The sequence below is a fragment of the Calonectris borealis genome, chromosome W, assembly GCF_964195595.1.
Source record: "Calonectris borealis chromosome W, bCalBor7.hap1.2, whole genome shotgun sequence".
NCBI classification, from domain to species: domain Eukaryota; kingdom Metazoa; phylum Chordata; class Aves; order Procellariiformes; family Procellariidae; genus Calonectris; species Calonectris borealis.
Genome location: NC_134351.1, coordinates 52037071 through 52279495, shown reverse-complemented (window position 1 = coordinate 52279495; position 242425 = coordinate 52037071). Strand labels below are relative to the sequence as shown.

Here is a 242425-nt window from a genome sequence, read left to right as displayed (position 1 = left end):
CTTCCCCGTGATGCGGCCACTGCCCTTGCTGATTCCTCACCCCACGGAAGCCTCATTCAATCGTCCACTTCGAAACGGGCATCTCCTGAGAAAAGGAAGGTGAGTCAGGCTGCAGGGCCTGAGTGCACGACAGCAACAACAGAAACGACAGCAAGTACCGCCTTCTCGCTCACAGCCCCCAGCTGGCCTCTATCTACATTCCAGACAGTTCCCCTCCTCACATCACATCACAACACAACACAACACAATGGAGCCAGGCTTTCTGCTGTGGGACATAGCTGTTACCGAAACTAGAAATGCTGTCAGTTAACAGCACAGCAAGGACAGGTTAATAGAAGAGAGCAGGGACTTGGTCCTCTGTGAGGCCTAGAAAAGGAGCGAGAGAAAGAAACAAGTTTCCTCACCTAGTACGCATGCACCCAAGTACAGACTATAGCCAGTAAGGCAGCACGCCGGTTATCTTGGACACCAGCTGAGTTAGCATCATCAGAAAGCGACTCGCTTAGAAAAGGTATGTGAGATTTAGGGCACTTGCACCTCCTCCTGGTATGCGTTTGGTATGCCCGTTGAGGAGAATTTGAGGAGGGGTGGGGGGATTAAGTGTGTGGAACCTTGGCACCAGGGACCTGATAGTAGACCTGCTTGCAGGTGTGCGGTTTTCAACTGTCTTAATCCTCATGTATATACTAGCACGAAGATCGTGTTACAAGCCCAGTGAAGCCATACAACCATAAGTATGAATGAACGTACCTTTATCCTTCAAACGTTTTTAACTGCAGTGTGTACTAGTTTGTACTGAAACTAAATCCATGCTAGACACAATTATCAATGTGTCATCTGCAAATGTACATCAGACTTACAAAAAAGCCTTTGCTCTTGCATTACGGATAGAGATTTCCTCTAAAGACATATATTTTTACCAAATATTAAAGGTTTTTGTCCAACTGGTTCTGTAGTTACAGTGAATGAGTTTGTAAAAATTGCTCATAAGTATTAAAGTATTTCTCTTTGAATTGTTACTATTATTTGTATGGGTCAGCTGAGAATTAGTTACAGCCAGAGGGGCTGTAAAATGTTCAGTAGAAGTATTCAGTCTCTGTAAAATCAGGGCACTTACTGAAACTTGGTTTGGGGATATTTATAACATTTCTATAGTTTGCCTTAACTTGACATAGTGTACCCTTCACTTTAACTCTCAAACAGGAATCAATATTATTAAACCATGAATGAACATCTAATGACTACAAATTGTTTTGCACCAGGTGGTGCTGGTCTATTATGATCCCAGTAAGAAAGGCACTCAGACTCTGTAAGGTATTGTTTAAAATGCTATTTATAAGAGCTAGCACTATAAGGAGAGAATAGTATAGATAATCTTACATCCCTTTGGATGCTGGGAACTGTTATGAAAATTCCCTTCCCTATTATATCAATCAGTCTTTATAGTATGAAAGTGTATTAACATTGTTAATATATATTAGTTCACATTATACGCTGTAATGTAATGAGGTAGTGGAATTTTACTGGAGACTCTGTATTGTTCATGCTTAAGTAAAACAGACTAAAGGACAGCCCGGCCCTGGAAATCAGGACTTTGCTTCTTGGAAGCTTAGAGCTGTCCAAGAAGGATAAAGGATACCTCTGGACAACCAAGGTAATGCCAGCATCCCAGCCCCTCTAACATGTCTCTGAAACCCTCCCAGCATCGTCTGGTGTCATAGATAAGTAACTCTAGCAAGACTGACTCCAGGGACATCTGGATCAACAGACAAGCAGCAAGAATGCTGCAGAAATATAGGTGCTTTGCAAAGTTTTACTATGATTAGTAGTCGGTACTGTGGGTGTTAGTGATTAGTCAAATCGTGTTGTACCTGAACGTTTGAAGGGTATAAGAACCCTGTGTAAAACCACATTCATGGTGCCCCAATTTGGCTAGGACACCTCATGTGCATGAATAAATATTTACCCTTGTAATTCTATACTTTGCATCCTAGCCTCTCTCCTCGGTTGGCACAGGCCAGTTGCGAATTTTTGTAACAGTTTGGTGACCCAGATAGGACATACCCAACTTGCCTGATCCAACGTCTCACTACCACCCAGATCCCAACAATCTGCACTGCCAGCTTGTGGGTGTGTTCACCTCAAGATACTCATGCACAGGGATAGCGAAATGTGGATCTTGTTTGATGGTAAGGAGGTGATTTTTTTTGTAATAATGGGAGGCTGACAAAGTATAGTTAGGAGGTCATCGGTAGATGAATTGTTGCAAAAATTTATTGATGGGATGGCCGGGTCATCAAAAGCCCGAGCCCTGTGTCAGGAAATTTGGCCAGAAGTTACTGCCTTTGGTGACGCGTACCAAATGCAGCCACACACTGTTTCTTTTGATGATATTAAGCTGAGCTATTTATGCCAGCAATTGGAGGATTGGTTCCCATCACAAAAGGACTATTGGTATATCTGGGATAATTACTGGACTATTGGTATATCAGGTATCAAAAAAAAAAAAATTTCCCCTCCGGAGCGGAGAATAAGTAAAGATCTTTGAACAAATGGGAAAAATAAGAACTCTTTACATTCCAGAATTTATAGATATCAGAGAGAAGTTTCCCCTTCGGGTCAGAAACTGAGTAAAATCTCTGTCTGAATGGGAAAATCAGGGACGTTCCACATTCAGCTCCATCTGCCTATCCTACTGCTCTTTTTTTTTTTTCTGCTTTTACTCTGGTTTCTGCTCCAGCTATTGCTACTGCTTCTGGTTTGCAAGCACCTCTCCAACAAAAATTATAGGGCCGGGACTGGAACCTGGTCAGCTTTCTGTGTGCCATTTTCCACGTGCCATTTGCACCCGCTGATTTGGTTTTGGGGCAATAACAAATTCCTAGACTGCGGGATGATACGGAGAAAGTGATGCAAACTGTATGCAGCATCTTCCGCATTTATAACCCTACATGCGCTGACATGCAGCAAGTATTTGAGACTCTTTACTCCTGATGAAAGAATTAAAATCTGGGAAACAAATCACAGATCGGCCAGGAAAGCGTAGAGCAGAACCCCATGGCCAGCCAATGACCCAGGTCAGTCCCCCAATTTACCAGCCAACAGAGATACGCTGCAAAGAGCGAGAGGGGGATTGTTAGAATCCTTAGAACTGGCAGGAAGGAAGACTGTAAATTGGGCTAAGGTCTGAGAATGCCAGCAAGGAAATGCTGAACATCCTTCTGAATATTACACCCGATTGGTTAAACAAGTAAGAATGTTTGGAGGGGTCAACCCTGAAAATGAGGAAAATTGGACTCTAATGGTATCTTTCTTTGTAGATCAGTCAGCCCCAGATATTAAAAAATATTTTTCTAATCATATGCCTGGATGGCAGGGCAAAGGATTGGATGAAATAGTCAGCATTGCTGTGTTTGTGTTTAATGGAAGAGATGAAAGACAGCTGAAACAAAAAAAAAAAAAAAGGAAAGAACAGGAACAGAAAGCTAGTCTACTGGCAGCGGCATTGAATAATAATCCTAGATTAAGGGGACAAGGACATAGAGATTTCCTAGGTAGGGGCAGAGGAGAAAATTTTAGAAGCAATGGAACAGGAGACTGTTGTAATTATTGTGGACAACAAGGCCATTGGAAACAGGAGTGCCCGGTATGACGAAAAAAAAAAACCAGCCTCCCAAAAGGACCTCTCAATCCTATGGTGCAATCTTTCCCTGCTCTATGCAACAGGGGCAGCTAGATTTCACACAGGATTGACAGCTAGCAGGGACCTATTGTGCAGTCACTACAGGAGCCTCTGAATATGAAATATTTTCCCACGTAGCTGAGCCAATCAGCGACAGTGGTAGCGCCTCTGTGATAACATATTTAAGAAGGGGGGAAAAAAAAAAACCTGCAGCGGAACAACAGCAGTGGAGAGAGGAGTGAGAATATGTGAGAGAAGCAACTATGCAGACACCAAGGTCAGTGAAGAAGGAGGGGGAGGAGGTGCTCCAGGCACCGGAGCAGAGATTCCTCTGAAGCCCATGGTAAAGACCATGGTGAAGCAGGTTGTCCTTCTGCAGCCCATGGAGGACCACGGTGGAGCAGATATCTACCCTATAGCTCGTGGAGGACCCCACACTGGAGCAGGTGGATATGCCCTGAAGGAAGCTGCAGCCTGTGGAGAGGAGCCCACGCAGGAGCAGGTTTTCTGGCAGGACCTGTGACCCCATGGGGGACCCACACTGGAGCAGTCTGTTCCTGATGGACTGCACCCTGTGGAAAAGGACCCAGGCTGGAGTAGTTCTTGAAGAACTGCAGCCCATGGAAAGGACCCATGTCGGAGAAGTTTGTGAAGGACTGTCTCCTGTGGGAGGGACCCCGCACTGGAGCAGGGGAAGAGCATGAGGAGGAAGGAGCGGCAGAGACAAAGCATTATGAACTGACTGCAACCCCTGTTCCCCAACCCCCCTGTGCCGCTTGTAGGGAGGAGGTGCAAGATTTAGGAGTGAAGTTGAGCCCAGGAAGAAGGGAGGGGTGGGGGGAAGGTGTTTTTAGTTTTGTTCTTATTTCTCACTATCCTGCTCTGTTACAATTAATTGGCAATAAATTAATTTTCCCAAGTCGAGTCTGTTTTGCCCATGACAGTAATTGGTGAGTGATCTCTCCCTGTCCTTATCTTGACCCACAAGCTCTTCATGGTATTTTCTCCCCCTGTCCTGTTGATGGAGGGGGAGTGATATAGCAGCTTGGTAGACACCTGGCAGCCAGTCAAGGTCAACCCAACACACCATTTCTACATTGTATAACTCCATTGCCTAATGACGGCTACTTGCAGTCTCCCATAGTGCCATGCTGAAGTTAGCTTTTTGTCATCTAAATGTGACAGGCAGAACAGTGACATTGCTATAACATTGTCACTAGTAGTTTACCCCAGGGGTCAATAATGGGTCCAATACTGTTTAACATCTTCATTAATGATCTGGATGAGGGGACTGAGTGCACCCTCAGCAAATTTGCAGATGATAAAAACCTGGCAGGAGTGGTTGATAGACCAGATGGTTGCACTGGTATTCAGAAGGACCTCAACAGGCTGGAGAAATGGACAGACAGGAACCTCATGAAGTCTAACAAAGGGAAATTACAAGTCCTGCACCTGGGGAGGAATAATCCCATGGATCAGTACAGGCTGGGACCTAAACAGAAAGCAGCTTTGCTGAGAATGACCTGGGGGTCCTGGTGGACAAATTGAACATGAGCCAGCATTGTGCCCTTGTATCAAAAAAGGCGAACAGTATCCTGGGCTGCATGAGGAAGAGTGTTGCCAGCAGGTCAAGGGAGGTGATCCTTCCCCTCTACTCAGCACTGATGAGGCCACACCTGGAGTCCTGTGTCCAGTTCTGGGCTCCCCAGTACAAGAGAAATATGGACTTAATGGAGCAAGTCCAGCAAAGGGCCGCTAAGATGATTAAAGGAATAGAGCATCTGACATAGAAGAGGCTGAGAGAGCTGGGACTCTTCAGCCTGGAGAAGAGAAGGCTCAGGGAGGTTCTTATCAATGTGTAAATATCTGATGGGGACAGTAAAGAATACAGAGCCAGGCTCATTTCAGTGGTGCCCAGTGACAGGACAAGAGGCAATGGGCACAACTGAAACACATGAAATTCCCTCTGAACATAAGGGAACACTTTTTACTGTGAGGGTGGTTGAAAACTGGAACAGGCTGCCCAGAGAGGCTGTGGAGTCTCTATCCATAGAGATATTCAGAAGCCAACTGGACAGAGTCCCGGGCAACCTGCTCTAGCTGACCCTGCTTGAACAGGGGACATGAACTAGATGACCTCCAGAGGTCCCTTCCAACCTCAACCATTCTGTGATTGTCTTTTTAGCAGCACAACTAATACCATCTGGTTTCCTATGAATTGGTGGTCTGTACTGATATGTAATACCATACTATATGGCTACAGTATCTTCAGTTTGCTCCCACATCCTTAAAATCTTTCCTCCCATATTCTCCACTACCAACTAGACAGGAGGCAAGTTCTGTGCTGTGGCTGGTTCAGTTACATATGTCCTGGCTGGCCAACCAGTACATGCAGGTTGGATGACCACCTCCTTGGCCAAAGAGGAAGAATAAATCATAGAATCACAGAATCATTTAGGTTGAAAAAGACCTTTAAGATCAAGTCCAACCGTTAACCTAACTCTACCAAGTCCACCACTAAACCATGTCCCTAAGCGCCTCATCTACACGTCTTTTAAATACTTCCAGGGATGGTGACTCAACCACTTGCCTGGGCAGCCTGTTCCAAGGCTTGACCACTCTTTCAGTAAAGAAATTTTTCCTAATATCCAATCTAAACCTCCCTTGGCGCAACTTGAGGCCATTTCCTCTCGTCCTATCACTTGTTACTTGGGAGAAGAGACCGACACCCACCTTGCTACAACCTCCCTTCAGGTAGTTGTAGAGCGCGATGAGGTCTCCCCTCAGCCTCCTCTTCTCCAGACTAAACAACCCCAGTTCCCTCAGCCGCTCCTCATAAGGCTTGTGCTCCAGGCCCTTCACCAGCTTCGTTGCTCTTCTTTGGACGTGCTCCAGCACCTTAATGTCTTTCTTGTAGTGAGGGGCCCAAAACCGAACACAGTATTTGAGGTGCGGCCTCGCCAGTACCGAGTACAGGGGCACGATCACTTCCCTAGTCCTGCTGGCCACGCTATTTCTGATACGAGCCAGGATGCTGTTGGCCTTCTTGGCCACCTGGGCACACTGCCGGCTCATGTTCAGCCGGCTGTCGACCAACACCCCCAGGTCCTTTTCTGCTAGGCAGCTTTTCAGCCACTCTTCCCCAAGCCTGTAGCGTTGCCTGGGGTTGTTGTGGCCGAAGTGCAGGACCCGGCACTTGGCCTTGTTGAACCTCATACAGTTGGCCTCGGCCCATCGATCCAGCCTGTCCAGGTCCCTCTGCAGAGCCTTCCTACCCTCCAGCAGATCAACACTCCCGCCCAACTTGGTGTCGTCTGCAAACTTACTGAGGGAGCACTCCATCCCCTCATCCAGATCATTGATTACATTATTTAAAAAAAAAAAATAGAAGGGAATTAATTTATTTGGAGATCTACATCACACAGGCCCGCTGCTGGAGATCCAAGCAATGCCTGACCTCGATATCATTAAATCATGCTCCGGGGAGCTCTCTTCGATTTTAAATACTTATTTTAAGAACAAACTTCCTTCTTCTGAAATAAAGCCATGCTTAAACATCGGCGATGCCCCAAAAGCCACCTGCACCAGTTTTTCTAGTTGTTTTCTTGGAAAACAAACAGGCAATGTTGAGATCAAGCTGCAGCATTTGCTTCAGTAAGGCATTTCTGTCTCACTCCTCTATCCAAGTGCCGATTGCCACAAAATTTGTGAGAACATACTTTTTTTTTTTAGATGTTTTAACCTTTTTCCTCTCTCCCTGCCAGTTTTGGTCAAAATTGTTCAACAGGTTGAAAAGTTACTGGAGGGGAAGACAGGCATTCAGATAGCACAACTGCATATGCCTCATTTCCTTAGAAAACCAGGTCAAAAAGGACTTGTTAACACTCATCCCTAATATTTTAAGTCTTAAATCTTTCCTCTATAACTGAAAAACACAAGCATGGCAGCCACGGAATTGCTCAATACATAATAACAATTTTTAATTGAATTTTTGTAATCATACATTCCAGCATCTAATTGCTCAGCTGAAACTGTTGTTTTTCATTATTCTGATATTACAGGAATTGTAATTATTACCCTTTTTTCATTACAGTAGCGGTGGAAGATAAATAAAAGGACGGAACTGTAATAGCAAAGAGTTTTTGTGAGAGGCTAAGTGTGAACATTGTAAGTACACATACAGGTTGTTAGGGCTGCAGGCAAATGACTAGGCTGCTGCCTAGGCTCTGGCCCAAGATTCAGCTAACTGAATAGGACATGGAAAACTACTGGATGTGACATAAGCAACTGCTGAACATGACAGATAACAGAGGGAGAAGTTGACAAAAGTTATAGGCAGCGCCACGGGGGATGGCTGGATTGCATGGGTAGTTAAAGGGAGAATGATGTGAGAGATGGACTTCACGGACACCTGATGTACCAGTAATAGCATATAAGGCCAAGAGTGCCTAGAGACCAGTATCAGAAATAACAAATTTGGGTATGACCATAGCAAAACTGGGATCAACAGGAAAAAAGTAATTAGGTGGGTTATTTGGAAGGGGACTGATGTGGAGAAAGGGAGGGACAAAGGTAGCAAAAAGGAGGGTCAAAAAGCAGGAAAAGGGATAATAAGGTATGCAAATCATGTGACCTGGGGCTTGTCGTGGTTTAACCCCAGCCAGCAAAAATAAACGCCACGCAGCTGCTCGATCACCCCCCCCCCGGTGGGATGGGGCAGAGAATCGGGAGGGCACAAGTAGGAAAGCTCCCGGGTTGAGATAAAAACAGTTTAATAATTGAAATAAAACTAAGTAGAACAGTAAGAATAACAATGAGAACAACAACAATAACAGAATACACAAAGCAGGCGATGCACAACACAACCGCTCACCGACCACCGACCGCGTGTCACGAACGGGGGGCGAGCCCCCCACACACCTGGTTTTTATACTGAGCATGATGTCACATGGTATAGAATACCCCATTGGCCAGCTGGGTCCACCACCCCGGCTGTGCTCTCCCCTCCCGGTGCAAGCATCACCCAGCAACAGCCAAAGCATCAATGGGCCATCAACGCTCCTTTCACACCGAACCCAAAACACAGCACACCCCCCAAGCTACTGGGAAGAAAGTTAACCCTGTCCCAGACGGAACCAGGACAGGGCTATCTTTGATTACCTGGGGGCAGCCCTGCACTCAGTCACCACAGCCTACATGAAGACAATAAACCAAGCCTATTGTTCTGACCATACCACGTGTGTTGAACCTGCTTCTGCAGTCAGGAAGACTGGGGGGGGGGGCCGTGCACGTGCTTTCCCCAGCTAACAGGGGAACACCCAGACAGATGGATCAAGCATCCTAGTATCACCATGTTGATGTAGTGGATACAGTTTTTTAAGATTTGTTGCTTAAAAGTTAGGTAACTAGCAGGTGTTGTGTCTGTAGGTATGCAGATAAATTGTGTATCTTGGAAGCATTGTTAAGAAAGGAACAGTGAAGAGACATGAGATTCTTTGGTTGAAATGATGTTCATGGGTTAGGAATGCTTTATGAATAGATAGGCCGCTCATTCAGTAAATAAAAGAACCTTGAAACTTGGTACTCTATGTAAATTAGATGGAGAAGCTAACCTTGTAGGGTTGATAGGGAAGGTATACTGGAATAAGCTAGCTTGTTACAAGTGAAAAACATGTAAACTAAGCCAAGGGATAGACGGAGCATGCGTAAAGACTGAGTTCAACCAGAGGGCACTGTGATGAAGACTATCGACGACCACCAGAGGACCCGAAAGACCACCGAAGAGCACAAGGGCGCATGCGTCAGAGACTTTTGCATATGTTAATGAATTCTGGGAAATGACATGAATATTTAGATTATTTCTCGGAAATGTAATGAATATGTATACTCTAATTGCATTTAACCCCTATGGTTACGTGATTTGGCACGCACACTAGGTGGAGCGATCCCCTGTGCGTCCAGCGCTGCAATAAAGAATACCTGCTTTCTAAAACTCCAAATTGAGTCTTAGAGAGTTTGTTAGGAACTTCTTCATTTCAATGTCAGTGTCCATTCTAGGCCTAATGGCATTGACATCATCCCATCACTTCCTAACAGAGGCAATGTTTCAAAGATAACAATTGACAGATGCAGAAATAAAGAAGATCCAGGTAAAGGACGTTCAAGTTCAAATGCATATCCAAAGAACTATTGTATAATATACGATATAGCACTCTTATTTCTTATACACTGACTTTTGACATGGTCTCACACCTGCTAAGACTGAATTGAAGTGAATTCTGAACTTACTGAAATGAGAAAGTCATGATGACTAAAACATTTGTTCAATTCACTGCCCATTCAATTCCTGTATAATCATATATCATAAAAGCCATATCCTACAACAATTTGAGAGGATGTCCCTTACAGGCCAGGACTAAAACTGCAGTCATGCCAGATATGAACATTTCTGGCTCAGAAGAGAACCCCTCCAAACAGATTCACAAAAAAACAGCACGTACATTTCCGATTGTGCCTATCTTAGGGCTGGTGACACATAGAAGAAGTCCTGACAGTGACCAGTGGGTACAAAATCTACACACTGAGCACATGCATAAGATGTTACAGTCTCTACTGTACTTTTTCATCAAAGAATAGTTTTAATGGTGTCCAAACTGGTCAATTATTGTAAAGTGTGAATTTAATGGATGATCCCCATTCCTGAATAACTTAAAATATTGTCACTTGTTCTGGAGTGTTTCCAAAGAAGTTAATCATAATCAACTATAATCTTCAAAGTGTTATTGTTCTGTGTATAGCCCTCACCCAGAACTGGGTTAAAAACTAGTTAATAAGAAATCAGAATGATGAAGTTAGTGAGTGGGTGTTTGATTGGAGGAGATCAAGATGTATATGTTTTAATTTAAGAACACTATGGTGATAGATAGTTTAGTTTGTTGTGGATTCTATATTGTTCACTTCTGTAATTTTAAACAATGAAGATTTGTTGCTTAGAAGTTAGGTAACTAACAGGTGTGTGTTTGTAATTGTGTGGAGTAGTAATTAATTATAAACTGTGTGTTTTAGAGGTATTGTTAGATGTAGTGATAATTAATTTTAGCTATGGAAACTATAAACAAACGTGGTCCAAGCATGGCTCAGGGACAAATTGCGACCCTATAAGGAAAGGATGAAATAAGTTCATGAAGAGTTCACTACCCTGCCAACCACCAGAGACCACCCGAGACCCTCAAGAAGACCCTAAAGGCTTTAGTGCGCATGTGTCTAGGATGATGTAATATTATAATTAGTTCTCGGAAATGTAATGAATATGTAAAAGAGAAATTTAAAATATGTATGAGAAGCATAGATATAAACAGAAAGGTGACTAGACCAGGTGTGCTTGATTTGTGGCAAGTCCACCAAGCACCCAGGCCTGAATAAAACACTATCTCTCCTGAGCGTGTGGAATTGGTTACTTGCACACCGGGCACGAATCCGCTTTTTGGACAACAAAATGAGTAAGAAATTGAAAGGCAAATTCAAATTGTAACTGCTCAGCAGTGGTAATTTGTGACCAAGGAATGATCTGGCATGGAGGGAAAGAAGGCCCAACTGCAGAAGGGGTTAAACTGGCTGGAAGCAGGAATGCCAGAGACAGAAGGACTCCCTGTAAGGGAGTGAAGTTTCCCTCGGTGATGAGATAAGAAATGCTGCAGTATAGTCTTGTAGCAATCCTGGACTGCGAGTGCTCAGGGGCCACCTTTGGGCAGCAGAGCTGGGCTGGGGGATGGACCCAAGGCTGGGTTAAGGCACCCCATGCTGATGCTCACAGGATTGGTGCTGGTGCAAGTGTATATAAGGAATCTTCTCATGATGCATCTTTGCAGACTCTGTAGAACCACTTATGGCGGTAGGACTCTGTCCAATGCATTGTTCATTAATTATTTTTTTTCTATTTAAGCACAAATGTGTGTTTAATTTGCCTCAAATAAAAATTCCCAAACAAAACAATTGTAAAATTCAATATAGCAACCTTAGATTGAGAAATGTTTTTTAAAAAAAAATCAAAATAGATAGCATTGGAGGCATATTGACTTTTTTTTTCTACAGGACTGTTTCTCACTTTTTGCTGTGTGTTGGATGTTTCTTAAAAACTTGTAAACAGATTTCAGAGCAGTTGTCAGCATAGGCATTACTATATTATAAAAGTCATTAGTTTTCAGCTGTATACAGAAATACTCTAAAATGTTAAGGGAGTGCAGTTGTGAGTAGTATGAAATTTTTATGCTCAGAATATTGTTTACGGACAAGGGAAGCCCACCATATATATGTAAAGCCAAGAATTTATTGTTAATATAATAGAAATCTTAACAGTCTAATTGAAGGATCATCATTAGTCTAGATCTAATTATTACAGAAAACCGAATAATAATAATGCAGGTATAGTACTTATATATAGAAAAAGTTGCAATAATAGCAATGATACAATTAAAATTGTCACACACACACACACTTCTTACTTTCTACCCCTTTTCCTGGTTTTATACTCACCCTTCCACTGCTCTGAGTCCTAAAGTTTCACGCTGATGCTGGCCACAGGCCACAATATGGAGCTAATTATACACCACTCACTTTTAAAAATCATAACCATTGATATTTACCCACAAAATCTGAGCTGTCTTTTTAGTTGCTTCTAAGTTGTTGATTTTAATTGTAAAGTTCAGGAAACTGTTCTGGTTTCATATACTTTTTTGAGAAGGGGGATACTTTGGATGCACTACTATCTTTCTTATAACAGACCCCATGGGTAAAATGTGAGCCCACACAGAAAACAATCATTGTCACAACTTGTTACAGTGAGTCAAGGAAATCAAAGCTTACAAGAAACTTGCTCTTCCTACTCCTCCAAAATGCCAGTAATTCTGGTGCTCTGCTTATATTTTCTGTTTTCTAATCTTCCACTCTTTGCTCTGAACTTATTACTTTCTTTTCCAATTCATTTACTTAGTATGCATACCTTGATCAACACTGTCAAGGAATTAAATGTGTTAGATATTCATCTGTCATTAAAATAAGAACTCAATTTATTGTTGCAGACATCTACTGATTTGAATTTAGAAATACTCTTTAGTTCCAAGACTGCTAACTGATATTGAAACAAAAATTTCTGAAATAAAACTCTCTAAGACTCGATTTGGAGTTTTAGAAAGCAGGCATTCTTTATTGTGATGTTGGGCAGCACTGGGGATGGCTCCGCCACAAGTGCTCCAACGGGTTAGCAGAATACTTTCATTTATATACAGAAAGATTATACATATTCATTAGATTTCTTGGAAAAGGCAGTCTTACAGTAATGAGTTCCCGGAATTCATTTACATAGTCCAAGCATGCGTAGTAAAATTAGGGTTAGGGTCTTTTCACCCTCCGGTGGTTGTCCATAGTCTTCCTCACGCTGTCCACTAGTTGAACTTTGGGCTTCCTTTGTCCATATATAGTCATTGAATTAGCTTATCAGTCCTTCGACTCTGGCATGTTACAAGGGGCAGATTAAAACTAGTTCTATGACACTTATCTCGACACAGTCGTCCTGAGGTCCTATTATCAGTGATTTACACAGGAAGCCTAACGAGCTAGCTCAAGGCCTGTTTAATATTGTCAGGCAAGAAATTATATGTTTAGAAATATCCTATTATCAACTCTACTGGGCAAATAACTAAAACTATACAAGTGAAGTAAAAAAAAATGCAAGTAAAGCTTTTGTGTATCACAGTAAGGTCTTAGTCAGGGATTGTCAGGGTTTTAACCCTTTCAATATAGGCAATTACAGGCTAAACAAAAACACTTTGCAACCTGGATCCATATCATTTTTTTCAAGAGCTCCTCTACTGCAGCTTCATCAGATTTGGCCCTACTACAGCCCTTGAACAACTGCATTTTAAATCAAATACTTTTGCTGTGGCATTGTCCTGGTTTTGGCTTGAAGGGTTGAGATAACGTGGGGCTTGAAGGGTTGAGATAACGATAGATCTGACCAAAGTGTGTTAAGGCAAAATTGTTTTCAGCATCCATTATATTGATTGGTCACAATGTTGATGTATTGGCTGTCAAAGTTGTGGGGTTGGCTCTCAATGTTGGGTCATGTAATACCTTGCTTGCAGTATATGTTCCCTTTTGTGCTGTTTATCATTAGTCGGAACTGGGCCAAGATTATCATTTTGCTGCTGTTTTATGAGGTGATAAAATCATTGGTCGTAAGTCTAATCTGGTATCTGTACTCAGCACTGCCGTCATTTCTGTACCTCGGGAACCACCTCTTAGAAACTATTAGTAATTGCACTTTTTTCTCCTCGGAGAATGAATTTAACGGGGAGACAGGATGGGACACTTTCTCCCACTTGTTCATCTTCCCTTCCATATCGTCAGAAACTCCTTTTTCTTCTATCCTCTTCACGAAGATGTCCACAATATTCCCTGAGAATTTTGAATATCCTTGGGATGTTCAAACAAGCATGTTCCTATTGCTACTATGTCTCCTGAATGTGGTTCAGGCCTTGTTTAGGGTTAAACACCTATTCAGGAATACTGTCCAGAGATCAACCCTCAGGAACAAGAAAAGAGGGAGGGCAAGCGGCGGTGCCTCATCGGGGCGGGTGGAGCGGCAGGTCCCGGGGGCGGTGGGCAGCGGGAGATCAACCCCAACAACAGACACGGTGGCTACTCAAAAACCCAAGACAGTCACTGCAGCTACTTCAACCCCCATGACAACCCCTGTGGCTACTCAAACCCCGGCAACAGTCACCGTAGCTTCTCCAACCCCTGCGACAGGCACTGCAGCCACTCAAACTCCGGCAACAGGTACTACAGCTGAACCAGAGGACCAACCCTTGCTGGTATCTGTCGCACCTGGACAGAAGAGGGAATCATGGAAGTGGAGGTCAGGTCGTTTAGAAAGGGATGATGAAAGAGCAGGGCCATCACGAGGAGGGGAGGAGGAAGAGGAAGAACTCATAAACGAGAAAGAAACCACCCGATCCCTATCCCTGAGTGAGCTGCGAGATATGCGGAAAGATTTCAGCCGTAGTCCAGGCGAGCACATTGTTACCTGGCTGCTCCGATGCTGGGATAATGGGGCCAGTAGCCTGGAATTAGAGGGTAGGGAAGCCAAACAGCTGGGATCCCTTGCTAGGGAAGGGGACATTGACAAAGCGATTGGAAAAGGGACACAGGTCCTCAGCCTCTGGAGGCGACTGCTGTCAGGCGTGAAGGAAAGGTATCCCTTCAAGGAAGATGTTATATATCGCCCAGGCAAATGGACCACTATGGAGAAAGGTATCCAGTACCTGAGAGAATTAGGCGTGCTGGAGATAGTTTATAGTGACCTGGACAATGACCAAATGGCCAAAGATCCAGATGAAGTCCAGTGCACGTGACCCATGTTGATGTAGTAGGTACAGTATCTACTATTTCATACTGCTTGCTTCTGTAATTCTACTGTACGCTTCTGTAATTCTAAACAATGAAGACTTGTTGCTTAGAAGTCAGGTAACTAGCAGGTGTTGTGTTTGCAGGTGTGTAGAATTGTAACTAGTCTAAATTGTGTATCCTGGAAGCATCGTTAGGCTCTAGTGAAGAATAACCGTGGAAACTATAAACAAACGTGGTCCAAGCATGGCTCAGGGACAAACTGCGACCCTATAAGGTAAAGAGGAAATAAGTTCACAAAGAGTTCACTACCCTGACGACCACCAGAGACCACCCGAGACCCTCAAGGAGACCCTAAAGGCTTTAGTGCGCATGTGTTTAAGATGATGTAATATTATAATTAGTTCTTGGAAATGTAATGAATATGTAAAAGAGAAATTTAAAATATGTATGAGAAGCATGGATATAAACAGAAAGGTGACTAGACCAGGTGTGCTTGATTTGTGGCAAGTCCACCGAGCACCCAGGCCTGAATAAAACAATATCTCTCCTGAGCGTGTGGAATTGGTTACTTGCACGCCGGGCACGAATCCGCTTTTCGGACAACATCCCTACGGGCCTATCTCTCTGCTGTGGAGAAACTGTCTCAGGAGGTCCAGCAACTCAAAGAGGATATGTCCTGCTCCCCACCTGCACGGGCCAGTGTCTCATCCATTAGGAGCAAGCGTCCCTCTGCTCAAGAGAGGAGACATCGTGGGTACACAACCCGGGGCACCCTGTGGTTTTACCTGCGTGACCACGGAGAGGACATGAGGAAGTGGGATGGAAAACCTACATCAGTCCTACAGGCACGGGTACATGAGTTGCAAGGAAAAACAACCACAAAAGGGGGTTATTCCAGGAAAAACTGCTGCTCCAGTCTCCAGTGAGCAGTTCCCCAGACAGGGTAGAAGGGCTGATTCCACTTCCGACCTTAACAAAGGGACTTCTGATTCATACTTACAAGAAGTGGATAGCAAATATGATGACCAGGACTAGAGGGGCCCTGCCTCCGGCCAGGTGGAGGAAAGGGACAACTGGGTTTACTGGACTGTGTGGATTCGATGGCCTGGCACATCAGACCCACAGGAGTATAAGGCTCTTGTAGACACCGGTGCACAGTGTACCCTGATGCCATCAAGCTATGAAGGGGCAGAACCCATTTGTATTTCTGGAGTGACAGGGGGATCCCAAGAGTTAACTGTATTGGAGGCCAAAGTGAGCCTAACTGGGAATGAGTGGCAGAAGCACCCCATTGTGACTGGCCCAGAGGCTCCGTGCATCCTTGGCATAGACTACCTCAGGAGAGGGTATTTCAAGGACCCAAAAGGGTACCGGTGGGCTTTTGGTATAGCTGCCCTGGAGACGGAGGAAATTAAACAGCTGTCCACCTTGCCCGGTCTCTCGGAGGATCCTTCTGTTGTGGGGTTGTTGAAGGTCCAAGAACAACAGGTACCAATCGCTACCACAACAGTGCACCGGCGGCAATACCGCACCAACCAAGATTCCCTGATCCCCATCCATGAGCTGATTTGTCGACTGGAGAGCCAAGGAGTGATCAGCAAGACTCGCTCACCCTTTAACAGTCCCATATGGCCAGTGCGAAAGTCCAATGGAGAGTGGAGACTAACAGTAGACTACCGTGGCCTGAACGAAGTCACGCCGCCACTGAGTGCTGCCGTGCTGGATATGCTGGAACTTCAATACGAACTGGGGTCGAAGGCAGCCAAGTGGTACGCCACCATTGATATCGCTAATGCCGCCTTCTCCATCCCTTTGGCAGCAGAGTGCAGGCCACAGTTTGCTTTCACTTGGAGGGGCGTCCAGTACACCTGGAACCGACTGCCCCAGGGGTGGAAACACAGCCCTACCATTTGCCATGGACTGATCCACACCGCACTGGAACAGGGTGAGGCTCCAGAACACCTGCAATACATTGATGACATCATCGTGTGGGGCAACACAGCAGAGGAAGTTTTTGAGAAAGGGGAGAGAATAGTCCAAATCCTTCTGAAGGCCGGCTTTGCAATAAAACGAAGTAAGGTCAAGGGATCTGCACAGGAGATCCAGTTTGTAGGAATAAAATGGCAAGATGGACGTCGTCAGATCCCAATGGATGTGATCAACAAAATAACAGCCATGTCCCCACCAACTAGCAAAAAGGAAACACAAGCTTTCTTAGGCGTTGTGGGTTTTTGGAGAATGCATATTCCAAATTACAGTCAGATCGTAAGCCTGCTCTATCAAGTGACCCGGAAGAAGAACGACTTCAAATGGGGCCCTGAGCAATGACAAGCCTTTGAACAAATTCAACAGGAGATAGTTCAGGCAGTAGCCCTTGGGCCAGTCCGGGCAGGACAAGCTGTGAAGAATGTGCTCTACACTGCAGCCGGGGAGAATGGCCCTACCTGGAGCCTCTGGCAGAAAGCACCAGGGGAGACTCGAGGTCGACCCTTAGGGTTCTGGAGTCAGGGATACAGAGGATCCGAGGCCCGCTACACTCCAACTGAGAAGGAGATATTGGCAGCATATGAAGGGGTTCGAGCTGCTTCGGAAGTGGTTGGTACTGAAGCACAGCTCCTCCTGGCACCCCGACTGCCGGTGCTGGGCTGGATGTTTAAAGGGAAGGTCCCCTCTACACATCATGCAAACGATGCTACGTGGAGTAAGTGGGTCGCACTGATCACACAACGGGCCCGAATAGGAAACCCCAGTCGCCCAGGAATCTTGGAGGTGATCACGAACTGGCCAGAAGGCAAAGATTTTGGAATATCCCCAGAGGAGGAGGTGACACGTGCTGAAGAGGCCCCACTGTATAACAAACTACCAGAAAATGAGAAGAAATATGCCCTGTTCACTGATGGGTCCCGTTGCCTTGTGGGAAAGCACAAGGTGGAAAGCTGCTGTATGGAGTCCTATACGCCAAGTTGCAGAAACTGCTGAAGGAGAAGGTGAATCGAGCCAGTTTGCAGAGGTGAAAGCCATCCAGCTGGCCTTGGACATTGCTGAACGAGAAAAATGGCCAGTCCTTTATCTCTATACTGACTCATGGATGGTGGCAAATGCCCTGTGGGGGTGGCTGCAGCAGTGGAAGCAGAACAACTGGCAGCGCAGAGGCAAACCCATCTGGGCTGCCGCATTGTGGCAAGATATTGCTGCCCGGGTAGAGAACCTGACTGTAAAAGTACGTCACGTAGATGCTCACGTACCCAAGAGTCGGGCCACTGAAGAACATCAAAACAACCAGCAGGTGGACCAGGCTGCTAAGATTGAAGTGGCTCAGGTGGATCTGGACTGGCAACATAAGGGTGAATTATTTATAGCTCGGTGGGCCCATGACGCCTCGGGCCATCAAGGAAGAGATGGAACATATAGATGGGCTCGTGATCGAGGGGTGGACTTAACCATGGACACTATTGCACAGGTTATCCATGAATGTGAAAGATGCGCTGCGATAAAGCAAGCCAAGCGAGTAAAGCCTCTCTGGTATGGAGGACGATGGTTGAAATATAAATATGGGGAGGCCTGGCAGATTGATTATATCACACTCCCACAAACCCGCCAAGGCAAGTGCTATGTGCTCACCATGGTGGAAGCAACCACTGGATGGCTGGAAACATACCCTGTGCCCCATGCCACTGCCCGGAACACCATCCTGGGCCTTGAAAAGCAAGTCTTATGGTGACATGGCACCCCAGAAAGAAGTGAGTCAGACAACGGGACTCCTTTCCAAAACACCCTCATAGACACCTGGGCCAAGGAGCATGGCATTGAGTGGGTCTATCACATCCCCTACCATGCACCAGCCTCTGGGAAAATCGAACGATACAACGGGCTGCTAAAGACTACACTGAGGGCAATGGGTGGTGGGACATTCAAGCATTGGGACACACATTTAGCAAAGGCCACCTGGTTAGTCAACACTAGGGGATCTTTCAATCGAGCTGGCCCTGCCCAATCAAAACTCTTACGTACTGTAGAGGTGGATGAAGTCCCTGTCGTGCACATAAGAAATATGCTGGGGAAGACAGTCTGGGTTACTCCTGCCTCGGGCAAGGGAAAACCCATCCGTGGGATTGCTTTTGCTCAAGGACCTGGGTGCACTTGGTGGGTAATGCGAAAAGATGGGGAAGTCCCATGTGTACCTCAAGGGGATTTGATTTTGGGTGAAAATAGCCAATGAACTGAATTTTATGATGTCAATTGTTATATGATATTGTATATCATTATTTCTATGGTTGCTATCAATGGTATAGCAGTGAAAATCACCCAGATTAACGAAGAATGAACTAACTCCGATGAAACCGAGCAAAGTGCAACGATGATAGAACCGGACGAGCGCAGCAGTACCGAAATGAGAACTGGCTTCAGGATGCAACAGCCCAACACCACACACCATCTCTCCGGCCCTGAAAGACTGTTATGACAGATGGAGCCCAAAGTCATGGACTAAATGAACTCAATGGACATTTTAAAGGGATAGTCCATAGACCAAGGGAATGTTATCTGTGTGTGCATATATATATATGTATGTATAAAAAGAAAGATAGTGGTGATTAATTGAAATGTATCGAAAAATGTGAGACCTAAGCATGACATAAATGGTATGGAATAAGGGGTGGATACTGTCCTGGTTTTGGCTGGGATAGGGTTAAATTTCTTCCTAGTGCTGTGTTTTGGATTTAGTACGAGGAGAATGTTGATAACACACTGATGTTTTCAGTTGTTGCTAAGTGCCCTCCTAGTCCAAGGACAGCTCCCGTGCCTACTGACTGAGCTAGGTACACGAGATGGGAGGGAACATAATCAGGACAGCCAGCCCAGCTGGCTAATGGGGTATTCCATACCATGTGACGTCATGCTCAGTATATGAATGGTAGGCGTGATCCAGGAAGTAGCGATCGCTACTTGGTTATCGGTCAGCGCGGGTGGTGAGCAATTGCATTGTGCATCACTCATTTTGTATATTTTATCATTATCATTATTATTTTCCCTTTTTTTCTGTTCTATTAAACTGTCTTTATCTCAACCCACGAGTTTTTCTCACTCTTACCCTTCCGATTCTCTCCCCGTCCCACTGGGGGCGGGGGGAGTGAGTGAGCGTCTGCGTGGTATTTGGCTGCCTGCCAGGTTAAACCACGACACTCGTCTTCACTTAAAGTCACAGTGTCCTTTCTTTTTACTGCGCATATTCAGTGGGGAAAGGGCTTTGTTGGGTAGGGGGCCTTCCTGCCTGTGGGTGGTGTTTTTACTATGCTAATTAGAATAGGTCAGAGTGGGTCAGACTACTCTAGAGGAATTTGCTGGGCTTTTCTAAACAATGGGGTTAATTGGTAGCTCTTATCTATTTTCAAGGATGTACCTCCTCACTTATCTCACCAGAGCCCCCTCCGGGACACCTCCCCGCCCCGGCGCCTCCAATCCCCAAGACAAACAATGCCAATGCAACCCAAAAGCCAACCCAAACATATGGATCTGATTAGACTACAACACTATAAGGAGAGAACAGTATAGATAATCTTTAGATGCTAGGAACCCAGTGTGTTACAGCATCAAATGGGCCACCAGTCCACACACACCATGCCATGCAAACCCCATCCGCAGAAGAGGTTCTTCCGTTTTGTTTCTACTAAAGCCCAATATGCAGCCAGAAGTTGTTTTTCAAAAGGTATGTAGTCATGTGGTGGGAGGGAGCCGACATGTCCAGAAACCAAGTGGGATTCGCCCCCCACTTCACCATTTTGCCACAAGCTCCAATATGCTATATCACCTGAAACTAGGACTTTCACTTCAAAAGTTTTGTGAGGTTGCTTAGGACCCAGAGCAACAGCACGGGAGACAGCTTTTTTCATCTTCCCCCCCATACAAACTGGTCCCTCTTTCTTGCTACATTATACAAGGGTCTTAAAAATCAGTGCTAAGTGTGGGATAAACTGGTGCCAGTACCCCAGAAATCTTACAGAGCGCTGCACATCAACCTTTTTTCAGGGCTCAGCTATATGAAGTACTGTTTGTTTCACAGCTTCAGGCATAATTTGGCAGGGTCCTTGCCAGACGACGCCTAAACATTTTACCTCAGTTTCCAGCCCTTGTACTTTTTGTGGATTAATTTCCCAACCATGCTCTCTCGTGGTGTCCACGACCCTGCTCAGTGCCTCCCCGACATCCTGCTCGGTAGGTGCGGTCAGCAGGATGTCATCAATGTGATGGAACAGTTTACACTTTGGGGACAGGCTGCACTCCCCCAAGTGCTGAGCTACAATCCCATGACAAATCGTGGGGCTGTGCAGGTATCCCTGAGGCAGCACCGTAAATGTGTACTGCTGGCCTTCCCAGGAAAAGGCAAACTGTTCCTGCAACTCTTCAGCAATAGGAATACTGAAGGCAGCATTCACCAAGTTGGTAACAGTGTGCCAGGCGCTTGCCCCAGCTTCCAGCCTCTCTAACAGAGTGACAATGTCCAGTAGGACCGCAGCCATGGGAGCGGCGGCTTTGTTCAAAAGCCGGTAATCCACAGTCATACACCAGGAGCCATCCGGCTTCTTTACAGGCCAAATAGCGTTATTAAAAGGTGAATGTGTCCGTCAGATAACCCCTGCTTCTAACAACTGTTTAATAGTTTGAGAGATCTCAGTATGCTCCCCAGGCAGTCGGTATTGTTTTAAGGCTACAGGCTCGAAGGGAGGGGGGGAGGGGTGTCCGGTCAGCACAGCAGAGGGGCGGGGAGGCACAGTCCTCCCTACCATAAGCGCCCGGATCCGAGGTGATCGGGTACCAAAAGAATATTTTCCCCCAGTGGTATAAAAAGTGTTGCCTGCTAACAGATTATATATTCAGGCACTCTCATGGTCCATACTTCAGCCAAAAACAGTGGGTATCCTTCTAGTTGCAAGATTAGAGAAACTTCTCAAGATGGCTCTTTCCTTCCCTTGAATACAGTTTATTCTTGGGGTTGAAACAAAGAAGTTCCTGACAAACTCTCTAAGACTCAATTTGGAGTTTTAGAAAGCAGGTATTCTTTATTGCGACGTCGGACGCACAGGGGATCGCTCCACCTAGTGTGCGTGCCAAATCACTTAACCATAGGAGTTATATACAGTTAGAGTATACATATTCATTACATTTCCGAGAAATAATCTAAATATTCATCTATTTCCCGGAATTCATTAACATATGCAAAAGTCTTTGACGCATGCGCCCTTGTGTTCATTGGTGGTCTTTCAGGGTCTCCTGGTGGTCTTTTAGGGTCCTCTGGTGGTCATCGATAGTCTTCTTTGCAGTGTCCTTTAGTTGAACTGTCTTTACGCATGCTCAGTTTTAACTCTTGGCTTAATTAGTACAATTCTCATTATCACAAACTAGCACTACCCCCTTATCTATTCTACTCAAGATACAAGGTTAGCCTCTTTATCTATTTTACGCAGAATACTAAGTTTCAAGGCCTTTTTATCTACTGGATGTCCGGCCTGTCTATTCACGAAGCATTACTAACCATCTGCATCATTTCAACCAAAGAACCATATGTCTCTTCACTGTTCCTTTGTATTTGGTATCAATCCCTATCAATCCCTCCTTTTCTTTTGAGGGTATATAGTTAAAGCTATATCCCTCAATAAATCAAACTCCTTTGAGACTATAGAAGGAGAACTTCACTGTAGTTCTTCTTATATTAGTCTCACCCTCTCACAACTTTGGTTTCCAATTGTAGAACAACATTTCCAAAAACACTGTATTATTACATATATACAAACAAAACCCAATATAGCAGTTGTAAGAATACCTAATAACTGTCTCATCCATTGACTAAGGTCAGGAATCCAGGAGATTAACTATTTGAATGTTTCCTCAAATCTATATGAAGTGTCATCTTTCTGTATTTCATGGAGCAATTTTGTCTGTTTCCAAATTTCTTCTATATTAGTAGAAATTTTATCACTTTGATCTACGTATACGCAACAGCTTGTGTTTAACACTGTGCATACTCCTCCTTGAGATATTAACATCATGTCCAAAGTCATTCTATCCTGAAGGGTTATTCCTGCCAATTCAGACACTTCTTCCTGCAAGGCTTTTATAGCGTCATAGGTTTAGTTCCTGATTTTCTCAATTATAGCAGATATGTTTACTAGTTGGTATAGGGATCCCAGTTAAGGGAACTCTCTTCTTTGAATGCTCTGGAAAATGAGTGCAGGCCTAACAATCCGATTTATTAGCAATTTAGACTGTTCTTTGTAACAAGTCTATATGTAAGTTTCTTTCCCATGGATTCCCTGATCTCTCATGGAATAGTTCTATCCGAAAACAACAAAGGAATATCACCCCCTTTAGTTCCTTCATTCCTTATTCTAAAAGATTAGTATATTTACACAAATATATATCAATAAAGGATAAAAGCAGTAGTTGAAACACAATACAAAAATACTAAGCCTTGTATACAGTCTAATTCAACGTCAAAGTTCCAAGTGCAATTCATTAGATTCGAGAGAGCTTCAGCCTCAGTGGTCCTGTTTCTTCAGAAATTAATTTTCCTTGCGGAGCTTTCTTCACACAAGTATAATGTACCCAAGAGTTTTTACCCTTCACCTTTACAGCAGTGTAAGTGGTAACACCAAATAGGGTTCTTTCTACTTCTCCTTTTAGATGCATTTGCTCTCCTTTTCCTACAACTGAAGTAGTAGGGTATGGTTTCTCATATAATATTTCAAAAGGGTTTACCCCTTCCCTGACTCTAGGAATAATTTGAATTCTCATTAATGCTATAGGCAGCACATTTACCCACCTCATCTGCGTTTCTTGACACAGCTTTGAAATCTGTCTCTTTAGAGTCCGATTCATCCTTTCTACTTTTTCACTTGACTGGGGTCTCCAAGGTGTATGTAAATCCCATTGTATTTGTAAAAATTTAGTTACTCCTTGGACTATTTCTGCTATAAAATGAAGCCCATTATCTGAGGATATCCCTTCCAGCATACCAAACCTTGGAATCACTTCTTTGAGTAAAACTCTTAACTACTTCTCTAGCCTTGTTGGTACGACACGGGAAAGCTTCAGGCCACCCAGAGAAAGTATCTACCAAAACTAAAAAATACTTAAACTGGTTATATTTTGGCAACTCAGAAAAATCTATTTGCCAGTATTCCCTGGGGGAATAACCTTCTTTCACTTTTCCGACTGGAGGTTTCTTTTGAAATTTTGGATTGTTCGCACAACACCATTGACATTGTAGCGAGTTTATCTTCCTCCTCTGAATATTTCGGGGGTTCTCCTGTCATTGCAATCTTTTTAGCTGTTTCATCTGCTTTCCGATTTCTTTTAACTACTTCTGTTTGTCCTTTCTGGTGGGCTTTGCAATGTATAATTGCAAATTCTTTTGGCTTTTGGACAGCTTGTAACAATTTCAAAATTTCTGATCCATAGGATCCATAGGAGTCCCTTGTGAAGACAATAGTCCATGTTCTTTCCAAATGGCTTCATGCACATGGACTACTCCAAATGCATATTTAGAATCTGTATATATATTTACTTTCTTGTCTTTAGATAGCTCTAATGCTCGGGTTAGAGCAATGATTTCTGCTTTCTGGGCAGAAGTATTTGGAGGTAATATTCAGGCTTCAATTTCATCCCGCAGGGTTACCACAACATACCCAGCTTTTCACTCTCCGTTAACCATAAAGCTACTCCCATCTGTAAAGAGTTCAATTTCTGGATCCGTTAGTGGCACATCCTTTAAATTGGGTCGGCTAGAGTATACTTGTTCCATCACATGCAAACAATCATGTTCCAGTTCTCCTCCTTCATCTATCGGTATTCAAGTACGTTCAGTCCTTGCTCTGAGCAAGATGTCATCCACATATTGCAACAAAGTGATGGAAGGATTCTTACCTTACCCATCTTCCAGTTCTTTAGCAAGTACATTACCAAACAGTGTCGGGCTATTCTTGAATCCTTGTGGTAACACAGTCCAGCAAAGCTGTATTTTCCTCCTGGTGGTAGGGCTCTCCCATTCAAAGGCAAATATTTTCTGACTTTCTTCTTCTAAGGGAATGCAAAAGAATGCATCTTTTAAATCCAATACAGTAAAATATACCTTATTCTCAGGAATAGCAGAGAGTGAGGTATATGGATTAGGTACCACAGGATGCATGTCAACAGTAATCTTATTAATTTCTCTCAAATCTTGTACCAGTCGATATTCTTGGGTTCGGGGCTTCTTAACCGGTAAGATGGGAGTATTATCGTAGCATATTGTCTTTTCCTTACTGGCTGAGCTCCCAGTTTCAACTCTATTTTTACCGGAATGGCGTTCTTGGCTCGTCCTGGTTTCTTAGAAGCCCATACTAGGGGTATCACAGGATTTCTTCTGGGATCCTGGTCTTTTTCTTTCCTTAATCAGCAGACACAACTGGGCCTTCCATGCAGTCTCCTCAGGCACATGTAGCTGAATAGACTTATCAGAGAACGTTAGTTGAGCCTTTAATTTACACAATAAGTTGCATCCCAATAATGGTAGAGGGCATTCTGGCATATATAGAAATTCATGAGTCAATGTAGTTTTTCCAATTATACATTCCATAGGTTTTAAAAATGGCCTAAGGGCTCATTTTCCCGTGACGCCAACAATTGGCATGTAAGTTTTACTTCAGGGGTCCTTTTACAACTAGTTACTACAGAGTGTGTTGCTCCACTATCTACTAAGAAATCTATAACTTCATTTCCCAGCTTTACTGGAACCGGGGATCAGCTGGGGAGATCTTAATACTTTCCCCCAGTCCTCTTCATTCAGAGTCAGAGGTTCCCAACATAATCAGGTTAGCAACTGTCTCTTGCCCCCCTTTCTCCATAGATTCCACAAACAGTTTTTCCCTCCAGGACATTCATTTTTCCATTGTCCCTCCTTTTTACAAAAAGCACACTGGTTAGGGCTCAAAGGGGCACGGTTCGAGGGATTCTGTCCTCGCCCTACCCTGTTCCATCCGCTCGCTGCAGTTTCTTTCTAATATCAGAGGCCGATTATCCCATACATCTATTAGCCTCACCCTCCAGATCTAAATCCATCCATCTATAAGCAGTTTCACAAAATCTTTCATAAAAGGCCGAGGGATTCTCCTCTGACCCCTGCCTTATTTCATGTTTACACATCTTCAGCCTCCCCACAGTCCTTAACACATTCCTTTCTTTTTCACATCTCTCACAACAATTCTTTTTTTTTCCTTTCCCATTAGCACTTCTTGCTAACATACACATTCCATTTGCATCATTCATCATCAGTTTACATTTCTTTTCTAAATCCTCCTCCTGCTCATTCTGAGTCAGTTTCAAACATCTCTGTCCAATGCTACATGCTGAACAACACCTTCGTAACACTTTCCCTTTTTCCTTCTCTCACTTATCTTTTTCTAATGCCAGCACCAGAGGATCAGTCGGGGCTAAATTGATTCCACATTTCTTTGGCCACTCAGGATGCCGCCTCAGAGTAAAGAACATATCAGCATACAATACCTCATCTCATTTTCCTTCCCTCCTTAGAAACAGCATTAATTGCAACAAAAAGTATTATAGTTCAAAGTTCCATTCATTGGCCGCTTTTCTCTGTCTTCTAGTTTATATAATGGCCACCATTGATTACAATATTTAATCAAATCATCTCTTTTTGTGGTCCCTCCAGGGGATCCTGCAATTTGTTTCCAATGTGTTAAAATGCAAGCCAAAGGTGATTTTCTTAAAATTCCCCCACCCGTAGACAATCCGCTACCCATTTTACACACGGGAAATCACACAAACAAACAAACTTTTTGCATAACAACACCACAAATATTCAATCACTATGACAATAGACAATACCTTTACACAAAACAATCGAAAGGGACTCGAACCCCTGTGTCACTCCCAGCAAACAGACAAATATTTACAATAGTTACCGCGGGCTTATTCAGATTTTACCTTAAATGGGGACTCTAACCCTGGACCAAACGGGGACTCTTCTTCAAGATACCTCCACTCTGCTTACCGCCCATTACGATATACACAAAATTCTTACACAAAGAATAACAAAATTCTCTTATCACAATAACAACAACAACAAATCATTATGAACAATGGTATACTGCAGTATACCCCAAAACTCATTTAGAGTACCAAAATCATAACGAGCAACAGTATACAGATGATTCCATATACTTCCAAACTTATTCAAAATCAAAACCAAAACCAAAATCAGAACCAAAACCAATGTATACCACTAAGGTGCTAGCGCCTCGGTATACGCCGTCCTGCGTAGGACCCTCTGCCTACATCTTATGGAGAGCCCAAATTGGCCAATCCCAAAAGTTAAGGAGTTAAAGAATACCTTTATCCAATAGATAGTCCTTTGTCTGCTCCTGCGGTGATCCGGATGAGGCGACGAGTCCCTCCAGAGAAGTCTCCGGGGGTACCCAAGGGAGTCCTTTTTCTCAGTGGGTCCCGCAGGCAAGCAGAGGAAGTCCCATCTGGGGTGCCAATCTGAAACAAAGAAGTTCCTGACAAACCCTCTAAGACTCAATTTGGAGTTTTAGAAAGCAGGTATTCTTTATTGCAACGTCGGACACACACAAGGTGGAGCGATCCCCTGTGCGTCCGACGTTGCAATAAAGAATACCTGCTTTCTAAAACTCCAAATTGAGTCTTAAAGAGTTTGTCAGGAACTTCTTTGTTTCAGGGTAATGGGACAGATTTCCATCAATTAGGGTTACTTCTGCCCTGGTGTCTAGCAGGACCATAGCCTGTTGCTTATGATGTCAGCTACAGTGTATTACAAACGGAACGCATGGACGGCAGTCCCCCTTGTCAGCTCCCTTTATCAGCCGTACTGGAGGGGGACCACACGTTCCCTGTTCTTGTTTCCGGGGAGAAAGGTCGGGGTATTTAGGGGCAGTTGAAGATGATGGCATCTTCACTGCTGACACAGGGTGACGCGGATGAGACCGATGCCCTGGTGCTTCACAATTCCCTTCACTCCTCCTTTGCTTTTGCTTTCTTATACAAACTCCACAAATAGGGAGTTGGTTTGCCATCTATCTGCTCCCTAGGCACTCCCTATGTTGTCCGAAAAGCGGATTCGTGCCCGGCGTGTAAGTAACCAATTCCACACGCTCAGGAGAGATATTGTTTTATTCAGGCCTGGGTGCTCGGTGGACTTGCCACAAATCAAGCACACCTGGTCTAATCACCTTTCTGCTTATATCCATGCTTCTCGTGCATATTTTAAGATTCTCTTTTACATGTTCATTACATTTCCAAGAACTAATTATAATATTACATCATCCTAGACACATGCACACTAAAGTCTTTAGGGTCTCCTTGAGGGTCTCGAGTGGTCTCTGGTGGTCGGTAGGGTAGTGAACTCTTCATGAACCCGTTCCTTTCTTTCCTTCTAAGGTCGAGGTTTGTCTCCGAGCCATGTCTGGACCACGTTCATTTATGGTTCTTAATTTCAAGGTTAATCATTACTAGGGTCTAACAATGCTACACACCTGCAAACACAATACCTGCTAGTTACCTAACTCCTAAGCAACAAGTCTTCATTGTTTAGAATTAAAGAAGCGAGCAGTACGGAATAAGAGGTACTGTAACAGACTGTACCTACTGCATCACCTAGGCAAGAAACATCTCTTTCTGAGTAACCTTTCCCTTGAGCTGTTGCAATCAGGCTCCATCTCCTCTTTTTCAGTCTGATAATCACCAAGCTGTCCTAGTGATAGAGTTTGTCCCATGACAGCCCCTAGCAAGGAAATTATCAGCCCTTTCAAGGCAAATTGGCCACCCTCTAATATGCAGGTTTTCATGTGGGGTGTAAAAGGTTCCATATCAGGACCTAAAAAGTTACGTGAATACATTCCTTGCCGTGTAGGCAGCTCCTGTAAATACTGACCAGCCTCAGCTATACTTTTCCAGGATGCTGCTTTATCATCCCAATCGGTAGGTAAGGGATACTCTACTTGTAAAGCTTCCCAGAGCCATACCCACAGGGAGTGGGATACATTATCCTGCACTCATCTCAGCTGCTGGGTAATCATAGAGTTTTGCAAGATGACATCCAAACACTTGAATTCTTTAGGATTTAAATGTACACTATCTCCTCCAAAGCCCCATACTCGCAACAGCCAGTGTGCCAGCGTGCCAGCCTTTCTCCCAGCATGCCTTTGCTGAATCTTGCAACTCAGGCTATGTAAAATTGCACACTGAGTGTGCTGAGGTACACCCGGGGGCCCCTTTTCTTTGTGAATCACTAACGGCAGGATGGAAATGCTGTTACCATGCTCATCCTCCAACCCCTCTGTCCACTTGTCCACACCAGTGGTCCTCAATCCCACCATTCATCCTTCTGGCAAATAGCTCATACCTCAGTGATGCCCTTCCCAGGCTACTCCATGCACCTCCCCTGCGCCGCAGCCACCTGCACCACCATTCGCTGCCTGGGGGCTACTGTGTGGAGCTGCACCTGCAGCTTACGCAGGTCTTTTTGTGTCAGCTCTAAATGCCCCCATGTCCATTTCAAGCATGGTAGCGCAAATTTTCCTTGAGTTTTCCTTTCCCTAGCCCGTTTAAGACAACATAATAATTCAGATGGGTTGGGGCATTCAGACAATTGCTCCTCACTTTCCCAATCAACTGGGGAAACTGCCTGGGCGAAATGCATTGCAACTACCTGCTATGGCTGCATGTGGAGACAGCCAGGCACCCAATTTCTCTCTTCTTCACTGTTCTTTTTCCAGAAAGGCATTTCTCACTGGGACCTGCTGACTATGCCAAATGTTTTGCACCAGGAGGTGCTGGTCCGTTATGATCCCAGTAAGAAAGGCACTCAGACTCTGTAAGGTATCGTTTTAGAATGCGATTTATTAGAGCTAACACTATAAATAAAGAGACAATAGTATAGATAATCTTACATCCCTTTAGATGCTGGGAACCCCTGAGCGGTGTAGCATTGAACAGACCTCCACGTGCAGAACACCATGCAGACCCCTTCGGTTATTCAAGCTATTATAGGATTTTCTTGCAAGAAAACAACTCTATTCATCATTTCTACTGTCAAAACAGAAACTATGTTCGCATGAGAACTTCTTGCTGCACTGTTAGATAAAGGCAAGGCCACACAGGTGGCGTCACCAGTACCAAGTGGGAGCTGCCTGCAGGCTCCTCTGTTGCAATGAGCTGGCTGAGTTTATTCTGCGGCCAAGGGATTTGTGCAGCACAGCACAGGCCTGGGCCTACTCAGGTTAACTGTTATGTGTACCACTAACTCCTCGACATACATTTGTCTTCTGGTCAGGATCACTACAACATGCCCACATTTTTCTATCTGCTTGAGTAAATTGCTTTTTCCTATCAGCTGTAGAACTGTTCCACAGACACAAACTTAAAAAAAGTAAAATAATAATACTTTATTATTTGGAACAGGAGGAGTGTAGCCAGCAGGTTGAGGGAGGTGATGCTTCCCCTCTATTCAGCACTTGTGAGACCACATTCGGAATACTGTGTCCAGTTTTGGGCTCTCCAGTACTAGACAGACATTGACATACTGGAGCAAGTCTAGCAGAATGCCTAGCCGGTCAAGGGGTTGGAACAAATGATATAGAATCATAGAATCATTAAGGTTGGAAAAGACCTCTAAGATCATCGAGTCCAACCGTCAACCCAACACCACCATGCCCACTACACCATGTCCCTAAGCGCCTCATCTACACGTCTTTTAAATACCTCCAGGGATGGTGACTCCACCACTTCCCTGGGCAGCCTGTTCCAAGGCCTGACCACTCTTTCAGTAAAGAAATTTCTCCTAATGTCCAGTCTAAACCTCCCTTGGCACAACTTGAGGCCATTTCCTCTCATCCTATCGCTAGTTACCTGGGAGAAGAGACCAACACCCACCTCGCTACAACCTCCTTTCAGGGAGTTGTAGAGAGCAATAAGGTCTCCCCTCAGCCTCCTCTTCTCCAGACTAAACAGTCCCAGTTCCCTCAGCCGCTCCCCATCAGACTTGTGCTCCAGACCCTTCACCAGCTTCGTTGCTCTTCTCTGGACACGCTCCAGCACCTCCATGTCCTTCTTGAAGTGAGGGGCCCAAAACTGAACACAGGATTCGAGGTGCGGCCTCACCAGTGCCGAGTACAGGGGCACGATCACCTCCCTACTCCTGCTGGCCACACTATTTCTGACACAGGCCAGGATGCCGTTGGCCTTCTCGGCCACCTGGGCACACTGCCGGCTCATGTTCAGCCGGCTGTCAACCAGCACCCCCAGGTCCTTTTCCTCTGGGCAGCTTTCCAGCCACTCTTCCCCAAGCCTGTAGCGTTGCATGGGGTTGTTGTGACCCAAGTGCAGGACCCGGCACTCGGCCTTGTTGAATCCCATACAGTTGGCCTCAGCCCATCGATCCAGCCTGTCCAGGTCCCTCTGCAGAGCCTTCTTACCCTCCAGCAGATCAACACTCCCGCCCAGCTTGGTGTCGTCTGCAAACTTACTGAGGGAGCACTAGATCCCCTCATCCAGATCATTGATAAAGACATTGAACAGGACCGGCCCCAGTACTGAGCCCTGGGGAACACCGCTCGTGACCGGCCGCCAACTGGATTTAACTCCGTTGACCACAACTCTCTGGGCTCGGCCGTCCAGCCAGTTTTTTACCCAGCGAAGAGTGTACCTGTCTAGGCCGTGAGCCGCCAGCTTCTCTAGGAGAATGCTGTGGGAGACAGTGTCAAAGGCTTTACTGAAGTCCAGGTAGACCACATCCACTGCCTTTCCCTCATCCACTAAGCGGGTCACCTGGTCATAGAAGGAGATCAGGTTGGTCAAGCAGGACCTGCCTTCCATGAACCCGTGCTGGCTGGGCCTGATCCCCTGGTTGTCCCGGACATGGCTCGTGAGCGCCCTCAAAATGAACCGCTCCATGATCTTCCCCGGCACCGAGGTCAGGCTGACCGGCCTGTAGTTCCCCGGATCCTCCTTCCGGCCCTTCTTGTAGATGGGCGTCACATTGGCAAGCCTCCAGTCGTCTGGGACCTCCCCTGTTAACCAGGACTGCTGGTAAATGATGGAGAGCGGCTCGGCAAGCTCCTCCACCAGCTCCCTCAGTACCCTCGGGTGGATCCCATCCGGCCCCATAGACTTGTGAACGTCCAGGTGGCGTAGCAGGTCATTAACTTCTTCCTCTTGGATTACGGGGGGTTTATCCTGCTCACCGTCCCTGTCTTCCAGCTCAGGGGGCTGAGTACCCTGAGGATAACTGCTCTGACTATTAAAGACTGAGGCAAAGAAGGCGTTGAGTACCTCAGCCTTATCCTCGTCCTTGGTGGCAACGTTCCCCCCCGCATCCAATAGAGGATGGAGATTCTCCTTGGCTCTCCTTTTGTCATTAATATACTTGTCATTAATATACTTTTGTCATTAATATACTTGTAAAAGCATTTTTTGTTGTCTCTCACGACAGTGGCCAGGTTGAGTTCTAGCTGGGCTTTTGCCTTTCTAATTTCCTCTCTGCACGACCTAACGAGATCCCTGTACTCTTCTTGAGTTGCCTGCCCCTTCTTCCAAAGGTGATAAACTCTCTTTTTTTTCCTGAGTCCCAGCCAGAGCTCCCCGTTCAGCCAGGCCGGTCGTCTTCCCCGCCTGTTCTTCTTGCGGCACATGGGGACAGCCCTCTCCTGCGCCTTTAAGACTTCCTTCTTGAAGAATGTCCAGTCTTCCTGGACCCCTTTGCCCTTCAGGACTGTCTCCCAATATGGACGGCGAGGCTGAGAAACTGGGTTTTTTTCCAGCCTGGAGAAGAGAAGGCCCAGGGAAGACCTTATTGTTGTCTGCAACTACTGTGACCATAGGATAGAGAGAAGATAGAGCCTGACTCTTCTCAGAGGTACAAAACAACAGAACAAGAGGCAGCAGACACAAGTTGGAACATGGGAAGCTCCAATTACATATAAGGGAAAGGTTTTTTTTCTTTCTTTTTCTCTTTTTAAACACCGTGAGGGTGGTGCAAATACCAACAGGGTCCTGGAGAGATTGTGGAAACGCCATCCTTGGAGGTGTTCAAGACTCAGCTAGACAAGGCCCTGAGCAACCTGACTAATTAGACCTGCTATGAGCAGGGGGGTGGACTAGAAACCTCCAGAGGTCCCTTTTAACTCAACTGTTCTATGATTATAAATCTCTCAAAGAGAACCATTAGTCACTGTTCAGATGGCAACAGGAGCCTCCATTGCAAGAGTCCTTGCAATGGCATCTTCAGTTGGATAGGTTGAGACTCAAACCATTTTTCTGCTTAGTTCTTAGGACCCACAGGCCAGATAGATTATATGCAGCTACTCCAGTACATGCATTATCCATCACTATAGATTATCTTAAATTACATACAAAACATCTATCTTAAGTATGTACAAAAGACTGTCTCATGTGACCATTTCTGTATCTGCAGGAACAGTTTCTTTTGACTATTTACAAGCAGGAACTACCTAGGGGAGTCCAGAAGGAAGGGACAGATTCTCCACCCAGGATGTTATTGAACACATTTAAGCATAGAAATTGGCCTGTACACAGCAGGCACTGCCAGGGGTCATCTTCAGGACAGTCTGAAATTTTCACTTGAAGAGCTCCTGCACCAACTAGTCAAAAATACTTAATTGTGAAAATTAATGACTAAGCACACTGAGTGTGCACACAGGCACAGCCCTGATACCCACCTATACCACAATTATAAGTATGAAACTCAAGTGTGTCTTTTAGTTATTTATAAATGAGGTCTAAGTTCCATAGCTCTTGCCACAAAGTGCATGTCCTAACTGTTTATTTGGCTCACATACTTCCGTAGAGCCAAGCAAAGGCTTAATGAACCAAATCAGACATTTCCTAAACAAAATATAAGTAATACATAAAGGTTTATTGACAGACTAAGTAGAAGCAGTAGCTCCATTCCTTCATTTTTCCTGCAATTCCTTTATTTTTCCTGTTTCAGAATAAAAGCCACTGATGCTTATATTTATTTCATATTTGCCAAACTTTGGGGTTTTTTTTTAAAAGGAAAATTCAGACAAACAGAAAGTGTTATTGTTTTTTAGATGGATTTTGTTACACATTTTAATGGAACATTTTAAAGTTTGTTTCACTCCTTTAAAAGTAATATTGAAGGCTCACTTACTTATTAAAATAACTTTAATATGTATGAATGGACTAATGGGCAAGCAAAGAGATAGAAATGGATGTAGGTAGATAAATCCAATTGAACATGACAAATGCAATAATAAGTTTGCCCATGCAGCCCAGATTTTTTTATATGAGGGCCAAGAGATAGGGCACATCTGCTTTAAATTAGCTCACATATCAGGAGCAGTTCAGGTATTGCAGTGCAGAGCCCAGAATAGGCTGCAAAACACTTTCAAATAGCTGGGTAAACATTTAAACAGTTACACTGTGCTGAGCTTCACGCAACCAAAACTACGATCCTAGTCTATATGACCACAGCATAGGTCATTAAGTCATCTTGGGGAAAAATATAATAAAAATAATATGTTTTAGTGTGTTATGTATTTAGGACTAACTTCAACATGAATTGACTTAACATACTGGAGTTAGTCAGAGCCAGTAGAGGGCTCTTGCCTGACTGCTTTACTAGGTGCCCATATTCAAAGAGGAGATCCTCAAAACCAACGTGCAGGTGCTGTCAAACTAGAAATGTACTTGTTCTGTAGTGGTTTAAACATCTGTTTCTGGGCATCTCTAGATCTAACTTAGGCTAAGTGCTTCATTAGTGCTGAGCAGCTAGGCACAAAACTCTACCAAGACCCACAGACTAGTATTACCTACCTACCTACATTCCCTACAGAGCCTGGTCCAGTAGATGTTTTCAGAGATCACCTCCCAGATTAGACTTGATGGAGAGCTGAGCCACAAAAGACCACAAAATGATACTCCCTGTTAGAATCACAAAAATTCAGTTCGGAGAGGACCTCAGGATGTCTCTACTCCAACCACCTGCTCAGCACAGGGTCAATACTGAATTCAGACCAGGTTGCCTAATACAAGACAACAGTATGCTCCTTCACCTACCAGATCATTAATAACGATGTTTAACAGGAAAGGTTCCAGGAGAGACCCCTGCGGTACTCCACTTGTGTGGTGGCTTAACGTTGGCCAGCTGCCAGACACCCTCCCAGCTACTCACTCACTCCCCCTCAACAGGACAGGGGGAGAAAATAAGACAAAAAATCTTGTGGGTCAAGATAAAGACAGGGAGATTGCTTACCAGTTACTGTCATGGGCAAAACAGACTCAACTTGGGGAAAATAATTTAATATATTGCCAATTAAAATGGATTCGGGTAGTGAGAAACAAAGACAAAATTAAAACAACACCTTTCCTCTACCTCCACCCCTTTTTCCCAGGCTCAACTTCACTCCCGACTCTTCCACCCATCGCCCCCCCCAGCAGCACAGAGGGGATGCGGGATTACTGTCAGTACATAATAGCTCCTCTCCGCCACTCATTCCTCCTCACGCTTCTCCCCTGCTCCAGCATGGGTCATCTCCATGGGCTGCAGTTCCTGTCAGGAAAGCCTGCTCCAGTGTGGGCTCTTCCACAGGCTGCAGTCCTATCAGGAAAATTCTGCCCCAGAGCAAGTTCTCCACGGGCCGCAATTCCTTTGGGAAATATGCAACTGCTCTAGCACAGGCTGCAATGGAATATCTGCTCCAGCGTGGTCTCTTCCACGGGCTGCAGGGGAATATCTGCTCTGGTGCCATGGAGCACCTCCTCCCTCTCCTTCTTCTCTGACCTTGGTGTTCGTACTGCTGTTTCTCTCTTTTTTTCCCCCTCACTCCTCTGCCTGTCTGGCCTTTTTGCCCTTTGTTAAATATGTTTTCACAGAGGCGCCACCAACTTCGCCAATTGGTTCAGCTTTGGCCTGCGGTGGATCCATTGCCAAGCTGACTGGAACTGTCTGTCTCCAGCACGGGGAAGCCCCTGTGCTCTTCTCACAAGAGGCCCCCCCCGCTACCAAAACCTTACCACGTACACCCAACACAACTTGTCACGGGTTTCCAGGTAGAATATGCTCTATTAACCACTGTCTTCTGAGCCCAATCAGCCAACCATTATTTTTTTACCCATCTAGTTATCCACTCATCCAGATTGTATCATAACTTGGATACAATTTTGCGGGATACAGTGTCAAAAGCCTTGCTAAAGTCAAGGTAAGTGACATCATCATTCTCCCCTCATCCACAAATCCAGTCATTATCACAGAAGGCATGATTTACCCATGGTAAATCCACATTGACTGTTCTTCATATGCCCAGACACATGTTCCAAGAGAACATGCCATCAGGGAGAAGCAAAAGTCGGGCTGCTCCATGATGAAGGACAAGCCAGAAGCCAAGCCCCCCCCCCCCCAACCAGCGTACAGTCCCACAGGACCTGAACAGGGTGGGTAGACCAGGACTGCTGAGAACAGGTCCCAAACAGGCCAAGGTAACCAATCTGGTCCAGGGTCCATCCAGGGAATCCAGTCAGGAGCAACAGTAGATGGGGCCACAGACAAGCTACCTACAACATAGGTCCAAGGTCTAGCCAAGATCAGAACCAGAGACAGGTATATCTATGCGGTAGATTGACCCCAGCCAGCAGCTGAGCACCCACACAGCTGCTCACTCACTTCCCCCCCCCGCCCAGCACAGAGGAAAGAATAGGAAGAGCAAAAGTGAGAAAACTCATGGGTCAAGATAAAGACAGCTTAGTAAGTGAAGGAAAGAGGGGGGGGGGGAAACCCAAACAACCAAGTGATGCAAAGGCAGTTACTCACCACCTCCCACAAGCAGACCGATGCCCAGCCAGTCTCTGAGCAATGGCCACCTTAGAAGACACCCCTCCCCTTCTTCCTCTACCCCCAGTTTTATTGCCAATCATTACATTATATAGTACAGAATATCCCTTTGGTCTATTCATGTCAGTTGTCCCAGCTGCATCCCCTCCCCAATTCTTGCCTGCTCCCAGACTACTCGCTTGGATAGGGAACCAGGGGAACAAAGGGGGGGGAAATAAAGCTTTGACACTGTGCAAGCACTGCTCAGCAATATCCAAAACACTGGTGTGTTATCAGCGCTGCTTTAGCCACAAATACAAAGCACAGCACCATATGGACTACTACAAAGAAAAGCTACTCTATCTCAACCAGACAAAATACAACCTACCACATAGTCTGAACCAGGCCTAAAGTTTAAATGGAGCACCTTGACCAATGGGCAGAGGTAAGTGGAGGTCCCAGGTGAGGCTAGTCAGGGCAATTAAAATCTGTTGGTGCACTCAGAGCCCTGACACATGCTCCCTGTTTGTCCCAGGAACCAAAATGAGGCTGACCAGTCTGTAGCTCCCCAGGTTGACCTTTTCTAAAGATGAGTGCTGCATTTATCTTGTCTCCAGTTGTTGGGGACCTCCCCCATATCCACAACCTTTCAAAGATAATAGGGAGTGGCCTTGCCAGGAAATCAGACAGTTCTCTCAACCCCCTTGGATGCAGCCTGTCAACTCCCATGGACTTGTAAGGGTCAGGTTCTCTTAAGTAATCCCTGACTTGATCCTCATCCACTGCTAGTAGTTCTCTTTGTTAACCCTTGTGACTGCTCCAGGACCTTTCACACTGAGCACTCACAAAGGAGGGAGTTGCGCTGTTCTCCTGAAAAATCAGTATGTGCAAGGCCACAAAACTAGCTTATTCCTGTAACACCAGAGAGTTGGAAGCCCCTACCTCCCACTCCACCACATAAGATAATTATGTGTGGATGTTGGCATCCTTCAAACTGCTTTATCATAACAAGTTATTTTTGCGAGTGGAAAAGTACTAGATCTGTGACCCCTAGCTAATTAACAGGCCAACCAGGAGGTGTACACATGGCTCAGCCCAGCATTTGGATATTTAAAGATCAAAAGTTGCCCTAGAGAGGTATGATGGATCTGAGCTAGCCTTAATCCACATATTCCTTCCCAGCATCGTGACTGTAAGAGATCAGTAACATACCAAAGGTTATTAACTGGCACCTTAAATTAGTATACTAGTATAATTGATCATACTTGTGGTGGGTCAACCTTGGTTGGCTGCCAGACACTCATCCAGCAGCGCCACAGAGGTGCCACCAGCTTCACTGACTAGCTCAGCTTTGGCCAGCAGTGGGTCTGTTAAAGAGTCGGCTGGAACTGGCTCTGTCCAGCACAGGGGCAGCCCCTGGTCTCTTCCTACAGAGGCCACCCCTGTAGCCCCCCTGCTACCAAAACCTTCCCATGTAAACCCAATACATTCCATCCCTCGTCTCTGTGAAACACATATTTAAGAACTATCATTAAAATATACATTCATCACAAGCTTCACTTACACACAGAAAAAATTCCCCACACCAAAATCAAAGTAATGTCATCACAACACCGACAAAGGTGGACAATTCACTCACACAATAAAACTTCACCCCTTGTCCCTTCCCTACATTACAACAACAAAAGTTTCCCCACAATTATTCCACTCTCTGGCAATGTACATTCTGAGTTTTGCCCATTACCTCTCCCAATTACTGTCTTTATCTTGACTCCTGAACTTTTCAATCTTAGTTTCTCACCTGTCCTGTTGAGTAGGGGGAGTGAGAGAGTTGCTGGGTGGACACCTGGCAGCCAGCCAAAGTCAACCTGCCACAATACTACAGCTTTATTTAAATAAAGATTTTACCATTTTCTGTATACTGCGTTGTAAGAGTATTCCTGGTAAAGAATCTGGTTAGCTCAGCAGGAGCTGACAACGCTATATAATCTTGTAACTATAGAGTTACTATTGAGAGGTGTTGTTCCTGTCATTTTAGATAAATGCTTAATGGGAAAGCCTGCAAAGACTGGAAAACACAACTTCCCTCTCACGCATAATTTCACAAATCATTACACTAGTGTCAGGGTCATGAGCTCTCTGGCCTAATTGATATTTAATTATTCCGTGCAAAGTAGGAAGATTAAATCACACACAACCCATGATATCCTACCCTCTTCAGCCTAACACACTCACCAGGGAACTGCAGAAAACCAAAGCTACATGTTCTTCAGTCTGTATTTTGTCATTATTACCTTTTATCTGAGTGCTAGGGAACAGTGAAAACTGAGCTAGAGTCCAGAAGTCCTGCTAGAGTTATGGTATGAAAGTAAACGCCCGGGCCAGGGCTTAAGTGGGGCCCCTGGGAAGAGGGTGTGGGTGGAGGCTCCAAGTGAGAATGGTCAGGGCAATTAACACCTATCAGTGTGTCGTGGTTTAACCTGGCAGGCAGCCAAAATACCACGCAGCCGCTCGCTCACTCCCCCCGCCCCCCCAGCGGGACGGGGAGAGAATCGGAAGGGTAAGAGTGAGAAAAACTCGTGGGTTGAGATAAAGACAGTTTAATAGAACAGAAAAGGGAAAATAATGATAATAAATAATGATAGAATATACAAAATGAGTGATGCACAATGCAATTGCTCACCACCCGCGCTGACCGATAACCAAGTAGCGATCGGTACTTCCTGGATCACGCCTACCATTTATATACTGAGCATGACGTCACATGGTATGGAATACCCCATTGGCCAGCTGGGCTGGCTGTCCTGATTATGTTCCCTCCCATCTTGTGTACCTAGCTCAGTCAGTAGGCACGGGAGCTGTCCTTGGACTAGGAGGGCACTTAGCAACAACTGAAAACATCACTGTGTTATCAACATTCTTCTCATACTAAATCCAAAACACAGCACTAGGAAGAAATTTAACCCTATCCCAGCTGAAACCAGGACACAGTGCACTTAGGACCCTGACACAGTTCATTTCAGGAGAGTGTTTAGTGTTCTTGCAATCCAAAGTAAAGGGCTCTTGCTTCTGAAAAAGGGAATATTCTAAGCTATATTCTCTGGTTCCTCGATGAGTGTAGCTTCCATTCTTAGATACCAACCTCTCCCTAGATAATTTGTTCTAGGTAATACTTAAATCACTCTGTAGCTCTAGCTTTCAAATTCAAGAGCATTCTTTTTGTAATTATTTTCTCCAAATAGTATTCTAACTATACAGTACATGTTTAATTCAAATGATTAAAATTATAGAGAAGACATTAATCATTTGAAAATATAAATGAGTTAATGGTAGGAGGCTGATTTTTGTTTTGCTCACCTATGGTATTTATGAACAAATCTAATATATTCCTTGGATTTGGAAACTCCAGTCTTCATTCATCAGTAAAGTTTTTTGAAACTCAGTTTAAGAATACAGCATGGTAAATTTAAAATGCACTTCTTTAATAAAAGTCAGTATGATGCTGTTGGCATCATTGCATGCTACTCTATTGCTAGTGATTAATTTCTTATGACTGCTTTAGAAGTTATCTTAGAGTCTATCTTGAAAGACAAAAGGGTGTAGTTTTTTCAATCCAGCTAGCACAATCTACCTACTTTATATGAGTGAGAAACAAGACAAGTGATTGAAACTGGTTATATTTTATCCAAGGGAAAATCTTTTTTAAAAATTGATCCAGTTAACACAGCTTAAACATGTAATCCTACATCTTAGTGGAAATCAAGAAATTAATTGATTTACCATCATTCAAGAAACATTTTTTCCTTTCAGGACAAAGGCTTACGACATACAAGCAATGAACAAATCCTGCTGTCCTTGAGCTTCATAAATCAAAGGTATACATATAATAAACTTGGTTCTAATCTGAAATATGAATTATCATGACAAATTTATCATAATTTGGATTACAAAAGAGTGGCAATTTGGGTTACCAGGATTTCTCAAGCACTTGGATAATGCTGCTGCACTCGGGATACTAAAAGCCCTATGAAGCACCTACCAGCAAAAGGCAACCTAATAAAAGTTAATCTCATATGAGGAATAAGGGAGTGCTCTTGAAGAGAAAAAAGAAAGTAAGCTTTTCTTTCCTACAACTGAAACATATTTAATCTGGGAAAGGTGATGTCCTGGTTTCGGCTGGGATAGGGTTAAATTTCTTCCTAGTGCTGTGTTTTGGATTTAGTACGAGGAGAATGTTGATAACACACTGATGTTTTCAGTTGTTGCTAAGTGCCCTCCTAGTCCAAGGACAGCTCCCGTGCCTACTGACTGAGCTAGGTACACAAGATGGGAGGGAACATAATCAGGACAGCCAGCCCAGCTGGCTAATGGGGTATTCCATACCATGTGATGTCATGCTCAGTATATGAAGGGTAGGCGTGATCCAGGAAGTACCGATCGCTACTTGGTTATCGGTCAGCGCGGGTGGTGAGCAATTGCATTGTGCATCACTAATTTTGTATATTTTATCATTATCATTATTATTTTCCTTTTTCTTCCCTGTTCTATTAAACTGTCTTTATCTCAACCCACGAGTTTTTTCTCACTCTTACCCTTCCGATTCTCTCCCCGTCCCGCTGGGGGTGGGGGGAGTGAGTGAGCGGCTGCGTGGTATTTGGCTGCCTGCCAGGTTAAACCACGACAGTCCTTTTTTGGCGCCCAACGTGGGGCTCGAAGGGTTGAGATAACGACACATCTGACCCGAACGGGTTAAAACAAATTTGTTGTAAGCATTCATTATATCAATTTAGTACTCGATGTTCACAATGTTGATTTATTTGCTCTCAGAGTTTTTGGATCTGTTCTTGCAGTTGTGGTATATAGCACCTTACTGGCTGTCTATACTGCTGATTATCAGTTTTTATGTGGGGTTGGTCATCTCTGGGAAATGGATTAAGGTCATTGCTTTGCTATACTGTGTGACCTGGCTTTATGTTATGATAAAATTATTGGTCACGAGCCTGTACTCAGCACTGCCATCATTCCTGTTCTTCAGGAGCTATCTTTTGGAAACTATTAATAATTACACTTTTTACGTCTTCACCTCAGAGGATGAATTTAGGGGGGAGACAGGATGGGACACTTTCTCCCACTTGTTCACCTTCCCCTCCATATCTTCAGAAACTCCTTTTTCTTCTGTCCTCTTCATGAAGACGTCTACAATATTCCCTGAGAATTTTGAATATCCTTGGGATGTTCAAACGAGCATGTTCATATTGCTATGTCTTCTGAATGTGGTTCAGGCCTTGTTTAGAGTTAAACAACTATTCAGGAATACTGTCCAGAGATCAACCCCAGCAACAGATACAGTGACTACTCAAACCCCCACGACAGGCACTGTAGCTCCTTCAACCCGCACGGCAACCACTGTGGCTACTCAAACCCCTGCGACAGGCACCGTGGCTACTTCAACCCCCACAACAACCACTATGGCTACTCAGACCCCGGCAACAGTCACTACAGTTACCCCAACCCCCGCAACAGGCACTGCAGCTACCCAAACCCTCACGACGGGTACTACAGCTGAACCAGAGGACCAACCGTCGCTGGTATCCGTCGCCCCTGTACAGAAGAAGAAATCTTTGAAGCGGAAGTCAGGTCGTGTAGAAAAGGATGATGGAAAACCAGGGCCATCACGAGGAGGGGAGGAGGAAGAGGAAGAACTCATAAACGAGACGGAAACCACCCGATCCTTATCCCTGAATGAGTTGCGAGATATGCGGAAAGATTTCGGCCGTCGTCCAGGCGAGCACATTGTTACCTGGCTGCTCCGATGCTGGGATAATGGGGCCAGTAGCCTGGAATTAGAGGGGAAGGAGGCCAAACAGCTGGGATCCCTTGCTAGGGAAGCAGGTATTGACAAAGCAATTGGAAAAGGGACACAGGTCCTCAGCCTCTGGAGGCGACTGCTGTCAGGTGTAAAGGAAAGGTATCCCTTCAAGGAAGATGTTATATATCGCCTAGGCAAATGGACCACTATGGAGAGAGGTATCCAGTACCTGAGAGAACTAGGCGTGCTGGAGGTGGTTTATAGTGACCTGGATGACCCCCGAACACCCAAAGATCCAGATGACGTCCAGTGCACGCGACCCATGTGGCGGAAGTTGGTACGGAGCGCACCAGCATCGTATGCCAGTTCGTTGGCAGTACTGTGCTGGAAAGAGGAAGAAGCACCAACGGTGGATGAGGTGGTTAGCAGACTTCGGGATTTCGAAGAAACTATCTCCTCCTCCCTTGTCTCGGCTGTAGAGAAACTATCCCGAGAGGTCCAGCAACTCAAAGAGGATATGTCTTATTCTCCACCTGTACGGACCAGTATCTCAGCCATTAGGAGTCAGCGTTTTTCTCCTCAAGAGAGAGGATATAGAAAGTACACACCACGGGGCACCCTGTGGTTTTACCTGCGTGACCACGGAGAGGACATGAGGCAGTGGGATGGAAAACCTACCTTCATCCTAGAGGCACGTGTACGTGAGTTGCAAGGAAAAACAATCACACAAGGGGGTTCTCTCAGGAAAAATGCTGCTCCAGTTTTCAGGAAAAACCTGTCTCACGACGGTCCAGTTTCCAGTGAACAGTTCCCCAGACAGAGTAGAAGGGCTGATCTTACTTTGGATTGTAATTGCAATGAAGAAATTCTTGACTCACGTTTGCAAGAAGTGAGAGATGGATACTATGACCAGAACTAGAGGGGCCCTGCCTCCAGCCAGGTGGAGGAAAGGGACAACCGGGTTTACTGGACTGTGTGGATTCGATGGCCTGGCACATCAGACCCACAGGAGTATAAGGCTCTCGTAGACACCGGTGCACAGTGCACCCTGATGCCATCAGGCTATAAAGGGGCAGAACCCATTTGTATTTCTGGAGTGACAGGGGGATCCCAAGAGTTAACTGTATTGGAGGCCGAAGTGAGCCTGACCGGGAATGAGTGGCAGAAGCACCCCATTGTGACTGGCCCAGAGGCTCCGTGCATCCTTGGCATAGACTACCTCAGGAGAGGGTATTTTAAGGACCCAAAAGGGTACCGGTGGGCTTTTGGTATAGCTGCCCTGGAGACGGAGGAAATTAAACGGCTGTCCACCTTGCCCGGTCTCTCACAGGATCCTTCTGTTGTGGGGTTGTTGAGGGTTGAAGAACAACAGGTACCAATCGCTACCACAACAGTGCACCGGCGGCAATACCGCACCAACCGAGACTCTCTGATCCCCATCCATGAGCTGATTCGTCGACTGGAGAGCCAAGGAGTGATCAGCAAGACTCGCTCACCCTTCAACAGTCCCATATGGCCAGTGCGAAAGTCTAATGGAGAGTGGAGACTAACAGTAGACTACCGTGGCCTGAACGAAGTCACGCCGCCACTGAGTGCTGCCGTGCCGGACATGCTAGAACTTCAATACGAACTGGAGTCAAAGGCAGCCAAGTGGTACGCCACAATTGACATTGCTAATGCCTTCTTCTCCATCCCTTTGGCGGCAGAGTGCAGGCCACAGTTTGCTTTCACTTGGAGGGGCGTCCAGTACACCTGGAACCGACTGCCCCAGGGGTGGAAACACAGCCCTACCATTTGCCATGGACTGATCCACACCGCACTGGAACAGGGTGAGGCTCCAGAACACCTGCAGTACATTGACGACATCATCGTATGGGGCAACACAGCAGAAGAAGTTTTTGAGAAAGGGAAGAAAATAATTCAAATCCTTCTGAAAGCCGGTTTTGCCATAAAACAAAGTAAGGTCAAGGGACCTGCACAGGAGATCCAGTTTTTAGGAATAAAATGGCAAGATGGACGTCGTCAGATCCCAACAGATGTGATCAATAAAATAACAGCCATGTCTCCACCAACTAACAAAAAGGAAACACAAGCTTTCTTAGGCGTTGTGGGTTTTTGGAGAATGCATATTCCAAATTACAGTCAGATCGTAAGCCCTCTCTATCAAGTGACCAGGAAGAAGAACGACTTCAGATGGGGCCCTGAGCAACAACAAGCCTTTGAACAAATTAAACAGGAGATAGTTCATGCAGTAGCCCTTGGGCCAGTCCGGGCAGGACAAGATGTAAAGAATGTGCTCTACACCGCAGCCGGGGAGAATGGCCCTACCTGGAGCCTCTGGCAGAAAGCACCAGGGGAGACTCGAGGTCGACCCTTAGGGTTCTGGAGTCGGGGATACAGAGGATCCGAGGCCCGCTACACTCCAACTGAGAAGGAGATATTGGCAGCATATGAAGGGGTTCGAGCTGCTTCGGAAGTGGTTGGCACTGAAGCACAGCTCCTCCTGGCACCCCGACTGCCGGTGCTGGGCTGGATGTTCAAAGGGAGCGTCCCCTCTACACATCATGCAACCGATGCTACGTGGAGTAAGTGGGTCGCACTGATCACACAACGGGCCCGAATAGGAAACCCCAGTCGCCCAGGAATCTTGGAGGTGATCACGAACTGGCCAGAAGGCAAAGATTTTGACATATCCACAGAGGAGGAGGTGACACGTGCTGAAGAAGCCCCACTGTATAATAAACTACCAGAAAACGAGAAGCAATATGCCCTGTTCACTGATGGGTCCTGTCGCCTTGTGGGAAAACATCGGAGATGGAAAGCTGCTGTATGGAGTCCCATACGCCAAGTTGCAGAAACTGCTGAAGGAGAAGGTGAATCGAGCCAGTTTGCAGAGGTGAAAGCCATCCAGCTGGCCTTGGACATTGCTGAACGAGAAAAATGGCCAGTACTTTATCTCTATACTGACTCATGGATGGTGGCAAATGCCCTGTGGGGGTGGTTGCAGCAGTGGAAGCAGAGCAACTGGCAGCGCAGAGGTAAACCCATCTGGGCTGCCGCGTTGTGGCAAGATATTGCTGCCCGGGTAGAGAACCTGACTGTAAAAGTACGTCATGTAGATGCTCACGTACCCAAGAGTCGGGCTACTGAGGAACATCAAAATAACGAGCAGGTGGACCAGGCTGCAAAGATTGAAGTGGCTCAGGTGGATTTGGACTGGCAACATAAGGGTGAACTATTTATAGCTCGGTGGGCCCATGACACGTCAGGCCATCAAGGAAGAGATGCAACATATAGATGGGCTCGTGATCGAGGGGTGGACTTGACCATGGACGCTATTGCACAGGTTATCCACGAATGTGAAACGTGCGCTGCAATCAAACAAGCCAAGCGAGTAAAGCCTCTTTGGTATGGGGGACGATGGTTGAAATACAAATATGGGGAGGCCTGGCAGATTGATTATATCACGCTCCCACAAACCCGACACGGTAAGCGCTATGTGCTCACCATGGTGGAAGCAACCACCGGATGGCTGGAAACATATCCTGTGCCTCATGCCACTGCCCGGAACACCATCCTGGGCCTTGAAAAGCAAGTCCTGTGGCGACATGGCACCCCAGAAAGAATTGAGTCAGACAACGGGACTCATTTCCGAAACGCCCTCATAGACACCTGGGCCAAAGAGCACGGCATTGAGTGGGTCTATCTCATCCCCTACCATGCACCAGCCTCCGGGAAAATCGAACGATACAATGGACTGCTAAAAACTACGCTGAGAGCAATGGGTGGTGGGACATTCAAACATTGGGACACACATTTAGCAAAGGCCACCTGGTTAGTCAATACCAGGGGATCTGCCAATCGAGCTGGCCCTGCCCAATCAAGACTCTTACGTACTGTAGATGGAGATAAAGTCCCTGTCGTGCATATGAGAAATATGCTGGGGAAGACAGTCTGGGTTACTCCTGCCTCTGGCAAGGGAAAACCCATCCGTGGGATTGCTTTTGCTCAAGGACCTGGGTGCACTTGGTGGGTGATGCGAAAGGATGGGGAGGTCCGGTGTGTACCTCAAGGGGATTTGATTTTGAGTGAAAATAGCCAGTGAACTGAATTTTGATGTCAACTGTTACATGATATTGTATGTCATTATTTCTACGATATAGCAGTGGTATAGCAGTGAAAATCACCCAGATTAGTGAAGAATGAACTAACTCCAATGAAACCGAGCGAAGTGCAACGATGATAGAACTGGACGAGCGCAGCAGTACCGAAATGAGAACTGGCTTCAGGATGCAACGGCCCAACACCGCACACCATCTCTTCGGCCCTGAAAGACTGTTATAACAGATGGAGCCCAAAGTCATGGACTAAATGAACTCAGTGGACGTTTTAGAGGGATAGTCCATAGACCGAGGGAATGATATCTGTGCGTGCATATATATATATGTGTGTATATATAAAGAAAGATAGTGGTGGTTAATTGAAATGTATTAAAAAAGATGTGAGACCTAAGCACGACGTAAATGGTATGGAATAAGGGGTGGATACTGTCCTGGTTTCGGCTGGGATAGGGTTAAATTTCTTCCTAGTGCTGTGTTTTGGATTTAGTACGAGGAGAATGTTGATAACACACTGATGTTTTCAGTTGTTGCTAAGTGCCCTCCTAGTCCAAGGACAGCTCCCGTGCCTACTGACTGAGCTAGGTACACAAGATGGGAGGGAACATAATCGGGACAGCCAGCCCAGCTGGCTAATGGGGTATTCCATACCATGTGACGTCATGCTCAGTATATGAAGGGTAGGCGTGATCCAGGAAGTACCGATCGCTACTTGGTTATCGGTCAGCGCGGGTGGTGAGCAATTGCATTGTGCATCACTAATTTTGTATATTTTATCATTATCATTATTATTTTCCTTTTTTTTCCCTGTTCTATTAAACTGTCTTTATCTCAACCCACGAGTTTTTTCTCACTCTTACCCTTCCGATTCTCTCCCCGTCCCGCTGGGGGTGGGGGGAGTGAGTGAGCGGCTGCGTGGTATTTGGCTGCCTGCCAGGTTAAACCACGACAGCCATATTAAGCACAACTCAACAAAATTAAGGATCTGGAGCAGTTTATGTATAACAGGTTGTGAAAGGTTGACCTTGGCTAGCTGTCAGGTGCCCACCAAGCCGCTCTATCACTCCCCCTCCTCAACTGGACAGGGGGAGAAAATACGATGAAAAACTTGCGGGTCAAGATAAGGACAGGGAGATCACTCAGCAATTACCACCATGGGCAAAACAGACATGACTTAGGGAAATTAATTTAATTTTTTGCCAATTAAATGGAGTAGGATAATGAGAAATAAGAACAAATCTAAAAACACCTTCCCCCCACCCCTCCCTTCTTCCCAGGCTCAACTTCACTCCCAACTTTTCTACCTCTTCCCCCCAAGTGGCGCAGGGGGACGGGGAATGGGGGTTGTGGTCAGTTCATAAGGCTTCGTCTCTGCCACTCCTTCCTCCTCACGCTCTTCCCCTGCTCCAGCGTGGGGTCCCTCCTACAGGAGACAGTCCTTCACAAATCTCTCCAACGTAGGTCCTTCCCACAGGCTGCAGTTCTTCAAGAACTGCTCCAGCATGGGTCTTTTCCACAGGGAAAAGTGGAACGGACTGCTCCAGCGTGGGTCCTCCATGGGCTGCAGGGGGACAACCTGCTTCACCATGGTCTTCACCATGGGCTGCAGGGGAATCTCTGCTCTGGCGCCTGGAGCACCTCCTCCCCCTCCTTCTTCACTGACCTTGGTGTCTGCAGAGTTGTTTCTCTCACATATTCTCACTCCTCTCTCCCAGCTGCTGTTGTGCAGCAGTTTTACCCTTTCTTAAATATGTTATCACAGAGGCGCTACCAACGTCACTGACTGGCTCAGCTTTGGCCAGCAGTGGGTCCGTCTTGGAGTTGGCTGGGACTGGCTCTGTCCGACATGGAGGCAGCTCCTGGTGTCTCCTTTCAGAAGCCACCCCTGCAGCCCCCCTGCTACCAAAACCTTGCCACGTAAACCCAATACACAGGTTCTAACAATGACAATATCTGAAGGAACAAAAAAAAAGAAAGCTGACTTAAAAACAACCAGCATAAAATTACTCCTCACACTAATGACGTTAGACTTGTCCCATCACCAAAAGCAGACTAGTACTTTCTAAAGTAGGTCTATATTTCACTGGAGGGAAGTAAGCAACATAACAGGCCTGCCAACCCTATTATTTTGGGTATTATACTATTATAGTATAGCTATTATACTATAGGGTTTTGTTTTAAAATATCTGCTATACTAATTTTTTTTAACCTATGATCCTGTCTTGTTGCTTGATAAAAATAATTTATATTTTCTGGATCTGGATGTTTGGCAGCCAGGTGTCTGACAACCTAGGAAAGACCTCCCTTTGCGCATGCATACATCCATCCAGCATATGCAGAAGGTGCAACACAGTGTGTGCCAAACCTGTCAGTGTTGAAAGGTGCAACTCAGGCACTCAGGACATGCTTTGTTAGTCTACTTTTTTTAAGGGAGTAGCTGAATCTAGTGGACTTCAAGATCCAAGGGACTTCTCCTCCTCCCAGTCTGTTAGATAGGAGGCTGCTGCTGTTTCATTTCCAGGCCCAGACACTTAGCAAGACTGAGTGTACTGGGTGTACATGGCAAGGTTTTGGTACTGGCGGGGGGGCTGCAGGGGTGGCCTCTGTGGGAAGAGGTCAGGGGCTGCCCTGTGCCAGGCACAGCTGATTCCAGTCAGCTCCACAGGAGACCCACCACAGGCCAAAGCTAAGCCAATCAGCAAAGTTGGTGGCACCTCTGTGAAACCATATTTAAGAAAGGGGAGAAAATGGTGGACAGGCAGAAGAGGAGGAAAAAAAAAAGTGTGAGAAACAACAGAGGGAACATCAAGGTGAGACAAGGAGGAGGACCATGGAGCACTTCCTGCACATCCTGCAGCCCATGGAGGACCCATGCTGGAGCAGATGGATATTCCTGAAGGAACTGCCGCCCATGGAGAACCCATACTGGAATAGATTTTCCTGACAGGACTGTGACCCATGGAGAACCCACACTAGAGCAGAGGAAAGGTATGAGAAGAGTGGCAGAGAGAAACTACTGTTACGTACTGACCATAAACTGCCCCCATCCCCCCTGGTCTGCTTGGTGGGGGGGTGTAGAGGAGTCTGAAGTGAGGGAGTGAAGTTGAACCTGGGAAAGGGGAGAGGAAAGGTGGTGTTCTAATTTTTGTCTTTGTTTCTCATCATCCAAATCTATTTTAATTGGCAATAAATTAAAATAATTTTCCCCAAGTCAAGTCTGGTTTACCTGCAACAGTACTTGGTAAATTATGTCCCTGTCTTTATCTCAGCCCATGAGCTTTTTCATTCCTGTTCTTCCTATTTTCTCCCCACCCACATCCCACTGGAGGCAGGGGAAGTGAGTGGCTGGGTGGGAGCTTGGCTATTAGCCAAGGCTAACCCACCACACCAAGGAAGTATTCAAAAAATGCAATATATACACACACAAAGTCTAGACACAACCAACCACATAGAGACCAAAACAGACAGACAGCAATGGCTTTACCAGCACCCACATAAACACCAGCAGCACTCATATAAACAACACAGATCACCCCATCCTGTTCCTCCTTTCCAGTGTCAGAGAAGAGCAAGGGCCAGCTGTTCCCTAAGGGACAAGGCACAAAAAGCAATAACGCAGCCAGCAGGGCAGGGGCCTCACCAGCTAGGGAACAGCCCCACAGTATGCAAGCAAAGTGAGCAGGGCAGACCCAGAGATGGAAGCCAGATTAAACAAGGAGCCCAGTTCATCAGGCAAGTTCATGTTGATGAGCCAGGTCCAAAGTACAGCCAAAAAGTTAATCCACAGGTCAGGATCAGAATCAGGTTTGGTGAGGGTAAACAGGGTCAGATACAGCCCAATGATTACCAGGCAGGTCCACAACAATAATATGTCTGATGCCAAACCAAGAAATCAGTCCACAAGTCAGGGTCCAGATTGATCCCAATGGGACTGATAGCCAGGCACAAGCAAGACTGTGGTTTAGCTGGAGACCACTACTCCTGCAACATAGCTCAAACAGAAAGTAAGGGGCCCAGGCCTGAGCTTAAATGTAGCTCCTGGGGTCATGGACAGAGGCTGTAGGTGGAGGCAAAAGGTGAGCCTGCTCAGGTCCCTGACAGGATTTGATCAGGATTAAAGTTCACTAGTGGAACATATACCCTCACTCTTGATTCATGGGCACACTCTCATTTGCAGATTCCTTGAACAGTGGCATGGACTTGAGGTCCACCCAGTAGCCATGCCCAGACCCTGGACCCTTTATTCAGTCACGGGCCATGGGTATTTCCAGATGTTGTTCTCCTACTTGCTGGCTAAGTCCGACTTGAAGTTTGCTAGCAGAACATACGTACGCTTACAGACACACACAGAATAGAGAGAGAGCTCACACAGAAAACAGTTAGGAATAGAGTTTAATAAGAAGATAGGACAGACTGCAGTGACTGGATGCAGGACTTGCCCAGACAAGCATACTGACCAGCAGCTTGCTTAAACATGACTAGCTCCTTTTATTCTCCCCTTCTCTCCATTTTCCCATGCTTGTTCTTCTTCCACCCACCTTGATCCTTCCCTTTCTCCACCTCAGTCTCCTCCCAAATAAACAATCCAACTCTAAATACTTTTTCCCCATTGGTCCCAGTTTTGCTACATGTTAACCCATATTTGGTATGTCTGATACCAGTTCCTAGGCACTCTCGGCCATGTATGCTATTAGGTTCCACTCCCCAAAAGGTCCCCAATGCTCCCTGTCAGGTGTCTGTGAAGTCTGGCCATTTCTCAAATCACTCACCTTTAACCACCTGTGCTATCCACCCATCCCTCACAGAGCTGCCTGCAACTTTTGTAAGCTTAGAATCATAGAATCATAGAATGGTTTGGGTTGGAAGGGACCTTTAAAGATCATCTAGTCCAACCCCCCTCCTGTGGGCAGGGACATCTTTCACTAGATCAGGTTGCTCAAAGCCCCATCCAACCTGACCTTGAACACTTCCAATGATGGGGCATCCACAACTTCTCTGGGCAACCTGTTCCAGTGTCTCACCACCCTCATCGTAAAAAATTTCTTCCTTATGTCCAATCCAAATCTACCCTCTTTCAGTTTAAAACTGCTGCCCCTTGTCCTGTCTCTACTACAGGCCCTGGTGAAAAGTCTCTCTCCATCTTTCTTAGAAGCCCCCTTTAAGTATTGAAAGGCCGCAATACGGTCTCCCTGAAGCCTTCTCTTCTCCAGGCTGAATAACCCCAACTCTCTCAGCCTTTCCTCATAGGAGAGGTGTTCCAGTCCTCTGATCATTTTCGTGGCCCTCCTCTGGACCCACTCTAACAGGTCCATGTCTGTCTTGTTGTCGTGGTTTAACCCCAGCCAGCATCTAAACCCCACGCAGCCGCTCGCTCCCCCCCCCACCTCCGGTAGGATGGGGGAGAGAGTCAGGAGGGCAAAAGTAGGAAAACTCGCGGGTTGAGATAAAAAAAGTTTAATAATGGAAATAACACAAAGTAGAACAGTAATAATAACAATGATAACAACAACAATAATAGAATATACAAAGCAGGCGATGCACAATGCAACTGCTCACCACCCGCCGACCAACGGCCCAGATGCGAGAGCCCCGCCCTGTTTTTTATACTGAGCATGACGTCACATGGTATAGAATACCCCATTGGCCAGCTGGGTCAATTGCCCCAGCTATGCTCCCCCCTCCACAGCTTCCCCTGCACTTGGCAGAGCATGGGAGGCCAAAAAGTCCTTGGTGCACAAACCACCCAGCAACAACCAAAACATCAATGGGCCATCAACGCTCCTCTCATACCAAACCCAAAACACAGCACCCCCCAGCCACCAGAAAGAAAGTTAACTCTATCCCAGCTGGAACCAGGACACTGGGGACCCCAGAGCTGGATACAGTAGAGTAGAGGGGGAGAATCACCTCCCTTGACCTGTTGGCCATGCTTCCTTTTATGCAGCCCAGGATACGAGTGGCTTTCTGGGCTGCAAGCACACGTTACTGGCCCATGTCCAATTTTTCATTCCCCCAGTCCCTGCCTTGAGTTTCAGGGGCTTGAGATATTTGGGAAGAGAGATTACCATTGAAAACTGAGGGGAAAATATTGCTGAGTACCTCAGCCTTCTCCATGTCAGTTGGCACCAGATCCCCTGTCCTATTTATCAGGGGGGGTACAATTTCTTTTGTCTTCCTTTTCTGGCCAAAGTACCTGTAGAAGCCCTTCTTGTTATTCTTCACATCCCTTGCCAAATTCAGCTCCAGCTGTGCCTTAGCTTTCCTGATCCCATCCCTACACATCCGGGCAGCATCCCTATATTCTTCCTAGAAATCGTGTCCCTGCTTCTGCTGCCTGTGGATTTCCTTCTTACACTTCAGATTGACCAGGAGGTCCTTACTCAGCCATGCTGGTCTCCTGCCTTCCTTGCCTGATTTCTTACATGTGGGAATCGATAGTTCTTGTGCTCTAAGAATAATGTCTTTAAATAGCTGCCAGCTCTGTTCAGCTCCTTTGTCCCTGAGGGCAGTTTCCCAGGGGGTCCCATCCACTAATTCCTTTAACAACTGAAAGTTCACTTTCCTAAGGTTTATGGCCTTGACTATACTTTTTTACTCGGCCTATATCCCTCGAGATCATGAATTCCACCAGGACATGATCACTGCGGCCCGGGCTGCGACTAGTCTTAACCTCTCCAATTAATTCATCCATGTTGGTAGGCAACAGTTCTAGTAACGCTTCTCCTCTGGTCAGGCTGTCTATCACCTGGATTAAGAAATAGTCCTCGACGTACTCCAAGAGTCTCCTGGACCACTTACAGCTTGCTGTTAATTGGAAATAAAATAAATCAATTTCCCCAAGTCGAGTCTGTTTTGCCCCTGACGGTTATTGCTGAGTGATCTCCCTGTCCTTATCTCGACCCATGAGCCTTTCATCGTATTTTTTTCTCCCCCTGTCCAGTTGAGGAGGGGGAGTGATAGAGCGTCTTGGTGGGCACCTGGCAGCCAGCCAAGGTTAACCTACCACAAGGCCACAGTTTGCTTTCACTTGGAGCGGTTTCCAACAAACCTGGAATTGACTGCCCCAGGGGTGGAAGTACAGCCCTACCATTTGCCATGGACTGATCCAGACTGCACTGGAACAGGGTGAAGACCCTGAACATCTGCAATACATTGATGACATCATTGTGTGGAGCCACACAGTGAAGGAAGCGTTTGAGAAAGGTAAAAGAATAATCCAGATAATTATTAATGCTGGTTTTGCCATAAAAAGAAGCAAAGTCAAAGGACCTGCACAAGAGATCCAGTTTTGGGGAATAAAATGTCAAGATGGATGTTGTCAGCGACCCAAGAGATGTGATCAATAAGGTAACAGCCATGTCCCTACTAAGTAAGAAAAAAGGAACCTAAATTTTCCCAGGCATTGTAGGTTTCTGGAAAATGCGTATTCGTGGTTACAGACAGCTTGTGAGCTCTCTCTATCAAGTAATCTGAAAGAAGAACTGACGCTACATGGAGTAAGTGGGTAGCATTGGTCAAGCAACAGTGCTGAAGAGGCCACGCTGCATAATAAATTACCAGAAAATGAGAGCAATATGCTCTGTTTACCGATGGGTCCTATCATATTGTGGGAAACTATCAGAAGTGGAAAGCTGCTGTATGGAGTCCCACACGACAAGCCGCAGAAACCATCGAAGGAAAAGGCGAACCGAGTCAGTTTGCAGAAGTGAAAGCCATCCAACTGGCCCTAGAGATTGCTGAATGAGCAATCTATACTGACTCATGGATGGTGCCAAATGCCCTGTGGGGGTGGCTACAGCAATGGAAACAGATCAACTGGTTCCTCTCCTTGAGAAACACACCGGATCACTCCATTCTTCCACATTATCCACCAAGTGCACCCAGGTCCTTGAGCAAAGACAGTCCCACGAAAGGGTTTGCCTTTTCCCATGGGAGGAGCAACCCATGCTGTCTTTCCCAGCCACTTCCCTACACAAACTATGGGAACCTTATCTCCTTCTACGGTATGTAGGGGTTTTGGTTGGGCAGGGCCACATCTATTGGCAGACCCTTTAGTGTTAACTAGCCAAGCGGCTTCTGCTAGATGTGTATCCCAATGCTTGAATGTCTCAGCACTCATTGCTCTCAGTATAGTTTTTAACAGTCCATTGTATCGTTCAATTTTCCCAGAGGCTGGTGCGTGATAGGGGATGTGATACATCCAATCAATGATGTGTTCCTTGGCCCAGGTGTTTATGTGGTTGTTTCGGAAATGAATCCCATTGTCCAATTCAATTCTTTCTTGGGTGCCATGTCACCATAAGACTTGATTTTCCTAGAATGATAGAATAGAATCATAGAACAGTTTGGGTTGGAAGGGACCTTTAAAGGTCATCTAGTCCAACCCCCCTGCCATGGGCAGGGACATCTTCAACTAGATCAGGTTGCTCAGAGCCCCGTCCATCCTGATCTTGAATGTTTCCAGGGATGGGGCATCTACCACCTCTCTGGGCAACCTGTGCCAGTGTTTCACCACCTTCATCGTAAAGAATTTCTTCCTTATATCTAGTCTAAATCTACCCTCTTTTAGTTTAAAACCATTACCCCTTGTCCTGTCGCAACAGGCCCTGCTAAAAAGTCTGTCCCCATCTTTCTTATAAGCCCCCTTTAAGTACTGAAAGGTCGCAATAAGTTCTCCCCGAAGCCTTCTCTTCTCCAGGCTGAATAACCCCAACTCTCTCAGCCTTTCTTCTTAGGAGAGGCGTTCCATGCCCCTGATCATTTTCATGGCCCTCCTCTGGACCCGCTCCAACAGGTCCATGTCTGTCTTGTGCTGAGGGCTCCAGAGCTGGACGCAGTACTGCAGGTGGGGTCTCACCAGAGCAGAGTAGAGGGGCAGAATCACCTCCCTCTGTGGAGAAGAATTGTGGAGTTGGGAGTTTCGGCCAAGATAAGACAGGAATTCGGCCTGTGCGCTGAGAACTAGCAGACGCGCACATACGCCTGAGATAAGACCTGAACACCTGGCTTAGTTGTCTCCTCTGTAAGGAAACTGAAAACATCAAGAGAATTATGTAACTGGTTAACCGTGAGAATAAGCGGATCTGAGAGCAGTCGTGTGGATCTTTGCCAAAAGGAAGAGAGACTGTTTTTCTTAGTTAATAAGGGATACGAATCGGGTCATGACTGGGGGAGACAGCGTGACCTCCCCGTTATGGTAAAGGATATATTCTCCTGTATTGTAACAATAAAGGATTCTGCGCATGCTTGTGTGAGAGTCCGTGCAATCATACACCACATCCCTCGACCTGCTGGCCATGCTTCTTCTGATGCAGCCCAGGATACGGTTGGCCTTCTGGGCTGCGAGCGCACATTGTCGGCTCATGTCCAGCTTTTCAGCCACCAGTATCCCCAAGTCCTTCTCGGCAGGGCTGCTCTCAATCCCAAGGCCCAGGATAGTGTTTCAGGCGGTGGCATGGATCACCATCCGGTAGTTGCTTCCACCATTGTAAGCATGTGGTGCTTGCCGTGGTGGGTTTGTGGGAGTGTGATAAAATCAATCTGCCAGGCCTTCCCATATTGGTATCTCAGCTATCGTTCTCCATACCAGGGAGGCTTTAGCCGCTTGGCCTGCCTGATTATGGCGCATGTTTCGCATTCATGGATAACATGCGTGATCGCCTCCATGGTCAGGTCCACCCCTCGATCACGAGCCCATTTGTATGTTGCATCTCTCCCTAGATGTCCTGATGTGTCATGTATCCATCGAGCTCTAAATAGCTCACCCTTGTGTTCCCAGCCCAGATCCACCTGAGCCACTTCAATTCTAGCAGCCTGCTCCACCTGCTGGCTGTTTTGATGTTCTTCAGTGCCATAACTCTTGGGTATGTAAGCATCTACGTGACATACTTTTACAACAAGGGTCTCTACCTAGGCATCAATATCTTGCCATAATTCAGCAGCCCAGATGGGTTTACCTCTGCACTGCCAGTTGACCTGTTTCCATTGCTGTAGCCACCCCCACAGGGCATTTGGCACCATCCATGAGTCAGTATAGATTGCTCATTCAGCAATCTCTAGGGCCAGTTGGATGGCTTTCACTTCTACAAACTGACTCGGTTCACCGTTTCCTTCGATGGTTTTGCGGCTTGTCGTGTGGGACTCCATACAGCGGCTTTCCACTTCCGATAGTTTCCCACAATATGATAGGACCCATCGGTAAACAGAGCATATTGTTTCTCATTTTCTGGTAACTGATTATGCAGTGGGGCCTCTTCAGCACAGGTCACCTCCTCAGGCAATGCTCTGAAATTTCTGCCTTCTGGCCAGCCCATGATCTCTTCCAGGATTCCTGGGCGGTTGGGGTTTCCCGTTCGAGCCCTTTTTGCAACCAATGCTACCTACTTACTCCATGTAGTGTCACTTGCATGATGCGTAGGGGGGGACCCTCCCTTTGAACATCCAGCCCAGCACAGGCAATCAAGGTGCCAAGAGGAGCTGTGCTTCAGTACCAACTACTTCTGAAGTGCCTCAAACCCCTTCATATGCTGCTAATATCTCTTTTTCAGTTGGAGTATATAGAGCCTCAGATCCTCTATATCCCCGGCTCCAAAACTAGAGATAGACCTCGAGTGTCTCCAGGTGCTTTCTGCCAGAGGCTCCAGGTGGGGCCACGCTGCCTGGCTGTGGTGTAGAGCACATTTTCCATAGTTGGTCCTGTCCAGTCTGGCCCAAGGGCTACCACATGAATTATCTCCTGTTTAATTTCTTCAAAGGCTTGTTGATGCTCAGGACCCCACTCAAAACTGTTCTTCTTCTGGGTCACTTGATATAGAGGGCTTAAGATTGGACTGTAACCTGGAATATACATTCTCCAGAAACCCACAACACCAAAGAAAGCTTGTTTTCCTTTTTTGTTAGCTGGTGGAGACATAGCTGTTATCTTACTGATCACATCCCTTGGGTCTGTGCCATTGTCTGTCTTGCTATTTTATTCCCCAAAACTGAATCTCTTGTGCAGGTCATAGAATCATAGAATCATTTAGGTTGGAAAAGACCCTTAAGATCATCGAGTCCAAGCATAAACCTAACACTGCCAAGTCCGCCACTAAGCCATGGCCCTAAGCGCCACGTCTACACGCCTTTTAAATACCTCCAGGGATGGTGACTCAACCACTTCCCTGGGCAGACTGTTCCAAGGCTTGACAACCCTTTTGGTGAAGAAATTTTTCCTAATATCCAATCTAAACCTCCCCTGGCGCAACTTGAGGCCGTTTCCTCTTGTCCTATTACTTGCTACTTGGGAAAAGAGACCGACACCCACCTCGTTACAACCTCCTTTCAGGGAGTTGTAGAGAGTGATAAGGTCTTCCCTCAGCCTCCTTTTCTCCAGGCTAAACAACCCCAGTTCCCTCAGCCGCTCCTCATAAGACTTGTTCTCCAGACCCTTCACCAGCTTCGTTGCTCTTCTTTGGACGCGCTCCAGCACCTCCATGTCCTTCTTGTAGTGAGGGGCCCGAAACTGAACACAGGATTCGAGGTGTGGCCTCACCAGTGCCGAGTACAGGGGCACGATCACCTCCCTGCTGCTGCTGGCCACACTATTTCTGATACAGGCCAGGATGCCGCTGGCCTTCTTGGCCACCTGGGCACATTGCTGGCTCATGTTCAGCCAGCTGTCAATCAGCACCCCCAGGTCCTTTTCTGCCAGGCATCTTTCCAGCCACTCTTCCCCAAGCCTGTAGCGTTGCCTGGGGTTGTTGTGGCCGAAGTGCAGGACCCGGCACTTGGCCTTCTTGAATCCCTGTCCTAGTTTCGGCTGGGATAGGGTTAAATTTCTTCCTAGTGCTATGTTTTGGATTTAGTATGAGGAGAATGTTGATAACACACTGATGTTTTCAGTTGTTGCTAAGTGCCCTCCTAGTCCAAGGACAGCTCCCGTGCCTACTGACTGAGCTAGGTACACAAGATGGGAGGGAACATAATCAGGACAGCCAGCCCAGCTGGCCAATGGGGTATTCCATACCATGTGACGTCATGCTCAGTATATGAACGGTAGGCGTGATCCAGGAAGTGCCGATCGCTACTTGGTTATCGGTCAGCGCGGGTGGTGAGCAATTGCATTGTGTATCACTCATTTTGTATATTCTATCATTATTTATTATCATTATTTTCCCTTTTCTGTTCTATTAAACTGTCTTTATCTCAACCCACGAGTTTTTCTCACGCTTACCCTTCCGATTCTCTCCCCGTCCCGCTGGGGGTGGGGGGAGTGAGTGAGCGGCTGCGTGGTATTTGGCTGCCTGCCAGGTTAAACCACGACAGCGGGTCACCTGGTCGTAGAAGGAGATCAGGTTAGTCAGGCAGGACCTGCCTTTCATAAACCCATGCTGACTGGGCCTGATCGCCTGGTTGTCCTGTACGTGCCATGTGATGGCACTCAAGATGATCTGCTCCATAATCTTCCCTGGCACCGAGGTCAGGCTGACCAGCCTGTAGTTCCCCGGATCCTCCTTCCGGCCCTTCTTGTAGATGGGCGTCACATTTGCTAACCTCCATTCAACTGGGACCTCCTCGGTTAGCCAGGACTGCTGATAAATGATTGAAAGTGGCTTGGTGAGCACTTCTGCCCGCTCCCTCAGCACCCTCGGGTGGATCCCATCCGGCCCCATAGACTTGTGTGTGTCTAAGTGGTGTAGCAGGTCGCTAACCATTTCCCCTTGGATTATGGGGGCTTCATTCTGCTCCCCGTCCCTGTCTTCCAGCTCAGGGGGCTGGGTACCCCGAGAACAACTGCTCTTACTATTAAAGACTGAGGCAAAGAAGGCATTAAGTACCTCAGCCTTTTCCTCATCCTTTGTCACTGTGTTCCCCCCTGCATCCAATAAAGGATGGAGATTCTCCTTAGCCCTCCTTTTGTTGTCAATGTATTTATAGAAACATTTTTTATTGTCTTTTACAGCAGTAGCCAGATTAAGTTGGGCTAGTTGGGCTAGTTGGGCTTTGGCCCTTCTAATTTTCTCCCTGCATAACCTCACGACATCCTTGTAGTCCTCCGGAGTTGCCTGCCCCTTCTTCCAAAGGTCATAAACTCTCTTTTTTTTCCTGAGTTCCAGCCAAAGCTCTCTGTTCAGCCAAGCCGGTCTTCTTCCCCGCCAGCTCGTCTTTTGGCACATAGGGACGGCCTGCTCCTGCGCCTTTAAGACTTCCTTCTTGAAGAATGTCCAGCCTTCCTGGACTCCTTTGCCCTTCAGGACTCCCTCCCAAGGGACTCTGTCAACCAGGCCCCTCAACAGGCCAAAGTCTGCCCTCTGGAAGTCAAGGTCCTTTGACCTTGCTTTGTCTTATGGTAATACCAGCGTTAATAATTATCTGGATTATTCTTTTACCTTTCTCAAACACTTCCTTCACTGTGTGGCTCCACACGATGATGTCATCAATGTATTGCAGATGTTCAGGGGCTTCACCCTGTTCCAATGCAGTCTGGATCAGTCCATGGCAAATGGTAGGGCTGTACTTCCACCCCTGGGGCAGTCAATTCCAGGTTTGTTGGAAACCGCTCCAAGTGAAATTAAACTGTGGCCTGCACTCTGCTGCCAAAGGGATTGAGAAAAACTCATTGGCGATATCAGTTGTAGCGTACCACTTGGCTGCCTTTGACTCCAGTTCATCCTGGACTTCCAGCATGTCTGGTACAACAGCACTCAGTGGTGGCATGACTTTGTTCATAGAATAGAATCATAGAATCATAGAATCATTAAGGTTGGAAAAGACCTCTAAGATCATCGAGTCCAACCGTCAACCCAACACCACCATGCCCACTAAACCATGTCCCTAAGCGCCTCATCTACACGTCTTTTAAATACTTCCAGGGATGGTGACTCAACCACTTCCCTGGGCAGCCTGTTCCAAGGCCTGACCACTCTTTCAGTAAAGAAATTTCTCCTAATGTCCAGTCTAAACCTCCCTTGGCGCAACTTGAGGCCATTTCCTCTCGTCCTATCGCTAGTTACTTGGGAGAAGAGACCAACACCTACCTCGCTACAACCTCCTTTCAGGTAGTTGTAAAGCGTGATGAGGTCTCCCCTCAGCCTCCTTTTCTCCAGACACTCCGTTCACCACAACTCTTTGGGCCCGGCCAGCCAGCCAGTTTTTTACCCAGCGAAGAGTGTACCTGTCTAAGCCGTGAGCCGCCAGCTTCTCAAGGAGAATGCCGTGGGAGACAGTGGCAAAGGCTTTACTGAAGTCCATGATAGTCCAGACCATGGTAGTCCACTGTTAGCCTCCACCCTCCGTCAGACTTTTGTACTGGCCATATGGGACTACTAAAGGGTGAGCGAGTCTTGCTGATCACTCCTTGGTCGGTGTGATATTGCCACTGGTGCACTGTCATGGTAGCAATCAGCATGCAGCAACCCCACAACAGAAGGATACTCTGAGAGTCTGGGCAAGGTGCACTTGGCAGAGCATGCAAGCACCACCCAGCAACAACCAAAGCATCAATGGGCCATCAATGCTCCTCTCATACCAAACCCAAAACACAGCACCCCCCCCAAGCTACTGGGAAGAAAGTTAACTCTGTCCCAGCCAGAACCAGGACATCTTCTTTTTCTGGCCAATGTACCTGTAGAAGCCCTTGCTTTCCTGATCCCATCCCTACACCTCCGGGCAGTGTCCCTATATTCTTCCCAGGATACACATCCCTGGTTCCATCTGCCTGTGCATTTCCTTCTTGCACTTTAGTTTGACCAGGAGGTCCTTACTCAGCCATGCTGGTCTCCTGCCTTCCTTGCCTGATTTCTTACATGTGGGAATCGAAAGCTCTTGTGCTCTAAGAATAATGTCCTTGAAGAGCTGCCAGCTCTGTTCAGCTCCTTTGTCCCTGAGGGCAGTTTCCCAGGGGGTCCCATCCACTAATTCCTTTAACAACTGAAAGTTCACTTTCCTAAGGTTTATGGCCTTGACTATACTTTTTTACTCGGCCTATATCCCTCGAGATCATGAATTCCACCAGGACATGATCACTGCGGCCCTGGCTGGCACCAGTCTTGACCTCTCCAATTAAATCATCTGTGTTGGTAAGCAACAGGTCCAGTAACGCTTCTCCTCTGGTCAGGTTGTCTACCACCTGGATTAAGAAATTATCCTCGACGTACTCCAAGAGTCTCCTGGACTGCTTACAGCTTGCTGTGCTGCTCTTCCAGCATATGTCAGGGTGATTGAAGTCCCTGTCCTGGTTTCGGCTGGGATAGAGTTAATTTTCTTCCTAGTAGCTGGTATAGTGCTGTGTTTTGGATTTAGGATGAGAATAATGTTGATAACACACTGATGTTTTAGTTGTTGCTAAGTAGCGCTTACACAGAGTCAAGGACTTTTCAGCTTCCCATGCTCTGCCAGGTGCACAAGAAGCTGGGAGGGAGCACAGCCAGGACAGCTAACCCAATCAAAGGGAGCCTGTTGGCGAAGCGTTCTTACTTCAACTACGGGAAGCATCACGCTCGCAGACTCTGATCCTTCTGGGGGATGTCGTGGTTTAACCCCGGCCGGCAACTAAGCACCACACAGCCACTCGCTCACTCCCCCCACAGTGGGATGGGGGAGAGAATCGGAAGAGTAAAAGTGAGAAAACTCGTGGGTTGAGATAAAGACAGTTTAATAGGTAAAGCAAAAGCCACGCACGCAAGCAAAGCAAAACAAGGAATTCATTCGCTACTTCCCATCGGCAGACAGGTGTTCGGCCATCTCCAGGAAAGCAGGGCTCCATCACGCGTAACGGTTACTTGGGAAGACAAATGCCATAACTCCGAATGTCCCCCCTACCTTCTTCTTCCCCCTAGTTTTATTGCTGAGCATGATGTCATATGGTATGGAATATCCCTTTGGTCATTTGGGGTCAGCTGTCCCGGCTGTGTCCCCTCCCGACTTCTTGTGCACCCCCAGCCTACTCGCTGGTGGGGTGGTGTGAGAAGCAGAAAAGGCCTTGACTCTGTGTAAGCACTGCTCAGTAATAACTAAAACATCTCTGTATTATCAACACTGTTTTCAGCACAAATCCAAAACATAGCCCCATACAGGCTACTATGAAGAAAATTAACTCTACCCCAGCCAAAACCAGCACAGTAGGAGTGGATGATAATATGTAGGGTTCACCAGGCTCAGCAGCCTCTCAGTGACATCGTGAATGCGAGCTCCTGGTAGGCAGCAATCTTCTCACACCATTATCTGTCATGTCCAGCAATTTCTCATGTCACGTTATTTTTCCATGTCCTGTTCAGTTAGCTGAACCTCAGGCCAGGGCCTAGTCATCTGCCTGCATACCTTAACATTGTTCACTTTATGTACAGAGTTTCTGCTCACCCTGAACAGAGAGGATGGAAAGAAAGCCTCCCAGAAACAACTGCTAAACCCCAGATATTTCAGAAGAACGTCATCAATGTAAAATGGGAATAAAGAAGTGATTGATCAGGCCCAGCATTCTCAGAACATTGTGTTGCTGCTAGTGCATTCTGTTATTTCACTAGCCTAAGTTTTCTGGCCAATAAAGGTAAAATTTTCTTATAGTACTTGTTTACTTTATAGGTCTGCATTGGCTCAGAAATGTATAGGGTTTGTACTGAATTTGAAAGCAGCAAATTTGTTCCAGGAAGGCACTGCTCAATCTACCGTACTGGACAAGACCTAGGTCCTATCAAGAAACTGTAGAGTTGTGTCTAGTAGCAGCTGACACCATACTTGGGGAACAAAAAGTGAGACACCCTAACCATAAAATCAGAAGTGTTTTAAGGCAAATGCTTTCTGTCCTTGCTTTTTACTTTTCTCAATTTACAGTTTTATTACTTGTTTTAATACTGAAAACATTATTTCAAAATTTGTTGAGCTTGGATGACCGGGATTGCTTCAGCATTTTCAATAAATTCTGTCTGTCTCTTTGTCAGTACTGCTCTCCCTAACCAACATCCTAGGCACTTGGAATGTCAGACATTAATACATTCCTACATGCACGTCTTTCAGTCTTACCACACGTTGCTCTGTATGGACAGTCTCTCCTCCCCTCCCTTCCCATCTTCTGGTCATATGCAAGTCCCTCAGCCTTTACCAGGCTTCCTAGTCAATGATGAAAGAAGCAACAAGGAAGCTAGTGAAATAATGCACACTTATTGCAAACTGACATGCTTCTGAGCAATTTCAGTGCTATTTCTGTACTCTGTCTTACATACTGTATCTCTGATACCTCAGTGTTTTGCACCAGGAGGTGCTGGTCCGTTATGATCCCAGTAAGAAAGGCACTCAGACTCTGTAAAATATCATTTAAAATGCTATTTATTAGAGCTAACACTATAAGGAGAGAACAGCACAGACACTCTTACATCCCTTTAGATGCTGGGAAGCCCGAGTGGTGTAGCATTGAATGGGCCTCCAACCCACGCGCAGCATGCTGGACAGACCCCATCCATAGAAGAGATTCTCCCCTTTCTGTCATTCAAGCTATTATAGGATTTTCTTGCAAGAAAAAAACTCTGTTTATCGTTTCTACTGTCAAACAAAAAGAAGTTCTCATGAGAACTTCTTGCTGCGCCGTTAGATAAAGGCAAGGCCACGCAGGTGGCGTAATCACCAGTACCAAGTGGGAGCTGCCTGCAGGCTCCTCTGTTACAATGAGCTGGCTGAGTTTATCTGCGGCCAAGGGATTTGTGCAACACAACACAGGCCTGAAGGCCATGCTGTATGTGTAGCATAGCGCAGCACAGCACAGTGCAGCGCAGCACAGACCTGGGCCTACTCAGGTTAACTGTACTGTGGATCACTAACTCCTCAATATACAATGGTCTTCTGGTCAGGATCACTACATTCCACCCCTTGATTCACATACAGTTTACCTTTCCCAAAGATATTATAAGTTACAGATTATATTAGTAAACCGTTCAGCTAAGAAAGTTTTGTTTTGTTTTTAATGTACTGTAACTGCTTTTGGTAAGAGCCCAATGTAATCTATTTGCCAGGTATGGCCAGGAACAGGGCCTCGTTGAATCTGCCCATAAAGCAGCTTGAGGCAACTTTTAGGCTTACAGACTGCACACTGCTGTACTAGTTCCCGAATGGCTTCTCGGGTACACGGGATTCCCTGGCTTCGAGTCCATCTATGTATGCCATCGACACCCAGGTGCCCAGATTTTTCATGGGCCCATTTAGCAAGGGCTTCTTCATCAGGAGATAGAGAATCAAGGGACAGGGGATCAGGAAGTAAAGTGGTGCTATTAATTTGAGCTAAGTGATCAACTGTGGCATTGTGCTCCCTCTCTTCCCTGACACTCCAGATGACACAAATATCAACATGTCGAACCCACAGGTTTAAATTCACACATCTCATTGTCCAGTTGTCTGTTTGCCACTTATTAACCCATGCAGTTAATCCCTTGTATACTGCCCAAGAGTCAGTATATATGTATAGCTCGGGAGCTGGGGTTTCTCCTAATGTTTCTTATAGTTCAAATTCTTTTTCTGACAGCATTTAATCAAGAAGATTTGTTTTCTCTATGAGAGATGACTGGTGTCCAAAATAAATGCTGGTATTGTAGGTAGCCATACGCACCCTAAAATCCTTCCGTATAGACAGATCTAAAAGTGCAAAATTGGGAAATATGCAAGTAGTTAGTTATGAAATAGAGGAATCTAGTCTGGAAACAGTAAGATGCATTTTTATTTTTTTTCCTATTTCATCTCTTCCCCCTTCCCCCCAGAATGAAAAAACCTGGAACTTTTCTCTCAAGCTCTTTTGCTCTTCTCTCCAAGTACAAGCTTCTCTGTGCAATCCATCTCTTATTCTATCTCCACACAATGGTGTCTCCTGCACTGTATGTGCTTCCTCTGTCTCACCATTCACCAACTAACTGCTAATTCAGGCCCACTCTGTGGCTCAGTCCCCCAGCCCCATCAGTCTCTTCCAACACAGCCATCTATAAGCTCAAGTCCCCCTTCATACACTTTTCCCTCAGACTTAACCCCCTTCTTCTTGAGTTGGAAGCCACTTTCTCAAGCTGTGAGCTTTAACATACCTTAACTCTCCAAGGCTCAGCATACATTTGTTCTCTTCATTGACATAAACATTCAAGCACAGAACTCTTCTTTTTTGACACCACCACCGAATCCAAAAACACAGCTGTATGTTTTTCATTGCAATGTTGCCTGTACTGTTCTAAGGCACATTTAGTTTTGGTGAAGTACATAGAGATTATCAGGCAAAGGTTGCTATAAGAATACACTTGATTAGTAGGGAATTTTATATTTTTTACTACTATTAGTGAAACTAACTAAAATTCATTTACAATTAACTTTTAGCCTGTGAGCAACAATGAAATTTTGTATACTGACAGAAGACTCAAAACCAGTTAATTTTGACTTAGATGAAGATGGCCATCATGAAATATCAACCAAGGATTCACAGTCCCATGAAGGTATGGTTTACTTTTTATATCAAAACCACATCTACATAAGTAATATTATAGAACACTTGTTGAATGTACTCCTATGCTTTCTGTTTATCAGTCACTAGAGATAACATTTTATTGTACCTTTATGAAATGCTGATAGCAATATAATAAAAAATACTTTCAGCTTACAGGAGGTATGTTACATACTTGAAAAGGAGATAATCTTGTTCATTTCCATTTGAGCTAATTCTTTGCCTATAAAAAGATGGAAAACAAAGTTAAGTAGTAAGAAGAAATAAATAAAGAGAGGGAAAACAAAGTTAAGAAGTAAGAAGAAATAAATAAAGAGAGAGAGAATTACAGGTTTTTGGGGAGTATTTTATTTATTATGGAGGTCTTCGCCTACCTCAGATGGGCTACTCTGATCTCTACCAAAAAATTATACTACAACTAGCATCCCTGAAACAGTTGTTAGCAGATATATGTTAGACAGAGAAAATGCAAATAATGATGACTGAACTTAGTCTAGATATACCTTTTCCAGAAATGTGGAAGTAGGGGGAAAAAGAAAACAAATATTTTTTCTTTAAAACTGAAATGTGGGGAAAGGTTGAAAACTCTATGATTGTTACTTGCTTATCAAAACTTTATTTTCTTATAGAAACTGAACTTTTTAAAGGAATAAAAATGCATATATCCTTTAGCTAATACATTAAAGGGTTTTTATATATTTATGAACTAAATTAATATTATTCAAAATTTAATAGAATAAAAATTATGACAAGTATACTGGAAACTAAGGTATTGAAGTGTGAGGTTTTTTCTTTTGAAGTATTTCTAACATGGTGTCGTGAATGAGTGGTTTAGGCTGCTTAAAGAATCACCGTCAAAGGTATTAGCAGAAAGTGATTTTAATAGTAATTTATAAAAGCGCGACTTAACAGAATTCGATGGCAAGGTTCACTCTATCACTTACTACACGGATGAAGTATACAAAGGAAAATGGTGCTGGAATTGAGTTGGAATGATTTATACAGGCACCGAGGACGAAAAGGGTAAGGGAGACCCTCCCGTTGAGTCATGAGGTTCAGAGTAGACCCCCTTGCTTTCTAAACTCGTTCTCAGAGAGGAGTCTAGGTGCGGCTGGATCTACCCCTAGTCCCAGACTTGGTCAACGGTTTATATCTAATACAAAAAGGGTAAGGGAGACCCTCCCGTTGAGTCACGAGGTTCAGAGAAGACCCCCTTGCTTTCTAAACTCCAGAGGAGTCTAGGTGTGGCTGGATCCACTCTTAGTCTCAGACTTGGTCAACGGTTTATGTCTAAGGGATTATATGTGTTTAGCAGCAGTCTAAGGTTCATTCACAGTTTAAGACAGAATCATAGAATCATAGAATAGTTTGGGTTGGAAGGGACCTTTAAAGGTCATCTAGTCCAACCCCCCTGCCATGGGCAGGGACATCTTCAACTAGATCAGGTTGCTCAGAGCCCCGTCCATCCTGACCTTGAATGTTTCCAGGGATGGGGCATCTACCACCTCTCTGGGCAATCTGTTCCAGTGTTTCACCACCCTCATTCTAAAAAATTTCTTCCTTATAGCTAGTCTAAATCTACCCTCTTTTAGTTTAAAATCATTCCCCCTTGTCCTGTCGCAACAGGCCCTGCTAAAAAGTTTGCCGCCATCTTTCTTAGAAGCCCCCTTTAAGTACTGATAGGCCGCAATAAGGTCTCCCCAAAGCCTTCTCTTCTCCAGGCTGAATAACCCCAACTCTCTCAGCCTTTCTTCATAGGAGAGGCGTTCCATGCCCCTGATCATTTTTGTGGCCCTCCTCTGGACCCGCTCCAACAGGTCCATGTCTTTCCTGTGCTGAGGACTCCAGAGCTGGACGCAGTACTGCAGGTGGGGTCTCACCAGAGCAGAGTAGAGGGGCAGAATCACCTCCCTCGACCTGCTGGCCACTGCTTTTGATGCAGCCCAGGATACGGTTGGCCTTCTGGGCTGTGAGCGCACATTGTCGGCTCATGTCCAGCTTTTCATCCACCAGTACCCCCAAGTCCTTCTCGGCAGGGCTGCTCTCAATCCCTTCATCCCCCAGTCTGTATTGATACCGGGGCCTGTATTGATCCCGGGAAGATAGATCATAAGATTTTAGCAGACTATATTTGCTAGCGGGTACCTCCATCAATTCACACACACACGCACACAGACACAAAGATAGATAAATATATAAAGGTATACCTGTAAAAATTCCCCTCGAGTTCAGTGAAATATTCATGTCAAATGTCTTGGCATTTCTCAACGGGCGAAGGGTTGAGCCTCGAGGAGTGTTTCGCCCGAGGAGTGTTTCAGCCCAGGTCCCATGGCAGTCGGCGACGGTCCTCCAAATATCGCAAACTTGAGAGTTCGCGAACTCTGAGAGGCCTCCCACTCAGAGGGAGATGCTGGGCACAGCCCGCTGCGGTCCAGGAGAGCTCAAAGGGTCTCACTTAGGACCACTGTTTATAGGTTCGCAAGATGATTGACTTTAGCCATCCATAAATTTCCATCCTGGCCGCAGTCCCAGGTGGTAGTTACTAAAATTCTTGAGGTTTCAGTGTTGTCCCACTTGAGCTACGACTCAGATAAGGGTATCGGGGGGATGACACCTGGGCCAGGCAGTAGGAGTACGTTCCCAGCCTCAGCTATGCAGAGTTTCTGATACGGTCAAGGGGCGCTTAACCGCCAGACTCATTACACCAAGGCCAAAGTTTCATGGGAATTTCTGAGATCAACAAGTGGCCCAGATCAACAAGCAGCCCAGGAGAGGGGGGGCAGAATGCACCACCACACATGGGAAGAAATAAAATGCTGAAAAGAGAAAGCATCAGTATTGCTAATTTATAAACAGAAATGAAAGTTGTATTTGTATATAACATGAGCAGTTTGTGAATAGAAATCTAGTGTTATGATACAGATACAGAAGATACTGATGTTTCTAAAGATTGAAAATTATGTGGTGTATGCAAATGCACAGCCATACATACATATATTCATTATAATATAGTTAAGGCAATATCATATTAGGAACCAACGGTAAAACTGGCCAGCGCCTAAGAAGGAAATGTAAGCTGAAGTGGGTAATGCCTTTCTCACGCGCTGCCTGACATAATTCGGGCCCTTGTTGTAAGAGCCAGATAACCCAAGCCATTTGCTATCTGTGTAGCATCGAACAGGACTCTGACCCATGCGCAGCATGCCATGCAGACCCCATCCACAGAAGAGGGTCCCCCCCTTCAGTCATTCAAGCTATTATAGGATTTTCTTGCAAGAAAACAACTCTGTTTATCGTTTCTACTGTCTCAAACCTTATCTTTGCTGCCACCTAACTGCATTATTGCTTAATACATCAGATGGCTCAGCTGTCTGATCTGCCCATCCTGTAATTTCTCTGCTGAGAAATTAGTCTCTGCTACCCTCATTCCAGTCCATAATGCATACTATGCTGCTCAATTAATTTCTCTTTTATCAGGACATAATTTTCTCACTAGCATACCCAATCAGGACATTATCACCTGCTGAATAACTAGCTCACTTTTCCTCCAACCTCCCCAATAACCTCCCCTTTCCACATCCTCTCACAGACTGCCAGTCAAATACTTTTTACATTCTTTCTTTCCCTTTATATTCTAGTCTCTAATTCCACTTTGCATGTTACAAAACAGGCCACCTACAATCAATCCATAACAATGTGATCTTTCTAATCAGTAACCCCTGTGCCAGCAACCTGATCTCTGTTTCTTTACAACCCCAACCAGGTAATGGATTTCCAGATATGTTTTTGTAGCAGGTTGATCCTCTTTCAGTCTCCGTCTCTCTAGCAAAAGGTGTTTCCTATTCCAGAAAGCTGATTCTGTGCTTTCTACATAGGCTCCCACAAAATATTGATTCTATTTCCTCTAACCCACTAAAACTGACCCCATTTCAGAGTCCCTCCAGAACTTTTTTCTCCCCACTCCAGAAAAGAGACACATTCTGTTGTTAGCAGTAGCTTCAAGAGAAAGATTGTGATCTGCAAAACAGAAGACACTGCAAAGGGATTATATTGGGACTCTGTTCCCTTTACTGTGGTGGTAGAGTGGAACTAGGGCAAAGCTGAAGACAGCTTGATTTATCTCTTTTTAGTTATGACTATTAACCCACATTCCTACTGTATTCCTCTGCATTAATTATCTTTGAATGTTTCGGGGAAGCCAAAAAGGCTGGCACACAAAGATTTGACTAGATCACGTGCACTACATTACTTGAATTGGAGCTTGTAACACCACCACCAAGCTATAAACCAAGCTCTGAACTTGTGTCTCTGACACTCTGGTGTTGTGCTGTAGTAGGTATAGTTACAGGAAGGTGTGTGTTATCTCAACAACAGAGATGGAACAATGGAGATAAAAAGGCAAGGAACAGATTTCCAGGAGGATTAAGCAACTCATTTATTTCAGCTGCCTTTGCAAGTGCTTAATACTCATAAATCAGGCCTTAAAAGTAACTCAACCAAGGCCACGATGGGAATTATGTCAGACCTGAAATTAATATACAGGGATCTTTGATATCATCCTGATACAAAAAAGTCACAAAACCACATCTCTATCATCTGGAACCTGTCAGTTTGTTATCTCAGTCTCTAAAGTTTTACTACTCAGGCAACAAAGCTGCTGCGAACTCCGCCCAAAAATGTAGGCTTCAATGTTCCCAGGTATAATAGCATCACAGAGACCTATATCCATAAGCTGAATCTCACTGGGTACTGCATCAGATATGTTTTTACAGTACCATTTTACCAGTATACATGAAAAGTCCAGACTTTTTCAGTGTTACTTGGAGTCTTGAGCAAAAATGTAGCAAATAAAACCCACACATCTGATCTGTGTTAAAAAAGGAGGCTTGATGTTTTTGTCCTGGCCCACATCTGCACTTTTCTAATATGATAAGAGCAGACAGATCTACTCTGGATTTATTAGGCAGAGCTAAATCTGGCTGAATTGAGGTTTTGATGGCACTTTTGTACTGGGAAATGTTGGGACCTAGATTTCATCAGTGGATGCAAAGCAGTTTTACTTGTTTTTTATTTATGCCATGTCAGGTCCATGCTTTTGTGTCACTGTGACACCTGACATGCTGGGTCCTGACTCTGTGTGTGTCTGAAAGGGAAAGGTGGAAGCACAGAGTCACTTCCTATGTCACTGGTATAATTTGCAGGCCTGAGACTAGAGACGCTTTGCCCTGTGAGGGAACGAGAAGACGTTCCCGCTTGGCTCCCATAGGCACAATAATGGCCGCTTCTCTACGCGCGCACTAAACTATTCCCCCCCTCCAAGTCCTCTGATACAACTACGGAGCAGGAGGAAAAAAGATGCTGGCCAGAGAATGCTCAAAGGGCGGGGCGGGGCGGGGCGGGGCGGGGCTGGGCTGGGCTGGGCGTGACTTTGTGTAAAGCCGAATGCAGAAGGAGAGGCGATGATGATGCTGTCTATCCCCCCCCACTTCCCAATGTTGTCTCTTTATGGCTGAGGGCTCTCGCGAGATCACTGTTGGCGCCGTGACCTCTGTACGAGAGCGGTAGCGGCTAGTAAACACTCTCTGAGGGTTGGTGATGGCTCCTGGTGGTGTTCGTTAGACCTGCCTGTGGCGATTCCTGCTAGACTTTGCCTCGTGTTGTGCTGGTTTGGAGAGCTTATGGTTCCGTTTGTGTGATTACGGGGTACGCTTGGGGAGTAGATGAGGATTGGGTCAGGTCTCCTTTACCTCTCCGCGCCCTTCTGAGCGAGGCCTGCGGGCGGGGAGGCTCGTGCCTGTTCGGTGGGATTCAAAAAACCTGCTTCTATTGAGCTGAACAAAGAAGTGAGGGAAACGCCTGTTCTGTCTTCCGTTATCACACGCTCGGAGAACAAGACCTCCCCTTCACCGCGGGTGGCTGAGCTAGCGGAAGACGCACACCATGTGGATCCAAGTTCGTACCATAGACGGCACCGAGACCCACACTATTGATGATCTGAGCCGTCTCACCAAGATTGAATGTTTGCGGGAGAAGATCCAGAAGACCTTCTGTGTGAGCCCCGACCGCCAGCGCCTCTTCTACCGGGGCAAGCAGGTGAGGTGGAGACCTGGTGGGTAGGGGTGGAGGGGAGCTTCTCTTTTATCTCATCTTCCCCTTCTTATGTTCTGCTCTCTGTGACTGGATGCAAAGCTCCTCGTCCCCTCCCACACTGGGATCTCTGGCTTTTGTTTTCTGTCCTCTCACTGAGCCTAGGAGGTGGTGAGGGGCAAGGAGGGAAGACAAGCTGCCCGGCATGACAAAAGGCTCTGGGCCCAACTCTGGTTTCTTTCTATACTTTTCCTCCCCACCCCCCGCAGTAGTGAGCGGGTACTAATGAGGTCCCTTTGTGTTTTTCTTTTTTTTTTTTTTTCCCCAAACCGAGGGAGACTCCTTCTGCTTATCGCACCTAAGTGACAGGGCAGACAGTGGGGTGTGAGGGGGAGGAAATCCCCTGCTTTACTCTTTCGACCAGACAAGGGAACATAGGTGTTTTCCCTGGGTTCCTGCCCTCTCGGTGTCCCATCTGTGTATAAGGAAAACATTTTCTGTGTGTGCACTGCAAGTGGTTTCCAAGGCCTAGGTGCCACACCACAGACTAAGGGTTTTCGGGGACTGTGGACTCTGAACTCCCTCCATCCACCAGAAGAGGAGAGACAGAGGACTCGTTAGAATCCTTCCTGGAGGTGGGTATGCGACTGTGCGGGGGTGGGGGGAGGGGCGGGGGCGCAGCGGCAGCCCGCATCTCCTCGCACTCTCTGGCTCCCTTGTATTGAAGCTGCACATGAGTTTAGCGTCCTAGTCCTTTTAGGTGATGCAAACAGCTTTTTACAGAGAAGGATGTCAGTTGTAGCTGATATCTCAAGAACTGCTTAATCTACACCTGGTTCCAATGGTATTGGGGACCACTGGTTACAAGTTTTTCTGTGAGTTGATACTTTCTCCCCTCATCAGTGTGGGGCACATCTTTATCCAAAGAGATTGTCTTGGGCTGTATTTTTGCTGATGAAAGATGTAACTTCTTTTAAGCTGCTTTACATAAACGAGGTATGTACAGTGCTTGAGTATTGGAGTGAGGCATAAATGTTACATGAGGGGAAAAAAGGACTATCAGATGTGTTGTATTTTTAGGGAGCTTGACTCTTAAGATGGGACTTGTTACTAAAAATGAGCATGGCGATGCTAGCTTAAGCTGAGCAATGTAAGATGGGGCAAGATTTCTGCCTTATAACAGATGAAGCATATACCTGTATGAACAGGAACAACCATGAGAAATAACAGTTTACTATCACCGAGAGGTGATCATTCACGACTAGAGTGTGAACTTGCAATCTGAAATGTACTTAAAACCAAAAGGAAACAAATAGGTGTTGTGTCATGCTGGCTGTGTTTTGAGCAATCTTGTTACTGTTCCACAAGACACATCAGAGCCAGGTTTTGTGAGGGCATGTCGAAACAGATGGCTGCAGACAAACCTATGCTGCTCTGATGAAGCCAGATGCAAACAGCATCGGTCTCGAAGTTGAATAACTTGTTTACTTTTGTGTTATGTCTGAGTCAGCATACGTATGTGTTTATGTGTATTGTTAAGGATCTCATCACAGATCACTAATGGGAGTGTTTAGAAGACTGATAAGTTAGTTTAAAACAAAATTTGACTAGGTTGACATACATTAACAACACATTTTGTGGTAATGTCTAACTTTTTACTTATTACTACATATTCAAAGCAGGCAGTTCTTAACAATCATATCATACATATAAGTCACTTGTGAGTATGCAGTACCATGAAGTTGACAGCATGTAGTTAATCCTCAGTGGTCTTAGTCATGAAGTGATCAGGCTCCATGACAAGGGAAGCTGGAACAGAAGTAGGTGAATTGTCTGTTTCCCCCCCCCCCAATTTCAGATCTTGTACTTCTGTGGGATGTTTGAGTTTCTAGACAGACAGTTCTTAGCCTTTGGCCTCTGTCCCTGGACTACATACTGCACAGTGCTGGGGGGGGGGCAGCAGGGGTAGGGACTACTTTCCCAGTAGTAGACACCTAATGCCAAGCTCTGGTTCACACAGCTAGTTCTCATACCAAATTGTTAACAAGCCTCACTGTGTGATCTTGCACAGTTAACATAAGGCATGTGGTCTGTTATTACCAATGCAATAGCGTTCTTCCTGGGCACAAAAATGCTTATATGTTTACCAATTATGCTATAACATTGTGCTTATGTTTGAGTTTAAAACAAGCTGATACTAATTAAATCCTGCTTAATGTGCTTCTACTTCTGTGAGTGCACCAGGTCTCTGCTCTGGCTATTTGTGGAAAACAGTTTACCTGAGAAGCAGAGAAAATGAGCCTATAGTGAGTTGTGATTCTCGAAGTAGTCTGTCAGAGGTCAAACTACTTAGAGTATCTGTATTTCAGCCATTATGTTAGTATGGTGTGTCTTAATTTAAAAAGTGGAATAACAAGATCTTATAGCTGAACTTGTCCACGTGGATGGGTGATAATTTAGGGCACAGTTGGGATCATCAGTGAAGCTAGAGTTGTAGAGTCATCATCTTCATTAAGTTTCACTCATTATGTAACTACTTAATTTTTTTTTTTTTTTTGTAACCTTCATAATGAGTTCTAAAGCTTCCTTGATGATTGAGTTTGGTTGATCCAGCAGCTGATCTCATGGTACTAGTAACTAGAAGGGGGAAACTGAGAAGGATTGCTCCCATACAATTAAAACTGGATGTAGAGGAAATATTAGCAGAGCAATATGTAAACCACTGCTTACAGCAGGGATGCTGTAAGTCTCAGGGATGTGATAGAGATGTACAGGTGTTGTAACTAAATGGCAGGTGAACAGAAAGCAATGTATTGTGCTAAAGGAATAAACTGTGAGGGGTTAGTCCTGAGATGGACTTAACCCCCCTGTACTGGGTCTGGCTGGGATGGAGTTAACTTTTTTCATAGCAGGCCCATATGGTACTGCGCTTTGGATTTGTGACCAAAAGAGTGTTGATAACACACTAGTGTTTTGGCTATTGCTGAGCAGTAATTGCGCAGCATCAAGGCCTTCTGTTTCTCACTCTGCCCCCACAGCAAGTAGGCTGGGTGTGTGCAAGCAGTTGGGAGGAGACACTGCTGGGACAGCTGACCCAAACTGACCAAAGGGTTATTCCATGGCATGTGACATCGTGCTCAGCAATAAAAGCTCAGGGAAAGAGGAGGAAGGGGGAGACGTTTGTGGTTAGGACGTTTGTCTTCCCAAGCAACCGTTATGCGTGCTGAGGCCCTGCTTTCCAAGAAGTGGCTGGATATCTGCCTGCTGATGGGAATTAGTGAATGAATTCCTCTTTTTGCTTGGCTTGCGTGTGCAGCTTTTGCTTCACCTTTTAAACTGTATCTCAATGCACAAGTTTTCTCGCCTTCTACTTTCTCCCCGTCCTGGAGGAGAGGGGAGTGAGCGAGCGAGCGAGCAGCTGTCTGGGTACTTGGCTGCTGGCCAGGGTCAACCCACTAAACCCCCTGTGACAATACAGGCTGCAGAATGACTGGCTGGGTAGCAGCTCTGCAGAAAAGGACCTGGGGGTCCTGGTAGACAGCAAGCTGAACATGAGCCAGCAGTGTGCCCTGGCAGCAAAGGCGGCCAGCAGGAGCATAGGCAATAGATTGAGGGAAGTGACTATTTCCCTTTACTCAGCACTTGTGAGATCATATCTAGAATATTATGTATGGTTTAGGTCCCTCAATGCAAGGAAGATGCTGACAAGCTGGCGTTAGCCCAGTGGAGGGCTGGCAAGATGGCCGTCAAGATGTGCTCTGTGAGGAGAGGCTGGGGGACTGGGCTTGTTCAGTCAGTCAGGCGAAGGAAAAGCTTGGCGGGGGGATGGTGGTGGCGGTGGCAGCAGCTAATAGCAGCCTTTCAATGCCTACAAGGAGGTTGGTAGGACCTCTTAGCATGATCTTCTCCCCCCCACCCCCAAGAAAAACACAATCATGCTCCAGTATAAATAAAGCTGATTAAGGTTCTCGACTACAGAGGTGCGAGAGAGATTATGTCGGAGAACATTCGACTTGCTCTTGAATTGACCAGTGTCAATACTAATGGGACAACTGAGGGGGGGAAAAAAAAAAAAAAGAAAAGGAAAGGAACAGCTCTAGATCTCCATTTAAGTGGAGACCTGTGGGATCTTTGGGGTTTGAAGACAGCTAGGAGAAATAGACCTGTACTAGGAAGCTTGGTCCAAAGAACTAGATCTATGACAGTGGAGGGCTTCATGTTGAGATCAAGGGTGAATAGCTTTTCAGTATCTCCTGAATAAACATCACTGAGTAGTCAGTTCCAGATGTAAACAGAAAGAAAATTAATGTTTGATTTCCCCCCCCCTTTTTGTGTGTATGCATTGTCAGACTGGACCTGCCGCAACAGTCGGGTATCAAACAATCTTCGCTGTAACATGAAGTCTCAGAAACAAAGCGTAGGTCTACTCCATGTTCCCAACCCCATCTCAAAACATTACAACAGACTTGTCCTTCAGCTGTAGCCTTCTTGGTGGACAGTTTTTCTAGACTGGATAATAAAACAAGCAGTGAAGGAGAACCAGTCTAGATACTGAGATGATCTCAGTGAGGATCTGAGCAGCTGTCAATCTGTGTCAGAGGCAAACCCCATAGTCTTCTCCATAATGTAAGAAAGACATTTTGATGGCTTTATGGGCACCAAGCTTATGGTCTCCATCTGCAGGTTGCTTGTCAGAGACATGCAGTTTCCCAAAGCAGAAAAAGCAACTGCTTCCATCTCTGGCAGGAATGCTCCTGTTGTGGGCAAGGAGCTTAAAGCCCTTCAGCCAGGGTGAAATCATCTGCTGTAGGAGATAGAAGGAAGGAGAAATGAGCTACTTCATTGAAGAACACAGTAAGAAAAGGCTTGGTAAGAAAAGGCTGTCAAGGTGGATTGGTGTCACGCAGCCTAGCCCAAACCTAAGCATCCAGGAACAGCAACCATGCACAGAAGAAATAGGAAATAGTAGTAGAATATGAACCTCAAAGAACAAGCACAAAGAGATGGCAAATAGGATAAGAACATCTGGAACTGAGAACTGAAGGACACACGGTACACACTACCCTATTTATCCATGTATTCTTCCTCCCTTGTGTTTGATACGTGTGCTCTACGGATACCAAAAAGGCAAAAAGACTAATGTCTGAAGCCAGTGTTATGAGTGCATGCACAACCACCCACCATGTGAATGTGCATGTTAACTACCACTCAAAGAACAAAGAAGTGGGATGTTGAAAGGTAAATACAAAGTGTCACAAATGATGCCTTGTGTTTTGTCATATGTAGGCCGTTAACTTTTACCGAAGTCTCTATTAGCTGATAAATGCATAGATCTTGCTTGCTAGAAAGTTTTAAAATAACTTTTCTCCCCAAAAGCTCAAACTTTTAATATTTCAGGCCAATCAAGTAAATGACCATGACGTAAGCAAAATTAGATAAGACATAATGTTTTAAGATGGTCACTGGCTAAGAACGCAAACCTGTGACAGATCGTGTTAGAGGAAGACTAAGACGACTGTCTGCATCTACTGGAAATGCTAGATCTTAAGGTACACCTGAAGTAAAATTGACGTTTTGTAAGCATAGGTACACCTATGCAAGTCAGATCAGCTTGACTATACTTTCTACTTCACAGGTGGCTTCTCCCTCGAATCTGTAACTCACATAAAATGACACTATCTACAAAAGAGGAACATAATTTAACTCCAATAATTACAAACACACACTCTCAAATTTTTGCCCTTTGCTCAATTAAATACTTCTGTGATGTTACACAATTAACCAATCTTGGAACCAGGTCTTTGAAAGCATACCATGATGCATATCTATCATTTTTTAAGTAAATTTTTGCTTTCAACACTGTAGCTATCTATTTTTTTTGTGTGTGGACAAACATATCTGCAGATAAAAAATTGATGGTTGCAGATATAGAACTGCATTTGAACTCCACGTTCAGACAAAAGCTATATTATCCTCCAAGGTAAGTATATAAAGAAAAGTTGTATCTAGTATTGCCAAGAGCAGCTAAAAGATGTTCAGCTTAAGTCTTCAACATTCTTGTTTTTTCCCTAGCAAAACCGGTTTAAATTGTAATTATTAAAAACAACAAAACTTGCAATCAATACTTAGAAAAATATTTTGAAAACTTGAATTGAATTTATCCTCAACAAGACTAATACTGAATATGCTTCTGTGTAAAGTAAACATATGTTCCTTTACCTTTAATCTCACATGCCAAAGTGCGGTATTTTTGTTGTTCTCTGTAATAAAAAATTCTCATTGATGCCATTGGTTTAGAAGCTTAGTTAGCTGCTTCAGCAAATTAAGGCATCATTAAAAAACTAGGATCCAATTTATGTGAATGCATCAGTGCAAAAGCTGGTGGTGAGAAATCCCTGCAAATCCCACTGAGTTTACGGCACAAAGCCTCTACTCTAGCACATCTGTCGTAGGTTCTGAAGTTTGCTTGTACCACAGATTTAAAAAATAAAAGTAAAAAATCCCTTTGTACCCTCACTCCAGCTCAGAACTGATTTTATGTTCCCAGTCACCAGATTCTCTACAAGAAACCTCTACATGAAATGCAAACCTGTCATCTCATGCATAAATATTACTTTTAAAACAAAATTTAAACAATTCAAGCACCAGAATTTGCTCCCATGAAACACTTGTTTAGACTTCAATGGAAGGAACTGAATATGAGCAGAGTAGTTTTTAAAGAAAATATTAACTTATATTTTGCATAGAAAAACAAGTACAGAAAAATCCAATGCATAGTTTCCTTTCCTTAGAGATAGGGATTCTGAGTTTCATAAAGTCAAGATAAAGTTAATACTTCACAGGAACTTGTGAATAAAAGAAAAAAAGAAAAAACACCCTCATTACTCTCAGGATATTCATTATATCTGACTGAAAGACATTATGGCTTTTTAATATTTCTTTCCTTGGTTGCAATATTGAACTTGCTCTCTTTGATTCCAAGTTTCTTCAACAAAATTCTTTGTTTATATACACCAAATCATAACATATGATGTCCTCAAAATAATATCAGCAGCACTTACTCATCATACTTGATATGATAAATAGCTTCTTCATCAGTGTCCATGCAGTCTGAGTAAGATGTAGATGGTGTACTGTCCAAATAATTTGCATTCTCTCTAGAATGATCTTGACTTAAGTTTCCATTAGTCCTTTTGTAAGAATTGCCACTCTTTACTTGAGCTTTACCATTCTTATGTCCTTTTGTTGCTCGAGTAACATTTTCTATATGAGCTTCAAACCAGGCTCCAATGCTGACATCACGGGCATCCACCAATTCGTTTATCTAAAAGGAAAATTTGATAATGAATATTTATTTTCTATAATCCTGGTTAAGAACAGAAAGGAAAACTGACTAAACAACTGTCAGTGAAAAAAATTCTACACTGCTGATTTCAACTGGTTTGCGCTTGGGTAAGTTAGAGCAATGTTCAGTCATTCAAGTGTTGTGCTTTAAGTATTTTATTCCTCTACTCTTAATAAGATCTGTTATGAACACAATTTCTAAAAAATATATTTTTGAAAGTTGAGGCTGATTTTTTTTTTTTTAACGTACAAATTAGCTTAATCTTTCTTTCCACTGAACTTTTTCTTGCTTCATGGAATTGTTCCTTATGACTAAAATAAGCACGTATACTTAAAATATTAGCCCACAACCAGATCTTAAGATTTCCCTGGACTTCCAAATTGGAATTATTACTTAACCCTGATTCTTTTTGACCTGCACTGCTGCTGAATCCTTCAGTGTTTGAGAAAGGAGGGGGGAGGGAGATGGGCTCTCCAAGTCTAACAAGGCTGCTATCATAACCAATCGAGACTGGTGCTTCCATAAATCTTTCAACTGTAAGAAACAGAAGTCTCTCATGACTCTTCTCCTTTCTGTGCTCACAATAGTGCTGGTAATAAGTTATGAAACTACTCTATTGTAGAGCATGTTTCATTCATTCATTATCCTAACACATTTTCTCAAGCCTTCAACTAATTAAATACATATAACTTCAACAATACAAGGTTTTTCCTGTGATTCGAGTTAAACCACTGAGGTATACATTGCTTCAGTTACACAGGCATTCTTTTAAAAACTGTAGCGTGTAAACAGTTATTTTCTTTGAAATATTAACTGGATTAAAATAGTATAAAAAAAAAAACACTGAAGGAACACCTTTGTACACTGCACGCCAAGTATAAGAAAACATTATTGCAATAGAACTGCTATGGAGCCATACCAAGTGAAGAAGATAAGGCATGTGGAAGAGGACTCCAAGATGAAAAATGTAAAGTAAATTCTAAAAATGCTCAGAACAGGTTCAGTTACTGTAAAATCAAATTGGGGGAACTACTTTTCACGCTCATTTCAGAAATAATATTTTAACAGGAATGTTTTACAGATGTATTTTTAGTTTTACTTTCTTTGCAAAACATCCTTTTCTTCTAATTTTTTTTACATAAAGAAGGAAATTTACCTTCTAAAGACCATCTAAATGTCCCTTTAAAAAAACAAAGCCAAACAAACAAACAAACAAACAAAAACAGAAAAATTGAGCCCAAAAGATAACACATTAACATAGCAGCCAACCTCAGGGCATGAACAAACTTGTTTTACCACACTATGATGCATACAAGAGAATTGTGCATTTCCAAAATGTTTAATAAGCAGGCTCTGTACTGATACATAGAGAGAACAATTATAAAACTCATTTTTCTGGGATAAATTTATAAGGGGCTGTATTATGTGTTAACAGTTTTTTTTTAAATGAGAGCAGTTTAATTTGCCACAGATGTGTATGGTTTAATTTATAGCCTTAATCAAGCAGCAAGACAGTGACAGAGATGGATATTTATTCTTACTATACCCAAAGACCAGCATCTATAAACAAAACAGCATGAATTATATTAATTATCAGTATTTAAACTGAAGCAAACATTAGGTAATTTGAAGTACAAATGAAGGCAGTTCCTAAACTAACAAATTTACTGAGAGATAGAGGGTGAAAGGTAAGAATATAATGCATAAAGTATATATCATATTGAGCCTATTTCTTCTTACTTTTCACACGCTTCCTTGAAAAATAACTATCAAAGAATTCAACCCTTTCCTTTTTTTCCCCCATGTAAAATCCCGGCATCCAATTTAAATTTTTATTCTCAACTCCCACGATATTAAAAGTATACCTTTTTTAAAAATAAACATATAATAAACAAATGAAAGCTCCACCTTGTTTTAAGTCAGTCTGTTGACCTATTTTAAACATAAGGAGCGGGTATTTCTGTAAGGAAACCTCAGGAAAACATCCCTATGTGACCTTAGGCATTTCAATTAGTTCTAGCTTAAAGTGATTCGCAACTTCCTCCTGAAAATGCAGCTGAGACACAGACACTATTGAGGTTTCCCCATCTGCAGCTACTTCTTGAGACTAGCTACAAAGATGACAAAGAAGCCATGTTATTCAAGCCAAAAAACATTAGAGCCAGAAAAGTAAGTTTCCTGTGATCGTTCCTCCCAAATGCATCTTTCTACACTGTGATGCTCACGCTTAGACAATAGACTTCCCAGCCTTGTAGAGAGTAAAGGCAAATAATTACGAGTATAAACTCCTGAGGACTATATCACAGTTATTTTATATACCATCCTATTTATACCTGATGAACTAAAGATGTAGACAATAGCAGAGGGGTTCAAAGAAAAACTAAGGCATTCAGAAGAAGAATGTTAATCAGTGGTATAACAACAAAGCCTTTTTAATCTGTACCTCTGTTATGAATATAATTTGAATTGGTAAATCAACATGGACACTTTAAGCTTAAAGGCAGCCATTGATATGGAGAGCTTTAAACTAGACTTAGCAGGGGAAGGGGATGCGGTTTTGAGCAACAGAGAAGAGCCGGGGGCTGCTGATGTATTAGGAACCAACAGGGAAACACCTGTGAAATGCCTCAAAGGAATTTGGGCTTGTCCCTCTAAAAAGGTGACAAGGTAGGTAGCCCAGCTGAAGTGCCTCAATACCAATGCGTGCAGCATGGGTAACAAGCAGGAGGAGCTGGAAGCCACTGTGCAGCTAGAAAGCTACGATCTGATCGTTACCACTGAAACGCGGTGGGATGAATCGCACGACTGGAGCGCTGCAATCGATGGCTATAAACTGTTCAGAAGGGACAGGCAAGGAAGGAGGGGCAGGGGGGGTGTGCCCTCTATGTAAAAGAATGGATTGACTGCACAGAGCTGTCTTTGAAAAACAGCAATGAACAACTTGAGAGCTTATGGGTAAAAATTGGGGGCCAAGCCAACAAAGGAAAGCTCGTGGCTGGTGTATACAACAGGCCGCCCAATCAAAGGGAGCCTGTTGATGAAGCGTTCTTACTTCAACTATGGGAAGCATCACGCTCACAGGCTCTGATCCTGCTGGGGGACTTCAATCACCCTGACATCTGCTGGAAGAGCAGCGCAGCAAGCTGTAAGCAGTCCAGGAGACTCTTGGAGTGCATTGAGGACGATTTCTTAATCAAGGTCTCTCCAAGGGATGTGAAGAATAACAAGAAGGGCTTCTACAGGTACATTGGCCAGAAAAGGAAGACAAAAGAAATTGTACCCCCCCTGATAAATAGGACAGGGGATCTGGTGACAGCTGACATGGAGAAGGCAGAGGTACTCAACAATTTTTTTGCCTCAGTTTTCCCTGGCTCTTCCCACATCTCTCGAGCCCCTGAATCTCAAGGCAGGCACTGGGGGAATGAAGTCCCACCCATCGTAGGAGAAGATCAGGTTCGAGACCACCTGAGGAACCTGAACGTACACAAGTCCATGGGACGCAATGAGATGCATCCCAGGGTCCTGAGGGAACTGGCTCATGTAGTTGCCAAGCCACTCCCCATCATATTTGAAAAGTCGTGGCAGTCAGGCGAAGTCCCGAGTGACTAGAGAAAAGGGGAACATCACGCCCATTTTTAAAAAGGGTAAAAAGGAGGACCCTGGGATCTACTGACCAGTCAGCCGCAGCTCTGTGCCCGGTAAAAATGATGGAACAGATCCTTCTGGAAGTTATGATGAAGCATATGGTACACAGGGAGGTGATTAGGGACAGCCAACATGGCTTCACCAAGGGCAAATCGTGCCAGACTAATCTGGTGGCCTTCTACGATGGAGTGACTGCATCGGTGGACAAGGGAAGAGCTACGGATGTCGTATACCTGGACTTCTGTAAGGCCTTTGACACGGTCCCCCACAACATCCTTGTCGCTAAATTGGAGAGATATGGGTTTGATGGATGGACTGTTAGATGGATAAGGAACTGGCTGGATGGTCGCATCCAGAGAGCTACAGTCAATGGCTCAATGTCCAAATGGAAACTGGTAACAAGTGGTGTCCCTCAAGGGTCCGTACTTTTATGATCGCTTCTCCATGTTCTAATGGACAACACAGCAAGTTTGCAAAGAAATAAATAGGGTAAAACTAGAAAACCTCCCCATGGCTTCAAATTTCCAGTTGGCTTTATCTTTCTACAGGAAGCCATTTCTGGTTCAGGGGTAAACTTATTTGAGAATACACAAAATGTTGCTGGCATTGTGTCTGAGTATATGAACCCTCCTGAAATCTGTAGCACTGGATATCCCAGTGCAGAGACACTTCAGTGATTCTATAGGAGTCAACTTGGACAGAGCCCAGTTAAGAAGTTCTGCTTTGACACTGCCCCCAAGGTACTCCTACAAAATCAGATTATCTAATATGGGTAATTTCTCAACCCTGTCAAGGTCCCTCTGGATGGCATCCCTTCCCTCTAGGGAATCAACTGCATCACTCAGCTTGGTGTCATCCGCAAACTTGCTGAGGGTGCACTCAATCCCACTATCTATGTCACGGATGAAGATATTAAATAGTATTGGTCCCAGTACAGACCCTTGAGGAACACCACTCGTTAACTGTTTTCCTTTTGGACATTGAGCTGTTGACTATAACTCTTTGGATGCAGCCATCTAGCCAGTTCCTTATCCATCTAAGCCAAGATCTGAAAGTAATGAGCAAGAGAGGTTACATTTGGTGGTGGGTTCACCTTGGCTGGCTGCCAGACTCTCTCACTCCCCCTCCTCAACAGGATGGGGGGAGAAAATAAGATAGAAAAGCTCATGGGTCGAGATAAGGACAGGGAGATCACTTACCAATTACTGTCACAGCCAAAACAGACTCGACTTGGGGAAAATTAATTTATTTTATTGCCAATTAAAATAGAGTAGGATGGTGAGAAACAAAGACAAAAACTAAAACACCTTTCCCCTACTCCCCCTTCTTCCCAGGCCCAACATCACTCTCTTCATTCCCGACTATTCTACCTCCTCCCACCCTGAGCAGCGCAGGGGGGGATGGGGAATATAGGGTTGCGGTCAGTTCTTTGTCTCTGCCGCTCCTTCCTCCTCACGCTTTTCCCCTGCTCCAGCGTGGGTCCTCTCCATGGGCCACAGTCCTTCAGGAAAAGACTGCTCCAGCATGGGTCCTCCACGGGCCACAATTCCTGGCAGGAAAACCTGCTCCTGCATGGGCTCCTCTCCACAGGCCGCAGTTCCTGCCAGGAGCCTGCTCCAGCATGGGTCCTCCACAGGCCACAGTTCCTGGCAGGAAAACCTGCTCCTGCATGGGCTCCTCTCCACAGGCCGCAGTTCCTGCCAGGAGCCTGCTCCAGCACGGGTCCTCCACAGGCCACAGTTCCTGGCAGGAAAACCTGCTCCTGCATGGGCTCCTCTCCACAGGCCGCAGTTCCTGGCAGGAAAACCTGCTCCTGCATGGGCTCCTCTCCACAGGCCGCAGTTCCTGGCAGGAAAACCTGCTCCTGCATGGGCTCCTCTCCACAGGCCGCAGTTCCTGCCAGGAGCCTGCTCCAGCATGGGCTCTCCACAGGTTTGTGGCTATGGCATTTTTCTTCCCAAGCAACTGTTACATGTGCTGAGGCCCTGTTTTCCAGGAAGTGGCAGGACATCTGCCTGCCAATGGGAAGTAGTGAATAAATTCCTCTTTTTGCTTTGCTTGTGCACGTGGCTTTTGCTTTCCCTATTTAACTGTCATTATCTCGACCTAGAAATCTTCTCGCCTTCCTTCTATTTCTCTCCCCATCCCACAGGAGAGGGGAGTGAGCAAGAGACTGGGTGGGTGTTTGGCTGCTGGCCGGGGTCAACCCACCACAGCCCTTTTTGGCACCCAACATGGGGCACGAGATAACAACAGTTTTGATCTGAGCGTGCTATAGCTGTTGTAGTTGTTAATTGGCAGGCTTCTGTGCTGGTCACAGAGCTTGCTTGCTTTACTGTATAATAGAGTTTAGGGCTTGTTAGTGGCTGCTTTCGACTCTTGCTGTTTGCTATGCTGCTTATTTCTCTATTTCGCTGTGCCTGGGAACATTTTGATAAAAGCAATGACCATGTACTTGGGCTGGCATATGGCCCTGGTAATTGATGTCATTCCTGTGCTGGGTGGGCTACCTTGTGCGGAGAATGAGGGATTACATCTCCCTCTTCTCCTCTGGGATTGATGCAGCTGGCTCTGTTGCACGGGCTCCCGAGGTTCTTGTACATCCTTATGTAAGCTGTTTGATTCTGTTATCTAACAAACATCATTGGCTTTTTGTCGAGTATGTGGAACCTGGTTTCATCCTGGCATAAGAGGAAACAACTTGTTGGTGAGGCCACAGAGAAACATAGAATAGTTTGGATTGGAAGGGACCTTTAAAGGTCATCTAGTCCAACCCCCCCTGAAATGGCGGTCGACATGCCCTGGCAGTCGCTCCCTGAGTGGCAGGGTGTGTGGGAGGATTTGGGCAGATGCCTAAGGTGGTTATCACCTCTGATAGCCTGGGATTTTACGCCTGGACAGGCATGTAATCCCGTTGAATTGGTGCGCCACTTGACAGAAGGGTGCCTTGCCTACCCCAATGAGACTCAGCAGCTCCTAGCACTGTATTGGGGCATGGCCTGTGCCTATTGAGCCTCTGTTCAGCACCATCAGAGGAGCACGGGAAGGAGGGCCTCTACATCTGAGGACACAATGGTTGAGACAGGGACCCAAACCCCAACTACAGTAATTGCCCCAGTAGTCAAAAAGAAACACTGGATGTGGAGGTTGACAGGTCCATACCATTGATTAGTAAGGGAGGAGGAGGAGGAGGAAGGGTCTGATCAGGAAGCTGGTTCTTCGACAAAGAAACAGGAGGAGGAAGTGACAGACTTCACCCAAGAGGCAGAAACCACATGGTCCCTAACCCCGAGTGAACTTCGAGATCTGCGGAAAGATTACGGCCTTCAGCCAGGCGAGCAGATTGCTGCCTGATTGTTCTGATGCAGGGATACTGGGGCCAACAGTCAGGAATTAGAGGGTAAGGAAGTCTAGCAGCTGGTATCCCTAGCTAGGGACTGGTGAATTGACAAAGAAATCAGAAGAGAGGTGACAATTCTCAGCCTCTGGAGGTGACTCCTGTCGAGTGTGAAGGTGAGATATCCCCTCAAGGATGATCTTGTAAATTACCGAGGGAAGTGGACCATTACTGAGGAAGGCATCCAGTATCTGAGAGAATTAACGGTGGTGGAAGTCATCTACAGTGACCTGGACAGCAACCAGGTCTCCAAAGATCTGGATGACATCCAGTGTACGCAGGCCATGTGGAGGTTTGTCCGGAATGCACCGGTGTTGTACTCCAACACCCTGGCGATGATGGACTGGCCAGACTTCAGTATACCAACTGTGGAGAGACTGTCCCACCAGCTCCAGTGTTTCGAAGAGGTTCTCTCATCCTCCTCATCCCCACGGGCCAGCATCTCGGCTGTCAGGGGCGTCCCACAGAGCCAGCCTCTCCTGGCCAGAGGGAAAGGGAGCCCCAGGTGCATGCTGCGTGGTACCCTCTGGATCATCCTGTGTGACCAGGGGGAGGACATGAGGAAGTGGGATGGTGAGCCCACCTCAAAGCTAGAAGCCCACGTATGTGACTTGCGGGGGAAGACAGCTGCTAAGAAGAGGCCATCCAAGAAGGCTTTTGTTCCAGGTGCTGTTGAGATGGTAGAAAGCGACTGGCAACCAGCAATCCCCCAGATGCAGAAGAAGGACTGAGAACGCCTCTCCTCTTGATTTTGGTGAAAGGACTTCTGGTCTGACATCGCAGGGGTCAGATAGTGAATACTCCAATGAGGAATAGAGGGTCCCTGCCTTCAGCCAGGCAGAGGAAAGGGATGACTGAGTGTACTGGACTGTATGGATTCAATGGCCTGGCACATCAGACCCACAGGAGTATAAGGCTCTGAGTGGACACTAGTGCACAGTGTACCCTAATGCCATTGGGGTACAAGGGGGCGGAACACATCTGGATTTCTGGACTGACAGGAGGATCCCAACTGTTGTCTGTGTTGGAGGCTGAGGTGAGCCTAACGGTCAGAGAGAAAGGGAGCCCCAGGCACATGCCACATGGCACACTCTGGTTCTTCCTGCATGACCGGGGGAGGACATGAGGAAGTGGGATGATGAGCCCACCTTTAAGGTCGAAGCCCATGTACACAAACTGAGGGGGAAGACAGCTGCTAAGAAGGGGCCACCCAAGAAGGCTGTCAGCTTAGTTGCTGTAGAGACACAAGAAGGCAATCAGTGATCTCGTGGACATAGAGGAAGGACTGAGATCACCTCCCTTGATTCTGGTAAAGGGACCTCTGGTCTGGCACTGAAAGGGTCAGGCAGTGAATACTCCGACCAGGAACAGGAATAGAGGGTCCCTGCCTTCAGCCAGGAGGAGGAAAGGGATGACCGGGTATACTGGACTGTGTGGATTCGACGGCCTGGCACATCAGACCCACAGAAGTACAAGGCTTTGGTAGACACTGGTGCACAGTGTACCCTAATGCCATCAGGGTATAGGGGCACAGAACCCATCTGGATTTCTGGAGTGACAGGGGGATGCCAAGAATTGTCTGTATTGGAGACTGAGGTGAGCTTAACAGGGGACAAGTGGCAAAAGCACCCCATTGTGACCGGCCCAGAGGCCCCTTGTATCCTTAGCATACACTACCTCAGGAGAGGGTACTTCAGGGACCCAAAAGGGTACCGATGGGCTTTTGGTGTAGCCACCGTGAATACAGAGAAGATGAAACAGCTGTCTACCTTGCCCGGCCTCTTGGAAGATCCCTCCGTTGTGGGCTTGCTGTGAGTCGAAGAACAGCAGGTGCCGATTGCTACCATGACAGTGCAGCGACGGCAATATCGCATCATCCGAGACTCCCTGGTTCCCATCCATGACCTGATTTGTCAACTGGAGAGCAAAGCGGTGATCAGCAAGACTCTCTCACCATTTAATAGTCCCATATGGCCAGTGCAAAAGTCTGACAGAGGGTGGAGGTTAACAGTGGCCTGAACGAAGTCATGCCACCTCTGAGTGCTGTCATACAGGACATGTTAGAGCTCCAATACGAACTGGAGTTGAAGGCAGCCAAGTGGTATGCCACAATTGATATTGTCAATGCATTTTTCTCAATCCCTTTGGCAGCAGAGTGCAGGCCACAGTTGGCTTTCACATGGAGGGGTGTCCAGTACACCTGGAATCGACTGCCCCAGGGGTGGAAGCACAGCCCTACCATTTGTCACAGACTGATCCAGACTACACAGGAACAGGGTGAAGCCCCTGAGCACCTGCAATACATTGACGACATCATCGTGTGGGGCAACACAGCAAAGGAAGTGTTTGAGAAAGGGAAAAGAATAATCCAGATTCTTCTGAAAGCTGGTTTTACCATAAGACAAAGCAAGGTCAAAGGACCTGCACAAGACGTCCGGTTTTGGGGAATAAAATGGCAAGATGGACGTTGTCACAGACCCAAGGGATGTGATCACTAAGATTCCTTCCACTTCAGAAGTTGTTGGTACAGAAGCACAGCTCCTCTTGGCACCACGATTGCCTGTGCTACACTGGATGTTCAAAGGAAACGTCCCCTCTACACATCACGCAACCGATGCTACATGGAGTAAGTGGGTAGCGTTGATCACGCAACGGGCTCGAATGGGGAACCCCAACTGCCCAGGAATCCTGGAAGAGATTGTGGACTGGCCGGAAGGCAGAGATTTTGGAGCATCGCCTGAGGAGGTGACTCGTGCCCAAGAGGCGCCACCATACAATGAGTTATCAGAAGGTGAAAGGCAATATGCTCTGTTTACCAACGGATCCTGTCGTGTTGTAGGAAACCATCGGAAGTGGAAAGCAATGACACAACAAGTCGTTGAAGCCGTCGGAGGAGAAGGCGAGTTGAGTCAGTTTGCAGAAGTGAAAGCCATCCAGCTGGCCCTAGAGATTGCTGAATGAGAAAAGTGGCCAGTACTCTGTCTCTATACAGACTCATGGATGGTGGCAAATGCCCTGTGGGGGTGGCTACAGCAATGGAAACAGACCAACTGGCAGCGCAGAGGTAAACCCATCTGGGCTGCTGCATTGTGGCAAGACATCGCTGCCCGGGTAGAAAAACTTGCTGTAAAGGCACATCACGTAGATGCTCACATGCCCAAGAACCACGTCACTGAAGAACATCAAAACAACAAGCAGGTAGACCAGGCTGCCAGAATTGGAGTGGCTCAGGTGGACCTGGACTGGGAAAGTAAGGGTGAGCTATTCATAGCTTGGAGGGCCCATGAAACATCAGGACATCTAGGGAGAGATGCAACGTACAGAGAGGCTCGTGATCAAGGGGTGGACCTGACTATTGAGGCCATCACACAGGTCACCCATGAATGCAAAACATGCGCCGCAATGAAGCGAGCCACACAAGTAAAGTGTCCCTGGAATAGCGGGTGGTGGCTGGGATATCGATATGGTGAGGCCTGGTAGATTGACTATACTGCCACAAACTTGCCAAGGCAAGCGCTGCGTGGAAGTAACTACTGGGTGGCTAGAAACATACCCTGTGCCCCGTGCCACCGCTCGAAACACCATCCTGGGCCTTGAAAGGCCAGTTCCGTGGCAACAGGACACCCCAGAAAGAATCGAGTCAGACAATGGGATTCATTTCCGAAACAACCTCATAGACTCCTGGGCCAAGAAACACGGCATTGATTGAGTGTATCACATCCCCTATCACCCACAAACCTCTGGAAAGATTGAACGATATAATGGACTGTTAAAGACTATGCTGAGAGCATTGCGCGCTGGGGAATAGAAGCACTGGGATGTAAAATTAGCAGAAGCCACTTGGCTGGTTAACACCAGAGGATCTGATAACTGACCTGGTCCTGCCCAAACACAGCCCCTACATATTGTGGGAGGAGATAAGGTCCCCGTAGTGCACATAGGGAAGTGGCTGGGAAAGGCAGTGTGGGTTGCTCCTCCCTTGGGAAAAGGCAAACCCATTCGTGGGATTGTCTTCGCTCAAGGACCCGGGTGTACTTGGTGGGTAATGCAGAAGGATGGGGAAACCCATGCACCCACCACCATACACAAAATCATCCATTCCTTCACGTGGCACATCCACCTTTAAATAACAGTAACTCAATGATTAGCAGATTCTTAAGCCAATTGTCACAGAGTTATTTTAAAATATTATTTTACAATGAATTAGTGTTCTATTCTCTGCCCTAGTAATTTTTTTGAAATCAGTCTTCTTTACAGGAGTATTCTATGGCTATAGACTATTCTATGGCTAGTAATGCCACATTTAAGTCTGCAACTAGAACACCAGAGAGGAGACTGCTGCAGGCATGCTTCTCTAACGATTTAAAAGGTACTGTGCGGTATTCAGCAGTAATGATACTCAGGGCAAAAACATCTGTTTCTGGTATGAGCAAAAAACCAAGTTCCTAGAATATCAGCAAACGTGCAAACTTAGAGCAAGTCAGTTAATCTGCAACAGTGCCCATCTTTGGGGACAAAAAAATGAGAATTACCAAAAAATAACTGACACGCTCAAGTTCTTACACTACCTGACTTAACAGTAACTTATTTGTATATCCCTACCCAGCATTATTGCTTCATTAAGATTTAAAAGAATAACATAAGTTGGAAGACAATCAGTACTTGAGGTGTTCTACTTTGTTATAGAAGGAGAGAAAAGCTACAAGAAGGTGTGGTTTCTTGAAATACACACACTATACTGAAGTTAACATTACGAGGGGCTCTTAACCAGTAAGGCTACATTCTCATAGCCAGCTACTGCAAGGAAGCAGCTATACCCACAACATAGTACCACTTTCTCCAGCATACCCTTCCCTCTGCAATTAAGATAACACCTTCTGATCTGTTCCAACTTTCCAAGTTGTACTAAAGGAATGTCAGATATAGAAAATTCAGGATATAGCCCCAGGTCTATATATGAACAAACAAGGACAATCTGTGCACATTCAAAGGAAATTAATACAATAGACACTTAAAATCCTTACTGAACACAGTATTACTTATAAAAAAGTTCTTCTTCCCAGTAGTCAGCTCCTACATCATCAGAAATCATGAAAGCATTACTGAAATGTCACAAATAATCCCTCAGACAAATTAAGTATTCAACCCAAAAAACTGGCAATTTTCGTCAAAATAAGTACTGCAATTTGTCTCTGAAACGAAGCTTTGGGGAATGGGTGAACAGCAAGTCCCCCGATCAGCTTGATAGGACATTCAATCCAACAACAGTCTATATAGCAGATTGAGAAAAACTTTGCTCAAAGACGACTCCCCCAAAATGAGGGTGCCTAGGCAATGTATTAAACTAAAAGATATACATTTGGTAAATAATCTTAAATAATATTTTTAAGAACATTTGTCGTCAGTTCATAGTTTACATTTATGAAGTCGACAGGCAAATAATTAGTCAAGCTGTATTTCATATAAGTCAATAATGACTCTCTAAAGGGATGTTAGAACATGTACTAAAGCAGGAGTAACTTGCCTTAGAGCAAGAATAACAGTTTTTTTCATTTCGCTAGCTCTTCTAACTCCAGTAATTTAGAAAACAGTCAAGTTACCTTAGTAAATTTCACTTCCATTTTTTCTTCCTGATTAGCATGCTTCTAAAACTTAGGGCCTCATTAACATCTTTTGATTGATGCACCACCAATAAACAGCTACACCCGGTGCATCTGTCATCACTCTTTCAGTATACTGAGCATCTACAAGTACAAGAAAAAAATGACATCTTCCAAACACATAGAAATTCCTAGCCTCTACAAAGCATGCAATGATTTTGTTATTTAGTTGCTCCTTAGGGAGTGCAGCAGCCCAGAGCACTGCAAACAGGTGCGGCCACCAGCAGGGGCAGTTTGTGGTGCAGGGCACCCGGGACGCTGCAGGGGCTGCTCTCAGTTTGCACACGGAAAGGCTGACTCCTGATTAGGGAGGATCCGACTCACAGAGAGCAGCAGATAGTGACATGGTAGTTGTCGCAGCAGTTATTAACACGGCTGTGGTGCAGAGGGGACAGGCACTTATGCTGAGGACTGTGCGGGGCTGCTTGGAGATTGTGCAGCGATGGTCTCAACATGAAGCAGGGCACACTCCCCAGCACTGACTGGTGATAATGCCCTTGGCACACCGGAGGCCTCGACCCAGAGTTGGGGCAGGGTGGGAGGATGACACTTCCCAGGTCTCGGGCTGCAGAGAGTGCCTGGGGCCTCTCTGTGGGACTGGGGGCAGTGGTGGCATCTCCTGTGAGAGATGTGCTCTGGTAGAGGTGCTGAGTCACCAGGTGAAGGAGATGCAGGAAGAGGTGAGCAGGCTGCAAATCATCAGGGAGGACAATGAGGAGATTGACAGGGTCTTTGCAGAAACTCTGCAGAGACAACAGCCTGAGCCACACACAGCAAGGAAGGAGGGACAGCTAGAGACCATGGTCAAACAGGTAGCTGAGGGTGGCTGTCAAGATGGAGAAGGCTGGAAGCTTGTGACTTCTGGCAAATGGAAGAAAGGCTCCTGCTCCACCTGCAGACCTGCAACTGCCCTGGGTATAGTGCCCTGGGCACTGGTGAGGACAAACAAGACCCTTCAGAGTATGCATCAGAGCCAGCTGAGCCCAAACCTTGTGTCTGCAGAAAGGGAAAAAGGAAAGTGACAGTCATTGGAGACCCCCTCCCGTGGGGGACAGAGGCACCTATCTGCTGACCCGAACTGATGTCTCGGGAGGTTTTTTGCTTGCCAGGGGCCAGGATCTGGGATGTTGCAAAGGGACTGCCAAGGCTTGTCTGGCCCTCAGACTATTACCCCTTCCTGCACTTCCATGTGGGCACCAATGTTACTGCCAGGGGTAACCTGGAGTATTTCACAAGTGACTACAGAACTCTGGGGGTGAGGGTGAAAGGCATGGGGACCCAGGTGGTATTCTCCTCAATACTGCCAGTGAGGAGGAAAGGCTCAGGTAGAAGTGGACTCTTCCAGTGGGTCAAGACCTGGCTGTGTGGCTGATGTCACAGGCAGGGCTTTGGCTCCTATGGCCATGGGACCCTCTTTGAGGAGCGAGGGCTACTGAGCAAGGATGGGATACGTCTGACAAAGTGGGGCAAGAGTGTTTTTGCAAACAGGCTTGCTAACCGAGCGAGGCAGGCTTTAAGGTAGGTATGCCAGGGGAGGGTTACCATAACCTGAAGAGAAGTGAAGGCACAAGGGGCAGAGCAAATGTATCTGGGGGACAGCGTGACAGGGGAGGCTCTCACACTTGCCCTGTAAAAGCAGCATGACTTGGGGCCCATCTCAAATGCCTGAACAGAAATGCGTGTAGCATGGGGAACAAGCATGAGGAATTAGAAGTCCGTACACGGTTGCAGAGCTATGACCTCATTGGGATTATGGAGACGTGGTGGGATAGCTCTCCTGATTGATTGGAGTGCTCCAATGGAGGGATACAGGCTCTTCAGGAAAGATAGGGTGGGCAGGTGAGGAGGAGGGGTTGAGCTCTACACAAAGGAGTGGCTTGAATGCATGGAGCTTTACCTTAGGACAGGTGACAAAGCAGTTGAAAGCTTGTGGGTAAGGATTAGAAGACAGACCGGCACAGGTGATGCTGTACTAGGTGTCTGCTACAGACCTCCTGATCAAGAAGAAGAGGTAGATGAAGCCTTCTTTAGGCAGCTGGAAAAAGCTTCACAGTCACAGGCCCTGGTACTCATGTGGGACTTTAACCACCCCAGTATCTGCTGGAAGGACAATACAGCAGGGCGCAAGCAATCCAGGAGACTTCTGGAGCATATAGAAGACTATTTCTTGATGCGGGTGATCAGTGAACCGACTAGGGAAAATGCACTGTTGGACCTGCTACTCACAAACAAGGAAGAACCGGTTGATGGTGTGAAGGTCGAGGGCAGCCTTGGCTGCAGAGACCACGAGACTGTGGAGTTTAAGATCCTGAGAGGCGTGATCAAGACAAACAGCAGAATTACAACCCTGGACTTGAGAAGAACAGATTTTGGCCTGTTCAGAGACCAGCTTGGCAGCATCCCATGGGAAATTGCCCTGGAGGGCAAGGGCGCCCAGGAGAGCAGGTTGATCTTCAAGGGCAAACTCCTCAGAGCACAAGAATGGTCCATTTGCAATGTGCAGGAAGTCGAGCAAGTGTGGCCGAAGGCCAGCATGAATGAACAGGGAGCTCCTGACTGCGCTCAGACACAAAAAGGAAGTACACAGGAGGTAGAAGCAGGGGTATGCTACTTGGGAGGGATATAAAGACACTGCGTGAGCAAGTAGAAATGCAGTCAGGAAAGCCAAAGCTCAGCTGGAGTTGAACCTAGCAAGGGAGGTGAAGGGCAACAAGAAAGGTTTCTCTAAGTACATCAGTAGCAAAATGAAGACTAAGGAGAGCATGAGCTCATTGTTCAATGGGGCAGGGGACCTTGTGACAAGCGATAGGGAAAAGGCTGAGGTACTCGATGCCTTTTTTGTCTCATTTTTCACTGGTAAGGTCTGCCCTCAGGCCTCCCAGGTCCCTGAGCATCCTAGCAGAGTCTGGGGGAGTGAAGCAGTAGCCACAGTAGAGGAAGAAAGAGTTAGGAATCACTTAACCCACTTGGACGTACACAAGCCCATGGGATCAGATGGCATGCATCTGAGGGTGCTGAAGGAGCTGGCCAATGTCACTGTGAGGCTGCTCTCTATCATCTTTGAAAGGTCATGGCAATTGGGAGGAGGTTCCTCATGATTGGAAAAAGGCAGACGTCACACCCATCTTCAAGAAGGGCGGGAAGGAGGATCCAAGGAACTACAGGCCAGCCAGCCTCACCTCAGTCCCTGGAAAGGTTATGGAGCAAATCCTCTTAGAAGCCATTTCTAAACACGTGAAGGACAAGAAGGTGATTGGGAGCAGCCAAAATGGCTTTACCAAGGGCAAATCATGCCTTACCAACCTCATTGCTTTCTATGATGTGGTGACTGGTTCTGTTGACAAGGGGAGGGGAGTGGATGTTGTATACCTTGACTGAAGAAAGGCTTTTGACACACTCTCTCACAGTCTCCTTATCACCAAATTGGTATGATATAGGCTAGATAAATGGGCGATAAGGCGGGTGGAAAATTGGCAGGACCGCTGGGCTCAAAGAGTTGTGATCAGTGGTGCAAAGTCCAGCTGGGGCCCAGTAACTAGTGGGGTCCCTCAGGGATCAGTACTGGAACCAATACTGTTTAATGTCTTCATTAACAACCTGGATGAGGGGACAAAGCGCACTCTTGGCAAGTTTGCAGATGACACCAAATTGGGGGGAGCAGTCAGTGTGCTGGAGGGCAGGGCTGACTTTCAGAAGGACCTGGACAGGCTGGAAAAATGGGCTGACAGGAACCTCATGAAGTTCAACAAAAACAAATGCCAAGTCCTGCACCTGGGCTGGAATAACCCCGTGCAACAGTACAGGCTGGAGGCTGACTGCCTAGGAAGCAGCTCTGCAGAAAAGGACCTGGGGGTCCTGGTGGACAACAAGTTGAACATGAGCCAACAGTGTGCCCTTGCAGCAAAGGAGGCCAACAGCATCCTGAGCTGTATTGGTAACAGTGCAGCCAGCAGTTCCAGGGAAGTGGAAATTGTGAGACCTTATCTGGAGCAGTGTCCACTTTTGGTCTCCCCAGTACAAGAAAGACATGGGCATACTGGAGCAAGCCCAGTTCCTTTGTGTACCTGGACATGGCTTCCAGGAGTATTTGCTCCCCAACCTTCCCAGATTCTGAGGTGAGTTTGACCAGTCTTTATCTCCTTGGATTCTCCTTCTTGAAGATGGGTGTGATGTTTGTCTTTTTCCAGTCATCAGGAACCCTCAGGGTCATCTCGTCTGGTTCCATGGACTTGTGTACGTCCAGTTGGCTGAAGTGCTCCCTAACTCAGTCTTCCTCTACTGTGAGTAATACTTCCCTGCCCCAGAGTCTGCCACTAGGCTCAGGGATCTGGGAGACCTGAGGGCCAACCTTGCCTGTAAAAAACTGAGGCAAGGAAGGCACTGAGTTCCTTAGTCTTTTTGATGTCCTTAGCTATTGGATTCCGTGCTCCAGTGAGCAGTGGGCACATGTTTTCCTTAGCCTCTCTTTTGCTGATGCTGTACTTCTTGTTGCCCTTTACATTTCTTGCTAGTTCCAACTCCAGCCAAGCTTTGGCTTTCCTAACTAAATCCTTGCATGTGCCTCCATATTCCTCCTGGGTAGCCATTCCCTGCTCCCACCTTCTGTGTACTTCCTTTTTGTCTTTGAGCTCAGTCAGGAATCCCCTGTTCATCTGTGCTGGCCTTCTGCCACGCTTGCTCGACTTCCTGCATGTCTGAGTGAATTATTCTTGTGCTTTGAGGAGGTTGTCTTTTTGAGGATCAACCAGCCCTCCTGAGCCCTTTGCCCTTTAGGACAGTCTCTCATAGTATCCTGCCAAGCAGGTCCTTTAACAAGCCAAAATCTGCTCTCCTGAAGTCCGGGGTTGTAATTTTGCTATGTGTCTTGCTCACTTCTTTCAGGATCTTCAACTTGATCCTCATCGTGGCTGCTGCCAAGGGTGCCATTGACCTTTATGTCCCCAACCTGTTCTTTGTTTGTGGGTGACAGGTCCAACATCTTCCCCTAGTTGGCTTGTTATCTCCATCAAGGGCTTGTATTCAACACACTCCAAAAAATTCCTGAATCGTTTTTTGTCCTTTCATGTTGCCTTTCCATCAGATATTGGTGTGGCCGAAGTCCCTCATGAGTACCAGGGCCTGTGATCGTGTGGGCTTTTTCCAGTTGCGTAAAGAAGGCTTCCTCTACTTCCTCTTGATCAGGTGGTCTATAGCAGACATCTCCCCAGTGTCATGGTTTAACCCCGGCTGGCATCTAAGCCCCACACAGCCGCTCGCTCACTCCCCACCCAGTGGGATGGGGGGAGAATCGGAAGGGTAAAAGTGAGAAAACTCGTGGGTTGAGATAAAGACAGTTTAATAGGTAAAGCAAAAACTGGACACACAAGCAAAAAGCAAAATAAGGAATTCACTCACTACTTCCCATCGGCAGGCAGGTGTTCGGCCATTTCCAGGAAAGCAGGGCTCCATCACGCATAACAGTTACTTGGGAAGATATACCCCCCCATAACTCCAAATGTCCCCTCCTTCCTCCTTCTTCCCCCAGCTTTTATTGCTGAGCGTGACGTCATATGGTATGGAATATCCCTTTGGTCAGTTGGGGTCAGCTGTCCCAGCTGTGTCCCCTCCCAACTTCTTGTGCACCCCCAGCCTACTCGCTGGTGAGGTGGGGTGAGGAGCAGAAAAGGCCTTGATGCTGTGTAAGCGCTGCTCAGCAATAACTAAAACATCCCTGTGTTATCAACATTGTTTTCAGCACAAATCCAAAACATAGCCCCATACAGGCTACTATGAAGAAAATTAACTCTATCCCAGCCAAAACCAGTACACCCAGGCATCACCTGTGTTGGTCTGTTCTCTGATTTGTACCCACATTCTCTTCACTGGCTCCTCCCCCGCTCCAGGGCAAAGCTGTGTGTGTTTGAGCTGCTCCTTTGCACAGAGCACAACCCCTCCCTGCCTCTTGTCCAGCCTGTCCTTTCTGAAGAGCTTCATCCATCCATGGCTGCACTTCATTTATGTGACCTATCCCCCACATCTCTGTAATCCCAATGAGAACAGAGCCCTGCAACCGTGCCCAGAATATTGATTTCTCTTGGTTTTGTCGTGTGTCCCCCCCTCCATGCTGCATGCATTTATGTGCAGGCACTTGAGATGGGCTCCCACTTGTGCTGCTTTCACAGGGAAAGTGAAGGCCTACCTGTCCCCTGGGTACTTTCTGCATGCCCCTGTTCCTTTATTTCTCTTCAGGCTTTGGTCATCATGACCTGTCAGACCTAGTTCAAAGTCCTCCTCCCCAAGTTGGCAAAGATGCCCCACTTTGTCAGGTGGTTCTTGTTCCTTCTCAGCAGTCCTCATCAATCAATTAGGATCCCATGGACACTAGCTGTGCAGCCAGGTGTTAACCTATAGGATGCATCTGCTCCTACTGGAGCCTTTTCCCTTCACCTGCAGTATTGAGAAGAACACCTGGGCTCCCATGTGCTTCACCCTTGTTCCCAGACCTCTGTTGTCACTCGTGATTTGCTCTAGGTCTCTTTTTTGCAGCGTTACCAGCATCCACACAAACGAGCAGTAAGGGGTAATAGGTCAAAGGACTGGATGAGCCTTGGCAGCCTCTCTGTAGTATCCTGTATCTGGGCCTCCAGCAAGCAACAAATCTCCCGTGACAGATCCTTTCCTACAAGAAGGCAGAACCAGGCTCTTCACAGTGGTGCATGATGGGAGGATGAGAGGCAATGGGCATAAGCTGAAACAAGAGAGGCTCTGACTGAATATAAGGAGAAAACTTTTTCACAATGAAGTCAATCAAGCAGTAGAGCAGGTTGCCCAGAGGGGTTGTGCAATCTCTGTCTTTAGATGTTTTCAAGACCTGACTGGATAAAGCCCTGAGCAACCTGGTCTGAATTCAGTGTTGACCCTGCTTTGAGCAGGATGTTGGACTAGGGCCCTTCTGAGGTCCCTTCCAACCTGAATTATTCTATGATCCTATGTCTGGTCAGCAGATGGGTCCCCTGCCGAAGGGAGACTCCAACTGCAGTCACCCAATGTTCCCTCTTGGTGCTAATGCACAGTTCTATTGGGTGTACTGTGTCAAGGTTTTGGTAGCCAGGGGTGGGACTGCAGGGGTGGCTTCTGTGAGAAGAGACCAGGGGCTGCCCTGTGCCAGACACAGACGGTTCCAGCCGGCTCTGCAACGGACCCACCGCAGGCCAGAGCTGAGCCAATCAGCGAAGCTGGTGGCACCTCTATGAAAGCATATTTAAGAAAGGGCAAAACGCCGCATGGCAGAGAGAGGAGTGAGGAAAAAAAGTGTGAGAAACATCCCTGTGAGCACCAAGGGCAGAGAAGGAGGGGGAGGAGGTGCTCCAGGTGCCGGAGCAGATATTCCACTGCAGCCCATGGAAGAGACCACAGTGGAGCAGGTATTTCCCTGCAGCCCGTGGAGAGGAGCCACGCTGGAGCAGGGGAAAAGTGTGAGGAGGAAGGAGTGGCAGAGACAAAGTGTTATTAACTGACCGCAACCCCCAAATCCCCATATCCCTGCACCGCTTAGGGGGGTGGGGAGGTGGGTGTAGAGGAGTCAGGAATGAAGGAGTAAAGTTGAGCCTGGGTGGGGTGGGGGAAAGATGTTGTTTTAATTTTTGTCTTTGTTTCTCACCATCCAACTCTATTTTAATTGGCAAGAAAATTAAATTTTATTTTTCCCCAAGTCGAGTCTGTTTTGCCCGTGACGGTAATTGGTTAGTGATCTCCCTGTCTTTATCTTGACCCACAAGCTTTTTCATCTGATTTCCCCCCCCCCGTCCTGTTGAGGAGGGGGAGTGAGAGAGCCGCTGGGTGGGCATCTGGCAGCCAGCCAAGGTCAACCTACCACAACAGTTCGGGCCCAGCTGGCTCTGAAGCCTCCCTCAGAGCTGGTTTCTCCTCTTTGGCTATCAAGGTACTCTACCGGTTCTGTAAATTCAGATCTGCAGGTAGAGAAGGAGCCTTTCTCCTGCTGCCAGAAGTCACAAGCTTCCAGCTCCCCCCCCCACACACACGCACACACTTGGGCACGTCCATCCTGCTCTCCTTCAAGCATAACTGCTAGCCATCCCTCCTTCCTTGCATCATGTGGCTCAGGCTCTCGCCTCTATAGAGTCTCTGTGAAGACCCTGTCCATCTCCTGCTCCTCCTCCTCGATGCTACACAGCCTGCTCCCCCCCTCCCATAGCTCCTTCACCTGCTGACTCAGTGCCTCGACCAGAGCATGTCTCTCACAGGTGATGCCACCATCACCCCCAATCCCAGGGAGAGGCCCCAGGCACTCCCTGCAGCCCCAGACCTGGGCAGCTGCATCCTCCCTCCAGGGCTCTGTGTCTGAGTCAAGCTCTCTGCCATACCAGGGGTACTTGCTCCACCCAGTGCTGGGGACTGAGCCCTGTGGCACATCACTGCCATTGTCACACAGCTTTAAGCAGTCCCTATACTCTCTCTGGAGCAGTTTCTGGGCCTCCTTTGTGCCCCCTGCTGTGCCAGCTGCCAAGTCTCTTAGCTGTGCTCTGCAAACTTGCTTAGTGGTTAAATAGGTGCTCCCCTGTAGCAGATAAGTTTAGTCTGACCAATTTTGCTGTTGTTTTAGTCTATCTATTAGGGAGCTAGTTATCTGGCTCCTTTGGTCTTTGTTACTGAATTGGTCCTCCAGGGATACACTTTGAGGTGTGCTTTGACAGCAAGTTTACTGCTTGACAAAATACACAATATCAGCAGCTTTGACATATGTAGTATGGCAATGAAGAAATTTTTCTGATAGTCATGATGGTGTATGTATCATCATGATTGCCGAATGAAATGGCAGTACCTTCTGTATCTCCATTAGGTGGTTATACATCAGTCCAATAACTTGCATAGAAAATATTGCATACATTGGACTCCTAGTCTAGACAATCAAGGATTAAGCTCTTAGGTGCTTTGAAATTTTGCTTGTCACTTGCTGTGCCTGTGAATTAAGGCATATTAGCGCAGATATTTTTATCAACTATTTTTTCTTTAGCAAAAAATGAGGGCGTTAAAATATTTGCCTTTTCTTGCATGATTTGAATATTTTCATTCCTGTCCAGCCCAGACAGTAGTAATCAAGCAACTTGGGAAGAGAATAAGTACTTCAAAGTATTTCTAAAAAGAAGAAATAAAAAAATGTTAGCTGAAGTTTGAGACTGATATCTATATTTAGTAGTCTTCCAAAGTATTTTGCTCTGTAGCACTTTCCAAATGGACTAGTTCCCACTCATATATATGGGTGCCAAAGAATAATTTTAATGACATGGTATCAGGAATTAGCTAAGGTTCTGGGAGAAGTATAGCTGGACTACAGTAGCATTGTTCATTGGCTAATTAGCATCGCTGCCAGAGCTACTTAACTCTACTGGAAACTACATTGCACTAATACAACTATATTTTTCTATATCCAGCACTAACTTGGGGTGTCTGTACTGTACTCCGTTGTTTGGTGGAGATGGGCTGTATATTTTTTTATTCTTGCTTGCACCTTATTTTTTTCTTTTGTGCAAGGAAGGCCTTCCTCAGATTAGATGGCAGTATTTATTGTCTTTCCTCTTACCCCTCAGGCCCTTCTCATTTCAAGGTTCTATTTCCTAAGAAATAAGATGGAGTCTATTGGGTCTCTTTCCTGTAAATATCTATGCTGTATACTTGCACATAATATTTTTCTTTCGCTTCTGAATGTATGCTGGTTAATTTATTTGGTGATAATTTGTTCTGTATTCTTACCAATGAGTTTGCAGTAGTGGTTTGGGCTGAAATCTTAGAAGCATTTTTGCATGACTCACTTAAGCAAACTTCCATGGTAACTGAATATTATCCTGAACTGCATACTGCTGCAGCTTTAAGTTTAGGTATTGTTAATGGCTTGTTTCTTATGAAGACTGATAATAAGCTTCTGTTGCAGTGAAAATAAGGGTATAGCTCCTCTAAACATTTCAAAGGAAAGCAGAGGTAATGTGACAGTAAAATAGCTCATAATGTTTCAAATTATCAAGGGCAAGCCCAGCAGAGGGCCACCAAGATGGTCAGGGGACTGGAGCACATGACATGCAACGAGAGGCTGAGAGCTGGGTTTGTTCAGCCTTCAGAAGAGAAGGTGCCAGGAGACGTTATTTCTGTCTGCAACTACCTGACCAGAGGATACAGAGAAAACAGAGCCAGACTCTTCTCGGAGGTGCACAGTGATAGGATGGGAGGCAACGGACACATGTTGGAACATGGGAAATTCTGATTAGATATTAGGAGTTTGTTTGTTTGTTTGTTTGTTTGTTTTAACCATGAGGGTGTTCAAATACTGGAACAGGAGCCCAGAGAAGCTCCTTTGATCTTCTGAACCCCACCGCCACACACACACTCACTCTCTCTCTCTCTCACACTCTACTATAATACCTGCATCTAACAATTAAGATGAAACTACATAGAGAGTGTAGTAGAGGGGGTTTTGTTTGTTTTTAAACTTGAGAAGAATAGGTGATGGCAAATCTTAATCTGCCCAGGCCTTACATGCTCCCTAAAACAGAGTTCTTGAACAGAAAAGACATAAGAATAGATAGCTTCAAGTTGAATAAGAAAACTTTGGTTAAGGGTCCTTTATAGAAGTTATCCACACTAAACCCATCATAAAGAACATTATTTTGAATAAATTATAGGGACCTAGAACTCCCTATTGGGTGCCCACATAAGTGAAGTTCAGTGGAGCTTTTAGAATTTCTACTATACTCAAATCTCATGATTTATGTACAGAACGTGCTCTTCCTGCCATGCAAGAAGGTTTCTGGGATTGTCACTTCCATCTAACCTTTTCCAGAAGTTAAGGAGTTCAGGATTTTTGATTCCTTGAGCACACAGCAGGAGAGTTCCCTGTTGAACATGCTCAATGAAGGCTTTCCTCCGGTCAAAAGTTGCATCAAGTAACTGTCTTGTACAGAAGTATAGCACTTGGCCAATGCATTTACCTGGCCAAGAGCTATATTTCTGTTCCTTTCAAGGGTGCTTCAGAGGAGTCCTAGAGTAACAGGGCTGCAATAAAGAATATCACCAGAAAACCAAATCAAAAAGTTGTCAGTATCCACCTATAGTATATAAACAGAGCATGATCCCAACATCAATTTGAACACCACAGGTCTAGTCACCTAGGCTATGTATTTGGACATACCTCCAAACAGCTTTTACAACTCAGAAAGTTAAGTGAAAATTTTAAACCAGCTTTTATGAATGTAACAGTCATTCTTGGAAGAAAAGAGCACCCTGTTAGGTTATGTGATAAAAAAAGCTCGTCTCCAGAGGAACAATGGCAGGTGGGGGAACCTGAAGAATAATCTGCCCAGGCCTATCACAGGAGAGCCATCAGCCCATCAAAGGCTCATCTCCACACACACAGGAGGGAGCACAGAGGCACAATGGCAGGCAGGGGAACCCCAATAACACAGTCAGAGTAAGGGACACCCTGCCCCGGCTCCTCCCAGGACTGTCCCAGGAGAGCCTCAGCCCCATTGTCATTGTCCAGGGGTGACACCCATCAAGACGGTGTCAAGATGGTGACGGTTGGACTCGATGATCTTAAGGGTCTTTTCCAACCTAAATGATTCTATGATTCTAAGATGAGTCAATGGGAGAGGCTCTCTGGATCACCTCACAGACCGGGGGGGGGGGGGTACTGCCTAGGGAATATGGGACACATTATGGGATGCAGGGGAAGAGCATTTTGGGATCACACAAGACTTATTATGGGATGCTTAGGGGAGGAAGCAAAGGCAGGGGAAGGGAGGGACCTAGGTGGTTTGGGGAAAAACAAGCACAGGAAAACAGAGGGATAAAAGGGGCCGGTCACAGGTAAACAGATGGCCGGTCAGTATGCTTGTCTGGCCATACCCTGCACCTGATCAGCACAGTCTGTCCTGCCTTCTCATTAAAAGCCATTTTAACTCTTTTCCTGGATGAGGGAACTCTCTATTCTGTGTGTATATGTGTGCATGGAGGACGAAATGCTAGCAACTAGAGTCAGACCACGGGTCATAGGGCCCATGTGTCTGGGGTGCCAGCAACTGGAGCGAGTGAGGGCACGCATGTTGGTGCGTGACCACCTAACTAGCTGGTGAGTGGGTTAAGTGGCTTGGGAGCCAGGTATGCATGTGTGCCCCTGGGGATGAGACAACCGGAAGAGTTGGCTACTGGAGGGACCAGGGTGTTCAGGCCAACTGCTGGAGAGACCGTAGGGTCTGGGGGTTGACTAAGAGACCCCTTTATACACGTGTCTGTGCGTGAGGCAACTGGGGAGAGCGAGGATGCAGCTACTGGATGGACTGAGTGTCTATGCCCAGTTATTGGAGGGATCCACAGCACATGTATCTGTGTTGGTGTGCGTTAAGGGAGGTCTGTACCAGCAGCTGGAGTAGGGCTACGGGCCTCAGGGGCTCATAGTCCAGGTACCAGCAGCTGGGGAGACCAGGGATCCAGGGGCCAGCTACTGCGTAGACTGAGTGTCTAAGCCCAGCTACTGGAGGGATCCACATGGCATATATGTATATATTTCCTATTAACAGACCTTCATCCTGATCAGAGAGGGGAACAGGATGAGGCCATTGGTGTTGGTTGGGTTTGTGTGAATGCTGAGTGTTTCTCCCTGTGTTGATCTGTGTGACCAGCCGTGTGTGCATGTATGTATGTTGTATATGTGTGAGGCCTACTGGGAATACAGGCTCAGTCTCGCTACTGGTTGGACCTGGGAGTATGGAGCTGTGGCAGCCTCGCCTCCATTGGACTACCAGATTCAGCAACCCCTAACACATACAGGTTTAGGAAATGTCAAAAGCCTTTAGGTAGGCTATATTGGCCCATGACAAGTGTCCACAAGCCAAATGGCTAAACAGTTTTTGCTTATGCTTTCAACACTGAAGGGCAACTGACCTCGGTGCCGGGGAAGGTTATGGAGCAGATCATCTTGAGTGCCATCACATGGCACGGACAGGACAACCAGGTGATCAGGCCCAGTCAGCATGGGTTTATGAAAGACAGGTCCTGCCTGACTAACCTGATCTCCTTCTATGACCAGGTGACCCGCTTAGTGGATGAGGGAAAGGCTGTGGATGTTGTTTACCTGGACTTTAGTAAAGCCTTTGACACCGTTTCCCACAGCATTCCCCTGGAGAAACTGGCTGCTCATGGCTTGGACGGGCGTACTCTTCGCTGGGAAAAAAACTGGCTGGCTGGCCGGGCCCAAAGAGTTGTGGTGAATGGAGTTCAATCCAGTTGGCGGCCAGACACAAGTGGTGTTCCCCAGGGCTCAGTACTGGGGCCAGTTCTGTTCAATATCTTTATCAATGATCTGGACGAGGGGATCGAGTGCTCCCTCAGTAAGTTTGCAGACGACACCAAGTTGGGCGGGAGTGTTGATCTGCTCGAGGGTAGGAAGGCTCTGCAGAGGGACCTGGACAGGCTGGATCGATGGGCTGAGGCCAACTGTATGAGATCCAACAAGGCCAAGTGCCGGGTCCTGCACTTGGGTCAGAACAACCCCATGCGACGCTACAGGCTTGGGGAAGAGTGGCTGGAAAGATGCCTGGCAGAAAAGGACCTGGGGGTGTTTGGTCAACAGCTGGCTGAACATGAGCCGGCAGTGTGCCCAGGTGGCCAAGAAGGCCAACAGCATCCTGGCCTGTATCAGAAATAGCGTGGCCAGCAGGAGTAGGGAAGTGATTGTCCCCCTGTACTCGGCACTGGCGAGGCCGCACCTCGAATACTGTGTTCGGTTTTGGGCCCCTCACTACAAGAAGGACATTGAGGTGCTGGAGCACGTCCAAAGAAGGGCAACGAAGCTGGTGAAGGGTCTAGAGAACAAGTCTGATGAGGAGCGGCTGAGGGAACTGGGGTTGTTTAGTCTGGAGAAAAGGAGGCTCAGGGGAGACCTCATCGCGCTCTACAACTACCTGAAAGGAGGTTGTAACGAGATGGGTGTCGGTCTCTTTTCCCAAGTCATGAGAGGAAATGGCCTCAAGTTGTGCCAGGGGAGGTTTAGATTGGATATTAGGAAAAATTTCTTCACCGAAAGGGTTGTCAAGCATTGGAACAGGCTGCCCAGGGAAGTGGTTGAGTCACCATCCCTGGAGGTATTTAAAAGACGTGTAGACGTGGCGCTTAGGGACATGGTTTTAGCGGTGGACTTGGTAGCATTAGGTTAACGGTTGGACTCGATGATCTTAAGGGTCCTTTCCAACCTAAATGATTCTATGATTCTAAGGCAAAACTGGATGAATCAAGGCTTGGGATACAGTAGCTGAAGGGAACATTTTAGGATTCTAGGAGCTTTAAACATAATTATGAAACATATCTGGAGCACTATATGCAATGTTAAGCTTTAAAACACATTTGTACCAGATCCATTTCCTGAAGTACAGTTATCTCAACTCTCACCAAATTGAAAATTAAATAAAAGGGAATTCAGGGGCTGACTATACGAGGGAAAGTATCATCTTTACGTGAATTGTAGTGGTTAAGACGTGCTCTCTTAATGTGTTCACAGTTCCAGGAGACCAACTATATCCTCAAGCAACGCTACTTATGACAGATGTTCCAACTCACATATAGGCTGCTCTATCAAAAAGCATTTATCTCTAGATCCATTGTGCAGTCAAAAATAGATTCTTGTCCTATTGTTTTCTATTTGGCATTCATGATTGATTCCCCCTAGTTCTCCCATTCTCCTTGCTGCTGGGATTTCTTGCAAAAAACAGATTCTAATAATAACAGAGAATCATAGAATGGTTTGGGTTGGAAGGGACCTTTAAAGATCATCTAGTCCAACCCCCCTCCTGTGGGCAGGGACATCTTTCACTAGATCAGGTTGCTCAAAGCCCCATCCAACCTGACCTTGAACACTTCCAATGATGGGGCATCCACAACTTCTCTGGGCTACCTTTTTTCCAGTGTCTCACCACCCTCATCGTAAAGCATTTCTTCCTTATGTCCAATCCAAATCTACCCTCTTTCAGTTTAAAACTGCTGCCCCTTGTCCTGTCACTACAAGCCCTGGTGAAAAGCCTCTCTCCATCTTTCTCAGAAGCCCCCTTTATATATTGGAAAGGCCGCAATAAGGTCTCCCCGGAGCCTTCTCTTCTCCAGGCTGAACAACCCCAACTCTCTCAGCCTTTCCTCATAGGAGAGGTGTTCCAGCCCTCTGATCATTTTCGTGGCCCTCCTCTGGACCCGCTCCAACAGGTCCATGTCTTTCTTGTGCTGGGGACCCCAGAGCTGAACACAGTACTCCAGATGGGGTCTCACCAGAGCGGAGTAGAGGGGCAGAATCACCTCCCTTGACCTGCTGGCCACACTTCTTCTGATGCAGCCCAGGATACAATTGGCTTTCTGGGCTGCAAGCGCACATTGCCGGCTCATGTCCAGTTTTTCATCCACCAGTACCCCCAAGTCCTCCTCCGCAGGGCTGCTCTCAATCCATTCATCCCCCAGTCTGTATTGATGCTGGGGATTGCCCCGACCCAGGTGCAGGACCTTGCAATTGGCCTTGTTGAACTTCATGAGGTTCGCATGGGCCCACTCCTCAAGCCTGTCACGGTCCCTCTGGATGCCATCCCTTCCCTCAAGCACCACTCAGCTTGGTGTCATCTGCAAACTTGCTGAGGGTGCATGCAATCCCAATGTCTATGTCACTGATGAAGATATTCAACAGTATTGGTCCCAATATGGACCCTTGAGGGACACCACTTGTTACCAGTTTCCATTTGGACATTGAGCCATTGACTGTAGCTCTCTGGATGCAACCATCCAGCCAGTTCCTTATCCATCTAACAGTCCATCCATCAAACCCATATCTCTCCAATTTAGCGACAAGGATGTTGTGGGGGACCGTGTCAAAGGCCTTACAGAAGTCCAGGTATACGACATCCGTAGCTCTTCCCTTGTCCACCGATGCAGTCACTCCATCGTAGAAGGCCACCAGATTAGTCTGGCACGATTTGCCCTTGGTGAAGCCATGAAGCTCTCAACCTGTGTACTGCTGTTTTTCAAAGACAGCTCTGTGCAATCAATCCATTTTTTTACGTAGAGGGCAACACCATCACCCCCCCCCCGCTTTCCTTCCTTGCCTGTCCCTCCTCAACAGTTTATAGCCACCGATTGCAGTGCTCCAGTCGTGTGATTCATCCCACCGCGTTTCAGTGATAGTGACAAGATCATAGGTTTCCAGCTGCACAGTGGCTTCCAGCTCCTCCTGTTTGTTACCCGTGCTGCGTGCATTGGTATAGAGACACTTCAGTTGGACTGTTGACTGTCTCACCTTTTTGGCGGAACCTTTTTGGAAGGTTGGGGGGCATTCCTCACTACTCCAGTAGGTGCGCTCATCCACCCTGTTGCTTGTGAGTACACAAGTGTCATGGCTTTGAACCCCATCCCCCAAGTTCGTTGGTTTAAAGCACGATTCACTAAGTCAGCCAGTCTGCCAGCGAAAATTCTCCTTCCTCTTCTAGATAGGTGGATCCCATCTCTCCCCAATAGGCTGTATTCATCGAAGAACGTCCCGTGATCATAGAAGCCAAAGCCCTGGTGATGACACCAGCCACCAAGCCAGGTGTTGATCTGCATGATGCGTCGACTTCTGCCCACACCCCTATCCCTGACTCGCAAGATAGAGGAGAAGATCACTTGGGCCCCTGTCTGTGGTGGTGCATTCCCCCCCCTTTCTCCTGGGCCACTCTATGAGCTCAGAAACTCCTGATGAACTTTGGCCTTTGTGTAATGAGTTGGGCGGTGAAGCGTCCCTTGACTGTACCCAGAACTCTTGCATGGCTGAAGTGGGGGAACGGCACTGACCGTACCAGAACTCCTGTTACCTAACCCAGGTGGGGGACGAAATTGGGGATAATTCGTCATCCCCTGACACCCCTATCTGAGTCATAACCCAAGTGGAACGGCACCATTGTTGCTGAAACTACCACCTTGGACTGTGGCCAGTATAGAAGTTTACAGATGACTAAAGCCAATCATCTTACAAACCTATAAACAGCGGTCCTAAGTGAGACCCTTTGAGCTCTCCTGGACCGCAGCGGGCTGCGCCCAGAATCTCCCTCTGAGTGGGACGTCTTTCAGAGTTTGCAAACTCTCAAGTTTGCGATATTCGGAGGACCGTCGGGACCTGGGCTGAAACACTCCTCGGCCGAGACACTCCTCGGGGCTCAACCCTTCGCCCGTTGAGAAATGCCAAGACATTTAACGTGAGTATTTCACGAGACTCGAGGGGAATTTTTAACAGGTATACCTTTATAAATTTATCTAGCTTTGGGCCCTTATGTGTGAATTGATCTAGATCTCATGTGTGTGTGTGTGTTTGTGTGTATTGATTTAGATAACCAGTAATAAGCATAATCTGTAGTAATTGTAGTAAACTTGATTAGCTCGCTTTGTAACTGTTAAATTAGTCAATGATTAAGTGCTGTCAAAATCTTATGATCTACCTTAAAATTGTGAATGAACTTTAAATTGCTGCTAAACACATATAATCCCTTAGGCATAAACCGTTGACCAGGTCTGAGACTAGGGGCAGATCCAGCCGCACCTAGACTCCTCTCTGAGAAGGAGTTTAGAAAGCAAGGGGGTCTACTCTGAACCTCGTGACTCAACGGGAGGGTCTCCTTATCCCTTTTGTATTAGACACAAACCGTTGTCCAAGTCTGAGACTAAGATTGGATCCAGCCGGGTCTTCTCTGAACCTCGTGACTCAACGGGAGGGTCTCCCTTACCCTTTTCGTCCTCGGTCTCTGTATAAATCATTCTAGCTCAATTCTAACTCGATTTTCCTTTGTATGCTTCATCCATGTAGTAAGTGATAGAGTGAACCTTGCCATCGAATTCTGTTAAGTCGCGCTTTTATAAATTTCTATTAAAATCACTTTTTTTTGCTGACACCTTTGCCGGTGATTCTTTAAGCGGCCTCAAAACCACTCATTTGCGACACTGTCCCCTTCACTTGTGCCCCCAGGGCTCTGAAGTCCTGCTTGATCTTGCCCAGGCTATGCTTTACTGTGTCATTGGTGCCCACATGGAAAAGAAGTAGGGGATAGTAGTCTGCGCTTTTAACCAGTTGTGGCAGTCTCTCTGTGACATCCCGGATCTTGGCAAGCAGCAAACTTCCCTTGACTGTATATCAGGCCGACAGATGGGTGCCTCGGTGCCTCTCAGCAGGGAGTCGCCCACTACTAGCACTCGCCGCTTCCTTTGCGGCTTTTAGTGTGTGCAACTGGTGCGGTTTCTCCCTGTGAGTCTTGCTCATTGGCTTCATCCACTGCCAAGACTTCGTATCTGCTGCTGGTTGGTACATACGAGGAAATGGGGGGGGAAATGATATCCTGCTGCCACGAGTTACCAGAGACCATTGGTGAAACACTGGAACAGGTCGCCCAGAGAAACTGTAGATGCCCCATCCCTGGAAGTGTTCAAGGTCAGGTTGGACGGGGCTCTGAGCAACCTGATCTAGTTGAAGATGTCCCTCCTCATTGCAGGGGGGTTGGACTAGATGACCTTTAAAGGTCCCTTCCAACCCAAACCATTCTATGATTCTATGGCGCCTCCTTCTCCAAGGTGCTCTCTGTTTGCTGTTGACGCTCTTTGTCTGGTAGTCCTTGGAGGTCAGTGCCACAGAGCCCTAATATTTCTTCTTGCAACACCTCAAATAGTACTCTCTCTCTTGTTCCCCCTCCCTAATACAGCATAGCCTGCTGACTTCCTTCTGCAGCTCCTCCACCCGCTGCCTGAGTGACTCCACCAGAGCACACCTTGCACAGGTGGAGCTTGCACCCTCCTCCACCCAGGAGTGTGGGGTACAGACTTTACAGCCCTCCACCTGGACAGCAGTTTCCCTGATAGGAAGCTCTGTCTGGGTGGCTGCCTCCACTCATCCCAGGCTAGCCTGGCTAGATAGACGGGCTCCCAGCTGCTGCAGAGCACAATCCTCACCTAGTCTCTGCCACCATGCTTCCAACGATCTCAAAGTACTGCCTAATAAACCCTTCTAATCCCCTGGAGACCTCAAACTGCTGGGTAGGCTTGCACAGCCAGCAGCTAGCTGGGGTGACCATCGGGGCTGCAGCCTAAGCCTGCGGGTGAGCAGAGCAGGCAGCAGCCCGACAACTGGTAGAGTGCGCCGCCCTTCTCGTGCGAACTGCCGCGCCGCTCCCCTCAGGGGCTGCTCCCTGTTTGCACGCCCTAGTCGCTGGCGCTCCCTAGGGGCCGGTTATATGCGGCTTCCCGCGGTTTGAACTGGCCGCGGGGACCGCGGCACCGCCCAACTCTCGCCCGCCCCTCTCGCGAGACCTGTCGCCTGCCAGCCGGTCCCTCCACACACACAACCCAAGGGTGCCGGGGGCCCAGAAACCCCCTCAAACACCCCCCGGGGACCTCACAAGCCTCGCACTCTTCTCAGCATGCGACAACAACCGCTGCTGCCACTGCTAGCATCGGCTTCCCGTGTTTTGAACTGGCCGCGGGAACCGCCGGCATCCACATCTTTAACATCCATCAGTCTCTTACAAATATTAATTACAGCAAAGGTTTAGCTTCCTGAGGTGAAACAAACTTGATCTTGCTGGATGAGAAATACTTCAGGTTGCTTGTCGTCGGTGTTTTTCACCATTTACATACAGAGACAAAGTCCTCAATGAAAGCAGAGCCCGAATAGAAAGGGACTGACATTTTAAAACCGTGCACTTATATTGCTTGGCACTAGAAACACTTCTAACAAAACTCTGCGCAAATTGAAGTCCTGCCATCAATTACATGTTCTCAAAGATTCGGGGTTAACTTTTTATTTCTTAAAAGCTTAGACTTCTTGGGTTGATGTTGAGAAGACTAGATAGATCAGGATGACAGGTCATTCCCTTATTTGAAGGGGGATAATTCTCTTTCTGTTGTGCCAGCAACTGGACCAAGTGGGGGTCTAAGTGCAACAGGAGTGAGGAACACGGGTCAGAGGGCCCGTGTGTCTTTTTACACTCCGGCTGATATAATTCTCATGGAGAGCAGGATCTGGCTTGTATCTTTCCAACTCTTGCCATTACTCTTACCCTTTTTCTTAATTATCTGTAGTTTTAACATTTGGGACAATTATATTAGTTGGTAATGTTTTATCTTTTTAGTGGACTTAATTCATAATAACAACTTCTTATATTTGTAATTGTACTGGTTTTGGTTGGGATAGAGTAAAATTTCTTCATAGTAGCCTGTATGGGGCTGTGTTTTGGATTTGTGCTGGAAACACTGTTGATAACACAGGGATGTTTTAGTTATTGCTGAGCAGTGCTTACACAGAGTCAAGGCCTTTTCTGCTCCTCACCCCACCCCACCAGCGAGTAGGCTGGGGGTGCACAAGAAGTCGGGAGGGGACACAGCCGGGACAGCTGACCCCAACTGACCAAAGGGATATTCCACACCATATGACGTCATGCTCAGCAATAAAAGCTGGGGGAAGAAGGAGGAAGGGGGGGACGTTCGGAGTTATGGGGTTTGTCTTCCCAAGTAACCGTTACGCATGATGGAGCCCTGCTTTCCTGGAGAAGGCTGAACATCTGCCTGCCGATGGGAAATAGTGAATGAGTTCCTTATTTTGCTTTGCTTACGTGCGTGGCTTTTGCTTTACCTATTAAACTGTCTTTATCTCAACCCACAAGTTTTCTTATTTTTACCCTTCCAATTCTCTCCCCCATCCCACCGGGGGGGAGTCTGCGAGCGGCTGCGTGGTGCTTAGTTGCCGGCTGGGGTTAAACCACGACAGTAATGCTTAAGGATTCTTATTAGAATGTTGTGGGGGACTGTATCAAAGGCCTTACAGAAGTCCAGGTAGATGACACCCGTAGCTCTTTCCTTGTCCACCGAAGCAGTCACTCCATCGCAGAAGGCCACTAGAGTAGTCTGGCACGATTTGCTCTTGGTGAAGCCATGTTGGCTGTCCCTAATCACCTCCCTGTCTTCCATATGTTTCGACATGTCTTCCAGGAGAAGTAACAAATAGTTCTTTTTAGATAAGATCAAGAAAGAACAAGTTATGTAATTACTTAACTCTATCATATACAATAAAATCATTATTAAATATAATTTTAAAATCATGTTTACCCATAGTTATTCCATAATGGTATAAGAGGCAATGCAGTTCCTACCTCTGATCTGAGTAGAAAATACCTGTGGTACTTTAAATTCCAGTCCCATGATTAAAACATCTTGAGTCCGTAAAGATGCCTGTATTTAAGAGATGTTGTTGGGCTGAAATCATGAGTCCACTGTGCTTGATGAGTTGCTGTTGAGTTCACTCAAGATACATGATTTTATAGATTTACCCAAAATACATGTCTTGTGTCTCTTCAACTTTGAAGCAAATATCTGTTTTTTTAAATTATCCTCTAAGAGGAGGGCTACATATTAATATCAAGGTGGAACTTTACCAATATACTGTTTTTTTCTTGACAGCTGGAAGATGGACACACTTTATTTGACTACGATGTTGGACTAAATGACATAGTTCAACTTTTGATACGCTCTGAATCTGAAGCTCCTACTACTTCTGTGACAAATCAGGGTGGAGAGGTCAATCCCTGTGCTGTTTCCAACTGTAAAAACAAAGTCAAAAGAGCAGCAAGTAGCAGATCACCGAATCAGCCATCTACATCAGCTCACTTGTTTCTTATAGATCCTGGCATTGGATTGTACAAGGTATGTGCAAGTTTTGAAAGCAGGGGCCTTATCTTGCATCTATCACTTTAATTTTATTGCTTATACAGGCCTGTATCTTCAATCAGTTTCCTTTCATGACCAGCTTTATGTCAGTGGGACTGAGAGAGTCGAGATTAGCTTGCAGATTAAAATAAATCTTAAACTGAGTTAACAAATCATTTAGTTAGAAGCTAAAACTGGTTGAACACTGGAAAAGGTTGCCCAGAGAGGTGGTGGAGTCTCCATCCTTGGAGATATTCAAAACCTGACTGGACACGGTCCTGGGCAACCTGTTCTAGCTGACCCTGCTTGATCAAGGAGGTTGGACTAGGTAATCTCAAGAAGTCCCTTACAACCTAAATGATTCTGTGATTCTGTGAACAGATGCAATTGGAATATATTATTAGCTAATGCATTCTGCTATCCAAACCTAGCGTACAGGTGTGTAACATATTCAGAGACTCTAAGGACCTAAGGAGGTAATTTGTTTAAAATTATTGCAAGGTAACTTAAACAGTGATTATTTCATCACTGATCTATAATTTTCAACATCATCTCTACCACTTCTTTAAAATAGGTTCAAAATTGGCTACCCTTTTATAGACAGCTTGCTTTAAGGAGAGGAACACTACCATCAGCAAGTTGATATATATGTGTGTCTATGTGTATACATAATTATTTATATAGTTAAAGCTCGAGAACAAAGTAGCAAGTATTGGGGGCCCTGGTGGAATTCACAGTCTTGAGGGATATGGGCCAGGCGAAGAGTGAAGTCAAGACACTGAATTTTAGGAGAGCAAACTTTCAGTTGTTTAAGGAATTAGTGGATGGGACCCCCTGGGAAACTGCCCTCAGGGACAAAGGAGCTGAACAGAGCTGGCAGCTCTTCAAGGACATTATTCTTAGAGCACAAGAGCTTTCGATTCCCACATGTAAGAAATCAGGCAAGGAAGGCAGGAGACCAGCATGGCTGAGCAAGGACCTCCTGGTCAAACTGAAACACAAGAGGGAAATGCAGCAGAAGCAGGGGCACGCATCCTGGGAAGAATATAGAGATGCTGCCCAGATGTGTAGGGATGGGATCAGGAAAGCTATGGCACAGCTGGAGCTGAATTTGGCAAGGGATGTGAAGAAAAACAAGAAGGACTTGGGCTTCTACAGGTATGTTGGCCAGAAAAGGAAGACAAAAGAAATTGTACCCCCCCTGATAAATAGGACAGGGGATCTGGTGACAGCTGACATGGAGAAGGCAGAGGTACTCAACAATTTTTTTGCCTCAGTTTTCCCTGGCTCTTCCCACATCTCTCGAGCCCCTGAATCTCAAGGCAGGCACTGGGGGAATGAAGTCCCACCCATCGTAGGAGAAGATCAGGTTCGAGACCACCTGAGGAACCTGAACGTACACAAGTCCATGGGACGCAATGAGATGCATCCCAGGGTCCTGAGGGAACTGGCTCATGTAGTTGCCAAGCCACTCCCCATCATATTTGAAAAGTCGTGGCAGTCAGGCGAAGTCCCGAGTGACTAGAGAAAAGGGGAACATCACGCCCATTTTTAAAAAGGGTAAAAAGGAGGACCCTGGGAACTACTGACCAGTCAGCCTCACCTCCATGCCCGGTAAGATCATGGAGCAGATCCTCCTGGAAGACATGTCGAAACAAATGGAAGACAGGGAGGTGATTAGGGACAGCCAACATGGCTTCACCAAGGGCAAATCGTGCCAGACTAATCTGGTGGCCTTCTACGATGGAGTGACTGCTTCGGTGGACAAGGGAAGAGCTACGGGTGTCATCTACCTGGACTTCTGTAAGGCCTTTGATACAGTCCCCCACAACATTCTAATAAGAATCCTTAAGCATTACTGTCGTGGTTTAACCCCAGCCGGCAACTAAGCACCACGCAGCCGCTCGCAGACTCCCCCCCGGTGGGATGGGGGAGAGAATTGGAAGGGTAAAAATAAGAAAACTTGTGGGTTGAGATAAAGACAGTTTAATAGGTAAAGCAAAAGCCACGCACGTAAGCAAAGCAAAATAAGGAACTCATTCACTATTTCCCATCGGCAGGCAGATGTTCAGCCTTCTCCAGGAAAGCAGGGCTCCATCATGCGTAACGGTTACTTGGGAAGACAAACCCCATAACTCCGAACGTCCCCCCCTTCCTCCTTCTTCCCCCAGCTTTTATTGCTGAGCATGACGTCATATGGTGTGGAATATCCCTTTGGTCAGTTGGGGTCAGCTGTCCCGGCTGTGTCCCCTCCCGACTTCTTGTGCACCCCCAGCCTACTCGCTGGTGGGGTGGGGTGAGGAGCAGAAAAGGCCTTGACTCTGTGTAAGCACTGCTCAGCAATAACTAAAACATCCCTGTGTTATCAACAGTGTTTCCAGCACAAATCCAAAACACAGCCCCATACAGGCTACTATGAAGAAATTTTACTCTATCCCAACCAAAACCAGTACAATTACAAATATAAGAAGTTGTTATTATGAATTAAGTCCACTAAAAAGATAAAACATTACCAACTAATATAATTGTCCCAAATGTTAAAACTACAGATAATTAAGAAAAAGGGTAAGAGTAATGGCAAGAGTTGGAAAGATACAAGCCAGATCCTGCTCTCCATGAGAATTATATCAGCCGGAGTGTAAAAAGACACACGGGCCCTCTGACCCGTGTTCCTCACTCCTGTTGCACTTAGACCCCCACTTGGTCCAGTTGCTGGCACAACAGAAAGAGAATTATCCCCCTTCAAATAAGGGAATGACCTGTCATCCTGATCTATCTAGTCTTCTCAACATCAACCCAAGAAGTCTAAGCTTTTAAGAAATAAAAAGTTAACCCCGAATCTTTGAGAACATGTAATTGATGGCAGGACTTCAATTTGCGCAGAGTTTTGTTAGAAGTGTTTCTAGTGCCAAGCAATATAAGTGCACGGTTTTAAAATGTCAGTCCCTTTCTATTCGGGCTCTGCTTTCATTGAGGACTTTGTCTCTGTATGTAAATGGTGAAAAACACCGACGACAAGCAACCTGAAGTATTTCTCATCCAGCAAGATCAAGTTTGTTTCACCTCAGGAAGCTAAACCTTTGCTGTAATTAATATTTGTAAGAGACTGATGGATGTTAAAGATGTGGATGCCGGCGGTTCCCGCGGCCAGTTCAAAACACGGGAAGCCGATGCTAGCAGTGGCAGCAGCGGTTGTTGTCGCATGCTGAGAAGAGTGCGAGGCTTGTGAGGTCCCCGGGGGGTGTTTGAGGGGGTTTCTGGGCCCCCGGCACCCTTGGGTTGTGTGTGTGGAGGGACCGGCTGGCAGGCGACAGGTCTCGCGAGAGGGGCGGGCGAGAGTTGGGCGGTGCCGCGGTCCCCGCGGCCAGTTCAAACCGCGGGAAGCCGCATATAACCGGCCCCTAGGGAGCGCCAGCGACTAGGGCGTGCAAACAGGGAGCAGCCCCTGAGGGGAGCGGCGCGGCAGTTCGCACGAGAAGGGCGGCGCACTCTACCAGTTGTCGGGCTGCTGCCTGCTCTGCTCACCCGCAGGCTTAGGCTGCAGCCCCGATGGTCACCCCAGCTAGCTGCTGGCTGTGCAAGCCTACCCAGCAGTTTGAGGTCTCCAGGGGATTAGAAGGGTTTATTAGGCAGTACTTTGAGATCGTTGGAAGCATGGTGGCAGAGACTAGGTGAGGATTGTGCTCTGCAGCAGCTGGGAGCCCGTCTATCTAGCCAGGCTAGCCTGGGATGAGTGGAGGCAGCCACCCAGACAGAGCTTCCTATCAGGGAAACTGCTGTCCAGGTGGAGGGCTGTAAAGTCTGTACCCCACACTCCTGGGTGGAGGAGGGTGCAAGCTCCACCTGTGCAAGGTGTGCTCTGGTGGAGTCACTCAGGCAGCGGGTGGAGGAGCTGCAGAAGGAAGTCAGCAGGCTATGCTGTATTAGGGAGGGGGAACAAGAGAGAGAGTACTATTTGAGGTGTTGCAAGAAGAAATATTAGGGCTCTGTGGCACTGACCTCCAAGGACTACCAGACAAAGAGCGTCAACAGCAAACAGAGAGCACCTTGGAGAAGGAGGCGCCATAGAATCATAGAATGGTTTGGGTTGGAAGGGACCTTTAAAGGTCATCTAGTCCAACCCCCCTGCAATGAGGAGGGACATCTTCAACTAGATCAGGTTGCTCAGAGCCCCGTCCAACCTGACCTTGAACACTTCCAGGGATGGGGCATCTACAGTTTCTCTGGGCAACCTGTTCCAGTGTTTCACCAATGGTCTCTGGTAACTCGTGGCAGCAGAATATCATTTCCCCCCCCATTTCCTCGTATGTACCAACCAGCAGCAGATACGAAGTCTTGGCAGTGGATGAAGCCAATGAGCAAGACTCACAGGGAGAAACCGCACCAGTTGCACACACTAAAAGCCGCAAAGGAAGCGGCGAGTGCTAGTAGTGGGCGACTCCCTGCTGAGAGGCACCGAGGCACCCATCTGTCGGCCTGATATACAGTCAAGGGAAGTTTGCTGCTTGCCAAGATCCGGGATGTCACAGAGAGACTGCCACAACTGGTTAAAAGCGCAGACTACTATCCCCTACTTCTTTTCCATGTGGGCACCAATGACACAGTAAAGCATAGCCTGGGCAAGATCAAGCAGGACTTCAGAGCCCTGGGGGCACAAGTGAAGGGGACAGTGTCGCAAATGAGTGGTTTTGAGGCCGCTTAAAGAATCACCGGCAAAGGTGTCAGCAAAAAAAAGTGATTTTAATAGAAATTTATAAAAGCGCGACTTAACAGAATTCGATGGCAAGGTTCACTCTATCACTTACTACATGGATGAAGCATACAAAGGAAAATCGAGTTAGAATTGAGCTAGAATGATTTATACAGAGACCGAGGACGAAAAGGGTAAGGGAGACCCTCCCGTTGAGTCACGAGGTTCAGAGAAGACCCGGCTGGATCCAATCTTAGTCTCAGACTTGGACAACGGTTTGTGTCTAATACAAAAGGGATAAGGAGACCCTCCCGTTGAGTCACGAGGTTCAGAGTAGACCCCCTTGCTTTCTAAACTCCTTCTCAGAGAGGAGTCTAGGTGCGGCTGGATCTGCCCCTAGTCTCAGACCTGGTCAACGGTTTATGCCTAAGGGATTATATGTGTTTAGCAGCAATTTAAAGTTCATTCACAATTTTAAGGTAGATCATAAGATTTTGACAGCACTTAATCATTGACTAATTTAACAGTTACAAAGCGAGCTAATCAAGTTTACTACAATTACTACAGATTATGCTTATTACTGGTTATCTAAATCAATACACACAAACACACACACACACACGAGATCTAGATCAATTCACACATAAGGGCCCAAAGCTAGATAAATTTATAAAGGTATACCTGTTAAAAATTCCCCTCGAGTCTCGTGAAATACTCACGTTAAATGTCTTGGCATTTCTCAACGGGCGAAGGGTTGAGCCCCGAGGAGTGTCTCGGCCGAGGAGTGTTTCAGCCCAGGTCCCGACGGTCCTCCGAATATCGCAAACTTGAGAGTTTGCAAACTCTGAAAGACGTCCCACTCAGAGGGAGATTCTGGGCGCAGCCCGCTGCGGTCCAGGAGAGCTCAAAGGGTCTCACTTAGGACCGCTGTTTATAGGTTTGTAAGATGATTGGCTTTAGTCATCTGTAAACTTCTATACTGGCCACAGTCCAAGGTGGTAGTTTCAGCAACAATGGTGCCGTTCCACTTGGGTTATGACTCAGATAGGGGTGTCAGGGGATGACGAATTATCCCCAATTTCGTCCCCCACCTGGGTTAGGTAACAGGAGTTCTGGTACGGTCAGTGCCGTTCCCCCACTTCAGCCATGCAAGAGTTCTGGGTACAGTCAAGGGACGCTTCACCGCCCAACTCATTACACAAAGGCCAAAGTTCATCAGGAGTTTCTGAGCTCATAGAGTGGCCCAGGAGAAAGGGGGGGGAATGCACCACCACAGACAGGGGCCCAAGTGATCTTCTCCTCTATCTTGCGAGTCAGGGATAGGGGTGTGGGCAGAAGTCGACGCATCATGCAGATCAACACCTGGCTTGGTGGCTGGTGTCATCACCAGGGCTTTGGCTTCTATGATCACGGGACGTTCTTCGATGAATACAGCCTATTGGGGAGAGATGGGATCCACCTATCTAGAAGAGGAAGGAGAATTTTCGCTGGCAGACTGGCTCACTTAGTGAATCGTGCTTTAAACCAACGAACTTGGGGGATGGGGTTCAAAGCCATGACACTTGTGTACTCACAAGCAACAGGGTGGATGAGCGCACCTACTGGAGTAGTGAGGAATGCCCCCCAACCTTCCAAAAAGGTTCCGCCAAAAAGGTGAGACAGTCAACAGTCCAACTGAAGTGTCTCTATACCAATGCACGCAGCACGGGTAACAAACAGGAGGAGCTGGAAGCCACTGTGCAGCTGGAAACCTATGATCTTGTCACTATCACTGAAACGCGGTGGGATGAATCACACGACTGGAGCACTGCAATCGGTGGCTATAAACTGTTGAGGAGGGACAGGCAAGGAAGGAAAGCGGGGGGGGGGTGATGGTGTTGCCCTCTACGTAAAAAAATGGATTGATTGCACAGAGCTGTCTTTGAAAAACAGCAGTACACAGGTTGAGAGCTTCATGGCTTCACCAAGGGCAAATCGTGCCAGACTAATCTGGTGGCCTTCTACGATGGAGTGACTGCATCGGTGGACAAGGGAAGAGCTACGGATGTCGTATACCTGGACTTCTGTAAGGCCTTTGACACGGTCCCCCACAACATCCTTGTCGCTAAATTGGAGAGATATGGGTTTGATGGATGGACTGTTAGATGGATAAGGAACTGGCTGGATGGTTGCATCCAGAGAGCTACAGTCAATGGCTCAATGTCCAAATGGAAACTGGTAACAAGTGGTGTCCCTCAAGGGTCCATATTGGGACCAATACTGTTGAATATCTTCATCAGTGACATAGACATTGGGATTGCATGCACCCTCAGCAAGTTTGCAGATGACACCAAGCTGAGTGGTGCTTGAGGGAAGGGATGGCATCCAGAGGGACCGTGACAGGCTTGAGGAGTGGGCCCATGCGAACCTCATGAAGTTCAACAAGGCCAATTGCAAGGTCCTGCACCTGGGTCGGGGCAATCCCCAGCATCAATACAGACTGGGGGATGAATGGATTGAGAGCAGCCCTGCGGAGGAGGACTTGGGGGTACTGGTGGATGAAAAACTGGACATGAGCCGGCAATGTGCGCTTGCAGCCCAGAAAGCCAATTGTATCCTGGGCTGCATCAGAAGAAGTGTGGCCAGCAGGTCAAGGGAGGTGATTCTGCCCCTCTACTCCGCTCTGGTGAGACCCCATCTGGAGTACTGTGTTCAGCTCTGGGGTCCCCAGCACAAGAAAGACATGGACCTGTTGGAGCGGGTCCAGAGGAGGGCCACGAAAATGATCAGAGGGCTGGAACACCTCTCCTATGAGGAAAGGCTGAGAGAGTTGGGGTTGTTCAGCCTGGAGAAGAGAAGGCTCCGGGGAGACCTTATTGCGGCCTTTCCAATATATAAAGGGGGCTTCTGAGAAAGATGGAGAGAGGCTTTTCACCAGGGCTTGTAGTGACAGGACAAGGGGCAGCAGTTTTAAACTGAAAGAGGGTAGATTTGGATTGGACATAAGGAAGAAATGCTTTACGATGAGGGTGGTGAGACACTGGAAAAAAGGTAGCCCAGAGAAGTTGTGGATGCCCCATCATTGGAAGTGTTCAAGGTCAGGTTGGATGGGGCTTTGAGCAACCTGATCTAGTGAAAGATGTCCCTGCCCACAGGAGGGGGGTTGGACTAGATGATCTTTAAAGGTCCCTTCCAACCCAAACCATTCTATGATTCTCTGTTATTATTAGAATCTGTTTTTTGCAAGAAATCCCAGCAGCAAGGAGAATGGGAGAACTAGGGGGAATCAATCATGAATGCCAAATAGAAAACAATAGGACAAGAATCTATTTTTGACTGCACAATGGATCTAGAGATAAATGCTTTTTGATAGAGCAGCCTATATGTGAGTTGGAACATCTGTCATAAGTAGCGTTGCTTGAGGATATAGTTGGTCTCCTGGAACTGTGAACACATTAAGAGAGCACGTCTTAACCACTACAATTCACGTAAAGATGATACTTTCCCTCGTATAGTCAGCCCCTGAATTCCCTTTTATTTAATTTTCAATTTGGTGAGAGTTGAGATAACTGTACTTCAGGAAATGGATCTGGTACAAATGTGTTTTAAAGCTTAACATTGCATATAGTGCTCCAGATATGTTTCATAATTATGTTTAAAGCTCCTAGAATCCTAAAATGTTCCCTTCAGCTACTGTATCCCAAGCCTTGATTCATCCAGTTTTGCCTTAGAATCATAGAATCATTTAGGTTGGAAAGGACCCTTAAGATCATCGAGTCCAACCGTTAACCTAATGCTACCAAGTCCACCGCTAAAACCATGTCCCTAAGCGCCACGTCTACACGTCTTTTAAATACCTCCAGGGATGGTGACTCAACCACTTCCCTGGGCAGCCTGTTCCAATGCTTGACAACCCTTTCGGTGAAGAAATTTTTCCTAATATCCAATCTAAACCTCCCCTGGCACAACTTGAGGCCATTTCCTCTCATGACTTGGGAAAAGAGACCGACACCCATCTCGTTACAACCTCCTTTCAGGTAGTTGTAGAGCGCGATGAGGTCTCCCCTGAGCCTCCTTTTCTCCAGACTAAACAACCCCAGTTCCCTCAGCCGCTCCTCATCAGACTTGTTCTCTAGACCCTTCACCAGCTTCGTTGCCCTTCTTTGGACGTGCTCCAGCACCTCAATGTCCTTCTTGTAGTGAGGGGCCCAAAACCGAACACAGTATTCGAGGTGCGGCCTCGCCAGTGCCGAGTACAGGGGGACAATCACTTCCCTACTCCTGCTGGCCACGCTATTTCTGATACAGGCCAGGATGCTGTTGGCCTTCTTGGCCACCTGGGCACACTGCCGGCTCATGTTCAGCCAGCTGTTGACCAAACACCCCCAGGTCCTTTTCTGCCAGGCATCTTTCCAGCCACTCTTCCCCAAGCCTGTAGCGTCGCATGGGGTTGTTCTGACCCAAGTGCAGGACCCGGCACTTGGCCTTGTTGGATCTCATACAGTTGGCCTCAGCCCATCGATCCAGCCTGTCCAGGTCCCTCTGCAGAGCCTTCCTACCCTCGAGCAGATCAACACTCCCGCCCAACTTGGTGTCGTCTGCAAACTTACTGAGGGAGCACTCGATCCCCTCGTCCAGATCATTGATAAAGATATTGAACAGAACTGGCCCCAGTACTGAGCCCTGGGGAACACCACTTGTGTCTGGCCGCCAACTGGATTGAACTCCATTCACCACAACTCTTTGGGCCCGGCCAGCCAGCCAGTTTTTTTCCCAGCGAAGAGTACGCCCGTCCAAGCCATGAGCAGCCAGTTTCTCCAGGGGAATGCTGTGGGAAACGGTGTCAAAGGCTTTACTAAAGTCCAGGTAAACAACATCCACAGCCTTTCCCTCATCCACTAAGCGGGTCACCTGGTCATAGAAGGAGATCAGGTTAGTCAGGCAGGACCTGTCTTTCATAAACCCATGCTGACTGGGCCTGATCACCTGGTTGTCCTGTCCGTGCCATGTGATGGCACTCAAGATGATCTGCTCCATAACCTTCCCCGGCACCGAGGTCAGTTGCCCTTCAGTGTTGAAAGCATAAGCAAAAACTGTTTAGCCATTTGGCTTGTGGACACTTGTCATGGGCCAATATAGCCTACCTAAAGGCTTTTGACATTTCCTAAACCTGTATGTGTTAGGGGTTGCTGAATCTGGTAGTCCAATGGAGGCGAGGCTGCCACAGCTCCATACTCCCAGGTCCAACCAGTAGCGAGACTGAGCCTGTATTCCCAGTAGGCCTCACACATATACAACATACATACATGCACACACGGCTGGTCACACAGATCAACACAGGGAGAAACACTCAGCATTCACACAAACCCAACCAACACCAATGGCCTCATCCTGTTCCCCTCTCTGATCAGGATGAAGGTCTGTTAATAGGAAATATATACATATATGCCATGTGGATCCCTCCAGTAGCTGGGCTTAGACACTCAGTCTACGCAGTAGCTGGCCCCTGGATCCCTGGTCTCCCCAGCTGCTGGTACCTGGACTATGAGCCCCTGAGGCCCGTAGCCCTACTCCAGCTGCTGGTACAGACCTCCCTTAACGCACACCAACACAGATACATGTGCTGTGGATCCCTCCAATAACTGGGCATAGACACTCAGTCCATCCAGTAGCTGCATCCTCGCTCTCCCCAGTTGCCTCACGCACAGACACGTGTATAAAGGGGTCTCTTAGTCAACCCCCAGACCCTACGGTCTCTCCAGCAGTTGGCCTGAACACCCTGGTCCCTCCAGTAGCCAACTCTTCCGGTTGTCTCATCCCCAGGGGCACACATGCATACCTGGCTCCCAAGCCACTTAACCCACTCACCAGCTAGTTAGGTGGTCACGCACCAACATGCGTGCCCTCACTCGCTCCAGTTGCTGGCACCCCAGACACATGGGCCCTATGACCCGTGGTCTGACTCTAGTTGCTAGCATTTCGTCCTCCATGCACACATATACACACAGAATAGAGAGTTCCCTCATCCAGGAAAAGAGTTAAAATGGCTTTTAATGAGAAGGCAGGACAGACTGTGCTGATCAGGTGCAGGGTATGGCCAGACAAGCATACTGACCGGCCATCTGTTTACCTGTGACCGGCCCCTTTTATCCCTCTGTTTTCCTGTGCTTGTTTTTCCCCAAACCACCTAGGTCCCTCCCTTCCCCTGCCTTTGCTTCCTCCCCTAAGCATCCCATAATAAGTCTTGTGTGATCCCAAAATGCTCTTCCCCTGCATCCCATAATGTGTCCCATATTCCCTAGGCAGTACCCCCCCCCCCCGGTCTGTGAGGTGATCCAGAGAGCCTCTCCCATTGACTCATCTTAGAATCATAGAATCATTTAGGTTGGAAAAGACCCTTAAGATCATCGAGTCCAACCGTCACCATCTTGACACCGTCTTGATGGGTGTCACCCCTGGACAATGACAATGGGGCTGAGGCTCTCCTGGGACAGTCCTGGGAGGAGCCGGGGCAGGGTGTCCCTTACTCTGACTGTGTTATTGGGGTTCCCCTGCCTGCCATTGTGCCTCTGTGCTCCCTCCTGTGTGTGTGGAGATGAGCCTTTGATGGGCTGATGGCTCTCCTGTGATAGGCCTGGGCAGATTATTCTTCAGGTTCCCCCACCTGCCATTGTTCCTCTGGAGACGAGCTTTTTTTATCACATAACCTAACAGGGTGCTCTTTTCTTCCAAGAATGACTGTTACATTCATAAAAGCTGGTTTAAAATTTTCACTTAACTTTCTGAGTTGTAAAAGCTGTTTGGAGGTATGTCCAAATACATAGCCTAGGTGACTAGACCTGTGGTGTTCAAATTGATGTTGGGATCATGCTCTGTTTATATACTATAGGTGGATACTGACAACTTTTTGATTTGGTTTTCTGGTGATATTCTTTATTGCAGCCCTGTTACTCTAGGACTCCTCTGAAGCACCCTTGAAAGGAACAGAAATATAGCTCTTGGCCAGGTAAATGCATTGGCCAAGTGCTATACTTCTGTACAAGACAGTTACTTGATGCAACTTTTGACCGGAGGAAAGCCTTCATTGAGCATGTTCAACAGGGAACTCTCCTGCTGTGTGCTCAAGGAATCAAAAATCCTGAACTCCTTAACTTCTGGAAAAGGTTAGATGGAAGTGACAATCCCAGAAACCTTCTTGCATGGCAGGAAGAGCACGTTCTGTACATAAATCATGAGATTTGAGTATAGTAGAAATTCTAAAAGCTCCACTGAACTTCACTTATGTGGGCACCCAATAGGGAGTTCTAGGTCCCTATAATTTATTCAAAATAATGTTCTTTATGATGGGTTTAGTGTGGATAACTTCTATAAAGGACCCTTAACCAAAGTTTTCTTATTCAACTTGAAGCTATCTATTCTTATGTCTTTTCTGTTCAAGAACTCTGTTTTAGGGAGCATGTAAGGCCTGGGCAGATTAAGATTTGCCATCACCTATTCTTCTCAAGTTTAAAAACAAACAAAACCCCCTCTACTACACTCTCTATGTAGTTTCATCTTAATTGTTAGATGCAGGTATTATAGTAGAGTGTGAGAGAGAGAGAGAGTGAGTGTGTGTGTGGCGGTGGGGTTCAGAAGATCAAAGGAGCTTCTCTGGGCTCCTGTTCCAGTATTTGAACACCCTCATGGTTAAAACAAACAAACAAACAAACAAACAAACTCCTAATATCTAATCAGAATTTCCCATGTTCCAACATGTGTCCGTTGCCTCCCATCCTATCACTGTGCACCTCCGAGAAGAGTCTGGCTCTGTTTTCTCTGTATCCTCTGGTCAGGTAGTTGCAGACAGAAATAACGTCTCCTGGCACCTTCTCTTCTGAAGGCTGAACAAACCCAGCTCTCAGCCTCTCGTTGCATGTCATGTGCTCCAGTCCCCTGACCATCTTGGTGGCCCTCTGCTGGGCTTGCCCTTGATAATTTGAAACATTATGAGCTATTTTACTGTCACATTACCTCTGCTTTCCTTTGAAATGTTTAGAGGAGCTATACCCTTATTTTCACTGCAACAGAAGCTTATTATCAGTCTTCATAAGAAACAAGCCATTAACAATACCTAAACTTAAAGCTGCAGCAGTATGCAGTTCAGGATAATATTCAGTTACCATGGAAGTTTGCTTAAGTGAGTCATGCAAAAATGCTTCTAAGATTTCAGCCCAAACCACTACTGCAAACTCATTGGTAAGAATACAGAACAAATTATCACCAAATAAATTAACCAGCATACATTCAGAAGCGAAAGAAAAATATTATGTGCAAGTATACAGCATAGATATTTACAGGAAAGAGACCCAATAGACTCCATCTTATTTCTTAGGAAATAGAACCTTGAAATGAGAAGGGCCTGAGGGGTAAGAGGAAAGACAATAAATACTGCCATCTAATCTGAGGAAGGCCTTCCTTGCACAAAAGAAAAAAATAAGGTGCAAGCAAGAATAAAAAAATATACAGCCCATCTCCACCAAACAACGGAGTACAGTACAGACACCCCAAGTTAGTGCTGGATATAGAAAAATATAGTTGTATTAGTGCAATGTAGTTTCCAGTAGAGTTAAGTAGCTCTGGCAGCGATGCTAATTAGCCAATGAACAATGCTACTGTAGTCCAGCTATACTTCTCCCAGAACCTTAGCTAATTCCTGATACCATGTCATTAAAATTATTCTTTGGCACCCATATATATGAGTGGGAACTAGTCCATTTGGAAAGTGCTACAGAGCAAAATACTTTGGAAGACTACTAAATATAGATATCAGTCTCAAACTTCAGCTAACATTTTTTTATTTCTTCTTTTTAGAAATACTTTGAAGTACTTATTCTCTTCCCAAGTTGCTTGATTACTACTGTCTGGGCTGGACAGGAATGAAAATATTCAAATCATGCAAGAAAAGGCAAATATTTTAACGCCCTCATTTTTTGCTAAAGAAAAAATAGTTGATAAAAATATCTGCGCTAATATGCCTTAATTCACAGGCACAGCAAGTGACAAGCAAAATTTCAAAGCACCTAAGAGCTTAATCCTTGATTGTCTAGACTAGGAGTCCAATGTATGCAATATTTTCTATGCAAGTTATTGGACTGATGTATAACCACCTAATGGAGATACAGAAGGTACTGCCATTTCATTCGGCAATCATGATGATACATACACCATCATGACTATCAGAAAAATTTCTTCATTGCCATACTACATATGTCAAAGCTGCTGATATTGTGTATTTTGTCAAGCAGTAAACTTGCTGTCAAAGCACACCTCAAAGTGTATCCCTGGAGGACCAATTCAGTAACAAAGACCAAAGGAGCCAGATAACTAGCTCCCTAATAGATAGACTAAAACAACAGCAAAATTGGTCAGACTAAACTTATCTGCTACAGGGGAGCACCTATTTAACCACTAAGCAAGTTTGCAGAGCACAGCTAAGAGACTTGGCAGCTGGCACAGCAGGGGGCACAAAGGAGGCCCAGAAACTGCTCCAGAGAGAGTATAGGGACTGCTTAAAGCTGTGTGACAATGGCAGTGATGTGCCACAGGGCTCAGTCCCCAGCACTGGGTGGAGCAAGTACCCCTGGTATGGCAGAGAGCTTGACTCAGACACAGAGCCCTGGAGGGAGGATGCAGCTGCCCAGGTCTGGGGCTGCAGGGAGTGCCTGGGGCCTCTCCCTGGGATTGGGGGTGATGGTGGCATCACCTGTGAGAGACATGCTCTGGTCGAGGCACTGAGTCAGCAGGTGAAGGAGCTATGGGAGGGGGGGAGCAGGCTGTGTAGCATCGAGGAGGAGGAGCAGGAGATGGACAGGGTCTTCACAGAGACTCTATAGAGGCGAGAGCCTGAGCCACATGATGCAAGGAAGGAGGGATGGCTAGCAGTTATGCTTGAAGGAGAGCAGGATGGACGTGCCCAAGTGTGTGCGTGTGTGTGGGGGGGGGAGCTGGAAGCTTGTGACTTCTGGCAGCAGGAGAAAGGCTCCTTCTCTACCTGCAGATCTGAATTTACAGAACCGGTAGAGTACCTTGATAGCCAAAGAGGAGAAACCAGCTCTGAGGGAGGCTTCAGAGCCAGCTGGGCCCGAACTGTTGTGGTAGGTTGACCTTGGCTGGCTGCCAGATGCCCACCCAGCGGCTCTCTCACTCCCCCTCCTCAACAGGACGGGGGGGGGGAAATCAGATGAAAAAGCTTGTGGGTCAAGATAAAGACAGGGAGATCACTAACCAATTACCGTCACGGGCAAAACAGACTCGACTTGGGGAAAAATAAAATTTAATTTTCTTGCCAATTAAAATAGAGTTGGATGGTGAGAAACAAAGACAAAAATTAAAACAACATCTTTCCCCCACCCCACCCAGGCTCAACTTTACTCCTTCATTCCTGACTCCTCTACACCCACCTCCCCACCCCCCTAAGCGGTGCAGGGATATGGGGATTTGGGGGTTGCGGTCAGTTAATAACACTTTGTCTCTGCCACTCCTTCCTCCTCACACTTTTCCCCTGCTCCAGCGTGGCTCCTCTCCACGGGCTGCAGGGAAATACCTGCTCCACTGTGGTCTCTTCCATGGGCTGCAGTGGAATATCTGCTCCGGCACCTGGAGCACCTCCTCCCCCTCCTTCTCTGCCCTTGGTGCTCACAGGGATGTTTCTCACACTTTTTTTCCTCACTCCTCTCTCTGCCATGCGGCGTTTTGCCCTTTCTTAAATATGCTTTCATAGAGGTGCCACCAGCTTCGCTGATTGGCTCAGCTCTGGCCTGCGGTGGGTCCGTTGCAGAGCCGGCTGGAACCGTCTGTGTCTGGCACAGGGCAGCCCCTGGTCTCTTCTCACAGAAGCCACCCCTGCAGTCCCACCCCTGGCTACCAAAACCTTGACACAGTACACCCAATAGAACTGTGCATTAGCACCAAGAGGGAACATTGGGTGACTGCAGTTGGAGTCTCCCTTCGGCAGGGGACCCATCTGCTGACCAGACATAGGATCATAGAATAATTCAGGTTGGAAGGGACCTCAGAAGGGCCCTAGTCCAACATCCTGCTCAAAGCAGGGTCAACACTGAATTCAGACCAGGTTGCTCAGGGCTTTATCCAGTCAGGTCTTGAAAACATCTAAAGACAGAGATTGCACAACCCCTCTGGGCAACCTGCTCTACTGCTTGATTGACTTCATTGTGAAAAAGTTTTCTCCTTATATTCAGTCAGAGCCTCTCTTGTTTCAGCTTATGCCCATTGCCTCTCATCCTCCCATCATGCACCACTGTGAAGAGCCTGGTTCTGCCTTCTTGTAGGAAAGGATCTGTCACGGGAGATTTGTTGCTTGCTGGAGGCCCAGATACAGGATACTACAGAGAGGCTGCCAAGGCTCATCCAGTCCTTTGACCTATTACCCCTTACTGCTCGTTTGTGTGGATGCTGGTAACGCTGCAAAAAAGAGACCTAGAGCAAATCACGAGTGACAACAGAGGTCTGGGAACAAGGGTGAAGCACATGGGAGCCCAGGTGTTCTTCTCAATACTGCAGGTGAAGGGAAAAGGCTCCAGTAGGAGCAGATGCATCCTATAGGTTAACACCTGGCTGCACAGCTAGTGTCCATGGGATCCTAATTGATTGATGAGGACTGCTGAGAAGGAACAAGAACCACCTGACAAAGTGGGGCATCTTTGCCAACTTGGGGAGGAGGACTTTGAACTAGGTCTGACAGGTCATGATGACCAAAGCCTGAAGAGAAATAAAGGAACAGGGGCATGCAGAAAGTACCCAGGGGACAGGTAGGCCTTCACTTTCCCTGTGAAAGCAGCACAAGTGGGAGCCCATCTCAAGTGCCTGCACATAAATGCATGCAGCATGGAGGGGGGGACACACGACAAAACCAAGAGAAATCAATATTCTGGGCACGGTTGCAGGGCTCTGTTCTCATTGGGATTACAGAGATGTGGGGGATAGGTCACATAAATGAAGTGCAGCCATGGATGGATGAAGCTCTTCAGAAAGGACAGGCTGGACAAGAGGCAGGGAGGGGTTGTGCTCTGTGCAAAGGAGCAGCTCAAACACACACAGCTTTGCCCTGGAGCGGGGGAGGAGCCAGTGAAGAGAATGTGGGTACAAATCAGAGAACAGACCAACACAGGTGATGCCTGGGTGTACTGGTTTTGGCTGGGATAGAGTTAATTTTCTTCATAGTAGCCTGTATGGGGCTATGTTTTGGATTTGTGCTGAAAACAATGTTGATAACACAGGGATGTTTTAGTTATTGCTGAGCAGCGCTTACACAGCATCAAGGCCTTTTCTGCTCCTCACCCCACCTCACCAGCGAGTAGGCTGGGGGTGCACAAGAAGTTGGGAGGGGACACAGCTGGGACAGCTGACCCCAACTGACCAAAGGGATATTCCATACCATATGACGTCACGCTCAGCAATAAAAGCTGGGGGAAGAAGGAGGAAGGAGGGGACATTTGGAGTTATGGGGGGGTATATCTTCCCAAGTAACTGTTATGCGTGATGGAGCCCTGCTTTCCTGGAAATGGCCGAACACCTGCCTGCCGATGGGAAGTAGTGAGTGAATTCCTTATTTTGCTTTTTGCTTGTGTGTCCAGTTTTTGCTTTACCTATTAAACTGTCTTTATCTCAACCCACGAGTTTTCTCACTTTTACCCTTCCGATTCTCCCCCCATCCCACTGGGTGGGGAGTGAGCGAGCGGCTGTGTGGGGCTTAGATGCCAGCCGGGGTTAAACCATGACACTGGGGAGATGTCTGCTATAGACCACCTGATCAAGAGGAAGTAGAGGAAGCCTTCTTTACGCAACTGGAAAAAGCCCACACGATCACAGGCCCTGGTACTCATGAGGGACTTCGGCCACACCAATATCTGATGGAAAGGCAACATGAAAGGACAAAAAACGATTCAGGAATTTTTTGGAGTGTGTTGAATACAAGCCCTTGATGGAGATAACAAGCCAACTAGGGGAAGATGTTGGACCTGTCACCCACAAACAAAGAACAGGTTGGGGACATAAAGGTCAATGGCACCCTTGGCAGCAGCCACGATGAGGATCAAGTTGAAGATCCTGAAAGAAGTGAGCAAGACACATAGCAAAATTACAACCCCGGACTTCAGGAGAGCAGATTTTGGCTTGTTAAAGGACCTGCTTGGCAGGATACTATGAGAGACTGTCCTAAAGGGCAAAGGGCTCAGGAGGGCTGGTTGATCCTCAAAAAGACAACCTCCTCAAAGCACAAGAATAATTCACTCAGACATGCAGGAAGTCGAGCAAGCGTGGCAGAAGGCCAGCACAGATGAACAGGGGATTCCTGACTGAGCTCAAAGACAAAAAGGAAGTACACAGAAGGTGGGAGCAGGGAATGGCTACCCAGGAGGAATATGGAGGCACATGCAAGGATTTAGTTAGGAAAGCCAAAGCTTGGCTGGAGTTGGAACTAGCAAGAAATGTAAAGGGCAACAAGAAGTACAGCATCAGCAAAAGAGAGGCTAAGGAAAACATGTGCCCACTGCTCACTGGAGCACGGAATCCAATAGCTAAGGACATCAAAAAGACTAAGGAACTCAGTGCCTTCCTTGCCTCAGTTTTTTACAGGCAAGGTTGGCCCTCAGGTCTCCCAGATCCCTGAGCCTAGTGGCAGACTCTGGGGCAGGGAAGTATTACTCACAGTAGAGGAAGACTGAGTTAGGGAGCACTTCAGCCAACTGGACGTACACAAGTCCATGGAACCAGACGAGATGACCCTGAGGGTTCCTGATGACTGGAAAAAGACAAACATCACACCCATCTTCAAGAAGGAGAATCCAAGGAGATAAAGACTGGTCAAACTCACCTCAGAATCTGGGAAGGTTGGGGAGCAAATACTCCTGGAAGCCATGTCCAGGTACACAAAGGAACTGGGCTTGCTCCAGTATGCCCATGTCTTTCTTGTACTGGGGAGACCAAAAGTGGACACTGCTCCAGATAAGGTCTCACAATTTCCACTTCCCTGGAACTGCTGGCTGCACTGTTACCAATACAGCTCAGGATGCTGTTGGCCTCCTTTGCTGCAAGGGCACACTGTTGGCTCATGTTCAACTTGTTGTCCACCAGGACCCCCAGGTCCTTTTCTGCAGAGCTGCTTCCTAGGCAGTCAGCCTCCAGCCTGTACTGTTGCACGGGGTTATTCCAGCCCAGGTGCAGGACTTGGCATTTGTTTTTGTTGAACTTCATGAGGTTCCTGTCAGCCCATTTTTCCAGCCTGTCCAGGTCCTTCTGAAAGTCAGCCCTGCCCTCCAGCACACTGACTGCTCCCCCCAATTTGGTGTCATCTGCAAACTTGCCAAGAGTGCGCTTTGTCCCCTCATCCAGGTTGTTAATGAAGACATTAAACAGTATTGGTTCCAGTACTGATCCCTGAGGGACCCCACTAGTTACTGGGCCCCAGCTGGACTTTGCACCACTGATCACAACTCTTTGAGCCCAGCGGTCCTGCCAATTTTCCACCCGCCTTATCGCCCATTTATCTAGCCTATATCATACCAATTTGGTGATAAGGAGACTGTGAGAGAGTGTGTCAAAAGCCTTTCTTCAGTCAAGGTATACAACATCCACTCCCCTCCCCTTGTCAACAGAACCAGTCACCACATCATAGAAAGCAATGAGGTTGGTAAGGCATGATTTGCCCTTGGTAAAGCCATTTTGGCTGCTCCCAATCACCTTCTTGTCCTTCACGTGTTTAGAAATGGCTTCTAAGAGGATTTGCTCCATAACCTTTCCAGGGACTGAGGTGAGGCTGGCTGGCCTGTAGTTCCTTGGATCCTCCTTCCCGCCCTTCTTGAAGATGGGTGTGACGTCTGCCTTTTTCCAATCATGAGGAACCTCCTCCCAATTGCCATGACCTTTCAAAGATGATAGAGAGCAGCCTCACAGTGACATTGGCCAGCTCCTTCAGCACCCTCAGATGCATGCCATCTGATCCCATGGGCTTGTGTACGTCCAAGTGGGTTAAGTGATTCCTAACTCTTTCTTCCTCTACTGTGGCTACTGCTTCACTCCCCCAGACTCTGCTAGGATGCTCAGGGACCTGGGAGGCCTGAGGGCAGACCTTACCAGTGAAAAATGAGACAAAAAAGGCATCGAGTACCTCAGCCTTTTCCCTATCGCTTGTCACAAGGTCCCCTGCCCCATTGAACAATGAGCTCATGCTCTCCTTAGTCTTCATTTTGCTACTGATGTACTTAGAGAAACCTTTCTTGTTGCCCTTCACCTCCCTTGCTAGGTTCAACTCCAGCTGAGCTTTGGCTTTCCTGACTGCATTTCTACTTGCTCACGCAGTGTCTTTATATCCCTCCCAAGTAGCATACCCCTGCTTCTACCTCCTGTGTACTTCCTTTTTGTGTCTGAGCGCAGTCAGGAGCTCCCTGTTCATTCATGCTGGCCTTCGGCCACACTTGCTCGACTTCCTGCACATTGCAAATGGACCATTCTTGTGCTCTGAGGAGTTTGCCCTTGAAGATCAACCTGCTCTCCTGGGCGCCCTTGCCCTCCAGGGCAATTTCCCATGGGATGCTGCCAAGCTGGTCTCTGAACAGGCCAAAATCTGTTCTTCTCAAGTCCAGGGTTGTAATTCTGCTGTTTGTCTTGATCACGCCTCTCAGGATCTTAAACTCCACAGTCTCGTGGTCTCTGCAGCCAAGGCTGCCCTCGACCTTCACACCATCAACCGGTTCTTCCTTGTTTGTGAGTAGCAGGTCCAACAGTGCATTTTCCCTAGTCGGTTCACTGATCACCCGCATCAAGAAATAGTCTTCTATATGCTCCAGAAGTCTCCTGGATTGCTTGCGCCCTGCTGTATTGTCCTTCCAGCAGATACTGGGGTGGTTAAAGTCCCACATGAGTACCAGGGCCTGTGACTGTGAAGCTTTTTCCAGCTGCCTAAAGAAGGCTTCATCTACCTCTTCTTCTTGATCAGGAGGTCTGTAGCAGACACCTAGTACAGCATCACCTGTGCCGGTCTGTCTTCTAATCCTTACCCACAAGCTTTCAACTGCTTTGTCACCTGTCCTAAGGTAAAGCTCCATGCATTCAAGCCACTCCTTTGTGTAGAGCTCAACCCCTCCTCCTCACCTGCCCACCCTATCTTTCCTGAAGAGCCTGTATCCCTCCATTGGAGCACTCCAATCAATCAGGAGAGCTATCCCACCACGTCTCCATAATCCCAATGAGGTCATAGCTCTGCAACCGTGTACGGACTTCTAATTCCTCATGCTTGTTCCCCATGCTACACGCATTTCTGTTCAGGCATTTGAGATGGGCCCCAAGTCATGCTGCTTTTACAGGGCAAGTGTGAGAGCCTCCCCTGTCACGCTGTCCCCCAGATACATTTGCTCTGCCCCTTGTGCCTTCACTTCTCTTCAGGTTATGGTAACCCTCCCCTGGCATACCTACCTTAAAGCCTGCCTCACTCGGTTAGCAAGCCTGTTTGCAAAAACACTCTTGCCCCACTTTGTCAGACGTATCCCATCCTTGCTCAGTAGCCCTCGCTCCTCAAAGAGGGTCCCATGGCCATAGGAGCCAAAGCCCTGCCTGTGACATCAGCCACACAGCCAGGTCTTGACCCACTGGAAGAGTCCACTTCTACCTGAGCCTTTCCTCCTCACTGGCAGTATTGAGGAGAATACCACCTGGGTCCCCATGCCTTTCACCCTCACCCCCAGAGTTCTGTAGTCACTTGTGAAATACTCCAGGTTACCCCTGGCAGTAACATTGGTGCCCACATGGAAGTGCAGGAAGGGGTAATAGTCTGAGGGCCAGACAAGCCTTGGCAGTCCCTTTGCAACATCCCAGATCCTGGCCCCTGGCAAGCAAAAAACCTCCCGAGACATCAGTTCGGGTCAGCAGATAGGTGCCTCTGTCCCCCACGGGAGGGGGTCTCCAATGACTGTCACTTTCCTTTTTCCCTTTCTGCAGACACAAGGTTTGGGCTCAGCTGGCTCTGATGCATACTCTGAAGGGTCTTGTTTGTCCTCACCAGTGCCCAGGGCACTATACCCAGGGCAGTTGCAGGTCTGCAGGTGGAGCAGGAGCCTTTCTTCCATTTGCCAGAAGTCACAAGCTTCCAGCCTTCTCCATCTTGACAGCCACCCTCAGCTACCTGTTTGACCATGGTCTCTAGCTGTCCCTCCTTCCTTGCTGTGTGTGGCTCAGGCTGTTGTCTCTGCAGAGTTTCTGCAAAGACCCTGTCAATCTCCTCATTGTCCTCCCTGATGATTTGCAGCCTGCTCACCTCTTCCTGCATCTCCTTCACCTGGTGACTCAGCACCTCTACCAGAGCACATCTCTCACAGGAGATGCCACCACTGCCCCCAGTCCCACAGAGAGGCCCCAGGCACTCTCTGCAGCCCGAGACCTGGGAAGTGTCATCCTCCCACCCTGCCCCAACTCTGGGTCGAGGCCTCCGGTGTGCCAAGGGCATTATCACCAGTCAGTGCTGGGGAGTGTGCCCTGCTTCATGTTGAGACCATCGCTGCACAATCTCCAAGCAGCCCCGCACAGTCCTCAGCATAAGTGCCTGTCCCCTCTGCACCACAGCCGTGTTAATAACTGCTGCGACAACTACCATGTCACTATCTGCTGCTCTCTGTGAGTCGGATCCTCCCTAATCAGGAGTCAGCCTTTCCGTGTGCAAACTGAGAGCAGCCCCTGCAGCGTCCCGGGTGCCCTGCACCACAAACTGCCCCTGCTGGTGGCCGCACCTGTTTGCAGTGCTCTGGGCTGCTGCACTCCCTAAGGAGCAACTAAATAACAAAATCATTGCATGCTTTGTAGAGGCTAGGAATTTCTATGTGTTTGGAAGATGTCATTTTTTTCTTGTACTTGTAGATGCTCAGTATACTGAAAGAGTGATGACAGATGCACCGGGTGTAGCTGTTTATTGGTGGTGCATCAATCAAAAGATGTTAATGAGGCCCTAAGTTTTAGAAGCATGCTAATCAGGAAGAAAAAATGGAAGTGAAATTTACTAAGGTAACTTGACTGTTTTCTAAATTACTGGAGTTAGAAGAGCTAGCGAAATGAAAAAAACTGTTATTCTTGCTCTAAGGCAAGTTACTCCTGCTTTAGTACATGTTCTAACATCCCTTTAGAGAGTCATTATTGACTTATATGAAATACAGCTTGACTAATTATTTGCCTGTCGACTTCATAAATGTAAACTATGAACTGACGACAAATGTTCTTAAAAATATTATTTAAGATTATTTACCAAATGTATATCTTTTAGTTTAATACATTGCCTAGGCACCCTCATTTTGGGGGAGTCGTCTTTGAGCAAAGTTTTTCTCAATCTGCTATATAGACTGTTGTTGGATTGAATGTCCTATCAAGCTGATCGGGGGACTTGCTGTTCACCCATTCCCCAAAGCTTCGTTTCAGAGACAAATTGCAGTACTTATTTTGACGAAAATTGCCAGTTTTTTGGGTTGAATACTTAATTTGTCTGAGGGATTATTTGTGACATTTCAGTAATGCTTTCATGATTTCTGATGATGTAGGAGCTGACTACTGGGAAGAAGAACTTTTTTATAAGTAATACTGTGTTCAGTAAGGATTTTAAGTGTCTATTGTATTAATTTCCTTTGAATGTGCACAGATTGTCCTTGTTTGTTCATATATAGACCTGGGGCTATATCCTGAATTTTCTATATCTGACATTCCTTTAGTACAACTTGGAAAGTTGGAACAGATCAGAAGGTGTTATCTTAATTGCAGAGGGAAGGGTATGCTGGAGAAAGTGGTACTATGTTGTGGGTATAGCTGCTTCCTTGCAGTAGCTGGCTATGAGAATGTAGCCTTACTGGTTAAGAGCCCCTCGTAATGTTAACTTCAGTATAGTGTGTGTATTTCAAGAAACCACACCTTCTTGTAGCTTTTCTCTCCTTCTATAACAAAGTAGAACACCTCAAGTACTGATTGTCTTCCAACTTATGTTATTCTTTTAAATCTTAATGAAGCAATAATGCTGGGTAGGGATATACAAATAAGTTACTGTTAAGTCAGGTAGTGTAAGAACTTGAGCGTGTCAGTTATTTTTTGGTAATTCTCATTTTTTTGTCCCCAAAGATGGGCACTGTTGCAGATTAACTGACTTGCTCTAAGTTTGCACGTTTGCTGATATTCTAGGAACTTGGTTTTTTGCTCATACCAGAAACAGATGTTTTTGCCCTGAGTATCATTACTGCTGAATACCGCACAGTACCTTTTAAATCGTTAGAGAAGCATGCCTGCAGCAGTCTCCTCTCTGGTGTTCTAGTTGCAGACTTAAATGTGGCATTACTAGCCATAGAATAGTCTATAGCCATAGAATACTCCTGTAAAGAAGACTGATTTCAAAAAAATTACTAGGGCAGAGAATAGAACACTAATTCATTGTAAAATAATATTTTAAAATAACTCTGTGACAATTGGCTTAAGAATCTGCTAATCATTGAGTTACTGTTATTTAAAGGTGGATGTGCCACGTGAAGGAATGGATGATTTTGTGTATGGTGGTGGGTGCATGGGTTTCCCCATCCTTCTGCATTACCCACCAAGTACACCCGGGTCCTTGAGCGAAGACAATCCCACGAATGGGTTTGCCTTTTCCCAAGGGAGGAGCAACCCACACTGCCTTTCCCAGCCACTTCCCTATGTGCACTACGGGGACCTTATCTCCTCCCACAATATGTAGGGGCTGTGTTTGGGCAGGACCAGGTCAGTTATCAGATCCTCTGGTGTTAACCAGCCAAGTGGCTTCTGCTAATTTTACATCCCAGTGCTTCTATTCCCCAGCGCGCAATGCTCTCAGCATAGTCTTTAACAGTCCATTATATCGTTCAATCTTTCCAGAGGTTTGTGGGTGATAGGGGATGTGATACACTCAATCAATGCCGTGTTTCTTGGCCCAGGAGTCTATGAGGTTGTTTCGGAAATGAATCCCATTGTCTGACTCGATTCTTTCTGGGGTGTCCTGTTGCCACGGAACTGGCCTTTCAAGGCCCAGGATGGTGTTTCGAGCGGTGGCACGGGGCACAGGGTATGTTTCTAGCCACCCAGTAGTTACTTCCACGCAGCGCTTGCCTTGGCAAGTTTGTGGCAGTATAGTCAATCTACCAGGCCTCACCATATCGATATCCCAGCCACCACCCGCTATTCCAGGGACACTTTACTTGTGTGGCTCGCTTCATTGCGGCGCATGTTTTGCATTCATGGGTGACCTGTGTGATGGCCTCAATAGTCAGGTCCACCCCTTGATCACGAGCCTCTCTGTACGTTGCATCTCTCCCTAGATGTCCTGATGTTTCATGGGCCCTCCAAGCTATGAATAGCTCACCCTTACTTTCCCAGTCCAGGTCCACCTGAGCCACTCCAATTCTGGCAGCCTGGTCTACCTGCTTGTTGTTTTGATGTTCTTCAGTGACGTGGTTCTTGGGCATGTGAGCATCTACGTGATGTGCCTTTACAGCAAGTTTTTCTACCCGGGCAGCGATGTCTTGCCACAATGCAGCAGCCCAGATGGGTTTACCTCTGCGCTGCCAGTTGGTCTGTTTCCATTGCTGTAGCCACCCCCACAGGGCATTTGCCACCATCCATGAGTCTGTATAGAGACAGAGTACTGGCCACTTTTCTCATTCAGCAATCTCTAGGGCCAGCTGGATGGCTTTCACTTCTGCAAACTGACTCAACTCGCCTTCTCCTCCGACGGCTTCAACGACTTGTTGTGTCATTGCTTTCCACTTCCGATGGTTTCCTACAACACGACAGGATCCGTTGGTAAACAGAGCATATTGCCTTTCACCTTCTGATAACTCATTGTATGGTGGCGCCTCTTGGGCACGAGTCACCTCCTCAGGCGATGCTCCAAAATCTCTGCCTTCCGGCCAGTCCACAATCTCTTCCAGGATTCCTGGGCAGTTGGGGTTCCCCATTCGAGCCCGTTGCGTGATCAACGCTACCCACTTACTCCATGTAGCATCGGTTGCGTGATGTGTAGAGGGGACGTTTCCTTTGAACATCCAGTGTAGCACAGGCAATCGTGGTGCCAAGAGGAGCTGTGCTTCTGTACCAACAACTTCTGAAGTGGAAGGAATCTTAGTGATCACATCCCTTGGGTCTGTGACAACGTCCATCTTGCCATTTTATTCCCCAAAACCGGACGTCTTGTGCAGGTCCTTTGACCTTGCTTTGTCTTATGGTAAAACCAGCTTTCAGAAGAATCTGGATTATTCTTTTCCCTTTCTCAAACACTTCCTTTGCTGTGTTGCCCCACACGATGATGTCGTCAATGTATTGCAGGTGCTCAGGGGCTTCACCCTGTTCCTGTGTAGTCTGGATCAGTCTGTGACAAATGGTAGGGCTGTGCTTCCACCCCTGGGGCAGTCGATTCCAGGTGTACTGGACACCCCTCCATGTGAAAGCCAACTGTGGCCTGCACTCTGCTGCCAAAGGGATTGAGAAAAATGCATTGACAATATCAATTGTGGCATACCACTTGGCTGCCTTCAACTCCAGTTCGTATTGGAGCTCTAACATGTCCTGTATGACAGCACTCAGAGGTGGCATGACTTCGTTCAGGCCACTGTTAACCTCCACCCTCTGTCAGACTTTTGCACTGGCCATATGGGACTATTAAATGGTGAGAGAGTCTTGCTGATCACCGCTTTGCTCTCCAGTTGACAAATCAGGTCATGGATGGGAACCAGGGAGTCTCGGATGATGCGATATTGCCGTCGCTGCACTGTCATGGTAGCAATCGGCACCTGCTGTTCTTCGACTCACAGCAAGCCCACAACGGAGGGATCTTCCAAGAGGCCGGGCAAGGTAGACAGCTGTTTCATCTTCTCTGTATTCACGGTGGCTACACCAAAAGCCCATCGGTACCCTTTTGGGTCCCTGAAGTACCCTCTCCTGAGGTAGTGTATGCTAAGGATACAAGGGGCCTCTGGGCCGGTCACAATGGGGTGCTTTTGCCACTTGTCCCCTGTTAAGCTCACCTCAGTCTCCAATACAGACAATTCTTGGCATCCCCCTGTCACTCCAGAAATCCAGATGGGTTCTGTGCCCCTATACCCTGATGGCATTAGGGTACACTGTGCACCAGTGTCTACCAAAGCCTTGTACTTCTGTGGGTCTGATGTGCCAGGCCGTCGAATCCACACAGTCCAGTATACCCGGTCATCCCTTTCCTCCTCCTGGCTGAAGGCAGGGACCCTCTATTCCTGTTCCTGGTCGGAGTATTCACTGCCTGACCCTTTCAGTGCCAGACCAGAGGTCCCTTTACCAGAATCAAGGGAGGTGATCTCAGTCCTTCCTCTATGTCCACGAGATCACTGATTGCCTTCTTGTGTCTCTACAGCAACTAAGCTGACAGCCTTCTTGGGTGGCCCCTTCTTAGCAGCTGTCTTCCCCCTCAGTTTGTGTACATGGGCTTCGACCTTAAAGGTGGGCTCATCATCCCACTTCCTCATGTCCTCCCCCGGTCATGCAGGAAGAACCAGAGTGTGCCATGTGGCATGTGCCTGGGGCTCCCTTTCTCTCTGACCGTTAGGCTCACCTCAGCCTCCAACACAGACAACAGTTGGGATCCTCCTGTCAGTCCAGAAATCCAGATGTGTTCCGCCCCCTTGTACCCCAATGGCATTAGGGTACACTGTGCACTAGTGTCCACTCAGAGCCTTATACTCCTGTGGGTCTGATGTGCCAGGCCATTGAATCCATACAGTCCAGTACACTCAGTCATCCCTTTCCTCTGCCTGGCTGAAGGCAGGGACCCTCTATTCCTCATTGGAGTATTCACTATCTGACCCCTGCGATGTCAGACCAGAAGTCCTTTCACCAAAATCAAGAGGAGAGGCGTTCTCAGTCCTTCTTCTGCATCTGGGGGATTGCTGGTTGCCAGTCGCTTTCTACCATCTCAACAGCACCTGGAACAAAAGCCTTCTTGGATGGCCTCTTCTTAGCAGCTGTCTTCCCCCGCAAGTCACATACGTGGGCTTCTAGCTTTGAGGTGGGCTCACCATCCCACTTCCTCATGTCCTCCCCCTGGTCACACAGGATGATCCAGAGGGTACCACGCAGCATGCACCTGGGGCTCCCTTTCCCTCTGGCCAGGAGAGGCTGGCTCTGTGGGACGCCCCTGACAGCCGAGATGCTGGCCCGTGGGGATGAGGAGGATGAGAGAACCTCTTCGAAACACTGGAGCTGGTGGGACAGTCTCTCCACAGTTGGTATACTGAAGTCTGGCCAGTCCATCATCGCCAGGGTGTTGGAGTACAACACCGGTGCATTCCGGACAAACCTCCACATGGCCTGCGTACACTGGATGTCATCCAGATCTTTGGAGACCTGGTTGCTGTCCAGGTCACTGTAGATGACTTCCACCACCGTTAATTCTCTCAGATACTGGATGCCTTCCTCAGTAATGGTCCACTTCCCTCGGTAATTTACAAGATCATCCTTGAGGGGATATCTCACCTTCACACTCGACAGGAGTCACCTCCAGAGGCTGAGAATTGTCACCTCTCTTCTGATTTCTTTGTCAATTCACCAGTCCCTAGCTAGGGATACCAGCTGCTAGACTTCCTTACCCTCTAATTCCTGACTGTTGGCCCCAGTATCCCTGCATCAGAACAATCAGGCAGCAATCTGCTCGCCTGGCTGAAGGCCGTAATCTTTCCGCAGATCTCGAAGTTCACTCGGGGTTAGGGACCATGTGGTTTCTGCCTCTTGGGTGAAGTCTGTCACTTCCTCCTCCTGTTTCTTTGTCGAAGAACCAGCTTCCTGATCAGACCCTTCCTCCTCCTCCTCCTCCCTTACTAATCAATGGTATGGACCTGTCAACCTCCACATCCAGTGTTTCTTTTTGACTACTGGGGCAATTACTGTAGTTGGGGTTTGGGTCCCTGTCTCAACCATTGTGTCCTCAGATGTAGAGGCCCTCCTTCCCGTGCTCCTCTGATGGTGCTGAACAGAGGCTCAATAGGCACAGGCCATGCCCCAATACAGTGCTAGGAGCTGCTGAGTCTCATTGGGGTAGGCAAGGCACCCTTCTGTCAAGTGGCGCACCAATTCAACGGGATTACATGCCTGTCCAGGCGTAAAATCCCAGGCTATCAGAGGTGATAACCACCTTAGGCATCTGCCCAAATCCTCCCACACACCCTGCCACTCAGGGAGCGACTGCCAGGGCATGTCGACCGCCATTTCAGGGGGGGTTGGACTAGATGACCTTTAAAGGTCCCTTCCAATCCAAACTATTCTATGTTTCTCTGTGGCCTCACCAACAAGTTGTTTCCTCTTATGCCAGGATGAAACCAGGTTCCACATACTCGACAAAAAGCCAATGATGTTTGTTAGATAACAGAATCAAACAGCTTACATAAGGATGTACAAGAACCTCGGGAGCCCGTGCAACAGAGCCAGCTGCATCAATCCCAGAGGAGAAGAGGGAGATGTAATCCCTCATTCTCCGCACAAGGTAGCCCACCCAGCACAGGAATGACATCAATTACCAGGGCCATATGCCAGCCCAAGTACATGGTCATTGCTTTTATCAAAATGTTCCCAGGCACAGCGAAATAGAGAAATAAGCAGCATAGCAAACAGCAAGAGTCGAAAGCAGCCACTAACAAGCCCTAAACTCTATTATACAGTAAAGCAAGCAAGCTCTGTGACCAGCACAGAAGCCTGCCAATTAACAACTACAACAGCTATAGCACGCTCAGATCAAAACTGTTGTTATCTCGTGCCCCATGTTGGGTGCCAAAAAGGGCTGTGGTGGGTTGACCCCGGCCAGCAGCCAAACACCCACCCAGTCTCTTGCTCACTCCCCTCTCCTGTGGGATGGGGAGAGAAATAGAAGGAAGGCGAGAAGATTTCTAGGTCGAGATAATGACAGTTAAATAGGGAAAGCAAAAGCCACGTGCACAAGCAAAGCAAAAAGAGGAATTTATTCACTACTTCCCATTGGCAGGCAGATGTCCTGCCACTTCCTGGAAAACAGGGCCTCAGCACATGTAACAGTTGCTTGGGAAGAAAAATGCCATAGCCACAAACCTGTGGAGAGCCCATGCTGGAGCAGGCTCCTGGCAGGAACTGCGGCCTGTGGAGAGGAGCCCATGCAGGAGCAGGTTTTCCTGCCAGGAACTGCGGCCTGTGGAGAGGAGCCCATGCAGGAGCAGGTTTTCCTGCCAGGAACTGCGGCCTGTGGAGAGGAGCCCATGCAGGAGCAGGTTTTCCTGCCAGGAACTGTGGCCTGTGGAGGACCCGTGCTGGAGCAGGCTCCTGGCAGGAACTGCGGCCTGTGGAGAGGAGCCCATGCAGGAGCAGGTTTTCCTGCCAGGAACTGTGGCCTGTGGAGGACCCATGCTGGAGCAGGCTCCTGGCAGGAACTGCGGCCTGTGGAGAGGAGCCCATGCAGGAGCAGGTTTTCCTGCCAGGAATTGTGGCCCGTGGAGGACCCATGCTGGAGCAGTCTTTTCCTGAAGGACTGTGGCCCATGGAGAGGACCCACGCTGGAGCAGGGGAAAAGCGTGAGGAGGAAGGAGCGGCAGAGACAAAGAACTGACCGCAACCCTATATTCCCCATCCCCCCCTGCGCTGCTCAGGGTGGGAGGAGGTAGAATAGTCGGGAATGAAGAGAGTGATGTTGGGCCTGGGAAGAAGGGGGAGTAGGGGAAAGGTGTTTTAGTTTTTGTCTTTGTTTCTCACCATCCTACTCTATTTTAATTGGCAATAAAATAAATTAATTTTCCCCAAGTCGAGTCTGTTTTGGCTGTGACAGTAATTGGTAAGTGATCTCCCTGTCCTTATCTCGACCCATGAGCTTTTCTATCTTATTTTCTCCCCCCATCCTGTTGAGGAGGGGGAGTGAGAGAGTCTGGCAGCCAGCCAAGGTGAACCCACCACCAAATGTAACCTCTCTTGCTCATTACTTTCAGATCTTGGCTTAGATGGATAAGGAACTGGCTAGATGGCTGCATCCAAAGAGTTATAGTCAACAGCTCAATGTCCAAAAGGAAAACAGTTAACGAGTGGTGTTCCTCAAGGGTCTGTACTGGGACCAATACTATTTAATATCTTCATCCGTGACATAGATAGTGGGATTGAGTGCACCCTCAGCAAGTTTGCGGATGACACCAAGCTGAGTGATGCAGTTGATTCCCTAGAGGGAAGGGATGCCATCCAGAGGGACCTTGACAGGGTTGAGAAATTACCCATATTAGATAATCTGATTTTGTAGGAGTACCTTGGGGGCAGTGTCAAAGCAGAACTTCTTAACTGGGCTCTGTCCAAGTTGACTCCTATAGAATCACTGAAGTGTCTCTGCACTGGGATATCCAGTGCTACAGATTTCAGGAGGGTTCATATACTCAGACACAATGCCAGCAACATTTTGTGTATTCTCAAATAAGTTTACCCCTGAACCAGAAATGGCTTCCTGTAGAAAGATAAAGCCAACTGGAAATTTGAAGCCATGGGGAGGTTTTCTAGTTTTACCCTATTTATTTCTTTGCAAACTTGCTGTGTTGTCCATTAGAACATGGAGAAGCGATCATAAAAGTACGGACCCTTGAGGGACACCACTTGTTACCAGTTTCCATTTGGACATTGAGCCATTGACTGTAGCTCTCTGGATGCGACCATCCAGCCAGTTCCTTATCCATCTAACAGTCCATCCATCAAACCCATATCTCTCCAATTTAGCGACAAGGATGTTGTGGGGGACCGTGTCAAAGGCCTTACAGAAGTCCAGGTATACGACATCCGTAGCTCTTCCCTTGTCCACCGATGCAGTCACTCCATCGTAGAAGGCCACCAGATTAGTCTGGCACGATTTGCCCTTGGTGAAGCCATGTTGGCTGTCCCTAATCACCTCCCTGTGTACCATATGCTTCATCATAACTTCCAGAAGGATCTGTTCCATCATTTTTACCGGGCACAGAGCTGCGGCTGACTGGTCAGTAGATCCCAGGGTCCTCCTTTTTACCCTTTTTAAAAATGGGCGTGATGTTCCCCTTTTCTCTAGTCACTCGGGACTTCGCCTGACTGCCACGACTTTTCAAATATGATGGGGAGTGGCTTGGCAACTACATGAGCCAGTTCCCTCAGGACCCTGGGATGCATCTCATTGCGTCCCATGGACTTGTGTACGTTCAGGTTCCTCAGGTGGTCTCGAACCTGATCTTCTCCTACGATGGGTGGGACTTCATTCCCCCAGTGCCTGCCTTGAGATTCAGGGGCTCGAGAGATGTGGGAAGAGCCAGGGAAAACTGAGGCAAAAAAATTGTTGAGTACCTCTGCCTTCTCCATGTCAGCTGTCACCAGATCCCCTGTCCTATTTATCAGGGGGGGTACAATTTCTTTTGTCTTCCTTTTCTGGCCAACGTACCTGTAGAAGCCCTTCTTGTTATTCTTCACATCCCTTGGAGAGACCTTGATTAAGAAATCGTCCTCAATGCACTCCAAGAGTCTCCTGGACTGCTTACAGCTTGCTGCGCTGCTCTTCCAGCAGATGTCAGGGTGATTGAAGTCCCCCAGCAGGATCAGAGCCTGTGAGCGTGATGCTTCCCATAGTTGAAGTAAGAACGCTTCATCAACAGGCTCCCTTTGATTGGGCGGCCTGTTGTATACACCAGCCACGAGCTTTCCTTTGTTGGCTTGGCCCCCAATTTTTACCCATAAGCTCTCAAGTTGTTCATTGCTGTTTTTCAAAGACAGCTCTGTGCAGTCAATCCATTCTTTTACATAGAGGGCACACCCCCCCTGCCCCTCCTTCCTTGCCTGTCCCTTCTGAACAGTTTATAGCCATCGATTGCAGCGCTCCAGTCGTGCGATTCATCCCACCGCGTTTCAGTGGTAACGATCAGATCGTAGCTTTCTAGCTGCACAGTGGCTTCCAGCTCCTCCTGCTTGTTACCCATGCTGCACGCATTGGTATTGAGGCACTTCAGCTGGGCTACCTACCTTGTCACCTTTTTAGAGGGACAAGCCCAAATTCCTTTGAGGCATTTCACAGGTGTTTCCCTGTTGGTTCCTAATACATCAGCAGCCCCCGGCTCTTCTCTGTTGCTCAAAACCGCATCCCCTTCCCCTGCTAAGTCTAGTTTAAAGCTCTCCATATCAATGGCTGCCTTTAAGCTTAAAGTGTCCATGTTGATTTACCAATTCAAATTATATTCATAACAGAGGTACAGATTAAAAAGGCTTTGTTGTTATACCACTGATTAACATTCTTCTTCTGAATGCCTTAGTTTTTCTTTGAACCCCTCTGCTATTGTCTACATCTTTAGTTCATCAGGTATAAATAGGATGGTATATAAAATAACTGTGATATAGTCCTCAGGAGTTTATACTCGTAATTATTTGCCTTTACTCTCTACAAGGCTGGGAAGTCTATTGTCTAAGCGTGAGCATCACAGTGTAGAAAGATGCATTTGGGAGGAACGATCACAGGAAACTTACTTTTCTGGCTCTAATGTTTTTTGGCTTGAATAACATGGCTTCTTTGTCATCTTTGTAGCTAGTCTCAAGAAGTAGCTGCAGATGGGGAAACCTCAATAGTGTCTGTGTCTCAGCTGCATTTTCAGGAGGAAGTTGCGAATCACTTTAAGCTAGAACTAATTGAAATGCCTAAGGTCACATAGGGATGTTTTCCTGAGGTTTCCTTACAGAAATACCCGCTCCTTATGTTTAAAATAGGTCAACAGACTGACTTAAAACAAGGTGGAGCTTTCATTTGTTTATTATATGTTTATTTTTAAAAAAGGTATACTTTTAATATCGTGGGAGTTGAGAATAAAAATTTAAATTGGATGCCGGGATTTTACATGGGGGAAAAAAAGGAAAGGGTTGAATTCTTTGATAGTTATTTTTCAAGGAAGCGTGTGAAAAGTAAGAAGAAATAGGCTCAATATGATATATACTTTATGCATTATATTCTTACCTTTCACCCTCTATCTCTCAGTAAATTTGTTAGTTTAGGAACTGCCTTCATTTGTACTTCAAATTACCTAATGTTTGCTTCAGTTTAAATACTGATAATTAATATAATTCATGCTGTTTTGTTTATAGATGCTGGTCTTTGGGTATAGTAAGAATAAATATCCATCTCTGTCACTGTCTTGCTGCTTGATTAAGGCTATAAATTAAACCATACACATCTGTGGCAAATTAAACTGCTCTCATTTAAAAAAAAACTGTTAACACATAATACAGCCCCTTATAAATTTATCCCAGAAAAATGAGTTTTATAATTGTTCTCTCTATGTATCAGTACAGAGCCTGCTTATTAAACATTTTGGAAATGCACAATTCTCTTGTATGCATCATAGTGTGGTAAAACAAGTTTGTTCATGCCCTGAGGTTGGCTGCTATGTTAATGTGTTATCTTTTGGGCTCAATTTTTCTGTTTTTGTTTGTTTGTTTGTTTGTTTGGCTTTGTTTTTTTAAAGGGACATTTAGATGGTCTTTAGAAGGTAAATTTCCTTCTTTATGTAAAAAAAATTAGAAGAAAAGGATGTTTTGCAAAGAAAGTAAAACTAAAAATACATCTGTAAAACATTCCTGTTAAAATATTATTTCTGAAATGAGCGTGAAAAGTAGTTCCCCCAATTTGATTTTACAGTAACTGAACCTGTTCTGAGCATTTTTAGAATTTACTTTACATTTTTCATCTTGGAGTCCTCTTCCACATGCCTTATCTTCTTCACTTGGTATGGCTCCATAGCAGTTCTATTGCAATAATGTTTTCTTATACTTGGCGTGCAGTGTACAAAGGTGTTCCTTCAGTGTTTTTTTTTTTATACTATTTTAATCCAGTTAATATTTCAAAGAAAATAACTGTTTACACGCTACAGTTTTTAAAAGAATGCCTGTGTAACTGAAGCAATGTATACCTCAGTGGTTTAACTCGAATCACAGGAAAAACCTTGTATTGTTGAAGTTATATGTATTTAATTAGTTGAAGGCTTGAGAAAATGTGTTAGGATAATGAATGAATGAAACATGCTCTACAATAGAGTAGTTTCATAACTTATTACCAGCACTATTGTGAGCACAGAAAGGAGAAGAGTCATGAGAGACTTCTGTTTCTTACAGTTGAAAGATTTATGGAAGCACCAGTCTCGATTGGTTATGATAGCAGCCTTGTTAGACTTGGAGAGCCCATCTCCCTCCCCCCTCCTTTCTCAAACACTGAAGGATTCAGCAGCAGTGCAGGTCAAAAAGAATCAGGGTTAAGTAATAATTCCAATTTGGAAGTCCAGGGAAATCTTAAGATCTGGTTGTGGGCTAATATTTTAAGTATACGTGCTTATTTTAGTCATAAGGAACAATTCCATGAAGCAAGAAAAAGTTCAGTGGAAAGAAAGATTAAGCTAATTTGTACGTTAAAAAAAAAAAAATCAGCCTCAACTTTCAAAAATATATTTTTTAGAAATTGTGTTCATAACAGATCTTATTAAGAGTAGAGGAATAAAATACTTAAAGCACAACACTTGAATGACTGAACATTGCTCTAACTTACCCAAGCGCAAACCAGTTGAAATCAGCAGTGTAGAATTTTTTTCACTGACAGTTGTTTAGTCAGTTTTCCTTTCTGTTCTTAACCAGGATTATAGAAAATAAATATTCATTATCAAATTTTCCTTTTAGATAAACGAATTGGTGGATGCCCGTGATGTCAGCATTGGAGCCTGGTTTGAAGCTCATATAGAAAATGTTACTCGAGCAACAAAAGGACATAAGAATGGTAAAGCTCAAGTAAAGAGTGGCAATTCTTACAAAAGGACTAATGGAAACTTAAGTCAAGATCATTCTAGAGAGAATGCAAATTATTTGGACAGTACACCATCTACATCTTACTCAGACTGCATGGACACTGATGAAGAAGCTATTTATCATATCAAGTATGATGAGTAAGTGCTGCTGATATTATTTTGAGGACATCATATGTTATGATTTGGTGTATATAAACAAAGAATTTTGTTGAAGAAACTTGGAATCAAAGAGAGCAAGTTCAATATTGCAACCAAGGAAAGAAATATTAAAAAGCCATAATGTCTTTCAGTCAGATATAATGAATATCCTGAGAGTAATGAGGGTGTTTTTTCTTTTTTTCTTTTATTCACAAGTTCCTGTGAAGTATTAACTTTATCTTGACTTTATGAAACTCAGAATCCCTATCTCTAAGGAAAGGAAACTATGCATTGGATTTTTCTGTACTTGTTTTTCTATGCAAAATATAAGTTAATATTTTCTTTAAAAACTACTCTGCTCATATTCAGTTCCTTCCATTGAAGTCTAAACAAGTGTTTCATGGGAGCAAATTCTGGTGCTTGAATTGTTTAAATTTTGTTTTAAAAGTAATATTTATGCATGAGATGACAGGTTTGCATTTCATGTAGAGGTTTCTTGTAGAGAATCTGGTGACTGGGAACATAAAATCAGTTCTGAGCTGGAGTGAGGGTACAAAGGGATTTTTTACTTTTATTTTTTAAATCTGTGGTACAAGCAAACTTCAGAACCTACGACAGATGTGCTAGAGTAGAGGCTTTGTGCCGTAAACTCAGTGGGATTTGCAGGGATTTCTCACCACCAGCTTTTGCACTGATGCATTCACATAAATTGGATCCTAGTTTTTTAATGATGCCTTAATTTGCTGAAGCAGCTAACTAAGCTTCTAAACCAATGGCATCAATGAGAATTTTTTATTACAGAGAACAACAAAAATACCGCACTTTGGCATGTGAGATTAAAGGTAAAGGAACATATGTTTACTTTACACAGAAGCATATTCAGTATTAGTCTTGTTGAGGATAAATTCAATTCAAGTTTTCAAAATATTTTTCTAAGTATTGATTGCAAGTTTTGTTGTTTTTAATAATTACAATTTAAACCGGTTTTGCTAGGGAAAAAACAAGAATGTTGAAGACTTAAGCTGAACATCTTTTAGCTGCTCTTGGCAATACTAGATACAACTTTTCTTTATATACTTACCTTGGAGGATAATATAGCTTTTGTCTGAACGTGGAGTTCAAATGCAGTTCTATATCTGCAACCATCAATTTTTTATCTGCAGATATGTTTGTCCACACACAAAAAAAATAGATAGCTACAGTGTTGAAAGCAAAAATTTACTTAAAAAATGATAGATATGCATCATGGTATGCTTTCAAAGACCTGGTTCCAAGATTGGTTAATTGTGTAACATCACAGAAGTATTTAATTGAGCAAAGGGCAAAAATTTGAGAGTGTGTGTTTGTAATTATTGGAGTTAAATTATGTTCCTCTTTTGTAGATAGTGTCATTTTATGTGAGTTACAGATTCGAGGGAGAAGCCACCTGTGAAGTAGAAAGTATAGTCAAGCTGATCTGACTTGCATAGGTGTACCTATGCTTACAAAACGTCAATTTTACTTCAGGTGTACCTTAAGATCTAGCATTTCCAGTAGATGCAGACAGTCGTCTTAGTCTTCCTCTAACACGATCTGTCACAGGTTTGCGTTCTTAGCCAGTGACCATCTTAAAACATTATGTCTTATCTAATTTTGCTTACGTCATGGTCATTTACTTGATTGGCCTGAAATATTAAAAGTTTGAGCTTTTGGGGAGAAAAGTTATTTTAAAACTTTCTAGCAAGCAAGATCTATGCATTTATCAGCTAATAGAGACTTCGGTAAAAGTTAACGGCCTACATATGACAAAACACAAGGCATCATTTGTGACACTTTGTATTTACCTTTCAACATCCCACTTCTTTGTTCTTTGAGTGGTAGTTAACATGCACATTCACATGGTGGGTGGTTGTGCATGCACTCATAACACTGGCTTCAGACATTAGTCTTTTTGCCTTTTTGGTATCCGTAGAGCACACGTATCAAACACAAGGGAGGAAGAATACATGGATAAATAGGGTAGTGTGTACCGTGTGTCCTTCAGTTCTCAGTTCCAGATGTTCTTATCCTATTTGCCATCTCTTTGTGCTTGTTCTTTGAGGTTCATATTCTACTACTATTTCCTATTTCTTCTGTGCATGGTTGCTGTTCCTGGATGCTTAGGTTTGGGCTAGGCTGCGTGACACCAATCCACCTTGACAGCCTTTTCTTACCAAGCCTTTTCTTACTGTGTTCTTCAATGAAGTAGCTCATTTCTCCTTCCTTCTATCTCCTACAGCAGATGATTTCACCCTGGCTGAAGGGCTTTAAGCTCCTTGCCCACAACAGGAGCATTCCTGCCAGAGATGGAAGCAGTTGCTTTTTCTGCTTTGGGAAACTGCATGTCTCTGACAAGCAACCTGCAGATGGAGACCATAAGCTTGGTGCCCATAAAGCCATCAAAATGTCTTTCTTACATTATGGAGAAGACTATGGGGTTTGCCTCTGACACAGATTGACAGCTGCTCAGATCCTCACTGAGATCATCTCAGTATCTAGACTGGTTCTCCTTCACTGCTTGTTTTATTATCCAGTCTAGAAAAACTGTCCACCAAGAAGGCTACAGCTGAAGGACAAGTCTGTTGTAATGTTTTGAGATGGGGTTGGGAACATGGAGTAGACCTACGCTTTGTTTCTGAGACTTCATGTTACAGCGAAGATTGTTTGATACCCGACTGTTGCGGCAGGTCCAGTCTGACAATGCATACACACAAAAAGGGGGGGGGAAATCAAACATTAATTTTCTTTCTGTTTACATCTGGAACTGACTACTCAGTGATGTTTATTCAGGAGATACTGAAAAGCTATTCACCCTTGATCTCAACATGAAGCCCTCCACTGTCATAGATCTAGTTCTTTGGACCAAGCTTCCTAGTACAGGTCTATTTCTCCTAGCTGTCTTCAAACCCCAAAGATCCCACAGGTCTCCACTTAAATGGAGATCTAGAGCTGTTCCTTTCCTTTTCTTTTTTTTTTTTTTCCCCCCCTCAGTTGTCCCATTAGTATTGACACTGGTCAATTCAAGAGCAAGTCGAATGTTCTCCGACATAATCTCTCTCGCACCTCTGTAGTCGAGAACCTTAATCAGCTTTATTTATACTGGAGCATGATTGTGTTTTTCTTGGGGGTGGGGGGGAGAAGATCATGCTAAGAGGTCCTACCAACCTCCTTGTAGGCATTGAAAGGCTGCTATTAGCTGCTGCCACCGCCACCACCATCCCCCCGCCAAGCTTTTCCTTCGCCTGACTGACTGAACAAGCCCAGTCCCCCAGCCTCTCCTCACAGAGCACATCTTGACGGCCATCTTGCCAGCCCTCCACTGGGCTAACGCCAGCTTGTCAGCATCTTCCTTGCATTGAGGGACCTAAACCATACATAATATTCTAGATATGATCTCACAAGTGCTGAGTAAAGGGAAATAGTCACTTCCCTCAATCTATTGCCTATGCTCCTGCTGGCCGCCTTTGCTGCCAGGGCACACTGCTGGCTCATGTTCAGCTTGCTGTCTACCAGGACCCCCAGGTCCTTTTCTGCAGAGCTGCTACCCAGCCAGTCATTCTGCAGCCTGTATTGTCACAGGGGGTTTAGTGGGTTGACCCTGGCCAGCAGCCAAGTACCCAGACAGCTGCTCGCTCGCTCGCTCGCTCACTCCCCTCTCCTCCAGGACGGGGAGAAAGTAGAAGGCGAGAAAACTTGTGCATTGAGATACAGTTTAAAAGGTGAAGCAAAAGCTGCACACGCAAGCCAAGCAAAAAGAGGAATTCATTCACTAATTCCCATCAGCAGGCAGATATCCAGCCACTTCTTGGAAAGCAGGGCCTCAGCACACATAACGGTTGCTTGGGAAGACAAACGTCCTAACCACAAACGTCTCCCCCTTCCTCCTCTTTCCCTGAGCTTTTATTGCTGAGCACGATGTCACATGCCATGGAATAACCCTTTGGTCAGTTTGGGTCAGCTGTCCCAGCAGTGTCTCCTCCCAACTGCTTGCACACACCCAGCCTACTTGCTGTGGGGGCAGAGTGAGAAACAGAAGGCCTTGATGCTGCGCAATTCCTGCATGTAACTTCTGTTGTCTCTTGAGGATCACCATAGGATTTTAAAAGAAAGTCAATAAATAAGAAAATACCTTTACTAACCATAGTTGTATCTAGCAATATTTTTTTATTCAGGTTTTACTGACATGGATTCTTTAGTGAAAGTGAGAAAACTGAAAATTTTACAGTATTTTCTTAGTTCTTGAGCCTTTTTAAGAGTATGTTTTTTCTCTTGTATTAGCTTGATTTACATAGCCCTGCATATTCCCATTTTCTGCTACCTTAGTTACATACTCATCTTGTATATTTGAGAGTTTAGTTTTTAAGTTAACATTGTGGTCATTCATATAAATAACATGGTTAAATATAGGATGAAATTTGACACGGAGTAAGTAGCAGTACCTAAATTAGATCTATTTTCTCTATGCTTATTTTGGTTTGTTATTTAGGACAAGTGAAAAGGAAGGAGAGAAATAGTCTAGATGGTGGAGGTCATAAGATGGAAAATATACTAATTTTTTGTGCAATTACAGTATTAGATATATCTGAGGTCAGAAGTTTACTATAAAAGTACAATTTATTCCTTACATGATGTAAGGACTCATGAGGTTCAACAAGGCCAATTGCAAGGTCCTGCACCTGGGTCAGGGCAACCCCCAGTATCCATACAGGCTGGGGGATGAAGGGATTGAGAGCAGCCCTGCCGAGAAGGACTTGGGGGTACTGGTGGACGAAAAGCTGGACGTGAGCCAGCAATGTGAGCTTGCAGCCCAGAAGGCCAACCGTATCCTGGGCTGCATCAAAAGAAGCGTGGCCAGCAGGTCGAGGGAGGTGATTCTGCCCTTCTACTCTGCTCTGGTGAGACCCCACCTGCAGTACTGCATCCAGCTCTGGAGCCCTCAGCACAGGAAAGACATGGACCTGTTGGAGGGGGTCCAGAGGAGGGCCACAAAAATGATCAGGGGCATGGAACACCTCTCCTATGAAGAAAGGCTGAGAGAGTTGGGGTTATTCAGCCTGGAGAAGAGAAGGCTTTGGGGAGACCTTATTGCGGCCTATCAGTACTTAAAGGGGGCTTCTAAGAAAGATGGGGACAGACTTTTTAGCAGGGCCTGTTGCGACAGGACAAGGGGGAATGGTTTTAAACTAAAAGAGGGTAGATTCAGACTAGCTATAAGGAAGAAATTTTTTAGAATGAGGGTGGTGAAACACTGGAACAGGTTGCCCAGATAGGTGGTAGATGCCCCATCCGTGGAAACATTCAAGGTCAGGTTGGACGGGGCTCTGAGCAACCTGATCTAGTTGAAGATGTCCCTGCCCATGGCAGGGGGGTTGGACTAGATGACCTTTAAAGGTCCCTTCCAACCCAAACTATTCTATGATTCTATGATTCTATGATAATGAGGAACAGCATTATAGTGCTTAATGTAATTAGACATGATTCCAACAGTGTGAGTTAGACTCAATCTCAAAGGCTTGTGACAAATGGTGTTCCAGGTATAAAAAAGTATCTGGATGTTCAATCTGTGATGTTGGGTATGGACAAATATGAATGCTAGCTGCTTCTCTCCTGTGTCCCATTGAATATAAATATTGGTGTACCTTAGCCTATTGAAAGGATTCCTTAGACCAGGCTTAAGGTGAGTGGTAACAACTGTAAAAGCCTCTGCACCTAGTAGTCTTTTAATAATGAGACTTCTTGCATGTCAGGCAGAAATTGTGAGACCTAGAGCAGGAAGATATATTCATTTAACACACTTTTTGCCCTCATATCTATAGTTAGAGCACCCCATTACTAAAAGTTGTAGAATAAATAGAGAGATGGAGAAGTCATTTAAACAGTGTGGTTTTTGCAATACATAAGAACATCCTTGGTTTCTATCCTTGATCCAGCTTCTACATAACAGAGGTATTGATTTAGACTAAAACCAGATGAAATGTCTTGATTATTCAAGTAGACTGGCTTTTTAATTTCATGAGGTGAATGGTTAAAAGGTTACATGTGGGGTTTTTTCTAAAGAAAATATTACAATTATACTTTCCTCAAACCATGTCACTTTGAATTTTTCCTTTTTTGTAAATCAGGAACTTTTTTCTTAAATTGATAATACTATCTGAGATCAGATGCATGTCTGTGCTGGAAGAGAGGAAGGTAAAAAATGACTGTAACTTCTCATATAATTACTTCAGGACTAACTTGGCATCCAGAGAAAAGCATGGAGTAATAAGGATGAATATTGTTCCTTTACAGTTCTCCTGTGGTCTGGAAGTTCAGAAGTCAAGCACAAATGAGTGAAGAGAAGGGCTCCCAAGTGTGCTTTTTGTTAAGTTTCTTAATAAACTCCTGGAAGACATGTATTTCAGAGCTGATGGAAGAGTTGTAAAAAAAAATTCACTTTCAAAAGCCTGATTGTTTGGCAGTTGGATGTTCCATTCTAGAATTTGCATGATTTCTAGGATTTTTTTCTGTGGCCATCTAAAAAATAATTCAGTTCAGAAGAAATTCTGTCCTCACAATAGACCTTCAGATATGCACTTGGAAGCAGCATCCATTAGAGAGGTATGTAAAAGGCCTCTTGAAGCATCAAGCATCTTGTGAAAACATAAAGTCAAATCTTCTTTACAACATTCTACACATGGAACTGGAAAACTGGATTCTGAGAGGGAAAGTTTCACCCATTTTTAAGCTATCTGTTCCTCCAAAGGAACGTTTCTCAACTTAAGTCTCTGAGCAGGTAGTAACAGAAGAAATTCAGTGATAACTACCTTCTTTTTTCTTTTCTTGAGAGTAGCTATTTTCTCTTCTGTCTATAAAATGGGATATTTTGGGTGCCTGGTTTTGATACATGATCTTATTCTATTAGTGCTGCCCAACAATCTTCTTTCTTTAAATTCTTTTCATTGGATGCATCTCAGAACAGAGATGGAATAGCTGTTAAGGATAAAAATGCTAGAAGTGCATCAGTAATACATCGTGAAAGATTCTTTTCAGAGATAAGAAAGATGGCACAGAACTGAATCTGGGACAACAGAACTCTTAGTGTTGAGTAACTCTTATGTACCAGAAATGCTATAAATCACACTTGTTTAAATCATTTGCTTGATAATGACATCAGAATCTTCTCAATGTATATTGGTTATCTTTCCAGCCACACTTATATATACTGTTTACAGTTAGTTTTCAGTAGATTTTTCTATTGTGTGCATAAACTATATTTCTACTTTGTTTTTATCTATCATCATCTTTAGTATTCTGAAGTTTAAGTCCTGTTTCAATTTTGGAGTTAAAGTAAACTGGTTCTCCCTCCACTATATGCTACTTTCTCTTTTTCCATGATTCTTCAAATAATTCTGCAAAAAGTTTTATTGCAATATTGGAGCTAAGTCCAATCAGTATATTAAACTAATCTGTTTTAGTTTTTGGAAGTCTGTTGGACTATAATGCTATGTCATTATCCAGGCTCTGCAATAAAAAAGAAATTATCTTACAGTTGTGTCCTGGTTTTGGCTGGGATGGAGTTGATTTTCTTCCTATTAACTGGTATAGTGCTGTGTTTTGGATGTAGTGTGAGAATAATGTTGATGACACGCTGATGTTTTGGTTGTTGCTAGGTATTGTTTACGCTAGTCAAGGACTTTTCATCTTCCCATGCCCTGCCAGATGTGCAGGGGGCTGGGAGGGAGTGTGGCCAGGGCGGCTGGCCCAGCTGGCCAATAGGTTATTCCATACCATATGACGTCATGCTCAGCATATAAGGCTGGGTGAAGAAGAAGGGGGGGGCGTTCGGAGTGATGGCGTGTGTCTTCCCAAGTAACCGTTACGCGTGATGGAGCCCTGCTTTCCTGGCGATGGCTGAACACCTGCCTGCCGATGGGAAGTAGTGAATGAATTCCTTGTTTTGCTTTGCTTGCGTGCGCGGCTTTTGCTTTCCCTATTAAACTGTCTTTATCTCAACCCACGAGTTTTTCTCACTTTTACCCTTCTGATTCTCTCCCCCATCCCACCCGGCGGGGGGGTGAGCGAGCGGCTGCGTGGTATTTGGCTGCTGCCAGGTTAAACCACGACAAGTTGCTTTATGCATCATTTTTATTACCTGTAGATGAATGTTTTATTGCTTCTGTGCATATTTTAATTCACAATAATTATTTTGATTATCACATAGCTGTAGAATAGTTGTTCTTTTGAAGGAAAACTGCAAGACAAAAGGTAAACACAAAAACCAAGTAAAATAAAAGTTTTACAAACCATGAAGAGTTATGTCCCATGAGGCTGTCATTTGAATAGCAGCTCTATCGCAAATACCTCTCTTATGACGTTATTATTCATATCCTACAGTTTGATAAATTAGAAAGGAGCAGTAAATGGTGGGGAAAACCACTTTTTTGCTTTAGCTTTGTTTTTAAGGATAGACGTGTTTATTATTGGGCCATTGGTTTATATAAAGATACAGACACATTTAAACTATTGTGGTTCCTGGTGTGGTTTGGTGGGGTTCTCGCCCCCTCAAATAAACTTGAATAATGTTTCAACAAATTCAAGCCAAATTCTGTGTAGCTGTCCAGTAAAAGGCAAACAATACTAGAGACAGAGTATTAGTTCTCAGTTTTTTCCCTAACTCATCTATGCAGTAACAAACCAGGGTGTAAGATTTAATAGAAGATATCTAAAGCCAAAATCCATTTAGTTAAAAGAGAATGTTTCAATTCATGTCAGTGGACCTTGAATCAACTGTTGAAGATTAGACATATGACTTTGTCAGAGCCCTCACATTTAAGCTGCTATCAGCAGCAGAAATTTCTTTATGCAACAATGAAGTAAGCTACAATGTATATTTTTTCGAAGACCTTTGTATTATCTTGTTCACTACAGATAGGCATGTTGGAAAGTCACTGAGTCATACTTTCCTTAATAATATTAGAGTTTTGCCATTATGGTCTAACAAACTATGCTATTTGTTATAGGACTTTATTACTATAAAGCATGTGTGTGCTTGTTAAAATTCCCAGAAATAAATAAATGATGGGGAATTAATTTAAGATTTATCATTCGTATTAATATTTCTTAAAAAGAAACAGTGTTTTTAATAGCAGTTGTCTCCAGGTAGTAGGTGCTTTATTTTAATCTTTTAAACCTGTGCTGTGACCTGATTAAAACATCTAGTTTTAAAAGCTAGTACTATTTTTATGGTGGAAGCCTCTTTTTACTGTGCAGCATCAGAAATGAACTTAACTAGAATTGATGGGGGGAGGGGATACCAACAGGAGAGCTGAAGGTAAGCCAAGGGATGGCATGACATCGTCTGAGGGTGGCAATGCTAGTGGGAACATTTATGCTATTCCTGGGAGCACGGAGAGCTCAGGAGCACATCTGAAATGCTTGTACACCAATGCACGCGGTATGAGAAACAAACAGGATGAACTGGAAGTGTTGGTCAGTTCCCAGAACTATGATATCATTGGTATTAGTGAGACTTGGTGGAATGAGTCCCACGATTGGAGTGCTGGGATGGAGGGCTACAGGCTGTTCAGGAGGGATAGGCAGGGCAGGCGAGGTGGAGGTGTCGCACTATACGGAAGGGAGAGGTTTGATTGTACAGCCCTTACAGTTAGCCATGATGTGGTGGAGAGCCTCTGGGTGAGGATTAGGGGGATGGAAAACAAAGGAAATGTTGTAGTGGGTGCCTACTACCGATGGCCCAGCCAGGATGTAAGCGCTGATGAGTTATTCTATAGGCAATTAGGAGAAATCTCTGGATTGGTAGCCCTTGTCCTCATGGGAGATTCCAACTTCCCAGGCATCAACTGGGAATATCATACTGCTGTGACGATCAGGTCTTGGAAATTCTTCAAGTTTGTGGGAGATATAACTTCTTGTCACAAGTACTCTGTGAGCCAACTAGGAAAGATGCCCTCCTAGACTTGCTATTTGTGAATAGAGGAGGACTCGTGGGAGATGTGATGGCAGGTGGGTGTCTTGGCCACAGTGATCACGAAATGGTTGAGTTTAAAAAAAGACAGCAGAGTTGCTACCCTGGACTTCAAGAGAACAAACTTTAAGCTATTCAGGGAGCTACTTAGCAGAGTACCCTGGGAATCTGCTTTTGAGGGCTTAGGAGTCCACGAGTGCTGGTCAGATTTTAAGAACCACCTTTTAGAAGCATAGGAGCAAGCAATCCCATTGTGTCAAAAGTCAAGCAAGTGGGGCAGAAGACCAGCTTGGCTGAACAGGGAACTCCTTGTGGAGCTCAAGAGGAAAAAGAAATTGTATGATCTCTGGAAGCGAGGTCAGGCTTCGCAGGAAGATTACAGAGCCGTGGTTCGTATATGCAGGGAGAAGACATGAAAGGCCAAAGCTCAATTAGAGTTGAAACTGGCCAGTGTTGTGTCAGGCAACAAGAAGGGCTTTTTTAAATATGTTAATAGCAAGAGGAGGTCTAAGGAAAACATTGGACCGATACTTGTTGAAGATGGTCACCTGACTCATAGGGATGAAGAAAAAGCAGAGGCATTCAATGCTTTTTTTGCCTCAGTCTTTAATCCTCAGTCACCACTGCATGGTGCTCAGTGGCCGGCTGGGGTTAAACCATGACAAATACTGATAGACCTTGGGCTGCCTGGTCCTCTGAGTTGGAGGACCACGACTGTGGGAACAGGGACTTTCCATTTGTGGACACTGAAATTGTAAGGGACCAGCTGTATCAGCTGAATGTTCACAAGTCCATGGGACCTGATGGGATTCATCCCAGAGTTCTGAAGGAGCTAGAGGATGTTATGGCAGGACCCCTCTCGATCATCTACCAAAGGTCTTGGGAGTCTGGGGAGGTCCCTGCTGACTGGAAGCTAGCCAATGTTATTCCAATTTACAAGAAGGGCATGAGGGAAGACCCAGGGAACTACAGACCTGTTAGTGTAACCTCAGTTCCTGGAAAAATTCTGGAGAAGATCATACTGGGTGCTATTGAAAGGCATTTAAAGAACAATGCGATCCTCAGGGACAGTCAACATGGGTTCACAAAGGGAAAGTCCTGTCTAACTAATCTGATATCCTTCTATGTTAAGGTCACCCGCCTAGTGGATGAAGGAAAGGTGGTGGATGTAGTTTTTCTGGATCTTAGTAAGGCTTTTGATACTGTGCCTCAACAGCATCCTTCTGGACAAGTTGTCCAACTGTGAGATGAGCAGGTTCACGGTGCGCTGGGTGAAGAACTGGCTGAAGGGCAGGGCTCAAAGGGTTGTGGTGACTGGGGTTACATCTGGCTGCTGACCGGTCACCAGTGGTGTTCCTCAGGGTTCAATTCTAGGGCCAGTTCTGTTCAATATTTTTATCAATGATCTGGATGCAAGAGCTGAATGCACCATTAACAAATTTGTTGACGATACCGAACTGGGAGGTGCTGTTGACTCTCTCGAGGGACAAGAGGCCTTGCAGAGGGATCTAGATAGATTGGAGCATTGGGCAATCATTAACGGCATGAAATTTAACAAGAACAAATGCCGGATTCTGCACCTGGGATGGAGTAACTCCGGGCACAAGTATAGATTGGGAGAGGAGTGGCTGGAGAGCAGCCCTGCAGGAAGGGATCTGGGGGTGCTGGTTGACAGCAGGCTCAATAGGAGTCAGCAGTGTGCCCTGGCAGCCAAGAGGGCAAACCGCATCCTGGGGTGCATCAAACACAGCATAACCAGCCGGTCAAAAGAGGGGATTATCCTGCTGTATTTAGCATTGGTGCGGCCTCACCTTGAGTACTGTGTGCAGTTCTGGGCCCCACAATTTAAAAAGGATGTGAAGGTACTCAAATGCGTCCAGAGGAGGGCACCAAAGCTGGTGAAAGGGCTGGAAGGCGTGTCCTATGAGGAGCGGCTAAGGACTCTGGGTTTGTCTAGTTTGGAGAAAAGGAGGCTGAGGGGCAACCTCATTGCTCTCTACAGCTTCCTGAGGAGGGGAAGTGGAGAGGGAGGTGCTGATCTCTTCTCCCTGGTATCCAGTGACAGGACATGTGGGAATGGCTCAAAGCTGTGCCAGGGGAGGTTTAGACTGGACATGAGGAAGCATTTCTTTACCGAGAGGGTGGTCAAACACTGGAACAGGCTTCCTAGAGAGGTGGTCAATGCCCCATGCCTGTCAGTGTTTGAGGCATTTGGACAATGCCCTTAATACCATGCTTTATCTTTTGGTCAGCCCTGAAGTGGTCAGGCAGTTGGACTAGATGATCGTTGTAGGTCCCTTCCAACTGAACTATTCTATTCTATTCTATTCTTTTCTGTTCTATTCTATTCTTTTCTATTCTATTCTAATTAACCTGTTTTAGTTTAAGAGGTTATATTTCTATCTTTTTATAACAGTTCAACTTCCTTTTCCTGCAGTTATTTTCAGTGTCCACATTGCACAGTTTTTCCAGCACATAGGGAGTCTGTGCAACCTCTGCAGTCACTGCAAAATGGCTTTACACAGAGAATTTAAGACTATGTTGTTAAACAGAATTGGCACCTCCAAAACCTTAAGCACCTCTTTTTTATTTGTTCTGTGCTCTTTAATTGTAGTACAATCCCATTCAAATAGCCCTACTTTAATTGTTCTAAATGAATGCCTCTCAACTTGAAAGGGAATAGAGCTCACTAGAAATTATTCATAATATAGCTGGGATGGGGGGGATAATCAGGTTTCTAATTAAAAAAAAACAAAAGTGCCAAAGAACACAAAATCCCATAAATGTCTTTTAGTGCACTGTCTTTTTTCTTTCTGCCTATTCTTTATTTCTTATAATTTTGCAACCCTTACTGTATCTCATTAAGAGAAATCCTGCAGTAATGCTTCTCTGATTTAACATAATAGAGTTTTAATTTTATAATGGAAGAGAGAAAACACTTTAAAACTATTAGCTGCCATGTCTATTAGAAAGTCTTAGAAATAGTCCTGATTTTGGTTATGGGTTTCTGCAGTTAGCCATTTTGTTAAACATTGTTTGGTAAATGGAATGTGGACGTGTGCAATCTTCATCACAAGTTTTTTTTTATACATTCTGTGTAGAGTTGATTTTTTTTTTAAATGAGCTAACATTGTCTTAGCTATGTTATTATTGAAATTGGTGGAAATGTAACAAATGTATGAAAGCCAAGTTAAACTAGAATTTAGCAGTTTTGAAGATTTGAGTTTTAATCTTTGTTGCTTTTTCACTGTTGGCTTAATTGGGTCCTTTGACTTTACTTTACTTTACTTTTTACTTTACTTGAGGCCCTTAGGGACATGGTGTAGTGGGCATGGTGTGTTGGGTTGACGGTTGGACACGATGATCTTAGAGGTCTTTTCCAACCTGTATGATTCTATGATATGATTCTATGATTCTCCTGAGAACAAATTTGATCTGTGCCTATGTGGAAACTTGAACTTGAACTTATAAAAAGAAATCATCAAATGCTCATGGATTTTTTTTTTCCTTTGGATTGCTGGATGTTTTTTGTGCTATGAGATTAGTCAATCACTAGTCTGCATTTAGACTAATATAAAATTTAGAAAAAACATGCTACATCAAATTTTTAAACAGAGTTAAGCATTAACACTCCCAAAAGTTATTTTGAAAATTGTGCTTCTGAAAAACATTGTCTTTAACTTACTTCTTACTACTTTGGGAGTACTAATTGTCTCTTCTGTTCGGTTTTGCCTTTCAAGGTATCCAGAGAATGGCATAGTAGAAATGGACACCAAAAATCTTCGACCACGAGCAAGAACCATTCTGAAGTGGAGTGAACTAAAAGTGGGTGATGTGGTGATGGTTAACTACAATGTTGAGGCTCCAGAAGAAAGAGGATTCTGGTTTGATGCAGAAATTACCTCTCTGAGAGAAATTTCAAGGACTAACAAAGAGGTTCATGCTAGAATTCTGCTGGGGTAAGATTTCTTTGGCTAATATGGAAAGTCTATTTACATTCTTAAACAAGCAAACAAAACTTAAAGTTTTTAGTTTTTGTTTGCTACTCATCATTAGGTTAACATTAACATACTGTATTTCCGCAACTGAGCCAGGTCAGGGGTTCGTGTGTGAAGGGAATTCCTTTAGAACCTTTGATATGTGCCTTAATTCCCTTAGCGGAGTTTGTCATTTCTCAATAGACCACGATGAACATGTTGAGACGATACTCGCCTGATCAGACTGTCCTCTTTTATTGTTGAGTCATGGAAGCACTATCTGGACTTGTTAACCAATCATCACATCCCACGTCTGCTTCCCCCTCTATGCCAGTTCCATCCTTGGTGTGCATGGGACCCAGAAATACCATATAAGGCAATACTAGCCCACCATTTCCACCCTTGCTTACGCAACTCAGTAGGGGAAAGGGTGGTCATCTTGTCATGGCGGCATAAGGCCAAGACCAATGTCAATGCCTCCCACCTCCCCAAGGGTGTCAGGTGCAGAGGGGAGTTTGGTCATGGAGTGATGAAGGGTTAGAATCAAGGCAGTCAATAAGGTGGTGCGTCGAGAAACCATCAGAATAATGCGAGCCAGAAGCCAAGTACGAATATATAATATGATGACTACAACAAATAAGAAACCGCTCAAAATAAGTATAAAAACTAGGGGAATGAAGTGAGACATCCCCATAGCTGTGGCAGACCATCCTAGAAGGGATTCCCACCAACTATATTTGACTATCTTTTGAACACATTCCAGGATTTGTTTGATCTCTGTGGTATCATGGTGGACAGCTATTAAAGTTTGTTGTGCCTGCTCCTTTGCCTGTTTCAACAGTCGATGTAAGTCTTCATGTGGCAAAACCCGTTCAATCAGAGATAAATTCATACCGACAGGGGTAGGGGTGATGTGGTGGTCGAGGGTATAGTTAGTTGACAGTACTTGATAAGTGATAATTGGGGCAGTATAGTTAAAATCGCATCCAGATAGGTTTGTAAAATAACAGGTACATAGATTAACTAACATAAAGTATGGTTATATGTAGAGTCAATATATACAGAAGGACATGAAGATCGTAAAGATACACAGCTGTTCCAGACATAGACGAGTATCATCTCAGTTCACTGGGGTCTATTGAGAAATGACAGACTCTGCTAGGGGAATTAAGGCACATATCAAAGGTTCTAAAGGAATTTCCTTCACACACGAACTCCAGACCTGGCTCAGGGATGCAAGCTTCAATGTCTACCGATTGCCATCCTTTCGTTCCTTGCCAGGCCCGTTGTCGATGATCCACAGGATAGATCATGGATCTGGCAATATTAAACTAGTGGATTCCATGAGCCAGACTTTCCCATTTGTCCTGAAAATTTAGTGAGCCAAGAGTCATGGGGAATTGGGATTTCTTCTTCAAAGTAGCTGGATGTCAAAGGAGGTGATCTACAAGAAAAGAACAAAATGCATCCTGTCTAGGCTACAAGCCAAGCAGCAGGTAGTTATTTGAGTTACTCTTTTCAGAATTCCTTCATAAAAATCTGGTCCTAGTACCCCTGTAATTAGAGCTGTGGTGATGGTGTTGGTAGGGGGAATACGTGCTCACACTGTAGTCCCTACAAGAGCTGGTGAAGGTGGCGAAAGGAGGGGCTTCTGTAATAGGTCGGTAGCTGCAGAATAGGGAAAGGAGAGAGGGGCGAGAACAAAATGGTTGGGACCTCAAGGTCAGACTGTCGATGATAGTGGAGATACCAAAAACCCAACGCTGAACGGTAATAGATTGTGCACATCCTTCAGGAAAGGAACATTGCCAAGGACATCGTGAAGAATAGGATGTAAAACCTTAAGTGTAAGGGGGCAATCCCCAAGGAGTTCGTAAATATCAGAAAGGGCAAGGAAAGTGTCAAGTAAAGAATAGAATAGAATAGAATAGAACAGAAAAGAATAGAATAGAATAGAATAGTTCAGTTGGAAGGGACCTACAACGATCATCTAGTCCAACTGCCTGACCACTTCAGGGCTGACCAAAAGATAAAGCATGGTATTAAGGGCATTGTCCAAATGCCTCTTAAACACTGACAGGCATGGGGCATTGACCACCTCTCTAGGAAGCCTGTTCCAGTGTTTGACCACCCTCTCGGTAAAGAAATGCTTCCTCATGTCCAGTCTAAACCTCCCCTGGCACAGCTTTGAGCCATTCCCACATGTCCTGTCACTGGATACCAGGGAGAAGAGATCAGCACCTCCCTCTCCACTTCCCCTCCTCAGGAAGCTGTAGAGAGCAATGAGGTCGCCCCTCAGCCTCCTTTTCTCCAAACTAGACAAACCCAGAGTCCTTAGCCGCTCCTCATAGGACACGCCTTCCAGCCCTTTCACCAGCTTTGGTGCCCTCCTCTGGACGCATTTGAGTACCTTCACATCCTTTTTAAATTGTGGGGCCCAGAACTGCACACAGTACTCAAGGTGAGGCCGCACCAATGCTAAATACAGCAGGATAATCCCCTCTTTTGACCGGCTGGTTATGCTGTGTTTGATGCACCCCAGGATGCGGTTTGCCCTCTTGGCTGCCAGGGCACACTGCTGACTCCTATTGAGCCTGCTGTCAACCAGCACCCCCAGATCCCTTCCTGCAGGGCTGCTCTCCAGCCACTCCTCTCCCAATCTATACTTGTGCCCGGAGTTACTCCATCCCAGGTGCAGAATCCGGCATTTGTTCTTGTTAAATTTCATGCCGTTAATGATTGCCCAATGCTCCAATCTATCTAGATCCCTCTGCAAGGCCTCTTGTCCCTCGAGAGAGTCAACAGCACCTCCCAGTTCGGTATCGTCAGCAAACTTGCTAATGGTGCATTCAGCTCTTGCATCCAGATCATTGTTAAAAATATTGAACAGAACTGGCCCTAAAAAAAAAGCATGCTCTCATCCCGATATGAGGCTTGCACACCTTGCCACCCCTTGCTACCAAAATGAGGATTGCCTTTTCAGGGATGCCCAGGGCCAAATAGTCTTTCCATGCTTCAAGGTGCTTTGGGTCAGGGCCCTTTTGCACAGGCTTAGGGGGATTTTTAACTACCCGGACACAAGGAGATTTGGTGGTAACTATAGCTGCATCTGCAGGGAGATGGGAAGATAACAGAACAGGCATAGCAGAAACTACCTCTTATAATACCTGGGTGCTGCACCTGTAAAGCAAGCACCTATTGACAATAAATGTGCTCTGAGTGGGTCAGGACCCTTTTTGACTATTGGGTGCCACTGGGCCTCAATGGGACATTCCCATAGGTCTTCCTTTACCATAGGGGCTACATCTAAAGTGCAATTGATAACCAACCTATCTATGTGGAGTAGGAAAAAGAGAAAGCCTTGACGCTGTATAAGCACTGCTCAGAAGTAGCCAAAACACTGGTGTGTTATCAACGCTGTTTTAGTCACAGATCCAAAGCATAGCACCATGCGGGCTGCTATGAAGAAAATTAACTCCATCCCAGCCAGACCCAGTACACCTGTTTAATTTTAGGAACTTTGGTATAGTTCTTCAGAAATTTAGTAGTTTTTTGCAGAAATCCACGTGACAACTTTAAATAGGCTGTGACATTGCTTATTTTCCCCATCTTAAAGAATGCTGTCTTTACAGTTTCCTCGAAGAATTTACTGCTAGCCTTCTCCTCTCTTGCTAGCTTTCTTTGTCCCTTTGACACAGAGTCCTTTTCTTACCATAACATATTCACAAAGGAACTGAAGGCAGTTGGATTGTCTGTTGTCTCCAACTCTGTAGGAGGATGGAGACACGAGGATGCATGTGCTACCAAGAGTGAAACTGATGTTACAGTGTAACTTGAAGTGAACATTTCTTTTTAGCTAAGAAAAAGTTTGCTTTAGTGGTGGCACCTCCTAAATTTCACCACAACAAACAGTATTGTAATTCTAAAAATATTTTCCTTAAAATGATTTTAACCATTCAGATTTTAGAATGCTTTTTATTGTAAGAATGGAGGAATGTTGAATTTTTATGAACATTTCTAATGTAGGACATGATTGATTGGGAGAGAGTGACAGAATATTTTTATGATGAGCTGCAATTTAATATTTTGTTTACATACCAGAAATAGTTGCATTTTTTAAACGTGAAAGATGTTGAGTTGGTAGCTTTTGCAAGCATATGCAAATCTGTTTTGAGTATTGCTTTTAAATTTAGGTTAACAGGAGTGATTTAGATGAAATATTTCAGTGTATTATGGCTTCCTGTGATTAAAAATGTAGAGGCGGCATATAAATTCATTTTGGAGACAATTGTCATTTAAGAAAAACCACCCTCAAATCTAAAACAAGACGTTGAATAGGAAGTTTGAATTATCAACCACAAACTTAGCAAGGGAGAAGTATTTTTTAAAAGAAAAAACAATCCAGAGATCTCAAGATCATAGGATAATTCAGGTTGGAAGGAGCCTCAAGAGGTCTCTAGTCCAACTTCCTTCTCAAAGCAGGGTCAGCTATGATGTCAGACCAGGTTGCTCAGGGCTTTATTCAGTCTAGTCTTGAAAACCTCCAAGAATGGAGACTGCACAACCTCTCTGGATGCCTGCTCCACTGTTTGACTGTCTTTATGGTTTTTCCATGATATTTATTGTAATGCATTTAATATGTGTATGACATTTGGTGAACTGAAGAAACGGACTTCACGACCTTCTGCAAAACAAAACTGTCCAGAGGTTGATTTATATGAACCTCAGGTATGAACCTCTGATTACTGATAATGTTTTTAAAACTGCTCTTTGGGGTGTTTTTTTTTGTGGCAAAGGTTCTTTTGTTCCCTCCCCCCCCCATTAAAATGGGTTAACCAAAATATACTTTATATTGGCAAAAACAGTTAGATATTTCAGGTGGTGCCTACATTATCTAATAAAAACTCTTTATTTCAGTTAGAAATTTTATGGGTCAATTTTTATTTTTTTTTTTAAACCTAAGTAACCTGATAGTTATGTTTAAATTTTGAAGATGGTAAGTAGGTATGACTCCCCATAGTATTCTTATTTCACTACCCTCTGGAAGAAATTTGAAAAAGCCACAATAGAGAAATACTGTATTCCAGGATGGTGAATTTATTTGGCCAAATGAAGTCCATTTTCTAAGTAGAATCTTATTTATTTCAATGAGTATTCTGCCTGACTAAGTGTTCAGGCTTCATTGATGTGTTAATAGCTTATACATGTGGCCAATCAACTATGACAGTATGCAGAAAGCAAAATTTTCTGAGCCCTGATGTTTCTTATGATTCATCCAGGTATAATTCTGAGTCACCTGAGTTACCCCAGTCATTCATCTCAATTAATGGTAAAAGTACAAGATAAACTTCCCGGAATTGATAAACTTGTGTAAAGAATATGCTTCAATGGGAATTATTTGATTTCAGGTATTTGGGTTTGTAAAATCAATCCGTTAGTGTTAGTTATTAATTCTTTTCAATAAAAACCACAATTTATCATGAGAGACTTATTTTTAGGTGATTAATTATTTGTTAACTACTTAAGAAAAAACTTGGCAGGCAGTAAAGGGAGGCAGAACACTTGCAGTTGTTCCATTCACTGACTCTTTCTCTCTTCAATATTATGTTTAAGAGGGCTTGAATATTTGATTCAAAATAATACAACTTTTTATTGATCTTTATTGCTTTTGACAAAGGTGTCATTGAGTTGCTGGCACAATGACAGGAAATAACAAGGGCATGTATGTTTACACTGTATATAGTGATGGTATAGAGTCAATAAAACTTGTGATGAGGAAAATATATTTTTTACTGTATTTTTGACGTGCATATCTGTTATGTGGTATTTCTTTACTCATTTCTCAGTCAAACCCTAGTGGAAAAGTCTTGAAAAATTTGTCATCATTACTTCGTTTTTTGGGAAACCAAGATAAATTAGAGAACATTATCAAAGAGAAGAGCGAAACTGAACAAAGACCCCCAAAAAAAATCATTGCAACAGTAGATCTAACCATAAATTAATAATTCTCATTTGTTCTGTATCTGCACTGCAATTAAAGGTTGTCATTGTAGTGTTTCTAAAGCCTATCCAAACCGGACTTAATGCAGCTTAAATACAAATATCAGCAAAGCTGTGATGCTATAAGCACAGATCAAGTCTGCCCAAGACTGTAGAACTCTTATGACTCTGATCATACTTCATTATTTTCAGTTCAGAGTGGTCATTCCTGTTTCTCTGATACCCCAGAGAACTTGCCAACTCAGTTTACAGTATCTCTGAAATTCATCTATTCTTCCTTTCTTTGGGAAGTATTTCTTTCACGGTGAAAGCATTTATTAGTAATTAGGGTATTATTTTTCTCTCTGAACTTTCAAGGAAGCATATGTGTGCCTGTTGGTGGAGGGTCACTGTGAGACAAACCTCTCATATTTTATCCAGACTTCGGTAGCTGGCTGACAATGAGAGTCACAATACCAAAAAAGTTCAAATGCTGCTTTGTCTTTTTTGTTTGCTAGACTTCAAGGTTGATGAACTCTCACTTTTTCTTAACTCAGTTCATATATGAAGGCATTTGAAGGTTTGAATTTAGCAAGGGCCTCTCTCAATACCATGAGTTGTCTTATTTAAATCTTTGGATTAATTCAAGGCTAACAGTAAAATCAGTTCACTACAGATTCATTATACATCTTTCTCCAAGCAAATATATTATGAATTTGAGAAATTCATTAGAGTAGCAATAATGGAAGGTAGTAGTAAGGATCTTGAAATATGTCATAGTTTTATACTTTAATCATCTGTTAGTTCTACAGATTGTGTTGGGCTTTCTGCTCTTAATCAGTGCTTTTCCAAGCATTTTTGCATTTTGTAGATCGCTGTCTTTTTATTGTGTTTTTACATTTAACCTGATGGATTTTGAGCCTTTTTATCTTCCTCATTTAGACACAACTTTTGCTTTTTGTAGGATGCTTTCTTGCTTCTTGTAATTTCCATTTCCCTGCCGTTTAGCCTTCCTTGGATTCCTTTTACTCACTCTTGATATTTTGATAGGTGGTATACATTTGTTCTCAGTGTCCAGTATGTTGTCTAAATAGTCTTCACACTGCCTGTACAGATTTTACTCTTAATTATTTTTTGAGGAAGCTTTTGTATTTCTATTTCATTTCCCTTTTTGAAATTGAACATAACTTGGCTTTTCTTGCTCTTGCAAAGATACTGAATTTAAGTACATCATTACAGAGCAACAGAATAATGTAATGAACCAGGTCTTGCACAGTGGACCAAGTCACTCAGGACCAAGTCAAGAGTTCTTCAGCTTTTGTGGATTCCTGGCTAGCTGCTCCAAGGAACCATCATTGGCAGTGTCTAAAAATTTAATCTTGACATCGGGTCTAGCACCTGATCTAGTACTGTTATGTTTCCTTTCTTCTTAGTATGTCTGATAGCCTTCAACATCTCGTAGTTGCTATTATCATGTTGTTTGGATGCACAATAATGCAGTCCTAATGCTATATTTTTTCCTATTTAGACCTGGAATTTCAGTTTCTATAGATTCTCTTACTGATATTTATATATATTCATGTGGTATAATTCCATATCCAAGATAGTATCTTTTTTTCATCTAACACCTTTGGTACTTGCTGCTTGAGCTTTGAAGACACATTTTTGTTGAGATGCAGAATGTTGCTTCTGGATCATTTCTCAAAATAGCTCTCATAACATAGTGGCATGTGGTCTAACAATTTGCTGAAACATTCTTGACCAGCTCTATTAAAGTTCACTTGTCAAAAAAACCTGTCTATAGACTTCTTGCATACACGTGTAGCTTATTTCTCTATAGGTAACAAAGCTTCTTAAAGGGAATCCTTGATTGATGTGATTTAGAGCCACTCATCATTGTGATTATCCCCTGTCCCAAGGTCCTAGTTGAGATACAGTAGCTAAATTCAGCATCTAGGTAATCATAAACAGCAAGGTTGGAAGGGACTGAATGAGTTCCTCTTAGACCATTCTTTAAGAAAAACTGTACCTGTTGTTATTTCTGAAAAGCATTTGTCTAACCTGTTACTAAAGACATCCTTTTCTTGTCCCCTCTTTCTTCTTTCCCTTCTCTCCTCCAGCCAAAAATTCCATTTTACTAGCTACTAGGAAAGTCTCATTTGTAGCTGCAATGCCTGATTTATGCTGAAATTGTCAATACAGTTTATTTCTCAACAAAATTTTACGTTACTAGTTTAATACAGTATGCTTCAGAATTTAAATAGATGCTTACTAATAACCAACAATTTACTGAATTTGTGTCTATTTTGACTTTTCCATATAGATCTGCCTGAAGTTTAAGATATATTTATATTTCTATATTTTGCATTATACACACACACACGTGCGTGCACACGCACACAAATATGCATGTATACATATATACTTTCAATTCAAAGTTTCCTGTTATTTAGAAGGAAAATGAGGCATAACTGTGTGTTGGTTTAAGATAAAATCGCTGTTGTGGTGTGTATTATATTAGAAGTATTCTTAGAAGAATCAAACTGGTCAATGAAACATTGTGTTGGGATGTTCTTCATCTGTGCCACTAACTAGACTGTACACTGTGTTTTGATTTTGCTACATGTTAGAGCACTGCATTAAATTTTGTTTGTGAAGTCAATAAAAACTATTTTATCATTGATAAAACAGATGCCAGTTAACTATATTACTTTGCTTAGGGTTTGCCAATTATAGAGGCTAAGACTGAGAAACAGAGTTCAATGTACTTTATTATATTTTTTTTTTTCAGAGGCCCAGAAGATGCAATAAATGACTGCAGAATCCTTTTTATAGAGGAAATGTACAAGATTGAAAAGCCAGGAGCTTATCCACTGACATTTGGAGATGGAGATTTCAAAAGTATGCTTTTTTTATTGTATGATTAAGACTGTTAAGTTAAATATTTGAATGGCATTAAAAAAATTAAGGGATCAGAGCACAGAATTAATTTAATTAAGGTTTCTTTTGTGTGTAATAAAAGAATTGCTATTACACAGATTTTTGGTTTGAAAAGTTTTTACTATAATGTTACTTTATTACATGGCATATTGAGAATAAATTTTTGATGTAATATATCAATACATTAGTGCTATGAATATAATCTCATAAGCAGGTAAATGGCTGATATTTTAGATGATCTGTATAGAGTGAGTTCATAGTCTGAGATAAGTTCCTAGGCAGGTATCCGAATCACAAAACTTACTATCATAATTGACATCTCATTTGAGTTCTTAACAGATGCAAAAGACTGAAAGAGTTAATACTGCTATCTGTGTAGAGCAAGAAAGTGTCAAGCTTGCTAGAACTATGAAAAAAACAGATATATTTGATTTTAGATTATTATTTGACCACTTATGTCCTTCTGAAAACTAAATACACCATGTCTCCTCCCTGCCCCCCCCAAAAGGCAGTTCTCTAAAAAGCAGTTTAACATTGTATCATAAGTTTAAAAGTATGTGAAAGTTAAAGAACAGGAGTTATAAGACAGTGTTTTGTTGTGGTTTAACCCCAGCCAGCAAATAAAACCCACGCAGCCACTCACTCACCCCCCACCTCCGGTGGGATGGGGGAGAGAATCGGGAGGGCACAAGTAGGAAAGCTCCCGGGTTGAGATAAAAACAGTTTAATAATGGAAATAAAAAGAAGTAGAACAGTAATAATAACAATGAGAACAACAACAATAACAGAATACACAAAGCAGGCAATGCACAATGCAACTGCTCACCGACCGCCGACCCCGTGTCACGAATGGGGGCGAGCCCCCCACACACCTGGTTTTTATACTGAGCATGATGTCACATGGTATAGAATACCCCATTGGCCAGCTGGGACAACCACCCCGGCTGTGCTCCCCCCCTGCCCCAGCTTCCCCTGCATGTGGCAGGGCATGGGAGGCTGAAAAGAGAAACCAAAAGTCTCCCCGGTGCAAGCACCACCCAGCAACAACCAAAGCATCAATGGGCCATCAACGCTCCTCTCATACCAAACCCAAAACTCAACACACACCCCCAAGCTACTGGGAAGAAAGTTAACTCTGTCCCAGCCGGAACCAGGACAGTTTATAATGGGAACACTGAGAGGTTGATCTGTGGCATTATTGATAGATATTACTGAACTTTAAAAAAAGCAAATTTATCACAGTTTAGTTTTCATTTATAATGTAAGGCTAATATTTGTGTCATTGTATGTAGGTTTCATTAATACACAAGACTTTATTTGCAGTGTACTATTAAAGAAATGATGTCATATTAAAAATCAGTGTTTTTTAAAAAAGCAAATTCCATTTGCAAATATATTCATAAAAGTAGAAATGTAATTTTCAATAAATGAAGGCATTTTAAGCAATTTTTTTTTATTGTTTATTATTTATTTTTCTCAGATTAGTCAATGAAAACTAACCATCCATTCCATTTATGTTCTCTTAGTCACTTTAAGGGTGATTCTCAACATTTTAAAATAATATTTTTGTGATAAACTGACAGTTTGAGAAATTTTTAAATTTAAAGATAGTGTAAAACCAAGTTATATCTGCTTTGCATTTATGTACCTAATTTATATATATATTTATAGTGAGTATATTTCTAGTTTATAAAACTGATTTTGGAGGGTATGTAAATTTGCTTTATTTAATTACATACACCCCTACAGTGCAGTGGAATTAAGTTTAAAGTTCTGTTTTATTTAAATGATTAATTTATCACTAACTTTAGGTCATGGATTAGGCTTCAGGCCTTATTTATTTTACATTCTATATTTTCCTGCACTGGCTCCCTGTTTTATTGTATAAGAATCAAGTTTTCAGTTCCTACTCATTTTCAGTTACTACTGTCATGTCTTATTTCTTTAATTGTCTCCTTATTTGTAACCTGTTCTCAAACCTCTCACATAATTCCTATCTTTGTATAAATCTGCACCTATATGGTTTTTATGCAATTCTTGGTCCCCTTTTCATTTCTTTCAAGATTTTTTTTTACAAACCATCACAATTAAGTGTAGCACAACAATATTAACTTACATTTTAACCTCAAAAAATTAATTGTTAATTTACTGCTGGCTATGTAACTTTATTCCTTTGTCTTCATCTACTTTTTTTCCCCCAAAGTCCAACTTCCTCACCACACTGTTTACTTCATTTTCTCCTGCTGTTATTCTGATCTTTTTTTTGTAAGCTGTCCTGAATTTGTTCTGTGAAGCACAATGCACTATATTTTTCTTATTGCTTATGGCTCAACTGATTTTTTTATTGCTCCTCTATATTTGCCTCCCTAGTCCTACTCTACATTTAAAAATTATCCATCTAAATACATACAGCTCACTTAGTTTATTTGTATGCTAAGAAAAACAGTAGACTGGTATTTTAATAACAGTAGCTAGAATTCAAAGAGAATGAATTGGCCTGAAATGCTCCATGAGTTTGTTACGGAGCAGGGTCAGAGAATGTGCTGAAATTAAGAGCTCTAGAACATATTTTAGATGTTTTTATACAAAACAGAACTGGTCATCAACATGTTACTTTAACTTCCATCAGAATCTAAATTTGTACTACAAACATTAGATAAGTTTCTTCCTACAAAAGAAGGGAATATGAAAGAACGTATGCAACTAAATTTTACAGTGGTGGTAGGGGTGAACAGGCTCATCTCTATCCGAACAACAGTGCAAATAAAATCAATGCAATTTGAGTTATTAAACCAGTTTAAAATAGAAATGGGAAAAGGATGTTTTCTGGCCCAGTCCTTCCCCTTCTTCTCGCTGAGTTTGCTTTGAGGTTCCTCTGTTAGAGGACATGAGGAAACTCTTGCAAATTGATTGTTATCGGTAATAAAAATGCCTATATATTTCATTTTTCTGATCTATCTTAAACTTTTTATTGTATCCTTTTACCTTTGTCCTAAAGTAATAGTAGTAACAGGAGTCAAATGTTATCTGGTAGGCCTCAAGATATATCATTTCTTTTAAAAGTAAGAAAAGGCTATTCTTAATTTATAGCATTTCTGACAGTCTAGAGCCTACTTGGGAGCATCAGAAAACAGTTCTGTTTATCCAAGTGAATGATATAATTAAATATTGCAGTAGTTCCAGAGAACCAGAAGATCAAGTTGTAAACTTCATAGGATGGTTGAAGAAACTGTGATATGGGGAAAAGAGAAGCTAATTTAAACTTTGACTCATACTACTCATTTGTCCATTATTATCAAAGGTGTCTTGGTTCTCTAGCTCAGTGGAGGCCAAAGTGGGGTGCATGCACCCCAGGGGGTGTGCAAGACAATCCATTGGGGTGCAGGAAGAAAATAAATTTTGTACTGTTAAAAAATAAAATAAAATAAAATAAAATAAAATAAAATAAAATAAAATAAAATTAAATGAAATTAAAAATAGTGTTTATTTCATCTTTATCTTATCCTTTTTAAATTTATTTTTTGTGTATGTTTTATAATGTACATAATATATGAGTAGAGTAGTACATGTATATAATTTATAAATAAATATACATATATTGAGGGTGCATGCTCAAAAGTTTTTTACTGATGGAATGCGCAAACAAAAAAATTTGGAGACCACTGCTCTAGCTTCCTGCTTCCAACCCAAACTCTCAAACAATCATTCCAGTTCCTCCTTGTCCTCTGATTCAAGGCCCATTTCTTCACTGAAGTAAGAAAAATGTTCCTTCAGCCATCTGGAAGTGCTCTGGTCATCACATTACTTTGTTGTTGTTGTTATTATATCCTGTATCACATCATCATAGTTTAGTTTGTCAGATTCACTTCCATAGTCTTTCTTGATGGTTTTCACACAGAAATACTCACTCCAAAATTGTTTTTCTTTAATGATATAGTTCTTTGAGCTGTGTTCAAGTGCTCTTAAGTCTTCTCTTCCTTCTAAACTTATACTTGTTTCAGATACTTTCTGTAATAGTTAATTCTGCTACATGTATTCAATTTACCTACTCTCTCCTTTGCATCTAATATAAGACTATTAAATGTTCTCCTTTTTCTGTGAAGGCATTTCTTACCTTCACTGAGGAACCAGTACCTATGCTGTTACTATATGAAGGATATGTTGGTCCAAATTCCCAAATGAGCAGAAACAGAAGGGTAGCATTAATTCAATTTCTGTAAAAAGAAACTGTATGAAAATTGGTGATCTGGAATCATCTGTCGTCCTTGATTAATAATTCTTATATTCATCTGGATATTAATTTTTTAGAGGGATGGAGTTTTTCTGAGTTGTAATTTGCTCTTCATATGTCTTAAGCTATCCATTTAGAATTTATTAATATCTACATTTAAGAAAACTCCTGCTGAAGAATGCACCAAGATCTGATCTGTAGGAAGAGTGTACAGGTGGAGTAGTGGTGGTGAGGAATCAGAGAAGCTGCTGATTGGTCACTTTCATTGTTGCTTGTACACGCAGCAGAAGAAATTCCATTAGTCCAGGGAGTCAAATGCCTCATTATAAAAGCACCATTTTCAAATAGGGACAGTGCTCATATGTGTAAAGAATTGAGTCCTATTGATGTAGTAATGCATAAAAGCAGTAATCTGGTCATTTTACAACACTAATGTAGGCTGATCCAAGTGCTTAAGTTTCAGTAAACCAACATAATTAAACGTATTCTTTCATTTGGCTGTTTGAATTAAGAGGAAAAAATGATTTATTACTAAGAATAAAAATGAAACTTGTCTATTTTTTCAGATTTAAATAAAAATTATCTTGAATTGATGAAATTAGAATAAAACTGTATTATTCTTTATTTATCAACCCTGTGCATTTTTTTTTAATTGCAACACTATAAAGGACTATAATTTCACAGTCTTGTTCAAGTCCTTTGTCCTGGTTTCGGCTGGGATAGGGTTAAATTTCTTCCTAGTGCTGTGTTTTGGATTTAGTATGAGGAGAATGTTGATAACACACTGATGTTTTCAGTTGTTGCTAAGTGCCCTCCTAGTCCAAGGACAGCTCCCGTGCCTACTGACTGAGCTAGGTACACAAGATGGGAGGGAACATAATCAGGACAGCCAGCCCAGCTGACCAATGGGGTATTCCATACCATGTGACGTCATGCTCAGTATATGAATGGTAGGCGTGATCCAGGAAGTACCGATCGCTTCTTGGTTATCGGTCAGCGCGGGTGGTGAGCAATTGCATTGTGCATCACTCATTTTGTATATTTTATCATTATCATTATTATTTTCCCTTTTTCTGTTCTATTAAACTGTCTTTATCTCAACCCACGAGTTTTTCTCACTCTTACCCTTCCGATTCTCTCCCCGTCCCACTGGGGGCGGGGGGAGTGAGTGAGCGGCTGCGTGGTATTTGGCTGCCTGCCAGGTTAAACCACGACATCCTTCTACAGACAGTCCTGCCAAGGCAACTTGCAGAACAATATCTTCTCATGACCTAGTCCATCAAAACAAGTCTATTCATTCACATTAATAAGTGCTAAGTCTTCATAAAATTAGTCAGTTATTATAATGGACTCAGTGCAGTCAAGCTGCCAGTGAATTATGTTGCCACTGTTTGAGTGTGTAGAGCTATTTTCTTTCTTTTTTACATCCCCCACGCTCCCATCCCCCGATGGCCAGGGTAGCAGAGCAACAGGCTAGGTTGCAACCTAACCTGGAAAATGACAATGACCCTTTCATAAATGTTAGGCTGAAGAACACAAGTTGATATTGACAGTAGCTGCTTAGTCATGTAGTAATACATAAGTGTTATATAGGTATAAACTGTTCCTGTTGGCTTGATCTTTTTAAACCCAGACTTCATTGTAATAGCAAAGCTACTACATCCATGGCATGTTCACGTGGGCACACATATTCTTCTGCCATTATGTTGTATTTATAAATCTGAAATCAGTTTTCTAAGATCTGTGGCTTTTTATCTTTTTTGATAGGAAAGAGTGGCCCTGAATGCAAGCACTGCAGGGCTGACCCAGATAAGGAATGTCGCTTTTGCTCCTGTTACTTGTGTGGTGGAAAACAGGATGCTCACATGCAACTCCTTTGTGATGAATGTAATATGGCTTATCATATATACTGCCTGAACCCTCCCTTAAGCAAGATACCAGAAGATGAGGATTGGTAAATATACAAGGATGATTTACTTATGTATATTCCCATTCTACACAAGGTACCTCTTTGTTATTTGCAACTAGAGGAATTACTGAAGAGCTTTTATATTTCTGGTATGTTTTTCATCCTTGCACTGTATGTAAACATATTTACATTTTATGTTAAGATTCTATTTATAAATATAATTCATAAACTATTGGTATTGAGCATTATTGATCATTACAGAATTTCAGAAATTAGCTTGTTCAGTTTATGACCTCTGTGACATTAACTGATGTTATTAGACTTAATTAGCACCACCTACAGTGGTGCTTCCCCAACCTTTTGTTTGTTTTATTTGGGCTTCATTGTTGCTTCTCCTTTAATCCTTTTCTTTCCCCTCAATCTCAGCCCTTGTTGCTGCCTCCTTGCCCTTCCCCTATCCTATAGCTGCCTCATTCATTTTTTCTGCTGTGAGAAAACCACTACCTTACTCCTCCCCATTTCCAGTAACTCTAGCACCACCAGCAAGAAAGCCAAACTAGGCCTTGGTGGACTCAGCTAACTCCATTCTGAGCTGACTCTGCACGGAGCCAGCATCAGACCATTGAAGCTTATCATCTTGAGCTCCATGCCACATCGCACCTGTTATGTGCAACTCATACCATTTGTACTTATAACCTGCCTGTAAAATATATTAAATGCTAATCTTTTATAAGTGACTTATAAATAGAACTTTAGAATTAAGTTTTCCATTATGAATACATCAATAGATGTCTATGGACGTTTTAAAGAAAAACTTTGAACTGCACTTTGTGATAGATTTTAGTGGAACTACACACTTCAAATAAAATATTTTAAGTACTTTAGAAGTTTTAACATTCTATGGAAGTAAATAACTTAGCATACTATATTACATCAGCTGCCTCATATTGAGTAAGTTTGTTTATAGTTCAGTGTCTAATGCTCTACCTTTTCTCCTGGGCTAATATATTTCAGTTTCCCCAGACTCCAGTTATATTTATACCTATGTGCAACTTCAATTATGTCATTTGATGAGGGTTTTTTCATTGTGTATATGTGCACACTGAGATGCTTCTGCTGATTTAAAAGGAAATAGACATTTCCTTTTGAATATCCTGAACTGAAAAGAATTTTACTCATATTTGCTCTGTTTGGAGAAACTGCTGAATTTGAACACTATCTAGAAAATATTTTCAATACATATTGCAAATATGTATGAGTTGTTGGGACTAAATATAGCAATTATTGTCCGTGTGCTTCCCATTTCTTGTATATGCAAAATGATTGTGTACACAGGTATATATAATCTTTATTCAGCAGTCTTTGTTGGGCAGCATGTGAATCCCAGCTATCTCTAGGTTTTCTACTTTTGTGCACAGAAGACTAATCTGCCCCAACATCCATTCACTTCCTACTAATTGCTTATGGGAGTGAGCTGAAGATCTTAGAGCTTCCAAATCATGTGTTGGAAAGTGTTCTCTGCTATAGTGCTTCAGAGTTGGTCACAGTCCTTAAAAAGTGTTCTTTTGTGACTGTGCTTGACTTTTGGGTATAACAATTGAGAAGTTTTTTGACTACAGTCATCCGGAATATTAAATGGAATATTATTTAGGATCTGTCCTCTGACAGTGCATCCATTCTTCTTCAGGTCCCCTTATTCCTGAAAGACTCTATACCAGTACTCCAGCAGCAAAAAGTAATTTTATGTTCCAATATTAATCACAACAAGGTTACAAAAAAGAAAATATACATGCTCCAAGTTTAATTTTTTAAAAAAGAACAACCCTCAAAACATGTTTGAACAGGAAAGAACATAGCCTGAATGTCAATGTCCAGGTGGAGTTTGCCTAGTGGAAAATTATGGAAAATGTCTTCTTTACCTTTAAATTGAACAGGTATGATTTGGAAATGATTGTTTTAGTCTATATTTTTCAATTTTTAGAAATTTAGAATAATTTCACATTATTTCTTGGTTTTGGTGTAATAAGCTGCTTTAAGAGTACCAAGACCCCAAGTGTTAAACCAAATTGTGAATTGTGACTGTGTTCTGCAATAAGTATCTGTATGAATTCTAGGTTGCAAATAAAAACATGATTTGAGGTAGCTCCCATCTTCTTAGAGGGTTTAGAGCATGTACACAGGCAATTCTTGTGAAATATCTGTACACAGTGACTTGTTGCCCTATGGTAACTGGTTCTTCTGTTCATACTCAAAGATAAAAAGTATATAGTAAAAGTAAGGCATTAGTAGTAGTAGTAATCTAAATATATTGTTGTTATTATTATAGATCAGACTTCTTCCACTAGTGACTTTTGGACCAAACTCAGCCCATGGAAGCCAGAAGCAATGGCAGTTGCCTTTGCCTTGGCACTCCTGGAGTGGGAAAAAAGTGCTGTTAGAAGCAATAAAAGGATCTGTGTGCTCCCTTCCTCCCTTTGCCTTAGCCACTGTTTCCTACAATCTCCTATCCTTTTTCTACTGTAATGGTTTTATGGTGGCTGGAATGAGTCCCCAATGCCATATGAGGCAAAGAAATATATAGAAATGGAGTTCAATACTCTTCCCATTTGTTGAGTCACATTCCGGATGCCTTAGGCATGGTGGGGTAGGATAAGGATGCATGTGTACATGTATGCATGTTTTGTGGTACCCTAGGGCTGTTCCACATCCAGCTGTATGAAGTGAGATTTGGTGCAGTAAAAGCAGATGATGAGTGGGCAGGATGTGGAAATTAACTATGAGCATTAGTCAGCACTATACTCTAATCTCATTTCTCCTCTCCTCTATGTGATCTGAACAAGCAAGGAAAGGAAGAGAAAATGAGGAAGGAATACATGAAACGTGGGCACCTCTTGTACATCGCATGAGAAAAGAAGAGTGAAATGTTTCGCCTCTACCACCCTACTTTAAAAAAAAGTCTTGTTTTAGAAGTGGACAGTATTTGTTCTTGTTGAGTTTATTTTTTCAACCTGAGTCCTCAGCTTTTAAAAACTGTCATATATTTGCTAGCTTCAAAATATTTAGTCAGGATGAACAAATTTGACGCTATTTTGCTTAGAATAAATGTATTGCCATTATTACTAAGTAATAAAGAATTTACTGAAACTTTTATTTTAGGTATTGTCCTTCATGCAAAAATGATTCTAATGAAGTTGTAAAGGCTGGAGAAAAACTCAAACAGAGTAAAAAGAAAGCAAAGATGCCATCTGCCAGTACTGAAAGCCAGAGAGACTGGGGCAAGGTAGAGTGTATTTTAATTTAAAAATAGCTCACCATTCACGTATGTGTTACATCTTTAACTACATTTATATATGCATTACACAAAATTCAGTACAGGGTTGAACAGACTGTAAAGCAATGTTGAATCCTGTACACTGTTTACTGAAAGTTAAAACATCTGAAGAATTATTAAGATGACTAGAGGTAAATAAAGAAATGAAAATTAATTAATTAATTAAAATGGCTGTTGACAATTTTTATATTAATATATTTTTAAGTGTTTACTATAATGGTTGGATATCTTGGTATCTGCATCAGCTTTTATGATAAAATTCATTCCCTCTGATGTGTTTTTTAGGGCATGGCTTGTGTTGGTCGCACTAAGGAATGCACTATTGTCCCTTCTAATCACTATGGTCCTATACCTGGTGTCCCTGTTGGGACAACCTGGAAATTCAGAGTTCAGGTATGTTTTTAGATTTGCAATTGAAATAAATCTGAATAACAGGTACAGTTTGGGCACAAAAATGATTTTTGGATTGGTAATTGTCTTGTTCACTAGGAATAAATATAGAGAGTGTATTTTAATTCTAATATTCAAAATATTGCCAACTATAGTGGAATTTGAAGTATACTGATTTGAAAATACAACTTAATTACAATTGTAAAAATAGTACTTACTATTTTTAAAGGGGAACCTGCTATAATTAGGATGGACTTATATTTCGCGTGTTAAACTCCCAACTGAAATAATAAGAGGAAGATGAATATTTTCTGAAGTCTACTGCTATGGAACATGAACCAATCCATCCCACTTATGGATATAGATTATAGAATTCAGAAAATATTTAACTGTATCCAGTGGTGTCTCTAACACTTATTAGCTGGTCAGGATCCCCACTGAGGGCTACTGTGCAGGTGCAATATAGTTCCTGTTTCAGTGCATACTTCTCTTCCAATGTGTTGTGGTGCCAGGCTTGGTGCTAGTGTGCATATTATTCATACTTAGCACAGGAAAGAAATAAGATTTTACTGAGGGTTCTAAAGTTCTGGTGGGGGTGAAACCCACTGTCCCCAAGGTAAGAGCCACCTCTGATTGTATCACTATAAATTGATTACCTGTTCCTTTTGGGTCATACACAACTGGCATCAGCACCTTCCTTCAGGCTGATGAAAGTTTTAAACTAATACAAGCCAGTATTGACTACTGAAAGAAGTAGTCCACCCAGCCATGTCCACTTCTTGCACTGTCCCTTCTGTTTTCTGTCACAAATGTTTCTCAGGCCATATGATAAACTATATTGGAAAGTAATCTGGCAGAAAAAAAATCCTTTGTGGGGGAGGGTAATTTTCCCAACCATTTCACTTTGTGGTTATACAAATACTGTGTCAGCACAAAGGGGGCAGGAATGAGCAGTGTGGAGAAGAAGAACATATTTCAGGAGTATTCCCACCATAGCCAGAGGAATAGCCAGAGACGACTTCTTCCCCTTGGGGAGGAGGGACATGGCAAGAACCAAAAGCCTCTTCTAATGTGTTTTCTGAAGTCTTCATCCCAACCATTGCCTCCAGAGAGAGTACTTATAAAAAAACCTGTTTTTCTTATGGAAAATGAGTGTCTGAATAATTTTGGGTTTGGTATGACATATAAGTCTCCAGGCTAAAATGGTCAACAGCAGAGGTTTTACCCCTTAGCAAGAGTTTTCAGTTTCTCCCCTTAATAGAATTCACAGTGAAACAGCTGACTACTTGTTGTGGTTTAACCCCAGCTGGCAACTAAGCACCACACAGCCACTCGCTCACTCCCCCCACAGTGGGATGGGGGAGAGAATCGGAAGGGTAAAAGTGAGAAAACTTGTGGGTTGAGATAAAGACAGTTTAAAAGGTAAAGCAAAAGCCATGCACGCAAGCAAAGCAAAACAAGGAATTCATTCACTACTTCCCATCGGCAGGCAGGTGTTCAGCCATCTCCAGGAAAGCAGGGCTCCATAACACGTAACGGTTACTTGGGAAGACAAACGCCATCACTCCAAACGTCCCCCCCTTCCTTCTTCTTCCCCCCAGCTTTATATGCTGAGCATGACGTCATATGGTATGGAATATCCCTTTGGTCAATCAGGGTCAGCTGTCCCAGCTGTGTCCCCTCCCGACTTCTTGTGCACCCCCAGCCTACTCGCTGGTGGGGTGGGGTGAGAAGCAGAAAAGGCCTTGACTCTGTGTAAGCACTGCTCAGCAATAACTAAAACATCCCTGTGTTATCAACACTGTTTTCAGCACAAATCCATAACATAGCCCCATACTAGCTACTGTGAAGAAAATTAACTCTATCCAGCACATTCTCCACCCTTTATTCCATACCATTTACGTCATGCTCAGGTCCCACACTATGCAATACATTCTCATTACCCACCACCCCCCTTCCCATCCTTTGATATAACACACAGATATCATTCCCTTAGTCTATGGACCACCCCTGTGAAATGTCTGTAACATGTCCAGAAATGTCCACTGAGTTCATTTAGTCCAGGACTTTGGGCTCCATCTGTTATGGTGGTCACTGAGGTCAGGAGAGGTGGTGTGTTGCGTGGAGTTATTGGGCACCAAAGTCAGCTCAGGTTGGGTCACTGCTGCGCTTGCACTGCTTCTTGTAAGGCTTGTCCTCCATTGGTTCAGGTGGTTCCTGCTATAGTAATTCCCATAACATGCAACTCAAATCATGGGTTCCAACAATTTAAAGGTATTTCCATTACAATCTTGTCACGAATGGGTGGTTTTAAGGACGCGTAAAGAATCACTGGCAAGGTATTGGCAAAGGGTGATTTTAATAGAAATTTATAGAAACATGACTTAACAGAATTTGATGGCAAGGTTCACTCTATTACTTATTACATGGATTAAGTTACACAGGGGAAAATCGTATTAGAATTGTGTCGGAATGATTTGTACAGAGATTATGAGTAAAAGGGTTAAAAGATAAAAGGATAAAAAGGTAAAAGGTAAAAGGGAGACCCTCCCGTTGAGTCGCGAGGTTCAGAAGAGATCCGACTGGACACAATCTTAGTCTCAGACTTGGACAACAGTTTATGCCTAATACAGAAAGGGATAGGAAGGACCTCCCGTTGGGTCACGAGGTTCAGAGTAGATCCCTTTGTTTTCTAAACTCCTTCCCAAAAAGGAGCCTAGGTGCGGCTGGATCTACCCTTAGTCTCAGACCTGGGCAACAGTTTATGACTAAAGGGTTAAGAGTTTTTAGCAGCAACTTAGAGTCTTACAATGCTTAAACATTGATCAATTTGACAGCTTGCACAAAGAATTAGTCAAGATACTACAAAGATTAAAACAACTTAACCACAGGTTATACTTGTTAGTAACTATATAGATAAGTGCGTAAAAAGATCTAGATCAATTAATACATATATAACTACAGATAACTGTAAGCGCGCAAAAAGATTTAGATCAATCAATAATTACAGATAACTGTAAGCGCGCAAAAGATCTAGATCAATCAATACATATATATGTAACTACAGATTATAACTGTAAGCGCGCAAAAGATCTAGATCAATCAATACACATATATATATATATGCATATGAATAGGGTACCAAAGCTAAATGAAAGGCCTAGAGTTAAAGGTATACCTGTTAAAAATTCCCCTCGAGTCCCGTGAAATACTCACGTCAAATGCTTTGGCATTTCCCAATGGGCGAAGAGTTGAGCCCCGAGGAGTGTCTCAGCCCAGAATCTCAGGGATCCTCCGAGTATCACAAATTCGAGTTTGCGGACTCTGAGAGGCGTCCCACTCAGAGGGAGGTTCTGGATGCAGCCCGCTGCCGTCCAGGAGAGCTCAAAGGGTCTCACTTGGTACTGCTGTTTATAGGTTTGCAAGATGATTGGCTTTAGTCATCAGTAAATTTCCATTTTGGCTACTATCCGAGGTGGTCCAGGGTAGTAATTATGGTATTGTTTCACAGTAACAATGGTATTGTTCCACTTGAGCTATGATCCAGGTAGGGAAAGCTTCAGAGCTGTCAGAGATGACGAATTATCTCTTGTTTCTGTTCCCTACTTTGATCATGTAGCTAGCGTCCCTGGTACGATCAGTGTTGTTCCCCACCTTAGCCATGCAAGAGTGCCTGGTACGGCCAAGGGACGCTCAACCGCCCAACTCGTACACAATGGCTAAAGCTTAACAGAAGGTTCTGAGATCGTATCGTAGCCCAGAGGAAAAGAAGGGGGGAGGAATGCACCACCACAAATCTTCACCCCTGGTCCCTTTGGGCCAGGTTATAGGGTTTAACATTGCAATGAACTCCTCCCCTTGCCCCTGCTCTGGCTTGGACTTATCCACAGACTGCAGTCCCTCAGGGGAGTACCTGCTCCAAGTGGAGCCTTATCTATGAGCCACAGTCTCTCCAGGGGTATACCTGCTGCGGCATAGACTTATCCACAGCCACAGTCGCTTCGAGGTACACCTGCTCCAGCGTGGCCTTACCCATGACTGCAATCCCTCCAGGGGTGTACCTGCTCTGTCGAGGGCTCATCCATGGCCACACGCTTTGAGGTGCTCCAGCATGACCTCATGCACAGCCACAGATGCTTCGAGGTGTACCTTCTCCAGCGTGGACTTATCCTTGGGCCACAATCCCTTCAGAGGTATACCTGCTGCGGCACGGACATAACCACGGCCACAGACGCTTTGAGATGTACCTGCTCGGGCATGGGCTTATCCACGGCTACAGACGCTTCGGGGTGTCCTGCTCCCACGTGGACTCAGCCACAGGTCACAGTCCCTTTGACTCGAGTTCACACTGGAGTTCCAGCCTGTCCAGTACAGCAGCACAGAAACAGCAGCGATGCCCTGGCCATCTGCCAGCCCAGGCGCATCCCCATTGCTGTTACCAACATGTTCCCAGGCACAGCACAGTAAGATGATCAGCAGTACAGCAGCACAGCAAGCAGCGAAAGCAAAAAGCAGCCACTAACGAGCACTAGACTCTAATATACAGTGAGGCAAGCAAGCCCCACAGCAAGCACAGGAGCCTGCCAATTAATTCCCATAACATGCTAAATGGCAATAACAGCTATAAATTCGGTCTAGCACATTCCAATCAAACCTGTCGTTATCTCGAACACCTTCGTGCCCCACGTTGGGCGCCAAAAAGGACTGTCGTGGTTTAACCCCAGCTGGCAACTGAGCACCACACAGCCGCTCGCTCACTCCCCCCACAGTGGGATGGGGGAGAGAATCGGAAGGGTAAAAGTGAGGAAACTCGTGGGTTGAGATAAAGACAGTTTAATAGGTAAAGCAAAAGCTGCATGTACAAGCAAAGCAAAACAAGGAATTCATTCACTACTTCCCATCGGCAGGCAGGTGTTCAGCCACCTCCCGGAAAGCAGGGCTCCATCACGCATAACGGTTACTTGGGAAGACAAACGCCATCACTCGGAACGTCCCCCCCTTCCTTCTTCTTCCCCCAGCCTTATATGCTGAGCATGACGTCATATGGTATGGAATATCCCTTTGGTCAGTCAGGGTCAGCTGTCCCAGCTGTGTCCCCTCCCGACTTCTTGTGCACCCCCAGCCTACTCGCTGGTGGGGTGGGGTGAGAAGCAGAAAAGGCCTTGACTCTCTGTAAGCACTGCTCAGCAATAACGAAAACATCCCTGTGTTATCAACACTGTTTCCAGCACAAATCCAAAACACAGCCCCATACAGGCTATTATGAAGAAAATGAACTCTATCCCAGCCAAAACCAGCATGTTCTCCACCCCTACTCCAAACGTCCCCCCAAGAAGTTCCTTGAATCTTGTCTGATTTTGGTGTTAATGTGAGCACTACCATCAATACATATATTAGAGAATAGCAAAGCAAATTAATTTTTTAATGTAAAATTGCAGTGTTAATGTCAATTATTCATTGATTTTACACACAACTACTCGTTTGAGAAAATTAATGTCTATTCTTATGGGTTTTGTGATATTTTGATTTATCCCTACCATATTTGAAGAACTTTTCTGTGAAGCAAACTAAAATAAATACTTCAAAACATATTTATATTCTGAAAACGTACTTCTGTAATCATTAATCTTTAAATTAGTTTCCAGGTAAATTATATTCTCTTAGATAAGGGAAGTTTTAAAAATCAGTTCTGCAAGCTCAAGATCTCAGAATCAAATTTTATTGTTACTGGATCAGCCAGTATTAGCAGGAATAAAAGTTAGGATTTCATCTCTTTAAGGATTTCATTGGTGACATACAAGCTCAAATAGATCCCAGAACTTTCAAGTGCTGATTGCAAACAGGAATATAAGTAGAGAGGTTTGTTTTTCTCAGAAAATTAAGCAGATAAGACTTATAATGTAGGGTGTAGATATTAGAAGAAATGTTATCATTTGTACATAATTATTTAATAATGGCTACGTATTAACTATATACTTTTTAAAAAGATCAACATTTTTCCATGTAAAAAGTTACACTTTTATTTTTGATTCGACTGTTCTTTTCTATGAAAATGGGTTCTTAGCAGATTTATGAGAATTTAGAAGGAAAATTCTGTAAATGCTGTCTCATGGTTTTCTTCCTTTTTTTATGCAACAAGCTTCTTAAGAATATTTAAATGTGATGTATTATATATTAGATTGGACATTAGGAAAAATGTCTTTACTGAAATAGCGGTCAAGCCTTGGAACAGGCTGCCCAGGGAAGTGGTTAAGTCACCATCCCTGGAAGTATTTAAAAGACGTGTAGATGAGGTGCTTAGGGACATGGTGTAGTGGGCATGGTGGTGTTGGGTTGACGGTTGGACTTGATGATTTTAGAGGTCTTTTCCAACCTTAATGATTCTATGATTCTATGATTCTATGATTCTATGATATTATGAATTGTCATGTAGTTCGAAGGCTTACAACTCTCTTTTTCCTAGAAGGAAATTGACTTAGAACTGTTTCTGGATACAGCATCCAAAGGGCAAAAATCTAAATTTTAAGTCAAATTTTGAATACCTCATGAAAATGAAAGAAGGGAGAGAGGAATGAATGAAATGACATTTAATGGAATGAGAGAGAACAGAGTTGTAGTGAGGCCTGTGCTGTTCAACATGTTCATAAATGGTCTGGAAAAGTTGACAAATAACTGACAGTTAAGTGACAATGCTAAGTTGTCATGGATGGGGGAAAAAATCATAACTTTTCATAGCTGATAAAGGGCTTTCAGCTAATTATTATAATTTAGGAAAGAGAACTTGTAATAGATAATTTTTTAAATATGTCATCTTTGTGCTCAGTAGTAATCAGAAATGTAAATCAAGTGTTAAGAATTATTAAGAAAGGAAGAGGAAAAACAATATAATTATGAAGAACAAGGATGGTTAAAGGTATGGAATGGCTTTTGTACAAAAATTGTATGAAAGACGGTATGCTACAGAGGTCTATTAAAACTGAAGAAGGTGAATAGGGAACAACTGTATGTTCTTTTTTGATACAAAAGGAGGGGGCATCAAAGGAAATGATCAGGTGCTAGATTAAGAATTAATGGAAGCAGTACTAATTCATGCAATATGCAGCAATACTGTGAACTCTTTCCTGTAGGATATTGTGAAAGCTAAGAGTGTGCAAGAGTTCAGAACTCAAGTAGATAAATGAATAACCATTGGTTGACTTTTCTTCCATGAAATGCAAAGATTATGCCTTTGGCTCAGGAAATCTAAGCCACACATAGCTGGAAACTGAGAAAATTTACACATAAATATCATTGTGCACTTGCATAGTCAGTTTTCACACTGACCAGCTATCTGTTTTTATTTGTTGTCAGAGACAAGATATTTGGCTAGCTGGAACTCAGGTTTGATGCAGTTTGATGACTGTTATATTCTTATGACAATAGCAAAGCAATGCAAAAATCTTATAAAATTGCATAAAAGTGTGAGTGGGAGGGGGGAAAAGTACAGGAGTTGGGCAGAACTGGAAAAAGAGAAAATGCTCAGAGATGAAGGAAGGCTGTAAATGTGATTGCATTTTCCTGAGTTGGTTAACTTTTAACAATACTTGACATAATTTTCACAAAAAAATTTTTACTTACTATGATCTTTCTTGCATAATTATTTACACAAATTTAAAATACTACTGAATTAGAAAGACAATCTGTATCTTGTTTGAGCTGGTCTAAGCAACCGTGAATCTGGTCTTAAATGTTGCTTATGGCAAGAATCGTAAAGATTTTTCCTAAGGGGCAAAGTGTATTTATTCATCTTTGTGTCAGCAAGGTTCTATATTGTCCTTTCTTTTCATTGGGTGTCCTTTCTTCTGTGTTTTTTTTTCCTTAAAAACAACCTAAAAAATTCATAAAATTATTTCCTTTAATGGTGCCGTGCTTTAACCCCAGCCAGAAACTAAGCACCACGCAGCCACTCGCTCACTCCCCCCACAGTGGGATGGGGGAAAGAATCGGAAGGGTAAAAGTGAGAAAACTCGTGGGTTGAGATAAACACAGTTTAATAGGTAAAGCAAAAGCCACGCATGCAAGCGAAGCAAAGCAAGGAATTCATTCCCTACTTCCCATTGGCAGGCAGGTGTTCAGCCATCTCCAGGAAAGCAGGGCTCCATCACGTGTAATGGTTACTTGGGAAGACAAACGCCATCACTCCGAACGTCCCCCTTCCTTCTTCTTCCCCCAGCTTTATATGCTGAGCATGATGTCATTTGGTATGGAATACCCCATTGGCCAGTGTGGGTTAGCTGTCCTGGCTGTGCTCCCTCCCAGATTCTTGTGCATCTGGCAGAGCATGGGAAGCTGAAAAGTCCTTGACTCTGTGTAAGCGCTGCTTAGCAACAACTAAAACATCAGTGTGTTATCAACATTATTCTCATCCTAAACCCAAAACACAGCACTATACCAACTACTAGGAAGAAAATTAACTTTGTCCCAGCCAAAACCAGGATAGTATCCAGCCCTTATTCCATACCATTTACATCATGCTCAGGTCCTACACTATGCAATACATTCTCATTACCCACCACCCCCCTTCCCATCCTTTGATATAACACACAGATATCATTCCCTTAGTCTATGGACCACCCCTGTGAAATGTCTGTAAAATGTCCACAAAATGTCCATTGAGTTCATTTAGTCCAGGACTTTGGGCTCCATCTGTTATGGTGGTCACTGAGGTCAGGAGAGGTGGTGTGTTGCTTGGAGTTATTGGGCACCAAAGTCAGCTCAGGTCGGGTCACTGCTGCACTTGCACTGCTTCTTGTAAGGCTTGTCCTCCATTGGTTCAGGTGGTTCCTGCTATAGTAATTCCCATAACATGCAACTCAAATCATGGGTTCCAACAATTTAAAGGTATTTCCATTACGATCTCCACCCCTGGTCCCTTTGGGCCAGGTTATAGGGTTTAACATTGCAATGAACTCGTCCCCTCGCCCCTGCTCCGGCTTGGACTTATCCACAGACTGCAGTCCCTTAGGGGAGTACCTGCTCCAAGTGGAGCCTTATCTATGAGCCACAGTCTCTCCAGGGGTATACCTGCTGCGGCATAGACTTATCCACAGCCACAGTCGCTTCGAGGTGCACCTGCTCCAGCGTGGCCTTACCCACAGCCACAGTCCCGTCAGAAGTAAACCTGCTCCAACATGGCCTTACCCATGGCTGCAATCCCTCCAGGGGTGTACCTGCTCTGTCAAGGGCTCATCCATGGCCACATGCTTTGAGGTGCTCCAGCATGACCTCATGCACAGCCACTGATGCTTCAAGGTGTACCTGCTGCAGCATGGACTCATCCACGGCCACAGATGCTTCGAGGTGTTCCTTCTCCAGCGTGGACTTGTCCTTAGGCCACAATCCCTTCAGAGGTATACCTGCTGCGGCACGGACATAACCACGGCCACAGACGCTTCGAGATGTACCTGCTCGGGCATGGGCTTATCCACGGCTACAGACGCTTCGGGGTGTCCTGCTCCCACGTGGACTCAGCCACAGGTCACAGTCCCTTTGACTCGAGTTCACACTGGAGTTCCAGCCTGTCCAGTACAGCAGCTCAGAAACAGCAGCGATGCCCTGGCCATCTGCCAGCCCAGGCGCATCCCCATTGCTGTTACCAACATGTTCCCAGGCACAGCACAGTAAGATGATCAGCAGTACAGCAGCACAGCAAGCAGCGAAAGCAAAAAGCAGCCACTAACGAGCACAAGACTCTAATATACAGTGAGGCAAGCAAGCCCCATGGCAAGCACAGGAGCCTGCCAATTAATAGCTAAATGGCAATAACAGCTATAAATTTGATCTAGCACGTTCCAATCAAGCCTGTTGTTGTCTCAAACTCTTCGAGCCCCACGTTGGGCGCCAAAAAGGACTGTCGTGGTTTAACCCCAGCTGGCAACTGAGCACCACACAGCCGCTCGCTCACTCCCCCCACAGTGGGATGGGGGAGAGAATCGGAAGGGTAAAAGTGAGGAAACTCGTGGGTTGAGATAAAGACAGTTTAATAGGGAAAGCAAAAGCCGCGCACGCAAGCAAAGCAAAACAAGGAATTCATTCACTACTTCCCATCAGCAGGCAGGTGTTCAGCCATCTCCAGGAAAGCAGGGCTCCATCATGCATAACGGTTACTTGGGAAGAGAAACGCCATCACTCGGAACGTCCCCCTTCCTCCTTCTTCCCCCAGCCTTATATGCTGAGCATGCTGTCATATGGTATGGAATACCCCTTTGGCCAGTTTGGGTTAGCTGTCCTGGCTATGCTCCCTCCCAGCTTCTTGTGTACCTGGCAGAGCATGGGAAGCTGAAAAGTCCTTGACTCTGTGTAAGCGCTACTTAGCAACAACTAAAACATCAGTGTGTTATCAACATTATTCTCATACTAAATCCAAAACACAGCACTATACCAGCTACTAGGAAGAAAATTAACTCTATCCCAGCCGAAACCTGGATAAATGGCAATCCTGTTACACGAACATACTTATGGAAATAATTTTTAAGCAGAAAAATTATTGCAGAAGGCCAGTTGTTTCAAAAAGTTATTTTAAAATTTGTTCTTTTTTAATACTCAAGGTGAGTGAAGCAGGTGTTCACAGACCCCATGTTGGTGGAATTCATGGACGCAGTAATGATGGAGCTTATTCACTTGTACTAGCTGGAGGATTTGAAGATGAAGTGGTATGTCATTTGGTCAAATCACTAACATGTTATTTTAAAGTTTATAAAGATGAAAAGTGGTGTCTGTTGCTCATCCTAAAATTAGTACTTATGAAAATATGAGTATGCAAAAATTACTACTACCCAATATCTAATTTGCTATGTGTTACTATTTTTAGAATAAATTTTTAAATAAATTTTTCTTAAAGAATATTCTTATTCTCATATTAATTACATCTGAATTTTAGAATGTTTATGGAAGTCAAGTTTCAATGTACTTATATAGTCTGAATTTTTTATAATTTAAAATCTTTTATTTTACAAGTCACAGAATAACAGAATCATTGAGGATGGAAGGGACCTTTTGAGAGGGTCTAGTCCAACATCCCTGCTCAAGCAGAGTCACCTGGAGCAGGACTGTGTCCAGTCAGCTTTTGAATATATCTATGTATAGAGACTCCACAGTCTTTCTGGGCAGCCTGTTCCAGTTTTCAACCACCCTCACAGTAAAAAGTGTTCCCTTATGTTCAGAGGGAACCGCCTGTGTTTCAGTTTGTGCCCATTGCCTCTTGTCCTGTCACTGGGCACCACTGAAAAGAGCCTGGCTCCATCCTCTTTGCACCCTCCCTTCAGATATTTGTACACATTGATGAGATCCTCCCTCGAGCCTTCTCTTCTCTAGGCTAAACAGTCCCAGCTCTCTTGGCCTTTCCTCATAGGAGAGATGCTCCAATCCCTTCATCATCTTAGTGGCCCTTCATTGGACTCTCTCCAGTATGTCCATGTCTCTCTTGTACTGGGAAGCCCAGAACTGGACACAGGGCTCCAGGTGTGGCCTCACCAGTGCTGAGTAGAGGGGAAGGATCGCCTCCCTCTATCTGCCAGCAACACTATGCAACCCAGGATATCGTTAGCCTTTCTTGCCACAGGGGCGCATTGCTGGCTCATGTTCAACTTGTCCACCAGGACTCCAAGGGCCTTTCCTGCCAAGCTGCTTTCCAGCTGGTGGGCCCCCAGAGTGTACTGGTGCCTGGGGTTATTTTGCTCCAGGTGCAAGACTTGCCATTTCCTTTTGTTGAACTGCATGAAGTTCCTCTCAGCCCATTTCTCGAGTCTCTTGAGATCCCTCTGGATGGCAGCACAACCCTCCAATATATCAAGTGATGTACAAGTGATTTACTTCAAGTTCTGTCCTGGTCATTGCTTTTACTGTTGTCAAGTTAAACAGATAGATGCCTCTTTTGGAGTCATTATACCTCTAAAGTTAAATACATCACATTTTAATTTTAGTGAGGTCAGGACAAAAAAATGCCTGTGACTTGGACATACAAGACAGACATAATGGAGCAAGTCCAGTGGAGGGTCACCAAGCTGATCAGGGGGTTGGAACACATGACATACATGGAGAGAACTGGGTTTGTTCAGCTGTGAGAAGGCTCGGGGAGATCTTACTGCTGTCTTCAGCTACGTAATGGGAACACATAGAGAAAACAGAGCCAGACTCTTAGAGGTGCACAGTGGAAGGATGAGAGGCAATGGAGACAAGTTGGAACATGGGATATTCCAGTTAGGTATAAGAAAAAAAAATCCTCATTTGGGTAATCAAACACTGGAACAGGGACCCAAAGAAGTTATGGGATCTCCATCCCTGGAGATATCCAAACCTTGACTGGACAAAGTCCTGAGCAACCTACTCTAACTGGATCTGTTTTGAGTGAGGGTTGGACTTAGAGACCTTGAGAGGTCCCTTCCAACCTAAATCATTTGATAACTCTGTGAAATGAATACATTTTGGAGGACATTTTACTGTATATTTATAATCTCTTTCAAACTTTTTATACTCACTGTCAACATGCTACCTCTTTAATGTTCTCTTTCTGGCTCTGAATGAACAGTTTACCATTGGGGTAAGAGTAGTTTCAAAAATATACTGCAGGAAATAGAATTCACTGTTTGACTTTCAGGTTTTGTCTTTTTTATGATTCACATTTGGAAGCTCATGATCCTGCAAACATAGACTTGTGAGGGAATTTGCTCACCTGAGGGTTTGGAATGCTTGGTAATAACAGGTTGCCTCAGTACAGGATTGGGCCTCAAAATTGCAAAGGAATAAGGTTGTACTTTGCAAAATGAACATTAGGCCAAATAAAATTTAGCTTCATATGTAAAATATTCTTACATACATAAAAATTTTTATATGTTAATATCCCTCTTGTGAATGTTTAACCTAGGATTTTAGTGACAAAGACTTGAATTACTTCCATTACCTGATTTAAAATGCATTAACTATAGTCCTTAGACTTAGTGTTGGTTTTGTTAAAACTGCAAATCTTCTGGTGCTCCTGTTGTTGATACTTAATAACTATAATGGCCATATTAGCTGAGAAATAGCAAGAATTATTTTGTGAATTTGAAACTAAGAATTTTTTTCAGAATGGATTAACATTTGTAACCCAGATATTAGTTACTTTGAGCTACTGTGAAAGATACGATCACAAACTGCATGGTTAAATGATTTTGAAGTATTTATTCATCAAATGAAGTGGCTGAAGATATTTTACTCTTTCCTTGAGTTGCAAAATTGATATCCTAGTTGTTGTTACTGTTTTTGAGTTGGGGTCAAAAACTATGTTTACTTTCTTTTTTTATAAATTTTGAGATCCATACTTCTGCTGGATTGAGGTAGTGTTATTAAGATGTTAATTTTCATTCAGTGTTGTTCAGATTAACAAAATTTGTTTCTTCGCTAAGTGGCTTTTGCATATAGAATCATATGGTGCCTCTTAACATTGAGGTTTAGAATGTCTTGGAGAATAGTATCTGCTGTGATTGCTCACATACTCTTGCAGAAGATTCTGAGGGTATATAAATATATATATATATTTTATAGGGTAGTTCTAGTGACTAAAATGTGACTCCAAGCTAATATACTTGTTGCTTAGATTCTTTCTTTAATCTAGGTCAATCAAGTCTAGTGCCTAGAATGTGGCATTAATAAACTGCTTTATGAAACAGTCCACTGTCCATTTTGGATAGTCTGTGTATGCCCATCAATCTTGTGTTTGGGTAATCAGTTCCAAGGTGTCAGTAAGGTTGTGTTCTACTTCCTTGAAATTGTACAGTTACAGCATTAATAATATTTAGATCTCTAGATTTGTCTGGAGCTTATGATGAAGATCCAAAACCTCTGAACCATTGCTTAATGTTTATTCCTTAATGAAAATGCTAGATCAGTTCTACCAGTGCCAAAGATGCATTGCCAAGACTGATTAATTGCTTATTGAAATGATTTTAGATACAAATGAAGTGGCAATAAGAGCTTCAGATTTGAGTCAACACTTGTTATATCCAAAGGTCTGGGTAAACTGCTAGTCAAAATGGTATGTATGATCTGTATCTATGCTAGCTAGATATCTACATTATCTGGATCCAGTGTGAGAACTGTTACTGATGTGCTAGGCACAAAGGAAATGCTGTATCACATATAAATGTCTTGAAATATGCCCTGCTGACTCTGTTGCTAAGGGCGCAGGTCCTTTGAGATGTTCTAACTTCTGTTTATATTGCTGAGGATCCAATATCAGAAACTCATTACAGTCATTACACTGAGAATCTGTCTAGTATGACTCATCTGAACTGATTATGGAGCTGAAAACCTGACACTTGCTATCCATTTTTATAGATGCTGTCATGGTTCCAACATCTCAATTGCCATGCTGAGTTGGCACCTGTTAGTTTGGAACTAGTGTTCCAACGTGAGACATTTTGAGTGATCTCTCTACTATGGGAATAGCTAGCAAGCATCTTCCCATTCATTCAGACTTGTTATCTGTTTCCTCTTCCCACCTATGATATTAAGGGCATATTTGACATTATTTTTTATATGGTATTTTTAAAATTCATACTTTCTTGTTACTGGTATTTCAGATTCTTAGGCAGATTATTATTTTCTGTTCTGCAATAGCCTCCTCTCCACCTTCCTTTACATATTATTCCATATTGTTGTTACCTTTCAGTTTATACAAAATGCTAATACAAAAAAAATTATCTTTCTTTTATCATTTTGTGAAATCTCTCCCTGTCTCCTGATCTTCAAACCCCTCATTGTCTCCTTGTCTGTACTTGCATTGTGTTGAAGATTACTTTCACAGCCTGAAAAACCCTATTTTATTCTTTCAAACAAGAGTCCTATATTTAAACCTTGTCTTGGTTTTAATAGCTTCTTTTTTAAAAAAGGCTTTTATTCTGTTTTTGTGATACTAAAGAAAATCTTAACCTTTAATCATATAATATTTTATATATTGACAGATACAGGTTTTTGTGTATATATGAGACTAAAACAAGTCATAGAATTATACAGTCATAGAATCACAGAATGGTTGAGGTTGGAAGGGACCTCTGGAGGTCATCTGGTCCAACCCACCTGCTCAAGCAGGGTGACCTAGAGCTGGTTGCCCAGGACCATGTCCAGATGGCTTTTGAATATCTCCAAAAGAGAGGTTTCACAACCTCTCTGGGCAACCTGTTCCAGTGCTCAGTCACCCTCACAGTAAAAATGTTTTTCTGTATGTTCAGAGGAAGCCTCCTGTGTTTCCATTTGTGCTCATTGCCTCTGGTCCTGTCACTGGGCACCACTGAAAAGAGCCTGGTTTCATCTTCTTTGCACCCTCCCTTCAGGTGTTTATATACATTGATGAGATCCCACCTGAGCCTTCTCTTCTCTAGGTTGAACAGTCCCAGCTCTCTCAGCCTTTCCTCATAGGAGAGATGCTCCAGTCCCTTCATAATAGAGAGAATAGCATAGATAATCTTGCATCTCTTTAGATGCTGGGAACCCCGAGCAGTGTAGCATCGAACAGACCTCCGATCCACGTGTAGCACACCATACAGACACTGTCCATAGCAGAGATTCTCCCATTTTGGTCATTCAAGCTATTATAGAATTTTCTTATGAGGAAACAACTCCATGATTTTTACTGTTAAAACAGAAACTACATTCTCATGAGAACCTCTTGCTGCACTGTAAGATAAAGGCAAGACCACGCAGGTGGTGTAATCACCAGTACCAAGTGGGAGCTGCCTGCAGGCTCCTCTGTTACAATGAGCTGGCTGAGTTTATCTTGCGGCCAAGGGATTTGTGCAACACAACACAGGCCTGAAGGCCATGCTGTACATGCAGCATAGCACAGCACAGCACAGCACAGGCCTGGGCCTACTCAGGCTAACTGTTATGTGGATTGCTAACTCCTAGATGTACAGTGGTCTTCCAGTCAGGTTCACTACACCTTCTTTGCCCCAAGGGCACAGTGCTGGCTCACGTTCAACTTGGTGTCCACCAGGACCCCAGGTCCTTTTCTGCAAAGCTGCTTTCCAGCTGGGCGGCCCCCAGCATATACTGGTGCATGAGATTGTTCATCCCCAGGTGCAGGACTTTGCACTTCCCTTTGTTGTCCTCTCAGCCCATTTCTCCAGTCTTCAAGGTCTGTCTGGAAGGCAGCACAACCCACTGGAGTATCAGCCACTCCTCCCAGTTCGTTATCCAGATCATTAATGAAGATGTTAAAGATGTTGAAATCTGAGCATACTACAGAAGATAAATATTAAATGGAAAAAAAATAGATTTGGCACCATCTTCAGATAGCCTAAATTCACATGAGTTGTAATAGCTAATATCCTTGTGAACTGCTGCATGACTTCAGAGTTGAGCCTAGCCGATAGGAACACTATGCTTGAGGACATTGGTGGAATTTAAAGTCTTATTCTTTGATTCTTCATTACTTGTTTGTTAGATTCAAAACCAGGTATACAACAGAGGAACCAACATTGCAACAAAGAAATGTGATTTAATGTAATCTTATTTTGTGTCTGTCATTCTCTGTTTGAGGCTGAGTAGCTTGTTGAGGCACTCCTAAGAAAAATGTACCCACAGCTCTAATATCTTCAAGGTTAGTGCTTCTACTGAGATAATAGAAAATTTATGCAGAGCAGAAGCTCATTTGATCTAAAACATGATGTACTTTACAAACAGGACAGTTAAGAAATGGAAACAACGTAAGGAAAGAGGGAGAAAGACACAAAACATTAAGAGAAGAGAGAATACCAAAAAGTCTTGTTAGCTGCTGACAGAAAGTTTTCGTGCAAGGAAACAAAATCAAGCTTTGGAAAGCAGAAGAGAAATAGGATAAAATTACCTATTTTAAGGTAGGAAAAATTGGGGAAAAGGTAGGAGGAAGGAAGAAAGGAAAGATAATAATGTGTTCTAGCAGCATTTTTGTTTTGACAATTACATTGTTTCTAAAGAGGGATTTGAGGCCTCTCATAAACAGTTGGAATGCAGATACCACTAACAAATTCCCTTTGCTGATTGTCACCTTTTTCAATCTTTTCATTGCCTGTCCAGTCCAGAATTTATGGCAGTATCAGTATCTTGAGCTCTGCCCTTAGATCCTGTTGAAATTTAAGAAGCCTTCAAGCCTCACCTGTCACACACAGGCTGTCAGTTGAACATTGCAAAACTTGATAGAAAGATCCTGAATTGTCTGTAGGTAGGATCATAACTTAAAGTTATTGAGGAATCATGGTTTAATGAGTCACTACCCATCAGCAGATCCTTAGTAGTTGGCTGTGTGTATATTCCTGGCATATTCCAATTTCAAAGTAAAATGCATTATCTCCTATGGGAGTAGGTTCTATACATCTTTCATTCTTCTCCCCTACTCTGCCAGCATCACTCCTGTGTGCCAGAAGCTGTATTTATGCCCATACTTACCTTACTCTAATGACTGTGAGGCCCCATTTCTTGCCAGTCTAGACTTCCTTTCTCCGTGCTAGCAATTCCATATTCTTTCACTTTCTCTCTCCCTATTCTAGGGATTGATAGTTGTATATCCTATTTCACCTTATATCAGAGGTTCAATGTCCTTTCCATTTCCCCGCTTCCTCCAAATCAGCACCCCTGTTCTTCTTTAATACAATGAGGGCTCTGTTTAAGTTGCTCATCAGTCCTGTTTTCTTCCTATTCCAGCAAATGTGTTGTCTTTCCCCACAATTATTTTTTGTCTGATGTTTTGGCATGTGAAGTTCTTTTGAGAAGATGAGCAGAAATGAGATAAGGGGTACTGTTATACTGAAAAGTGCTAAGAGATGCCATCCTCTGGTTATTTGATCTGTAACAGTTATCATAGAATCATAGAATCATAGAATCATTTCGGTTGGAAAGGACCCTTAGATCATCGAGTCCAACTGTAAACCTAACACTGCCAAGTCCACCACTAAACCATGTCCCTAAGCACCTTGTTGAATCTCATACAGTTGGCCTCGGCCCATCGATCCAGCCTGTCCAGGTCCCTCTGCAGAGCCTTCCTACCCTCCAGCAGATCAACACTCCCGCCCAACTTGGTGTCGTCTGCAAACTTACTGAGGGAGCACTCAATCCCCTCGTCCAGATCATTGATAAAGATATTAAACAGAACTGGCCCCAGTACTGAGCCCTGGGGAACACCACTTGTGACCGGCCGCCAACTGGATTGAACTCCATTCACCACAACTCTTTGGGCCTGGCCAGCCAGCCAGTTTTTTCCCAGCGAAGAGTACGCCCATCCAAGTCATGAGCAGCCAGTTTCTCCAGGGGAATGCTGTGGGAAACGGTGTCAAAGGTTTTACTGAAGTCCAGGTAGACCACATCCACTGCCTTTCCCTCATCCACTAGGCGGGTCACCTGGTCATAGAAGGAGATCAGGTTGGTCAAGCAGGACCTGCCTTTCGTAAACCCATGCTGACTGGGCCTGATCGCCTGGTTGTCCTGTACGTGCCATGTGATGGCACTCAAGATGATCTGTTCCATAATCTTCCCCGGCACCAAGGTCAGGCTGACAGGCCTGTAGTTCCCCGGATCCTCCTTCCGGCCCTTCTTGTAGATGGGCGTCACATTGGCAAGCCTCCAGTCGTCTGGGACCTCCCCTGTTAAACAGGACTGCTGATAAATGATGGAGAGTGGCTTGGTGAGCACTTCCGCCAGCTCCCTCAGTACCCTCGGGTGGATCCCATCCGGCCCCATAGACTTGTGTGCGTCTAAGTGGTGTAGCAGGTCACTAACCATTTCTGCTTGGATTATGGGGGCTTCATTCTGCTCCCCGTCCCTGTCTTCCAGCTCAGGGGGCTGGGTACCCTGAGAACAACTGCTCTTACTATTAAAGACTGAGGCAAAGAAGGCATTAAGTACCTCAGCCTTTTCCTCATCCTTTGTCACTGTGTTCCCCCCTGCATCCAATAAAGGATGGAGATTCTCCTTAGCCCTCCTTTTGTTGTCAATGTATTTATAGAAACATTTTTTATTGTCTTTTACAGCAGTAGCCAGATTAAGTTGGGCTAGTTGGGCTAGTTGGGCTTTGGCCCTTCTAATTTTCTCCCTGCATAACCTCACGACATCCTTGTAGTCCTCCGGAGTTGCCTGCCCCTTCTTCCAAAGGTCATAAACTCTCTTTTTTTTCCTGAGTTCCAGCCAAAGCTCTCTGTTCAGCCAAGCCGGTCTTCTTCCCCGCCAGCTCGTCTTTTGGCACATAGGGACGGCCTGCTCCTGCGCCTTTAAGACTTCCTTCTTGAAGAATGTCCAGCCTTCCTGGACTCCTTTGCCCTTCAGGACTCCCTCCCAAGGGACTCTGTCAACCAGGCCCCTCAACAGGCCAAAGTCTACCCTCCAGAAGTCCAAGGGAGCAGTTCTACTAACCACCTTCCTTACTTCTCCAAGAATCATTTCATTTCATTATAATTTCATGATCGCTATGCCCAAGACAGCCTCCAACCATCACATCACCCACAAGTCCTTCTCTGTTCACAAACAACAGGTCCAGCGGGGCGCCTTCCCTAGTTGGCTCCCTCACCAGCTGTGTCAGGAAGTTCTCTTCCACACACTCCAGGAACCTCCTCGACTGTTTCCTCTCTGCCGTGTTGTATTTCCAGCAGACATCTGGTAAGTTGAAGTCCCCTGCGAGAACAAGGGCTAGTGATCGTGAGGCTTCTCCCAGCTGCTTCTAGAATATTTCATCTGCCTCTTCATCCTGGTTGGGTGGTCTATAACAGACTCCCACCATGATATCTGCCTTGTTGGCCTTCCCCCTGATTCTTACCCATAAACACTCGATCCTTTCATCACCATCATCAAGCTCTAGACAGTCAAAACACTCCCTAACATACAGGGCTACCCCACCACCTCTCCTTCCTTGCCTATCCCTTCTGAAGAGTTTATAGCCATCCATTGCAGCACTCCAGTTGTGTGAGTCATCCCACCATGTTTCCGTGATGGCAACTAAGTCATAGCTACCCCGCTGCACAATGGCTTCTAACTCCTCCTGTTTGTTGCCCATGCTGCGTGCATTGGTGTAGATGCACTTCAGTTGGGCTATTGACCCTGCCACCTTTTTTTGGGGAGAAGCCCTAATTCCCATGTGACTGTTCTCAGTCGCTTCCATGGTTTCTAACACATCAACAACCCTTGTGTCTTTGCTGCTGCATGGATCTCCATCCCCTACCCCCATTGAGATGGCTACGGTGCAAGTGCTTAAAGCTGTAATTCATAGAATCATAGAATAGTTTGGGTTGGAAGGGACCTTTAAAGGTCATCTAGTCCAACCCCCCTGCCATGGGCAGGGACATCTTCAACTAGATCAGGTTGCTCAGAGCCCCGTCCAACCTGACCTTGAATGTTTCCAGGGATGGGGCATCTACCACCTCTCTGGGCAATCTGTTCCAGTGTTTCACCACCCTCATTCTAAAAAATTTCTTCCTTATAGCTAGTCTAAATCTACCCTCCTTTAGGTTAAAACCATTCCCCCTTGTCCTGTCGCAACAGGCCCTGCTAAAAAGTTTGCCGCCATCTTTCTTAGAAGCCCCCTTTAAGTACTGATAGGCTGCAATAAGGTCTCCCCAAAGCCTTCTCTTCTCCAGGCTGAACAACCCCAACTCTCTCAGCCTTTCTTCATAGGAGAGGTGTTCCATGCCCCTGATCATTTTTGTGGCCCTCCTCTGGACCCCCTCCAACAGGTCCATGTCTTTCCTGTGCTGAGGGCTCCAGAGCTGGATGCAGTACTCCAGGTGGGGTCTCACCAGAGCAGAGTAGAAGGGCAGAATCACCTCCCTCGACCTGCTGGCCACGCTTCTTTTGATGCAGCCCAGGATACGGTTGGCCTTCTGGGCTGTGAGCGCACATTGTCGGCTCATGTCCAGCTTTTCATCCACCAGTACCCCCAAGTCCTTCTCGGCAGGGCTGCTCTCAATCCCTTCATCCCCCCAGCCTGTATGGATACTGGGGGTTGCCCCGACCCAGGTGCAGGACCTTGCACTTGGCCTTGTTGAACCTCATGAAGTTCACACGGGCCCACTTCTTGAGCTTGTCCAGGTCCCTCTGGATGGCATCCCATCCCTCAGGCGTGTCGACCGCACCACTCAGCTTGGTGTCGTCTGCAAACTTGCTGAGGGTGCACTCGACCCCACTGTCTATGTCATTGGTGAAGATATTAAACAAAACTGGTCCCAATACAGACCCCTGAGGGACACCACTCATCACCGATCTCCATCTGGACATTGAGCCGTTGACCACTACCCTCTGGATGCGACCATCCAACCAATTCCTCATCCACCAGAAAGTCCACCCATCAAATCCATACCTCTACAGTTTAGGGAGAAGGATGTTGTGGGGGACCGTGTCAAAGGCCTTGCAGAGGTCCAGATAGATGACATCGGTAGCCCTTCCCATGTCCACTCCATCATAGAAGGCCACTAGGTTGGTCAGGCAGGACTCGCCCTTGGTGAAGCCATGCTGCCTGCCTCGAATCACCTTCCTGTCCTCCATGTGCCTTAGCATAGCTTCCGGGAGGATCTGTTCCATGATCTTCCCAGGCACAGAGGTGAGACTGACTGGCCTGTAGTTCCCTGGGTCTTCCTTTTTTCCCTTTTTAAAAATGGGGGTTATGTTTCCCCTTTTCCAGTCAGTGGGAACTTCACCAGACTGCCACGACTTCTCAAATATGATGGATAGTGGCTTAGCAACTTCATCCGCCAGTTCCCTCAGGACCCGCGGATGGATCTCATCAGGTCCCATGGACTTGTGCACCTTCAGGTTCCTTAGATGGTCTCAAACCTGATCTTCTCCTACAGTGGGCGGCTCTTCATTCTCCCAGTCCCTGCCTTTGCCTTCTGCACCTTGGGCGGTGAGGCTTGAGCACTTGCCGGTGAAGACTGAGGCAAAAAAGTCATTGAGTACCTCCGTCTTCTCAGGTAACCAGGTCTCCTGTTTTGTTCTGGAGAGGGCCCACATTTTCCCTAGTCTTCCTTTTATCCCCGACGTACCTATAGAAGCTTTTCTTGTTACCCTTGATGTCCCTGGCCAGATTTAATTCTCTCAGGGCTTTAGCTTTCCTAACCTGATCCCTGGCTGCTCGGACAATTTCTCTGTATTCCTCCCAGGCTACCTGTCCTTGCTTCCACCCTCTGTAGGCTTCCTTTTTGTGTTTGCGTGTGTCCAGGAGCTCCTTGTTCATCCATGCAGGCCTCCTGGCGCTTTTGCCTGACTTCCTCTTTGTTGGGATGCATCGCTCCTGAGCTTGGAGGAGGCGATCCTTGAATATTAACCAGCTTTCTTGGGCCCCTCTTCCCTCCAGGGCTTTGTCCCATGGCACTCTACCAAGCAGATCCCAGAAGAGGCCAAAGTCTGCTCTCCTGAAGTCCAGGGTAGTGAGCTTGCTGCGCGCCCTCCTCGGTGCCCTAAGGATCTTGAACTCCACCATTTCATGGTCACTGCAGCCAAGGCTGCCCTTGAGCTTCACATTCCCCACCAGTCCCTCCTTGTTGGTGAGAACAAGGTCCAGCATAGCACCTCTCCTCGTTGGCTCCTCTACCACTTGGAGAAGGAAGTTATCATCGACGCATTCCAGGAACCTCCCGGATTGCTTATGCCCTGCTGTGTTGTCCCTCCAACAGGGATCGGGGTGGTTGAAGTCCCCCATGAGGACCAGGGCTTGTGAACGTGAGGCTGCTCCTATCTGTCTATAGAGGGCCTCATCCGCTCGGTCTTCCTGGTCGGGTGGCCTGTAGCAGACCCCCACCGTAATGTCACCTGTCCCTGCCCTCCCTTTAATCCTGACCCATAAGCTCTCGGTCGGCTCCTCATCCATCCCCAGGCAGAGCTCCATGCACTCCAGCTGGTCATTGACATAGAGAGTGACACCCCCTCCTCGTCTCCCCTGCCTGTCCTTCCTAAAGAGCCTGTATCCCTCCATCCCACCACTCCAATCATAGGAGCCATCCCACCACGTCCCCGTGATGCCAATAAGATCGTAGCCCTGCAGGCGTGCGCACGTCTCTGACTCCTCTTGTTTATTCCCCATGCTACGTGCGTTTGCGTAGAGGCATTTAAGTTGGGCCCCCAATGAAGCTGTCTTACTGGCTGGGGTTCCTTTGTGCTGCTCTTCAGGTGCTCTCCTGCTGACCTGTGATCCTTCTCCAGGCTCTGGGCATCTATTGCTGGCCCTGGCATCAAACTGGTAGGAGTGGGATGGATTGAGGTTCCCCTCCCCCGGCAACTTTAGTTTAAAGCCCTCTTCAACAGCTTGGCAAGCCTATGACCGAAGATGCTCTTCCCCTTCTCCGACAGATGGACCCCATCAGCCCCTAGTAGACCAGGTTTCTCAAAGCGAGTCCCATGGTCTAAGTAGCCGAACCCCTGGCTGTGGCACCAGTCCTGTAACCATTCGTTGACTCGCCAGATTTGACTGGCCCTTTCAAACCCCTTCCCTTTGACCGGCAGGATTGATGAAAAAGCCACCTGCGCTCCAGAGTCCCTTACTGCTGCTCCCAGGGCTCTGTAATCCTTCTTGACAGTCCTCAGACTGCTCCTGGCTGTATCACTGGTGCCCACGTGAAACAGCAGCAGCGGATAATAGTCAGTGGACTGTACGAGGCTTGGTAGCCTCTCGGTGACATCCCTGATACGAGCCCCCGGTAAGCAGCACACCTCTCTAGAGAGTGCGTCCGGTCGGCAAATGGGCGCCTCTGTACCTCTCAGAAGAGAGTTGCCTACTACTACCACCCGTCGCCTTTTCTTAGTTGCGCTGGTTGTTATACAGGGGGCAGATCGGGCTACCTTACTCAGCTCCAGCGTCTCTCCTGATGTGGTGGGTCTTTCCTCTTCAGCCTGCAGGGTGGTGAAGCGGTTCTGCAAGGGCACCTCAGGCTTCGGGGGAAGTCTCTTCCTCCTGCTGGTCCTTGCCGTTGCAACCGTCCACTCTTCTGCATTAATTCTGCTAAAAAGATAGTGTTCCATTTGTTCCTCACTTTCCTTCTCCTGGATTTCCAGTTTGCCCTAAATCTATAGCATTTTGCCCATTCACGTGTAGAACACTGAAGCGGTATAGGGCAAGTATGTATGCCCAGGCCTTACATCTATCTTATCTCTTTGTTAAGCCCAATGGCTAAAATATAACTTTGACTAAAGAATATCTTCCAGAGTCATCTAATTTTACTTTGAAGGCCTCAAAAGTTTGAGAATTCCTTGTTTCCCATGGAAATTGGTTGTAGTGGTTAATTATGAATATAGTTAAATATGTGCCTTTCATTTGAATTTGTTTAATTTAAGCCTCTATCCATTTCTTCTTGATTTATGTTTGTCTGTTAGATAAGAAATATTTTTGTATTCAGTATTCATGAAGGTACCTTCATGAAGGTACTTGTACATAATCTTTTTTGCTAAACTAAACAGACTATACCCTTTGTCTCTTGCGAGTTTCTCCAGTCTTGTTCATTTCTTTGCTTTTTTCCCTCCAGGTTTTTTAACATCCTTTTAAATATGCTATTCCAATACTTGTTTCAATAATGCTGTAAAAGAGGTAAAAACACCTCCCAGTTTCTGATTACTATCATTTCCTTAAATATTCTATTTTCAGTATTTTTTCCAACCCAAATTTTTTACCTTCTAGTTTTTTCTTTTTGTTGTATCTAAATAAAAATGAAAGAGAAATACTCTAGTAGCTCTGTTGCTGAATTTATTAAGATTTTTCTACACAGTATACAGTAAACAGCATTTCTGTAATTACTTTATGGCCCTGTACAACCAACATTTCTCTGTCATGGCACTTCTCTTGTTCTGTTATTGCCAGTCATAAAATAGCTGTAATAATCTTGCAGTGGGTTGGTATTGGTTCCATGCTGATGTCAAACATTTAATAGTGGTTAGAAATTGACTGAATTTTACTACTGCATACTAGTATGTTTAGGTTTTTTGCTCTGAAACTTCATATGAAAATTATTAATTTGCTAAGTATTCATTTTATATCAGTGCTTCATGCTTTATAAAAGATTTGCATTTTAAAAGAGAGACATTATTATAAATATATTTGTGTCTTTTCTAAAATACTTGGATTTGTTATGAGTATTGTTAATTTGTGACAGGATAAAGAAAAAATAATAATAGTGGCTTCACTTAAGCGCTATGTATATTTTCATTATTTTAAAAGTTTGTTTTAAAGGAATGTTTAATCAACCTTCATTCAATTTCACATAATTCTTCATTAGTAAATATAGACTGCTACAGAATTATGTCAGTTCATAAAATTTGCATCTGAATGAGCCTTCTAAGCTCTTAGCAGTACAGAACAACTGAAATCGAGGTGGGGGCGACCTCTGCAAATGCAAAAAAACCCAAAAAACCAAAACCTTAGACACCTCCTTTTTCTCTGGATTTTTTTTCCTGAATTTTTTTACTTGATAGTAAATGAGTATAGTGTTATTGAAGTAAAGTACTTGTCTTGTACTTAAGTACAAAGTGCTTTGCTGTATTGGTGCTCAGTCCCATGAACAAGCGGAAGCCTCCAAGTGATGTATTATACGTATTTTCCAAATGGGATTTTCTTGTAAGCTGTGAAGTTAGAGAATGAGTAAACACTAGCTAGAATGCATTTCCTCTATCAGAAATATTTGTGTGACTAAAAGTAATGCTTGAGGAGTTCAAGGAATTTTTTAAGGCAGGTGTATTTTTTTATAATCACTTTCTGATGAATATGTTGCATCTGAACCAGTAGCTTTTTGCTGTCATGGTTACTCTGAAAGGAGAATGATGTTAAAACTGAGCACATGTTTTTCTTTGCCTCAGGCAATTGTTCTTGTTTGAGTAAATAGAACCAATGAAGGAGCAGGTTTTCAGTTCAGATGCTTTAATACGGAATGCTAAAATGGAGGATAATCTTCTTACACAGGACCGAGGAGATGAATTCACTTATACTGGGAGTGGAGGTAGAGATCTTTCTGGAAATAAAAGAATTGGAGAACATTCATTTGATCAAACATTAACACACATGAACAGGTAAGTTTTTAAGACTAAATTTAAAAAATGTTCCAGACCAAAGAGTTGAGTTTTATTTCTTTAATCTAAAAATTATATTTTGCAAAATTTGTTCCCTCTTATACATCTTCTGCTACTGTAAACAGTGGTGCCTCCTGCTGTTTAGAGGCATTTTGTCAAACATGGTGTTATGTTGATTAAGGAATTATTTGTAATTGATGAAAATATATTGCTGTATTACAGGTTCAGCTGTTAGCTATGTATCTAGTTGAAATTGTCCAACACTTCTTATGAGAAGACTCGGTTTTCGGTTGATTAGAAGTTTGCCAAACTTAAACCTCTTAAGCTGAAATTTTCTGTGCTGGGTGTTTGCCTCAAATTGTTCTTATAAAGTTTCATCTTAAATGATTTAACAATTTATGAAAGTTAGGTATGAAGAAAGTATGTTCATTTGCCCATACTAAAAGAAATCTTACATATTTTTGATAGCCTTTAGTGCCTTCATACTTTGTATGAAGAACAAGGAATTAGTATTGCTTTGCCTTTAGGTTGTATGTTTTGATGTCCCTGATAAAAGTCGGCCTATTTTTTTGCCAAATTGTAGGCAAAAACAATTGACTGAAGAAAAAAAAAGGTTTGAAAACATAAATTAGACATTTGCTTAAAGTATATTTATGTTCTGTAAATAGCCTGCCTAAACTCTAGGAATTCTCAATACCTTTACATTTCGAAATGTATACCATCTGCATGAAGCAACTAACTATGCAGTGGCTATGGGGTACTAAGGCTGACTGGGACTTTCTCTACCAGATCTGACATTGGATGTGCTGTGCTTCTGTCAAGCACCAAAACTGAGTGGGGAGGCATTCTTTCAGGCTCTGTGCTGGTACTCAGAGGAGAAAGAAGAAAAGCCTGACTGGGATACTGACAGAGGAGGAGATAGATATAACAGAAACAAGAGCGTGGAAAGAAGAGCGACAAAAAATAGATTTGGGCAGCAGGTTTATAATAGCTTTTAAACATTAAAGCAAACTTTTTATTGGAACCTGGAATAAAACCTAGGCTCCTTAGTCTTGCCGTTCCTCTGCTCTCAGCAAATGGTTGTGAAAGCCATTGGCAAAGTGTGTATCTGGTTGCTTTGTAGTAGTTGAGGTGCATGGAGTATAATGTGGTGCTACCAGTTATCCATTTTGACTGGCTGGTGGTAGTCTTTGCTTTAGGTCTAATGTTTTTAACCCTTGTGATGATTGAAGGAGGACAGTATGGTTGCATGTAATAGAATCAGAATTGGTTTTTTGTTTGTCCAGAATGTTTTCTTATTTTGTCTGTACAAAAGAAATACTTTTAAAACCTGCATTACTTCACCTTTCCTTACTTTTCTGTATATTGCAGGCTGTAGACTTTGCCATATTTTTCTGAGCGCCATTTTTTCTTTTGTGGTCCATGGTTGGGTTTTAACCTGATTCCAGAGACTTTTGTTCATCCACACTCAAATCAATGTATGGCTATAAAAATATTTTATGTTCAAACTGTTTAGTCAGGGAGGGATTCATACTATCTTACTCCAAGTGTCTAGAATAGGACACCTATATAAATAGTGGATAAAAGTGAGTGCTTCAGGAGAGACTCAGAGCAAGCTGGAGCCTACTTCTGTTAATCAATTGTATGGAGATCCAAATAGCTAAATTTAGACAATATAAATACTGTTGCTTAATGTTCCTCTACATTATTATAATGTTCCTCTAAGAAATGCTAGCTCTCTCCATGAGATTTATTCCCTTATGTTCCTTTTGGAAGGATAAAGGTTTATCCATAAAGATTTTCACTTCCTGCCAAAAACAATACTTTTCCCCTCTCATGCATATAAATTCTTATTCTCATGCATTCTTAAAGCTAACATGTGATGTGGGAGATGCTGCAACTAAACAAGGAAGAACATTTTTGTGGTGTTTACTGATATTTATTCTTTTCTGAATCTTTGATTATCCATCTATACTCTTTAGAACAAAATACATAGAAAAGAAGAACATTATGGTTTGCTTGTCTTTGAATTAGTTCATGGCATTTAACTCATAAACTTAGGTAGTTAATGGACTAAGAAGAGTAATATTTGTTACAGATATATTTTTGGATAGTCACTATGTACTTTTTTCCATATGTTACTTTTCATAATGTTTATCAATTCATGCACACTTTAAAAGCCTAAAAATATGCAGTAATGTGGAATAGTCAGAGATATAATTTGCCAGTTACAACTTTTTAAAATCCTTCCATGTTACCTGAGAAATAATTATTTTTAAAAATGAAAAGATATTAAACCTGAAGGGATTGGTTTCTTTTATTTAACTATATTAGCTGAGTTTTCATCATGAACATTTGGAACTAAATATATTGTATTCCTATTCCTATTCTCACACACGGTAGAGCTGATCTCAGTGCTTCCATCAGTATTGCAGTCTACTGAAGAATTCACCACAAAATCATCTTCTCCTTAGTAAACATAATTGGATAAGGCAAACAAATTTGATCTTGTCACACTGATTCTCAATAGTATGTTGTATGAAGCAATCTATTTTATGAAGATACTTAATGTGATTTTCAGGGCGTTGGCCCTTAACTGTGATGCCCCACTGGATGATAAAAATGGAGCAGAGTCTAAGAATTGGAGAGCTGGTAAGCCAGTCCGAGTAGTGCGCAGTTCAAAAGGACGACGGATCAGCAAATATGCCCCAGAGGAAGGCAACAGATATGATGGCATTTACAAGGTATTATGATTTTTACTGCATATATAGCACTAAATTTTTCTTAAGACATGCTTTATAAGAGTCTTTTGTGTGTTACATAGCAAACTCTTCATTATTGCTTTTGAAGGAATAATTCTTTTGTTACCATGAGGACAGTTTAGCCTACCTTGTTCTGTAGTGAAATGAAATGGAAGTATTCCATTCCATTCCAACTGTGGCATTGACAGATTGCATGGCAGTTCATGCGGATGTACATGCGGGAAGGGCTGTGCACTCTGCCAGTTATCAGGCTGCTTCCTGCTCTGCTCACCCACAGGCTTAGGCTGCAGCCCCGATGGTCACCCCAGATAGCTGGTGGCTGTGCAAGCCTACCCAGCAGTTTGAGGTCTCCAGGGAATTAGAAGGGCTTATTAGGCAGTGCTTTGAGATTGTCGGAAGCATAGTGGTAGAGAACAGGCAAGGGCTGCACTCTGCAGCAGATAGGAATCAGCTACATAGCCAGGCTGGCCTAGGACGAGTGGAAGCAGCCACCCAGACAGAGCTTACTGTCAGGGAAGCTGCTGTCCAGGTGGAGGGTTGCAAAGACTGCACCCCCACCTCCTGGGTGGAGGAGGGTGCAAGCTCCACCTGTGCAAGGTGTGCTCTGGTGGAGTCACTCAGGCAGCAGGTGGAGGAGCTTGTCCTGGTTTCGGCTGGGATAGGGTTAAATTTCTTCCTAGTGCTGTGTTTTGGATTTAGTATGAGGAGAATGTTGATAACACAGTGATGTTTTCAGTTGCTGCTAAGTACCCTGCTAGTCAAGGACATTCAGCTTTCCATGCTCTGCCAAGTGCACAAGTGGCTGGGAGGGAGCATAGCCAGGACAGCTGGCCCAGCTGGCCAACGGGGTATTCCATACCATGTGACGTCATGCTCAGTATATGAATGGTAGGCGTGATCCAGGAAGTAGCGATTGCTGTTTTTTGGGCATTGCTCGGCGGGTGGTGAGCAACTGCATTGTGCATCACTCATTTTGTATATTCTATCATCATCATTATTATTATTATTATTACTATTATTATCCCTTCCTTTTCTGTTCTATTAAACTGTCTTTATCTCAACCCATGAGTTTTTCTCACTCTTACCCTTCCGATTCTCTCCCCATCCCACTGGGGGGTGGGGGGGGAGTGAGCGAGCGGCTGCATGGGGTTTGGCTGCCTGCTGGGTTAAACCACGTCAGAGCTGCAGGAGGAAGTCAACATGCTATTCTGTATTAGGGAGTGGGAACAAGAAATAGATAGAGTATTATTCGAGACTTTGAAAGAAGATATACTAGGGCCCTGTGGCAATGACCTCCAAGGACTACCAGACAAAGAGCTTCAACAGCAAACAAGCAGCACCTTGGAGAAGGAGGCGCCATGGTCTCTGGTGACTCGTGGCAACTGGATATCACTTCACTCCCCTTCCTCATATGTATCAACCAGCAACAGATACGATGTCTTGGCAGCAGACAAAACCAATGAGCAAGATTCACAGAGAGAAACAGCACCAGCAGCACATACTAAAAGCTGCAAAAGGAAGCGGTGAGTGCTAGTAGTGGGTGACTCTGCTGAGAGGCACCAAGGCACACCCATATGTTGGACTGATATACAGTCAAGGGAAGTTTGCTGCTTGCCAGGAGCCAAGATCCAGGATGTGAGGAATGGTCCCCAACCCCCTCCAAAAGCAAGAACCCTAAGTCCAGCCACCTGAAGTGCTCACCAATGCAATTACCAATGCAAGTCCAGCCACCTCAAGTGCATGTATACCAATGTACGTAGTCTGGGCAACAAACAGGAGGAACCAGAGCTCCATGCCCAGTCTGAGAGTGATGATTTCATAGGAATCACAGAAACTTGGTGGGAAAACTCACACTACTGGAAGACCACAATGGATGGCTACAAGCTCTTCGGAAAAATAGGAAGGGAAGAAGAGGAGATGGAGTTGCACTTTATGTAAAAGAGACATTTGAGTGTATGGAGGTGAGCTATGGAGACCACAAAAGTTCTATCATCAAATGCCTTTGGATCAAGATTGGAGGGATCATCACCAAGGGGGATCTTCTGTTAGGTATCTGTTACCGACCTCCCAATCAGGGCAACGAGGCCGACGAAACCTTACTTCAGCCGCTCAAGGAAGTCTCGGGCCAACAGAACCTGGTCCTCATGGGTGACTTCAATTACCCGGACATTTGTTGGGAAAACAACACAGCGGTGCACAAGTCGTCCATCAGGTTCCTGGAATGCATTGAGGACTGCTTCCTGCTACAGATGCTGGACATGCCGACTAGGAACAGCGCATTGCTAGATTTACTGCTCGCAAACTGAGAAGACTTACTTGACAACATAACTACCAATGGTAGCCTTGGATACAGCAATCACAACATTGTGGAGTTTAAGATCCTGACGAGCACGCTGAAGACCAGTAGTAGGACAAAGACCCTGGATTTTCGAAGAGCCAACTTCAATACATTCAGAGCCCAGCTGCGAGGGATTCCATGGGAAGCATCCATGGAGGGCAAAGGAGCTTGTGAGTGCTGGAAGTTATTCAAGAACAGCCTCCTGGAAGCACAAGAACAGTCCATCCCCTACAAAGGGAAAGGAAGAAGGCAGAACAAGAGACCACCCTGGCTTAACAATGACCTTATGGGTGTGCTTAAAGGCAAAAAAGAAGCATACCGGCTATGGAAAGGCAGCCAAATAGCCATCGAGGACTACAAGAACCTTGCTAGGGCATGCAGAGATGCAGTCAGGAAGGCTAAGGCTCAGCTAGAACTGAAATTGGCCAGAGAACGACAAGAAAGGGTTCTTCAGGTACGTGAGCAGTAAGCAGGAGCACAGGGAAGACATAGGCCCATTACTAAACAGGGCAGGGAAACTGGTTACTAATAATGCTGACAAGACAGAAGTTCTCAATACCTTCTTTGCCTCTGTCTTTACTGGTGTAGCTGGACTCCAGATCACAGGATCAAGTAGCTATGACAACGCATGTGTCGACCCACCAGTAGTGGAAGAAGGGCTGGTCTGCGGCCTCTTGCAAGGGCTCAACCCACATAAATCTATGGGCCTGGACAGAATCCACCCCAGGGTGTTAGGAAAAGCGGCTGACGTTGTTGCAAGGCCACTGTCTATAATCTTTGAAAAGTCATGGAGATCAGGGGATGTCCCTGATGACTGGAAGAGGGCAAATGTCATACCCATCTACAAGAAGGGCCCAAAAGAGGACCCAGGAAACTACAGGCCCATTAGTCTTGCTTCGATCCCTGGGAAAGTAATGGAACGAGTCCTCCTAGAAACTATCACAAACCTAATGAAGCAGGTGATTGGGAAAAGCCAACACGGATTTACCAAAGGCAAATCTTGCCAGACTAACCTGATCACCTTCTACAACAAAATAACATCTTCTGTCGACATGGGGAGAGCAGTGGATGTTGTTTACCTGGATTTCTGCAAAGCGTTCGACACTGTTTCCCACAGCCTTCTCCTGGACAAACTGGCAAGATACAGACTGGATGGGTGGTCTGTGAGATGGGTAGGAAATTGGCTAACAGGCCACCCTCAGAGGGTGGTGATCAATGGTTTTTACTCAGGCTGGCAGCCTGTCACAAGTGGGGTCCCCCAGGGATCAATACTGGGCCCCACACTGTTCAATATTGTGGTGGGTTGACCTTGGCTGGCTGCCAGGTGCCCACCAAGCTGCTCTATCACTCCCCCTCCTCAGCGAGACAGGGGGAGAAAATAAGATGAAAAACTCATGGGTCGAGATAAAGGCAGTTCAATAAAGAAAAGAAAAGGCCATGCACGGAAGCAAAGGAAAACAAAAAAAATTTATTCTCTACTTCCCATCAGCAGGCAACGTCCAGCCACTTACTGGGAAGTAGGGCCTCAGTATGCATAGCTGATGCTTAAGAAGAGAAATGCCCTAATAACGAATACCCCCTGCTCCTCCTCCTTTCTCTTAGCTTTTATTGCTGAGCATGATATAACATGGTATGGAATATCCCTCTGGTCAGCTTGGGTCAGCTGTCCCAGCTATGTCCCCTCCCAACCTCTTGGCCACCGCCAGCCTACTGGCCTTTGTGGTCAGGGGGTTGGAGAGACAGCCTTGCTGCTGTGTGAGCACTGCTCAGCAGTAGCCAAAACATTGGTTTATTATTAAGACCATTCTAGCTACAAATACAAAGCACAGCACTATGAGGGCTGCTATGGGGAAAGTTAACTCCATCCCAGCCAGACCCAATACAGTCTCCACCCCTTATTCCATACCATTTGTGTTATGCTCAGGTCTCACATAATTTGATACATTTACATATCTTCTAACCATCCCATTGTATCTATTTCTCATTCCTGAAATCCCCTCTTATGAACACTTACAATTTATACTACATACTTAAGCCATCTTTATACCCAACATACAGATTTATACATTCTCATTAACTATTATCCCCTGTCCCTTAACAGATAGATAGATATTATTTTCCCATTCCGTGGGCTTCCGCCACTCCTCCAAATGTCCATAAGAACAGGCTATGACTTGGGCACCATCTGTCAAGATGGGTGCTCAGGACAGGAGAAGCAGTATGTTTGATTGTTGGGCACCAACACCAGCTTGGTTTGGGTCATCACTGCACTCGCCAGGTTCCTTGCGAAGCTCACTCTTCATCGGTTCAGGTCGTTCCTGCTGCATTACTTCCTACAACATACAACTCACATCACAGATTATTTTCCCCCAAGGTTAAATCTCCTTGAGGCACACACCGGGTCTCCACATCCTTCCACATTATCCACCAAGTACACCCAGGTCCTTGAGCGAAGACAATCCCATGAATGGGTTTGCCTTTTCCCAAGGGAGGAGCAACCCACACTGCCTTCCCCAGTCACTTCCCTATGTGCATGCACTACGGGGACCTTATATCCTCCCACAGTATGTAGGGGCTTTGTTTGGGCAGGACCAGGACAGTTAGCAGATCCTCTGGTGTTAACCAGTCAAGTGGCTTTTGCTAAATTTATCTCCTAGTGCTTCCATGTCCCATTGCCCAGCGCTCTCAACATAGTCTTTAACAGTCCATTATATCTCTCAATCTTTCCAGAGGCTTGTGGGTGATAGGGGATGTGATACACCCACTCAATGCTGTGTTTCTCAGCCCAGGAGTTTATGAGGTTATTTTGGAAATGAGTCCCAGTGACTGACTCAATTCTTTCTGGGGTACCATGTCGCCACAAAATTTGCTTTCCAAGGCCCAGGATGGTGTTTCAGGCAGTGGCATGGTATACAGGGTATGTTTCTAGCCAACCGGTAGTTGCTTCCACCATGGTGAGCACATAGCACTTGCCTTGGCGTGTTTGTGGCAGTGGTCCAATATAGTCAATTTGCCAGGCCTCGCCATATCTAAAACCCAGCCACCGTCCTCTGTTCCAGGGAGACTTTACTCGTGTGGCTCACTTGATTGTGGCACATGTTTCACATTCATGGGTGACTTGTGCAATAGCCTCCATGGTCAGGTCCACCCCTCGATCACGAGCCCATCTGTACATTGCCTATCTCCCTAGATGTCCCGATGTTTCGTGGGCCCATTGAGCTACAAATAGCTCACCCTTACGCTCCCAGTCCAGGTCCACCTGAGGCACTTCAATTTTGACAGCCTTGTCTACCTGTTTGTTGTTTCGATGTTCTTCAGTGGGGAGGCTTTTGAGCATGTGAGCATCTACATGGCGTACCTTTAGAGCGATGTTTTCTACCCAGGCAGCGATGTCCTGCCACAATGCAGCAGCCCAGATGGGTTTACCTCTGCGCTGCCAATTGGTCTGCTTCCACTAATGTAGCCACCCGCCTAGGGCATTAGCCACCATCCATGAGTCTGTATAGAGATAGAGTACTGGCCACTTTTCTCATTCAGCAATCTCTAGGGCCACCTGGATGGCTTTCACTTCTGCAAACTGACTTGACTCACCTTCCCCTTCCATGGCTTCAATGACTTGTCCTGTGGGACTCCACACAGCAGCATTCCACTTCCGATGGTTTCCTACAACACGACAGGATCTGTCAGTAAACAGAGCATATTGCCTTTCATCTTCTGATAACTCATTATATGGTGGTGCCTCTTGGGCACAAGCCACCTCCTCAAGCGATGCTCCAAAATCTCTGCCTTCTGGCCAGCGCATGATCTCTTCCAGGATTCCTGGGCGATTGGGTTTCCCCATTCGAGCCCGTTGTGTGATCAATGCTACCCACTTACCTACCTTCTTACTTAGTGTCAGTTGCGTGATGTGTAGAGGGGACGTTTCCTTTGAACATCCAGCCCAGCACCGGCAGTCGGGGTGCCAAGAGGAGCTGTGCTTCTGTACCAACAACTTCTAAAGCGGCTCGAACCCTCTCATATGCTGCTAGTATCTCTTTTTCAGTTGGGGCGTAGTGGGCTTCTGATCCTCGATATCCCCAGCTCCAAAACCCTAGAGGTCGACCTCGGGTTTCTCCCGGTGTTTTCTGCCAGAGGCTCCAGGTAAGACCACGGTCCCCAGCTGCAGTGTAGAGCACATTTTGCACAGCTGGTCCTGTACAGACAGGACCAAGAGCTACCTCACAAGCTATCTCCTGTTTGATCTGCTCAAAGGCTTGTTGTTGCTCAGGGCCCTACTCAAAATAGTAGTTCTTTCAGGTCACTCGATAGAGAGGGCTCACAAGCTGACTATAACCTGGAATATTGTCCTGGTTTCGGCTGGGATAGGGTTAAATTTCTTCCTAGTGCTGTGTTTTGGATTTAGTATGAGGAGAATGTTGATAACACACTGATGTTTTCAGTTGTTGCTAAGTGCCCTCCTAGTCCAAGGACAGCTCCCATGCCTACTGACTGAGCTAGGTACACAAGATGGGAGGGAACATAATCAGGACAGCCAGCCCAGCTGGCTAATGGGGTATTCCATACCATGTGACGTCATGCTCAGTATATGAAGGGTAGGCGTGGTCCAGGAAGTACCGATCGCTACTTGGTTATCGGTCAGCGCGGGTGGTGAGCAATTGCATTGTGCATCACTCATTTTGTATATTCTATCATTATTTATTATCATTATTTTCCCTTTTCTGTTCTATTAAACTGTCTTTATCTCAACCCACGAGTTTTTCTCACTCTTACCCTTCCGATTCTCTCCCCGTCCCACTGGGGGGGCGGGGGGAGTGAGTGAGCGTCTGCGTGGTATTTGGCTGCCTGCCAGGTTAAACCACGACAAATATGCATTCTCCAGAATCCCACGAGGCCTAGGAAAGCTTGTGTTTCTTTCTTGTTAGCTGGTGCGGACATAGCTGTTATTGATCAATAATCCCTTGGGTCTGTGACAACGTCCATCTTGCCATTTTATTCCCCAAAACTGGACGTCTTGTGCAGGTCCTTTGACCTTGCTTTGTCTTATGGTAAAACCAGCTTTCAGAAGAATCTGGATTATTCTTTTCCCTTTCTCAAACACTTCCTTTGCTGTGTTGCCCCACACGATGATGTCGTCAATGTATTGCAGGTGCTCAGGGGCTTCACCCTGTTCCTGTGTAGTCTGGATCAGTCTGTGACAAATGGTAGGGCTGTGTTTCCACCCCTGGGGCAGTCGATTCCAGGTGTACTGGACACCCCTCCATGTGAAAGCCAACTGTGGCCTGCACTCTGCTGCCAAAGGGATTGAGAAAAATGCATTGACAATATCAATTGTGGCATACCACTTGGCTGCCTTCAACTCCAGTTCGTATTGGAGCTCTAACATGTCCTGTATGACAGCACTCAGAGGTGGCATGACTTCGTTCAGGCCACTGTTAACCTCCACCCTCTGTCAGACTTTTGCACTGGCCATATGGGACTATTAAATGGTGAGAGAGTCTTGCTGATCACCGCTTTGCTCTCCAGTTGACAAATCAGGTCATGGATGGGAACCAGGGAGTCTCGGATGATGCGATATTGCCGTCGCTGCACTGTCATGGTAGCAATCGGCACCTGCTGTTCTTCGACTCACAGCAAGCCCACAACGGAGGGATCTTCCAAGAGGCCGGGCAAGGTAGACAGCTGTTTCATCTTCTCTGTATTCACGGTGGCTACACCAAAAGCCCATCGGTACCCTTTTGGGTCCCTGAAGTACCCTCTCCTGAGGTAGTGTATGCTAAGGATACAAGGGGCCTCTGGGCCGGTCACAATGGGGTGCTTTTGCCACTTGTCCCCTGTTAAGCTCACCTCAGTCTCCAATACAGACAATTCTTGGCATCCCCCTGTCACTCCAGAAATCCAGATGGGTTCTGTGCCCCTATACCCTGATGGCATTAGGGTACACTGTGCACCAGTGTCTACCAAAGCCTTGTACTTCTGTGGGTCTGATGTGCCAGGCCGTCGAATCCACACAGTCCAGTATACCCGGTCATCCCTTTCCTCCTCCTGGCTGAAGGCAGGGACCCTCTATTCCTGTTCCTGGTCGGAGTATTCACTGCCTGACCCTTTCAGTGCCAGACCAGAGGTCCCTTTACCAGAATCAAGGGAGGTGATCTCAGTCCTTCCTCTATGTCCACGAGATCACTGATTGCCTTCTTGTGTCTCTACAGCAACTAAGCTGACAGCCTTCTTGGGTGGCCCCTTCTTAGCAGCTGTCTTCCCCCTCAGTTTGTGTACATGGGCTTCGACCTTAAAGGTGGGCTCATCATCCCACTTCCTCATGTCCTCCCCCGGTCATGCAGGAAGAACCAGAGTGTGCCATGTGGCATGTGCCTGGGGCTCCCTTTCCCTCTGACCAGGGCAGGAGGGGACTGACACCATGGGGTGCCCCTGACAGCCGAGGCACTGGCCCACGGGGATGAGGAGGGGCAGTGATTTTCTTCAAAATTTTGGAGCCAGGAAGATGCTCTCTCCACAGTTGGTATATCCATATCCATGCAATACATTGTTGCCAAGCTGTTAGAATATGATGCTGGGGCGTTTTGGACCACCTTCCTCCACATGGCCCGTATAAACAAAATGTCATCTGGATCTGTGGAGACCTTGTCATTGTCTAGGTCATCGTAGATGACTTCCAGCACCACTAATTCTCTCACGTACTGGATTCCTTCCTCAGCGGTAGTCCACATTCCTTGGTAATTTGCAAGATCTCCCTTGAATGAATATCTTGCCCTCACACTTGACAGGAGCCGCCTCCAGAGACTGTGAATTGTTGCCTCTTTCCCAATTCCTCTGTCAATTCCCCGGTTTCTAGCAAGGGATCCCAGCTGTTGGGCTTCCTTAGCTTCCAGTTGTGGAATATTGGCCCCATTATCCCAGCATCAGAGCAGCCAGGCAGCAATCCGCTCACCTGGCTGGCAGCTGTAATCTTTCTGCACATCTCGAAGTTTGTTTGAAGTCAGGGACCGGGTAGTTTCCCCCTCTTGTCTGATTCCTCTCACTTCTTCCTCCCGTTTCTTTGCTGAAGGACCGGCTTCCTGATCCTCCTCCTCCCTTATTAATCGATGATATGGACCCATTGATCTCCTTGTCCACTGTTTCTTTTTCACTACTGGGGCAATTACCGTAGTTGGCATTTGGGTCCCTGTCTCAACTATCATGTTCTTAGATGTAGTTTGTATCCCAGTCTCAATCATGGCATTCTCAGAGGTGATTTGGTTCCCTGCCTTAACCACAGTCCTCTGATAGTGCTGAAATGTGGCTCGATACGCACAGGCCAAGCCACAGGACAGTGCTAGAAGCTGCTGGTCTTCACTGGGATAGGCAAGGCACCCTTCTATCAGGTGGCATGTCAATTCAACAGGATTACTTGCCTGTTCAGGTGTAAAATCCCAGGCTATGGGAGGTGATAACCGCCCTAGGCACCTGCCCAAATCTTTCCACACACCCTGCCACCCAGGGACCGGCCGCTTCAGGGCACGTTTCAGTATCGCCTCACCCAAAAGTTGTCTCCTCTTATGCCAGGATGACACCAGATTCCACAAACCCAAGAATAAGCCAACCGTGTTAATTAGTAGTATTAAGCAGCTACGTAAGGGAGAACAAGGACCTCAGGAGTCTGTGGTATAAAACCACCCGCATCAATCCTGGATAGGAAGAGGGAGGTGTATTCCAGAAGACAGCTCCCCCAGCACAGTAAGGGCATCAATGCCAGGGCAAAGCACATAGCCATTGTTTGTATTAATGTGTTCCCAAGCTCTGCAAAATAAAGAGATAAGCAGTGCAGCCAGCAAACTCCATGACCCGCACAGAAGCTTGCCACTTAATAACTACTATAGCTATAGCATGCTCAATTCAAAACTGCCGTTGTCTCAGGCCCCACGTTGGGCGCCACAAAGGACTGTGGTGGGTTGACCTTGGCTGGCCGCCAGGTGCCCACCAAGCTGCTCTATCACTTCCATCCTCGTCGGGACAGGGGAGAAAATAAGATGAAAAACTCATGGGTCGAGATAAAGGCAGTTCAATAAAGAAAAGAAAAGGCCATGCACGGAAGCAAAGGAAAACAAAAAAAATTATTCTCTACTTCGCATCAGGAGGCGGTGTCCAGCCACTTACTGGGAAGTAGGGCCTCAGTACACGTAGATGATGCTTAGGAAGAGAAATGCCTTAATAACGAATACCCCCTGCTCCTCCTCCTTTCTCTTAGCTTTTATTGCTGAGCACAATGTCATATGGTATGGAATATCCCTTTGGCCTGTTTGGGTCAGCTGTCCTGGCTATGTCCCCTCCCAACCTCCTGCCCACCCCCAACCTGCTGGCCTTTGGGGTCAGGGTGTGGGGAGTGGTTGGAGAGACAGTCTTGCTGCTGTGTGAGCACTGCTCAGCAGTAGCCAAAACACTGGTTTATTATTAAGACCATTCTAGCTACCAATACAAAGCACAGCACTATGAGGGCTGCTATGGGGAAAGTTAACTCCATCCCAGCCAGACCCAATACAAACATCTTCATAAATGATCTGGATGATGGGATTGAAAGCACCCTCACCAAGTTTGCTGATGACAGTAAACTGGGTGGTGAGGTGAACACATCAGAAGGGAGAGACATCTTACAGAGAGACGTGGACAGGCTGGAAGAGCGGGCTAGCAAGAACAGTATGAAGTTTAACAAAAACAAGTGCAAAATCCTGCACCTGGGTCAGAATAACCAGAGAGCCCAGTACAGGCTAGGATCTGTGTGGCTGGGGAGCAGCCTTGCTGAAAGGGACCTGGGGGTCCTGGTGGGCAACAAGCTGAACATGAGTCAGCAATGTGTTGCTGCAGCAACAAAGACAAATCGGATTCTGGGCTGCATCCACAGGGGCATTACTAGCAGAGATAGAGACTTGATCATACCACTCAGCGCTCGTCAGGCCATACTCTCTTCACAAGGAGCCACATGGAAAAGACAAGGTGCAACAGGTACAAGTTGCACCGGGAGAGGTTTTATCTTGATATAAGAAAGAAATTTTTTACAGTGAGAACAATCATTCACTGGAACAACCTCCCCAGGGACGTGGCAGAGTCCCCATTGCTGGAGGTTTTCAAGATGTAATTGGACAGGGTACTAGATAATCTCATCTAGGCTCCCTTTCCCACAAAAGGTTAGACCAGATGATCTTTCAGTGTCCCTTCCAACCTGGGCTGTTCTATGATTCTATTATTCTATTCAGAGCAGTGATAGTAGAACACAATCTATAATAGGATATATTAAGTTGAATACGTAAGCTATTTTTGTATGTGCTCACTGAGTCACATTCATCCCTGGAAATCAATTGATTTCTTCACTCCTTCCAGCTCCCTTTCTGGCTTTTCATACACTTAATGTCTTCTCAGTATCTGGAATAAAGACGTGCATCTTTTAAAACAGTATTGTATTTATCAAAATACAAACATTTCCCAACTGAGAGAAGAGGTACTTTAAAATAGTAACATATCATTCAAATTTCTTCTCTTTGCCTTGAGCCAATAAACTATGACTACCTGCATGTGTTTGGCTTGTGGTAAAATAATGACTACCTAGCAGAATATCTGTTGAACTTTTAGGTAGAATTTCTTAAATTAGATTTGAGGATCAACTGTGATAGCAAAAACATAAACCTGTTGTTATTTATCCTTAGGTGGTAAAATATTGGCCAGAAATTGGGAAATGTGGGTTCTTAGTTTGGCGCTATCTTCTGAGGAGAGATGATATTGAACCCGCACCTTGGACTTCAGAAGGGATGGAACGGTCAAAGAAACTGGGTCTGAGTGTACAGGTCAGAATCAGTGTTCACAAAGTTGCTCTGATAGTCTGTTCAAGTAAATGGAGTCTTAAATTTTAAAACCAGGAATGTGAATTAAATTTAAGCCCCATTTTTTATATACTTCAATGAGGCAGGATCTAATATAAAAAATATTTTAGATCATCTGTAATTTGAAAAACTATGATATTGGCAAAGCAGAAAGAATTGTAGATGAAGCTTTCTGCCTTAACAGGAAATTACTCTGTATATATGGATCAGAAAATTATGACTTTGAATACAGTTTTGTGATCCTTACGCTGGATGAGATTTATAAAAGTAACTCTTGTAATAGTTGAGTCTCTTCTTAGTATTTAAAAAATATATATGTTTTTATGTATTTTTCTCTAATTGTAACCTATGATTGAGGAACTATTATAGATAGCATATTTCAGGCAGGGACTTTGGCACTGTGAAATTTGTGGCAGATGGGAAGAATCAAAGTAGTATTTTTTTTCCTCAGCAAACCAATCATTTCCTTTGGATGGGTTGTTTTGCTACATGACATCATCTTCAACTTTAGCTTTCTGATTTGTGTAGTTGGAGTTGTAGATATGGATATAAGGTGCCTTTTAATAAAATCTATTCTAGATCAGATCCTTTGACTTAACTGCAGTTTTCTAAAAATATATTAATTTAAAAGCTTTCCTGTTTATATAGGGTTTAAAAAAATATTTTTATATTTTTTAATATGTAGTCATAGGGGTTTACATGCCAGTGGATTTTGTTTTAAATCTGTTTTTTGGGTTTTTTTTAGTATCCAGAAGGTTATTTGGAAGCCATGGCTAGTAAAGAGAAAAAGGATAAGGTTAAGAAGCAAACTGTGAAACAGGAGCCAACCAGCCAGAGTAACGGAAACCAGAAAAGGACAATTGATGATGGTATTTCTTTTTACTTCTTAGTGTTAGAGCTCTGTCAAGTTATATATAAGCCAATAGTATGAAAACTACAAGGAAGTTGGAAGTCATTTGGAATCCAAATGTAAAGTGTTAAGTGCTCAGTAATAAAATGGGAAGCTGGGGATCTTATGGTGCTGTTCCATACTTGTAAGGTTTCTTTTTCTTAAACTTCACAGAAAAATGAACAATCTTCTATGTAGTTATGATCTATAGTTCAAAATAAAGCTGGGCAATTTGAATTGGAGCTCTACTGCATCATTACATAGATGTGATTCATGTTTTAGCTTTCTAGAAATAATTTTGTCTTCCCTTTTTAATAGTTCAGACTACCACTGTTACTGTATCTTGTCATAATTTTAAACAGGTATAGAGGAGACTAAAAATACATCCAAAGCCATGAGAATGGGAGATGGAGGGAAAGGAGAGGCTTTCCAACTGACCCAGCAACAGCAGTGGCTGATTAAAGAAGACTGTATGAACCAGAAATTGTGGGATGAAGTACTTGCTTCTCTTAAGGAAGGACCAGTATGCTTGCAGCTTGCTTAAATTATTAATTTTTAACCTTTCTTTATATAGAGTTAGGAGAAATGAGGCTTTGTTAAAACCTAATTCACTTGCTTAAAATTGCTGAATACATACTATCTGTTTAGAAACAGTTGATGGGGCATGTAATTTCATTCACTTAAGGAGATAGAAGAAATACCTTCATATTGAGACTTAGATACCAAATGAAAATATTTTTAACTCAAGTTTAGCAGATTATTCCACTCACTATAGAGAGAACCTTAAGTAAAAAAGAGGAAATACTTCCCTCCCCCAGCTGTCAAGAAAATAGCAAGTATAGTTCAAGTTTGAAGACACTCGTGGATTTTTTTTTATTAGTCTCTGATGGAATATCCTCCAAAATATTATGTCCTTGAACATTAATTAGCTTTATTGATGTTCCAATTCATAGTTATTTTAGCTGTTTTGCAGAAGAAAAAGAAATCAAGATATCAGAACGGTAAAGGTCACTATCAAGTCAGTGAAAGAACAAAATATTAGATGGAGAACGAATGCCTAAAAATGAATGTACAAAATCACTTTATTTGGGAATTGCCAGGGGCTATTTACTTTGCTTCTTTGACAGAAAAAGCATCTGGTAACTCCTTGTTCTTCCACTTACAGTACTACTATTGCTATAATGCTACTGCACTCGTATAGGAGCTGATACTGTAAAGTTATAAGTTCTTTATCTGTGGGTTGTCCAATGTTTGTAAATAATTAGACTTTCAACTCTTAGTTATGTGACAAAATACAGTAGATATGTGTTTCTAAAGCAACAGAAAACAGTATCTTAAGAGAAATCCAGTTACTAGAAAGTTATTTTCCTATAGATTCCTGCCCATAATTTTGATTGTCCTTGGTGATAGTCATATAGAAATTTCAATGGGAATCACGCAACTACCATTAGATAGCTGCAATGAAAATATAAATCTTAATGCTTGAAACAACCTTTCCACTTTAAATATAAGTTTTGGGTTGAGATGAATCTGTTATTATTAAAATTATTGAAAAGAACTGTATTTTGAGTAACTTTAGATCTGTTTTTTTACACTTCTATACCTGAGTGGGTATGCTTGAGACTACTGAAATACCAGAGAATAAGGTCTCTGTAAGCATGCTTGTATGTGTAAAATCTATGGCACAAAATTTATCCCACATTCTTCAGAGTTGCTCTGAGAAGACTGAAAAACAGGAAGGTTCTTTTACCTATTGCAGAGTATTTCAGAGTGAGGACTCAAGAAACCAATTAAACACCTCCAGCAGGTGCAGAGGTGAATTTCTTAGTGAAAGAGGTATACAGTACTTTGCTTTCCCTTTGCAGAGCAGCAGCAATCACTTATCCATCATGGATGTGCAAAATTCTAGCGATGATCACTAAATACAGATATCAGCTTCCAAATTCTCTGACTTGTGCTAAGAATCAGGCTTGATGGGCCCTCTGTTTTGTTTTTAATGATAATAATGTACAACCAAATAACCTTCAAAACCTTAGTTCTCTGACTTCTGGAAAAGCAGGAAAATTAATTGTTCGTGGACTTGCTTTCTAAATACTTTGTTAGCCACACTACTTCTCATGGATGTGGAGGATATAAGATGAGCCTTCCAAAATTTTTTAATGTAATAAACATAATTTATTAAATGTATACTTTGCACTGAACACAATAGAGGTTCACTTCTGAGGAAATAAGAATGAACAAGAAGCTGTGAACAATAATAATATAGGGAATGAGCAGAAGATAGGTAGACGTAATATCAGAGGGTGTGGGAATGTCTTTATGTAAATGTCCATGAATACAGGAGTAATGGTGGTAGGCTTTGGAAGGAAATCTGTAACTTGGACTGAGACCTGAAGATCGCACTAGAAAAGTTTCAGTGTAAGCAATCTTTGCAATGTCAAGCTGTCCCATCACACTGAATATTGGATTTAACAACTCCTAGCAGTTGTGTAACATTATTAGACCATGCTAACTGTGAGTTTGGGAAGAGTAACAAGGATGTTAAACAAGTATATCTCATGAATGTATCTCTGCATTTACCAAATGCTATGAAGGCCAAATTTTTTACTCAATTTAGGTCTGTGAATTTGGCTATGAATTTATAATTTAAATATAGGTAATAATTACAGTAGTTAGGCAAATTAGTTTTTAAAAAAACTTTAAAATTTTAAATAAAAATGCCTTTTTTTGTTTGCATATTTGTGAATGTGCCTCTAATAGTTCTACTTTTCTCTTCTTTTGCCCTATACTAGAATTTCCTGAAGAAATTGGAACAATCTTTTATGTGTGTCTGCTGTCAGGAGCTGGTTTATCAGCCAGTGACAACAGAGTGCCTCCACAACGTCTGTAAAGTAAGAATAATCCCTGTATTGCTCTGGGCTGTATTCTTGGCCCTGAGACACCAATCACCAAAACCAACATATATTTTAGGAAGACAATAATTATTGCCTAGCAGTCTGAGCAAGAAATGTAATGTGCTTGCTTCCAGTTGTGTGGCTGCCATATAATCAATCTTAATTTTATGTAAAAATTAGTGGAAATGTATTTAGTATAATTTCTTATAGACATGATGTATCAAGTTTATCATTGTAATTAGTGGAGCTATGCTAGGGATTGGTTTGTTCCAGGAGCTAGATGTTGGTACAATAAGATTAAGTTAATTTTAAGAAATGAGAATAGAGCAAGACTGTTCCTTCAAAGAGCTGCTTGTTACATAGAGGTAAAGCATTATGAGGGGGTTAATATATAGAGTGGTGGAAAAAACATGGAGTATGTTTAATGGCAACAACTTCAAAGCATAGAATCTGAAGCTATCAATGACTAATTATAAAGTAATACCCAATTACTGTTTTAAGGTATAGACTGACAGACAGTGTTGTTGTTTGGGCAAAGATTGGCCCTCATAAAATTTTCATATTTAACTTATATGCTTGGACTGTCTGCAGTCTGGGAAAACAAAAAAAAAGAAGGTAACATTAATAATAATCTTTTAAATACTGTAGTCTGAAACCTATTTTATTCTACAAATAAGCACCCACCAGCTGCTCGCTCAATCCTCCCCACAGCGAGAAAAACTCATGGGTCAAGATAAAGACATTTTAATAAGTGAAGAGAAAAAAAGAAAAGAAAAAAAAAGTGATGCAAAGGCATTCGCTCACTACCTCCCACCAGCAGACCGATGCCCAGCCAGTCTCCGAGCAATGGCTACTTTGGAAAGACCACCCCCCCAGTTTTTATTGCTGAGCATGACATTATATGGCATAGAATATCCCTTTGGTCAGTTTGGGTCAGCTGTCCCAGCTGCGTCCCCTCCCAACCTCTTGCCCACCCCTAGCCTACTTGCTGGGGAGGCAGAATGATAAACAGAGAAAGCCTTGACACTGTTCAAGCATTGTTCAGCAATAGCTAAAACATTGGTGTATTATCAACACTGGTTTAGTCACAGATCTAAAACACAGCACCATATGGGCTGCTATGAAGAAAATTAACTCCATCCCAGCCAGATCCAGTACATCATTTCAGTTGTGAAGGCAGAAATATGGCAAGAGAACTCAGTAAGAACTTGCTGTTTCTGGAAATGCGGGAAACTGCATCTTTGGTTCCTAGTAATTGCTTAATTTTTGCTAGCTAAATTTTCAATGTAAAGCAAAAGCTGTAACACTTTTACTTCTTTGTCTTTGTATACCCTAGAGCTGTTTACAGCGCTCTTTCCGAGCTGAAGTCTTTACCTGTCCTGCCTGCCGCTATGACCTTGGAAAGAGCTACACCATGGTTCCTAACAAGATATTGCAGACACTACTTGACCAGTTCTTCCCTGGTTACAGTAAAGGACGATGATGTGTTCAAATCCTTTCATACTTCTCCCATTGACTTTATAGACAGTAAAGGAGAATAAACATCTAAAAGTCAACAGTGAACCAGCCAGCTTGATGGAACTGAATCTATTGTCACATTTTGAAGCAGCTAATCCTCTTCCTCCCCATCACCATCTTTCTTCATGTAGTGAGAACTCTAAATCTCTGCTGTCTTTAACATCAAAGGTAGTTTTGGTGAGCTGACAAATAATTTTTAAAGGGAGGAAAAAAAAAACCCAAACCAGAAGCTTTAGGTCTAAGTGGTGAGTCCTAACTGGTGCTTAAGTTATGATTTGTTTTTTGTAACTACCTCAGGTAGAGGAAAACAAATTGTGGGGAGGAAAAATAGTTCATAAAGTTTTAGCTACCCACTGCTTTCTTAATTTTATTTGTGTCTAGTCTATGTGGTTTGATTCAACAAAAAAAGCCAAAAAACCCAAACAGCCAAAACAAAACAACAAAAAACAAACAGCACTTAAGTCAGCTGGATTAAAGAACAGCAAAATCTGTGGTGTGCATAGTCCTTTTTTTGTCTTTCTTCCATTATGGTGTATTTTTTTGCAAGAACAGGCTGACTTTTAGTCTATTTTTGTGAGCTTCACTGTGCTTTTTCTTGTATCTTATGCAAGCTGACTACTAAGGACTAATGAACAATATGAATGCATTGTTGCTACAGTAGTGTAAAGTGATCTGTGTTTTTTTGCACTTAGCGGATATTCAAGACAGTAGTTGTGTACAAAAAATTCATATAAAAAAGCCACTTTTGTATTAGTTTAAAATGTATGCTTTTAGTAGGTCTTGTATCAGTGGCAATAAATCTATACAGCATTGAAGACAGTGCTAGCTTGAAAAGGGTTTAAATTGCTTCATATGGTGACCTGAAATTTTATATACAATATATTCCCCCCAAATATACATTATTAAATATTTTATGATTCAGAAATGTTGCTAATTTTGTGGGGTTTGTATTATCCAAACTTGTCAAATTATGACATTTAAAATTAAGATACTTTTTTCAGACTACAGAATATTTCCTTTAGGCAGGCTTCTTATTCTTCAAACTTGAGTCTTCATATACCTTAATTCATTCATCAAGAAAACAGAAGAATGTTTGCTCAAATAAATTTCTAAGCCACTATGCCGCCCCCCCCAACCATGCCTTAAGAAAAAAATCTAACTTGATTCAGGGTCTTACATATCAGATATATATTTCTTCTGTAGCAGTGCTTGTGCTACAGGTGCAGCTATTCAGGCCTCTGCTTGAGACAAGCACGAGTAGCCCTAGCTCTATATATCAGAGCAGGAGTCCTGGGACCTGCTGCAGGAGAAAGCCTTTCATTCCTGTTAGCATTGTATGTTGTGGGATCCCAGCACAGTGATCAGTAAAAGGGTTATCTAAGTAGTCATGGGGTGGTACCAACAGTGTATAGCCTACAAAGGAGATATGCCATGATGTTGGAGGGAAATAACAACTAGATATTATTTTTTGTGTCAATTCTCATTTCAGACCTTTGAAATACTATTTATTGTTTACTGTTAAATATTGTTTGAGGCTGCATTATATCAGTAAGGTATTATCTTTGATTTGTTAATAGTTTTATGTAAAGTGATAATCCCCTTTTGAGTGCTTGTCTACATGTACATTCATATTGGAGAAGTATGTGCACATTTATGATGACATTCTCTGATTCAAAACCTTGCCTTTACCTCTATAATGAATCAGACAAATGTAATTGCTCTCTTTTTTTCTTTTTTTTTGTTCAGTTAGTTTTAGCTAAACAATTTCAGTTACACTGTACTAATGCATAATGCTTTAATGTTGGTAGCATCTTGAATCACATAATATTGAAGACATGCATTGTTGAACAACTCAGAAGTTAAAGCTTCAGCTTTTGATCTTTTTCTATACTTACTAGGAAATGAGGTTTCAGGCACTATGCAACAACTGTATTAATATTAAGCATATAGTTTGAGAACTGTAGACAGTTTCCTAAGTCCATAAATTTTCCAAATTGTAACCCAATGCTTTTTATGGTGAAAATTATACCTTTGTGACCAGCACATGCATCTGTGTAATATGCACTTACCAAAAGTCTACAGTATTTTATACCTTTTGATGGCCTTTGAATTGGTAAAAAGCTACCAAACTGAATTGGTGAGGTAAGATACTATAAATGCACCATTTTATTAGAGAAGTCTTATCAAAACTGCTTTGGAAAAGGCAGCTTTTAATCTAGAATCCTGAGTCTTAAACTTTTAATCTAGAATCCTGAGTCTTAAACTGAGGTTGGTAACATTCATCAAAACACACAAATATCTAGAAAATATAAATCTGAACTATTCACCTTCTCTGTTAAATGTTTAGCAAGAAACTGTTCCAAATATTAACTTTTATTTTTCTTATTCAGAAGAGTTAGTGACTCTTGATTACTAGAGAACCTGGCTTTTTCCCTAGTTTATATTAATTCAGTGAGTTTACTTTTAATCTACTATTTGTCACAAAGTTTAAGGCCAGCTATAGGAAGTTCCTAAATTTTTTTTATGGTTTTGGCTTAACTATTTTTTTCAGACCATTTTAACGACTTAAGCACAATTGTTTGTAATGAACAGTTTGACAAGATTTTGCATAGTTAGTAGCAACTGAAAACACATCCACTGCTTTCACCTATATTAAAAGTCCAGTTTGTAGTAGTATTTCACAATTTTGTAAACCCTTAGTGCTATACCAATGTCTATTAAATGTCTTTTTCAATATTATTGAAGAAGTCTAAAATTTTCTAATGCTGAATCTCTCTCTGTATACAACAATGGCTTGTCTGTTTCCTGTTACTTTCATATGATGGTGCAACCTCTGTCAAATTAAATTCCCATTGGAAGTCACTAAGTAGGTAATGAAGAATTGCAACTCCAAAACCTTTACCATAAAGGACACAAAAGTAGAATAGTTAAAATAGCTCTATTAATACAAGTCTCATTTTTGTCACTTCAAAGAAAGCCCCCAGGCATTCATGTGCCTGTATACCATAAAGTTCTAGTGGTTACTGTTTGGATGATGTAAAATTGTGCAGTCATTTCTCCACTCTAAATAGTACTACAGTACATACTTCCTGATCTGCAGCACTACTACTTTATGTAGTGACAAACTAACTCAGCTACAAAGGAACTCACTTGATTGAACTCAAGTATATGCACAGACATGCCAGAAAAGCTCTTGTGTTCCTTTAAAATACACTACATTGGTGTCTTCATCATAAAGTTATCATCACATGTAAAGTCTATCCCACCAACTATATGGACAGTCTCAGAAGCCAAATTTTTATATAAACTGATTGATGGGAACAGATGGGAAGATGTTCCTGTTCAAGGTTTTAGTCCTGACCACTTTTTACTTCTACATGGCATTATGTGGAGCAATAGGACTCTGATCTCAAGTGCTCATTCAGTATCCCTGGAGGGCCAGAGCTTAAGTTTTGAAGCCATTTTAAAGCAAGCTATAGTCTATGTAATGAAGCAAGGCAAGTTAAGCATGCTGTCTAAACCAGAGTCATTATTCAAACTAAGAGGTCTGAAAAAATGCATGGAAAAATAATATACTTTTGTTAGATGAGATTTAACTCAGAGTACGAAGTTCAATTTCAATACTTGTAGAAAAGCTGTTTCATACTTTACCTGGATTAGAAGGAGAGGTTTATATGGAACTATAAGGAAAAAATGATGTGATAGTGAAAAAGGTAGGTTTAAAGCTTAGTAAAAATTGAACATCATAGCTTGGGGGGAAAAAAACACAGATCTTTAATATTACATTCTGCCAGTATTTTACTTTGTGTAGGACCTACTGCTACTGTGGCAGCTCTGACAAATCAGAACTGAAGCATCAAACAAAACAGGCATCAAGATTTTATACCTCTGTTAGCTAAAGTTTAAAAGTTAGAGTTCAAAAGATGACGTGCTTAATTCTGGCTGACTTTATTGGAATACTAAGATTGGCAGGTAAAACAAGTAAGAAATATTAACACTAGCAATGCTAGTGGTAATACGTGTATTAAAGAATCCATCTGTCTTTAGAAAATAAATAATTACTGCTGTGGTTGATATTCATTACTATTGTCTTATGATGCATCTGGAATAAAAAGGTTTGCATCCTGTTCCGTGCGGGGGGGGGGGGGGGGGGGGGGGGGCGGGGCGGGGCGAGTTGAGAGAGAGGGTGCAGGGTTCACCTAGATCTCAATAAAAAAGGCCTGACGACAAATGGCTTAATAAAATAGCTGTTTTAATAAGATAGAATAAAAAGAGGAATCTAGATAGTGAGTAAATCTTACATGCCTTCAGACGCTGGGAACCACAGTTCATGCAGCATCAGCTCAACCCTGGATGGATTTTCCCACGGCACGCTGGGCAGATCCCGTCCACGGAGAGGTTCCTCCTTTTTGGTCATTCAAGCTATTATAGGCTTTTCTTACAAGAAAACAACTCTATTCATCATTTCTACGGTCAAACAGGAAGGGTGTTCGCATAAGAGCTTCTTGCCGCACTTTCAGATAAAGGCAAGGCCATACAGGTGGCTTAATCACTGGTACCAAGTGGGAGCGGCCTGCAGGCTCCTCTGTTGCAATGAGCTGGCTGAGTTTATCTGCGGCCAAGGGATTTGTGCAGCACAACACAGGCCTGGGCCTACTCAGATTAACTGTTATGTGGATCACTAACTCTTTGATGTACAGTGGTGTCCTGGTCAGTGATAGAGGGAACTAACACTTAAGGGTTAATAGCAGAGCCATTGTCTGGCTTGCTAGTGCAATCTTTTGCAGCTAGCAACTCGGATAGACAAGATGCTGTTATAAGCATAATAAATATTGTAAGCAGAAGTTACAAAGGCTGTGTAGATAACAGGATCCTTGAATTACCAAACTAACTAACAATTCCTGAGACCTTACTGTAGTGCATCCTCCCACTTGATAAGAGAGGATAGACCTTGAGCTGGCTCGTTAGGCCTCCTATGTAACAGCTGTGATGAGATAAGTGTCCTATGTAAATCACTAACAATGAACAACTGTGAAGGGATAAGTGTTAAAGGACAAGATAACCTGATGCCTCGTTACATTCCAAGAGTCGAGGAACTGATGAGTTAATTAAGTGACCATATATAGACAAAGGAAGCCCAGAGTTCAACTAATGGACACAGTGAAGACGACTATGGACGACCACTGGAGAAGGAAAAGACCCTAACCCTAATTTTACTGCGCATGCTTGGACTATGTAAATGACTTCCAGGAACTCATTACCATAAGACCACCTTTTCTAAAGAATGTAATGAATATGTATATATTGATTGCATATAACCCCTGTAAGTTAAGTACCCTGGCGCGCACGACTTTGGTGGGACTACCCCCCGTGCTGCCCAGTGCTGAATAAACATACCTACTTTATAACCTTTTAGGTTGTGGAGTCTGTTTTCCGCACGTCAGTCAGGATCACTATATTCCACCCCTTGAGCCACATACAGCTTACCTTTCCCATAAATATTATAAGTTACAGATTATATTAGTAACATACAGGCTTCTCAAGCCCTAAGTACAAGGCCCAATAGAGAAGACATGGCTTGTTCAAGATAACTAACTCCTTGAATACAATGTCTTCCGCAAGGGTCTCAATACACATACCACTTTGAAAACTATGTTAATATTTAAAGTTTTAGCACAAAGAAAATAAAAGCATGGATTTGAGGCAACCTTAACATCAACTACTATGGAAAATGAGTATTGAACCAACTCATTTTTCTTCCACCTAATATACTGATTGTATTTACATTAACTAAGCAGGGATTCTGTTAATAAATACAGAGATTACCGGAAATATATACAGTATATAAATCACCTAAGCTTGTCTAGGGGGGAAAAAGCCATCCTGGTAGACTGAATCAGTCAGGTGAATCCAGACAGTTGGAAGTAATATTATGAAGATGCTCTCTTCTGTTCAGAAAAGGGAGATCATAGACTTCTACCAGTGGGTAAGTACAAACCAGATGTTGATCTCCATATTTGTCATCAATGCATGCCATTGCAGGCCAAAACTTGCTTTCAGATTTTACAAATGGCTAAGCACAAAAAAAAAATTTGACTAATTATTTTAACTCTCATATCACTCTCCAATCAAGCAAATCTGTGTAACTAGTATAACAGACATGCAAAGAATTAAAAAGCCATATAGCCATTTCTTCAGTGTTTGTCAGAGTCATGCATCCTAAATCTATTAGGAATCTTTGAAAGTTAGCAAGCGTGTGGAATAGGGATGATGCAATCAAAACACTTAATTTAGTTTTAACCAAAAAAAAAAAAATTGCAACCACGTCCTCCAGCAAAGGCTTGTAAAGATATAGTTGTTATGGTTTAAAAAGCATGGTCCTCATTAACTGGCTAAAAGATGGGAACCAAGGAATAGGAGAAAATGGTTACCAAGTTCTGCAACTCTTTCAAACAGAGATCAGCAATAAAATAAATGCAATTCAGTGTCAAGTGAGAAAAATAGTATAATGTATATAACATTCTAAATTATCTGTTAAAAGACCTTGGAAGCTATTTTGGATAGTTCTCTGAAGATGTCTGACACTTTCAGTCTGTTTGGCTACACTTATATTTATCTCACATTACTGTCCTTAGCCCTATCCAGCTCTTGCATCTTGTCAGACCCTCAGCTGAGTTCTTTGGAGCAGAACTTCTGTATGTAACATGGGGACTTGAATAATTTTTGGAGATTCTGGTACAATATGGTAAACTTGAATGAATGGGAATTCTAACTCACTTTCCAACAAGAATGTCAGTTTTAATCTCTAGTATTGAAATGTTGAAATTAAGATAAGTAAACATGAAGAGCAAGCTTTGAGTTCTGACATGAGAAATAAAGCTTAACGTGTTTGCTGTAGATTTCACTTTCAGAATATTTGCATAACAATAAAAATTATTCTAAAGTTAATATTCTTGTTAGCATATTATATCAACAGATGAGGAAACCACAGAGCAGAGGGCAAATTTACGTCTTCACAAGTCACTAAAAGTCCATCATTTACTTACTAGTAGGAAGGCTGCTACTTCTGGAGTGTTGCAATGAAGGGATACAGGCTCTTTAGGGAGGACAGGCTGGAAAGACCAGGAGGGGGACTTGCACTTTATGTGAGAGAGCAGCTGGAGTTCATGGAGCTCTGTCTGGGAACGAATGAGGAGCCAACTGAGAGTTTATGGGTTAGGATTAAAGAAAGGACAGGTAAGGGTGGCATAATAGCGTGTGTCTGCTACAGACCGCCTGACCAGGAAGAATAAGCAGATGAGGCTCTCTACAGAAAGATAGGAGCAGCCTCACATTTTTAAGTTTGCTGATGACACAAAATTGGGAGGAGTGGCTGATACCTCAGAAGGTGGTGCTGCCATCCAGAGGGACCGCAACAGGCTGGAGACATGGGCAGGCAGGAGCCTCGTGTGGTTCAAAAAGGAGAAGTGCAAAGTCCTGTACCTGGGGAAGAACAACCCCAAGCACCAGTATATGCTGGGGGCTACCCAGCTGGAAAGCAGCTTGGCAATAAAGGCCCTGGGGGTCCTGGTGGACACCAAGTTGAACATGAGCCAGCAATGCACCCTTGCCGCAAGGAAGGTGAATGATATCCTGTGCTGCATTATGAGTGTTGCCAGCAGGTCGAGGGAGGTGATCCTTTCCCTCTACTCAGCACTGGTGAGGCCACACCTGGAGTCCTGTGTCTAATTCTGGGCTCCCCACTACAAGAGAGACATGGACATACTGGAGAGAGTCCAGCAAAGGGCCACAAAAATGATTAAGGGACTGGAGCATCTCTCCTATGAGGAAAGGCCAAGGGAGCTGGGACTGTTCAGGCTAGAGAAGAGAAGGCTCCGGGGGGATCTCATCAATGTATATAAATACCTGAAGGGAGGGTGCAGAGAAGACAGAGCCAGGCTCTTTTCAGTGGTGCCCAGTGACAGGACCAGAGGCAATGGGCACAAACTGAAACACAGGAGGTTCCATTTGAACATAAGGAAACACTTTTTTACTGTGAGGGTGACCAAGCACTGGAACAGGTTGACTGGAGAGGTGGTGGAGTCTACATCCTTGGAGATACTCAAAAGCCATCTGGACATGGTCCTGGGCAACTGGATCTAGGTGGCCCTGCTTGAGCAGATGGGTTGGACCAGAAGACGTCCAGAGGTCCCTTCCGACCTCAACCATTCTGTGATTCTGCGATTCTGTGTTTTTCTACAGTAAGGATGAGCCCATTTAGAAGAGGCAATACAGTTCAGAGTATGTGGTGACAATTAAAGCAGAAAGATGTGTTTAAGACATGAGATGACTAGATTCAACTAAATGTGTCAACACTGAATCCTCACTCCTTCAAGTCCACGTTACTACATGCATATAGCTGAGATTAGCCTCAAGAGGTTCTCTTGAACATAGGGTATCTGAAAAAGAGACCAATTTAAAACAGGAAATGAGTCAACCTTTATGCATTTTTCAATTTGGTTAAAGATATTATCCAAGACCTGAACATAATTCTTAACTTAGTGGGTTAATAAGGGTCCATCCTGTCTTCCTCTGTTTTAGCAATTTCCTGCTGAATATTGATCATTGCATGACAGAATCTATCCAGCTCTGCCTTCTATTCAGACTCTGCTGGTTCAATCATAAGTGTCCCTGCCATTGGCCAGGACATGGTTGGAGCATGAAAAACTGATAAAGAACAAATCCAATCACTGATTACAGGTTACGTGTTAATGTAAGCATTAGCTAGCAGTTGACAACCTTATTTTTCCTAAAAGATGAAAAAACAAGTTCTTAGGCCTTTTCTGTAACCCTTTTCAGGACTGAACACACAGGTAGGCAATATACTGGAGGGGGCAGATTGCTCAAAGAACCTTAGTTCCTACCTAAAGGGGAGTATCTCTTTGTGTTATTGATAGTAGAGTCACACACAAACTTTATGGAAGCTGCACTTTTAGATTCTCTCTGGTTCTCAGCCCAAAGGATAATACTTCCTTCCAAAGTGATTGGGGTAGAGGTGAGGTGCTTTACCTGGCTGTCAAGGAAACACTTGGACAGACAGATGAAGCATCCTGGTGCCACCATATCAGCACCCATTCTTGGCATGATGGCATCGGCAGCAACCCACCACTTCCTAATATCTGGTGTAGTCTGCAGGTTCCTGATCCAAAATCAGCACACGAGGTGTGGTTAGGAACAAAGCCTTGGTTGAAGAGGGAAATGGACCTCAGAGTGGGGAAACCTCGGTGCTTGGAATGGGTAAGAAAACTGGTTGGCTGCAGTGCCCATGAACTAGCAGAGCTGAAGCTCCTGAGGGTAATGAGGAAAGCAAGTAGCAGAGTACAGGCCCTGGACTTCAGAAGAGCAGATTTTGGCATATTCAGGAAACTGGTAGGTGGTAGGTAGTGCTGAAGGGCAAAGGAGCTCAAGAAAGCTAGGAGGTCTCTAAGGACAGCATTGGCCAATGAAAAATACTGTCCATCCCAATACTCAGGAAGACAAGTAGATGTACCAGGAGACCAGCTTAGCTAAGCAGGGAACTCATGGTAGAGCTCCAATGCAAATAGAGGGCATTGAGTAGGTGGAAGCAAGGACAGGTGCCGTGGTTTAACGCCAGCCAGCAGCTAAGCATCACACACACACTCACTCACTCCCCACCGAGTGGGATGGGAAAGAGAAACGGAAGGGCAAAAGTGTGAAAACTCGCAAGTTGAGATAAAGACAGTTTAAATAGGTAAAGCAAAAGCTGCGCATGCAAGCAAAGCAAAATAAGGAATTCACTCACTACTTCCCATTGGCAGGCAGGTGTTTAGTCATTTCCAGAAAAGCAGGGCTTCATCATGTGTAACAGTTACTTGGGAAGACAAACGCCATCACTCCGAATGTCCCCCCTTCCTCCATCTTCCCTGCTGCTTTCATTGCTGAGCATGACATCATATGGTATGAAATATCCCTTTGGTAGGTTAGGGTCAGCTGTCGCAGCTATGCCCCCTCCCAACTTCTTGTGCACCCCCAGCCTACTCGCTGGTGGGGCAGTGTGAGAAAACAAAGGCGGCCTTAGTGCTGTGTAAGCACTGTTCAGCAACAATTAAAACGTCCCTGTGTTATCAACACTGTTTTCATCACAAATCCAAAACATAGCACCATACAAGCTACCATGAAGAAAATTAAATCTATCCCAGCCAAAACCAGTACAGACAGGCTACAAAGGAGGAATAAAGAAACACTGCCCAAGCATGTAGAGATGGTGTCAGGAAAGCCAAAGCTCAACTGGAGGACCATCAAGAGCAACAAGAAGAGTTTCTACTGCTACATTACCAATAAATGGTTGAACAAGGAAAATGTGGGCCTGTTGTTGAATGGGCCAAGGGCTTTAGTGACAACACTAAAGATGAGTTGGCTGAGTTACTCAATGCCTTCGTTGCATTCGCCTGCAAACTGACTTGACTCGCCTTCTCTTTCAATGGCTTCTGTGACTTGTCATGTGGGACTCCACAGAGCAGCTTTCCACTTCCAATGGTTTCCTACAGCGCAACAGGATCTGTCAGTAAACAGAGCATATTGCCTTTCATCTACTGATAACTCATTGTATGGTGGTGCCTCTTGGGCACGAGCCACCTTCTCAGGTGATGCTCAAAAATCTCTGCCTTCTGGCCAGTGCATGATTCCTGGACATTTGGGGTTCCCCATTGTCCTGGTTTCGGCTGGGATAGAGATAATTTTCTTCCTAGTAGCTGGTATAGTGCTGTGTTTTGGATTTAGTATGAGAATAAGGTTGATAACACACCGATGTTTTAGTTGTTGCTAAGTAGTGCTTACACAGAGTCAAGGACTTTTCAGCTTCTCATGCCCTGCCAGTGAGAAGCTGGGAGGGGGCACAGCCAAGACAGCTGACCCCAACTGACCAATAGGGTATTCCATACCATATGACGTCATGCTCAGCATATAAGGCTGGGGGAAGAAGAAGGAAGGGGGGGACGTTTGGGGTGATGGCGTTCGTCTTCCCAAGTAACCGTTACGCGTGATGGAGCCCTGCTTTCCTGGAGATGGCTGAACACCTGCCTGCTGATGGGAAGTAGTGAATTAATTCCTTGTTTTGCTTTGCTTGCATGCACAGCTTTTGCTCTACCTATTAAACTGTCTTTATCTCAACCCACGAGTTTCCTCACTTTTACCCTTCCGATTCTCTCCCCCATCCCACTGGGGGGGAAGCGAGCGATTGGCTGTGTGGTGCTTAGTTGTCGGCTGGGGTTAAACCATGACACCCATTCAAGCCCATTGTATGATCAATGCTACCCACTTACCTACCTTCTTACTTAGTGTCAGTTGCGTGATGTGTAGAGGGGACGTTTCCTTTGAACATCCAGCCCAGCACCGGCAGTCGGGGTGCCAAGAGGAGCTGTGCTTCTGTACCAACAACTTCTAAAGCGGCTCGAACCCTCTCATATGCTGCTAGTATCTCTTTTTCAGTTGGGGCGTAGTGGGCTTCTGATCCTCGATATCCCCAGCTCCAAAACCCTAGAGGTCGACCTTGGGTTTCTCCTGGTGTTTTCTGCCAGAGGCTCCAGGTGAGACCACGGTCCCCAGCTGCAGTGTAGAGCACATTTTGCACAGCTGGTCCTGTACAGACAGGACCAAGAGCTACCTCACAAGCTATCTCCTGTTTGATCTGCTCAAAGGCTTGTTGTTGCTCAGGGCCCCACTCAAAATAGTAGTTCTTTCAGGTCACTCGATAGAGAGGGCTCACAAGCTGACTATAACCTGGAATATGCATTCTCCAGAATCCCACAAGGCCTGGGAAAGCTTGTGTTTCTTTCTTGTTAGCTAGTGGGGACATAGCTGTTTCTTGCGATGATTCTTTGCGAGTCGGAGGCAAATACATATACCAGACTCCTCAGGGTAAGTTCAGCCCTGCAGAGATCCTGGCACATGGACCAGGAGCCATGTACTTAATCTGAGAGGAGCAGGTAGACACCCCTCATTATGTGCCTCAAACAAAACAAAATGAAAAAAAAGCCAAAAAACTGTACATAAAATAATGCCTTTGTTTTATCTTGTGCAGAACCACTATGTGTAGCCTCACACTACTGGTTTCGCTCTCTGCATGCTATGTATCAACAAACATGAAGTGTTGGACACCTATGCCTGCCAGCTGCACTGAAGCTCCTCCTTGTCTACTATATCACACAAGCAACTGGACTGTTTGGTGAAATTTTCACCACCATTGTCTTACAAGACATGGGATGAGAGATGGAGTCCAATAACGGGACATCTTTGGTGGTCCTAGCTAGCCCTAATATCATTGCTGTTCTGCATTTATTTTCACAACCAGTATTTGTTTTACTTGTCATTATTCTTGTACTATTGTTATTTGCAGTAATCATTTTTTGTATAAGAAACTTTCTTATCTGAACAGCTTACTAATATAATCTGTAACTTATATCATCTTTGGGAAAGGTGAACTGTATGTGAATCAAGGGGTGGAATGTAGTGATCCTGACCAGAAGACCATTGTATGTTGAGGAGTTAGTGATCCACAGTACAGTTAACCCGAGTAGGCCCAAACCTGTGCTGTGCTATGCTGCACATATAGCGTGGCCTTCAGGCCTGTGTTGTGCTTCACGAATCCCTTGACAGTTTAGACTGTCCCAGTTTAAAGGAACTATCTTGAAGGCTGCTTCAGCATCCTACCCTGCTTATTTCAGTTCTAGAGACAGTATTCTGAAATTCAGATACAGCTCAATTCCACCATTATCTCTATGCCATGCATTAACAGGGAAATAAATACTCTGTGGGATCTACGTTCATGTGGTTCTACCTTTGTAAATATAATGAGGTATAGCGTAGTCTGTGGAACAGCAAGTAAAGTTTGAGCTGTTGATATGATCTAGAAGCACAGACAGCTAAATGGGGCAGCTCCCTGGGTTAATATTCCACTGGAGATAAGAATGGTGACAAGTAACACTGTACAATTCTAGGAGTGCATTTGGCAGATGGCTCATAATTTTGCTCACTTTGTTCTATTCATTTTAAAGCTACTTTGAGGATATGCCTTCATTTTATTAAATAAGAATAGTTGCATAAAAAAAGAATTCTTATCATCTTTATGTACCCAGCCTACCAAAAAAAAAAAAAATCCTCTATAGGACTATTTGGTGCTCTTCTGTATTGTGGTAAAAGAAAAGTTAAGTCCAAGGGCAGTGGGTTTTGTCTTAAGGTTAGCTCCCAGCCAGATGAGGTAAGATGTTGTATTTTATCTTTGCCATTACTAGAAAGAACCTAGCTTGCTTAGGAATTTTTTCAGCTCTGTTTCTTAGAGTTGTTCCTCTCTCAGACAATGGGAGGAAAGGGTCTTAAACATGCTTCTGAGATTGCTATATTCACTGCAAACTGCATGGCAAAGAGGCTCGAGAAGCACTACAAAATCCTTTTTATAGGAATAAGAGGCAAGTATTGAACAGGTTCTTCTGTTTTCTTCAATGCTGACTTTAACCTCTCCTGTTAAAATTTTGGATCATAATATATATATTTTAAAAAATGTTCAACAGATCAGTCTCAGCATTTT

At 44.5% G+C, this 242425-nt stretch overlaps 1 protein-coding gene across 2 annotated transcripts; it reads left to right on the top strand.

Moving 5' to 3' along the window:
* The first annotated feature begins 71806 nt into the window (after positions 1-71806).
* LOC142074880 (E3 ubiquitin-protein ligase UHRF2-like) lies at positions 71807-228956 on the top strand. Of its 2 annotated transcripts, XM_075135814.1 has the most exons (16): positions 71807-72405; positions 113933-114175; positions 149556-149818; positions 163541-163759; positions 172548-172657; positions 178695-178881; positions 181993-182116; positions 182453-182560; positions 193144-193248; positions 208470-208576; positions 211158-211320; positions 223369-223506; positions 224288-224411; positions 224794-224954; positions 227224-227322; positions 228662-228956. In XM_075135814.1, the coding sequence occupies exons 1-16, from the start codon at positions 72253-72255 to the stop codon at positions 228806-228808; spliced, it is 2451 nt and encodes an 816-aa protein (XP_074991915.1). In that variant the 5' UTR covers positions 71807-72252; the 3' UTR covers positions 228809-228956. The 2 variants fall into 2 exon arrangements, with proteins under 2 accessions (XP_074991915.1, XP_074991916.1); XM_075135815.1 differs by lacking the exon at positions 113933-114175.
* Positions 228957-242425: the final 13469 nt, after the last annotated feature.

What these genes read in the sequence shown, in the direction of transcription:
- LOC142074880 (XM_075135814.1), top strand. Translation starts at nt 72,253, where the DNA reads ATGTGGATCCAAGTTCGTACCATAGACGGCACCGAGACCCACACTATT. An exon ending in GAGGATTTGAAGATGAAGTG is followed by an intron (nt 193,249 to 208,469) that starts GTATGTCATTTG and finishes CTTCTTACACAG; the next exon opens with GACCGAGGAGATGAATTCAC. An exon ending in ACATTAACACACATGAACAG is followed by an intron (nt 208,577 to 211,157) that starts GTAAGTTTTTAA and finishes TGTGATTTTCAG; the next exon opens with GGCGTTGGCCCTTAACTGTG.